Source organism: Cupressus sempervirens, chromosome 11 (genome assembly GCF_028749045.1).
Source record: "Cupressus sempervirens isolate cs-2001-9-10 chromosome 11, ASM2874904v1, whole genome shotgun sequence".
Lineage (NCBI taxonomy): Eukaryota > Viridiplantae > Streptophyta > Pinopsida > Cupressales > Cupressaceae > Cupressus > Cupressus sempervirens.
The window spans coordinates 471,474,336-471,762,693 of record NC_143128.1 but is presented as its reverse complement, the minus strand read 5'-3'; the positions used below and the strand labels follow the sequence as shown (position 1 = coordinate 471,762,693).

The 288,358-nt window shown below is 35.0% G+C and overlaps 1 protein-coding gene and 1 long non-coding RNA gene across 2 annotated transcripts; both read left to right on the top strand.

The window, feature by feature from the left end:
* The first annotated feature begins 123,432 nt into the window (after positions 1-123,432).
* On the top strand, positions 123,433-273,945 carry LOC149530420 (uncharacterized). Its single transcript, XM_089808198.1, has 18 exons — positions 123,433-123,495; positions 151,648-151,659; positions 151,829-152,237; positions 168,799-169,221; positions 169,425-169,573; positions 169,716-169,906; positions 174,874-175,051; positions 175,211-175,477; positions 182,570-182,700; positions 182,868-182,976; positions 183,521-183,554; positions 183,772-183,834; positions 183,914-184,212; positions 184,329-184,667; positions 216,954-217,055; positions 217,298-217,360; positions 244,929-245,019; positions 273,470-273,945. Exons 1-18 carry the CDS (start codon positions 123,433-123,435, stop codon positions 273,739-273,741), a joined length of 3,195 nt encoding a protein of 1,064 aa, XP_089664324.1. The 3' UTR covers positions 273,742-273,945.
* LOC149530421 (uncharacterized) lies at positions 154,415-155,216 on the top strand. The gene is made up of 3 exons (XR_016358868.1): positions 154,415-154,545; positions 154,924-155,034; positions 155,121-155,216. It is a non-coding gene; the product is annotated as an uncharacterized LOC149530421 (long non-coding RNA).
* Positions 273,946-288,358: the final 14,413 nt, after the last annotated feature.

The following is a 288,358-nucleotide window of genomic DNA, read 5'->3' as shown; positions in this document are numbered from 1 at the left end:
AGAATCAAGAGCCATCATATCAGGATAGTTGGGCAGCCAAACACTAGCATACTATTACTACACAGAGTAGATGGAAAAAAATTTCCTACTACTTGAACAAATTGTACAATTGGCAATGTGATTGTATACACATAATGTATTATGTAGTAATAATCTGATTATATATACAATTACAAACTGCAAAAGACTTGATAAAGATGAATCACATCATACTCAACTTGCTAAATGTTGGATTACCAAATCTAGCTAACTCAGGCTGCATATTCATTGGGAAAGAAGATTACATGAAAAAGTTGCAAGGCAACATGAATTTTGATTCAGGCAACTTGGCTGAGGAAACCACTCTAGAAAGAATTGCAAGTTGCATCAAACCACTATCAACAATGAACGAAGTTATAGATAAATTCCTCGATTCATGTAAAACTATCTCTCTGAAGTATTCATTGTTGATGAGGTTACAACTATTTAGCTACAACCTCAAACAAATGGAGCTTCCAAATGATGTAGAATAGAGTGCCTTAAAGAAAATTATTAGAGTTGGGTCATCTTCTCAAACTGTTATTGTTGCTATCAATGGTAGTTATAATTAATAGCACCAAGAAGTAACAACTTAGTAAGTGATATTACTATAATCATTTTGTTACTTGTTGCTCTTTAATTTTAAATTTTAGATTTAATTTCAACTTTGTTTAATGTTAATTGTTACAAAAATCAAGAGCCATCATATCAGTATAGTTGGGCATCCAAGGACTGGCATACTATTACTACACAGAGTAGATGGAAATAATTTCCCTACTACTTGAAAAAATTGTACAATTGTGTTGGTAAACAGATTTGTTCTTCTTCTTTTCCTCTTTTTATGTGCCCAAACTTATAACGAAGAACAACTTTACACAACAGTTGGGAAAGTGTTTCTAAGAATGTCTAGTTTCCCTCTGAATTAAGGTACAGCTCCCTATGTGAATGATGTTCAAGCAATTATGTTTTATTCCTAAGACTAATGTGGGGTATGCTCTCAACTCGAGAGCAGAAGAGGAAAACCAAATTAAGCCTAACTAGAACTTAATTCAGGTGAGAATACTTCACAAAATTGAAATAGATTCACGCATCCACATTTCTTATGAATTCATAAATCCACTCACACAAAACTAAAATAAGCTGAAAATCAAATCTAAACTACAACTGATGAATTGGAAAAAGAGAAACTAACAACATCCTTTCATCAAATGAATTGTAAAAATACTTATTACATTCATTCATGTTCTATAAAATAGGGGAAATGAAACTCTATTTTTCCTTAGTTCTTTGTAACATAGAAAGGAAATACTAACTAATCACAATACCTACTAGAATAGAAAATGATTGAAATGAAGTGTCATTCAATTGTCTCTGCAAAAAATAGTACTTCACACCAAAAATTTTATGACCTTTCATTAATCATTTAACTCCATACATATAGGGTTGAGAGATGACCATTACAATAGGAATTTCAATCAGTTCATCTTCTGAATATGACAAATGGCAAGCTGCCAATTTGTTAAATTACAAAAATTTGAAAAATTTGCAAAATTTATATCAGGAAATGGAAAGGGAGTGTTAAATAAATCACTTAGATTTCTTTCCTTTTTCAATTTTTGCCCTATGTGTTCTGGCAGCCACTATAATTGGGATCATTTCTTCATTACTAGGCACATGTACATTGGTGAATCTTAAGAGCAACTATGAATGCTCTTAAGCCAACTCCTTTACTGCATTCAACTGACTTGTCAACTCTTCAGATGCCACATGTAAGTGTCCACCAAGTGTCTGCAACTCTACCACTCTATTTGGACTACTTGAAGTCATCCTAGATAGATTACTCAGGTATGTGGAGAAGTTATTTTTTATTACTTCCACCCCAATGAGAGCCTTTCCTTGCCCACTATTTTGTGGATCAGTGTGTAATCCTTGCATGAGCTCAAATTCTCTATCTTGGATCTTCTTCACTCTTTCCTTTGTTTCCTTGAGTCCTTCCTCTGCCTCTTGAATCATCTCCTGCTTGAATTGCATGTTTTGAAGCCATTCGAACAAAGGCTCAGTCCCCTTCTTCAAAATATTTTCTTCAACTACCTCTTTCACCTTCATTTGGATGACCATATTTAGGAGAGAAATGCATTCATCACACCTTGACCTTTCTGCAGCCAAAGTGTTGTGATTAGAAGTGATATTATCCTTCTCAACTTCTAACTAAAGGATAACATTTCTAATTTGATCAATCAGAATGGCTCCATTGGTAGTGAGCTTCCCAATCCATTCTTTTTCGATCTAGCCAAAATGTTTATCTTTTTGGAGGTGCGAGATGAAGGCTTGCACTTCTTCTATAGTAGGGTTCTCAGTAGAAGGTACGCCAGTAATGGTTGCCAATGGAACAACTAGTTGCCTGATAAATCTTTTCAACTCTTCAATCTCTACTTTCATTCTGATTTTTGACAATTTGAGGTTCTCTGATTGTTCTTCTATCAACTCATTACTTGACCTCCATAGGCCCACTTTTGTATCATGCCTAGCTTCCCCGAGATCAATTGAATGTACAGTGAAGTCCTCTGGCATCATATCTTCTATTCTCCCTACCTTGTTTGGTTTTGCTACCTCCATAGTTAAGTGCCCTGTTTCTAGATCTTGTCCCAATATTGACAAGGTCTTCTGCTTTTTAGCTTTTACTATGGAAAATCCTAAGTGAACCGCTTGAGATACAACATCCTTTGAAGGAAAACTTTCATCTTTTCTTTTCCTCTTCTTCTCCAAAGTATCTTCAAGCCAAGACTCTGTACTAATCACTTTGGAGGCTGTTCCAAGTGATTCGATGCTGAAAATTTTCTTCTTCACTAGAGTCATTGTCATTGTAGTTGCGGAAAAGGGGGTCTTTGGATCTTGAGAAAGAAGCCTAGATGAACCTGGAGCTTTCTCCTCTTCTTGAGTTTTCTTTGCAACTTCATTAGACTTAGTGGATTCGCTACTACTACTTTTATCATCTCCGATCTCTACTATTTGAATAGGAGAACTAGGGGGCTCAAGAATAGGAGCACTTACAGATGGAGTAGGGCTATGATGAGGGGATAAGACAGGGGCAACATGAGGAGATAGAGTTGGAGTGACATGTGGAGGTGAGACTAGAGTAGGAGATCCATCTTTCTATTCTTCCGTTTCTTTTTTAGCTTCAGCTTGAGCTCCAATGACTGGTAGTGATCCACCTTGACAGGTTGGGGCTATTGGAACATTCTTCTTTGGGGGTTGACCACCTCCGCCTATAGATTGAGCTGGGTCTTGAGTAGGTGTAGTAGTAGCACTAGGTGTGGCACTTTGGGATGAAGCGGGAGTAGCTGCAGCTGGAGAAGCTTGAGTAGTTTTTCTCTTGCTCCAACTTTTCTTAGCTGTCTACTCAACCCACTTCTCATTCCTTTTGATAATTCTTGACATCATGGCATCAAAGTTTTCTTCTATGTCAACATATGGTTCAAAACTAATGGGATTATTCCTCAACTTAGTCAAATATGTATTACTGTACATATTTTGACCATCATCTTCCAATCCCTCCACATCTAAATTTATACCATATGTCTCTACCTAATCAATTGTAAATCTAGCAAAGGCATGATCTCGACTCTCCAGTTCATTTTTACAATCTGCCCAATAATCCTCCATGGTTGTCACATGTTTGATTACGCTTCCAATTTGGAGCACATCTCTAGCATATCCATTAGGATCAAACAGGGGCCTTACTACTTCATACTCTTCCAATTTGTATTTACTCTCAAATGCTTTGAGTATATTCTTTGCATCTGACCTGGTTTCACAACTGTATGCTCCAACTCTTATAGGGAATTCATACCCTTTCTTCCTCAAGCTGGCGCTCAACACATTCACTTGAATTGCTTGTCTCACTATCTCTAGGAGCATGATCATATCATTTGGATACCTGGGCAGCTTCATTGGAAAACCATCAAACACTATAAGACGCAAATAAGAAAATGATGAGAATTGAATGAAATAACTGCCAAATTGACCAATGGTCACATCACTTTCGAACTAAATCTCTGCTCTAGACACCCTTTGAGCTCCCTACAAATCCTCATGGTGAATGCATCATTTACCCGAATGTATTCTGCATAACTATTCTCTAATTGCAAGCATGGATAAAACTCATAACTTTTTACATTATCAGGAAAATTCTCAATTCTAGGGAGTCCCATCCATAATTGAAGAGAAGCCAACATGCATATCAAGAAAGAGGACATATAAAATGAATTATAAAACTTGGTTGCACTGAGAGCCCTAGAAAGATGCTCAGTGACCTCATATGCCTAGTCAATATACTATGTGTTTGAGCAAATAACTTGCACCAAAAAGAAGTACTGCTCTACAAAATTAAAAGCTTCTACCTCACCTTTGAGTCAATTCAATAGATCCAAAATGTCAACAATTTTTGGTTTGAGGTTTGTGCCAAAAATCATTTTAGGGACTTTACTCTTGGCTCCCCTTGGCCTTTGAAACCAAGACTGCATGATCTCCCTCCTCCAAACCATCTTCTTCAGAGAGTACTCAGACATGGCTCCACTCATCGTTAAATCAAATAACTCCTCCTATTCTAGAATTTGCAAGCAATTCACTTCTTCTTGATGATCAATTGAAATCAACACTATTTGGTCAGGCAATAGAATCTGCTTTGTATCTGGGTTATAATGATTGATGCATTCCAAAATCAACTCCAAGGATTATACTGCTACAGGGAACCTAGTTGCTTCCACTAATCCACTTTCTCAAAGTTTCTCCGTTATGGGATGAACTAGCTCTGCTCTTAATCTCCTTTGAAAATCTTGCATATCATAAAAATAGAGTGAAGTATCTATGATAGTCGACCATGCTGACTTAACTCCACCCAATCCATCAAAACCCACGAATCTTGTTGCCATTTTATTTGATGTATGATAGGAATAATTCAAACAATTGCATATGATACAAGAAGCAACTTTGCAACTTTGAAAATTACTTGAAAGCACTATCCAATACAACAGTATAACAGTAAAATAGTAGTTTAAAAAATCTGTTACTTCCCTCTTTATAAAATAACCCTAGATTTGCCTGTTGAATTTCATAAATCATGCCACACGAGCAAAATTAAGGGTAAATCCATTGGATTGGTGGATGTAAAGGTTCTAATAGATTTATCTTTGTCTTTTCACTGTTTATGTTGGCTCAATGGTAACTCTCATTAATTATTGGTTTACTTTCTATTTTCACCTATCTTCCAGAAAACTAAGAACAGAGAACTTCCTAGGGAAAAATCCACTTAACTCAATTCTGCTTGAAAAATCCTTATCAATTCACTGATTTGCTTCTATTTACTTGCCCAAAATAATTTGCAATCAATTCACATACTTACCATGCTTGCAGGAATGATTTTCCTTCAAATGCGAAAAATGACCTTCAAGGGTAGAAAACCCGCAGCGGAGAAGCAGATTTTTTATTTTCCTCTTAAGCTTCCACTTTTACCTTTCTACCTTAAGCACTTTACTAACAACCTTTGGGAAACATAAAAGAGGCTTTGTGAGCAAAAAATGGGGCCTAATAGTAACTTTACCTTTCTATTTAGGCCTTTGCGAAAAATTTACCTGTTGGGTCAAAGTCTGCCAGAGGAGCAGCTACTTCTAAGTTTTCCAACGATGCTTATCATGATCATCTTAATAAGTTCTGAGTAATTTCCACTAAGAAAACATGATAATTTTGAATGATTTGACCATAATATAGCTTACCTTTCCTTGTTTCAACCTACAGATAGCATTTATGGATCACTGTGGGGTTTCATCTTCTGTGTGTGAAAACTCGCTATGGAGAAGAAGAAACTTTGTTTTCCACCCAGGCCCATTGTTTTACTTCTTCTGCCCTATTCACTTTATCTTAAGCCTTCGAAAAACTCAAAATTGACTTTGCAAGTGAGAGGTAGGACCCATGGCTCTCTTAATTCCTTTACATACACCTCTTCAAAAAATTGACTTCTGACTTCAAAGTCTGCCACAGAGAAGCTCTTTCCTGACTTTCTGCCAATCATTATTCTGATCATTTTTCGAACTTCAAAATGATTCTCTTTGTAAAAACAAATCATCATTTTAATGATCTTTTCATAACATGATTCATCTTACTTCAATAAAGCTCGCCAATAGCATTTTCCAGTCTTTGCGAAATTTCACCTTTGAGGTGCGAAAACCCTGCTAAGGAGAAGCTGGAACCTATTTTTTTGCCAATTCAATTACTCTATTTCCAGATCAAACGAGCTGCAAGAAAATCAATTGATGAAGCACAATTTGAGAATCACCATCGGGTATGGTTCTAAACTACTCTTTAAGACTCACGACAATCAAGAAATACCCACTTGGGTTGTATGTGACACGGGAGAAGGGAAAAGATGAAAACTCGATGGAGAAACTTAGCATCTAAAGAGGAAACACCTATTGACCAAACTTTGACAAAACATGACATTAGTGCATTTTCCACCTTGCAAAATTTGTATAATGGTGAAAAGTGGGGCAAACAATTGGCAATGTGGCAAATTGGCAATGTGATTGTACACATAATGTATTATGTAGTAATCATCTGATTATATATACAATTACAAACTGACCTACATCTATTGTTACTCCCTTGTATCTAAAAAAGGGAATTCAAGGTCATTTCAATTTGACATCGAGACATTTGCAAAGGGTTATAATTGTTTGTAATTGTTAAATATATTATGTTATAGGATGATTTATAATTATAAATTATAATACAATTTTTTTTAAATAGAGCTTATTCTGTTAAATGCATTATGTTACAATTTCTTAAAGAAACTAGAATCAATAAGAATCTCAACATGTTAAAAAAATACAATCAATGAAAATCTCAACATGTAAGTTTGTAACATCAACATGTTCAAAAAAAAAATTAAGCATCTATAAAAGGACAGTGAATGAAGGCTATAAATTAACTTCTACAAACATAATTAATTAGTAGATAGAGCCTTAGATCAAAGCTACTACTACTAGCCTACTACTTGACTCACACATTTTTAGAACTTGAGGTTGAGAAGCTACTATAGTTGCCACTGTACCTGGATCAGATTAGCATCACTATCATCAGAATCCTCCTCATTTATTGCATATAACATTTCCTTATTTGTTGTGTTTTCTTTAGATTCACTGTCAGCATCAGTACGCATGCCAAAGTCAACATCATCTTCATTGCTTCCAATTTCAGGACATGAACCTCTGCCACTACCACTGCCACTACCACCACCACTAACACTGCCACTATCACTTGGGTCTGAAATGTTGGCAATCCCTCTTCTTTGACATTGGTTTCTCCAAATGTTGAGAGCCTTTTCATAAGGGAAACTATCTATCTCATACCTAGAATTATAGAGCCTCAAACAATTATCCAATTTTTTGTCTAATTTGTTTCTAGACTTTGACTTTAGGAAGCCCAAAGTACTGAAAACTCTCTCATCCTCCACTGAACCCAATATCATTGTCAAACTTAAATCGATAAGCTTGAAATATTCTAGTATTGACTCTCTCAACTAATTGCTCTCACCAATTTTTTTCCAAAGCTTTTTTATCACTCCCTCTTCATTTGGGTTCTCCATAAGATCATATTGTTCCCTCATTATGTTTGCAAAAGAATATGATTGATCTCTCAATCAAGATTCATCTAAAATTCCATTTATAGTTACTCCACTGATTACTTTGGGTTTGCAAAAATGTTGAATCAAAGTCGTCATCCTTCTTTGAAAATTAGTCGAACAGTTTAGAGACCAATATTGTGGAAAAATAATTGACATTGCTTCGAGCAGTTCCTCTGGGGAGAATCTAAATCTAATTTCTGATGAAATATTGTAGCAAACTTGCTTGACAAAGTCAAGCATAGAGTCCTTGATCTTATTGAAGTCTTCACTTGTAGCATGTGAAAGTACCTTCTCTTATTCTGATTCAACTTCACTTCCTACTTCGTCGGGGTTGGAGTCGAGGTTGATGCAAGCATAGTACTGCATTGGTATGTCAACTCCACATACCTTGGCATAAACCTCATCATTTGCACCAATATGTAAAAAGTTCCCAAGATTGTTCAAATCTATGATTTATATCCACTTTGTAAACTTTGATTCATTTGATGGTAGTAATTGATACAGAGTATCTAGGCTATTACATGTCATTTTATGTACCTTATTATATTTTGCAATGTACATAGACATCTAGCCCATTCTCACCCGTTGTTTACTTACTAGTGACTGTTCGGATAGTTTCAAAGTTTGAAAAAGCACAATAAGGTACTAATTGAAGGGTAGTCCATCATAAAATGTCCTCTACTCAAAATATAAAAGACCACACTTAATTGAACTACTTTTCCCATATTTTGCACTTCCATTGGTTTCCCAATGAAATCTTCGATGGAACCTTTTATTGCAAAATGCTTCTCTCGTATTTGTTGGTGTAACTCATATATTTTGGCATTCCTAATATGCAAAAAGTTATCCTTTGTTTTCCAAGTTAGCATGAATTTTTCAACTCCATCTACAGTTTCCTTTTTGTAAAGTTTACCGACATGCTTTGCTATGGTATCAAGTTTAAGCTACAACCTCTTCTCCTTCCTTGTTATCTCTATGCAAATCTTACATCTATATTCTACAGGAGGCTCACCATCAATTGGATTGGCCATTAGTTCAGTGGACTAGTACTTTTCCACCTATTCTAATTGAAAATTCCTTTTGGATAGATTCTAGTGAGATTGATCTTTCTTTGATTCCAAATTTCTTTTCCCCCTTTGTGTATGAACATGATTTATGGAATCACTTTTGGTTTTCTCACCCGACTAGTTTGAGACCAACTCCAACTCTATAATATTAGTTTCTGACTCCTTACTTAGGGGAAGTGCCTCCAAATCGTGTTCAAGTTCATCCTTGACTAAGATATCAGATTCACCAACTTGAACTTCAATATGGTCTGAGTCTCCAACTTGTGATCAATCTCCTTTTTCAATAAGCAATGGAGATCTAACTTGTGAATCGTATAGGTTGCCAACATTTCCACCACCAAAATATGTTGCTATACTTCTACATTTTGGTAATGGTGGCCTCTCTTAGATATCAAGGATCCTACCGGAACCCCTGTTACCCCTCTTGTTTGGCATTGCAAATCGATAAAGGCTACAAAAAATAAATCAACTTAGTTGTTGAACAAAAGACTGAAATAGTGACAACTCAAAGACTGTGAACGGTGATAGTAAACTACTTAGACTACATATAATAACAATAATATGATTCATTCTCAAAAAATGGTACTACAGTCTATGGTACTACCCAATATAATTTGCAAACCTATAAGTTATTTTAGCATGTGAGATGTCCAGTCACCAGTGGACACTAGACAGTAAAACTAAAAAATAACAAGTAACATTATACCAATATGGTAGTACTACTATCGACATAAAAAAAATTAAAAATCACTTTCCTTTTACAAAAACTAGGGTCCACGAGTCAACAGGAAATGCACTTAGCACTCTAAAACTTCGACGACAATAAGAAATGTTAGTCTCTAGACCAGAAAAGAGCGAATTGTGTAGAATAATAATATCTTATAGTCTAATCTAGGTTGGTGAATTATGTAGGATTAACAAGTGGGAATGTCAAATTTAGGCAAAGCACACCTTCCCATGCAAGCCCATTGTAGGAAACAGTTGGCTAAACGGGGTTGGTGTTCAACACATGTCAGGAAAATGGTAGGCGACACCCAACCTAAGGGAAAATTAGTTGGTTGTAGTAATGGCAGAATAACATGGGCCAATAAGAAAAAAACATACAAAGGTTGGCGAAATGTTTAAAATAAATGTATCCAAAATGTATATTGCATTGGTGATTGGAATGATATTTTTGACCAATCATGTGATAAACAATGGGCAACTACCATGGGCGTTGAACCCAAATCTAATAAATATCTGATGACATGGTTGGCCTACGTTGTAAATGCTTTGTTAAATGATAATTGACCCATGAGACAGGATTGCCAAAAGGTGAATATTCGCCACTAAAGTAATCTTTGAGTTATAATGCGCTAGCTAAAATTCCAAGGACATCTGCTACCATGTTTCTCCTCCTTAGAATGGACTTGATGTTCAAAGCTTCAAAGTCATCTATTAGATCCCATACTCTTTTTTAGTACACAAGCAACCTCCTATCATTGCAAGAGTATATTTATTTCACTTGCCTTATCACCAACTGGGAGTCTCCTTTGATTATGAGATTTGTGATTCCCTTCTCGAGTGCAAAGAGAATTCCTTGAATCAATACTTTGTACTCTACAACATTATTAGTACATCTAAACTATAATCGATATGATGCATAAAAAGACATACCTTTTGGGTTGATTAACTCAATACCTGTGTCCGCTCCTAATTTTCACTTGGAGCCATTGAATCTGAGTGTCCAGATGGGTTCTTCTTTGGGCTTCCTAGACTTATTCTTATTCATCTGTAGTTTTTCTTTTACTTGGACTTTAAAAGATTGTTTCTTTGGAACCCATTATAATCTCTTGTCGGGTGGACTTGATGAATTTCCATTGTTATTTCTTGATATGGGAAGTGTATGTTTCTCTTGTTTATCATAAATTTCCCCAATCAATTCTATAATTTTGTCTATTTTAGGCTTGGGATAAATGACGATTAAATTCCAATTTTGACCTTTTACATAATGTCTCCTTCTTTGGACCTTGATCATTCCTGGTGGAGGAGAAGACAAACCTCCACCATCTGAAGAGGTATCACTATATGATGCTTTTAAATCTTCAATTTCCTCTTCAACTTTTTCCACAGATTCAGATACATTCATAGAACTTTTATTTTCTGTGGGTATTTCTTTTGGGACTTGTTCATTCTTTATTTCCATTACCAGTGTTAATACCTTAACAACTACTTCCTCAAAATGTGAACATTCAAACTCTGAATGACTAACTTATGCAACCTACAAAATCCTAGAAGAAGCAAAATATTTGGATATGCTTCTTCACCTAGGCATTATAAGTTTTCCACCATGTTATCTATGAATTGCATCATGATTTCTTCTTTTGGGACTAGAATCTTGTATCTTCCATTTTGATCAGCCAGTGTTTCAGTTGAAGTTGTATCAAAATCTAGTACTTTATAAGAACTCAAATTTGATTGTATGAATGCCACCTCATTTGGTGCATTATATTCTGTAATCATTGTTTTTAACTTTGGCTCAACATCTATCTTGATATGATTATTCAACCCTTTCCATGGTAACCACAACTGAGTGAAATCAATAGAAATTCATCCTCTTAGGCATTTTGTCCATTCTCTACTTAGCAAAAATTATATGTCTCAAGAATTTCCACTACATGTATGTCAATGATGTCTTGAATTTAGGGATCAATGGTTAATTGTATTTGAATATCTTTGAACACACCAATGACTTTTACTTTTTTTTTGTCCAATTGTATCACTATTTGATTAGAGGGCTAAGGAGTGACTCCCAACCTTTGTACTATCAAAAATGGCATGACATTATAAGAAGCTCTTGAATAAATTAGGAAATTATGAAGATTCTTCTCATAGATCTTGATACTAAGCAAGAAAGGAGACACCTCAACCTTGTCTTTAAACATAGTCAGCATGGCCTCCAAAGCATTAACCTGTTGCAAGATTGTTTCCTAAGAAACAATATTCACATTAGGGTTTTCCTTTGTATGATCCAAGTTTTTCATCAATGCTTCCTGCTAATTAGGACAATTTTGTAGCATGTCAAACATGGACATTTTAGCCTTCATTCATTTCAAATATTCCATGACACTATACTTTTCAGTTGACTATGCAGGGTTCTTCAAGATTATAGGCACATTCTCTTGGTTATGATTTTGTTGTCCCCCATGTGGGGGTCTAATTGGTACTAGATTATTACTTGCTCTCAAATCTAGAGGAGTTGGTTTCAATGCTCGAGGAATCTCATCTATCATAGGTTCTTTCCAACTTCACAGATTATAAGCATTTTGATTGTCATTTTGAAAAGAAAACGTCTCTTCTAGTTGTGTATCTAGTTCTTGATTGAATGGGAAAGAAAATTCTTCATTGACTTGTGGTTCCACTCTCATGTTCTATGCAGAATTGTAGGATTCTAGTAGCATAGAATTGAATTGCACAAGAGGCTTGTTATTATTTCCATGTGAATTTTGATTCACTTCTTGATTTCCATTGTAATATTAGCCATCATTGTTAGGTGCATTCTAATTATTGTCATACTGATTGATGTCCACATACTGAGCATTGTTGTTATTGTTATCTACAGGAATGCTTCCATTATTTGGACAAGTGTTCCATTGTCAATTTTGTCCTTGGGAACTATTGTTGTGATGGGGAGGATTGAAATTGTTTCCTCTATTATTGTGATCTGTATTGTTGTTTCCTGCAATGTTGTTTCTACTAAAATGTCTATTGTGTTCTGAGTGTAATTGTTGTTGTTATGCATTATTTCTCTAAAAGTTGTTATTTTATCCTTGTGAAAACCTTAAGTGGGTCAGTTCATTATTCATTTGAGACATGGTCTTCTTCATTTGACCAAATGCAAAGGCAAAACTATTATCTTCTTTAGTGGAAGTTGTTGTGTTTTTTCTCAAGGAAAGCAACTTTTAGAGGTTATATCTTGGGTATGTTATAGCTGGGGTTTGTGGAGTGGGTTCCTACTGTAATGGGATTGGATTCATTGGTATGAGTTTCCTAGGTATCATGAGTGCTCTAATAGGATATGTTGGCATCGTTGTAATAGCTTAAGCTAGAGGCATCAATCCTCCTCCATTATGATTGGCCTTCTTTGTGAAGGTAATTTCTTCCAAGAATAATTTGTCCAATGTGTTAATATCTATCACAAGAAGTCTTCTTATGAAAATAGTAGTAAGATGGTCCATAGAATTTAGGTGAATCTAAATTGTAGCTTCAATCGGTATTGTGTATGGCATTTCCAACTTGTGGTATGCCATATGAAAGTGATGATTACAATGTGAGACCATCTCAATTGGGTCCCTTTTGGTTGATATCAATTCATGATGTATCACAATTGGGTTGATGAAAGTTTTGAATTGTTCCAAAAATAATTGTTTGAAAGTGTCCTAGTCTCCAATGCATCTAGGCAATAAATTGACATACCAATTAAAGGAAACTTCTCCCAATGAGTATGGGAATTAGAAAAGAACCACATTCTCATTAGAAATTTTCTTTTGGTTGCAAAATTCCTTGAATAGCTTGATGTGATCTTCAGTTGTTTTTGTTTCTCCATAGATGAACCTTGGGCAAAACTTCTCAAGATTCTTAGGAAGTTCGTTGAGTACACATGTTAATTTGAATGGTGAGTCTAAAAAATTTTCAAAAAAGACCATTGGTGGAGGATTTGGTGGAACAATGAGTGGTTGATGTGAAGGTGAAACTGAAGAAGATGATGAAATGTTCAATGCAAGTGGTAGAATTTTGGGTAATCCTTTATCGTTGCAAGGCTTGCAAAAGTGACTAAGTTTGAAAAACTCATGTGTACCAAGTGAAGATCTTAAAGCTCACTAAAATAGAGATGATGGATCAAGATCTTCTAGTTTTGTGTAAAATTCTAAAAAAACACACCTCTATAGAAGTGCACCTCTCCAAAAAGGGCACCTTGTACACCTTCAAATAGTGATAGTTTAGAAAATTTTCTGAACTTTGAAAAAATGCAAAAATTTTGAAATTGCAAAATGTTTATTTTTTTCTTATTCCAAATGGTTAGACGCCCTCCTTATAGTGCCAAATTCTACTGAGTTGTCATTTTGCATGATGGTTAACAACAGGAATCCTTTCGAACTCCTCTCTTGAAAAGCTAATTTAGGATCACCTCCAAGGTTCCGGGTGATCTTGTGACCTATTGGAATCTACTCAATAGAAGATAAATGTGAGTGTTCATTAGGAGGCCTTTTCTAGTTCAAAAAATTTTGGATAAGATGTTGAATCTACTTGCTATCTCAAAAAGTATCCACAATAAAGAAATATATTTTTTGTATTTTTTGATTATAATGAATGCAGTTTTAACTATGCAACTATATGGATTCCTAAATTAACTAAGTGTTTGTAAAAGAAAGTAACAAAGATAAGGTAACAAGAATTTTGAGAAAATGACTTGAAAAGTAAATCCCTAATAGACATAAGCCACAAAAACAACATGTTTACGAGTTAAGCTTTTGAAGAGATTGGTAGGTAACCAATGAAAATAGGAGCAATGCTTCCTTAATTCCACTAATGTAATCATTGATGGGAATTTCGTAACCATAAGATGTTTCACTTCTCATTATATCTCAAGGCCATGGAAACTATGCTCATGCGAGACAAAAAGCTATGTATGTATAGTAGCTGATCTCTTCTCCAACTAAGTCAGCAAAATTTGTAAATAGACGCTAAACTCAAGAATTAAAAGATCACTTAATCAAAATAACACAACAAACCTATTGGCTCCATTATAGTCCATAAACATACATCCACAAAATATAACACGCTCCAGCAAGAATCACTACACTCAGTAAGAGCACCAATTACATATATTATTGCATCAAAATAATAGCCTGGAATACAAATTTAATTCCTTAATTTATAGGCAATCGTCTCCTCAATTTGTGTTGAGAGTGAGAGATTCCTTTATGCCAATATATGCTTAAAACTAATAAAATAAATCTAATTATGTACAAACTGACTCTCTAAATGGTGCTAAGTAGGACTCCACCCTTGTTTTTATCAATTAATGGGTATATGAGTCTTTACATGTCTTAAAATAAAGAAAGAAGGAGTCGATAAGAAGCTACAAGAGGATGTCCTTGGAGATGCCAAACATAGAATCTCAACCTTCTCTAGATGTTTTTAGGCGTTAAACTATCATCAGAATGTGTTTCCGATGCATGGAAAGCTCTAAATTTGGAACTAGCAGTTAATTGTCAATGCACCTCTAACTTCTTCAAAAACTTTCGGCACACCTTTGGAGAAGCGTACCTTTGGAGAGGTGCACCTTTAGAGAAGCCCACCTTAGTTATAGGTTCAAATATTCAAAATTTCCAAGTATCAAAATTGAAATTCTAGCTTCTAGGTTTTCTTCCCCTTTATACCAAAGCTATGTTTGGATGTTTGCTCTTGAATTTCTATATGATATCCATCACTTGGGTTGCATCTAGAAAATCCAAAGCATCATACTTATCCTTTACTATTTTTTGATAGTTGTCCACTTCTATGCGAGTCTCCACAAAATCTTCCAGCTTTACATCTAATTCCAAAAATGCCTCCCCTATCTTAAATGCTTGTCTAATATCTTCATCATATGAAGCTTCTTCAAAGGTCTTCTGAAACTGTTCGACAATCGCTTGTATAGAAATGAGTTTATCCCTTGACTCATCTTCAAAAATGTCAAGGCAAGCATCACTGTAATACTTCCAATATCTACTCTTGGGTTTGATCCTTGAGCTTATGAATAACTGCTTGTAATGTCAACATTACTTTATAACCAACATGTAGAGGAGGGATGGCAATATGAGTAGACAAGTCCTAATTTTGGTTCTTCATAATAAAGGCCAATGTTTTTTCATCACCTATAGGTGGCTCTAGTTTCTTGAGGGCTTCAACTAATTATATTGTTCCCTCATACACACTATAATACAATTTCCTTTTATGCTTAACCATCACCTCTTTCTTCAACTAGCTTGGAGTAGTTCACATCAAAAACATATACTTAGTTGAAGAGGGGGTTTTTACGCTAGACCCTTTCCCTTATCACTCCTCTTCAGAGTCTTCTCTTTCTATAAGAGATCTACATTAGGCATCCCTATGTCTATTGAGTCTGCAATCCTCACCTCTGTACCTTGAGATGTTTGCTAAGGTTCTTCATATATTTGTGCCTCTTCTAATACTTCATTGGTGGGTCTTTGTTGAGACTCTTCTTCCTACATAGCTTGTACTTTCTCTTCATTAACAAGAGGGAGAGAAGTGGCCAAACCTTTATCCAAGAAAGATAAATCTTGACTTGGTAATGGTGGGGCACTTAGAAGTCCTTGTGGAAAAGGTGGAAGTTGACTCCAATCTTCTCCCAAAGGTTGATTTGTTGGTGTATCCCTTACCTTGTTTCCTATGAGTTCAGTACCTATAGGCATGAAAACAAAATCTAACATGCTAAAGACATGAGTCCCTTGACCCTCTTGTTCATCAACCCACTTTTGTTGCTCATCCTCCAAAGTACTAACTTGAATAGTTTGTGTGGGAATAGATGGTAGCATTACCATGGAACTCCTCCATTCTACCTCAGTAGCCCTAGCCAAATGAATCCTCTAACTCAAGGGAAGGTTATCCTCTTCATCTTCTTCATCCTCTTTAGGAATGGTTTATGAGACTAAAGGAATAGGAATAAACTTTCTTTGCACTTTCTATCTCTTAGTCCTTTTGATTGGAGTTTTAACCTTTTTCCTCTTAGGAGCTGATGGAGAGGCTTCTTCCTCTTGAAAATGTTTTTTAGACACCTCTTATGCTTTTTTTTTAGGTCCTTGTCCCTGTTCTGGTCATGTCACTTATGGATTATCCTAAGTTTGAGTCGCTTCTACATTTTTGGGATCTTGGTTCTCAAATGCTTGAGTTGCCTCCTGGGCTTGAGTTCCTTCACCTTCGAGCTCATCTTGCTAAGGAGAAACTCTTTTCCTTTTATTCTTACCCTTTTCTTCTTTAAAGTATCCAAATTCCCTATCATGCTAATACATTATTTCTAGCCCTATTGGAGATTGGGCTATGAATTTTGGTACTATAATTTTTGTCCCTTTTCCCTTTAATGGGCAGGTTGTGTCTTGTAAGACTATTGTTTGAGGAATTGGGTCCAATTTGAATGGCTTCTTAATCCATTCCTTAGTCAACTGGATGATATGCCTTGCCTTGTAATTGATATCTACATTTTCTTCTCTATCGATTTCTCCATTCATAATTGGCTGATCGTATATCTTATCTGGATTGTACAAGGGATCCAAGACATCTAAAGTGTCTTTTTGAACAACCTCTAATGGGACCTTTATTTTCAAGGAACTGCTTGCCAAATAAAGAGTCATCCTAAAATAATCCCTTATCTAGATATTGTAGTCATCTATTGCATTCATCCAATGATCCTCTATGGCATCTTCATGTTTAAATTATTTTCTTGTCAAGTATTGAACTCCGCCAATATTTTCAAAACATGGATGAGGGGAGTTATAGTCCTCCAAGGGATGTTGATCCCATTCTGAATTAAAAGTCATGATATCTTGCTTTTTCTTGACTCCAAATAGACCTATGGTGATGGGCCATACCTAGGTCTTCTTATGTTGTTTCTCACTCTATCATAGGTAGATGAGAGTTGTCTTGCAATCTCCAGTAGAATGAGCCTATGACATGGATACCTAAGGAGATTCTTAGGATTTATAGTTGTACCTGATACCCTTAGGTAGGTGAATGCCTTGAATTGGATGTAGTAGGTGCTTATTTCTACAATTCTTGTTGTTGCCTCTACTAACATCCTTTTTGCATAATCACCTTCAATGAATCAGATGATTGCAAAAATGTAAGCATCATTCACTATCTTATACTCTTTACTCTAACTTGATAGCCTTTCTTAATTAGCTAGGGGTACACCACATATGGCCAAGCATTAGCATCTTGTATGCTTCCCCTCTTGAATAATCCTAGGTAGTTTGTAGTCATTGATGCTAACAGATATACCAAATATGAAGTCATTTAGAATTTTTGGTCAAATTTAACTATCATTAGTTGTTCATCTAGATTCTCACTAAGTATTGTGACCCAATCAATTGGCATCTTCGTCATTCTGATGGTCTCAATGAAATGTAGCATCCATATATTTAAATGACCTACTGCTGGTAGACCCATAACCTACTCAAAAGCATAATGGAGTATGTAACATCATCTTTCATGTATCCTCTTGTCATGTCTACCTTTCGTACTCTTTACCCCGTAGGTGTTCTATCAATCAGATATGATGATTGAATCATCTCTCTCATCTTATGCTCATTGTCCATATACCACCTTTTTGCTTGATGATAAGTCAACCTAATGTACTGATCTACACTTGGAAGATGGAATAATTTCTCAATGTTTTTAGGCCTCGAATCTAGGATGATCTCCATGTTATTGTTTTTACCATTCTTTCTTCTAACACATAATTTTCTGTCAAGGCCATAACAAGTTTTGAAGAATCTACTAAAGTAGGATGTGAGGCCACATTAACTAACCCAAATCTGATAAGTGTGGAAATCATTAGGGATCTCTCATTAAGTTGGTTGTAGATTATTAAGAATGCATGCCATTTAATTTGACCTAACTCAATGTCTTGAATCTCTGAATGCGCATCCTAGAAGCATGATTTCGATTGGACACCTTGAAACTTAAAGACCATAGGTTTTGGATCAATATTTGTTGTGACTAAGGACAAGGAGGAAGCCACTTTATCTACTCAAAATGAAAATACACTAGTCTATAAAGTTGAAAAAAAAACCCTAAACAAACCCTAGTTACTTAAAAAATCAAACCCAGAACATAAAAACATTAGAAAAATACTCAAAAACCTATTTTAGCCTTTGAAATGTAGACTTTTAGTGCACCTTGTGAACCTTGAGGGTGCACTAGGTGCACTCTTTACATTAAAAAAAAAATTCTAACTAAGGGCGTGCACATGTGCACCTTGTGATGTGTGCATGTGCACACCCTTTCTTGCACAAAGTGTGGAATGTTTAGTTTTAATGGTCCATAGTTGTGCACCTTGGAAGGTGTGCACCTATGCACCATTATAGTGTTGCTTTTTTAATTTTTTATAAGGTGCACACCTATGCACCATTATAGTGTTGCTTTTTTGATGTTTTATAAGGTGCACATATGCACACCTTACATTTAAATGTTATTTTGAATTTTTTAGGTTTTTTGGATAAAAAGTGTGCAATTGTGCACCTTGGATAGGTGCACAAGTGTGCACCTCCTAACCTTGGTGTTTAATTTTGTTTGTGTAGGGACATGAAGATGGTGCACCTCTATGGGTGTGGAGGTGTGCTCACCAACACCCATAGGAGATAATGAGTGAGGAAGAGGGAGGGGTATCGAGCTTTTTATAGGCCCAAGATGAAGTGCACCCTTTGGAGGTGTGCACTTCCAAAGGGAAGTACTCTAGCACTAGTGCAATTAGCACACTAGCGCACCTTGAAGGGTGAACTAGGTGCACTAGTACACTCCTTTACCTGACCAAATCACATTTCCTTCAAAAATTCTATTTTTTGGCACATGGATTTTTCAAGAAGAGGGCCAAGTTAGAATTAGACATCATAAAAAACCCTAAAAAGGACTCAGACCCTAGACTAGGGGTCTAGGAAAACAAAAAATTTACTAGAGGGTCCCCATTTCTAGGAGAAATGGAGCATGCATGATGAAACCACAACAAGTTTCATGAGAATTATTTTGGTTTCCTCCAAAAATGATGAAACTGGGTAGAAGGTGTGCACACTTCTTTCACTAAGACGAAAAGGACGTAATAGATCTTAGAGAATCACATCTTCTATAACCCTTTTTAGTAGATGATAGTAGTAATATTTGTGGGAAATAAGATAAATAAACTAGAATTAGAAAGACCCAAATTTATTGATGGAGAAATAAGGAAAAAAGAAACAAGGGTTTATGATATGCAACGTCTTGATAATCCATGTGTTGTAGAAAGAGAGAAAGAATAGCTGGATAGATATCTTTGTGAGGAAAATATATAAATTTTGGAAAGAGGCATGTGTTTTATTGGAGTAGATAAAACAAGAGGTGAGGATGAGAATATTTACTATAGTAGAACAATGTTCTTTAGAGGGCATAGATGCAAAATACAACCCATTGGGTGGATATTCTGCAACTAATAGTTTATGCAAATTAAGTCATAAAATAGGGTTACCAACCACAATGTATGAGATAGAGCCTCTCCTACCTTAAAGGGAAGGTTCCTTATTCTCACCATTCCTTGGAACAACTCATGGTAAGAAAGAAGTTAAGATATATTGTTAAAGGAGTGTTACCGATATTATTTCCTCTTAATTCAAGAAAGAATCACTTACTTGTGGAGCAGGTAATGGGAAAGATTAATATCTATAATTGCACTTCTATCTAACAGTTAGAAATAGTGATATCGATACCAAACACCAATTCATAGGCTGATTTAAAGTGTATTAGCTTGGATCTATGTCTATATTTTCTAATCCATAAGAAATATATATACCATTGGGGCACACAAACTTCTAGAAGTAGATGATTTCTAAGCTATGATTATAATCAATGGCATGAACAAAAGATATTATATAAACCATACTCATAGCTTCCTATCTATATTACCATAGTTTCTTCCAGTCACATCTCCGAATTCAATTATTTCATGTACTCACTATGTTCTAAAACACATACAAGATTAGAGCTATTAAATTTCCACAATCCATCAATATTCTTAGTTTTTTTTTCTGGAATTGAGTGTGTGAGAAATTTTTGCCGTCAATATTTCATATCACAACATGTAATCCATAATTAGGATGTATGAAAAATAAGAGAAGGAGAAATATTGGATCATGTAGTGTGATCCAAAATGTTGATGGAAAAATTGCTAACACAACCAAATCTAAAAAATGAACTAATAATATATACAAGATTACAATGAATAAAATATTATAAACTCAAATTGCAGTCACAGGTGCCAATTTGATTCTATCATGTATGTTTCCAAACACGGCTTTGAAACCAAATGCTCTCTTTTTTTTTCTTTTTTTTTGAATATTACACTAAACAATCACAATTATGCTTGCACAAGTTTGGTAGAGATCTCTTGCATATAATAAAGATGATATTAACAATGAGGAGCACTCCTTTATATAGGCATGGGAGTGAGAGAAAGAAGGATAAAAAGGTGGGAGAAACTCAACCACCTTGACTAAGTCAAACTAAGAAAGAATATTTATTGGATTACATGACTGAAGGTACATGTAATCAAATTACATGCACATGGATTACATAAAATCTATCTTCTAAATCTACAAAGTTGTAAATGCTAAAAAAACTTAAAGAAAAATTTGGAGAACATTGAATCAATCTCAAAGATTGTCAAAAAAAAGCCTTATATTTTGCGATGCAGACATGGAGCATCAAAAGATCCATAATTTTCATCTTCTATGAAATGGTATCAACCTTGACTACATTGGTATGACAAGTTTTGACAATCTGATAGCTCTTTGTAATGGAATCCCACACGTGTTCTGTTGCAAACTTTAATGTTATGATTTTTTTCATTTTAGGTGCTCCAAAATAATCTAATTTGAATTTAGTGTTGACCTTGCTAGTGAATTCTAAATTCATGTCCTCTTCTACTAACAATTTTTTATCCTCAGTGAGCACTTTTCATCCCATCAACTTTAGATCACCCCTGATCTCAATTTTCATAATTTGGTAGTTTTCAAGGGTTTCTTGTACCTCCATCAATAGTCTTTCCATTGCTTGTTCCTTGTCACCCATGAGTCCTTTATATTCATTATACATGTCCATCTATGAAATGATGTTACGTATGATTAAAACATTCAAATCAACTTCTGGCATTTTGTCCTATGTTCTTATATATTTGTTCAGGGTGTTTATTTCTTGATTGAAGGAAGCAAGCATGTCATGAAGTCATTATTTAATACATCTAATATGTTTAAGGAACTTGATCATGTATTTTATTGATCGGACTCCCTTTATGATGATTTCCTTAAATTAGGCCTTATCCACTTTAGCCCTCCGATTCTCCTAAGTTGAATATGATGTGGTGAAAATGAGTTGTGAAGATTTTTAATGAATGACCTCATGAAGGTGAACATTCTCCAAATTTATCTGATTCTTTCTCTCTCAGAGTTTGGAATTCCTCCTAAATAAGGTAGAGACTACATCTCTAGTGTCTTGGTTACACCCCAACCATGATTATTTTCCAAGTTCAATTTTGGTGAATTTATAATAAGAGTGATGAAGCTATTTGGGTGGCTTGTCCACTGGAGGTTCAAAAATCTCAACATATTTAGTTTTCTCATAACCAATAAGGATTATTGAGACAATTTTTTCCTTTCACATTGTAATCTTACACTTTTCTTATTTTGAGGAAGAGCATATGGGGGTAGCTCAATCTTTCTCCTTTTCATTGTAATGCTTCCTAACCATGTGGCTAGGTTGAAACATTCTCCTACTAAAACTGGTATGATGGCTATGGAAGAAATTGATCCTGATTGTATCTATGTCATAATAATGCACACCTTTGTTTTCACATCCAAAACCATATGTATTCTCTTAGATGACTCTATCATGAACATATCAAATCGTGCAGTTGAGGTATTGAGTTGGGAAACTTGTCCCTCTAGTATGGCCAAAATGAAAGAGAAAGATTCAAAGACATTATCCAAGATTTTGCATCTCTTAGGTGAGAACAAAAGGATTTATAGAAGAGATGGAGAAAGTTGACATATTCACCTCAGAAATAGGAATGGTAGGTGTGAATACTATGGAAAAGGAATCCATATTAGTTGTTGGAAACTAAAATTGGAGAGATTGATATGTTGTCATTTATGTCAAACATATTGTTAAGATAGAGTATTAAACCTACTAGAAAGAGATTCAACTAATACTGTAGAGTTTCATATAATCTAACTGATAAAGAGGTTTTGAAAAGAAGAGATCATGATATGGCCTAGTGCAAGGATGAGTTGATATGTGTTAACTAGCATGGAAATACAATGGGCACTTGATACATTAGTCCTTGACAAGATAATGTGTTGTTCATACAAGAAGTGAAGAAGACACTTGGATGAAGCTTAGAGTTGACACAAGTCATAAGGGTAAGCATGACTAAGTATTAGCATTGGTTGGTCAATGAAGGAGCTAAAGCAGAAGATTAAGGAACTTAAGTAGAAGTTTAACAAAATAGTTCAAGCCAAGTGTTAGTTATTTTTGGGAAAATATATGATGAAGTGTTTGTAGATACCAAGCGTAGTAATGGTCGAGTGAGCCTATTGATGTTGAACAAGATAGTTTAGTGTATGTTGAGCTACATAGTGATGACTGAGAAAAAGAATATATTGATTTATGAGTGACAATAAAAGTTAAAGTTTGAGAAAGATTTGATTTTGAATCTGACATAGTTGGAATTTTGAGTTAGTCAAAGCATGTGGAAGATAAGGATTGATGAGTTATCACATTTAATGTATGAGGAGATTTTTTAATTAGATATTTCTAGAAGAAGGAGGGGAACAAAAATATGGAAGGATTTGATGAATCTAACCTAACCTTAAGATCAACAATGATGTTTAAGTAGAAAAAAAAAATACTTATTTAAGAAGGCATAAGTGATGTTTTCTAAGGTTGGATTGTGGTTGATTGGTGATCTTAAGGACAAGTTGTAAAGAGAAGAACAATAGAGGTGAAGTGTGAAGAGAAGGGTGAAGAAGTGATTCTTTGAGGAGATGTCAAGCAAGTCACTAATGGATTTGATAATGGAGGCCAGACAATGACCAACAGATGAGCAAATGGAGATTTAAATTTGCAAAGTGATTTGTACTTTACAGATCAAACCTATTATTACATCCTCCCATTGTATTAGTCAAAATCATTTAATGAAGGTAGACCTAACAGTCATTTCGTAAATCCTTTCATCAAGGTGAAGTTCTAATGGAATGATCCAAAGTCCTCTAAAAAGGACACTCCTAATAGGGTGATTAAATAATTTAATAGGGTCACATTTAATAGTATTTTAATAACCTTTAACAGGGTTGCCTCTTAATTGAGCTCACTTTAGAAGAGTGAAAAATTGGTAGCACGATACTTGGTGGTTTTTTCCCAAATTGGGTTTCCATGTTAAATCCTAGTGTCAAGGTGTTATTTTCATGTGTGGATGTTATTGTTATGTATGCTACATTTTATAATGGTTTGTTTACTTGCATTTGACCCATATAGAGATAGAGAGTTAAGATATTTTATGAAATGTTAAATTGTTGATGATATGAGATATAGACTAAGTTGGTATCTGAGATTGTTTAAGTTGTTTGAAGTAAGTAAAAGTTGAATTGGTACATCTAAGCCTAAGGATAATTTATTCAACCCCCCCCCCCCCCCCTTCCCACCCCTTAGTTATTCTAAATTATTATAACAATTAGTAACAGATTTTGATGTGTGTAAGGAAATTTTGAAGGGACTTGAGCAAAAAAAAACATGTACAAGAGAGAGATACCTAAGAAAAATAAGAGCTTCCCAACGTGGAAAAAATTGATGAGATTGCACTTATTTGGAATTGGAAATTCTGCATCTTACTATCAAGATAATGAATAAATTGAGATTTCAAGACCTATGATAGTTGAACAAATGAAGGAGAAGTAGGACCATAACCAAATGATGATTGAACTTTGAAAACAACCCTCAGTTATGCAGAATTTGATGGTGTCAAGGAATGAACTACTGCTAAGAAAATGTGGGATAAGTTGTAAAAAATCCTTGGAGGAGACAAAAATGTGTTGAGAGCTAAAGAAAAAAGCTTGAGAGGAAAATTTGGTGACCTGAAAATGAAAAAAGGTGAGAATCTTGCATAATATTGTGGTCAAATCAAAGAAGTGGTGAGTGTCATCAGAGGAGTTGGAGGACAACTATCTAATGAGACTATGATGTGTAAGGTATTAAGGACTTTACTTCCTATCTATGCAATCAGAGTATTTGCAATTCAAGAACAGAGATGTATACCTAGTAATGATTTGACCTTGGATAGTCTGATTGGTGTTCTTATTACATTTGAATTATTAAATTTTGATAAGTATTCCCCTGCTAGTGTTGAATATGAATTCAAAGCACAACTAACCCTTGATGGGTCTAAGAAAAAGAAAAAGAGCAAGTATGTAGAAAGTGACAGTGGATATGATGATGACTTTGATGATCTTGAAGCATTGTTGGCTAGAAGACTTCCTAGAGGAAAAGACAAATACAAAGATAAACTTCCTATTATCTATTTTACATGTAAAAAGTTTTGTCATATTACTTCTAGATGTCCTTATAGATATGGAAAAGAGGAAAGGAAATACTTCAAGTACATAAGAAGGAGAGATGATAGAGACAACAGAGGCAACAAAGATAGAACAACCTACAAGGATAAAGGTAAGAAATTTTTCTATATTGATGAAGAAGATGGTTTTGATAGTAATTTCAATGATCATGATGAATAATTTGTTTGTGTTGCAAAGGAATATGATTTTGATGAAGATGATAAAATTGCATTGATCTCATATGTGAGTAAGAATGATAGATGGATAATTAATAGTGGTTTCTCACATCATATGACTAGTGATACAAGTAAGTTTAAGAAGATAGATCATTATAATGGAAGTAGTGTTAATTTTGGTAATGATGCACCATGTTATGTCAAAGGTAAAGGGTCAATTAAAATAAATGATAAGATCAAATGTGACAATGCATATTGGGTTGATGGTTTTAAATATAACTAGTTGAGTGTGGAATATTTCATAAGTTCATGCTACAAAGTTGACTTCCATAACAAGAAGCCAAAGATCTATTATACTAGTGAGCTAATTGGAAGTGGAGAGAAAACAAAAGCTAGCTTGTTCTATCTAGACCTATCTAAAGATACTTGTTTATTGCATAATGTGAAGATGTTTGGATATGGCATAAGAGGATATGTCATGTGAACTTTGATAATTTTGTAAGCATTAGTAAATTGAAAAGAGTTATAGGGCTGGCAAGAATAAGAAAACCTGATAAAGTGATGTGCAAACAATGTAAAATGGGTAAAATGACAAATTCTAGTTTCAAGAGCAAGACTATCAAGCCCAAAAATTAGGACCAAAACACACCAACAATTTTTTTTTAGATGATAATAACTAAGTGATCTATACTAACATTGAATGAGTTGCAGATAAGATAACAACATGACAAGTTGAGTTCAAGTCTCAAGGTTTCACAATTAGTTTACTAGTGTATAGGGTTTCAGTTTTAGAATTACATCATCAATCAAGTGATAGTAATTAGGTTCAATTAAGATCCATATGAATTTTTTTTATCTTGCTTCTAGGTTTAGACATACTAATGAATTTGATTAATGTTTCACTATGATTCAAGATCAATTTCGAAGACATACTTGTTGGAATTACAAGTGGGAAGAGTAAACTTCTAGGGGGGGTAAATTAGGAGTTTAAACTTGGACCCATAAAACTTTCACCATTCATTCATCATATGAATTAGCAAATAAGTTGAAATAACATATAAAGCATATGCATCTACTTCATGTAAACATGTAATCAATCACACACATAACACCATATATGATTACCCAGAAACCCTCCAAGTAAGAAGGTAAAACTGGGGTGGGGATGACACCCACAAATCTTCACTAGTGCAGCAATAAAGTGTATCCAGTGAAGGTTACAATGTTTTGACCATGAATCAAGGTCTACCTTGTGAAAGGTTTGCCTTGTTAAAGGCTTAAAAAGACTGTTAGGTCTCACCTTGTTAGAGGATTTCAACACCCTGTTAAAAGTGTGCCTTGTTAGAGGACTTCAACTTACAATTAAGTAAGCACCCTATTAAAGGATTTCATATAGCCTATTAGGAGTACTCTATTAAGATATTTAACTAAAATCACCTATTAAAATGTCTCAGCATAGATCCTACAATTGGCACTTCCTTGCCTGATGATAGATCACCTCTACACAATGTCTAATTGATCCTTCATGATCTAATGTCTCAATGCTATATCATTTGTTCTTCTCTAACTGATATTGCAATTCACTCTTTCTTCTAAGTCACCTTCAATGCTCTACAAAATATCTTGTTTTCTCCTCCAATTTGATCACTCACCCATCCATCATAAAGAGTTTAGGGCTTCATCCTCCTTAAGAAGACTTAGGTTGCTTAGGGTTAGGTATGAATCTATAGTTGAGATTCATCCATTTTTCCACTTAAACCTTCCCTTTTTCTTATTTTCTACATGTAATTGCATATGGAATCCATAAATAGATTTGTTCTTATCTCCAAAATATCTTAATCTATCCTTAAGTCAGCTTTAAAATGGTTTTCATAGTTGTTTGTGCCATTACAAACAAATATTTCAAAATTGTGTCACTCGGAATGAAGTCACTAATGCTTGGCATGCATTGATCTACATACTGTGAATTAGCTCCTACATTACTTGGCATCCATTGTTTACTTAGATCTTGAATCACTCAGCATGGTCTATCTACTTAGCACTTGAGTGACTCGGCACTCATTACAACTTGGCATGGTCTAGTATTTACATGTTGTGCTTGGCATGTATTACTAGTTTGGCATGAACTAAGTAAATGGCTTAAGTGTGTTGACACTCACTTGTCAAAACCAATCTGAGATCAACGATCTCCCCCTTTGAAATGAGTTTCAAAAACACTTGAATATACATAATCAATCTCAATCCTCTTGAGCATAACATATCCATGACTCGGCTTATGTAAAAAACTTTCAAATTTTCAAAATTTTGCAATAACCTATATACCTCAAAATTGATAACTCCCCCTAAGTTAATGTGTCTATTTTGTATCCAAAATATGTGCTCCCTTCTGACTTCAATGCATTATATCTGATACTCTTTCATTTAATATGTTATGTCTTAGCTGATATTTGTATTTGTTTACTACTTTCTTCAATGATGTATCTCCCCCATTCTTTATTCTTCCTCTATTTCTATCTCCCCCTTTCTGTATTCTCCCCCATATATTGTTATATCTTTGATTTTCCTTTATTCTCCCCATTTTTGACACTTACGTCAAATGGTCTATACACAGATAGTGTGTTTGTTGAAAAAAGATTTATGGACATCCATTATGATTTTGAGGGCTCCATCCCAGTTGTCACATGCAACATCCAATGACTTGACTTAGATTGCAAGCTCGGTAGCAAGGTGCATAAGGCCATCTAAAGTAGAAAGATTGGGATCTTTCTTTAGTAGAGTCTTGGCATAACCTAATTCCTTGTGTAGTATCTCTATGTGTGGGGTAAGGGATACATGTATACATGTCAATTTAGCTCTTATGCTAGCCCCATCTGCTATCAGTATAGCTAATTGACTTTGTGTCTGAAGCAATTTTCTAAAATGCTTCTCACTTTGAGCGTGGTTCTAAGGTAGCTTAGTACCTAATATGTTTAGGTTTCTCTCCAAACTCAAAATATGACTCCTGGTCTCTTGAGTGAAGAGTGTAGGATCACATAGCTTTGTGTACAATGAGAATATATTCTCAAGTACCTTCTTCACATCTTCAACCTTAGTTGCCAATGCAACTTGAGTTAGTGCTATCTCACTAGATATTTTCTCATTTACCTTTCCTTGAAACTTCTTCTCAGAACATTCTAAAAGTTTTGTAGTTGTATCAAGGTCTTCATTACTGACCTTTTCCACATCTCTCAATTGTTCTATTAGTGGCTTGATCTCTTCAGGAGTTGGTAGGCTAAATGCATCTAAAAAGATGTCTTTTATATCTTGGAGTGCTTTCTTCTATCTATGTTCTCTCTTGAGCATTTCTTGATGCTTTTTCTTTTCTAAGGTCTGTTGCAAAATGCCTATTTGCTCCAATGTCATAGTGTCATAGTCAAAATTTGAAATCAAAATTTCTTCATCAAGGCTTATGTCTCCATAGTGAATTACCTTATCAACCTTTGATGAGTTGGGGCTTGGCACTAAGATTTGTAATGGAATGACTTCTATGCTAAGCTTCTAAAGAACTTGTGTAGAAGGAGTGCCAGATGCTAATAGGGCTACCAATGCTTGAATGGCTTCTTATTCATTCACCATAGGTGTTAACTCATGATCTTTAGGCTTGCCCTAATCTATCACTATGACTTGAATAACATCTTATTCTTGTGCTTTAGGTACAGATGAATCTATCTTTATATTTTCTACTATTGACCTATAGTTGTATCTTTTTCTTCTTCTTGCTTCTTTTCAATAGTATCAACTTTAACACTTGTGTCAACCTTAGCAGATGTATCTACTATTGTTTGAACCAAAGGTTGTACACTAGTAACTAAAGGGATGATAGAAGATGGTTCTTGTGTATTCACCTTTTCCCTTGTGACCTCAATTACTACCTTTTTCAATTCTTCTACACTAACCAAAACTGGATTTTCACAAAGTTTTGCTTGGAGTGTAGATTGGTCTAGAATCTTCTTCAGGTCTTCTATAGTAAGTGGATTGATGTTTTGAGTTGATGCATTAGAAATATCCTTTACAGTTGTAGTCTCAGTTGTCACACTTGTGTCATGAGGAGGACTAACATTAGGCATTTGTGTGACATGCACACTCTGTTCATCTTGTTGTTGCTCAATTATTGCCTTGTCATTGTCTTGCTTTTTTGTTTCCTCCCCAACTATATTGTCTTTACCATCATCTTTCTTATCATAATCTTTCTTTTCATCATCCTTATCATCGTGTTTACCCTTTGAAGGGTCAGCTTCTCCTTGTTTCACAGTGGTCAACCCATAGATAAGTTTCCATATTTGGGTTGATTTATTGACCACATCTTCAATGTTATTTTGAAGAATGTTGAAGGCTCTATATTTGGGTGTAAATATAACTGCATATCTCTTGATAGCCTTAGCAATCTATCCCTTTGTCAACTCTGGCATCACTTGAGGTAATGGTGTTTCCCTTATCTATTTTTCCAAATTCAGACAGTAATGCCATTTTTGCTCAACAATATCATATAAACCTTTTGGTATTGAGTTGGATAATTCTAGTGGAGTGTTCTTAAACTTTGACATCATGGCATATAATGCCTCTTCCACTTGATTTTTCTCTTCTTTTCCAAGTTTATCAAAATCAATATGCTTCAAACTAAATAAATCTACATTGCTTTTGATATTTTCACATAAATTTTCAAGATCAGATAGGGGATTGTGACTTAGCACTTTAAATTGGTTATTTTCATCTAATTATGTCCTTTCTTCATCAAAATCTGGTTGTGACAGATATTTTCTTCTTTGTCTTTTATTCTCTTGGCCACCTTGCTCTATTTGCTTGGTCTTTTCCTTGGCCTTTTTAGTTGTAGCATGTGTACTTGCTCTAGTGGTAGGAGTAGTGGGCTAGGTTGGGCTAGGTTTGACAATCTTCTTTGCCCTTGCCACTGGTTGTGCCTTAGCCTTCCTTTTCTTTGGCTTGGCAGGAGTAGGCACTTTCTAGGCTTCTTCTCCCTTGGCACCTTACATTTCCTCCTCTACCTTGTGTTCTCCCATGCCTTGGGTCAATGTAAGAGGTGCTTGAGTTTGTGTTTCTTCTTCCTCTTCATCCTCTTCTTCTTCTTCTTATTCCTCCTCTACTCCTCATAATTTGGCTTTTAGTTTCTTCGCTATCTTATCTTTCTTCTTAATGGCTAATGTTGTTTTCAATTCCATGGTAATATTTGATTTTACCATCTCATAGTTTCCAAATATCTTTGCACTTTTATCTATTTCCTCTACTAGTAGTGTTGTGATGGTTGCCCAGGCTTCATCAATATTAAGTTCATACCCAAGTGGTCTTAACCATCTTACCCTTGGTGTGGCAACTTGCACAAAAGTGTAATCAACATCAATAAGAAATCATTTGTCATTATAGTGTTGTTCAACCAAAGAAAATGGTATCCTCATTCTTTCCTTCATTGATTTCTTAAAATCTTCAAAGCAACTTATTATCAAGGTTTCAAAGTTTTCTCCCGTCTGTTCAACAAACTCATTGATCTACACCATAACTGACCTATTGGTCTTCCACCCTACATTACCAAAAGAGAGGAATTTATTTTGTACATAAAAGAATATAGAAATCAGTATTGAACCAAAATTGCATTGTGTACTCTTGGTTTTCCTAATAGCTCCAAGATTCTCCATAAGTTGTTGTAATTGTAGGTCTACTAGATCATATGTATGATCTTTCTTTACAATCTTGTCACCAACATCTACAGTTATGCAGGGTACACTATTCAATCTACTAGATTGATAGAATTTATGTGAAATTACCCTTATAGAAAAGTTCAACAATGGATCAGCAATAGTATAAATTATCATGCCTCTCTTATTCCATTTTTCTCTAGTGTTCTTCTCAATTACTTCCTTGGAGTCACTTCTGACTATATTTGGCTGATCTAGGGTTGGATAGCTAGTAACCCTATGAATTATTCTCTTGGTGATCTTGATAGGTCCTCCCTCTAGCCACAAGGAACCATCATGAATTTGGCTTAAGAAAATTCTTATCCACTTAGTTTTAAATACATTCAGAAAATCTAGGTCTCGTGTTAAACCCCTTTTCTCAACAATTTTGTATTCCTCTTTCAAAACACCATTCTCACATAAACTGCTATATGCATCTCTTATCTCCATGTCTCTTATACTTCCTATCTTGCAATTATAGCACTTCCTCACATCTTGCACCATAAATATGTTTGGTGAGATTATTGACAATACATCAGAAGGATCTTGTTTATAGGCAATGTCAGGAATAGCTTTAAATATGGGTTGCTTAACTTCATTAATGATTTACTAAACATTCAAAACCTCCTTCCCTTCAACATTTTTTGAACTAGATGCCATTTTGTCAAAGTAGGGTTTATGCAAAAGTAAACTGTGTAGCTTAGCTTATGATAAATACCTTGTGAAATCTGATAAACTGGTGTGAGATCATTGCTATAATATTTGCAAATGCTTTGAATAGGTTTTAGAATTGCCTTCTACTTTACTTGCTCTTTCTTGAATTCAAAATGATGAATAATGAGCAGAAATTAATCATATGCCCTTCAAAAACCTTGCATTTAATGTTGAGTGCTTACATAGTTGTAAGCTCAGTATTAACCAATTTTAGAATCACTTGGCATAGATTAATATTTCCATCAATCAATAGCTACTATGAATTAAACATTTACTAGATAGTCTAGTAGCTTGGCATCAACTAACATTCCACTCAGCATACATAGGAAACATTTCATGCTCGGCAACAACATGGAAAACTTAAAGATTTAACTTGAATTTTCAACAACATCTTGCATCTTTATTCATGCTAATGTAGTCTTTTAAGTATTGTCTCCTTTGAAACTAATGTATGATATAGCATTTGAATATCAGTCCCACAAACTTCTTGATTTCCTAGTTTGATGAGGTGTGATCACCTGACCCATTGGGTGAAGTGATCCCTTCTCCATTTGATGTGTTGTAATCATCCTTCTTTTTCCATGTCTTGTTCATCTCATCTCTGATGTGTTCAACATCTGCCTTGCCTTTTCCTTTATCAAATTCACAACCTGGTGCTTATGACCTAGTTGGATGATGCTTACTAAAGTGACTAGTCTTCAAATAGCTAAAACATGTGGTTCGACTCAACCACCTTTTGTAGTTACCACTGAAGTGTGTCATACAATTTTTAGGAACATGTCCATATTCTTGATAATAATGGCAACTATATCTTGTATTATAAGCCCAATTATAAAATTTCCCATTGTTTCTTACCTTTGTTGGCTTATTTGATGACCACATGGATTTGGATCTACATTCAAAAGCTCTATGTCCATACTTATGACAGTTGTAGCAATAACCTTCAAATCTTTGTTTATGCTTGGTCCTAATTTTGCATTCATGTGCCTAATGGCCTTGCTTGTTGCACTTATGACAATGAGTCATGTTCTTAGGCTTGACATTCTTCTTTGTATTCTTGCTCTTGCACATATTAGCAATATGTCCTTTCTCACCACAATTATGACAAGTAGATTTGGAGTTCTTACCTTTGATGTTCCTTTCTTCAGCAACTTTGGATGATTCTCCTTCTCCAATGCTTGTGTAACCCAGTCCTAATGTATCATTGTTGAATTTAGGGAATCTCAATAATTACTCAAAGTATTTGATGGCTTCATTTCACTTGTTGAAACTTTTATCAAATTCCTTTTCTCTTTTTAGATCACTCTGCAATTTCTCATTCTATTACTTTAATGTGGTTATCTCAATGTCCTTGACATTCAATTCATAATTGGCATTCATCATTTGGCTTAGAATATTGAATTGCATGTTGGAAATCTTGGTTAGTTCTATTAACTTCTCTTCCAATCTATTAGCTAAAACTCTTTTGTCTTCTTCAATCATGACATTGTCTTCCACGGATTTCTTCTTTTATTTAGTCACCTCACGTAGTAGTATAGCTTGTGATTATTGCTCTAGCTTGAGATTTTTTATTTCCTTAGCTTGGATTCTATTATTTTCCATTATATCTACAACTGTTGCATCAAATTCATTGGAGTTGCCATCTACAAATAGCTTGGTAATGTGTATCTCTTTGTATAGTGTGTCATTCTCTACAATAGAAATTTCTTTCCTTCTCTTTAAGGATCTCTTTAGTTCCTCTCTTGCCTCATTCAGTTGATGTAGTATGTGATGTATTTCAATCTCCTAGTTTTTAGTAGTCTTTCCTAGCTTGTAGACTTCCATTTCAAGATCTTTCATCAAAGCTAAAAAGCTTATCTTTCAGAGAACAAGGCTCAGATACCAATTGTTGGAATTACAAGTGGGAAGAGTAAACTTTTGAGAGGGGGTGAATCAAGAGTTTTAAATTGGACCCATAAAAATTTCACCATTCATTCATCATATGCATTAGCAAATAAGTTGAAATAACATATAAATCATATGCATCTAAATCATGTAAACATGTAATCAATCACACACATAACATGAGATATGATCACCTAGAAACCCTCCAAGTGAGAAGGTAAAACTGGGGTAGGGATGACACCCATAAATCTTCACTACTATAGCAATAAAGTGTATCCAATGAAGGTTATAATATTTTGACCATGAATCATGGTCTACTCTATGAAAGGTCTACCATGTTAAAGGCTTACAAAGGCTGTTAGGTCTCACCTTGTTAGAGGATTTCAGCACCCTATTAGAAGTGTGCCTTGTTAGAGGAATTCAACTTACAATTAAGCAAGCACCCTATTAAAGGATATCATACAGCCTACTAGGACTACTCTGTTAAGAGATTTAATTGAAATCACCTATTAGAATGTCTCAGCATAGATCTTGCAATTGGCACATGCATGTCTGATAACAAATCACCTCTACACAATGTCTATTTGATCCTTCACGATCAAATGTCTCAATGTTGTATCCTTTTCTCTATCCTCTGTTCTTCTCTAACTAATTTTTCAATTCACTCTTTCTTCTAAGTCACCTTGAATGCTTGGAAAACTATCTTGTTCGCTCCTCCAATTCGATCACTTACCCATCCATCATAAAGAGTTTAGGGCTTTCTTCTCCTTAAGAAGACGTAGGTGGCTTAGGGTTAGGTATGAATCTACAGTTGAGATTCATCCATTTTGCCACTTAAACCTTCCCTTTTTCTAATTGGCTACATGTAATTGCATAGGGAATCCACATATAGATTCGTCCTTATCTCCAAAAGATCGTAATCTATCCTTAAGTTGGCTTTAAAATGGTTGACATAGTTGTTTGTGCCATTACAAACAAATATGTCAAAATTGTGTCACTCAGCATATAAAGTCACTAATGCTCGGCATGTACTTTTTTGTATATTGTGACTCGACACCTATATTACTCAGCATCCACTGTTACTCAGCTCCTGAATCACTCAGCATGGTCTATCTACTTGACACTTGAGTGACTTGGCACATGGGTGACTTGACACTCATTGCAACTCAGCATGGTCTAATATTTACATGTTGTGCTTGACATGTATTACTAGTTCGGCATGAACTAAATAAATGGGTTAAGTGTGTTGACACTCACTTGTCAAAACCAATATGAGATCAACAATACTTTACTAAGTTCAAAATTTTGTAATATTCTTGCTACAGAAACATTGATGCAAGTTAATAAGGTTTAACTATTAGCTCGTTAATAATAAGTATAATATTAAGACAAGGAGATAATTAGGTTTTCAATTCCATTTATCAATTTTGATGTAACTAGGTTATCACTTACAAGATTAAGTTCATGTGTGAAACAATGTATTATGCTTTCATTAACCTAATGTTTAAAAGAACCTTTCTATATAACAACATGTAACTAATGAAGTCATTTAATGTTAGCATGTTTCTAATTCAAAATGACTCATTAAAAGGTTGCAACAAGGTCTAAACAATAATAAAACACTAAGGTACCTTATAACATTACCATACTATACTAACAAGATTGAATCCAATACTAATTAAATAAATTCTATTTTAAATTAAATAAAACTCCATTTCTTCCAACAAAAACACACTAAAACAATTTGAATAGCTTCTACATTCATATGACTATTCAACATATCTTACTACCACAAAGCTATCTCCTAAACATCTTCTTCAAACAACCCCCTAACACCTACTTTCTAAGATGTTAAAACTAATGCCACTAATACAAAATGGCATAAAAACTAATTATAAACAACTACTAACTACATCAAACAAAAATACATTTTCAAAATAATACACATATATAAACATGCAATACATAAATCCTGTATATCTTATATAGTACCCATTTACTTTATTACTATTTACTTAAAGGCTAATATGCATTACTTATAATATACTAACATGTTATATCCACCACTATAATTTACAAATAACAAAATATCCTAATTAAAATCCAAATTAACTACTAATAACATTCCTAACCCATTTCTAAACTTCTAGGATCAATTAGCTTGTACTAACATAACAATAGCCCTTAATATAACCACTAAATCTGATTCCTTACTCTCACTAACATACATTATCATCCAAATATAAAATTTTAACTAAAAACCTAATTAACACATTATAAATTTTCTAATCTACTAACTAAATATCTAATCAAATACTAACTACATAATTAACAAGTTAAACTACCTCAAAAGCACCTACCCCTACGCTATAACCTAGTCTACCGACTTGTCTACTTCACAAGTGGGTTGTCCCACTTGCCATACATGGGTTGTGTATTTGAAGGGTGGGTTGTGTTTTCCCAAAGAAGATAGACTTGTGTCAGCCCCAAGTAGGCATACTTCATAGTGGTACGCTTTGGGAGAAGGGCATAGATATTCGGTGGGGGTTTGTGGGCCCCACCAACTAAAGCGCATGAAACAAGTTTGCTAAGGTTTTTTATTAAGTTTTCCTTTTTCAAATAAAAACCATGCATGATTTTTCCATGGAAGAGAGGATGTAGGGTGTGGACCCCACGTAGGTCACATCCCACTCCTCTACTTGCTCCATTTTCTTTCCATTCACTTAATTATTTTGGTTATGATTTTGTTTAGAAGGGATATTTTAACCACTTTGCATTTATGTCCCACTTGGTATTTAGAATATAATATATATTTGAAAATTTAAAAGGGAATCTTAAGAGAATATTCTTTGTGTATTTCTCCTTTGAAGAGTATTAATATTTTTTCATAAATTTTCCAGAGAGCAAGTATGCTTTCCCAGAAAATGTATGGGAAATTTACATACTAAGAGTTTTTTCTTCCCTATGCAATCATGTGTATCTTATTAATGGTTTAGGGATTAGATAGGGTATTGAGATATCATAATAGTTATTATGAGTTTTATTTACACATATTTTCCAAAATAATTAAATAATCAAGTTAACAAACCTATATAGTCCATTGGATCAATTTGATTAAGTTTTAATGAATGAAGATTGAAAGTGAGTAATTGTTTCAACTAATATGCAATTGAAAATATGTTCAATAATAGGATTTCTTTGCATGTTATTAAATGGGTCTCCTATATAGTAGAACCAATCTATCATTCTTTTATCACTATTACAAAATTGCAAAAAATTGGATTCACACAATGTTATAACTCAATGATTCAAACAAATGTTTCATTTATTTCAACTTGAGATTAAGGTATACAATGACAATAACTATTGGAATATTACATCAATTCAATCCAAATTTCTCCACATAATGAACTATCATTTCCTCTCAATTGGATATGATAATACATATCTAATCAATCCAACACATTGCAACAAAAATACCATCATTTCCTTCATTACAAGAGTGCAATAATGCAAGAAGAAAGTGAACAACAATGGAGAATTCTCCAAACATAATGTGACATAAAGACACCATCAATAAATCAATTTTCAAGCTTTCTCCAACCTTGAATCCATGAAAAACTACAAATCCAATGAATAATACCCTAAACCCTTTTATACAAGTATTTTATCTATTTTAGGGTTACAACATGTCGACCATATGTTAGCCATAATATGTAGGCTACAACATCGGCCATGGCCCAAAAAAAATTTAGTACTTTCCTAATCAATCACCATAATCTAACAATCTCCCACTTAGGGACTGATCAAGCTCCACACTAAACAACAATCTCCCACTTGGAGACTTATCCTATAGCAATACCACTACCACATGGGGCTCCCACTTGATCAAACTACCCTGGACTCTACTATTCTTTTATTCATGTTCAGTCTAGAAGACCAACCGAAGTTGAAGAGGAGTTTAGCTTCTCCCTTGTTACAACCTTTGTCAACATATCTATTGGATTATCATTTGCAACTATCCATCCTCCAAAACTAACCGAATGAAATGGTATCGCAACTATATGTGTTTGGTCTTAGAATGTAGAGCTAAATTCTTTGCAAGATGAATGGCACTCTGACTATCTGTGAACAAATAATTATCCTTCTGAGGATGTCCCAATTCTTCCAAGAAGAACTGAATTTCCTTAGATAGAAATTTGATGTATTTCAAACTTTTAAGAAATGGAAATGCTTGGTTGAAAATGAGACTAGTAAGAAATTAAAATGTCTCAGATCTGATAATGGTGGTGAGTATTGCAGTCATGAATTTGAAGATTATTGCTCCACTAATGGTATTCATAGACAAAAAATTGTTCCAAGGACTCCACAGGAAAATGGAGTGGTTGAATGCATGAACAGGACTATAATGGAGCACACAAGGAGCATGAGGTTGCATGTTGGGTTGCCCTTACACATGTGGGTGGAGGCTATCAATACTATAGTATATTTGATTAATAGAGGTCCCTCTACTCCTTTGGGTTGTGGTATTCTAGAGGAAGCATGGACTAGTAAGAAGGTGAGTTATTCTTTTCTCAAGACCTTCGGTTGTGAAGATTTTGCTCATATAGATTCTATAAATAGAACCAAGCTAGAAGCTAAATCAAAGAAATGTGTCTTTTTTGGATATGGAATTAATGAATTTGGTTATAGGCTTTGGGATTTTTAAAATCTTAAAATTGTTAGAAGTCGAGATGTCATATTCAATGAGAAAGTGTTGTTTTGTTTTCCATACACACAACTTTCATAGAAATCTATATTAACACATTTCAGGCCTGGTAAAACTTTCTTTGAATGAAGTACTTTCATACCTTTCTCACTCATGTGCCCAGGTCTATTGTGCCACAGTGTTATATCAAAATCTACAGCAACTATTTGTTCTCCCTGCTCAACTACAGCAATTGTTCCTGAACATTCATTTTTCTCTGAAACAATCAAAGTAGAAGGAACAATATGACCTGTACAAAGATATAAGGTGCCTACTTTCACACCTTTTGCTACTACAAGAGAACCTTTTGAAACCTTCCAATTTTTATCATTAAAAATAACTACACAACCCTCATCACCGAGTTGCCCCGCTAAAATTAAATTCCTACTCAACCTTGGAACATGTCTTACCTCATGTAGTAGCCAATGATTCCCATTCTGCAACTTAATCTTAATTTTTCCCTTTCCAAAAATCTGATAGGGTTCATTATCCCCCAAAAAAAAAGCCCAAAATCTCCTTAGACATAATCAATGAAATAACCTCTACGAGGTGTAGCATGAAATGAAGCACCAGAATCTAAAACCCATGAACCATCAACACTTTCTAAAGACAGAAGCAAAGCATCCTCTTTGAATTTTTTACTTACCACATTTGCCTCCTTGTCTCCATCTGATTTATCTCCTTCATTTTTCTTTTGATTCCAGCAATCTTTCATTTTGTGCCCTAGTTTCCCACAGTACCAGCAGTCATTTGGTCCTCTTGATTGAGACCTCTTCCCTTTTGACTTTCCTCTTGATTTCCCACAATTTCCAAAGTTACTTCTTCTCTCAGTCATTATGCCCCTACTTTGTGCATTCAAAGCACTTCCTGATGTAGATCCACCTGAGGATTTCCTACGAGTTTCCTCACTCAAAACAACACCGATCACATCATCATATTTTAGGGTACTAGACTCTACACTTCCATGGCCTTTTTCCCTCAACTCTACACTTCCATGGAATTACAACTAACCCCTTCACCTACACATGGCCACTTCTTCCCTATCCAAGGGTGAGTAATGCCATCACTCCCATTAAAAATCCTTCAAGAAAAATTAAAAAAACATGAACAAGATTGAAAAACCATATTCTCATCCCTCACAAACACAATACAACAATGCATGTAATTCAAGAATGCAAGAACAAGAAAATTCAAACAAAAAATAATGTATTGCAAGAATGAAACAAACATCCATGGCAAGGAAGAACACCAACCTTTCTCAATGTGTTATGGAGTAGAAAGTTGATAAGAGTTGTATCCCTTTTTTGCTCCAATTCCAAAACCTAATGTCTCTAAAAATAGAGAGTTGGTGAACACCCACTAAGTTCTCCAAGGGCCTCTAAAAAGACCTCCAAATCCCACCCACCTACAAGCAATAACTTTTGAGTTGACTTAAGTCCTTTGGTCATCATACATGTCCCCTACCATTAATGCAAGATTGGGAAAAAGAGTAGGTATGGGTAATGTCATAAGACCACTACATTTTTGCAACTATTGGAAAATGGGAAGTTTGGAGGGTCCCTAAAGTTACCTAGGCCTTCTAATGGTGCTAATTAGGTCACTAACTCATACCACCTACCACATGGGCACTTAGATGCCACTAAATTAAGCTCCTAGGACCACTTTTTGGCCTCTAAAATGACTTTTGAATTCAAATTCCTATTTGGTGAGACTTCACATGATACCTCTAAAAAATGGTGATTAACTTAGGCTCCTAATTTGGTTCGATTTTAGGCTAAGGGTCACATTGCCAACCCTAATTGACATGTTATTTTACATATATACATGACAAGTGTCAAGTGACACCATAGAATCACATTACATAACATAATTGGTATGTCACTAATAACAGAATGAATTAACCTAATGCATGCATTCAAATTATGATTACAAATTAAATTACATGACAATGACGTTCAAATATCATCATTAGATTCAACCTTGGTTTTACAGTTTGCACATAAGGTTGGTTATTGGTTCTCTAATTAATTTCATGGTTAAATTTCCTGCACACTCAATTAAAATATCAATAGTTTGAGAAAATCACACACACACACACACACACACACACACACACACACACACACACACACACACACACACACACATATAACTTAACTTGCATAATCAAATTTAACCAAAACATTCTAAATTTTTTTCGAGTAACCTTTTCCTTTTTATCTACATTGATTAAATATAACAAATTTCCATAATTGGATTAACCATTTAACATCTACAATCTCATTTTGATGAACTTATCTTTTCTAAGCAGTATACATATAAAACACTTACGCAGTTCAACACTATGAGGTAATCCATCGATTTAAAGTCTTAAACTTTTAAAATACAGTTCATCAAATCATTCTAAATCTAATTCGGATCAATTTACTATTATCAAAATGGACTATCTGGATGTGTATAAACATAATAATCAAGGTATCATATATAACATCTTAAGGTAAAACACCACATAACACCAATAGTAGACATCATTTTTTAAATAGTCAAATAATGTATCAAATCTTGAATCATAGGGTATCAAAACATGAATGCATCAAATGATATCAATTTCCATTAAAATACCCAAACCATATAACCTTAATTCATTTCCATCATCATAGTCATCTAAGTCCATTAATTTTCTAACACCTAGGTATGCAGATGTATCCTAGAGAACATGTGCATGTTTATGGTTTACACCATAATTTTGAACAACCAAATAACTCATCTCAATACAAAAGTATATCCTCTTGTGCATAATACCCCAATAACCATTACACACTAAAATGTACTTTTAATATTTAATATTAAGTTACCCTAAAAGCACTTCTAGGGGGTGATAATATTTTTCTTCAACATTCTAATGATTCTAAGAGGGTAAGTATTAAATTATTTTATAATAACAATCATCAAATAAATATACATAAGATAGCATGAATTTATCATAATGTCCTCAACATAGTTTCTAGCAAGAAGCATACCAATTTCCCATACCATCACCTTGTCATGATCCTATATCCATTAAATTCTCATATACAGGAATTTAATAGAGAAATTTGTATTTAAATAAGTACTTGCATAGAGGGGTCTTACAAAGAACTTTTTTTTTGATGATATTTTGGATTTGGTTCATACTGACTTATGTGGTCCTATTGGAATACAAAGTTATTATGGTGATAAATATTTCATCTTGTTTGTTGATGACTTTTCTAGAATGATGATTGTGATGTTTCTTAAGGATAAATTTGATGCATTTCAAATGTTTAAGTGTTATATGGATAGAGTTGAGAGGGAAATGGGAAAGAGTCTACAAAGTTTGAGATCAGACATAGGTGGTGAATTCATTTCAAGTTCAACATATTTTGCAATGACAAAGGAAACAAGAGATAAACAAGTGCACCAAGGACTCTACAACATAATGGTATAGCTGAGAGAAGGAATAGATCAATTATGGATTGTGCAAGAACACTAATGATGAAGAAGGATGTTTCACAGATGTATTGGAGAGAGGTTGTAAGTAGTGTAGTCTACAATCTTAATTGAGTTCAATTGAAGAAAGGAACAAACAAAGTACCTTTTGAATTCTGGTATGGATATGCACCAAATTTGAATTATTTTAAAGTTTTTGGAAGAAAGTGTTACATATTAAAAGATGCAAGGAAAGGCAAACTTGATGAAAAAAGTGATGAAGGCATATTTCTAGGTTATTCCACTAAGAGCAAAGATTATAAGTGTTTGAATTCTAACACGAACAAAATTATGGAAAGTGAAATGTTAGAGTTGAGGAATTTGTAGAGAAAAATAAAGTGGAATACAAGAAAGAACCTAAAGATGATAGAAATTTTGTCTATATCTATGAAGGTGAACCTAGAACCTTACCTAAACCAAGAAAGGTGGCTATCAAGCATCAACAACTAAGCACGATGGAGGTTCTCCAAAAGAATTTTATCGAGCATCAAGATACAAGAGTTGAGTCATAGGCATAGACTTTTGACCATCTAATAATAGAAGTTGAGTTATAGCTAGAAACAATTGAAGATGTTGAAGATGTAGAATCTAGCGAACAACAACTAGAAGCAAGAGTACCTGAATCTGTATTGGAAAAGTATGTGAAAAAACATCATGCACCAAATCAAATTATTGGATACAAAGTTGTAGAAGTCATGACAAGAAGAAGACTTAAGAATGATACATGCTTAGTATGTGAGTTTGAGTTTAAATATATCAAATATGCTTGGAAAATGAAGATTGGATCAAGGCAATGAATAAAGAAATTGAAAATTTTGAGAAGAACAAAACATGGACATTGGTACCCAAACCAAAGGATAAGAATGTGAGTGGAACTAAGTGGGTTTTCATAAACAAGTTGAATGAGAAAGGTGAAGTAACAATTAACAAGGCAAGACTAGTATATAAGGGATATGCACAAGAGGAAGGAGTTGACTATGATGAAACTTTTGCCCCAATTGCAAGGTTGGAAGGAGTGATAACTTTTCTTTCATATGTTGCTTACAAAGGATTCAAAGTGTGCCAAGTGGATGTAAAATTTGCATTTTTAATGGAATTTTGGAGGAAGAAGTCTACATTGAACCACTTGAAGGATTTTTTTATCCAAACAAAAGGAACATGGTATGTAAGTTTCACAAAGATTTATATGGTTTAAAGCAAGCCTCTAGAGAATGGTATAAAATGTTACACAATTACTTGGTGAAAATTGGTTTTGTAAGAACTAATGACAATAGAAATTTGTATATGAAAAGTGAAGTTAAAAACAAGATATTGCTAGCTGAAATTTTTGTGGATGAAATCATATTTGGAGGAAAAAATTCATTGAGAAAGCCATTTGCTAATCAAATGAAAAAGGAGTTTGAAATGTCAATGTTTGCAGAGATTAAGTTATTTTTTGGTTTGAAAGTGTATCATGTGAATAATTTTTTTTTCATTACCCAATCTAAGTATATCAAAGAAATTTTGAAGACTTTTGGAATGGAAGACTCAAGAGCAGTTCGAACACCTATGATGAATGGACACGAATTGCCAAAGAATGATGATTCTTCTAAGAATGGTTTACTTTAGTGATGAATATTCACCAAATGGCTATTCTCACTCATTAGGGACCCTAAATTTTGAAAATTCTTGGCACTTTTTGGGTGGCGACCTCGCTCATAATTTACGAAAACTGGGTCGCATGCTCAAACTAATCGCCAATAATGATACATAATAATTTTTATTTTTACAATGACTTTGCCAATGGAATCTAATCTTTCCACATGGTAAGAAAAAAAAATTTCCCACAAATTCCAAGGAATGTCTTAATCAATGGTTACATTTGCCAATATATGGTAAAACTTTAAGTCCGGTTATAGGTGAAGTACATATGTTTGACAAGTGTCTCTATTTCGGAGACTTTCTTAGGAAATTTCTATCCTTCTAATATTTGGCCCAAAATAGATTATACTATGGACAAGTGTCATTATTTTGGAAACTTTCTTTGAAACTCATTGTACTTTAACTTTTTAGCTCGAAATGGGATTTAGACCATTGATTTAGGATCATCTAATGGTCAGTAAATAGAGTTATTATATCTTGGAAGATACAAATTTATGGTTTCTATATATTTTTACTTTTCATCACAATTTTTTGAAATAATTAAAGATTTTTCATGGTTTTACAAAATTATCATACGATAGGGAAAAAATTGCCAATAAAATTTATTTTTTTCCAATTTTGCAAAAAAACTCACCAATTCAAATTAATTTTTTGCCCCTAAAATAATGTTGGATTCACCATGATTTTATACATTTTTCCAAAGGGGTTTTCCTTAAAGTAATACATGCTTCTGATGTGAATCAAACATTATACAAGTTAATGATTGGAAAACTACAATATGTTGTACATAGTAGACCTAACATTACATTAAAGTTGTTGGAATTGTTGCTAGATTCTCTACTAATCCTAGAGAAAATCATATGATGGCAGTAAAGAGGATATTGAGATACTTGAAAGGAACAAAAGACTATGGTTTATGGTACAAGAGAAGTGACAAATTTGAACTATGTAATGTCCCCATCTTTTTAGCAACTCATTGGAGTTCTTAGCTTTTACGTTCTCCAAAGGCTAAGTGGAGAAATAAGGAAAATTAAATTAAATTAATTTCTTATAAAGTCATTAAATAAATTAAAATTAAAAGGTGACTTTATATTTAATTAATTTAATTTTCTACAAGCACAATTAATTATTGTATTGCAAGGAAGAAGCTTCTAGAGAGTGCATTAATTATTGGAAAGGGGGAAGCCTCTAGTAATTTAATTTTCTAGAAGCATAATTAATTATTGTATTGCAAGGGAGAAGCCTCTAGAGAATGCATTAATTATTGGAAGGGGGGAAGCTTCTAGAGAATGCAATTAATTAATATTTTATTTCCTTCTAGAAGGATGAAGGAAAAGAATAAATAGGGGTGAGAACCTCATTGTTTAGCATCAGATTATTGTGAATTGAATTTGATAATAACTTGGATGTGTGAGTTTTAGATATGTTCTTGGCATTAGAGGGTGGTTGTCCTCTCTTGAGACATTCTAGATGTCATTCCCTTGGGTTTAAACCTTTGGAATTCATTATTATCAACTTATTAATAGGAAGCTTGGATGCATTTTCAGCTATAGGTAGATTGGGTGTAATCAATGATTTAAAGAGTTTGTTATGTATTTGATCTTATGATGCTGGACTAATTAGTAAGTTTTCTATTTTATTAGTTTGAGAACTAATATTATTTCAATAGTGGTTCACTCTTCAATTTGTATAAATTCCTTCTTGTTCATGTTATATGGTTTCAACACCTATGCAAAAATATTAGAATCTGTATCAGTAGTTGGTTTCATTCTTGGGCATTTCTAGGGTGCCCATTATAGTTGTATCAAAGCTATAAGTCCTACCATCCTATGGAGGTCTTATAGGGAATTTGAGACAGTTGGATAGAGGGAAAAAGTGTTTGACAAAATGTCAAAACAATAGAAGTAGAAATTAAAAAGGCTAAGCATTTATGTTTGAGATTGCAATAGGGGCTTTATAATTTCCACAATACTAGAGCAAGATAAAGTAGGAGTTCAGACTTGCATAGTGAATTGGCTAGTTCATCCATGTAGAGGAACATATAATCTAGTCATACAAACATAGAGGATATATTATTTGAACAATATAGCAATATGGGTGACCGAGATGAGAGGAATACCAGTCCAAATCAGGTAGATGTAATGTTCAGACAATTACTAGGTACATTAGAGGAGGGGAAAAGTATGCAATAGGAGCATAATAGGTGAATGGATATGATGTTGCAGCTTATGACTAGATAGATGGGTATCAATATTAATCTAGGTGATGTCAAAAATGGAAACAATAACAATAGGGAAATGAAAATAATAGGGGTAATGACAATGGAGGCTGAGGCAACAAAAATGGTCCTGAGAATAACATTAATGGTAATAATGGACATGAAAACAATGGGAATGAGGCCGATAACTTTAATCATGTTGCATGCCTAGCTTGAACAGTGAACTCGAGACCTCTTCTACCCACCTTCCCACCCAAAGATCCAATTCAACCAGTTAATGAACTACAGATTACCGAGTTACAGGATCAGTTCAGGAGGGATTGGGAGGCTAATAGACCAGAGTTTTAGGCATATATTTCTCTCAAAGATTATATGGACTTGAGGATGAGACACATGCCCAGATTAGGAGGGAGAAATCAAAACTTTGAGCCGAGAAAGAAAGTTAGGAAACTTTCTTTACCTTATTATGATGTTTTAGGGAAGATGATGGCACAAGCTTGGGTACAGAAGGTAGACACATACTTGTAGTTGAATCCTATGCTTGAGGACGAGGCTATAATGTATATGACTATTTACTTGGATGGACTAGCACATGAGTGGTGGCACCATGGCATGGTAACCTTGGGGCATAATTAGATCACATCTTATGAGGAGTTCACTGAGAAGCTCATAGAGAGATTTGATACTAGGGATCCTGAGTTATAGTTTAAGGAGTTGGCACAACTCAAGCAATGGGGATTAGTTGAGACATATATCAGTGAAGTTTAGAGGTTAGTTGTGTTGGTCATAGATATTTCAGAGAGGAGGTTAGTAGTGTTGTTTATGGATGGACTCTCAGATCCCTTGCGAGGTTGGGTTAAGGGGCATGACCTAGATACATTATAGGAGGATACTAAGAAGATTCGTGACTTAGCACCTTCTTCTTTTAGGAGAAAATTTTACCATAGGGATTCATATATGAAAAAGGACAAGGAGAAGGACAAAAAATCTTTTCACAAGGATGCTCAGCCAAAAAGGGATAATAAGTTGGATAATGACACCCTAAATGAGTTGAGGAAGAAGAAGCTATGTTTTCATTCTAGAGAGCCTTCGGATTTATCTCATAAGTGTCCTCTCAAGGCTAAGGAAAATCAAATGGAGTATTTCTCAATAGAGGAGTCGTAGTTAGAAAGGGAGGATCAGCACTCCAATTTATACAAGGATAGCACTATAGAGGAGAGTAGCATTCCTGAGGATGAGAAGTCATTGGTATGATTAACGGGGGCTCAAAAGGCAATCATATTTAAGGTCAAGGGTATTGTCCAGGGGTAGAAAGTGATCTCACTCATTGACATTGGGGCTACACATAATCTCATAGATGCACAATTGGTAGCCAAGAGAGGTTTGCAAACTGAGGAGCACACTATATTTAGAGTCATGGTAGCTAATGGCAACAAATTATTACTCGAAAGATATCTAATCTTTAGATCAGGTTTAGAGATGGCTATGAGTTGGAAGATGAGTTCTATGTAGTAGACATGGGAGACTATGATGTCATCCTTGACATGACATGGATGGCTTCATTAGTCAAGTTCACACTCAACCTAGAAAAATTGGAGATGAGGTTTCAGCATGAGGGGAGAACTATTTTACTTAGAAGACTTTCAAATGGGAGTTGCAAAGTAGTTTCCCTAAGGAGAATGTAGAGACTTTTTCATCATAATGACATAGAGTGGGAAGTAGAATGTTTCACTATGCCAACTTCAAGGGAGCCACAGGTGAAGAGTCATCCACCAAATATCCACGAGATATTTGATAGGTACGCTAAGGTATTTGGTAAAATTCCACATGGAATTCCTCCTGACAGGGGGATGGAACATGTTATTGAGCTCAAGGAGGGAACCAAACCAGTTATGATTACTCCTTATCGTCATCCTAAGAAACACAATGATGAGATAGAGAAGGCAATTAAGGAGTTGTTGGAGATGGGGTATATCGGGCCTAGTAAGAGCCCCTTTGCTTCAATAGTAGTGTTGGTAAAGAAGAAGGATGGGACAATGCACATGTGCATTGATTATAGGGCATTAAATAAGAAGACCATTAAGAACAGATATCTCATCTCATGAATAGATCAGTTGATTAATGAGTTGCATGGTGCATGCTTTTTTATGAAGATTGATTTACGATTAAGATATAATTAGATTAGGATGAAGGGGGAGGACATTGAGAAGATAGCTTTTTGGTGTCACTATGGCCACTTCAAGTTTTTGGTTATGCCATTTGGGCTAACCAATGCCCCTACTATGTTCCAGAGTTTCATGAATCAAGTATTCAGGGGGCAGCTTAGGATATTTGTCCTAATTTTCTTTGATGACACTTTAGTCTTCAGTAAGACTTGGGAGGAGCACTTATGACATCTTGAGATGGTGTTGTCCATTTTGGAGAAAGAGTCACTATATGCAAAGGAATCTAAGTGTGGGTTTGGGTTAACTGAGCTACTATACCTTTGGCATATCATTAGCATAGATCAAGTTTAGGTAGATCCCAAAAAGATTAGAGCTATTGTTGATTGGCCTACTCCTACGAACCTTACATAGCTTAAGGGGTTCTTTGGCCTCTATGGGTTTTATAGGAGGTTTGTTAGGGGATTTTTCAAAGCTCATTGCACCCTTGACAGACCTTACTAGGAAAGGGGCATTCGTACGGATAGGAGCAGCTCAGAGACGCTTTGATCATTTCAAGAAGGTGATGTCATCATGTCCAGTACTACCTCTACCAAACTTCATGAAACCATTTGAACTTCATTGTGATGCATTAGGAGATGGGATTAGGGTAGTCTTGATGCAGGAGAAGCATCCCTATTTTTTTTGAGCAGGAAGCTTCGTACAATGGAGAGGAACTATTCCATCTATGATTGGGAGATGTTGGCTATTATGCATCCACTGGCCAAGTTTCGGCCCTACCTAGTTGGGGGAAAGTTTATTATCAAGACTGATCACAACAGTGTCAAATACTTCATGAGCCACCATGATTTGAATGATAGACAAAAGAAGTGGATTACAAAGTTGTAGGCCTATGACTTTGACATTGAGTTCGTCAAAGGTAAGAAGAATGTGGTGGCAGATGCTTTATCCAAGAGACCTTATAGTTGTGCTATAGATGAGACTACAGGATATTGGAGAAATAAGATTACAGTAGAGTATGTAAGGGACACTTGGGCTTCTAGAGTGATTGCAAGCACCATACAAGATGATTGTTACATAGTGATGGATGTATTGATCAAATTCTAAGGTAGGATATATTTGATTCCTTCATCATAGTTTAGGGAGGTAATACTGAAGGCATTTCATGATGCACCTACAACTAGACATCCAGGGGTCTTTAAGACCTATAGGTAGATTTGTGAATGATTCACATGGAAAGGGCTCAAGGATGATGTTTAGAAGCATGTCAGGGAGTGTATAGTTTGTCAACAGAATAAGGGAGAGCACACATATCTTGCAGGGTTGTTACAACCTTTACCCATTCTGGAAAGGAAATAGAAAAGTATTTCTATTGACTTCATCACCAAGCTACCATGAGTATAGGGGAGAGATTGCATCTATGTGATAGTTGACCAGCTAACAAAGTTTTATCACTTCTTTGTTGTTCCATCCACCTACACAGCAACATAGGTGGTCATTCTTTTCTTTAGAGACATATTCAGGTTACATGGGCTACCTAATTTCATTGTCAATGATTAGGATAGTAGTACTCTTTGGTAGGAATTGTTTGGGTTGTGTGATGCAGATCTTACACCTAGCACTAGTTATCATCCATAGATAGATGGGCAGACAAAGATTGTAAATAAATGGGTGGAAGGATATCTGAGGAACTATGTGACTACACAACAGAGGGCTTGGGTCAAATGGCTACATATGGGAGGGTACTATTATATGATTATGAAGCACCTAGTTTCATGGATCTGGTTTTGGGGGATGGTAGAGTGCCCAAAGCAAGAAATTTCTTATAGGATAGTTAGGATATGGTTTACTTGAGGCTACAATCATACAGATAGTCATCACTCAAGAAGACCAGAATAGAGAAGTTGAAGCCTAGGTTTTATGGTCCCTACAGAGTGATTCTCAAGGTAGGTGAGGTTTCCTATGAGATTGAGCTTCCAAAGGGCAGTCAATTGCATAATGTGTTTCATGTGTTGAGGCTTAAGCAAGCCATCAATCAGAGAGTTATGCCTTCTACAAAATTGCCACCATTAGATGAGGAGGCAAAGCTCATATTGATTACTGAGGTTATTCTAGATACCAAGGAAAGGACTCTACGAAATATGTTGATTAAAGAATATTTAGTCAAATGGAGACACCTACTAGAGGAAGATGCTACTTGGGAAAGTGAGTAGGTGCTACAACAAATAGGACTAAGTTTTCTTGAGGATAAGCAATTTCAAGGAGGGTGGATTTTAATGTCCCCATCTTTTTAGCAACTCAGTAGAGTTCTTAGCCTTTATGTTCTCCAAAGGCTAAGTGGAGAAATAAGAAGAAATTGATTAAATTAATTTCTTATAAGTCATTAAATAAATTAAAATTAAAAGGTGACTTTATATTTAATTTATTTATTTTTCTAGAAGCACAATTAATTATTTTATTGCAAGGGAGAAGCTTCTAGAGAGTGCATTAATTATTGGAAAGGGGGAAGCCTCTAGTAATTTAATTTTCTAGAAACACAATTAATTATTGTATTGCAAGGGAGAAGCCTCTAGAGAATGCATTAATTATTAGAAAGGGGGAAGCTTCTAGAGAATGCAATTAATTAATATTTTATTTCCTTCAAGAAGGGTGAAGGAAAAGAATAAATAGGGGTGAGAGCCTCATTGTTTAGCATCAGATTATTGTGAATTGCATTTGATAAGAACTTGGATGTGTGAGTTTTAGATCTGTTCTTGGCATTAGAGGACATCTATCCTTTCTTGTGACATTCCAAACATCATTCCCTTGGGTTTTGGCCTTTGAATTCATTTTTATCAACTCATTAACAAGCAGCTTAGACACATTTCCAGCTACAGGCAAATTGGTTATAATTAGTGAGTTGAAGAGTTTGTTATGTATTTGATCTTATGATGCTAGAGTAATTAGTGAGTTTGTTATTTTATTAGTTTGAGAACTAATATTATTTCAGTAGTGGTTCAATATTTAGTTTGCATAAATTCCTTCTTGTTCATGTTATATGGTTTCAAAATCTATGCAAAAACATTAGAATCTTTATCAGCAGTTGGTTTCATTCTTGGGCATTTCCAAGGTTCCCATTGTAATCACCTAAAAATAGTCATCTAGACTATTAGCCCCCTTCTCAGCATTTTTGCTAAATTAATTTAATCATTTATCTAGACCAAATTGCTAATAATCAATTTATTTTATTATAACCTATAGTTTGACTATGCTATCCTAAGTTCATTATTTGATTAAAAGAACATGTCTCCTTTAATTAAACAAAACACCCCATTCTTCTAACCCACTTAAAGTGCACACATAAAGTCCTTTTTCTATTTTACAATTAAAAGAAAAGGCTTGTGAGACTTATCTTATATGACAAGTCAACTTATATTCTATTGGTTGACTTATGTGTGCACATGGATCACACCTATTTTCGAATTCCACTGTTGATCATCCACCATCTTCATCTTAATCTCTACCGTCCGTAGGACTTTAAAAGGGAGAGAGCTTTCCCCCTGAAAGGATCCATCCATCTTTTGAATATTGCTATGTTGTAGGTTTTCTAACAGGTTTCTTTGGAGCTTTGTGGAGAACTTCTCATTTCTTGTCTCATTCTCTCATTACCATTGCACACTAGTTTAGATTCATACTTACATGCTAGTTTAGTTATTTTCTTGTAATGATCTATCTCACATAGTTTAAATAATGATATTGTAACACTCTCATTCATATTCTAGCATAGTTGCATCTTGCATTTCCATTCTATTTTAGTCTTCCATCTTGCATTGCATACTTGAGGGATTCCTTGAAGATATTTGCACTCTTGCTCTTATCTCAAAGAACTTCCCGTTGCATGGTTTACTAGAAAGAAGCACATTTCTAAGGCTTGGCTGAGATCCTTCATTCTTGAATACTAGCTTCTTGCACTCCGTGGATAGGGAGCTCTAAGCCGGCATCCACGCATTCCAACTCATGGAATCATTTGGATAGAATGGTTTAGAGTGTGACAAATTTCTAGTGTACACCGATTACAAACTGAAGTTTTATAAATATGTTGATTGGGCAAGAAATGTTGATGAAAAAAGGAGTACAAGTGGAGGAACTTTCTATTTAGGAAGGAGATTTATTTCTTGGACAAGCAAGAAGAAGAATTGTATTTCACAATCTACAGTAAAGGATGAGTATGGTATTATAGCAGTGAATTGTTCAAACATTGTACAGATCAAGCAATTGTTGAAATGAATGTAAGAAGAAATAATTGAACCTACTATGATATATTGTGATAATACAAGTGCTATAAACATATCAAAGAATCATGTCATGTATATAAAGACTAAGTATATTGGGATCAATTATCATTACTTGAGAGAGCTAGTACAAGAAAAAGAAGTGAGATTGGAATATGTGAATACACAAAAGAAGTTAGATAACATGTTCACCAAGGCACCACCGAAGGATGCTTATGAGTATCTAAGAGGTAAATTAGGGGTCATTCCCCTACCTAAAGTAAATTGAGTAGATATGTTACATTACATCAATTGTTATGAACATAATATCTTACATAATGATGTAGGAGGTCACACTTTAGGAGTTGCCTAAAGGTTTGAGAAGCAAGATATTGAACTATGAGTAGATGAAGCTACAAGGAGTTGATGTTGAGATGGAATTGCTATACTAGTTAGAGAAGTGACATGATGATTTATGAGTATGGTTGACATATTTGGAATTATTTTCAAAGGAGAGTTTAGCACGATTGAGTTACCATACAACATTGATCAAATAAAGAGGGTGAGAATGCATGAGTTACCATATAAGTATACATAAAGTGGGAAATATTAGCATGATAGAGAGAGAGAGAGAGAGAGAGAGAGAGAGAGAGAGAAGTTATGCAAAGAGAATGATTTTTGTCAAGAGGGAGACATATGTTAGCATATGTTGAGGTGTTTCTATAAAGAAAGAGTATGTACTTAATAGATAGAAGGAGCATCTTGAGACTGCATGGATGAGAATCAAAATGAAACTAATGAAGAGAGAACACAAACATAAACTAATTTGATAGTATAGTATTGAATATTTTTGGATTGCATGGTAACTAGTGAAGTATGAGTGGTGTTGCCATTAACGCCAAAGAGGGAGATTATTGGAAACTATAATTGGAGAAATTGTTATGTTGTCATTGATGTCAAACCAATTGGTAAGCCAAAGTGTCAAACCTACTGGAGAGACATTTTACTAATGGTGTGAACTTTCATATCATTTTATTGATGAAGAGGATTTGAAAAGAAGAGATCATGTGATGACCTAGTGAAAGGATAAGTTGAGATGTGTCAAATATCATGGAAATATAATGGGCACTTGATAAGTTAGTCCTTGACAAGATAATGTATTATTCATACATGAAGTGAAGAAGACAATTAGATGAAGCTTAGAGTTTAAACAAGTCATAAGGATAAGCTTGACCAAGTATTAGCATTGGTTAGTCAATGAAGGAGTTAAAGTAGAAGATTAAGGAACTTAAGTAGAAGCTGAATAAAATAGTTCAAGTTGAGTGTTAGTTATTGTCAAGCAAATATATGAAGAAGTTTTAGTAGAGACTAAGCATAGTAATAGTTGAGTGAGATTATTGATGCCAAGAAAGATAGTATAGTGTGTGTCGAGCTACACAATGATGACCGAGCAGAAGAACACAGTGATTATCAAGTGACAACAAAAGTTAAAGTTCAAGAAATATTTGATTTTGAAGCTGACACGGTTAGAATTTTGAGTTAGTCAAAGTGCATGGAAGATAAGGATTGATGAGGTGGAATATTTAATGTATGAGGATAATTTGTTAAGTGATCAAAGGTAAGGATTTGATCAAAAGTTTCTAGAAGAAGAAGGAGAACAAAAAGATGGAAGGATTCGATGAATCTGACCTAACCCTAAGATCAATGATGATGTTTAAGCAACAAAAGATTAAGATTACCTATTTAAGGAGGAATAAGAGATGTTTTCTAAGGTTGGTTCATGGTTGATTGGAAATATTAAGGAGAAGTTGTGAAGAGTAGAATAGAAAAGGTGAAGTGTGAAGAGATGGGTAAAGAAGTGATTTTTTAATGAGATGCCAAGCAGATCAATGATGGAGATGATAATGGAGGCTAGTCAATAAACCAATAGATGAGCTAGTCAATAAATCAAGGTGACATTATAATGGACACTAGTCCATTATCATCACCATCATTGATCAATGATTGAGATGATAATGGAGGCTAGTCAATAAACCATTAGAATGTCATCTTGATTAAATCATTTAACAGGGTCACATTTGATAGCATGTTTTATAACCTTTGATAGGGTTGGCTCTTAACTAATCTTACTTTAGAAGAGTGAAAAATTGGTAGCATGTTACTTGGTGGTTTTTTTATGAAATGGGTTTCCATATTAAATCTTGATGTCAAAGTGTTAATTTTATGTGTGGGTGTTATTATAATGCATGCTATATTTTATAGTAGTTTTTTTGCTAGTAATCAACACATATAGAGATAGAGAGTTAAGATGTTGTATGAAACATTAAATTTTTGATGATATGCTCTATACACCAAGTGGGTATCTAAGATTCTTTAAGTTGTTTGAAGTATGTAAAAGTTGAGTTGGTACATCTGGACTTGAGGATAACTGATTCACACACACCACACCCACCCCCCCGCCATCTCACCCTCAATTATTCTAAATCATTATAACTGTTAGTGTCTATGGAAACCAAGAATGGTTCATCTTAGATATATAACTCTTGGTTGCTTGGCTCTTGTGAAGGAGATAGGATCATTACTTCTTCTTCTTCATCCAATATTGCACTTGGAGAGATGTTTGAGAAGAATGTGAGGGTAGACTGAAAAAATTTCCTCCTAGGTGGATGAACCATCTTTCTTCTTTATCTCTGCTTGAGATTTCCTTCCAATTGGTTTGTATTGGTTGCAATCTATCCTGACCCTCAGCTTGATTCTCTTTAGACTTCTACTTTTCAGCCATGTATTGGTATTCATCAATATGGACTGGAATCTATCAAAAATAGAAATCACTTCTTTTTATTTCCATTAGATGTGAATAGGAAGAAGCTTCTCTAGTTAACTATTGTGAGATTCCTTGTCTATAATCATGTTGCCATCCTCAACCCCTTTCAAATAGGGACTAAGTCTAGATCAATAAATTTCTACAGAGTGAACCTGCAATACTCCATCCTGTTGATGTCTACCTTACTATGTAGATCTATCCATACATCATCCATGTGATGAAAATGGGTAAATTCCCTCTTGATTTTGGAATACATACATATGAAAACAAGTTTTTCCCTAGATTTTATATCCCGACTCTCTGCTTGATTCTCTTTAGACTTCTAATTTTTAGCCATGTATTGGTATTCATCAAGATAGATTGAAATCTATCAAAAATATAAATTGTTTCTTTCTATTGCCATTGCATGGGAATAGGAAGAAGCTTCTCTAGTTGGCTATGTAAAATTCCTTGTCTAGAATTATGTCACCATCCTCAAACCCTTTTCAAATAGGGACTAAGTGTAGATCAATGATTTTTCATAGAGTGAACCTGCGATACTCCATCCTAATGATGTCTGCCTCACTGTACATATCTATCCATACATCATCTATGCAATAAACATGGGTGAATGTTGTCTTCATTTTGGAATATATATGTATGAAATCAAATATTTCCCTAGATTTGAACTTCTTTAATGTTATTAGTTGGATCTCATATGCCATATCTTTTTCCTTATACACCGAGGTAAGTTAATACTTGTTGATATAGAGAAAATTATTGGAAGAAATCTTGAATCCTAGCCTATGTTAGTTGGTTTTCTATGATTGCACTACCATAAGCTATCTTTCTAGTTCCATGAGGATTATCCTATTAGTAGGATACCTCGATAATGTATACAATTATCCTTCAAAGTAACCCACTCTCATGTAAGTGAAGTTGGAAATTATACAAATATGCATCCATACTAATTCACCTTTTTCCATGCCTCATCAAACACTCTCCTTGTTGCCAACTATTTTTTGAAAAGGCATTTGAAATGCCCATAGAATGTGTTTGCACCCTTATGTAGTTATGTTTACTCTATGTGAGAGTCATCTACTCATAATAACTCCATATGGGAACTAGGGCTTAGTCTCCCTTGATAGAGTCTTGAAAATGTTCCCATGGTTGCAATAATGTTAAAAATATATTAATTCATGTGACATGAGAGGGAGATCTTCACATGAACCAATTCTTCACATAATTTTGTACTAATTATTTCACTCCAGTAGATGGATTCTCTTATTCCAAGAATATGGTAAATGAATTTGTATATCTAGGCCTCAAATTGATTGGATTATTTGACACCATTGACTTTACTTAAAAGGGTGATTAGATTAATGACCTCTTGGGAGAAATCAGATCTATGTATTGTCTTAGGCCTTATGGAGAAGTTTGACCTCCTATTGATCAACCACTTGGCATTAGCATTCCTGAGGTAATCAATTTTATTCTCACTCCACCACTTCAAGGAGTTTTCTTTTATTTGATCCACGTACTCTGGGGTTTTAGGAACCTTGAATACCTTCTTAGTTACATATAAATGCAAGCATAAAATGACCTTCCCATCTATATTTTTTACCGTAATGGATTTGATATCAAAATCATTGGCACATTTCAACATCACTCAAGTTTGAGGACTTCAATAGGAAAGGTGGAGACCAAGTTGATGTTATCCCTTTTGATCCACAACATGTCTTAGTTGGAAGAAATCTTGATCCTCTAAAAAAAAAAATCTATGTCCATGTGACCAATCTCGATATCTGTGATCTCATCAAAATAGGACAAAATATGGGATAAATTTGTGTGTGCTAGATCCTTGATCTACTAGTATTTCAAATTTCCTTTTCTTTTGGGAGGTGTGGATTTATCAAAAATATCTTGAGTTGTAACATGAAAGTCCCATAGAGTGAGTACATCATAGAGCAGGATTGGATACATGAAATCTTTGGAGTTTTGGGTCTCAACAATGGATCTATAAAGGATAGGTGTTCAAAGTATGATTTAGATACTTCTTGAAAACTGTTGAAAGTTGGAAATGAATGAAACTACTTATATTTTGGGCAAAATAGCCAAAATAAGGGTTTAGACGGTGGATTACATGTAGGAAAAAATGGGGTTCTCTTTTTGGATGGACAAACATGCAAGTTGCAATCATATGGATCTGTGTAAAATGAGAGTTTTGGTTTTTTTAAATGTGAGTTTTTTTTATAAAATCGGTTTACAAGATATAATTACAAGCAGTAATAACTAATCATTTTTAGTTGTTGTAAATATCTAATTGGGATTTAGGAATTTGATTACACATGTAGGAGTATGGAGTTTGGATGAATTTGGATAATGGATTGAACATGGAAAATGAAAGCATGAAAAGGTACTTGCATTCTTGAAGGAAGATCTCCAACTTTTCTCCATAAACAAACCAAAATAAAGCACTAAATTATATACATAGGGATAACTTTAAGAAACCCCCTCCGCAAACAACTATATAACTTCGTGGTGAATCCAACATTAGTTTTGGAGGAAAAAAATAAATTTCTATTAGTGAATTTAATTTTCAACATCAAAAAAAGTTTAATTTTAGATGCATTTTTTTGCCAACCATAGTAAAATTTCATAAAATCGAGGTGATTTATTTCCTTGTCATAGAAAAAAAAAAAGCAATTTTGTCTCTTGTGATAGAAAATATTATATTGTATAAGGCAATTTTTTCTATTTATTGCAAAAAAAAATTGTATTACGTGATTTTTCCCATTTATTGGAATATATATATATATATATATATATATATATATATATATATATATATATATATATATATATATATATATATATATATATATATATATATTGGATTAGGCAATTTTTCCCATCTAGTGAAAAATATATATAATGTATTGGCAAATGTGCTAGAAAATGATGTGATTACTCAATGAGTCAATGACTATAAATTAATTGTATGTTTTTCAAATCATTTGTCAGATCATTAAAAGATTATGATTAGTATTAAACCAAAGAGTAATAAGAAAGTGAGGTATCTATAGGATAAAACGTATGTGGAATGTCCTATTGGATTTATGGTAGAATGGATACTGGTTGAAAAAAATTCTTTAAATGCCAAGCATCCTGGTCAGTGGCTACCATCATCAAAATGTAGTCGATTGCCAAAAATGGGACTGCCTTATTAGAAATAGAAAATACTGAGAGGGGGGGTGAATCAATATTCTGCAAACTTTTGCCCACAACTAAATATTGTTAATTACTTTATAACATGCATATGAAAGTAAACCAACAATGCTAAAATGTAAATATAACCATACACATAGAGAACTCGTAACACCATTATTTGTTAACTAAGGAAACCCTGGCTAAGGGAAAACCCCAGTGGGGATGATACCCACTAGATGATTCACTAAACAATAGGATTTAGTTCAAGATATCGACCCTGTTAGGAGTCTATGAAGTACATATAGTGGCTTGAGTCCTTGTTACAGGACTAGGCCTTGTTAGAGGCCTCAAACCTGTTAGGAGTTAGTAGATCAAATGCAATGTATGTAAGAAGAGCCCACTGCCCTAACATGCAATTATACAATTCAGTTCCTTCATAGAATAAATATACATACAATACTTTCTTGTTGTAGTAACTCACACTTGCTCTAATCTTTACATTAGATTTCGCATCACATAAGACTTGCAAATGGTTTTCACAATATTTTGTATGTCACATCTAATCATGCAACTTGCATAGTATCTGTGCATCACATTTATTCATTGTGTAACACACTTACACACTATTTGTGCAACATAATATCTTTTCTTATACGTTGCGCATTCACAAATTTTTGCTCAGTCGACTTCCATGTCTTCACATGCTTGACATAATATAAAATTATATCCACATAGTCAGCTTAACATGAATTAGTAATTATTTTGTAATCAAAATAATTCCTAAAGTCATACAATATTGTTTTTTGCTATGCTCTGTTTTGCACTGTTAACTACCAACACAATTAAACTTACTATAACTTGCATTGTACTAACCATACACACATGTGCATTGGTACATATCATAATGACAATGTTACAAAATTTCCTCAGTTGTGCATAAGCTTAACTCTCTAAGCATCATCTGTATTGTTAAGATATGTACATTGTACTCTTGCAAATTGTCTAATACTTAGAAATTTTTCTATCTCTAAACGCATAAATAAAAATTTGAGTATATGTTTCCATAAATGACAACCATCAATTCATCTAACTGACTATATTACTAAAAATCTCCTCCTTTGGCATTGATGGCAACATTTGGGAAAATTGGCTAAGTCCCAAAATGATGTCATACAAAACAAAAGCAAATAAAATAACTACACACAAATTTCCTTCAAAACATAAGAATTTTATTCATGTTTTGATGGATCATTGCATTAATTTTCACTCCTTTACATTGATACATACATAATCTCCCCCTTACATATATATTTATATTTATACAATTTTCTTTGCATAATACTCCCCCTTTGACATCAATGGCAAAGGTGTCAAAAAAAAATTATCACAAAAACTTGTTGTCTATTGTTGATCAATTCATCATTTTGGATATACAATCTGCAAAATCAATCTTTAGCCTATCAAAGTCCTTCTTCTAGTTGCCTTTGACTATATTTGATATATTTATGAGTGCACAAAGTGCATAGGATGCCCACTTCAACTGCGCTCAAGTCAGTATAGTCAAATGTTTCATAGGAATTCTTTGTTCAAAGACATTCCTCCAATTGCCTCTGCAAAATTACAATTTTGGGTGCCAGATATTCTCTAAGAATATAGAATCTTCTTATTACTTGCTCCTTGTAAAATTCAATGCTTTTGACAGCATTGTGGATCTTCTCAATTTCATTCTCAAAATCGTCAATTCTGATCTCAATTTGTTGTAATCTTGTAGTGAGTGGCTGAAGCTCACTCATATGGCCTTTGATCATTGCATCAAAATTAGATAAGTAAGTACAAGACATTGCATAATGTCCATATAACTTCTTTCCTTTAGCAATACACTATCTCAATTCCTTGATGTTTCCATCAAGAGCCTTCAAATCATTGCACACATTGGTGCACGTTGTGTTGAATAGTGTTGCATTATGATCATTATGTGCTTGTGTTGTTACTACTTTAGCTAAGGTCATGAATTTCCCATCAAAGGTCTTCACCAACTCTTTTGCCTTAGCTTGCAATTTTGGATTAGCTACAATTGTAGAAACTTTCTTCTACATGCGCTCCAAGACTTTACCAAGAGTCTTCTCCAAAGACTTTACAGATTTGTTTTTCTCAAACAATTTTATCAAAGTACCTAATAGCTCTTTCTATTCTTCATCATCAGATGGAATAGGTATTGTTGTTGATGTTCCAACTACTAATACTACTAAAGATATAGTAGTATTTCTCATCTATTCCTTTGCACTCTTCTTTTCCTCAACCTCTTTCTTCTTCTTCTCTTCTTCCTCTAACTATTTCTTTTACTCTTCTTCTTTCTGAATCTCTTGTTCTTCTTTCCTCTTCTTTTCTTCATCTTCCTTCCTTTTCCTTTCCACTTCCTCTTCATCATCAGAATTGGTATAGGCAATGATATTGCCAACAATATTTTCCCCATACACTACAAATGGATTCTCCTTTATGTCCACTATTATGTGCATACTATCCACTTGCATGGATTTAGTACTTATAACAATGTGAGGTGGAGATATTGCTTGGTGTGTCCCTTTTGCCTCTTCCTCTTCACTAGAAGGTGTGTCTGCCTGTACATACATTGGATTGTCAAACTTCCCTTGCACACTCTCCTTAGGTATTGAGGACATATATTTCATTATAGCCTCCTTTGTTTCATGCCTAACCTCCTCATAATTGCCTCCCATTAGAAGAATTTCTCTTCTTTTGTTCCTCGGCAAGGGTTCAATGCCCTTCAAAATTGTCTCAGATTCCTCTTTTGTTTTTAACATCACATAACTTGTTTGTGGATGAGATCCTCATATTCAGATCTTCTTCTACTATCCTTCTCTTCCTGTTGATCAACCTATTGTATAGGTCTTCTAGAATCTTATTCTAAATTCTATCAAATCTTTTATTCCTTAAAATCATATTTCTAATTAAAGCATTCTCTAATTACCTCCTATCCATACTATTGTACATACTATAAAATTTATTCAACTGAACAAAATTGTCATCATTTATAACCTGTATGTTTAGATTCTCTACCTTAGGTTTCCATACTTTATTGCTTGTGGCTATCTTGGCTTCCTATGCATCTTGCTCAATGGGTTTGTCTTCATCATCATCCTCAGAGCTTTTAGAACTGCTCACTTGCATGATTTTCCTCCTTTTGCTAGGCCCACTAATGATTTGCTTCACTCTTTTCTTTGCTTGAGGTGCATGTTCTTGCTTTACCTTCACCAGTCTCCCTGATTTCATCTATGCAGTAGGTGCTTCCACCTCTGACTGCCTCCTAGGTTGCTCATAGCTTACTCTTACATGTTGCACTTGCACAATTGCTTCATATGGTGTAATGGGAGCTTGTGTACATGGTTGTGCTACTGTTACACCTTATGAAGGTTCTGCCATAGCAATAGGTATTGTTGGCAACACTTATGTTTGCCTACTAGATTTCATCTCTAGTGCAATTTCCTTTATCTCATTGAATTCTTGTCTGGTTATGCCAAATTCCTTGAGTATGGAATCTATCTCCTTCTCTACTTTCTTTTTACTCTCCTTGCCATAGAGCTCCGAATCTACAATTCTTGACGTTTCATCATATGTCCCCCATCTAGGACATTATGTATCCTACTTAGACTTGAGTATGATCTATGCATACCATTCAATAATTTATGCACTCATCTCATAGCCCATAGGCTCAATGAACTTTACTCTAGGTATCACTACTTCCATGCATGTGTTATAAGTTTCTACATTAAGCAAAAATCATCCTTATACTTCTCTATTGTAGAGGGAGGTATCCTATACCTAAATTTCATCTCAAACTAAAAATGCTTAATCACTCTATCAATATCAATGTCTCTGACATTATTAGGTTTAGATATGTAGCTTTGAGATACAATCTTCATTGTGCACTCACTGTTATCCCAGCTGGTTACTCTAGGAAACTTCTTAGTAACATAAAAGAATAAATGAGTCAATAGAGACTCGAATCTAAATATTGCACTCTTAGTTTTCTTTATCTTTGCAATATTGTCCAAAAGTTGTACTCTGACAATGTCACATAAATTAACTTTTCTCCTTTCAATGGCCATCACATATGTTGTATTAATGAATTCATCTGGTACAGAGTTTACCCTTGATCCATGGTTCAACTTGTACCCTAATATTTTAGTCAACAACTTGACTACTTTATCTTTGATAGGATCGACCCTCCTATTTCTTTTATCAAACTTGGTTTTTAGGTTTGTCTCCACTAATTTCCTAGTGCTTTTCTCATTAATAGGATTACAACAATCATTTTCTAAATCCTATGACCTTATGGATTAGGAGATTATCAAAGACAATCTTCTCATCACCTAACCAAAACATATCATCATGAACTCTACTCAGTTTAATTTGGGTCCATTCGTGATTGTCGAATTTTGTGTAGAACATATACTTCACCAAATTCAAATCTTCAAGGTATGCATACTCAAACTTTAGGGATAAATCATTATTATACATGACTCCTAAGTCCTTGTGAATCTCCTCATCACCTATACTCTTGATTTTGTAATGTATATAATTCCTTATATCCTATACATGTAACACATTTTCTAGAACTTGTGAAAATACACCTATAGGATCATCTTGTAAAGAAACAAATGGGTGTTTCTTGAACTCATACCTTGGTCTATCACTAACATCATGCACTCTTTGACTAGCCATTCTTTAATAACTTAAATACTTCAAGAAATCAAATTCAATATTCTATAAAATACCTCAAATTCATGATTTTAGGGTTTCTACAACTTTCAACTTCACAAAATTGCTTCGCACTTCAATTGTTGTCAAATCACTCTTCAATTAACTCAAGATACTTTGCATGAACAAATGGTACATCAAATCTTATTTTTTATCCTTAAATCATTTCAAGTCACACTGTGCAATAAATGTGTATCTACCACAAACTCATAATATTGTCTCTATTTACCAGTTACCTTGATCTTACAATTCCCACTTACTGAGATCACATCAAGACTTGCACACTAGAACATAGCTTTCTCTCTATGTCTTCTACCTTTCATTAATTGTGCAATCTCTAACCCACTTTCTAACATCAGTTCTAACCACTGATGCTCTATTGCTTATTGTAATAGCTTAATTCAAGTAGGTTGAGTCACAAACAATCTATGACTTCAGCTTTCCATTAGGTACATCAAAGAATTGCTCTTCCAATACTGTATGTGAACTCTCTAGATTACAATATTTCACAAATGCTTCTTTGAATTCCTCAACATGCATGTTCCTTGACTACTTCTTTCTAACTATTGTTCCCTCCATTTTTATTCCTTCTATCATTCCTATTATTCCTTATGTGATTAGGGTTCCTATTAAAGTTTCCTCAGTCCATTCTACAAAATCTTGCTATGTGTCTAGAGTTATTGCATAACTGACATACAGGTGCATTTCTCCTTTGATTGTTTCCATTCTGACTCGCAGGTGCTCTGCAATTCCTTGCAATATTTTCAAGATTGTTACATTTGTAACAAAAAAACTACTTCCTTTCACCATTAGGCTTCTCTCCATTATTAGATCGACTCTGTGATCTAGTTCTTTTATTACATGTAGGGTTAATATTCCTAAACATTCTACTATTCTTATTATCATCAACAAACTTAGGTTTCTTACATTCTACTGCCTTATGTCTATAACCATGACAATTATAACAATAGAAATTAGTAATGGGTTTAAAAAGACATACTTGCACAATCACTCTTTATATGGCCAACTTCATTGCATGTGAAACATCTACCTTTGAATTCATGTTTTACTTACTTGGATGAATCATCTTTCTTAGGTTCTTCAAATTTCTTTTTTGTTCTAAGTTCATCAAATTTCTTTGTCAATTCAGTTTTCTCAACTTCATCAAACCACTTGAATTTTTCTTTAGTGATTTCTGCTATAGAATCTAGTTCTATCCTAATCTCATCTTTCTTTTCCTTCTCTCCAAGAAGATATCCAAGCCCTATCTTGTCATAAGAAGGTATTTGATGAAAATTTGTTCATCAATTTTCTCAAAACTTGGTCATCAATTTTCTCAAAAGTTGTGTAAATTTTCTGTAACTATTGTTTTACTTGTGTTAATTCACCTTTCATGATGATGTTGTATTTTTCCAACTCTACATGCTCTATCTTGATAGAATCTAATTTAGATGTCACTTGACTTAACTGGGATCTAAGGTCTACATTCTCATATATTAGATTAGATTCACTCTTATTGCCACTTGTCTTAAGACTTGACTTAAGTTCAACAATTTTCAACTCATGTTTCAAGATCTCATTCTCTTTATTGAGATTTTCTATATCATCATTAACACTAGTCTACACAAATGATTCCTTGCCATATTTTAGATCATCAATATCATCTTTTAGTTTTCCAATGTAAATTTTTGCATCTATGTATCTATCTTTCAAGTTGTATTTCTCTTCAGTAAGAAGGACAATTTATTCAAGAGCTTCTTCAAGATTCTTCTTTAACTATTCCATATTTATTGGGATCTTATTTAAGTTTTTAAGCCTCTTCAAATTAACTATTCTCTTACCAATTGTTAGAAATAGATAATACTGAGAGGGGGGTGAATCAGTATTCTACAAACTTTTGCCCACAAATGAATATTGTTAATTACTTTATAACTTGTATATGAAAGTAAACCAACAATGTTAAATAGTAAATATAAGCATACACATAGAGAACTCATAACAACATTATTTGTTAACTAGGAAAACCCTGGCCAAGGGAAAACCCCAGTGGGGATGATACCTACTAGATGATTCACTAAACAATAGGATCTAGTTAAGGATATTGACCCTATTAGGAGTCTATGAAGTACATATAGTGTCTCAAGTCCTTGTTAGAGGAATAGGCCTTGTTAGAAGCCTCAACCTTGTTAGGAGTTGGTAGATCAAATATAATGTATGAAAGAAGAGCTCACTACCCTAACATGCAATTATACAATTTAGTTCCTTCACAGGATATATATACATACAATACTTCCTTGTTGCAATAACTCGCACTTGATCTAATATTTACATCAGTTTGTTGCATCATATAAGCCTTGAAAATGGTTCTCACAATAGTTCTCCTATCACATCTAATCATGCAACTTCCACAGTATCTGCACATCACATCTGTTCATTGCGCAACACACTTACACTATTTGCACAACATAAGATCTTTGCTTATACCTTGCACATTCAAAAATTGTTGCTTAGTCGACTTCCATGTCTTCACATGCTTGACATAATATAAAATAATATCCACATAGTCATCTTAACATGACTTAGTAATTATTTTGTAATCAAAATAATTCCTAAAGTCATACAACATTGTTTTCTGTTATGCTCTGTTTTGCATTGTTAACTGCCAACATAGTTAAACTTACTGTAACTTGTGCCATACTGATTATACACACATGCGTACTAGTACACGTCATCATGAAAATGTTACAAACCTTCCTCAGTTGCACATAATCTTAACATTTTGTGTGTCATTCGTATTGTTAAGATCTATACATTGTACTCCTACAAATTCTCTAATACTTAGACAATTTTCTCTCTTTGAAAGCATAAATGAAATGTTGAGTATATGTTGCCATAAATGACAACCATCAATACATCTAACTGATTATATTGCCTATGCAAGAGGGATCATTGAATGGAAATCCAAGCCCTATTCTCAACCCATTTTTTATTCTAGAGGAAGATGAGGAGCAAAGTTATCTTACTATTGGGCTCATTATAGTTGCACAGGTTCTCTCCACTAATCCTAAGGATGCCATCAAAGAGTTGGAAAAGGAGCAGGAAAAGGAAAACCTCCAAGCAATGTTTTTTGAAATGGGTCTCGACCCTACTAATTTTGAAGAACAAATTACAAATGTAGCAGAACAACAAAAATGGAACTTCCATGCTTTCAGGATGTTTTGAATGATAAAAGAAGCATCACATAAAGAATCACTAGTTTAGTTAGGGTTGATTTTGTAAAACATATCATTGAAAAGTGTATGAAAAGTAATGATTGGAAGCTTGTCAATTCCCCTTGTAGGGAAACTACAACCATTTTTAGTATTGTGTGTGTGTGTGTAGATGAAATGTAAAGCAAATATAGATAATAAATTATGAAGTAAACCCCTTTTTTTAATTTTTGATATTTCAATGGCATGGTGTTTTCTTCTCAGCTGTAGTTATTTTATAGTAATCAAATGATGTATTTAATTATTACTTTCTAGACTTGTGTGAATCATAATTTAATTTTCTAGGAAGTATTTACTGGTTAGTGCATAATACACATTTGAAAATGAAATGATGTTTGAAGTGATGGATTTTTGGGAATGTTTCAAATAAAATGTTATATCTTCAACATCTGTGCATAACATCCATCTACAAACTACCATGCAATGATTATATATCAATGGTTGAAGGTTGATGTTGGGCCAAATATCTTGAGCAAACCCTCAACCTTGTTCAATTCTTTAGAATGGTGACACGTCTCCTTCTACCCTATACCATTTGTATTGGACATTAAATAGATGGCTACATTCCCTCTTACATTGGCTTCACACACATTACAACTATTTCAGCACAAACTTGCATTTATGAGGAAGATTTGCAAAGATTTAATCATTTGAAATAATTGAACTAGAAGCCTGAAGAAAAAAAATTTAGGGACCGGGATTAAGATTAAAGAAATTTCTAGGAACTCAACTTATTTATAGGAAATCAAGCTTCTTCCTTCATCATTTCTTATCTCATTTTTTGTAGTCACTAGTCTAGTAGTTGTAGTGCTCAACAAATTCTGGTTTGATTTACTTCATGTGGTAGACTAGCAGTCATTTCTTTGTAGCCTTTAGTCATTGTTGTCTAGTTAATTATTTGATAAATTACCAATCAAGATGGACACTCCAATTTTCCTAACATGTAAATTGGAAGAGGACCAGAAGGCCTTTTTAGATGACATCCCTAATGAAAACCTCCTATCAATTTTCAATGAGGTTGTGCCCAATGTGCATTTCATCATTCATTCTTTGAAAATGATTTTGGGGCTCAAGTTTATGGAGAATGAGAATAGGTATTATGGCAATGCAAACATTACTTATCATTTTCTAGTCTCTACACTCGGCCTCAGAGAAGAAAGGTCGACATTTTGATGCTCTTGAGGAATAATTTTAAAGCAAAATACATGGGCAATGACTGTGACATTGTTTCTCATGTAGTATTAGGGGTGGGAATCCCTTGGGCAAGTGAAATTCACAAGCTTTTGGAACCTGGCTAGAATGTGGCCCTGTAACCATTTCCATTGGGCTTGACTGCTAGGCAATTGAAGCGCCATAAGAAATGGGCACAAATTGGCACAAATTTTCTCTAAAAATGGTATAATCTAGATGAAGTGGTGTAGGACAACCGATGGCTTCAAGAATTCATAGACTTAGTCGGGTCTCGTGCTTTCTACACAGATTAGTACAATAGTACTAGGGTTTTCCAATGTTGATGTTTATGTTTAGTTTCTATTGTGTTTTATCCAATTACAATCATTGTACATGCATCCTCCTATAGATTGTAATTTATAAGGAATATCAATGAAAATTTTGGAGTTCCATATAATATTTTATTTTATTTTTATGCTTACTTCTATAATATTTTGGCATTTTAAGAATTTTTCCCATTATATTGCTAAGAAATGGAATATAACATTTAATATTGAATTAAAATTAGTGTATTGAGGTTTACCATTTAATATTTAATTAATATTTAAATTAAGTAATAAATCAAGTGTCTAAATATGAATAGCATTGGACAATCAAATTTATTTCTCCATTAGATTGGTTTAAATTGAATCATTGAAATGCTTGTTAAAGTACTATACATTCATTTTATGTGTTGAAATTATCATTGAAAAAATATTTTATTTTTTTTAAATTAGAAATATTCTAATGCATTTATGAACTATAATGTTAATATTATAAAGGGGATGCCCCAAGTACCATTGGATGATCAATGATCAATGGCCCCAAGTGTATTTTTGGTCAATTTTGGCAACAGTCGACTTGTTTTCCCAAATTCTCCCAGAAAGAAGACACATAGAAAACATGTATTAAGTGTGAAATCACTAAGCTAAAGTAGCACCATTTGATCAACTTAGATCAATGACACACAATTATTTTTGAGCAATTTTGGGGAACGCTCGACCATTTTTATAAATGTCACGTGGAAAGAAGATGCATGTCAACTTGAACCCTAATGACTAATAATGATCAAAGATGTTTCATTATTAAATTATTCATATTGTAATAATCTAAAGGAGAGGATATATGTATCAGATGATATTGACTTTTAAAATCTATGAACATATTAAATTTTTAATTAATTTAAGTTTCATATGTATTTTTTGGAAACTATCAAGTATAAGATTATTGAATGAAAATATATAACTACTACCATACAAGTGTCAAGTATGAATTCATGATTTTCATATTTGCAATTTCAACAAATGAATCATTGAAATGCTTATTAAAGTTCTATAAATTATTAAATTCAATTTTTTTGTTGAAAATATCATTCCAAAATTCCAAAACTTTTTTATTTTAAAAATTAGAAATAATATATTTAAGAACTATTCTATTATTTTATTATATATATTATAAATATAATAATATTATTTTATTTTTATAAAAAGTAATATAGAACTAAAAATATGTAAAATGTTATTATCATTTAATTTAAAAAAATTAAAATAGTTACATTTATAAGGGTTATTTTTTGTTTTAATTAATTTGATTTAAAATATGATGATTAAATATCTTAAATTTACCAAAAAAATATATCTATAGACTATAATATTATTTATCTTATGAATAATACCAATTATGCTTTTACTTGTAACTTCCTAACTACAACAATCGATGTTTATTTATATATCTAATTATTACTAACAATATCTTAGTATCTATAATCCAACTCATAATAATTGAAATAGATTAATTAAATTTCACTTATTTTATAGATTTTTGAAATACAATTTTATTTTAAAATAATATAATAATAATTAATATCATAATTATTATAATGTCATAAGTGTTAATATAATAAAAGGGATGCTCCAACTAATGTTGGATGAACAAAGATCAAGGGCCCCAAATGTGTTTCAGGGTGATTTTGGCACCAATCGACTTGTTTTCCTAGATGACCCCAAAGGAAAAACACCTGGCATACTATTGATTTAGGCGCGGTAAATAACATGGTGACACATGATGACACAATGTCAACATAATTTATATTGTACTAGAAAGGTTACTTGCCAACCACCATTTGATCAACATTTATCAACAACTCCAAATGTATTTTGGTCCTATTTCGACAACAATCAACTTGTTTTTTTTCAAATGCCCATGCAAATAAGACATGTGGCATATACATATCAAGTGATAAATTAGGTTGTTGGATGTGAATATTATTATATTTATTAGGGGTATGCTGACATGACATCTAAAGAGGCAACAATCAATGTGTTAACCACCATTGGATCATCAATGATCAATGACTCCAAATGTATTTCGGGCCAATTTCAGCAATAATCAACTTATTTTCTCAAATGCCCATGGAAATAAGACATGTTGCATGTACTTGTCAAGTGAGAAATTAGATTGTTTGGTGTGAATATTATTATATTTATTAGGGGTGCACTGAAACAACATCTAAAGAGGTGACAGTTTGATGCGTCGACCACCATTGGATCATCAAGGATCAACTGCTCAAGATGTATTTTGGGCCAATTTTTGCTACGGTCATCTTTTTTTCAAAATTTCCCCATGAAAGAAGTCTCTAACTCTTTAGAAATTAGCAAATAATCACTACTATTAAAGTCAATCCTAAATTATATTATAATGTCACACATTCCACAATTAATTATAATATCATTTGTACACTATACAATATATGTAACAATTAATATCGAACATAGTCTCGACTCTTTCAATTCTATAATTTGTAAAATTTTCTTTAGTTTACACCATAAGGTTTTATTTTCATTGCTCAATCTTGGATCTCTTCATTAACTAGCAAGATCTTTGCTAAAGCATTGGACCATCACTGATCAAGAAGGGGTTACAACTTATGATTTACAACTTGCAACACACTTTCAGTCTTCTAAGAGTCAATACAGCTCATAGACTACAATAATCAATTTGAGTTTCAACTTTCTGGGTAAGATCCTGAACAAATGTTTCTTACCAATTTTTTTACTGTAAGTATAGTATCATCTATAGAACTTAAGGTTTAATTTTAAATTTATCATGAACCGTAAGACTAAATTGTTTACATTCTAGCATCTAGGTGACTTGCAAAATTAAATAATAGAATTACAATTTAGGGTTTAAATGTTAATCGTGCCTATAAATTATAATTTGTGACTGTATAGTTCTGTAAATTTTTCAATGATAATGAAAACATACAAGAAGAATAGCATTGGCACTAGCAGTGGAAGTGCAACCCAAAAAAAATAGAGGACCGAGAAACCATATTTTGACTTGCACAAACTAGTTAAAATGACAAGTTTTAGTGATGGATTCCACAATATTTGTGATATTGTTTTCTGTGGAAGGAGAATGAAGGAAATCATATATGTAATTGAAGGTAAGTGGAATGATAAAAAAAGGAGTCAAAATATATTAAAAAGAACCAAATGATATGGTCCTTGGTAAATAATTTGCAACATGGATTGCAGGAACAACTCACTTGGGGTTACCTCTAGTATTCCCTTGTCTAGAATTTGTAATGGTTTGTGCTAAAAACTAGGATGAAAAAAGAAAGGAAATTGTCAATCATAATATATAGAAGGTAATTATGTCAATAACATAGAGTGAAATTTTAGTCTATTGGACCTAGGGTATGAAGTACAAAACCCAACCCACATAGACCAAGAAAAATTGGTAGAAACATATGAGTACTTAGGACCAGATAGAAAACATTTGTATATCACAGGATTAGTAGATGGATTCAATCTACCACATGATCATAAACAATCTTATGAATTGGATATGTTTTCGCAAGGGGTTTAGGATACTATTGTTGATAATAATTATTTAATTGTATATTGTCATTGATGTTACACAAATGTTATACTCTAACCAAGCACTACCAGTTAGAACCGAGTTTAGAAGACTCCACTATGAAAACCAAGTCAAGTCGATCACTAAAGGAGTTCAGTGTAAATCGAGTCAAGTCGATTACTAAGGAACTCAGTGGTAACCGAGTGACCTAGTTTTCAATTTTAGCGGACCTACAACATATTAGTTTTATCTATCGGTTGGTTTATGCAATTTGACTCAGTGGATGTTATTTGTTTATTTGAAAGGGTATTCAATCCAATTTCACGTTAGATTTCATATATATGAAAGGTCAAGTTGTGGATTAAAGTAGAGAAGAAGATAAGATGTGAATAAAGAAGGATATCTAATTTACAACAAAGTATCCAAGGAGCTACAAAGAATATTATGATCAAGGAAGATCTAGAGGATAAGTCAAAATAGTGATCTAAATCTACAATTTAGTTGCTTTATCAATCAGGTCAATCATTTTTAATCTCTAACAATTGTAACAGTGAAGAAATCTCTTAATAGAGTTGACGTAATAGTCATTTTGTAAATCCTCTAACCAAGTGGCATTTCTAGATTGAAGTATCGTAGGACCTCTAACAACCACTCCTAATAGGTTGAACCAAATCCTTTAATAGGGTCACACCTAAAAGTGTATTTTGTAACTTTTAATAGGGTTGGCTCATAATAGGGCTCACTTTAGAAGAGTGAAAAGTTGTAACTATTTGCATTGGTGGTTTTCCCAAATTGTGTTCCCATATTATATCTTGGTGTCTCATGTGTTCATGTTATTTTCTTATTTCTTTATCTTTTTTCAACTAAGTTACTAAAGGTTATTACACATCATTATCTTAAGATTGCTTTATTAACTGAGTTATAGTGAATATCTAGTTCTAACCAAGCTATGAGTTAAAAGGAAGTTTGTATTAACATCTGATGGATTTGGAATTGTTCTAGTGGTAAGTGATTCATCCCTCCCCTCTAAGTTACTCCTCTTATATTTACAACAATTGGTATCAAAGCTATTGGTGCTTATAGGAAAGGTTTCAAGGACCTATGCTAAAAATCAAGATGTTTTACAAAAGAGAGATTCCTAAGTTGAACACAAATAACTTCAAAGCATGGCAGAATCTCATGAAGCTGCATTTGGGAGCCATTGGAGATACAGGCCTAAAATTCCTAGAGATCTAGTATGTGTCACCTCCTGACCCTTTGATTTTGGATCAAACAATAGATAAAAATAAGCACAACATAATGATAATTGATATTTCTTCTACCCTCAATTATGTTGAATTTGATGAAGTCAAAGATTTTTCTATTACTCATGAAATGTGGAACAAGCTATAAAATATCTATGGAGGAGATGACAATGTGAGGAGAGTTGAAGTATAAATTCTAAGAGGGAAATTTGATCAAATGAAGATGAGAGAAGATAAAGACATTGCAAAATACAGTAAGAGACTCAAAGCAAGTGTGAGTGCAATCAGAGCTTCAAGAGGAACAGTAGAAGATGAAATAATGGTCAGAAAGGTATTAAGAACTCTTCTTCCTATTTATGCAATTAGAGTTTCATCTATTCAGGAGATGAGATGTGATCCCAAAATTAATATAACTTTGGATGCACTAGTGGGAAGGTTTACATCTTTTGAGTTGGATAACTTTGATAACTATCTTCCTGGATCTCAAAACATAGAATCAGCATGCAAAGCTAAACTAACCCTTGGTAGAAAGGGAAGAAACTCAAAAGACAAATAGTCTAACAATGAAGAATAAGAAGAATCTGATGATGACCTTGAAGCCATTGAAGCCCTACTTGCAAGAAGGTTACCAAAAGGCAAACATAAATATAAAATCAAAATTCCATTGTTTTGTTTTTCTTGTGAAGAAGTTGGTCAAATTGCTATAAGGTGTCCAAACAAGGAAAGTAAAGATGATAAAAAATCCAGCAAGCTCAACAGCTACAAAGACTACAAAAACAAAGGTAAGAAATCTTGTTATATTGCTAAAGATTCTGACAGTGATGATAAAGATGAAATGGTATAAATTGCTATTAAACATGAATTAGATGATGAGGATAATGAAAAGATGGCACTTATTTCTCAGGTTAGCAATAATGACACATGGAAAATAGATAGTGTCTGTTCTCATCACATGATTAGTGATAAAACTAAGTTTGAACTTTTGGAGCACTATGATGATGGAAGTGTTAAATTTGGAAACAATGAACCATGTTATGTGAAGGGAAAAGGTTGCATTGCATTTACTGATGGAATAAAATATGATAATGCATACTAGGTTAAAGGAGTACAACATAATCTTCCAAGTGTGGTACAACTAAACAACATTGGATTCAAGGTAGAACTCATGAATGGGAAGACTAGGCTTATGGATGGTAAAGGAAACCTAGTTGGAGCTAGCAATAAAACAAAAGGTAATTTTTTTTATCTAGACTTTATTGAAACTACATCTTTTCTAGCTCAGACAGAGGAACCCGAGTCAGAGACTGTGCAAAACGATTCTTAGATAGAGGAGGTCGAGTTGTAGCTAGTGCAACTTGAGTTAGAAATAGTTCTAACTAAGTCTCAGTCAAAAGAATTTGAGTTGAAAACTGAGGAGATATTGAAGACCTTTGGAATGGAAAATTCCAAACCAGTTGGAACACCTATGTCTACTAGACATAAGCTATCCAAGAATGATGATTCAAAAGAGGTAAATTAGGCTACATATAGATCTATGATTGGGAAACTTTAGTATGTTGTTCATACAAGACCTGATATTGCATTAACAGTTGGTATAGTTGCAAGACTCTCTACAAATCCCAGAGAAAATTATACAATGGCAATTAAAAGAATTATGAGATATCTAGAAGGCACTCAAGAATATGGTCTATGGTACAATAAAGGAGGAAACTTTGAGTTGAAATCCTTTACTAATGTTGATTGGGTTGAAAGCATTGATGACAAGAAGAGCACCAATGGAGGAGCATTTTTTCTTGGAAAGAGGTTAGTATCTTGGACAAGCAAACAACATAATTTCATCCCTTAGTCTACAATAGAAGTAGAATATGTTGATGTAGTAGTTAATTGCTCCAACATAATGTGGATCAAATAATTTTTATCATGAATGAAGGACAAAATCAAGGATCCAATGGTTATCTATTGTGATAAAATAAGTGCAATCAATGTATCTAAAAATCCAGTGATGAGCACCAAGACAAAACACATTGCAATCAAGTACCATTTTCTAAGAGAATTAGTTCAAGATAAAGAGGTCAAATTAGAATATGTTAACACAAATAATTAGGTTGCTAACATATTTACCAAACAATTATCTAAGGATGCATTTGTATCTAAGAGGAAAGATAGGGTTCATTCCCCCATATGATGCTCACTACAGTACAGATTACCAATGCATTAACCAAACTACTTTGAAGATCTATCAAGTTGGTGCAAAGAAGTCAGAGCTTATTACATATAAATCAACACATTAGGTGCATTATAAAATCATTGTGTCGAGTCTTTGGCATTTGATGTCAAAGAGGGAGAGAATCATGTCATACATTCATTAAGGGAGAGATTGATGTAATCAAAGAAGAATCAAGGGTTGTAATTTGCAAGAGGGGGAACTTGATTAGATGGAGTCTGAAGATAAGATGGCAGAGGGAGAATCTTAGAGGGAGTTCTAATGGATGGATGGAGAATCAAGATGAAACTAAGGATATTATAAAACCTTATAAATCATTTTGAGTGCTCTAAGTTTTCTTTTCTTAATGACGTGTTGTGTTGCCATCAATGCCAAAGAAGGAGATTATTGATAATAATTATTCAATTGTATATTGTCATTGATGTTTCACAAATGTTATACTCTAACTGAGTACTATTAGTTGGAACTGAGTTCAAAAGTCTCCAATATTAGTTTAGCATAAGTTCAAAAGAAGAAAGTTTAGGGATTCCTATATAAATTGAGTCAAGTCAATTACCAAAAGAGTTCAATGTAGACCAAGTCAAATCGGTTACCAAGGAACTTAGTGGTAACTGAGTGACCTATTTTTTAGTTTTAGCTGACCTACAACAAATTAGTTTTATCTATTAGTTGGTTTATGCAAGTTGACTTAGTGGATGTTATTTGTTTATTTGAAATGGTATTCAAGCTGACTTGACATTGGATTTCATATATATGAAAGGTCAAGTTGTGGATTGAAATATGAGAAAGTAGAGAACAAGATAAGATACGAATAAAGAAGGATATCTGATTTAGAGCAAAGTATCCAAGGAGATACAAAGAATATTTTGATCAGGGAGGATCTAGAGGATAAGTTAGAACAGTGATTTGAATCTGAAATTTAGTTGCTTCATCAATCATGTCAATAATTGTTACTCTCTAACAATTGTAGCAGTGAAGAAATCTCTTAACAAAGTTGACTTAACAGTCATTTTGTAAATCCTCTAACTAGGGGGAAATTCTACGTTGAAGTGTCTTAAGACCTCTAACAAGGCCACTCCTAATAGGATGAATCAAATCATTTAATAGGGTCACAACTAATAATGTGTTTTTTAACCTTTAATAGGATTGGCTTCTAATAGAGCTCACTTCATAAGAGTGAAAACTTGTAACTAGTTGCATTGGTGGTTTTTCCAAATTGGGTTTTCGTGTTAAATCTTAGTGTCTCATGTGTTCATGTTATTTTCTTATTGATTTATCTTTCATAAACTAAGTTACTAAAGGTTATGACACATCATTATCTTAAGATTTCTTTCTTAAATGAGTTATAATGAATATCTAGTTCTAACCAAGTTGTAAGTCAAAAGGAAGCTTGTATTGGCATCTGAGGGATTTGTTATTATTTTAGTGGTAACTAATTCACCCCTCCCCTCAAAGTTACTCCTCTTATATTTCGAAACCCTATATCCCTATTATCAATGTGTTTGGGTTTGGAAAGTAACAAGAAAGTGGGTGCCAACATTCTAGAAATGATTTTCAATATTCATTGTCTACAAGTTCCAGTAAGCCATAATTATATTGAGAACATTGTTCATCACATGCAAGATAATTTTTTAATGATTAAAATAAGTTCAACTTAAGACTCACACTCATAGAAGACATTTAGATACATGACCTATGTTAGAAATGCTTTAGAATAACTGAGAGGGTGGTGAATCAGTTATCCAAGGTCCAAATGTCCTATTCAACTTTTTTCTAAGTGTTGTAAGCCCATTCAATCATTCATTCATCCAAGCTTTAACTTTTCTAACCAACAAGTTACTGTAAATCAACATGCAAGCATGACACACAAGAAATCAACACATAACACAGTGATTTACGTGGAAACCCAATTTGAGAAAAACCACTAGTAACATGCTACTCAATTATCACTCTTCTGAAGTGATGCCCAATGAAAGGCATGCCCTATTAAAGGCTTACAACATACTACTAAATGTGACCTTGTTAGAGGATTTAACCACTCTATTAGAAGTGGGCCTGGTTAGAGCACTTTAGAATGTTCGCTTGGAATGCCACCGTGTTAAAGGATTTACAAATGGTTATTAAACCAACCTAAGTCCATAGAATTTTCATATCTAATACAATTTCTAGAGAGTATTAGAAAATCTTTGACCTGACTACTACATACAACTTAACTTTTAGATCTCAGATCACTTCTCAACTTATACCATTGCCTGGCCTTCAATCTCTACAACTCTTTGACATCTTACCCTCCTTTCAAGCTTAGTCTTCTTGAGTCTCCATGCTCAATGTACCAGTTCAATCATCTCTTCTTTGACCACTTGTAGAAGTAGAGCCTCTATGCTCTTCCGTCTTTGAGATGTCTTCTCCTTGACACCCTTCTAACTACTTCACAATTTGGCTCTTTGGCAGTAGTAGCATTAGCAGCATTTGCTTCTTGGTCTATGACTCCTTAAATAGAAGTTTTGGAGTTCTTTTCCTGCTTGATTCTTCCATTCTTTAATTTTAATTCGTATGGATTAGGTAGGATTCATTGCATCTAACCCATATGTTATTTCCTCTAGAAACTTCTTAAATAATCCTCTTAAATTTTTTCAAAAATAGTTTACATAGAATTATGTGCCACTAGCTCATCATCTATCATGTCCCCTTTTCAAATAATTAAAAAATAATAATCTTTGCTAAGGCAGGCAGGCCCAAGAAAGTGAAGTTTCGGAAAAAGGGGGTTAATCTTTGGAAACCGTTGGACTTATAAATGAAAATTATTATTAAAATATGTTTCATTAACCTCTCTTGGACGTGAGTTACAGTTATGCCCTCTTTTAAGGGGTTTGGAGGCATTTTGGCCAGATTCCATAACTTGATTTTGCTCATTTCTTTGTTATTCTTCAAAGGCTGCCAAACCTGTGGAGAAGGAGACCCAAGAACGGGAGTTTGCAGGTTTCCAGGGAGACCCAAGAACGAGAGTTTGTAGGTTTCTAGGAAGGCTAAGGATAGGAGTTTGAAGCCATTCCATGTGCATGCTCATACAGAGTTTGCCTTTGTGCTGAATAGTGCAGATTTGTGAGTTTTCGGGGTTGTTTTTTTTTGTATGAGTTTGGTGTTTTCAGTAGAGTATTTCATATCAGTTTGGGTTGCTATTTTATTTCAGACTTTAAGATGTTAAAATAGAGCTGAATATATGTATTGGGATGTGATTAAACTTTTGAGATAGTTTATTAGTGTTTTGTGGTGTTTTCGGGCATTTTTGTGTTAATTTCGGGAGCCCGAAGAGCATAGTTTTTGTCCTACATTTGTGAGCTGTTGTGTAAAGGCTATAAAAATCTGGAAATTTCATTTTGTAGGCCGTTATGCTGCTGAAATTTCTATAAAAATTTCTATTTTCAGATTTATTAATAATAGGTGAAGCTGTGAAGCTTTTGGCACCATTTTTGGCATACCCGATTTGGGGTTTCTTGAGAAATTTGGAGGATCTTTGTGATATTAGTTGTTTGATCTTAAAGATCTGATTAAAGGTTGGAAATATCATACAAAATCAGTAAAGGGACATTTCAGTGGTATCAGAGCCATGATCTTGCCAGCCTGAGGGTTTGTAGAAGTTGCATGTCAGTTTTGACAACTACCCAGATCTTGCATGTCATAATTGATGATTGCATGTTGCTTCTAATCAGCTGCATGAAAAAATTTATGATTGCATGCTATTTCTAATAATTTTCATGTTAGTTCTTGGTGAATTTAGTGGTTGCATGTTGCTTCTAATCAGTTGCATGTCAAAATCTATGGTTGCATGCTACTTCTAATCATTTGCATGTTAGTTCTTGGTGTTTGAAGAAGTTATATCCTATTGGGGTTACTCTACTTTATGCAGAATGGACAAGTATAGTACAGAGTCTCAGAGGACACGATCTTGGACAATTGATATCCAGAGTCAAAATAGTAAAATTGATAGTTATTTAGACATTCGAGATAAACTTATGAAAATAAGCCATGACATGTCTGAACAGTTGGTTGAGCACCACTGTATAATGAATGACATGTTGTCCGACCCAGCTAAGGTGGATAAGTTGACAGGATTTCTATTTGGCAAATTTTCTCACAAGACAGATGACACAATTCCCAAGAACTTGCATGAGGAGTTTGAGAAACTAGCTGATAGCCAGGTAGAGGTCTCAGATTCTACTCTACCACAGGAGGTGGTGGGAAAGGATATTACACAGATTGATAGTAATAGTCAACTTGATACTCAAATTGAGACAATTGTTTACAGGTCATCAAAGGGTGATGCCACAAGTATTCGGGATTGTATAGTTACAACAGGCAGTGACTACAGTGTAGTGGGTTCAGATGATGATTATGAGGATGTTGTTGTGCAGGATGGTGAGATACCTGGTAGAGATGAGTAGACATTGAGCATTCATGACTTTGCTGGGAAAGAGTACCAGGCATAGTTAGATGGTTCATCACATGAGGTTGAGGCTGGTAGTACTTCACGTGATTTTTCCAGCCAGTTGAAGGTGAACAAAGATAGTATTGTGACTTCATTATCTCATCATGACAGGTATGTGGAGTTAGTTGGTATTGGTCATATTACTCAGGTGAGGAGTTTGCTTAAGTTACCAGTTGATTCTAGTTTATGAATATCCACTCGAGATTGTTATATTGGCGTTTGGGATTCAGTTGACTGGAGATCTTTAACACTTTTTGGTAGCAGTGATTGTTTGGGTGCTATCATGGATTTGATTAGCAGATTGCACGGTGTTGTCTTTTCTTGTGCCAGGAGCTTATCCGATGTTGGTATTAGTTTTTATACACCGGTGTTGGGCTTTTTTCATATATCCAGTCGACCATACTTGCTGGAATGTGTTGATGATATTTCATATTTGGTAGTGTGTACATATGAGTCCCAGGATCATATTGGCATTGATGACATCCAGGAGGATGCAGTGGGCGGTTTTGAAGACTTAGTTTCCTTGGGTACAGAGGAGTTGGACAGCAGTGCTAATGTTTTTGATACTCCGTATGTTGATATGAGCTTTAGATTTGATTCACAAGATATGGATGGTAATACTCTAGAGACTAGTAACTTTGAGGATACTCCTTTCGATAGTGCATCAGAGGAGGTTTGTAGGAGACAGTCAAGCCAGTGCCATCATGTGTCTAATCAGTTAAGAGTTAGTGATCGAGACATTGTTGTCACTTGCCAGCATTTCGATGCTGCTCGTCAGTTGTTAACAGTTTATGGATGGGGTTCTACTAGTGATGAGCATGAAGGCAGATATCTTTCCTTGATAGAGATCCACTCTTTATGGGAGGCTATTCGGATTTTGAGACAGAATTATATGCAGTTGGTAGCCGATAGAGATTATCTTATGGAGTGGGGTAGTACAGCATATGATGCATTGTTGGCCAAGGAAGATGAGGTGAGTGAGCTTACTAAGCAGCTTGAGGTGACTTCTGAGATTCTTGAGAGTACACAATTGGCTTTCAAGGAGTCACAGTTTCATTTGGCTAAGGTGACCATGGAGTTAGAGCAGCTACAGTCTTTACCTAATTCTATACAGTCACAAGCTGTGGTGTTTGGTGATCTGAGGATGTCCATGGCCGAGATTGTCAGAGACAGTGGAGATGGGGATGCATCCATCCTTGATACTAACATTGGCATATCAGGTTCATTCCCACTAGAGTTAGGTTCAGTTGAGTTGGGTGTTGTAGCAGATTGTTGTATGCTTGACATGGTGGTGGCCTCTAGTACTGATGGCACAGAGACTAGAGATGTATCAAAGATCGTGTGTGATGTTGGTGAGTCGACAGTTGGCATGGTTATTGCTAGTAATACTACTCCCTTGGTGATATCTTTGGAGGTAGTAGTCAGTTCCAACATGGTTAATGATCAATTGCAGTTAGTTTCATCTGGATTACAGTCTGAGCCACTAACTGAGATTGGCGCATTCTATCGGCATTACACTGTGAGGTACGCTCATCAATTTACCTTTGATGACCATGTTGATGAGATTATGATACAGAGATGTACTTTGGTTCCTAGTGCTTATCATCAGTTGTGGAATAGTTTGATGCCTCAGGATGAGAGTTGTGATGGGCATGACATGGCGATAGGTCCTAAAGTTGATAGCTTGATAATACATGACTTAGAGCAGGAGTTTTGGAGTGATGCTTCAGCAGGTGTTGTTATTGATTCTACTCCTTTGGCTATGACATCTCCTGACTTAGCTAGTGATCAGTCACAGTGGGTTATATCACTTGTTCATGGTGAGTTGTTGACTGAGGTTGGTTTCTTTAATCAACATTATATTGCAAGGTATGTACATCGGTTAGCAATTGATCCTTGTGTTGACGAGTTGATGGCAAGAAAATTTGGTTTGGGTTCCATTTCTTGTTGTTTATCTTGTGATGGCTTTTCACCATCAGGGGTGCATGGGAGTTATGGTTATGAGACAGTGGTCGATGATCTACAGAGTTGTGTTGACTGTAGGAGTTGAACAATGTGTGGATTCTCCATACTTGGTATAGTTTCATTTGAGAGAATTCACCATTGTTGCAGAGTTGGATTGTACATTCCGTATAGGCCAATGGAATGCATTGATCGTATTTACTGTGTTGGTAGTCCACTTTACTTGGGTTTTGATGTTCTAAGAGTTTGTGTCTCATGGGTTTTTGACTATGGAAGTTGTGATTTTGGAGTTTGGTTGAGCTATAATTGTCAGTTTGATTATGGATTCCTCTTGGTCATATTGCAGAGGATATTGCAGGAGCCTGTGTTAATTGGTAGTAGTATAGTTCATGACTACATTTGGGATCTAGGTGGATTAATTGATTTATTCTTCAGCCATTGCTTGAGGATAAGAAATGTTTGGGAGGGGAGGACTTTTCATGTCCCCTTTTCAAATAATTAAAAAATAATAATCTTTGCTAAGGCAGGCAGGCCCAAGAAAGTGAAGTTTCGAAAAAAGGGGGTTAATCTTTGGAAACCGTTGGACTAATAAATGAAAATTATTATTAAAATATGTTTCATTAACCTCTCTTTGACGTGAGTTACAGTTATGCCCTCTTTTAAGGGGTTTGGAGGCATTTTGGCCAAATTCCATAACTTGATTTTGCTCATTTCTTTGTTATTCTTCAGAGGTTGCCAAACCTGTGGAGAAGGAGACCCAAGAACGGGAGTTTGCAGGTTTCTAGGGAGACCCAAGAACAGGATTTTTCAAGTTTCTAGGAAGGCTAAGGACAGGATTTTGAAGCCATTCCATGTGCATGCTCATATAGAGTTTTCCTTTGTGCTGAATAGTGCAGATTTGTGAGTTTTCGGGGTTGTTTTTTTTTGTATGAGTTTGGTGTTTTCAGTAGAGTATTTCATATCAGTTTAGGTTGCTGCTGTATTTCAGACTTTAAGATTTTAAAATAGAGCTGAATATATTATTGGAACGTGATTAAACTTTTGAGATAGTTTATTAGTGTTTTGTGGTGTTTCCGAGCATTTTTGTGTTAATTTCGGGAGCCCGAAGAGCATAGTTTTTGTCCTACATTTGTGAGCTGTTGTGTAAAGGCTATACAAATCTGGAAATGTCATTTTTTAGGCTGTTATGCTGCTGAAATTTCTGTAAAAATGTCCATTTTCAGATTTATTAATAATAGGTGAATCTGTGAAGCTTTTGGCACCATTTTTGGCATACCCGATTTGGGGTTTCTTGAGAAATTTGGAGGATCTTTGTGATATTAGTTGTTTGATCTTAAAGATCTGATTAAAGGTTGGAAATATCATACAAAATCAGTAAAGGGACATTTCATCATCCTTATCTTCCAACTAGTTCACAAAATTCAAGGTAACCACTTTGTCAGCTCAGATTTGGAAAATCTTCATCATTTGAAATAATGCAGCAGCTCGGCACTATTGAAATACTGGTGCTTGGCACATACTGAGTTACTCGGCATCAATTGTGTTTTCCTGATGCTCAGCAACTAAAGATCACTCGACACCAATTAAGATTTTCTGATGCTCGACACCTGAACTTCACTCATCAGCACCTGAAGATCACTTGGCACACACTAGAATTTCTTGTTACTTGGCTCCAACTGAGAATTTTCTCAACTTCAACTAACTTGCTCAGCACCCACTAATGATCTTAGTTTAAGCTTTGTAGTCAACCTTGTTACAACTTATTTCTCCAATGTTTCTAAGTGTGATCAACCTCTATATCCTTGAGTAGGTTATCAATACATCATTTAGCCATTGTCTTAACTAATCCTTACACTTCATTACAACATCATAACTCAACCTTTACCTTAGGTACTCTTGTTACATCTTGTTGATCAAATCCTCTTCATCAATCAGCTAAGTGATAGTACTTGGATCTTATAAGCAAATGTCATTCCTACAAATAGCACATTTGACATCAATGAAAAAACAATGATTGAAAACAACAATCTTCCTTCTTTGCAACAATCTCCCTCTTTGATCTTCATCAATGAGCTTTTCAATCAAATTTCCAAAAACCTACTTGTGCTATCTTCTGTTATCAAAACATCATCAAATGTTTGAAACAAACAAACTTCTGCTAGATTTTGGTAAACCAATATTTGAATGGACACTTTGTGATTAGGATGAGTGATCCCAAAGAGAAATACAAAAAATTTGTTAACTTCTTTTTGGTGCCCCTTTATCATAAAATTATAGGCATTTCAATGCCTAGATTGCATGTGTCTTGTAAATAATTCATTCAACTGGGAAGTCAAATTCAATTGGTCAACTGGTACTTTATTGAAGTGTACACTATATTAAGGTTTTACGATTCAATGGTAGAACCCTAAAAACTTCCAATACATGTGACCAAGCAGGTATTTGCATTGGAATATGTACACCAAATGAAAATCACAAATGTACTCTTTCATGGTCAACAAAAGAAAACCATATTTCTTTCCTTGTCTGTCACATGTAGAGGGTTGACATTTGAGAGAAAGGCATTCAATGTGGCACAAGAATGTTTTACTATTTTTAAATTTGATGTTGTCAAGGATTGGAAATATGATCCACTAAACATTATTGTTACAAAGCTTGTACATAATAGGAATTCCATAAGAAAATTTTAATATGAGAGTATGCCATTGATTGAAAATTTTAAAAACATGGACTCCTGGGAAGTGTTCAAAATAGAGATGGAGAAATGCACCAGTGAAAAAATTATTTCAATAGAGGGATTGTCAGCACAAATTAAAGAATTGCATAGACAGAAAGAAAAGTGTAACCTGTGACATCCTACAATTTCTACTAGAAAGTGGATCATCCAAGTAAAAAATCTATTCCAAATGCCATAAATAAAGTCTGTATAGCTACATATTGATTTCAATAAAAATTAATGTTTTTTGGGGAAATGAGGAGGAATCTAAGTGACCCTAACACCTCTATATTTTTGAAGAAATTCCTAAGGATAAAACAATTAGAAAATTGTGGGATCGTGAGCATCCAAATGCAATAGCTGCACAACACGATGTTGTAGATGAAGATAATGAGTATGAGGTTTCTAAGGATCCTACATCCACTGTCGTAGGCATTACCACTGGTTCTACTAGATCCACTCCCAAAACTACTACTAGTGTTACATTGATTCAATTGACAATATATTATACTCAATCAGTAGAGAAGGAAAAATTATGGCATAGGGGAAAAGATGATAGAAAAAATAAGTTATCCTAGTGATGGTGGGTTGGGCCCAATAGGTCAAGGACTTTGGTATCCACTCCCTGTAGCAGAGTCACTAAAACCTGTTCATAAACTAGTCATTGAAGATGAGTCGCATGACATAGTAGGTTCATCAAAAAAAGGTGAGCCCTTGAAAGTGTTCATGTTGATCTTAGATTGGTTTTGACAAGTGAGTGTCAACACACTTAATCCATTCACTCAATTCATGTCGAACTAGTAATACATGCCAAGCACAACATGTAAATATTAGACCATGTTGAGTTGCAATGAGTGTTGAGTCACTCACGTGCTGAGTCACTCAAGTGCCAACTAGATAGACCATGTCAAGTGATTCAAATGCTAAGCATCAATAACTTCATATGTTGAGTGACACAGTTTTGAAATATTTGTTTCTAATAGCACAAAAAACTATGTAAACCATTTTTGAGCTGGCTTAAGGATAGATTAGGATCTTTTGGAGATAACGACGAATCTATATTTGGATTCCCTATGTAATTACATGTAGCCAATTAGAAAATGGAAAGGTTTAAGCGGTAAAATGGATGAATCTTAGCTATAGATTCATACCTAACCCTAAGCCACTAGACTCTTCTAAAGGATGATGAAGCTCTAAACTCTATATAGTGTATGATGGGTGAATTATCAAATTGAAAGAGCAAACAAGATAGTTTACAGAGCATTCAAGGTGACTTAGAAGTAATCTGTGAATTGCAGAATCAATTAGAGAAGAACAGAGGATAGAGAAGGATACAACATTGTTACATCAGATCGTGAAGGATCAAAAAGAAAATTGTGTAGAGGTGATCTATTATCAGGCAAGCAAGTGCCAATTGTAAGATCTATGTTGAGACATTTTAACAGGTGATTTCAGTTAAATCGTTTAACAGAGTAGTCCTAACAGGTCGTATGAAATCCTTTAACATGGTGCTTACTTAGTAGTAAGTTGAAATCCTCTAACTAGACACACTTCTAACAAGGTATTAAAATCCTCTAACAAGGTGGGACTTAATAGTCTTTGTAAGCCTTTGACAAGGCAAGCCTTTCACAAGGCAGACCATAATTCATGGTCAAAACATTGTAACCTTTATTAGATACACTTTATTGCTATAGTAGTGAAGATTTGTGGGTGTTATTCCCACCCCAATTTTACCTCCTCACTTGGAGGGTTTCTGGGTGATCATATCTGGTGTTATATGTGTGATTAATTACATGTTTACATGATTTAGATGCATATGCTTTACATGTTATTTCAGTATATTAATGCATGTGATGAAAACATGGTGAAAGTTTTATGGGTCCAAGTCTAAACTCTTGATTCACCCCCCCTCCCCCCTCAAAAGTTTACCTTTCTCACTTGTAATTCCAACAACTGGTATCAGATCCAAGTTCTCTAAAAAAGAAGATTTGCAACTTAGAGGAAAGATCTTGAAATGGAAGTCTACAAATTGAGAAAGACTATTGAGAACCAAGAGATTGAAATACATCTCATACTACATCAACTGAATAAGGCAAGAGAGGAACTAAAGAAATCCTTGAAGAGAAGGAAAGAGATTGCTATTGTAGAGAATGACACACTATACAAAGAGATAGAAACTACCAAGCTATTTGCAGATGGTAACTCCAATGAATTTGATACAACAGTTGCAAATCTAATGGAAAAAAATAGAATCCAAGTTGAGGAAATCAGAAATCTCAAGCTAGAGCAAGAATCACAAGCTATACTACTATGTAAGGTGACTAAATAGAAGAAGAAATCCATGGAAGACAAAGCCATGATTGAAGAAGACAAAATAATTTTAGCAAACAGATTGGAGGAGAAGTCAACAAAGTTGACAAAGATCTCCAACATGCAATAGGATACTCTGAGTCAAATGATGAATTCCAACTATGAACTAAATGTCAAGGACATTGAGATAACTACATTGAAGTTGTAGAATGAACAATTGTAGAGTGACCTAAAAAGAGAAAAGGAATTTTCTGAAAGCCTCAACAAGCCAAATGAAGCCATCAAAAAGTTTGAGCAATTATTGAGATCCCCTAGATCCAACAATGATACATTAGGATTGGGCTACACAAGCATTGAAGAAGGAGAATAATCCAAAGTTGCTAAAGAAAGGAACATCAAAGGTAAGAACTCCAAACCCACTTGTCATAATTGTGGAAAGCAAGGACTTACCGCTAATGTGTGTAGGAGCTAGAATACAAATTAGAATGCCAAGCCTAAGAACATGACTCATTGTCATAGGTGCAACAAAAAAGGTCATTAGTCACATTAATGAAGAACAAAGACCATGAAAAAACAAAGATTTGAAGGATATTGCTACAACTGCCAAAAGTGTGCACATAGAGCCTTTGAATGTAGATCCAAATCCATGTGGTCATCAAACAAGCTAGCAAAGGTAAGAAGTTATGGAAACTTTTATAATTGTAATTATAATACAAGATATAGTTGTCACTATTATCAAGAATACGGACATATTCCTGAGAATTGTATTAGGACACACTTCAGTGGTAACTACAAAAGGTGGTTGAGTCAAACTACATGTTTTAGCTATTTGAAGACTGGTCACATTAGTAAGCATTGTCCAACTAGGTAAAAAGCACCAAGTTGTGAATTTGATAAAGACGAAGTCAAGCCAAATGTTGAACACATTAGAGATAAAATGAACAAGACATGGAATAAGAAGAATGCTTGCAGCACATCAAATGGAGAAGGGATCATTTCACCCAATTGGTCAAGTGATCACACCTCATCAAGCTAGACAATCAAGAGGTGTGTGGGACTAAAATTCAAATGCTATATCATACATCAATTCCAAAGGAGAAAGTACTGAAAGGACTACATTAGCATGAATAAAGATGCAAGATGTTGTTAAAAATTTAGGTTGAAACTTTAAGTTTTGTCATGTTGTTATCAAGCATGAAGTGTTTCATATGTGTGCCGAATGGAATGCTAGTTGATGTCAAGCTACCAAACTATCTAGTTGATGCCAAGTTTGTAGTAGTTGTTGAGTGATGGAAATATCAATAGATGCCGAGTGATTCTAAAATTGAGTTGATGCCAAGCTTACAATTGTATAAGCACCAAGCATTAAATGTGAGGTTTTTTAAGGGTACATGACTTATTTCTACTCATTATTCATCATTTTGAATTCAAGAAAGAGCAAACAGAGTAGAAGGTGATTTAGAAACCTGTCCAAAGCATTTGCAAAAAATCCAGCAACAATCTTACACTAGCATACAGATTTCACAAGGTATTTATCACAAGCTGAGCTACACAGTTTTATTTTGCATAAACCCTAGATTGATAGAATGGCATCTAGTTCTAAAAATGTAGAAGGGAAAGAGGTTTTGAATGTCTAGCTTGTTAGTAACAAAGTGAATTAACCTGCATTTAAGGTCATTCCTGACATAGCTTACAAAAAAGATCATTTTGGAGCTTTATCCATGATCCTGCCAAATTTAATAATGGTGCAAGATGTAAGGAGATGTTATAATTCTAAAATTGGTGGTATTGGGGACTTAGATATTAGAGAAGCATATGATAGTTTATGTGAAAATGGTGTTCCAAAGGAAGAGTATAAAATTGTTGAGAAAAAGGGTTTAATGCGTGCCCTAAATTTTCCTAGTGTATTTAAAACTGAATGGATTAGAAATGTGTTGAGTCAAATACATGATGGATTTTTATGTCTAGAGGATGGACCAATCAAGATTACCAAAAGAATAATTCATAGGGTTACTGGCTACCCAACCCTAGATGGGCCAAAGACACTCAGAAGTGACTCCGAGGAAGTATTTGAGAAAAACACTAGAGCAAAATGGAATAAGAGAGGCATGAAAATACATACTATTGTTGATCCATTGTTGAACTTTGTTGTAAGGGTAATTTGTCATAAGTTCTATCAATCTAGTAGATTGAATAGTGTGCCCTACATTGCTATGGATGTTGGCTACAAGATTGTAAAGAAAGATCATACTTATGATCTGGCTAAGCTACAACTACAACAACTAATGAAAATATTGGAGCTGTCAGAAAAACCAAGAGTGCACAATGAAAATTTGGTTCAATTCTAGTTTGCATATTGTTTTATGTATAGATTACATTTCCCTCTTTTGGTACTATAGGTTGGAAGACAAACAAGTTAGTTGCAGTACAAATCAATGGGTTTATTGAACGGATGGGATAAAACTTTGAGACATTGATGATAAGTTATTTTGAAGAGTTTAAGAAATCAATGAAGGAAAGAATGAGGATACCTATTTCATTGGTTGAGCAACATTATAATGATATATGCTTTTTAGTTGATGCTGATTACACCTTTGTACAAGCTGCCACACCAAGGCTTAGATGGTTAAGGCCACTTGGGTATGAAATTAATGTTGATGAAACATCAGCAGCCATAACTGCACTCCTAGTAGAGGAAGTAGATAAAAGTGCAAAGACATTTGGCAACTATGAAATGGTAAAATCAAAGATTAACATGGAGTTAAATATTTCCTCCACACTCAAGAAGAAAGATAAGTTGGTCAAGAAGCTAAAGACCAAATTTGGAGAAGGTGTAGAGGAGGAAGATGAAGAAGAAGAAGAGGATGAAGAGGAAGAACAAGCACAAGCACAAGAACCTCTTGCATTGACTCAAGGCATGGGAGAGGATAAGGAAGAGGAGGAAATAGAAGGTCTTGAGGGAGAAGAAGTTAAGCAAGCACCTACTCATGCTAAGCCAAAGAAGAGAAAAGCTAAAGCACAGCCAATGGAAAAGGCAAAGAAAATTTTCAAAACAAGCCTAGCCAAGCCCACAACACCTACCACTAGAGCTAGCACACAAGCAAAAAATTAGAAGGCCAAGGAGAAGTCCAAGAAAATAGAGCAAGGTGGCCAAGTGCAAAAGAAACAAAGAAGAAAATGTGTTGCACAACCTGATGCAGATGAAGAAAGGACTGAATCAGATGATATAAGCCAATTCAAAGTAGTAAGTCACAAACCACTCTCTGATCTTGAAAATTTGTGTGAAAATGTCAAGAACAATGCAAAATTGATCACATTTAAAGCATATGATTTTGATAAACTTGGGAAAGAATAAAAGAATCAAGTGGAAGAGGCATTATATGCTATGATGTCTAAGTTTAAGAACACTCCACTAGAGTTTTCCAACACAATACCAAAATTTTTATATGATATTGTTGAGTGAAAGTGGCATTATTGTTTAAATTTAGAAAAGTAGATTAGAGAAACAAAATTAGCTCAAGTGATGCTAGAGCTAAAAAATGGATAGATTGCTAAGTTTTTCAAACGATATGATGTTAGGTTTACACCTAAATATAGAGTCTTTAGCATTCTTCAAAACAATATTCAAGATGTGGTCAAGAAATCAACCCAAATATGGAAACTTATCTATGGGTTGACCACTGTGAAACAAGGAGAAGCTGACCCTTTAGAGGGAAAATAAGATGATAAGGATGAGGACAATGATGATGACAAAGAAAAATATGATAAGAAAGATGATACAGTTGGGGAGGAAACTGAAAAGCAAACTTATGACAAGGCAACAGTTGAGTAGCAACAAGATGAACAGAGTGTGCAAGACACACAAGTGTTGAGTGTCAGTCCCTCCCATCACACAGTCAAGTCTATTGAAACTATAATAGTTAAGGATGTCTCTAATCTTTTAGCTCAGAACATCAATCCCTTGATTGCAAAAGACTTGAAGAAGATATTGGACCAATCTACACTTCAAGCAAAACTCTGTCAAAATCCAGTTTTGGTCAGTATAGATGAGCTCCAAAAGGTAGTAACTAATGTCATAAGGGACAAGGTGAATCCACAAGAACCACCTTCTATCATCCCTTCAATTACTAGAAGGGATTTTTTTAGTGGCGATTAGTCACCAATTGGTGAATATGTCCTGATCAGGCTATAGAAATTGACAAAAAAAAACATCGTATACTAGTTGACCGGTTCGACCAAATTTTATAAAATACTCATATAGTGGTCAAAACATTCACCACAATTATTACATAATTTTAGTTTGGTAGTCAGGTTCTTCACCCATATTTCTCTTTAATGTTTACTCTTATTCACCACGGAATTAATTGAGTGTCTCTTTCGATGATCATCATTCGCCAAATTCTCATTTTCCTATGTGAAATTTTATTTTTCCTAGGACCCAATTTTCCATGCATCACACACAATGGGGTCCCAAATTCTCACCCTATTTTCCCACTCGATTACTTGAAATTACGCGGGGTTCACCAAATATTAGTTCTTATCATATGTAACAGTCGGCCCATTCGCCAAAATGAAAATGGTTTATTTTTAGTTGTCTATTTAAGATATATGAGTTTCATTATTGAAACATGCCGAAAGAAAGAGCCTTCTTCATAGTATTGCGATCAGTAGAGAACCAGAATGGCTACGACTATGAGTCCATAGTATTTCATTGCAGCCTTAATTTGATGGAGATGTCATAGTCAAATTCAAATAGGAAGAGGAGTAGGACTAATGAAGGTGGAGATGTCCAAGAGAGGCCAACGAAATGCAAAAATATATCTTCATACTTTGGCGGGGGTAGACGCAATAGTGTTGGTCAATGTAAGGAAGGTACATCATCAGAGGAGCCTATACAATCTCAACCTACACAATAGTCCATTCAACAAATTGGGGAGCCTAATAAATCTAGTGACGGAGTTATAGAACCTAATATCTATAATGAAGATGACCTTGAAGAAGAATATCCAGTAAATAACCAGTACCAGGACAAATTAATCAAATTCGTTGATGATGATGGTGCAATTAACATTAACACTAAAGGGAGAGGAAAATTGAAAGAAAAAATTGATTGTCACTGGGAGATGGCTAGGAGATTTAAATTTGATCGGGCAGCAAAGTATCCATTCATTGAGCCCATGGACAATCCAATTGTAGGTGAGCCACCAGTAGAATGCAGATGTGCAATTTGTAGTTGGAAGTATAAAAAGGAAAAGTAGTTGCAGTTTAAACTAGACACCATAGAGAAACATGTTGGTAAGATTTACGAAACCTCAACTATAGATGGTAAGGAAATAAAAGTGGTAAGATATAAAAAAAGGAGCAATGTCAACATAAAAGGAATGCTAAAGAATATTATATGTTTCAGAAGTTTTAGACGAAGCCTGGTGAAGTTCAAGGTTCTATTAATGCTATTTTTGCAAAAGCAAGTGAAGTAGAAGTGTACACTCGATTTGTGTCACACTCTAAACCCTTCTATCCAAACGATTCCATGAGTTGGAATGCTTGGATGCCGACTTAGAGCTCCCTATCCACGGAGTGCAAGGAGTTAGTATTTCAGCATGAAGGCTCTCAGCCAAGCCTTAGAAATGTACTTCTTGCTAGTAAACCATGCAACGGGAGGTTCTTTGAGACAAGAGCAAGAGTGCAAATATCTTCAAGGAATCCCTCAAGAATGCAATGCAAGTATGAAAACTAAGCTAAGATGATAATGCAAAATGCAGCTATACTAAGCATGTATGAGATTGTTACAAAACCAAATATTTAAACTATGTGATATTATTGCAAGAAATCAAAGTTAAACTAAAATGCAACTATGCTAAGAATGCCATATGATCTTATGCTAATGTGATGGAATGAGAGAATGAGACAAGAAATGAGAAGTTCTCCACAAAGCTCCAAAGAAACCTGTTAGAAAACCTGCAGCATAACAATGTTCAAAAGATGGATGGATTGAGGGGGAAAGCTCTCTCCCTTTTAAAGATGTATGGACGGTAGAGATCAAGATGAAGATGGTGGATGATCAACGGTGGAATTCAAAAATAGGAGTGATCCATGTGCACACACAAATCAACCAATAGAATATAAGTTGACTTGTCATATAAGACAAAAGTCACAAAGCCTTTTCTTTTAATTGCAAAATAGAAAAAGGACTTTATGTGTGCACTTTAAGTGGGTTATAAGAATGGGGTCTTTTATTTAATTAAAAGGGGACATGTTCTTTTAATCAAATAATGAACTTAGGATAGCATTGTCAAACTATAGGTTATAATCAAATAAATTGATTATTAGCAATTTGGTCTAGGTAAATGATTAAATTAATTTAGCCAAAATGCTGAGAAGGGGGCTAATAGTCTAGATGACCATTTTTAGATGATTACATTTGCCCCTCTTTGACTAATGTGTGATCGATCTGGGAACACATTATGTCAAAGAAAATAGAAAGCCAAGTAGGTAGTGGTAGATATAGATGTCTGATTTCGAAGAGTGAAATGCAGAAATAGATAGCAAGTCCTAAATGCACAGCCTGATAGCAGTAGTACTGAACACTAGGAAGATGATGTTAGGATCTTAAAAGAATTCTAACATCTAGCAAAGCGAATAGATCGAGAGCAAGTGATAAGGTCAAACAAATGCTCCTAAGAAATAGATAGTTGTAACAATCAGCAATAGAGTATTTCTGCCCCCTCGGGATCGAAATTGAAATGAGGTAAGGGGATGCAAAAACTGGCTAGACATGAGAAAATTAGAATATAGCAATGTCCAAGATATGACAGATAAATGATTAGAGCCCAAGAATGACTATAAGAAAATGATGAAATGCCCCAGTTTGACTAGAGTTGACTTTGAAGGATATAGCATAAAAATTAGATCAAATCTAGTAGAGAGATGATTTAGATGTGAAAAGGTGAATAGAAAGAGATACAAAGCATAGAAATGAAGATGCCCCAGCGATGATTCAAAGATTAGACCTCAAACAGTCAGCTAACTGCTCAGAAGAAGGTAGAATTTTAAAAGACAATTTTGACCATCAAGATGAACTCGAATTTGGATTTCGATCCCGAAAATGAATCTAGGACATCAAAATTATTTAAGAGGTCAAAAATTTATATAATGTGATGACAAGATAGAAAAGAGATGAAGCGAAAGATTAAGAAGGTGAAAAGACATGAACAAGAAGAAAGTAAAGAAATATATGAAAGGAGTTAGCTGATATGTCCACAAAAAGATGAAGAGAGAGCTCTCCCCATATGCAAGAATGCAAGACTAAGCTAGAAAATGAACCTAAAATGCAAGCTAATATGCAAAGTGGTTTACCAGCAAGAAGCACATAACATTTAGACTCTTAATTTCATCATTGAGCATTTATTAGGGACATCATGAGATCATACAACCATCACTAGTATAACTATGAGGATATGAATATGATCGATATTAGATAGGTATGTGGAAATCCAATCTAAGCATCAGAGACATGTAAGTCAAGATAACTACACGACTAGATTCCCTAAGTTTAATTTAGCAAGATTACACCTGTATCAAGGCATAAGCGCCAGGATAAACCCTGAGTGCAGTCTTGCAAAACAATCAAGGATGATACATTTATAAGTCAAAGTGTTGAATAGGACAAGCATGAATGCTTACAACACTATAGACAAAAAAAAGTATACCCATAAGCAGAAATCAAGAAAATATGTCCCATGCCCCCAGTCTTCTAGTCAATGACATCCTTGAAAGACTATTAGGGAGGGAATACATGGCAAAGAAATCATCATAGACAGCACACAAAGTAGATAAATGTCAGCATAGCTCAGTCATTTAAGTGTTAAAGTGCGTGTGTGTAAGTCACTTGGCCATTTCTTCCAGACTTGATTCTGATAGTGAGATATCGCGACATCGGAGACCGTAGGTAAACTATCTGTAAAGTGTTAAAAAACACTTGATGTCAAAGTGGGGGAAGTGTTGAGAAACACTATTTTGTGAGTTGTCAAAGAAACCCTAATCCACAAGAATACCTCAATAGGCTAAGTAGCTATGCCCCCAAGATGAGGACAAGAAACAATTCCAAGCTAGGAAATGTGTAGCAAAGTGGATGATTGAGATTGATAGACATAGGTGCAAGGGTTTCAAGTAGCGCCTGTTTCCAGGTTTTCACCACTTTGACAGATTTTTTTTTTTTTTTTTTTTTTTTTTTTTTTTTTTTGGTGATACATCAAAGTGAGGTTTTCACTAAGATGATCATTTTTTCAGGACATTTTTTGATTTTTAAGATTTTTTCAGACTCATAGATGTATACAAGATAGCTGAGCAGCAAGCCTCTAAGTATAGAACTTCTTCAAGTGTAGGATGTTGATAGGTTCTGCAAGTTCTTCACCCTCTGAAGTAGACAACTGGTAAGCACCAGACCCAAATGATGTTGTGATAATGTAAGGACCTAACCAGTTAGGTTCAAATTTCCCTTTTTGTTCTCGATTTTGCTGATTTTTGGGATTCTCTCTAAGCACGAGTTCACCAACTTGGAACTCACGGGGGTGAACCTTTTTGTTATATTGTGCAGACATGCGCTTCTGATAAGCTCTCATGTGATCAAAAGCAGCCTTGCGCCGTTCATCCAGAGTCTCTAATTCCTGTACTCTCATAGCTCTATGGTCTTCATCGGTTATTAACCCATGTAAGGAGATGCGCAAAGAAGGTATTTCGACTTCTAATGGGAGAACAGCCTCAGAGCCATAGACTAGAGAAAAGGGTGTAGCCCCTGTAGGAGTACGAATAGAGGTTCTATAGGCCCAAAGTGCCGGATTTATTTGCAAGTGCCAATCTTTCCCAGACTTGTGAACTGTGCGGTGTAGGATTTTCAGCAGCGTTTTATTAGAGGCCTCAGCTTGGCCATTCCCTTGGGGATAGTAAATGGAAGACCAGTGTTGCTTAATTCCAAACTTTTTGCACAGCTGTTTTAAGTCTTTATTTTTGAATTGTCCTCCATTATCTGTAACAATAGAGGATGGGATACCATATCGACAAATGATGTGATTTAGTATAAACAGGGCAACATGTTTGCCTGTAGCAGCAGATAATGGTACAGCTTCAACCCATTTAGTGAAATACTCCGTTGCTGTGATGATAAATTTATGACCGCTGGATGAGCTTGGATGGATCTTTCCTACCAAGTCAAAGGCCCATTGTTGAAATGGCCAATATGTCACAGAAGGGATTAACTCTCGCCCAGGAGCATGTATCAAGTTACCATGGAGCTGACATTTCTGACAGGTCTTTGCATAGCGCACAGCATCAGCTTGCATGGTGGGCCAGTAATAACCCGTCCTAAGCAGTTTTCGGGCAAGTGCAAGGCCATTAGAATGCGCCCCACAAATGCCATCGTGGACTTCAGCAAGTGCCTTCTCGGACTCTTCTAGTTCTAAACACCTAAGCAACGTTCCGTCTAGACCCCTCCTATACAAGTCACCAGAGACCAAAGTGTAGTGTGAGGCATTACGAAGGAGTTGGCATTTTTGGTTGCGTGTGAGGGTTTCGGGAATAACCTGATCACGTAGGTAGGAGAAAATAGCCGCATAGCGGGAGGAATCATGACCTACAACAGTGTAGATCACCTGGTTATCTGAAGAATCATAGGCTGGATGACACAATTCTTCCACCAGGAACTCAAATCGCGATTCATGTTCTTGTAATTGGAGGATAGATGCTAAAGTGGCCATAGCATCAGCAGCCTTGTTTTCTGCTCTAGGAATTTGTTGGAATGTTACAAAGGTAAAATAGTTCCTTAGAGCATCTATCAACTTTTTATAAGGGATCAATTTATCATCCTTGGTTTGATATTCATTATTCACTTGGTTCACAACCAGTTGAGAATCCCCATAGATGTGTAGCTCAGTTATTCGCCATTCAAGGGCCATTTTGATCCCATTTGTTAATGCTTCATACTCTGCAATATTGTTTGTACATGGGAACAATAATTTGTAGGATTTTGGGATCGTATAACCATGAGGGGAAACAAACAACACCCCTGCTCCTGCTCCATTCTGTGTATGGGATCCATCAAAAAACATTTTCCATGTTCTGTCAGTAATGTTCATGATTGAGGCATCTGGAAACTCAATTTGTAGAGGTGCTACATCTTCAAGTGGGAAGTCAGCCAACTGGTCAGCTATGGCCTGTCCTTTGATTGCCTTACGTTCAACATACTGAATGTCAAATTCGGAAAGAATCATCATCCATTTAGCAAGGCGACCAGTAAGTGCAGCTTTACTTAATAAATATTTCAAAGGGTCTATCTTGGCAATCAAGTGAACTGTGTGGGCCAACATATAATGTCGAAGTTTTTGGGAGGAAAAAACTACAGCAAGGCATGCCTTCTCTATACTTGTATAATTTAGTTCATAAGCCACCAAAGTTCGACTAATATAGTATATGGCTCTTTCTTTACCCGTCTCATCACTTTGGGCTAAGAGTGCTCCTAGAGAAGAATTCGTAGCTGAAATGTACAGAATCAAAGGTTTTCCCAGAATGGGTGGCATCAAAACTGGCGGTTTTGCCAAGTAGCCTTTGATTTGGTCTAAGCTTTGTTGACAGTCACTGTTCCAAATATGGGTAGATCCTTTATGCAGATTTTTATTGAAAGGTTGAGCCTTATCAGCTAATTGAGAGATAAATCTTCTTATGGATTGTAGCCGTCCTTGCAGACCTCTAAGTTGACTGATAGTCTTTGGTGGAGGCATATCCATGATAGCTTGGACCTTTTCAGGGTCAACCTCAATGCCTTTTGCTGAGATGATATAACCTAGCAATTTTCCAGAAGTGACACCAAAGGCACATTTTTTTGGATTCAACCTAAGTTGGAATTGTTCCATACGGTCCAATATCAAACTAAGGTCTTTGAGATGTGTGTCTCGTTTCTTTGATTTCACCAGTGTGTCATCAACATAGTCTTCCATGTTTTTATGCATCATATCATGAAAGATGGTTGTCATTGCTCTTTGATATGTAGCGCCAGCATTTTTGAGCCCAAAAGGCATGACATTCCAACAAAAGGTACCCCATGCACATGTAAAGGCTGTCTTTTCTTGGTCTGCTGGAGCTATCTTTATTTGGTTGTACCCAGAAAATCCATCCATGAGCGAGTACATCTCATAACCTGCAGTCATGTCCACTATCATATCGATGTTTGGTAGTGGAAAGTCATCCTTGGGGCATGCTTTATTGAGGTCTCTAAAATCAGTACAGACTCGTATGGATTTGTCATGCTTGGAGACAGGTACAATGTTGGAAATCCACTCAGCATAATCAATGGCCCTAATGAAGTTTGCATTCAATAGTTTTTCTAACTCTGTCTTGACCAGTAGAGCCACATGTGGATGCATTTTTCTTAACTTCTGTTTGACAGGCTTGACATCTGGTGAGATTGATAAGTGATGCATGATGAGATCTGTATCAAGCCCTGGCATGTCAGAGTATGTCCATGCGAAGTTGACCTTCTTGTCTTGAAAGAACTGAGCAAACTGTGTCTTTTCTTTGTTTGACAAAGATTGAGCTACATGGATAATCTGAGGACATTCTTCTGTTCCCAAGTTGATAGGCTGTGTAGGTTCGACTAGAACCGAAGATCTATCCTGGAAATAGCTTGGCAGACTACCAAGTACCTCATCCGCAGGTGCCTCAGAGAGGTTTTCACCATTAGATACGTCTTTATTTTTACTTTTTTGAGGGTCAGACACCGCCACAATGTGGTTTTCGCCATCTGATCGCTTATTTTTTCTTTTAATTTTTTGACTGAGGTACTTGATATCTGATTCTGTCATGTTAACCGCGGGTTCGCTGGTGGAAGAAATGACAGGTTCAATTGCGTTGAGATAACAAGTGATCTCATAGTCATTTTGGAAAGACCGTATTTCAGGTTTTTGATTTTGGATAGACCAATCTATGAGTTCTGGGTAAATTAGTGAGAGTGAGGGAGAAGTTTTAATGTGATTGATATGGAAGGAGTCATCTCTGGTGACCTGTGAAGTTGAGCCTATAGAAAATGTCGCAAAAGAGTTCAGCTCAGGAATAGTCCTAGAGGAACTAGCGTGATCCATTAAGACATGTTGTGAGTCAAACTCATCTGACCTCATACTAGACCATTCGACTACATTGGGTTGGGTTGCATAGGCATGAATGACATCCACCCCCAGCTCACAAGATGCATCAGAGAGGCTTTCCCATTCATACTCATGAGAATCTGTACTTTGACCCCTATTTATGAGATGAGCAATATTCTGCCTAATTCGTCCTCTATTTATGTCCTCAGAAGTAGACCCTTCTTGTTCCTGTTGTTGGGAGGTAGAAGCTTCTTCATTATTAGCAATAACTATGTCTTCTCCCCAAAGGAGGGAAGTGAGAGGAACAAAGTCTTCGTCTTGTGTAGTAGTAGCAATTATGGGAGAGTCATCATCCTCCGATTCACTAGACATGAGTAATATTTGACTACAGTTTGGTGTATTATTGTCTAGCCCAAAGCCTAGACCAGCGGTGTCTTGAGCATCATGACCTTGAGTGTGACTTAAAGGTTCAACTAGAGCATTCTTACAACCAGTTAAGGACCCGTGGCCCTGGTAGCCCATTTTTGTCAAAAATTTATAGCCTTTTCCATATTTTTTGGGAGAAATAGGGGTAGTCATTGTAACCTCCTCGTCTTCCTCTTCTCTGTAGATCCAGTCCCTAATGGCTTGTTCTTCCTTCTCTGCTTCCAGTGGTATGGAAGATTGCACAAAAGTGCCAAAAAGTGTCATAGCAGAAGCAGAAGACTTCTTTGCAATAGTTGGTTTCCCATAAGACCGAGGGGAAATTGGTAAGGCAGCAATAGAGTCCAAAGTGTACTCGCCCATACCAAGGCTCATCATTTTCAGTTTTTGTTCACATTCTGTGAAAGATGGTGCTAGCTCATGAGAAGAGCGATTGTGCGGGACTAGCGTTTCAGCAGTAGATAATGTGTTGATAGACATGGAGTTGTCGCCGGGGACAACCACTTCAGTACCATTAAAAGGGAACTTAATGCACTGATGGTATGTAGAGGGTACTGCTTGCATATCATGAATCCATGGTCGTCCCAACAACAAGTTGTATGCAAGTGGTATGTCTAAGACTTGGAAAATGACATTCTTCTCAACTGGACCAACTCTGATTGGAAGTACAATTAGACCTTTAGAAGGCCTTTCAACCTCATCATAGGCCTTTATAGTGATCTTGCGCTTAGGATCGATGGCAAATTCAGACATGCCCAATTGTTGGATTACATTGAACGAAATGATATTTAACCCTGCACCATTGTCTATCAAGACTCGACGAACACGGGTACGAAAGATTTGAACTTCGACATGAAGAGCAAGGTTATGGGGATGACTAAGAGCTCGGTCATCTTCTTCAGAAAAGGTGAGATAGTGGGGCGAGGAGATGTGGTTCACCATAGCTTGGAATTGTTCCGCATCAATATCTGTGGGAACATTGGCAGAACGTAAAGCTTTCTCAAGGATATCCCTGTGCAAAGGAGATAACTCTAGTAACTCAAAAATGGAGATTTGTGCTTGTGTGCATTGCAGTTGGCTAACAAGATCATAGTTGGAGATCTTGGAAGTAATTGGTTTCTTAGATGATGAAGCATTTTTAGGATCATTAGCAACTTTTAGGACAACCTTAGATTGCCCCCTAGTGACAACGTTAAGTGGTTCACCCTGAGAAGATGAAGACTTAGCCACTTGGAGTACCACCTTGGGTCTAGTATCAGTATGATCTTGAGGAGTGGATCGTGTCCTTAAGACCACTCTTGGTCGTTCATCTTTAGCGTCATAATTTGGCCAGTTGTCATTGTTGGAGCTTGCCATACATATGTATTCAACAGGCTCAAGCATGCTTATAACATTATCAGTGTTAGTGTAAGCATAACTAATTTTGGCGTCATGATTCTTTTTGGCAGCTACCCTTGAGGTCTCACCCTTTTCGTATTCAGGTAATGGTTTTTGGAAAGCCTTATGATCAGTATTCTTAACAAGGCCATCTGTAACAACTTTTCCAGCTTCGATGAGGTCTTGAATTACATCTTTGAGTTTGAAGCAATTCTCTGTGTTATGTCCTTTACTTTGGTGATAGCTACAAGTATGATCTTCTCTCCACCATGGGGGTCTAATAGGTGGATCGTAAGGACGTGAGTTGTCTGGTAAGGTAACCAATTTGTTTGCAATTAAGGTTTTTAAAACCACTTCATAAGGTTCGACCATAGGTGTGTAAACACGTCGCTTCTTCACAAATTTAGAGCCTTTGTCAAAGGGTTGTGGTTTTGAACCTTCTTGTTGCTTTGCTGCATAGATGGCATTGGAAAGGTTAAACGCAGGCTCCTTAGTCTTAGGAGTGTCCACTACTCCATCATTGACAACATACTTGTTTTTGTTCCAAGGTTTGCCTTTGTCTTTATTGTTCCCATTGTTAATTCTATCCTTGTTTATGGTAATATCACCTTTTTTGATAGCAACATCCTCAATGCGATATGCACTTTCTACCATGGCGTTGAAGGATGTGAATAACTGTTTTCTTAGATCAAAGTATAATTCGGGTACAAGCGTGTTGACAAAGATGTCAATTTTTTCAGCCTCGGGCACTTGCCGAGGATACCGAGAGTATAAAGATCTCCATCGTTGAAGGTATATTGCAAAAGACTCTCCTGGTCTTTGTTTGATGTTGCATAAGTCTAGCACTGTCACAGGATGTTGAATGTTGTACGAATATTGCTGGATGAAACGTTGTGCAAGTTCGTCAAATGTTTTAAGAGGAGGACTCAATTTTGTGAACCACTCCATAGCTTGTCCTCTTAGACTTCTAGGGAACAAACGCATAAGAAAGGTGTCTTCATGCATAAAGTCCATGCTAATAGCATAGAAATGTCTCACATGGTCGTGAGGGTCACCATTTCCATCGTATTTGTCATACTTAGGAACCTCTATATCCTTAGGAAATGGTAGCATGTATAGACCCCTATCAAATGGAAGAGCGCAAATTGATTCAACAAATGATGTCTTAGGTGGCTCTTTTGAAGTTTGCAGTTGTGTAAATTGTTTTCTTAGTTCTTTTATTTCTTCCCTTAAGATTTCAGCCTCAGTGGGCTCTCGTTTTGGGATAATATGTTCAACATTAAAACCTTTAGGGAGTTTCCATCCCCTAGCTGCCATGTATCGGAAGTATTGGTCTCCATTTTCCTCTAAAGCTCTGAGCATTAGTTTTTGGGCGAAGCCATCTTGTTGAAATTTGATCACATCTTCGCTAGTTACTTCTTCATCACTATCATGATGAGATGGTTTAGGTGAAGGACATGCACTAGTGGCAACTGTAGGAGTCCTTGGAGGTGTGTGATTACCATCATTATTTTCAAAGGGATTTCGAGGACAAGTTCCTTTATATCCTTCGTAGCGTGCTTGATTGTCAGTTTCAGCTTGTTGATTTTCTCTCTCTGTAGCGTATATAGCCTCCAAAGTCTTTTGGGTTTCACGTGCTTGTTCTTCTAAGCGACGTTTAATTTCATCAGGATGCACCATTGTGACTATACCACTCGTACCCTCGGGTGTCTCAAAGGGTGTGCCAAAGGGATTTTCAAAACTATAAAGTGGGTTGTGTCGAACGTTAGCTGTTTGTGTTTGATCAAATTTGAGGTTCTTATCACAAGGTTGTTTGCGAGGACGTTTGGGTGGTGTTTCCAATTGTTTGAAAATGAAAGGCGTGTGGCTACCGTTACCACTTTGATATCTAGTTGTGACCGGCATGTAAAGAGTTGTCTTTGTTTAGTAGGACAAGAAGAGCGAGCCAAATTTGAAGCTTTTATGATCAGGACTAGTCACTTGTCAAAATGTGATTAGATGGCTTGTCAAACAGTGCTCAAGATCTTACAGCACGGGTGACTCGAGCCGAGCGGACGAGCGAGAAGCTCAATAGTGGATAGCTAGAAAAATAATAGCTGAATTTTGACAAGTGATTTATCAAGACGTTTCAAGACTTACATTCGACGGACTAAACCCATCTTTTCAACTTAGGATGAATTCTTCACACACTGATACGTGGCCAGGATCAATTTTTTGGCTTGGAGTTCGTTTCAATTTTGTCAATCAGATAGTTGTTTTAATCAGACAGCATTTCGTCTCAACTTGTATCAGTAAACAGCAAGGTTTGCAAACAGTAAGTGTTGTAACATGTCTTCAAAACAATTGATCAAGGGTAAAAACAACCTTGTCAATACGCACTTGGGATATCAGAACAGCCTTCCTAACAAATCTTTATCGGAATGTTTATGTTGCAAGAACGTTAACACTGGTCAAAACATCGAAAACAATAGCCAAGCAATCTACCTTAGAGTCATGGTTCATTACTCAACAACTTAGCCCACGCTTGATGCTCCTTCGCCTCACACCAAGTGGTTGCCCACAAGAGATATTGGCTTTGTCATGGAAATGCCATAAGCATAACCAAGGGAACACATATGGTGAGTGTAAACCTTGGGGTGATCCGGGTAGTCCACTAGGATCGATCCTTGCACCAAGAAGTTGAGCGGCTAAAAAAGGGTAGTTACTAACTTAGAGTGTTTAGATAGGGCTTCCGTTCATAGTGTTCCTCTTGCTCCCAATTACGGGACACCTCACCTTGCGATGAGTAACCGATCTCGCGATCACAAGAGTACCTTAAGCATTCTTGCCTAGTGATCTCCCTATGGTCGAAATCCCATAAGCGATCACACTAGACGAAGATAAACACTACGTCTACCAAGGTTTTGTGTCCTTGATAGCCTTGAGTTTATAGTGGGTTGGAAGAGCCAGGTAATCGGCTTGTTCCCACTTGGGTCGTTCCTCTCAGGTTGTCCGAGAGCAGGCCCTCTAAAGGATTCTAACTACACAAAGTGGATCAAATTTTGGAAGTCAAGATTTCTGGTTCACCACAAGGGTGAAGAGCATACTCTCCTATTCCAATCATTTTCTCCCAAACACGCCAAGAAGATTCATTTACCCCTTGCTTTTGAAACCAAATGGCAAGTCAAGATTTCTGATTCACCACAAGGGTGAAGAGCATACTCTCCTATTACCAAAAGACTCCAATCACAAGTTTTATGTGCCTATGAAAAATGAACAATTATTCAATGCCACACATGAAAACAAAAAAGCAAGAAATTTGGGTTTTTATGCTTTGGGCAGCCCTGCAAACAATCGTTAGTAGCCCTTGTGCATTTGAAGCTTTGACATGCGTTCTTTTTATGCAATGTTTCAATTTTTTTTCACAAGGATGGCAACCTGAAATCACAACTTGTTAGCAACAAAAGTTAGTGTGAAATAACATAAAAATATGCAATAAAAAGTGGTGAGTTGCTTCAAAAATCTAATTTATCCTTCAACCAAGTACATGCAAAGAAAGTGCAAGTTAATCACAAATGCTTTCATTTTTACTCTTTGGTTTTGACCTAGTCAACAAGATTGAACTTTTTTGCTATGATTTCGTATCCAAAAATGAAAATGAAAAAAAGAGACCCCTGTTAAAAATCAGAGAGCTTTCCAAAAATGCAAGAAATTTTAAAAAATCTCTTCATTTGCTCCCTAGAGATTGATTTTGTCAAAACAGGCCAAATTTATCAAATCGAGTTTTTGATCCTTAATACGATCTCAAAATTCAAAACACAAAGAAAGAACCCCCATTAGAATTGAAAAAAATTTCTGAAAATGTAAGTTTTTTTTAAAAAATCGCTGATTTGCGATCAAAAATGGCTTTTTATGAAAAATAAAGAAAATATCATAACTTCCGAAAATCACGTCAAAATGCTCTAAAAATTGGACTGACACATTTTGAGCATATACCCAACCAGCAAAAAAAATTTCAGAACCAAATTATAAGCGGTTTAAAAGATATGATCAAATCTTTAAACCAACTAAGTTTTTGGCCTTCAAACCAATTTACTTATGGCTTGGCCTTAAAACCAAAGTGAAAATTCTACAAAAGCATTTGATTAGACCCAATATGCTGCTGTAAAAAAACCAGAGATAAGAAATGAAAGCAAATGGAGCTGAAAATTTGATTCAAGCCCCACGGTGGGCGCCAAAATGTACACTCGATTTGTGTCACACTCTAAACCCTTCTATCCAAACGATTCCATGAGTTGGAATGCTTGGATGCCGACTTAGAGCTCCCTATCCACGGAGTGCAAGGAGTTAGTATTTCAGCATGAAGGCTCTCAGCCAAGCCTTAGAAATGTACTTCTTGCTAGTAAACCATGCAACGGGAGGTTCTTTGAGACAAGAGCAAGAGTGCAAATATCTTCAAGGAATCCCTCAAGAATGCAATGCAAGTATGAAAACTAAGCTAAGATGATAATGCAAAATGCAGCTATACTAAGCATGTATGAGATTGTTACAAAACCAAATATTTAAACTATGTGATATTATTGCAAGAAATCAAAGTTAAACTAAAATGCAACTATGCTAAGAATGCCATATGATCTTATGCTAATGTGATGGAATGAGAGAATGAGACAAGAAATGAGAAGTTCTCCACAAAGCTCCAAAGAAACCTGTTAGAAAACCTGCAGCATAACAATGTTCAAAAGATGGATGGATTGAGGGGGAAAGCTCTCTCCCTTTTAAAGATGTATGGACGGTAGAGATCAAGATGAAGATGGTGGATGATCAACGGTGGAATTCAAAAATAGGAGTGATCCATGTGCACACACAAATCAACCAATAGAATATAAGTTGACTTGTCATATAAGACAAAAGTCACAAAGCCTTTTCTTTTAATTGCAAAATAGAAAAAGGACTTTATGTGTGCACTTTAAGTGGGTTATAAGAATGGGGTCTTTTATTTAATTAAAAGGGGACATGTTCTTTTAATCAAATAATGAACTTAGGATAGCATTGTCAAACTATAGGTTATAATCAAATAAATTGATTATTAGCAATTTGGTCTAGGTAAATGATTAAATTAATTTAGCCAAAATGCTGAGAAGGGGGCTAATAGTCTAGATGACCATTTTTAGATGATTACAAGAAGAACGTGGAAAAGTTGTTCAATTAAGTGATGTTTTCTATATTTTGAGCAAAGGGCGTCTAATGATAGACTATCCAGAAATGAGTGTTTTTTTACACTTTCTAAAATTTCCTAACTATCCTGTCAGTCATTGGTCGATAAACAGTGGATGGGAATGGGTAAGTTGTATTGCACAGGTTGAAATAGAGGATGTACAAAGAAAAATAAAAGAGTCAACCTTTATTGCATTTTCCTTAGACAAAGTTACGGCAATAGATAATACGTCGTGGGTATGCATGCATGTTTATACTGTACAGAATAATGTCTGCCAACCACATCTACTATCTGTTGCTAAATTGAGAGACAATGCGACAACAAAATTTTTATTTCAATTAGTAAAGAGCAATTTAATTGAATATGGAGCTATGGATGAATTGAAAATAGCGAAGAAGTTGGTCTATGTTGGAGCGAATGGAGCTTCAGTAATGCAAGGTCAAAGGAATGGTTTTTGCACAAAGATGCAGGCTTCTTGTTCACCCTATGTTGTTGGCATTCATTGTATGGCCCATAGGATGAATCTTGCTTTTAGAGTTGTGAAGAAGTTTCCTTCAGTAAACAAGGTTGAAGATTTAGTAAGAGAGTTGTATGCATATTTTTGTCGAAGTCCCAAGCATTTTAGGGAATTTTAGCACTTTGCCGATGGAATTACCAATGGAAACAAGCTTCTAAAAGATGTTGATACTAGATGGATCTCTTTGGATGGACCGGCACATCGAGTATTTTTCGAATATCAATCTTTGATTGGACTGATGTATGAAAATCGGGACAATGCAGAAAATCAGAGATGTGGTGACCTGCTTCGAAGGTTAAGCAATATAGAGACACTTTTGACTTTGGCATCTCTTCTTCCCATGCTAGAAGAAATGAGGTTAATTATGAAAAAAGCCCAGCAAAGAGCAATGTATATTGCAGAATATGCTCAGTTGCATAAAATGTCATGCTGAGCCCTCGATAGTCTCTATCGTACTGACCTAAATTTATCTGATGATAGATTTAATCACTGGTGGAAACTAATATATTTGGACAATCCTGATAATTATTTAAAGATCATTGAAAATGGAGATTTATGTGTTTGTGTAAGAGGATTTCAGATACCAATGTACTACAGTGCCCCAAAGAAGCGAGCTACAAGAGTTACAAGGGAAGAGTTTACCAAGATCTTTGAGTCTATAGCATCTACTGAAAGGGACATAGCCTATAGAGTTTCCTCTAAAATAATATCATGATTCCCATATGATCAACTACTTGAGGCCATGGCAATTGTGTTTCCTCAATATTGGTCCTTCAACAATAAGGAAGACTATCGTAGAAGGCTATTGATTTTGATAAAGGAATTTTGCAAATCTATAGAATTCAATGGCATGACTATCAACGGAATATTAGATGAGGGTCTTCTTAGACAGCAATCAGGCACCTGTACAAGGACCATGAAGCATCAATATCAATTAATGTGTAACCCACATGAAGAGGGCTCGACAACAAAGCTTTGGATAGAACTAAAACAGAGCACATTGTTGCGTGAAGAAATTTTAGAGTACTTCAATTTTGTTGATCTATATCAAACCATGATATTGGGTTCAGTGGAGGATGAAAGAGTTTTCAGTGCTTTGGGCTTCCTAAAATCAAAGCTAAGAAACAAACTAGACAAGAATTTGGAATCATGCTTGAGGGTATACACATCTAGGTATGATGTCAATACTTTTCCTTATCAAAAAGCAATGGAAATCTGGAAGAAAAGATGCAAAAGAAGAGGGGTGGGCAACACCATTAACCAATCTCCTATAGCGACTCCAAGTGGGACAAGCACAGTTGGCAGTGGCACTGGCCATGGGATTGGAAGTCATAGAAGCAGAGGTCAGAGTGAACTTGAAGTTGAAGAAGACACAAACGAAAATGAAGAGAACAATGAAGCAACTAGACTACCAAAATTGGATGATGATGATGACATAGAGATGAATTGGAAAATTTAGAAAATTTTTGCAAAATTAGCAGTGGCAACCAATAGGTATTTTTTGAACTTATTAACTACTATATGATATCCTATCAATCAATGTTCATTTTAGAAAAGTAAGAAATTAGAATGTATTATGTTTCATCATTAAAATTTGAGAACAAAGAGTATTATTACAGTAGAGTGTAGTTTATTTCATGTCATCAATGATCATTCATATTTGAATTTGAAATTCCTGAATGAAATTGTGTTTTCTATTTTATTCATTTATTCAACATACATTGAATTGGAAAACATGAAATTAGATATAATCATAGATTTAATTCCACAATTAATAATTATTAATGGTTTTCATTTGCAATATTCAGCTAATATGGTACAATTCTTGTAAGCCAATGACCTTAAATTCCCTTTTATAGAAATAAGGGAGCAACAACAGCTTCAGGTTGATTTGCCTAATGTGAAGTCTCAAAATCTAAATCAGTAAGACATCTACAAGTCTACAACATCTCTACAACTTTAGTTGTACATTTTTGCATTTGACAGGCCAGTTTAGTAAATTAGCAATTTAGCATAGGCAATAGCATCTGCAAGACTACAACATTGATCCTATTCAAAAAACAAAGTTCAAACTTGTTACTTTAAACTCAATTCTAGAGTCTAGATTGTAGTATGTAGGATAATATGAAAGATATTTATATATAGTAAAGATATAGTGATGATTGAAACTGGAAGTGCTTTCACATACAGACTATAAGTTTTTGTAGTATGCTCCATTCTTCTTCAGTTGGAAGGGCAAAATTTTTGATGTTATGGTAAATGACCTACATTCTCGTTAGCGTTCCATACTTGGAAGAGCGAGTTTCAAGCAATGTTCCTTCCACTAGTGCATGCAAATTTGTGAATGTTTTGATGCACTTTGCAATGCCTTCATGAGTTCTGTCCTGAGGAAGATTGCCTAAATCAGAGGTTATTTGGTCCTCCAACTTTTGTTTGTAAACTTCTCTTCCAACGAAACCCGTTGTTGAGAAATCAAGTCCAGGACTCGATAAACCAAGAGATATCAATTTTGCTATTTTATTGTTCATCTTGGCGAGCTTTGGCCCAAATAAAGCAAGAACTTCTTCTGCTTCTGTTAGTTTTTGACATTTATGAAATATAGAGGTCGCCTTTATTAAATTGAACCAATGCGGTCCTGAATTCCCTTGCTTGCCAAATGCTTGTCAGTAGTGTTGTTGATTTCTTCCGTAATTTGCTTTGCAGTTTTCTATCTCTGACCAAAACTTTTGTTCTCCTCAAGTTGCTCTTTCAACTTCCCAAAAACATCTGTAAGAGCTTCATAGAGTTCGAACCAATAACACAACCTATCAGTAGAAGTCTTTATTTGCCCCCAGAAGTAATTTTTTATTTGCTTTACTGTATTATTTACATGGTCATTCAAGCCGTTTTCATATTTTTTAATAGTATCATTTGCCTTCTTTAGGTCTTCTTTCATTTCTGAGTACTAGTGTTCACTATGTTTTCTTATTTGCTCTGCTTTATTTTCCCACCCTTTTGCTTTCTCTTCCCACTCTTTTGTTTTTACCCTCTCATTTTCCAATTCTTTATTTAACTTATTGTTTACATTTGCAACATTCTCCAAGTTTATGTATCACTTTGTTGAAGAGTCTTTTTCATCCTGAAGTTTTTTTTCCATTTTTTCCAAATTTTCCCTCAAAGTTTTCAGTTCTACATCCATTTATTCTTGTTGTTCAATTGCTTCTTTAGAGCCAGAGGATGAATTTTTTATCCTTTTCTCTAATTCTTTGCACCTGTTTACTACTGCTTTCTCAGTTGCCTTTACATTTGCCAGGTCTGCCTTTAACTTATCTATTGTACCCTGAAGCTTTCCTTTCTCTCTCTCCAACTTCATCACTGAACTTTAGACCACTTGGTTAGTCATTTTGGACACATTTATCTTGTCCACATTTTTAATTTTGGATAAACCCATTTGGAGGGTGCTAACTTGAAATTCAGATGGATCTAACTAGCTCTCTGGTGGATTGTTATCTCTAGCTGGGGGCATAACAACCATGAATTCTATCATATCTTTATCTGGGTTATATGTGGGAAATAACCTATTGGTTGCAGGTTCTGCATCACGAGCTGTAGCAATTGCTTCCATCTTCATTGTCTTACTATTTTGTCTATTCTTGTTTTTTTATTTTTCATAGTTAGTTACAAATTCATTGTAATGAAAATCAGGATTTTGTGAGACAATTGAATGTTTGAATGGTGAAATAGCAGTAGCACTTGCACTAATGTACAAGCTTCCACCAATACCATGAGGATAACTAACACCTAGACCCATTAGTGGGATTTGTGGACTGTTCTGAGGGTTTTGTCCTGAAGGATGAGCAATTGTTGGACTCACAGTCACCATTGGCATTGTTGTACTAGTAGTGCTACTAATACTTGTCATAACCTTCTGCTTCTTTACACTTTCTTGATCTCTGGGACCAATTTTTTTTGCATCTATATACAATGTCCTTTTTGGACCACTAGTTGTAGTTGTACCCATGATATCTACAGCTGTGGGAGTGACAATTGATTCAGATTGAATCTGAGTGCTTGGAAGTGGAACTGTAAATGAAGCAGGAACAAATTTAATTAACTAAGATGAATCCAATGTGGATGGAATTGACTAAATTGATGATTGATCTCCATGCCCAAGGCCTGGTTTTTTACCATGTTTTGGTGCTACAGCTAGTGGTTGAGGTGGTAACCAAACCCCTTCTCCATTGGGACCCAGACCACCAAAACCTTGGTAGCCAATTTTTTCTACAATTTCTGCCCCTTTGCTATATAGAAGTTTGGTGGATGCATCAACTCCTTTCTAAATTTGTGTACTAGATGAGGGACTCAAAGAATCTTGGTCATCGTAATCATCATCAATACCACTGTGATGTGCTTCAGGTGGATGCTCCTTATTCCACAATTCGTCAAACATTGTATCCTCTTTAACCTCATCACGATCTGCAGAGGTCTTTGGCTCACCGAGATTCTTCCTCATTTCCCAAAATTGAGAAATTTTGCTTCGACTCCATCCAGTATCTATACATTCATTCATTAGCTCTTTTGGAATAGGTTTTGTAGATGGTTTATCAGCTTTCTTGTAGAAATTGGATGATGTCATGCCCTACACTTTTCCTTTCTGTTTGTGCAATGCCATTATTTGTGATGACAATTCATGTATTCACATATTATTTTCAACAGCATATTTCTCCATCTATTTTTTGACCTCCTCCCAGGAGTCCATGTTTTTAAATTTTTCAATCAAAGGCATACTTTCATGTTGATATTTTCTTGCAGAAGTCCCAATGCCCTTAAGCCTTGCTCCAATTATGTTCAGTGGATCATACTGCCAATGACTGTCAACATCAAATTGAAAAATTGAAAAAAAGTCTTCTGCCACTTTGAATCCTCTTCTCTCAAATGTGAACCCTCCAAAGGAGAATGGCAAGGAGGGAAATATCATTTTCTTTTGCTGACCATGAAAGAGTACATCTGTGCTCTCCATTTGTCATACATATTCCAATGCAAATACCCTCTCTGTTACATGTATTGGAAGTTTGCAGGGTTCTACCCATGAACCATAAAACCTTAACATAGTGTACTCTTCCATTAAGTACCAGTCAGCCAATTGTAGTTCACTTTCGAGTTGAATGCAATTTCTACAAGTAACAGGCAATCTAGGCATTGGACTGCCTGTAATTTTATGGTACATTGGTGCCAAAAAGAAGTCTACAACATTGTTGTAGTTCCTTCTGTTATCAATCACCCTTATCTGAGGTGTCCACTCATATATTGGATTTTGGCCTTGAGTTTGACTACAAAGCTTGTTTGCCTCAAATAATGCATGATGCTTTGCTAGGAGAAGATAGCACAAGTAGGTTGTGCATCTAAATGTCTTCTCTGAACCTCTTTGAATCATTAGTAATTGATTTGGCATGCAATGAACAGTGTGCTCAATAAAATAATATCTTACTGGTTCTTTTTTAAAATGAATATGATAAAGCATTTCAAGAATGTTGGCATCCACTTGTTTGTTACTATCCAATCCCAAACAAAATGCTAGCAAGGAAATATTGTCCTATGCTCATGGCACAAAAAATTCAAAATCATAAGGAGGCATGTGATTTGGACTCAACCTACAACCGCTTGTTATTCCTCTGATATAAGAATCTCTCTGTTTTGCATCTAATTTTTCATAATCATATGCTAGCTTTCCCAGGTCAATATGTATGTTTGACTGTTGTTGTTGAAACCCTAGGTTCAATAGACTAGAAAATTCACTCTCAGTTATGGACAAAAATTTCTCCTGAGTAATTTTATTCGCAATTGCTTTTCTATTTTCATCATAATTTTTGGCGCAGAGCATAATAATTTCTGAGCAAGGGAATACTTGAGGTAACGCCATGTGTGCCGACCCAGCTACCCATGGTACAATTTTATTTGTACTTGCATTTACACTAGGGTTAAATGAACAAAATTTTGAAGCCTTATTTGGATCGTTCCACTTGTTTTCAAGTGCAAATTTTATATCCATTATACCCTTATTTCCATGAATAACAGGATCATGTATATCATGGAATAAATCACTGAAACCTGGTGCTTTAAGCATATTGTGGAATTATGTTATTTGTCCCATCTTGTCATTCTTGGTATTTGTTTTGCCCATCATGGTAGATATTTAAACACAGCTACAAGCCTACAGGGGTGATTCAAAATTAAAACCTTACAGACTAAATTTTTTTATATAATATAAACAGTAAAGTTGTAAATCAAGAGGCTTGAAAAATTTAAAATGCGAGACATAAATTTTTAGGATTTTAGTAGTTACACTTACCCGTTCACGTTCACGTTGCCCTTAGTTTTGATTTTTGTAGAGAGCTGAGAGACTTTAGTTTGTTGCTTTCCTCGAACCACAATCCTCAACCTAGAAATTAAGAATCTATAACTTTGTTGCGTTGTAACTTTTTAAATTGTAACCCCTTTCTAATTTCTAAATCTACAAACAACGTATAACTGCAAAATTAAAGAAACTTAACGTGCCAAAGTTGTATAATCTGTACTCTATAGTCTATAGTCATCACACTTGCCACATAATACACTTTCAGTTTAAATGTGATTGGAATCATGGACCACTAGTTACTAGACACGTGTTAAGTGTTAACTAACCCATCATAATATATTAATGTCATTCATAATGTCACTATTAACTACAAGTGGAATGTGATTATGTCAATGTGTTAACTGAGCAGTGACATGTGTCATGATTTCGGGACGCATTTGAAATGGCAGGGTTTCTTTTTCCTTTCAGCCTGAAACTCAACTTCATTCGTTGATCTATAAACATCCAACGACACCAGTGAATGGTGTGGTGGCCCCGTGGGTCATGGGTCCCACTCCCATTGACTAAGCTAGTCAAGTATCAGGATGACTCACATCACGAGTCAAATGTGTCAGTGTCACGTCATCACCAAATTGAAACGACATTATTATTTGTTGGTCGATTGAGGAGTTTAGTGACACGTGTCATGATTCTAGGATGTGTTTGAAATGACAGGGTTTCTTTTTCCTTTCAGCCTGAAACTCAACTTCGGTCATTGATCTATAAACATCCAATGGCAATGGTGATTCGTGAATGGTGTGGTGGCCCCGTGAGACTACCAAGTTGCATAATTGCATGTACAGAGTAATTTAAGATAATATTACTATTTAATTTTAACTAAATATTTGGGAAAACAACTAGCTTGTACAATCAAAACTAATATTAATAGATTTTTAAGACATTATCTATACATTAATATTTTGAATTAATATTAATATTATTAATCATCTCAAGATTTAATATATAAGTGCTAATCATATAATTAACATGGGTCAATGAGTCTACCTCAAATCCTCAAATCAAAATTACAATTTAATATATTTGTTAATTTATAAAAAGTAAATTAAATTTGCTAAAATTAAATATATTTCATAAGACACATATATATCTAAAATTTGTATTAAAATATTTATATTATATATTCACAAATTATATCTCTAACTAATATTATTTATCTTTAGCTATAATATTTCTACTTTCTTTTCACAATAGGCAGGGACTTGTGCTCCAACAGAGCTCTTGTAGTTGTTATTATCATTTTTTTTGGGAAAAACTTTATTTAAAATCAAAAGAAGTGGAAAATGGATCTTCTATGCAAGCAAAAAAATACATAAAATAATAAAATTTTACCTAACAATTGTAATGAAAGCAGAAATGCAATTATTTACATAATTAATCTTGGTAGTTTAACTTTACTATTTGGACATTAGTTATTAGTGCCTGTCGTAGGAACTATAGGCAACGAACTTTTTTAACCAGTGTTTGAAATAAACAACTTTAACAAATCAAGTTTCACATAATTTTTTAATAATAAGTAATAACATATTTTGCTATTAGGTAAAGTTTGAGGTAGGTACTACGTTGCTTTGCAACCTTGTTTCTAGGGGAAATGTATTAGTGATTATCATTATAAATAATATTTTATATTCACATAGGCTTTTATAAACAATTCAATAGAAAATTCAAAAATGCAAAATATTGCAATGTTGCATAAGTAAGCATAAGAAGTTAAAACAATGAAATAGAATTTTATATGGAACTGAAACTCCAAAAATTTCATTTATATTTCTTGAAATTTACAAATTTACAAAATTAGGGGAAAACCCTAGACTCTAGTACTACTGTACTATTCATCGTAGAAACCACCAAAATTGACCATGGTTGTGAATTCTTGTAGCCAGTGGTTGCCATCTTTCACTTCATCCAGGAAAAACCATTTTCAAAGAAAATTCAACCCAATTCTTGCCCATTTCCTATGGTGTTTCAACTACCCAACAGTCAAGCCCAATAAAAATGGTTGCAGGACCACATTCTAGCTAGGTTCTAGAAGCTTGTGGACTTCACCCGCCCAAGGGATCCCCACTCCTAAAACTGCATGAGCGACAATTTCAATGTCATTACCTGTTAGGATAAACCATGGACAGAAATAAAAACTACATGCAAATATAACCAATAACAGAAAAATAATAGATCACATACAAATGAACAAAAGGCACCAACATTTAACATGGTTCACCCAATCCCTGGGCTAGGTCCACCAAACAGCAAGTCCAATCTTATTACAATCCAGTGATTACAACCTGATTACAGCTTGTATCCCTTACAACTCAATACTGCCACAAGAAGCAATTTCGCATCACAACATAATGAAAATACCTAACCCTAAACCCTTTTATACAAGTATTTTATCTATTTTAGGGTTACAACATGTCGACTATATGTTAGCCATAATATGTCGGCTACAACATCGGCCATGGCCCAAAAAACTTTCAATACTTTCCTGATCAGTCACCATAATCTAAAAATCTCCCACTTGGGGACTGATCAGGCTCCACACTAAACAACAATCTCCCACTTGGAGACTGATCCTATAGCAATACCACTACCACATGGGGCTCCCACTAGATCAAACCACCCTGGACTCTACTATTCTTTTATTCATGTTCAGTCTAGAAGACCAACCGAAGCTGAAGAGGAGTTTAGCTTCTCCCTTGTTACAACCTTTGTCAATATATCTGTTGGATTGTCATTTGTATGGATCTTCTCCAACTTTAACTGTCCATCCTCCAAAACTAACCGAATGAAATGGTACCACAACTATATGTGTTTGGTCTTAGAATGCAGAGCTAAATTCTTTGCAAGATGAATGGCACTCTTACTATCTGTGAACAAATAATTATCCTTCTGAGGATGTCCCAATTCTTCCAAGAAGAACTGAATTTCCTTAGACAGAAATTTGATGTATTTCAAACTTTTAAGAAATGGAAATGCTTGGTTGAAAATGAGACCGGTAAGAAATTAAAATTTCTCAGATCTGATAATGGTGGTAAGTATTGCAGTCATGAATTTGAAGATTATTGCTCCACTAATGGTATTCGTAGACAAAAAATTGTTCCAAGGACTCCACAGGAAAATGGAGTGGTTGAACGCATGAATAGGACTATAATGGAGCGCACAAGGAGCATGAGGTTGCATGTTGGGTTGCCCTTACACATGTGGGTGGAGGCTGTCAATACTATAGTATATTTGATTAATAGAGGTCCATATACTCCTTTGGGTTGTGGTATTCTAGAGGAAGCATGGACTAGTAAGAAGGTGAGTTATTCTTTTCTCAAGACCTTCGGTTGTGAAGCTTTTGCTCATATAGATTCTATAAATAGAACCAAGCTAGAAGCTAAATCAAAGAAATGTGTCTTTGTTGGATATGGAATTAATGAATTTGGTTATAGGCTTTGGGATTTTTAAAATCTTAAAATTGTTAGAAGTCGGGATGTCATATTCAATGAGAAAGTGTTGTTTTGTTTTCCATACACACAACTTTCATAGAAATCTATATTAACACATTTCAGACCTGGTAAAACTTTCTTTGAATGAAGTACTTTCATACCTTTCTCACTCATGTGCCCAGGTCTATTGTGCCACAGCGTTATATCAGAATCTATAGTAGCTATTTGTTCTCCTTGCTTAACTGCAGCAATTGTTCCTGAACATTCATTTTTCTCTTAAACAATCAAAGTAGAAGGAACAATATGACCTGTACAAAGATATAAGGTGCCTACTTTCACACCTTTTGCTACTACAAGGGAACCTTTTGAAACCTTCCAATTTTTATCATTAAAAGTAACTACACAACCCTCATCACCAAGTTGCCCCGCTAAAATTAAATTCCTACTCAACCTTGGAACATGTCCTACCTCATGTAGTAGCCAATGATTCCCATTCTGCAACTTAATCTTAATTTTTCTCTTTCCAACAATCTGACAAGGTTCATTATCCTCCAAAAAAACAAGCCCAAAATCTCCTTAGACATAATCAATGAAATAACCTCTATGAGGTGTAGCATGAAATGAAGCACCAAAATCTAAAACCCATGAACCATCAACACTTTCTAAAGATAGAAGTAAAGCATCCTCTTTGAATTTGTTACTTACCACATTTGCCTCCTTGTCTCCATCTGATTTATCTCTTTCATTTTTCTTTCGATTCTAGCAATCTTTCTTTTTGTGCCCTAGTTTCCCACAGTACTAGCAGTCATTTGGTCCTCTTGATTGAGACCTCTTCCCTTTTGACTTTCCTCTTGATTTCCCACAATTTCCAGAGTTACTTCTTCTCTCAGTTGTTATGCCCCTACTTTGTGCATTCAAAGCACTTCCTGATGTAGATCCACCTGAGGATTTCCTACGAGTTTCCTCACTCAAAACAACACCGATCACATCATCATATTTTAGGGTACTAGATCCAAGAATAGAATTACTCACAGCCATTACCAAGCCATTCTAGCTTTCAGGCAAAGAGCACAAAATCAAGAGAGCCCTAATTTCTTCATCAAAATTGATATCCGCAGAAGATAACTGACTAGTAATTGTATTAAACTCATTTAAATGATCTGCAAAAAATCCACCTTCTGTCATTTTCATATTAAATAAATGCTTCATGAGAAATACCTTAATTGAAGTGGAGGGCTTTTCATACAGTGTCGCTAGAGTTTTCATCAACTCTTCTATCGTCTTTGCTTTTGTAATATTAAATGCCACTGATGGTGCCAACCATAACTGAATGCTTCTGAGTGCCTTTCTATCCAAAAGATCCCATTCAGCATCTGACATAGTTCCCTGATTCTTGACTTTGTCTTCCAATGGCTTCCATAAATCCTTCTGATACATATAGTCTTCCATTTGCATCTTCCATAACTAAAAGTTCTGCCCATTAAACCTATCAACCCTCAGCTTAACCTCATCTGCCATTGCTCTCACTCAGCCATGAGACTCCCACTCAACTGTGAAACTTTCCTACAAAGGATAACTATAAAAAAAAAAAAACAACTAGGCTCTAATACCACTTGTTAGGATAAACCATGGACAGAAATAAAAACTACATGCAAATATAACCAATAACAGAAAAATAATAGATCACATAGAAATTAACACAAGGCACCAAGATTTAACGTGGTTCACCCAATCCCTGGGCTACATCCACCAAATAGCAAGTCTGATCTTATTACAAGCCAGTGATTACAACCTAATTACAGTCCATAATCCCTTACAGCTCAATACCGCCATAAGAAGCAATTTTGCATCACAACATAATGAAAATACCTAACCCTAAACCCTTTTATACAAGTATTTTATCTATTTTAGGGTTACAACATGTCGGCCATATGTCATCCATAATATGTCAGCTACAACGTCAGCCACGGCCCCGAACCCCACTAATTATGAAGTATCTACAATACTTTCTTGATTAGTCACCATAATCTAACATCGCCCAAATATACTACTTTAAAAATCTTCCTCAGGAGCAGCACAATTTTGGCCCTTGCTTCTCCGAGGTCAAGCAAGGAGGCTACAAATTGTGACGTAATGTCACTGTTGACACGATACCAATTCTCATTCTCCAAAAACTCACACCCCAGAACTGTTTTGACAGCAGCAATAACAAACTTCACACACGAGCATGGAACAACCTCATTGCAAATTGACAAGAGGTTTTCCTCAGGAACGTGACCTAGAAAGGCCTTCTGCTCCTCTTCCAAAGTGCATCTCAGGCAAATAGGGTTGTCCATCTTTACTGCAAAGTTCAAACTCTAAGTTCTGATAGACTAACACCAAACAAACCAGACCTATTGACTACCAAAAATGAGATGAGCAATGATGAAAGAAGTAGCTCAATCACCTATAAATAAGCTTGGTGATCAAGGTACCAGGGATTATTTATTTTTTTCCTAAATAAGCTTAGCTATTGAGAAATATTTCTTAAATATTTGTCTATCCGACTGCCAATTCAATTACATTAAATTAGCAAATATTCTCAAATCTTGAACATAATTGCAAGTACGTGCCGAAAAGGCCAATTGTAATTAAACACTAACACCGTCCATTGTCCTGTAATGTGTGTGAAGCCACTTAACCAATGGAAAAGGTCAATTGTAATTAAGACTAATAGTACTACTGCTAGTGGACTGTGGCATGTCCTGTAATGCATACGAAGCCACTTAGCCGATGGAAAAGGCCAATTGTAAATTATAATTAATAGTGACAAGACATCAATATACTATCTCCTGCAACTTAAGTGATACATGCTGGAGAAAAATGTGTCACCATTCTAGACACTTGAACAAGGTCGAGGCTTCATTACAGACATTTAGTCCTAAAATAAACCTTCAACTGTTGATATATTATCATCAGACGGTAGTCTGAATCATGTAATTAATAATCTATATGTAATTAATGTTTATCATTTAAAGAACTCGAGCTTTGTTCATTTTAAATTTTAAATTTTTGTCTATAATCTACATGTACTTAATGTTTATCATTTCAATCATCCAAGCTTTGTTCATTTTGTATTGGTAATAATAATAAGATATCTTTTGGCTTATTATATATAGTTATAGATAAACTAAACTGCAATCGTATTGCTAACTGTCGATAAAAAATTGTCAAAAATCAGCTGTACAATTTGGGAAGTGGTGTGTGCTTAGTGGTAGTGTACTAGCGAGAGAATGTTGCTATCACTAACATGGCATTTAATTCTTTTTGGGTACACTGTACTCCGCAGACAACTTACCTTGATACGTGTCAACATTCCGGTGACTACCTCGACAATTCTTCTTCCTTCAAGAAATGTTGGTTGAAATTAAACCTCAGCCATTGATCTTGGATCATCAGATGGTCTGACTTCTCAAATAATACATTTAACATAATTACAGTGGTAGTGGCAAAGATTATGCTTCCATAATGTACGGTTAAACAACCACATCTTTAAACCATCACTTACCACTTGCCACTTACCACTTGCCAATAATTTATGTAAGTTGGTATGTTAGGTTAGGCTACTTATTTCCCATCTTTTGAAAATAGCCATACCAACTATAACTTTTTGAAAACCATTCGCCATAACAAATAAATTAATTCAATTATTTGGAAAATAATTTTGCCATTTTTTCATAAAAAAGGTATCGGTTATTAAAATATTTGCCAACCAATATCCATATTTCAAAACATAATTCGCCATCAATATTAATAATTTTATTAAAAACAAAAATTATAATTGCCATTATTTTATAAAAATTGTCTAAACTATTAAAAAATTTGCCACCAAATTTCCATCGATTGACGCATAATTCGCCAACACTATTAAAAAAAAATTCACCCAAATGACATGTGATTCGCCACAATTTTATAAATTTTGGGAGGGGGGGTTCCTTAAAGTTATCCCTGGTTACTAGTATACAACCTTCAATTCAAACAATAGTAGACACATCTACTAAGGTTGACACAAGTGATAAATATGATACTGTTGAGAAGAAGCAAGTAGAAGAAAAAGATATTGCATGTCAACAGTAGCAAACAGGACAGATAGACTCATCTGTACCTACAACACAAGAACAAGGTGCTATTCAAGTCATAGTGTTAGATCAGGGCAAGCCTAAAGAACATGAGCAAACACCTAAAGTGAAGGAACAAGAAGCCATTCAAGCATTAGTAACTCTACCAACATCTGGCACTCTTTCTACACAAACTATTCAGAAGCCAAGCATGGAAGCCATACCATTGCAAATCTCAGTGCCAAGCCCTAGTTTATCAAAGGCTGATAAGATAATTCACTATGGAGACACAAGCCTTGATGAAGAAATTATTATTCCAAATTTTGACTATGATACCATGACACTAGAGCAAATAGGCATTTTGTAGCAAGCCTTAGAGAAGAAGCATCAAGAAATGCTCAGGAGAGAACATAGGCAGAAACAAGCTCTTGAAGATATTAAAGACATCTTTTTATATGCATTTAGCCTACCAACTCTTGAAGAGACCAAGCCACTGATAGAGCAACTCACAAATATAGTGGAAAAGGTCAATCATAAAGACCTTGATACTACTGCAAAACTTTTAGAATGGTCTGAGAAGAAGTTCTAAGGAAAAGTGAATGAAAAGATATTTGGTGAGATAGCACTCACTCAAGTTGCATTGGCAACCAAGGTTGAAGAGGTAAAGAGGGTACTTGAGAATATATTCTCACTATACACAAAGTTATGTGATCCTACACTCTTTACTCAAGAAAACAGGACTCATATTTTGAGTCTGGAGAGAAATCTAAACATATCAGGTACTAAGCTACCTTAGAACCCAGCTCAAAGTGAGAAGTACTTTAGAACATTGCTTCAAACACAAAGTCAATTAGCTGTACTAATAGTAGATGAGGCTAGCATAAGAGCCAAATTGACATGTATACAAGCATCCCTTACCCCAAAAATATTGTGTGCAAGGAACTAGGTTATGCAGAGACTCTACTAAAGAAAGACCCCAATCTTTCTATCTTAGATGGCCTAGTGCACCTTGTTGCTGAGCTTGCAATCCAAATCAAGTCATTGGATGTTGCATGTGATAACTGGTATGCAACTCTCAAAATCATAATGGAACTCCATAAATCCTTTTTGGATAAACATACTATACGTGTATAGCCCATTTGATATAAGTATCAAAAAGGGGGAGAAATATAAAATTGGGGGAGATAAAGCAAGGGAGAAATATACCATGGGGGAGTAGAGAATAAAAGAAAGGAAGAAATAATAGAAGGGGAGCCTAGTAGTAAAGTTATATCATTGAGGTGATATACATTTTTGAAGACACATTTTTGAGGAAAGAAGTAAAACAGATACAGATATTAGCCAAGACAAAGCATATTAGATGTCAGAATATCAAATATAATGTATTGAAGTTAGAGAGGAGTACAAATTTTGGACACAAAATAGACACATTAACTCAGGGAGAGTTATCAATTTTAAGGTACATAAGTTATTGCAGAATTTTGAAATTTTGAAGTTTTGTATATAAGCTGAGTCATGGATATGTTATGCTTGAGAAGACTAAGATTGATTGTGTATATTTAAGTGTTTTTGACACTCGTGTCAAAGGGGGAGATTGTTGATCTCAGATTGGTTTTGACAAGTGAGTGTCAACACAATTAAGTCATTCACTTAGTTCATGCCGAGCACAATATGTAAATATTAGACCATGCCAAGTTGCAATGAGTGTTGAGTCACTCAAGTGCCAATCAGATAGACCGTGCTAAGTGATTCAAATGATGAGTATTAGTAACTTCATATGTTGAGTTACATAGTTTTAACATATTTGTTTGTAATGGCACAAACAACTATGTAAAGCATTCTTAAGCCAACTTAAGGATAGATTATGATCTTTTGGAGATAAGGACAAATCTATATTTGGATTCCCTATGTAATTACATGAAAGCAATCATAAAATGGGAAGGTTTAAGTGAAAAAATGGATGAATCTTAGTCGTAGATTCATACCTAACCCTAAGCCACCAAAGTCTTCTTAAGGAGGATGAAGCTCTAAACTCTATATAGTGTATAATGGGTGAACAATCGAATTGAAAGAGAAAACAAGATAGTTTGCAGAGGACATTCAAGGTGACTTAGAAGTAATATGTGAATTACAAAATTAGTTAGATAAGAATAGAGGATAGAGAAGGATACAACATTGTTACATCAAATCATGAAGGATCAAAAAGAATATTGTGTAGAGGTGATCTGTTATCAAGCAAGCAAGTGCCAATCACAAGATCTATGCTGAGACATTTTAACAGGTGATTTCAGTTAAATCTCTTAACAGAGTAGTCCTAACATGTTGTATGAAAACCTTTAACAGGGTGCTTACTTAATTGTAAGTTGCAGTACTCTAACTAGGCACACTTCTAACAGGGTGTTCTAACAACGTGGGACTTAACAGTCTTTGTAAGCCTTTAATAGGGCAAGTTTTTCATAGGGAAGACCATGATTCATGGTCAAACCATTGTAACCTTCATTGGATACACTTTATTAGTACAGTAGTAAAGATTTTTGGGTGTCATTCCCACCCCAGTTATACCTTCTCACTTGGAGGGTTTCTGGGTGATCATATCTGGTGTTACATGTGTGATTGATTACATGTTTCCATGATTTAGATGTATATGCTTTACATGTTATTTTAATATATTAATGCATGTGATGAATGAATGGTGAAATTTTTATGGGTCCAAGTTTAAACTCCTAATTCAAACCCCACCCTCCCCCCCCCTAAGAAGTTTACCTTTCCCACTTGTAATTCCAACAATTCATCCCATCTAAAATTCCAACTCCTACTATTAGTACATCTTCAAAAACAATATTATGATTGCACTTTGACCAAAATATTGTCACTGAATATGCTAAGAAGAAAAAGTTATGCATACTCATTATGATACAATTCCAAACATAATTCCCTTAAGAAAAAACCCTCAGAATAATTCAAACACTCCAATTATTAGTGGTAGTGGGGCAGGATTAGGAAGGGGTGATATAATTGGTAATCCTCAAAATACAATTATTACAACCTCGAGCATTGGTGGAGTTGAGTATAATATTGCAAGTGTTCTTTGTTCTTTCAAACATCGTACTATGTCAGCAAACCCATATTTTGAATTCAATTATTTTGTAACAAATTTTGAAGAAACCAAAAAAATGAAAAGAAAAAATAATAAGGAATTCAAGGAGGATGTACTTGATGTGGCTCATTCTAAAGAACCTACATTGAATAGGATATTTTCAACATATAACCCAAATTAAGAAATGATAGAGTTTTTGATTGTTTTTCCCCCATAGCTAGATAATAATCCACCAAAGAGTGAGATAAATCCACCAAATTTTCATGTTGGCACCCTATCAATGGATTTCCCCAAAGTTAAAAGTGTGGACAAAATCAGCATGGCAAAAAGGACCAACTTTGTGGTCTATAATTCATTGTTCAAGATGGAGAGAGAGAGAGGGGGGGGGGGAGGTTGTAGAAGGCAATCAAAAAGTTAAAAGTAGACCTAGAAAATCTAAAGACAATGGAGAAAGCAATAGATAACATGTGCAAAGAAATAGAGAAAATAATAACAAGTGCTTCCTCTCAAGAAGCAATTGTATAGACAGAAAACATGGAGGCAGGAACGAAAATTCTAAGGGAACAATTGGAAGAAAGCAACAAAAAGCTAAGCAATGTAACTGTGGAGAGAGAAGTAGAAATCAAGAAGTTGAAGGGACAATTGGAAGAAAGTAATAAAAAAACTTACTAATACTCTGAATCATGTTAATATGGATGCAAATGTAAAATATAAAGAACTCAGGGACAAATTGCAAGAAACCAATAAACTTTTTGAGGATGAAAGAGTATCTATAATAGATCTTTTCAAAAAGTTGGAGTCTAGTGGACATAAAATCAATAACTTAAATAAGGATTTGGACAATGAGAAGGAAAAAGAAAAACTATGGGAAGAGAAAGCAGAGGAAATAAAGAAACAAAGTGAAAATTAGTTGTCACAAATGGTGCAAGAGATACATTAGGCAAACAAAACAATCACAACCAATGAAAATAGCTTGATTGAGTCTAATGACATAATTAAAAATTCGATCAACTAAATTAAAGAAAAATGTGGGGGGAAATTATGGAAAATGAGGATAGATTGTGTGATTGGTTTGAATTGCATCACACTATTTAAGATATTTGTGGGAATATCAAAGAGAAGATTGAGAAGAATAAAGTCCTTTTTAAACTTGAGAAAATTGTAAGACAAATTTTACGCATAACCAACACAAATAATGACAAGTATTTGGCCAGCAACGGAATTCATGACTGCTTTCATGCATTAATAAAGTCATCATATATCATTAAAAAATGTCATATGTATGAGGAAATGAGAAGAATATTTGAACTCATTTGGGAGAAAGCTCACCAAGATGGATGACAAAGAAAAAATAATGATAAGTCTTGGTTTGCATAATCCTTTCCCTAGTAACTCATCAACAAAATTCATTGGAAGGAAAGCTTACTAAAAAGAGTTGACTGCCAAAATGATGTCTGAAGTAATCAAATTTCCTTAGGATACAACTCCTAAAGATATTTTGAATTGCATGAAACCATTGGAAAATATCAATGCACTATTGGATGTAGTATTTTTTTCAAGTAAATCTTCCAAATATGGATGTCTGATGAAGTTGTAGGTCATCTACTATAACATAACAAATGTTCAAACTCCAAATGAAGTAGAATCCAACTTCCTTAAAAAGATGACCAAAGCTTCAATCATCTCATAAGACTTCAATCAGAGTATGTGAAACTTGAAAAGTGCTTTTAATCATCTTTTTAGTGTTTACTTTATTTCTATTTGTAATGAGTTGATATGAGTTTAAAGTTTGAACTTTGTTTCTTGAACAAAATAAGCATAGCAAAATCCAGATGATATTTTGTTGAATAGGCCTATCAAATGCAAAGGAAAAAAAAAATGATGTTGAATTTGATGCTACTCTAAGACTATTCCCATGAGGCAAAATGACTTAAAGTTTTGTTGTTCACTTATTTTTATATTTCTACAGAAGGGAATTCAGGGTCATTTTCTAAATGTAGTGGTTGTAAATTTAATACTTATAACTCATGATTATGAAATTGGGTATTCAAATCTAACTTTTGCAACATGAATGCATTGAATTATATCAATTATCATGTAAATAAAGTAACAAGAATGAATATGAATTTTATCATTAGAATTTCTAAATTTTCATAAAAATTATCAAGGATTGTACTATAACAATGTAGCATATAATGCAAATAAATAATAGTAGTAATGATAAAATTTGAATGAATTGTGATTGATGGCATCATCTAAAGTATAATGTGCATGATTTTTTGCAATTATACATTTAGAAAATGATATAACCTATTATACATGATAGATGATGAGATATAGAGAATAGTATCTAGAATCCATAAAGTAGTTTGTTTGACATTAGACATTTAAAAGATTATATAACTTATTTTGCATGATAAATAAATCATGATGAGATTTAGAGAATAGTCTCCAGAATCCAGAATATAGAGTAATTACTAATAAGTAATAAATTCAAAGTTGGCACATCATACCATAACTAATAGAGTTGTCCTTATATCTCATCATCATAGTCTTTGAATTCCTTTCCATCAAGTTCAAACAGTCCTTCATTATGGTCCATATGTTTCTCTAGTCTACATACCTCTACTTGCCTGATCCTCAGCTTCAACATCAATGCTACCAATACCACTAGTTAAGTTAGTGATCTCCTTATTTTGAAATTTTTCCCAAACTTATTCTTTGATATTTTTTCCTCCACAATTTCAGTGCCCTTTCATGGGGAAAATTATTGACTTTATATCTAGATGTATACAACCTCAAAAAAATTTCCAAATTATTGTCTATTTTATTTCTTACCTTTGACTATAGGAACCCTAAAGCACTGAGAACTCTCTCATCTTCCATAGACCCCAATATCATGGTCAAACAGAATTCAACAAGCTAGAAATATTTTGATATTGAATCCCTCCACAATTCACTCTAATCCATATTTCTCCAAAGTTTGGTTATTGATCCTTCTTTTATGGGGTTCCACATAAGATCATATTGTCCCTTCATTATCTCTTCAAAATGATGTATTTTCTCTCTCAAATGTGATTCATCTAAAATTCCATTTCTAGTTACCCCTTTTATTTCTTTGGTTGCAAAATTGATCTATCAAAACCAATAACTTATATCTAAAATCTTTCACCAGACTTCTTAAACTCCAATAATTGGGAAACACAATACACATTGATTCTAATAATTTGTGTCAAGGAAACCTTTCTCTAATTTATAATGAAATCTTATAAGAAATTTCCTTCATAGAATCAATTATAGACTCAACAATCTATTCAAACACTTCCTTTATAAAAGTTAATTTTGGTTGTGTGGGTTTCTTTCCTTTGCTCGTGGACACCGACCTTCCATAGTAGTGCATTAGTATCTCAACACCTTGTATATTGGCACATAACTCCCCCTTTGCATCAATTTTTTAAATGTTATAAGGATTATCCAAATCTATGATTCTCATCCACCCTAAACATTTTTCATCCACATAAAATGAATCTAGATTTCTATGGAGATTATCCAGGGTCGTGCATGTCATTTAACGTAGCATATTATATTCTATAATATACAGATATCTTTGTTGGACCTTCTTCATTATATTTCTCATTTCGTCTAGCATGGGGAGAATGGTTGCTAATGTTAAGAGTCAGTCCATCCAAAGAGATCCATCTAGTATCATTATCCTTAAGAAGCTTTCTCCTATTTTTTAGTCCCTTAGAAAATTGTTAAAAATCTCTAAATTGTTTAGGACTTCGATAAAAGTGTCTATAGATCTCTTTAATTAAAACTTCAACTTTGTACATTTGTGAAGAGTGTTTGACAATTCTACAAGCTAGATTCATTATGTGGCCCATGCAGTGAATGCCAACAACATAAGGTGCAAGAAAACCTTTTAACTTTGTGACGAGAACATTCGTGTGGCCTTGTATTACTAAAGCTCCATCTGCTCCAACACACCAACTTTTGGGAAATCATCATTAAATATATACCTCCATATTCGATTAGAGAACTCTTTACTAGTTCAAATATGTTTTCCATTGTTGAATTATCCTTCATTTTAATAATAGTTAGTATATTGGATTGGAGGACAAAATTGTGTATAGTATAGACATGCATGCATACCTAGGAAGTATTGTCTATTATTGTCACCTAAAGCTAATGAAATAAAATTTGACTCTTTAATTTTTGCTTTGATATTTTCCTTTTCATTCTTAGTATGACAACTTTCTTGTTGTCATTATTATAATGATTTACAATAACTGAGGGGTGAATCAGTTATCCTCGGGTCTAGATGTACCAACTCAACTTTTATTAACTTCAAATAGATTAATTAATCTCAAATACTCACTCAATCTATATAGAAGATCCTTAGCAATAATGCAATATTTTAACTCTTTGTCTATATGTGCTAACTACCAGTAAATAAACTACAGTAAAATATCACATACATAACAATAACATCCACACATGAAAATAACACTTTGACTCCAAGATTTAACATGGAAACCCAATTTGGGAAAACCACCAAGTAACATGCTACCAATTTTCACTCTTCTGAAGTGAGATCGATTAAGAACCAACCTTGTTAAAGGTTATACAACACACTATTAAATGTGATCCTATTAAATGATTTAATCACTCTGTTAGGAGTAGCCTTGTTAGAGGACTTTGGATCATTCCATTAGAATGTCACCTTGATCAAAGGATTTACAAAATGACTGTTAGGTCAACCTTGATTAAAGGATTTTGACTGATACAATGGTTAGAATGTAATAGTAGGCTTGATCTATAAAGTAAAACCCACTTTACAAATTTATATCTCCATTCACCCATCTTGTTGGTTCATTGACTAGCCTCCATTTATATCTCCATTGCTGATCTACTTGGCACCTCCTCAAGCTATCACTCTTTACACTTCACCTTTGTTGTTCTGATCTTCACAAATTCTCCTTAAGATCACCAATCAATAATGAACCAACCTTAGAAAACATCTTGTATGCCTCTTTAAATAGGTAATTTTGATCTTTACCCACTTAAACATCACTGTTGATCTTAGGATTAAGTCAGATTCATTGAATCCTTCTAGCTTTTTGTTATCCTTCTTCTTCTAGAAACTCCTGATAGAATCCTTGTCTTTTATCACTTACCAAACTCTCCTAAAGCATTAAATATGCCAACTCAACAATCCTTATCTTCCACTCACTTTGAATAACTCAAAATTCCAACTGTATTGGCCTAAAAATCAATTCTTTTGCAAACTGTAACTTTTGTTATCACTTGGAAATCATTGTATTCTTATACTCAGTTTTTAGTATGTAGCTTGACACATGCTATACTTTTTCACTCAACATCAATAGGATCACTCAACCATTTACTATGCTTAGTCCCTACTATCACTTCTTCGTACATTTTCTCGACAATAACTAACACTCAGCTTGAACTATTTTGTTTGGCTTCTACTTAAGTTCCTTAATCTTTTGCTTCATCTCCTTCATTGATCAACCAACATTGATGCTCATTTAAGCTTATCCGTTTGACTTATTTTAACTCTAAGCTTCATCCAACTATCTTCTTCACTTCATGTATTCATTGAACAACATATTATCTTGTCAAGGACTAACTTATCAAGTGCCCATTTTATTTCCATGATATTCATCACATCACATCTCAATTCAACCTTTCACAAAGTCATCCCATGATCTCTTCTTTTCAAATCATCTTCATCAATCAAATGATATGGCACTCTACATGACTAGTAAATGTCTCTCCAATAGGCTTGACACTCTATCTTACCAATAGGTTTGACATCAATGACAACATAACAATTGCTCTAATTGTAGTTTCCAACAATCTCCCTCTTTGACATTGATGAAAACACCTCACATTCATCACTAGTTACCATGTAATCCAAAATCTTCAATACTATATTGTTAGCTCCCTATGTGTTTTTGTTCTCTCTTTGTTAGATTCATTTCTATTCTCATTCAAGCAGTCTTAGGATACTCCCTCTATTAGTTCAATACATACTCATCCTCTATAGAAACACCTCACAAGTTCAACAAAACATGTCTCTACATAACTTCTCACCCTCTATACATGAATGGTATTTGCCATACATCTCCCTCTTTAACTGACCAATGTATGCTAACTTAATCATGCTAATATTTCCCTCTAATTATATACTTGTATGATAACTTATGCATTCTCTCCCTCTTTGATAATTGAAGGATTTGATGAGAACAAATCCACAGACCTAGTAGAACACCTGCATGCAAGAACCTATCATAGAGAAGAAAAAGACAAGAGAAGGCAAGGGGTTGGTGTAGACACTCAAAAATGGTTTGCATGTATGGTTTAATCATATTTTCATACTAACTTGTCCCATTTTCTCATTTCACTAATTATGATCTTTTGGCCAAACTTGAATATCACTTGAGTAGGTTTTGATAATGTCCTCTATCATTTGTATCCTCTTTCGCATCATTTGTAGAACATTTTAGAATCTCATCCACTCAACCCAAAACCAATTCAACATCATTGAAGTCATATCAAACCAACCCAGAATCATATCAAATCTACTCAGAATAACCCCAAATTAGTCCTAATCAACCTGGAACATGCCAAACATCCAAAATCTATCATCATATATCCAATCCTAGGCATTGTCACGTCTCTTAGTGCCTTGGAAACCTATCAAAACCTATCAAACTTATCAAATTAGACCTTAGCACTATCATGTCTCTCAGTGCTAGGTCAAACTGTCATTTACATCATTCAATCTTTGACATTGTCAAGTCTCTCATTATCAAATTGTGGCATTATCAAATCAATTTAATAACATTGATAGTGTTTGTCAATGTTATTATGATCAACCCTATCAATCAATCTCCATCCTATAGCATTTACAATGTTAGTTAAATGTTACATGCCCTTAATCCATGTCATGCGTCCTTGGAATGTCATCAATTTTAATCAACCAATCAATTTGATCATGGCTTTGGTGTATCCACTGTCATCATAGTCGATCTACATAATTTTCCCATTTCATCCTGCACTTATCTAATCAAATTGGCCAATCATTTACTAATTTTTCCTATAGGACTATATAACCCATAACCTAACCCTATGTTGGTTCAATCATTTTCATCTCGTATTACTAATCATTCTTCCTAACTAACATTCTCAATTAATTAATATTAATTAATTGATTGATTCATCTTTCTTCACAAACTATGGAAATTCTCGATTTCCTAAGTCAAATTTCCAAATTACTAATTTCCATTTGTGTAGAATAATGAATTTTTTAATTCAAATATTTCACATAATCTTGACATAACCTTGACATCATCATGACACGTGGGTATGACACATCATAGATTCTTTATTTACACTTAGCTAAATATGTCATATTTGATTCCTTACATGTGGCTATAATAAGCTTCCATTGTCATAGATTCTTGGCTACAAGTGGCATTGGGGTATCATATGCACGTCATAGATTCCCATCTATTATTAGTCATGTTGACTTTCACATCATAGAATCTTACATTTGGCATCTTGTGTCATATGTGTCATAGATATCCTAAGGAATCTCATGCCAAGTTGCACATTCAAGGTGACAAGTGTCCACCCTCTCATCCATTCCTCTCCTCTTGCATTTTGAATATAAATTGAGCCTTCTTACTCCCATTTCTGATCCTTAAGAGTCCTTAATCTTTTAGAGTCTTCAAAATCTATCATCGTCTTTAGCATCCATTTGGCTTGAAATCACTCTTCTAATATTCTCAATAGCATCATCTCATCAATAGGATTTTTCTTTCAATTGTGTACAATATAGGCAATTGGAGCTACATCAAATGGAGAAGAAAGAAGGACATGGGAGCCACAACTAAAAGAGGGAGTTATAGTTTGTGTTTCTTTCTTTGTTTTATTTGGTTTTCATGGTAGAATATAGGGTATTAGCATATGTTTATTGATTTTTGTAATTTTCTCATAGTATGTTAGATATTATCCCATTTTCTGGTTCTACAATTGGTGAACCCGACGTGAAGATCATGCTTAACTAACTTGGGTTTCTTGTTTTCATGCTTGTAGGTGCAAGGAAGGAGCTCACTTGGAAGGGTATAATGGTTGTCTACTCTTTCTTATCACACCTATTTTAATTAGGGGGTCCAGTAACATGTTTTAGGCTTTCATTCATGCATGCATGTTGGTAGCTTGTTGTCTTAGGGGCACTCTGCTCTGTCATGGCACACTTGGGATCTCTAGGAAGTTATTTTAAGGGCCTATGAGTCACCATAACCCCCATCTATTGTTCAAATCAAACCAACTATTCCCAAAAACTTCCAACTATGCCCTTCTAGGACCTAAGTGCACCATGGGCACACTCTACACTGTCTGAGCGCACTTGGTTGAGTAGCTTTCAAAATTTCAAATTTTGGGTATTGTTTTAACTCTGTTTCCCCATAATATGCATTCACTCTCCCAAATGCACTTACAAACTACAAACTATGCTCAAATCAGCACCAACTACACCAAGGCATAGTTAGCACTGTTTGAGTGTACTTGGGGACCTCTTAAGGGTTTCTAGCCTTCTGGGGCATAGTATGCTCTGTCAGAGCGTAGTTAGTTTATAGAAAGCACCTATTTTGATCAAAATCTACATCTAGGGTTTCAATTTCATTCTAGGACCTAGATTAGATGTTTTTGTGTTACTGATGATATGTTTGCAGCATTTGGCAATTTTTAGGAGAAGACATCAATTATAAACTACTAATGCTTGTTTGCAGGATGTTATTAAAGACCTGTCTTCTTGTCTAAACATTGTGTGTGGATTTATTAGATTAGATAACACTTCATTTGATTCACTAAAAAAAAAAACTCTTTTTTCTGGTGTCCATGCATTGTTTAGAACCCTAGGAGTTACATGGAGGTATCCTCTCCCCTCATCATTCATGGATCTTAGGTGCAAGAGAAATTCATGTAACTTCTTTGGAGAGGCCTGCTTTAGACACAAGACTCACCACTTTGTGAGCCCCAGGGGATAACCTCGAAGCTGTAATAGGCCAAAGCCAAATCAACATTCTAGCCACTATAACAAACTTGATATGGTTAATATTGTGTCAATGGTATTGCTGTGTGATAGCTCTCCTCCAATACCCTCATGGTGCCTCAAACCTCGGTTCTCGAGGCTGGGAGACCTTCTAAGGAAGTTTATCATTCACTTGCCAAACAAATTGCCCACACTAAACACCTTGTCTTAGAAGCCAAAATCCCTTCTATCCACTGGCTCAAGGGGTCACCCATGCCCATAAAGACACCCCACATTCTTGTGGTCCTTAGTAGAGACAAAAATCCCTTGGGAAGTGGATCTTGGTAGCCTCGAGAAGTGAGTGCACTATAAGGGGGAGCATGTGGTGCCAATATTTTAAGTTGTCTACTCTAGATAAGCATGGTTGAACTTTGGTTCAAGCAAGAATTTAGTGGATACAGTCTTAAAGTCTAGTTTGTGATGTGTCTTTTCACTTTAACAACTATTCTTGTTTTATTGTGTCTTGTGTGTGTAACATAAATCAAGATAAAAGCCAAATTTGAAAATTTACACCTTGGGTACTATTCAAACATTATCAAAATATTTCAACATTGTCAAAACATTATAAACTTTGGTCCAAAACACTTGAAACCTTGAAAACATGGAGACTTGTAAGCTTAGGAGTGCTTGGCATGACTTAGATTACACTATTACATAACATACACTTGAATTCACCATGTTTTGAGCCTCGTATTTGTATCCTCTAGGCCTCATATCACATCTTATTGGTCCCCATTTGGCATCCCTTATCATTCATAGTGCATTCCTTAGGCTTCCTCTTGCATCACCTAGTTTTCACTTTCTAGCCCTTAAGCTTCATATTTCATCTTCCATCTCACATCCTTGCATACTCTAGACATCATACAACACATCTTAGCCCTCATGTACAATTTCCTAGAACCATCATTTTGAACCTTCTTTTTTATTGTAACATTGTCCCCTATCAACTATGTCATTGGAACAACAATTTGGAACCCACAGAACCTAAGATCGCCCTAGTTTTAGCCCAGCTTACCAATTGCACTCTAAAACTACCAACTACACTCAAACTATCCCCAAGTGCATCAAGATCATATTTTGATTTTTATAAGCACACTTGGTCACCTGAAAACCTAGTTTAGACTTCCAGATATCATTTTGGGACTTAGGAGTGTCACTAGGTGCTTAGATAGGTCCCCCTTTCTCAACATGTCTTGAATTGCATTTTGCATATCCTAACCTTCACTTTGGAAATCCTAGTATTCATTCCTAATGTCCTAACCCTCATTCTACATCTCTAAACTAATCCTAACATCATCCCTAACCATCTATCTCTCCTGCAGATCAATTTGACAATCACCTAGTTCTAGTTCAGCAAACCTTCAACCTAGTCTCCCAACTATACCATGAAACTACCAACTACACTCAAACTGGCCCCAAGTGCACCATAGGCATATTTGGTCCTATCAGAGTGAACTTGGTGCTATCATAGTGCACTTGGTGACCTGCATGACCATTTTGGGCCTCCAGACTGCATTTTGGGACCCTAAAACTACCTCTAGAAGCTTGCATAGATCCTCAATTTGAACATAACCCAGAACATCATTTTTCACCCCAAACATCATTTTTTATCCTAAAACCTTTGAATATTACATATCCAATCAGAATATTCCTCATTTTGATCCCCTTAAATAGCATTTTGAACCCCAAACCCTTTGAACCTAGACAAAAATCTGAACAAAGTATGAACCCTAGAGTATTTCATTATGTCAATGGTTAATAGATCTTGACCATGGCCTTTTTGTCTTCTTTTTTTTCATTTTCTTGGGTCAAACTTTGTCTATGTCTTAATGGAGTTTACCTTGTCATTTTTATCAATTTGATCTTTTCATTTTTATCTCTTTTTGGTCAAGATCCAAAATCAATTGTCATAAGGTTAAACTCTTAGGTTAATACCTTTCAAAGATTTGTCCTAAGTTCAAAACCTTGCATACACCTTTGTCATAATGTTATCATATCTTTAGTCTCCCTAAACATCATTATAATTAACCCTAGTTGCATGATCACTCCACTTTTTATGGTCTACAACCCTAACATTCCCTCCAAATATCAAAATCCAATCCATTTATCCAACTATCAATGTGTCCAAATCTTGGTCAAACCTATCAATTTTCTAATCCCAAACATCATTATCAACCTTGATAAACTTTCATTTTCATAATCCACATTTCATACATCAACCTTTGACATCATTCCCAAGTCCAAAGTCCAACCCTAATCTCTACTTTGCATACCGTAGAGTCATTTTTACACCTTAGTGAAAAAATCAAAACATCATTCACATTTGCATTTTTACATCATTCCCCTAGGAAATTTTCATCATGCATATCAAAACCCTAGATCATTTTTCACTTCCTTATGTTGCATAACATTTCAAAACCCTTAAAAATCCAAAAAACACTCATATATTGCATACCCACATCTTCATTATCAAATTTTGGCCTATTTTACCAACTGCATACCTTATGCTTACCAATTGCATACCTTCAAGGCCCCAAGTGCACCAAGGGAACACTTGGTAATATTGGATCATAGTTGGTAATTTAGGTGTGCACTTGGGAGGCAAAGAGTCCATTTAGGTTTTCCTCCATTGCATCTGCATCCCTAGGTATCATGCCATCACTTATAAGGACACAATCAACTAAGAGACCTGAAGAACTATATCAACCCTTGTTTTCTAAGGTACAAACACAACCAAAACCTCATCCAAGAACAAAGAAGAGAAATAAACTTCAACAAAAATTTGACAAGGACCAAATCAAAGCATCACAACCTTTACTTGTGGACCCATTAAGCATGTACCCACAAAACCTTAACAATCAAGAAATGGAGCAAACAACCCTAAGAAAAACACCTACTATGAGGTTTCCTTCAAACACTTCTCATAAACTCAAAATGGTTCAATGGAGCCCTAACTTTGAACCTATATTTGTACCGCTAACACTTGGAGGTGGAAATGTACCAACCAAAATTGAGGATGAACAAACACACTCCGTCAAATTCAGTAAACCCAACACAAGTACCTTCAACCCCAACATATCGAACATACAAAAAGGTATTATACACCTAAGTGATGACCTTTACAAATATTATGGCATCATTGATGAAGAAATGGCTAAGGCTTGCCAAGAAAAGACTTTCTGCAAAAACTTTAAAGTTTTGGCAACCCAAGAAATTGTCAAATCTAATCCAAATTTGGAGGGACCTAAGTCCAAACATCAAAACAACCCAACATTCAAAAGCATACAACCCATGATTAATTTGGACTTGGAAAAGAGAAAACAACCTTTGGAATTTTCAAACACGCATATAACACCTATAAGATTTCATCAAGAATCAACCTTTGAAAACCTCCAAAGTACTTTTGAACACATTAACATCAATCCCTTGTTTGATAAATCTCCATCAATAAATGGTAACAAGAATCTTCCAAAATATTCAAAAAGGATGTTAAGAATTGATCTCAACCAAAAAATGCAACAACAAGACATGCCTAAGGGGGGCTTACACTCTAGGGATGCAAAACATACCTCCTTTGGAGGAAAATCAACAAAGTGCACCCTTGCTCCTGACTTTACCAATTGTTATGACATCAAATGTTATGGAGCCCCCTATGAGTATACCATGTGCAACATCAACACCTATTGGGAAAAAACCCTTATTGATGCACAAAGGAAGAGTCTTATAGACACTTCCCCAATTATCCAATGGAATATGTCTCATTTCCAAATCAATATGATGTCCCAAGGAGAAACATCTAACACACAAAAGTATCAATACCCAAATATGATGTTCAACTCTAAAGGACATAACCAAATTCCTAGACAACAACAACCTCAAGTGGCACAAGGACTTAATATCTCTCACGCACAACCAAGTCAAAATCCACTCAACATGCATACAACATATCAACATCAACAACAACAACAAGCTCAAGTGGTACAAGGACTAAACATCCCTAACACACAACACTACGTAAATCCACTTGATCTACACACAATGTACCAACAACAATTCCAACAAAAACAAGATATGTTTGCCAAAAAATAAGAGCAACTAAAACAACAGTTGGAATATCAAAAGTGTCTAGAGCAACAAATTTCCTATCAACAACAACATGTTCCACAACGATCTCAACAGATACCTCAACAACAACAATCCCATACATGGCCTTATAATCAACCAATTGAGGTATCTCAACAACAACCCCAACAAATGGCACAACAAGTGATGTAACAACAACCTATGGTACAACAATCACAATCAATACCACAACAAGTACAACAAAAAGTGCCTCAACAAAGACCATTCTTCCTCGGAGGTGCCAACATACCTCCACCTCCTAGTGACACATCACCCTAATCTTCAGATACTGAAATGTCATAACCAAGTAGACATAGTTCTCGCCATAGAAAAAGGTCTACTCAGAGACATAAAAGAATCGAAGAAAAGGCTACCACTCAACAACCTCATGAATATTTACTACAACAATTCAAACAACTATCCAAACAAGTTGAGGCATTGGGAGTCTAGAAAAAAGATGCCCTATACACAGAAAGGGATTTACATCCTAATCCCTTTGATAAAAGTTTGTATATGCCTCCATTCCTAAAACACTTTGAGGTGCCAAGATTTGAAAAATATTGAGGAAAAGGCAACCAAGTTGATCACATCAGAGAATTATATGGCTCTTGTACTAAACTTAGTGATGAGCCCACCTACCTCATGAGACTATTCCCTCATTCTCTAGGTGGGTCCACATTCGAATGGTACTCCAAACTTCTTGGTAACATAAAATCTTGGTCAAAATTAGTAGACAAATTCATCTACCACTTTGCATTCAACATTACAAACAAGGTGACACTTTTTGATTTGTGCTCAACTAAATAGAAGACAAGAGAACCATTTATCACATCCTTATTACACTGGAGAAACTTAGTCAATCAATGCCCACTAAACATTCCTGAAGAACAATAAGTTAATCTATGCATTGAAAACCTGGTCCCCAACCTAATGTACGAACTCAAGATCAAAAGTCCAAGCACCATTTCCAAGTTGATGAAAAAGAGGGCTAGTATTGAAGACGCCTTCATCTGTAAGGGTGAATAGTATTGTAGATGCATGAACAATCAGTGCAACACAACCTCAACTAAGTCTAAAAGGTGCAAACCCTACAAATTCACAAACTCACCATCAAACACCACCTCAACAACAAAAAATTGAGACTTCCATGTAGGAAAGACCTCAAAAGCATCCTACAAACAAAGACAAGAAATTTACACCCTTGGGGATACCTCTTGACACTTCACTTCAACAATTACTGAGTAATAACTTCTTGCAGTTACCCCTGATCAAGGATAAGCCCTCAAGAAAAGCATAATGGTGAGATGACAACAAATTATGTGATTACCATCGCAACAAAGGACATAAGACCTCATCACATTTTTAGCTAAAACATGAAATAAAAGCCCTTATTGATGATGGTATTATCATAGTCAATCCATCACTACTAACATCCAAATTTGATCATACTATATTTAAATATCCTTTGGGTAATCATGACAAAGGGAAAGCCTCTAGTTTAAACTAAATTTCCCAGGCTAATGTGAACTACACACGCACAAGATATGACTACACCATCAACCGTTTCAATGAGTCTAACTCTTGCATATCAACATTCACCTTAATAGCTGAAGACCCTCACTATGTTGTTGCCACCTTCCACACTTAGATTACCTTACCCAAAGCCCCAATTAGACCTACTACCTTTACTAGACCTATGACCCCTGGTAAACCTATTGATCCTACTTCTTCATACTATAGTGTTGTCGACCAGCTTGGAAAAACCCCTACACAAATATGCATCCTAGATTTGTTACGTGCATCCCCCCAACATCAAAAGATCCTTGACCAAGCTTTAAAAGACTCCATAGTACCTAATAACATTGATGTTTCCTAGTTCTAGGCCATGGTTAGGAACCTATTTGCATCTCAGTATATCACCTTCTCACCCCAAGATATTCTTAAAGACAGACCCAACCATAATGACCCCCTTCATCTCGAAGTATTTATCCATAATGCCAAGGTCATATGTGTCTTGATAGATGGTGAAGCAAGACCGAACATTTATACCTTAAAAGTTGTCGAGAGCCTTGGTTACTTTGAAGAAGATGTGGATCCCTCTTGTAGAATTAAAATAAAGGCCTATGATGATGGGGAACACTTCTCCAAGGGTGTTATCATCTTACCTATAAGAGTTGGTCTATCTACTGAGAATACATTATTCTAGTTCCTAGACATCAAAATAAATTGTAACACGATACTAGGATGCTCTTGGATCCATGCGATGAAAGCAGTGCCTTCTACATACCACCAGTGCTTAGAATTTGCCTATAACAATGTAGAGGTTACTATCCCTAGTGATCCTAAACCTTTCCAGTTTTGTGCTACTATGAGAGATGCTACTGCATACCAAGCCCCAACAAGCAAGAATATAAGTTGACTTGTCATATAAGACAAAAGTCACAAAGCCTTTTCTTTTAATTGCAAAATAGAAAAATGACTTTATGTGTGCACTTTAAGTGGCTTAGAAGAATGGGGTCTTTTATTTAATTAAAAGGGGACATGTTCTTTTAATCAAATAATGAACTTAGGATAGCATAGTCAAACTATAGGTTATAATCAAATAAATTTATTATTAGCAATTTGGTCTAGGTAAATGATTAAATTAATTTAGCCAAAATGTTGAAAAGGGGGCTAATAGTCTAGATGACCATTTTTAGGTGATTACACACATTTCCTGGCTTGGAATTGTTTCTTGTCCTTGTCTCGGGGGCATAGTTGCTTAGCCTATTGAGGTATTCTTGTGCATTAGGGTTTCTTGGACAACTCACAAAATAGTGTTTCTCAACACTTCCCCCACCTTGACATCAAGTGTTTTTCAACACTTTTCAGATAGTTTACCTATGGTCTCCGACGTCGCGATATTTCTCACTATCAAAATCAAGTCTTGAAGAAATGGCCAAGTGACTTACACACACACACTTTAACACTTAAACGACTGAGTTGTGCTAACCTTTATCTACTTTGTGTGTTGTCTATGATGATTTCTTTGCCATATGTTCCCTCCCTAATAGTCTTTCGAGGATGTCATTGACTAGAAGATTGGGGGCATGGGACATATTTTCTTGATTTCTGCTTGTGGGTATACTTTGTTTGTCTATAGTGTTGTAAGCATTTATGCTTGTCGTATTCAACATTTTGACTTACAAATGTATCATCCTTGACTGTTTTGCAAGATCGCACTCAAGGTTTATCCTGGCACTTATGCCTTGATACAGGTGTAATCTTGCTAAATTAAACTTAGGGAATCTAATCGCGTAGTTATCTTGACTTACATGTCTATGATGCTTAGATTGGATTTCCACATACTTATCTAATATCGATCATTCATATCCTCATAGTTATACTAGTGATGGTTGTATGATCTCATGATGTCCCTAATCAACGCTCAATGATGAAATTAAGAGTCTAAATGTTATGAGTTTCTTGCTGGTAAACCACTTTGCATAGTAGCTTGCATTTTAGGTTCATGTTTTCTTTTTCTAGTTGCACATTCCTACACGTGGGAAGAGCTCTCTCTCTTCATCTTTTTTGTGGACATATCAGCTAGCTACTTTTATCTTTCGCTTCTGCATGTCTTTTCACCTTCTTAATCTTTCGCTACATTTTTTTGCTATCCGGTCATCACAAGGGGTTAATCCAAAATCATCACATACGATCTATCCAAGTGTCACATATTTTCACAAAAAAACATTTAAGTCTTTACCATCCATTCGAGAGATCAAAATCAATACACATGAGCATATACACATACATAGTTTAAATATTTGGATTGTAACACTCTCATTCATATTCTAGCATAGCTGCATCTCGCATTTCCATTCTAGTTTAGTCTTCCATCTTGCATTGCATCTTTGAGGAACTCATTGTAGACACTTGCATTCTTGCTCTTGTCTCAAAGAACCTCTCGTTGCATGGTTTACTAGCAAGAAGCACATTTCTAAGGCTTGGATGAGAGCCTTCATGTTTGAATACTAGCTTCTTGCACTCCGTGGATAGGGAGCTCTAAGTTGGCATCCACGCATTCCAACTCATGGAATCGTTTGGATAGAATGGTTTAGAGTGTGACACAATTCAAGTGTGCAGTCTCTACTTCCAACTAGTTCACCAATATCATCATAGATCTTTGCCTTCTTGTTTTGGAAATCAACTCTGTAGCCTGAAATTATCAACTATACCACACACAACAAATTATATTTCAAATCATCAACCCAATATGTAATTTCACATTTGATCTTATCATCTAGTTTAATTAATCCTTTACCTTTCACATAGCATGGTGCATAATTACCATACTTAACACTACTTCCATTATAATGATCTAGCTTCTCAAACTTACTTGTATCACCAATCATATGATATGAGCAACCACTATCAATTATCCATCTATCATTCATACTCACATGTGAAATCAGTGTAATTTTCTCATCTTTCATTGTAACATACACAACTTATTTGTCATGATCATCGGATTTATTGCTAGAACCATCTTCTTTAGTAATATAGCAAGATTTCTTACATTTATCCTTGTAGTCTATTTTATCTATGTTGCTTTTGTTGTCTCTATCATATCTTCTTCCTTTGTACTTGAAGTCTTTCCCTTCCTCTTTCTCATCTCTTTTAGGACATCTAGCATCAATATGACCAACTTTGTTACATGTAAAATAAATAATAGAAAGTTTACCTTTGTATTGATTTTTCCTCTAGGAAGTCTTCTGGCCAACAATGCTTCAAATTCATCAAGGTCATCATTAGATCCACTATAACTTTCTACATACTTTCTCCTTCTATTTTTCTTATATCCATCAAGGGTTAATTGTGCTTTGAATGTAGAATCAACACTAGCAAGGGAATAATTATCAAAATTTGATAGTTCAAATGCAGTAAGTCTATCAATTAGACTACCCAAGGTTAGATCATTACCAAGCGTACAACTCTATTCTTGAATTGAAGATACTCTAATTACATATATAGGAAGTGAAGTCCTTAATACCTTACTTATCATAGTCTCATTAGATATGTATCTTCTAGCTCCTCTGATAGCATTCACAACTTCTTTGATTTGGCCACAATATTATGCAATATTTTCACCTTCTTTCATTCTCATGTCATCAAATTTTCCTCTCAAGCTTTCTGCTTTAGCTCTCAACACTTTTTTATCTCCTCCATGGATTTTTTCCAACTTGTCCCACATTTTCTTAGTAGTAGTGCATTCCTTCATATCATCAAATTCTGCATAACTCAAGGCTATTACAAGTTCAATCATCATTTGGTTATGCTCCTACTTCTATTTCATTTGCTCAACTATCATAGTTCTAGGCACCTCAATGTATTCATTGTCAAAATAGTATGATGTAGAGTCTCCAATGCAAGATAAATGCAATCTCATCAATCTTCTCCATGCTGGCAAGTTCTCCGTAGTCAACTTAGGTACCTCTCTCTTGTACATCTTGATCTTTGCCTTGCATCCCTTCAAACTTTCCTTACACACACCAAAGCTCTGATACTAATAATAATTTAGAATAACTTGGGGGGGGGGGGGGGGGGTTGAATCAGTTATCCTCGGTCTAGATGTACCAATTCAACTTTACTAACTTCAAACGAATTAATCAATCCCAAATACCCACTCAATCCATATAGCATATCATCAACAATCTATAATATCTTAACTCCCTGTCTCTATATGTGTTGACTGCCAGTAAATAAAACTACTATAAAATATAGAATGCATAACAATAACACCCACACATGAAAAAAACACTTTGAATTCAGGATTAAACGTGGAAACCCAATTTGGGAAAAACCACCAAGTAACATGCTACCAATTTTCACTCTTTTGAAGTGAGTTCATTTAAGAGCCAACTCTATTAAAATTTATACAACACATTATTAAATGTGACCATATCAAAATGATTTAATCACCCTATTAGGAGTGGCCTTCTTAGAGGACTTTGGATCATTTCATTAGAATGTCACCTTGAGTAAAGGATTTATAAAATAACTATTAGGTCAACCTTGACTAAAAGATTTTCACTGATATAATGGTTAGAATGTAATAGTAGGTTTGATATGTAAAGTACAACTCACTTTACAAATTCAAATCTCCATTCACCCATCTTACTGGTTCATTGAATGGTCTCCATTTACATCTGCATCACTGATCTGCTTGGCACCTCCTCAAGCAATCACTCTTCACACTTCTCTACACTTCACCTCTATTGTTCTACTCTTCACAAATTCTCCTTGAGATTTCCAGTCAACAACAAACCAACCTTAGAAAACATCTCTTATGCCTCCTTAAATAGGTACTTTCGATCTTTTATCACTTAAACATCATTGTTGATCTTGGGGTTAGGTCAAATTCATCAAATCCTTTCACCTTTTTGTTCTCCTTCTTCTTCTAGAAAATTTTGATTGAATCCTTACCTTTGATTACTTAACAAACTCTCCTCACATATTAATTATGCTAGCTCATCAATCCTTATCTTCCACATGCTTTGACTAACTCAAAATTCTAACTATGTTGACCTCAAAATCAAATCTTTCTCAAATTGTAACTTTTGTTGTCACTCAGTAATCAATGTGTTCTTTTGCTTTTTTGTTACTGTGTACCTCGGTACACACTATACTTTCTAAGTCGACATTAATAGGCTCACTCAACCATTACTATGCTCGATTACTACTAACACTTCATGCATTTACTCGACAATAACTAACACTTAGCTTGAACTATTTTAATTGGCTTCCACTTAAGTTCCTTAATCTTCCACTTTAGCTCCTTCATTGACTGACCAACACTGATACTCAGTCAAACTTATCCTTTTGACTTAATTTAAATTTAAGCTTCATCCAACTATCTTCTTCACTTCATGTATTGATTGAACAACACATTATCTTGTCAAGGACTAACTAATCAAGTGCTTATTGTATTTCCACGATACTCATCACATCTCAACTCAACCTTTCACTAGGTCATCTCATGATCTCTTCTTTTCGAATGCTCTTCATCAATTAAATGACATGGCACTCTAAACGGTTAGTAAATATCTCTTAAGTAGGTCTAACACTTTGTCTTACCAATAGGTTTGACATCAATGACAACATAAAAATTTCTCTAATTGTAGTTTCCAATACACATCCACTATTTATAGACTAGTGACTCTTTGGATAATAACAACTTTCAAAAAGTGTAAAAAAAATGGGTATATTTTCATGGCATGCCCTTTGCTCAAAATATAGAATACATCACTTAACTAAAGAGCTTTACCTATTTCTTCAACTTTCATTGCTTTTCCAAGAAGAGATTCAATTGAACCTTTTACTTCAATGGGATTTGTCTATATTTTCTCTTGAAATTCTAAGATTTCTACATTCTTAACATGTTGACATTCCTCCTTGGTTTCCCATTTTGTCACTAATTTTTTCACTCCATCTATAATTTTCTTCTCATAAACTTCACCCATATGCTTTTCTATAGTGTCAATTTTTAGCTGCAACCTCTTTTCCTTTTTATTTATAATTGTGTATATCATACATTTTCATTCTATTAGAATCTCATCTTCTATTGAATTGCACACAAGTTCAATAAATGGATACTTTAAGACCAATTCTATTTGAAATTTCCTAATTGATACATCCCAATTCTAATCTTTTTTGGATTTCACATTGTATTTCCTTTTTCCCTTTCTTGGACATCATCCAAGTTGATTATATTATCTTTTCCACTCTGGGTATTGACCTGAAGATCTTGGCTACTCTGGGCATTTTTTACCTTAAGATCTTCTTCAAGTTCATCATGATTAGAGATATCAGGTTTGCCAACTTATTCAATATGTGTGAGTGGCACTAGTAGTGGTTCAACATCTTCCAAATGTATTTGTGATGTTGTAGCTTCTTGATTTTGGCCAGTAAAATATGATGACAAGGTTCTATGAGTGCGTTTGGTTGGCCTTTCTTGGCTTCCACGACATGTAGGACTCTTACCCTTGTTCATGTTGGACATCTCTGATTCTCCGAAGAAATATAGACTGCCAAAAAAATCAACTTGTTGAAAAATATGATAGTTGACTATTGCATATATTTATCTAAATATGATTCATTGGTTGTACGACCTACACTATAAAATGTAGATGTCTTAGGTCTCCTTGGTTACTAGATGACTCAGTAGTCACTAGTGTCAGGTGATAATTAATTACTTAGAGTCTAACTTGTACCTATTAAATTATAAATAAGAAAGGAACTAAAATTGTAGAGTCTAGATAGATAGGGTTCTAAGTTACTCACCTTTGCATAAGATATCATTGTCACTCACCAATGCTTTCGGTACTTTGAGAAATTGAGACTCCACTATCAATTGGAATGGAGATAACCCACTGATCTGTGAATGTATTTATGCCAATACCTTTTGGTGAATTTTATAGGAATATTATAGGGTATACAAAATATTTTGCGAAGCCCATGTAATAAAAACATGTCTTATGTAATTTCCAAGGCGATTATGGTCCCTCTAATATATGCCCTTGAATAATACCGCTAGTAAAATTGAATTAGTGTGGGACACACGTCCACATATTTCTAGGGCAAGTGTCATCCCTCTCTTAATTTTTTTTTTTATAAAACCATGGGCGAGTTGAGGCCATCCAAAAAGTTTCCTTCAAAAATCATAGGTGAATGTGTTTAATTGGCCATGTGTAAATTTTTTTTTTGATTGGCTATATTGTGTGAAAAGGAGAGCCAATAACATAAATAATTTAGTAATGGGCTTGGGGGTGTGACCCATTTTTGGTAAATTTGGGGTGACACGTTGTACCACATATGTGGAAAGAAATTGCCAAACCAACGTTGGTCGATGGGAAAAATTCTCCAATAGGCAAATATTTGCCACTAAAGTAAACGTTGTATATACAAAAATTAAAAACTAAAAGAAAAACATACCTCTTGCTTTGAATCAAACTTGAAAAATTCCAAAGCTTGACTTTGCATACAATTCCATTTTGAAATGGGAGATCTTTTGTGTTTGTAAAAATGCAAGTTTCAAACTTATTTAATAACTTGAAGCAAAAAAATAGGGTTGCATATGAACAAATGGATCATAAAGAGCCAAATAATACAACAAATTAGCAAATGATCAAGAAATGCAAGTGAAATCAGATTCTTACACTTACTTCAAGAGTAAAGAGAAAAATTTGGAAGAATAAGAAGTTGGAATGAGCTTGTCCTCTCCAAAAATGGGTTTCTCAAGTGTGTTTGCATGTAATGGCCAAATGCATTTGAAAGATTCAAACCTTAGCTTCAAATAATGGTTTATAGACTCAAATGCATGTGCAAAATGATGCAAATGATGTTGTAAATACATTCCAAAGCGCAGATCGCACTTCTTGGAGAGATTTATACATTTTAAATATTCTATCTCAATGCAAATTGTGGTTCACAAGTTGCATTACACATGTAGGTCTTGATGTAAATAATTTGAAAGACCTTTTTCTTTCAATTTTTATAGAGAATTTGGGTTTGAAAGTCCAAATTCCTATTTTAAATATGTAATGAAAATGTGTTGAAAGACCTTTTCCTTCCAACATTTTTGGCAAATTAGGGTTTGGATGCCTCATTACATGTAACACCTTTGTATAAAAAGGTGAAAATGTGGTTTGAAACTATATGGCCCCTACCCCTACCCCCTATATTGAAAGGGAAAAAGGTTAGGGCAGTTCAATGCAAGGTGTGTATATTGTCAAAGTAGATGCAGGGATGCCCTACCCCTACCCCCTACTCCCCTCCTAGGGCTCCCAAATAGATTATTGCCTAGAATGCAAACTATGTCATGCTAAGGTAGGTGATTGGTTGAAGTTGGGAATAATATTGTCTTTGTCTCCTTGCATCTTTACATGTAAAATTTTGCCCAAAAAATGCCCAGATTAGGGTTTGAACGTTGGATTGCATATTTAAAATATGTATTGTTAATGCATAAGTCCCACTATTTTAGAAAAAATGGGCTTTATAAGGGTATTACATGTCACATTTTTCTCTTAGAATACCAAAAATGGGGTTTGTGAGCCCTTTTGCATGTAAAGTTTTTACTGCAAGACCAAAATTGGGCTTCACAAAGTCAAACACACATTTTAAAATATACAATGTAAATGCATGAAACTTATTTAGAGATCAAAATTGGGGTTCTTAGAGGACACTAAATGTGTTATTTTTTTCTTGAAGACCAACATTGTGGTTTAGAAGAGCTTTTACATGCAATACATGTGCATGCATTATGACACCTAGGCCAAAATCGAGGTTTGAGAGAGTCAATGCATGTTTTAAATGACTTGCTTTTACATGTAAATGCAATCCTTTGGTGAATCGTGGTTTGGAGAAGGCATTACATGTTTGCATTTATATATAAAAAGATAATCGGGGTTTGGAGGAGCAAATGCATGTTTTAAAATGCAAGTGAAACCATCCAAGCAGTTGATTTGATGAGAAAATAGTGCTTTACAAGCCAAAAAACACAATTTGGAGGAGCAATTTCTTTCAAAAAAAATGTAATAGACTTGCATCACTTAAAATTTTCTATTTAGCACATGTCTATTTGATTACTTAAGTAAATCTCACTTTAAAGGGGTCAAATACATATTTACACTATTATATTTTACATATTATGTGCAAATATGCTAAAAAGGTGATTTTCACTTAAACGTTTTAAATTAAACATTAAAGTAAATCTAACATCAAATTAGACTATAAAGTGACAAAATCACTTGAGTGATAAATTTAAAAAGAATCTCAACATCAAAATATAACATAAAATGCACTATAATGACTTAAATAGCTTAAGTGAAAAATTAAAAGTCAAAAAGTAACTTAAAAGGACAAATAAAGTGATTTTAAGTTATATTTATTAACAAGTGCAACTCAACATTATTTTAAATTTGCAATTGAAGTTGCAAACTCTACTTTTTAGACACTTAATCCTTAATATCTTTTGACTAACAACTATGATTATGCCCCAAGATATCTCGAATCAAAGGTATAACTAAAATCAAGAGATTGAAGGAAAAAGAAGATAAAAAAATCAAAACAAACACTTAAAAATACAAAAGGAACTTTAAAGGTCTCAAAAATCAAGTATAGGCTAAGAAACTGAAAAAGGAAAAAAGACTTTATGAGAACATTCAATAAAACATTTCATTATATGGATTAGTGACAATCGTATGATCAATTTTTCCAATCAAATAATGCGGTATCTAAAGAAAAGTGAAACTCAATTGGAAAATTTTCATACAATTATCTTCATTTTGTGATGACAAAATGTAGGACAATATGACCATCATTTTGAGTAAGAGTGTAAGATGATACATAATGGACTAGTGATGGATGAGGAACCAATTGAAAAGAAGAAGTTGCTTGAGAAAAATATTAAGATGATTGAGCACTTGTACATTGCTACAATGAAGGAATTTATAGTAGTGTTAGCTTAAGAATTAAACGAGAAAGGATAAGGAGTAGTAGAAAATAAAGAGGTAGATGCTAGAGCATCAAATAGAACCAGGGATGAATATTTGTAGCATGATTTTCTATGATAGAACATGAGTACATAGAAAATATTGAAGGCATGAAGGCGGACGAGAATTCAAAAAAAGAAAAGATAAAAGGTGCATATGATAAAGAAAAGAATGAAGAGGATGTTGTGGAAGGATAACGCAATGTGAGACATTTTGATGGGTTTTAGAAGATTTAGTTTAGTTTAGCTTTGTTAAAGGTAGGATAAGATATAGTTGAATATTTTCATATGGGAGCTAGTTAGTTACATATTGAGTGTGTAAGGGATGTTGTAGAGCATTGTTGGAAATGTTCAATTTGTAGTGGACAAGATCCTATGAAAAAGGTGCAAAGAAATTAGAGAGCATGCATAGGAGAAGAAGATAAAGTTCTAGGAAAATAAAGTTTTGCACTGTAGTAGGAATGAGTCCAAAACATGGAAGATGAAAGGGGATAAAAACTTGGTGAAGGAGGAGGATAAGAATCCTATAGAAGTGCTACATGAGGTAGGGAAATAAGTATCCCTGTCTAGGTCAGAGATGAACTTCATTGTACATCATTGCAACTTGAAAGGGTAGTCCTACTTTCTAACTCCATTTGTGGTCTATGCTCATGAATATTTCCTATTGGGAGAGTTTGATGTTCGAGCATCCTACGTGAATTGACAATCGACAATCAACATAAAGAAAAAAATTATACATTCTGTTTATTTTAATTTTGACATCTTATTTATGACTTTCTTGCATGACATGTTTGTGAAATGTGGAAATACAAATAATGAACCTTGATAATTTTAAAGAGACACAATTCCATAAAATGTGATGTTTGCATGATCTGCACAAAATGAATATCAAAAGGTTTTAAACACTAACTAGAAATTAAAATTGGTGATGGTAAAGAAAAATCCCACAACCTTTTCAACATCCATGTGGCACAAATGATTTAAACATGGTTCATCTGGAAATGGTTCTTCTTGTAATTGTTGGATTAAAAAGGGATTATCAAAGAGAACAATAGAGGGGTGTGTGAAAGGAGAACGGTGAAAGGGGGATGAAGATGAATGTCCCTCAATTTTCTTGAAGTCATTTCAACATTGACTCAACAAGAATGTGTATGCACAAAGGAAGAGGAAGACAACCACCATGTGAAGCAAGGATAAACTATTAACAAATAGAGAACCACCAAGTAATAGGGATTTACCATGTTGTTGTTGTAGTAGAAAAAGATAACTATAAAATAGCCTTAAATCTAAGGGAACGATCAATTTAAAGAGTAGATTTGATAAATGCACCGAGAGGGGAAAATGAGTATTTGTGCATCATAGTTGTAGGGCCAAGGTGAAATACATAGAGAGGGAGAGGCCATTGTCTGGCCAATAACTATTAAATTTGCAGGGTTATTAAGAATGTGATTTTGATTTCTTAGTAGCCATTCAACTTCAATTTGTAAGAAGAGAGTCTCTACATATTCATGTTGGGTTTTTAAGGTTGAATTGTAAATTGAAGTAATTTGAATTGTCAATGAGATTATCATTGGATGTTATGTTATATAATATAGTTATTAAAGCTTCTATTTTTGTGAATGTATTTTCTATTTATGTTGATTGAGTTCATATTGCCTTAGATACAATTTTTTTGGCATGTGTATATGATAATGGATTTTGTCCCCATAAAAATTCCACTACTCTAATATAATCTAGAAGGTTTTAGAATTTCCTATAAAGAATTGTGAAAATATCACATTTTAAAGTAAATATCACATCTTATCTTTAAGTGAATATCATATCATACCTTTGAGCTTGGTGATATTAATTTGCTATCCTCATTCAATAATCAATCACAAAGTGATCCAAAACACTAATGCAAAACATTTCACACATAATTTTAATCTAAATTTTTTCAAATTCAGTATAGAGGATTGCGAGAATATCGTCTTCAATTTAGAATGTTTAAATGTTCTGATTTAGAAGGAAAACTCATTAATAATGATCATTATTTAAAAATCCATTAACCTTTTTGGACTAAGTAACCACACAATTTTTTGAGAAACCATTGATTATTCATTGCGATTTAGCATTGATTATAGTCAATATACCAAACTATTATGTGAATATACATATTTGAACTTTCAATAATAAACATGATGAAATATCAAATTTGTATTTTTCAACAAATTATTTATTATAATTAATGTATCTAAAGAGACAACTTTATTATTTGGTGACAATAAATAGAATTGATTGAAGTTCCTCAAAGTCCTTGTAAGACTTTCTATGATGTGATGTACATTCACCACTCTTTTTGGAACACACTCTAAGACATACATATTTGAACTTTCAATAAACATGATGAAATATTAAATTTTTAATTTTTTAACAAATTGTTTATTATAAATCATGTATCTAAACAAACAACTTTATTATTTGGTGAGAATAAATAGAATTGATTGAAGTTCCTCAAAGTCCTTACCAGACTTTTTCTATGATGTGATGTACATTCACTACTCTTTTTTGAACACACTCTATCAATTGCAAATTACACTTATATTTTAATCTAATATATTTAAAAAAAACGTTTCTTCAATTATGCATGAAACAAGGAGTAAGAATCACGATCAATAGTTTATTTATAACTAGAAGTGAAAAATAGATACATATTTTTATAATTATGGTCAACCTATTTTTTTTTCTTAAGAGTTTAAATCAAATTATAAATCCTTTCTTACAACTCATTAGCAACATGAATATGAGTCCATGTTGATATATTTTTGACTAAAATTGTGGAGGACACAATTCCAATCTCAATGATGTAGAACTTTTCATTCACTAAGATCTAATTCTCCTAAGTCAATCTCACACCATTGAACCTTATTTCTAAAGTCAAAAACCAATGATTAATTTCAAATTTTAGTCCATCAAAGTATAAAATATCATATTCAAACATGTCCATATTTTTCAATTAATTGAAAATGTAGGTTAGTGAAGTAAATGGTTTTGAACGAGCCTACTATGATTTGAGTTTTGTTGAGTACAAGGTTCTAGTATCGTAAGGGAAAAAGTTAAGATTACACCTTCAGTGAGTTTGATGGAATGGTCACCTAAAATTAATCCTTTACTCTTAATCAACGAGGTTCAACCTATGACTCATACTCGTATATTGGATAACTACAGTAAGAGATGACAACTATAGTAAGAGATCAATGAGATTGTGCTATGAGTAAATTTGACAAAATAAATGCCCCTCAATCCTTGACTCGTAAGTGAAGATGTTCAACCTATGACTCATATATTTGATAACTATACTAAGAGATAATAGGTACAATAAGTGATGAAGTTAGATTGTGCTTTAACCAACATTGATAGAATGGATACAACTAAATCCTCATCTCTTAGTCAAAGAGATTTCATTCTATGATCTATGCTCATACATTAGATAACCAAAGAACTAATATAAAACCACCCCCATTAGAAAGTTGAATTTAAGACTCGATAGACAATAAGTCACTAGAGGGAACTTAGTCGCCCTTAAACCACTCATATTAAACTTGGGAACTACGAATCAATCATGAGTGTTTTTATTTAGTATTTTTAGTTTAAGAGTAAAATTTGTGTGTGAGATTTAATCTAATCGTAGATAATTGAAGAATTTTTCATGATAGATATTCTAGTTGAATTTAAGACTCGATAGACAATAAGTCACTAGAGGGAACTTAGTTGCCCTTAAACCACTCATATTAAACTTGGGAACTATGAATCAATCATGAGTGTTTTTATATAGTATTTTTAGTTTAAGAGTAAAATTTGTGTGTGAGATTTAATCTAATCGTAGATAATTGAAGAATTTTTCATGATAGATATATGGATGAGATTTTGAAAACATAGCCTATAGAACACCTTTTCCAGGACACCAACATTGTTAATTTGGTTGCGTGTTTTTTAGGTTTATAGAGAGGTAAGGTCACATAGAATTATTAGTATCTCTTAAAGAGGTAAGCTCAATCCTTTCTCTTGGTCAAAGGAAGTGGATATTTGGAAGAAAAACGACACCTCGGAATGAGGATTGATAAATTTGCCCAGATTTATCCCCAGAGGACCAAAAAGTTAAATGGTATTGTCGGTAGAGGTATTCAGTGCTGGCAAAGACACGTAAGGCGTCGAGCGAGGAGATCGCTTGTAAGAGGAGGAGCCGAGTCATCCGCCACGTTGCATTTTTCGATTCTTCCCTCGCCTGTGGAAAGCCAAGCGAAGGAATTCAAGCAGGCCAGGCTGCAGGACAGGGCATTTACGGGGCGATCACTCGGAAACCCCCATTTGCCAACCAGCCGTACACATCTGCAACTTGTGCATGTGACGGCTCACTCTACTTTCTTCGTCTTTTCTTCGCAGGATCTGGGAAAATACAAGGGTTTAGAGGCGGGATCGGATTCCTTTCCATCATTTTCGTCATTCCGATCGGGCCAGCACCCCCCCTCCAGTGGTTTGTGGTCCCTCTGTGGCAATTTGATCCGCTTTTCCGCCTCTGCCGCCCAGGTACTCTTCGTAGTTCGTGAACTTGTATTTTTAAGCTCAAGCGGCAATCTTTTGATAGGATGAATCCGTTTTAAATACATTTTGCTCTAAAGATTGATACAAATTGTACGAGAGCTTGCTGCTGTTGCCTTAACTTTGATGATTGGCACACGTTGTATTTTAGTCCGTTCTTTAGTTCTTAATACGCTTAAAATTGATCAGTAACGCATTATTAACGTTGGAGTGGTCACGAATATGAAATGTTAGAATTCATATCATTGAAGATTCGCACACGTTGTATTTTAGTTCGTCCTTTAGTTCTTTATACGCTTAAAATTGATCAGTGTTGCATTATTAACGTTGGAGTGGTCACGAAAATGAAATGGTAGAATTCATATCATCACTTGGTTTAGTATTAATCTTGGAATTTACAACTTAGGATTCATGCTAATCTTAATTGCAGTTATATTACCCATGCTTCAATTGAAGTGTGGTCTCCTTTTGAACTTAGTGACAGTCATATTACTCGAAAGTCAAAACTGTACTATATTTAGCAGTAGCATTCATATCAGCCCGGGATTATTACTTATGTTGAAATATTTGGTAAACTCTAAATACTAGGATAAATAACGATCTTTGTTGCAGTATGATCCCCGGATGTTTGCCAAAATGCAACTGTTAGTTTCTGCCAGCGGCATTAATAATCCTCTAATGTTTGCCAAAATGCAACTGCAGGTTTCTTTTTAACTGTGGTTGCAGTCGTAATACTGAAATTCACACTGCATTTACAGTGGGATCAAGATTAACCTAATATTTATGTTGAAATGTTTGCTAGGATTGAACTATTGGATTTCTGTTCATTTAGTTGCAGTAATAGTTCTGCATTGTCTGAACAGTGAGAGTGCTGGAATGCGTGCAAAAATTCGTTAGTAAATCCATATTAACATAACTGGCAGTCTTAATGGTGGAATATTCAATGAAACCCAACAATATGTTTTTTGATCTTAGGTGCCTTAGTAATTTTGAAAATAGCTAGGTTGCATTAGTTAACCTAATTTCCTCTTTAAGTGGTTAGAAACTTAGATTACATTTCATCTTTTGAATGGTTGAACTTGAAATTACCCTACTATTAGTGTAATATACACGAATACTGAAAATTGATAAAATTCATCCCTGTAGCAAAAGTCATTTTCTATATGGTGCCCTTATCCTTGGAAACAGCAGGAAATAAGAATGTTGGGAGAAAAGCAGGAAAGTTTCTATCAATTTCTAATAACTTTCTTAGTAAATCTTAAGTGCAACTACGACTCTTTTTTTTATGAATATTTCCACTTGACTCTATTGAAAAGGATAGTACAATATTCGCAAAAAATGGTGAGGGGTGGTTCAACAGTGGAATTGAGACTAACCTGAGTTATGATACTTACATTGGAATGTTTGCTCAAATTCAACCATAGGATTCGTATTAGCTTTAATTGCAGTAATAATGCTAGATTGTTTGCCATAACTCATCAGTAAATTCGTATCACATCATGGTTATAATGTTGGAGTGTTTGAAGAAATCAACAGTTATAGTTTTGGTTTTAATTATAAGAATAACGTTGAAAGTTAGTTAGGTTACAGCAATTGACCTTAATTTCACCCATGTGGTTAAAATTAACTCCAAATTTTGTGGTGATTTAAAAAAAAAAAAAAACCACTATAAATGTATTATTAATGCACACTGAAAACTGATGACATTCATTTGAGTAACAAAAATAATTTCCTATATGATGTACTCCTCCTTCGAAGTAGCAAGAAAGAATATTATCGAGAGAAAAGCAAGCAAGTTTCTATCCATGTTTGATTTTCATTTTTTTAATATCTTAGCTTTTGAAATCTGTTAAATGAAATAATATGATCTTTATAAAGATCAGAGCAGTGATAGTATAGGGGCTTTCTAAAATATTCAACATTGGGATTTATTTTTTAGCTGCAACACTGATACATACATAATTGCTATGGTATGTTGACTTATTTTCACTTTTTTGTGATTGATCTTACCCTACTTTTAATATGTACTTATGGAGATGCATTTTAAAAGCTGCAATTATGCATCTTTACAATTAAATGTTTTTTGTCTGGAGGGTGTAGTTATGGTTAGAATGGAAGAAGGAAGAAGAATGTTGATGGTGTATCTTTTTTGTTTTTAGGCATTTGGGTTGTGAGGAAGTGACAGGAGTCAGGACTTGAAGTAAAAAGCTGGATTGTGCAAGTTAATGCTTTTTTAAGATGCTGGACTTTTAGCAAAAAATTATTACTAGGCCTCATGCTAGTGTTAGCTGCAGTAGTAATCCTGGAATGTTCACTGAAATTAAACTTCAGATTTTCCATTAACCTAAGTTATGCTAAAAAGTACATTAGAATCTTTATTATACATAGTTTCCTGGAGAATTGTACCCTAACCCCTGGTAATTTCTCCTATCATGAACTTGGTCCTTGAAATGCACCGACTTCTCCTAGAAACATTTGAGGACAATTAGAGAGAATAGGAAATTTCAAATATCAGCTGATCTCTCTAAACATATCTTAAAAATTAGGAAAGATATGATAGTTTATTCCTTAATGCCGTCTAACATTTTGTTTCCTTTGAGTTAATATTTGTTTGAAGGGAGATAAAGAAAAAAAGAATGCATTTTTCTTGAAAATGAATGGATATACTTTGCAGCACAAAAATTTATCAACCGAGTCCAAATTGATACTACCAAGAAGTGAAACACACGTGGGGTTAAGATGTTCTTGGATATAATGATTGAAGTATGGAATATAATTACTCCATGTAAGTAGCCTGTATCATCAAACTGTGGCATTGCCTGATTTGCATTTGCAATTTTTTCTGTATTAACAAAATGCAGTGGAATGCAGTTCTCTATGCTTTTCATTTCATGCAAAAAGATTCAAGATTATCCATCCATTATTGAGGTGTTCAGGATTTTCAAACATTGTTGGCAATACAATATAAAGTTAAGTAAGACTTTTCCACACAATAAAATTTGGGAACAAATATAAATTATAGAATAATTAGTAATTACTTTAAAGTTATGTCTTCAGGGACCTAATGGTGTCCAAGGGTATTTTATTTGATTTTGTTAGAGTGTTTGTTGAAGAAACTAGTGTTTTGATGTCGCTTGACCATTCATATGTTCGATTTTGATAAATAATTTTAAATTCACAATTCTTGTAAGGTTCTATTTCTGAGGTTTATCCACATTTAGAAGGTTTTTATTGTTCTGTTTCACCTGTACACGGGTATATTTATAAAAAAAACAATCTCTCTTCATATCCATCTCATGTTAAGGAGTTGTCTTCTGTTTCCTGTCTCTAGTGGACTATGATCCTGTTAACATTGCTTACTTTTAATGTGTGATAACTACGCTATGATCAAAATGTCTTTGCCTTTTCCTTCCTCTCATGGTGTGATCTGCCAGTTCAGGGGCTTTTGGGCCATTCTCCTGAAGCTGCACGTTTGGATATCTCAACATTGGGAGCCCATTCTCATTGTTACTGTTCATATTTACCCTATGGCAAATGGATTATTTATTTCTAAGTTCAAAAATTTTGTGGATAAATATACGATTTTGGTCTGATCTTTTTTTTAGTTGGGAAGATAGATTTATGCCAATGGTTACACCTTGGCATCTTGATTTCAACCCTTCTTCTGAAATGTTGAACAAGATTCCTATTTGGGTTAGATTTCCTGACCTTCCTCTCCATCTATGAGTTGGTTCTCTTTTAGAGGAAGTGGGTGAGTGTAACATCCCTCTATTTAGAATGATAATATATAGATAAATAATAGTTAAACTAATAAAATTAATATAATAATATATTATTAACATAGCACTAATTAAATAATATGTTATTAATATCATAATATATAACCAATATGTTATTATTAAATGAATTAATGATTTAATACAAAATATTTAAAATACAATATTGTGAAATTAATAATAAAATTATAAATAAGATATAATATTGTTACATTATTAATATTAATTAATTCAATTTAATAAAATCAATATGTCAATATATGATTAGATGTTGAATATCGGTCCAATCAAGGTTAAAGACTATGATTTAAAAGGGCATTAGACCCAATGAACATCTATCATTAATCTCTCGAGAACCTACCTTTGCATCAACATCCTTAGATAATATATCTGACATTATTCTGCAGATTATCATCAACAGAAGATTTTTTTGACTGAGGACAAAGAATCAATCCCCATTCATGGTTAATGATTGTGATATATTAATGAAAGCACAGTATCATATCAATGGTCAAGAGTTAATCATGTGAAGGGGCAGTTAAGAAGAATTAAGAAGTCACGTCCTTTACAAGGGACTAATTATTAGATATTAAAGGTTATTCAAATTTCATATCACTCACGTCAAGTGATCAAATATGAGAAGCAGAGATAGGAATAGGTAGTAATAGCAGATATAAGCAGGACGGAAGATACAGGAAGAATAGACAGCGAATACTTAAAGAGTAGAATGAGCATCAACAAAGCATATTGAATATAGTGTCTCAAATCATCAACTCATATGATATTGTAAGGGAAACAGCAGAAGACACGACAAAAGAAATAGTGATAGGTGGAACCATAGAACCATAAGCATCAGCATATAAGTTTGGCAAACTTCATAGAGACGGCTATAATTAAAAGAAACAAGGACGCAGAACTTGGCATATATTTACTTTATATGGATCTCCTCCTTGGAAGAAATTAACCCCCCTGAGATAAATTGGTTGCAGAAGATTAAAGACATAACAGGAACATCATCGTTGCTGCAGGCTTGTATTTTCTATAGCAATTACATCAGTATTTTTATTGTTTGTAATTTCAAACTTGAGATAAAGGCTATACTTCCAGCCAATAACCACAAGAGTTGTAATATCATACAGGAAGTAGCAATTTGATTGTTATAATCTTCATTACCAGATTCTCTCCAGCAACCGTCAAAGTCTGGTCCTTGTCAAATTCTCTCCAAATTTCATCAGAGGAACCCGGGCAGAAGAATTTGCTATCTAGAACTGGGCTGAATTTGGTCTCGGAACATTGTTTTGACTTTTTTAAAGTGTTTTTTTGTCCTGCCAACCCTATTTTGACCACTAAAAAGACCAAACAAGCTGTTTATACGTCATTTATGCATTTGTGTATGAAAATGAAAATTTGCTTATATATGAAGTCAAAATTGACAATAGGTGACATCTAAATTGATGATCATAGAGGAATGTCTTTAAAAAAAGATACGATATCTTTGAATCCGGGACTTCAAATTTGTATCTCAACTTTTGATATAGTCTGGTTAGGAATGCTCTAACCAATACAAAAAAAAATTCAGATAACTGCACTTATTTTTTGACAATTCCTTTCATACTCAAACTGTCCGTTGATATGAAATATTTTCCATGCATGTGACCAAGCAAGTGTATCTAGTAGTATGTATGGCTAAATGATGCAATTAATGTCCTATTGAACTGAAACATAGATTTGGTGGTGTATTTTGCTATGTTTCTTTACTATTAGCAGATTCAAGTATGGATTTATTTTTTGTTGCATATATATACACACACATACATATTTAAAAAAAAAAACATATGTTGTTGTACGGATGAACCCAAAACGAATCCGAAGACAAGCTCAAAAAAATTTAGACAAATTTCAAACCTGAATCTTGAACCCGCATCTTTACCAGAATCCGAACTGGCAACCTAGGTACTTATAATCAATCTTTCCAGCCAATAATTGCATGCATTCAAAGATCAAGTCATGAACAACAATAATAGCTATAAGTAATCAAAATAATAACTCATAACACATGCCCATTATTGAGTAAGAGAGGACTAATATCTTTGAAGATACAAACCAACTTTCAGAAATATTATAATTCATAGAATTCCCACATATTGTCCATTAGAGGATATTATTTTGTCAGATTACATCATTTTCACATTGAAATTAAGGACTTAGAAGAAAGAAGCCTTGTAATATTAAGTTTACATAGTAACTACCCTTGTTCCCAAAACTATCCAACGAGGGGACATTAAAATGAGGCTCTTTCTGACTTTTTGACGGTGTATGAGGAATCTTCTGATATTTTTGTTCCACCTTTGCCTGAATTATGATTGATTTGGATGTTTCTAAGGGGCTTCCTTTGGAGATTAAACTTGAATCTCATAGTGGCTGCTAAATCCAATCTTTGGACTATGAAGGGATTCCCTTCAGTTGTAGAAGATGCTTTAAAACAACTGGTCATGTGGATTAGAGGAAATGAAAAGTCTGCTTCATGATGGAAAGGTGCTTCAACCCAGCATTATACAGTTGAGAAGAAGTCTTTCCAAAGGAGTTCCTCTGAGGTGGTTGCACAAGATCCTCCTTGCCTTGCATCTTCTTCTCAAGTTGCTCCGACGACAAATGGTGGTTGTGATGAGTTCAATGTGCCTCAGGTTGCTTGCAAGGTTCTTCCTTATCATAGTGCCTATGGGATGGCTGGTTTTGTTGGCTCTCTACCTGTTGTGTCTCAGAATGTAGTTGCCGGTGGTAGGGCTTTTACTGGAGGTTGTGCTTTAATTGTTGAGAGCAATGTTGGTGCTGTCTCTCTGGCTTTTGCTGGTCCTGTCTCTCAGGTTGCTGCTGGCCTTATTTCTGGTTCTTCTATGTGTGGTGCTGGTCTTCCCTCCCAGGGTGTTGGGACTCCAGTGTTGGATTTGTTGGATTGATTGGATGAGGCTGCTAAGGTGGAAGAGGGTTGGATTACAGTGAAAGGAAAAACATTCAAGTGGTCTTTGCCCTGTTTTGACACCACTCTTCGTTTTCATGAAAGCAGGGCTAAACGAAAATCTTAATGGTTTCTGCATGTGGATGTTTGGGCTGGAGTTTTATCTGGTCCTTTCTTTAGATTTTGGTTGCATGATGGTTTTTGTGTAGCATTTGTTTCAGGTTGTGGGAGCATGTTGGCAAAACCCTTGTATTGGTCTTGTTCCAATCCTTCTTGTGGGCTTTCTTGGAATATCTTTTGTGACCATGTTGTAAAGGGTTTTTGGTCCTTGAAAACCTGTTTTATCTTTAATCAAAACCTATGTTACAAAAACTGAGTATATTCAATTTTGCAATAAAAGGTCATTCTCTATATGATGTATCTTACTTGTGGGGAAGTGGAAAGAAGAATATTGGAGGTTTATATTTGGTTTTTCTTTGTTTTGTTTGCACAAGAGAATTATCAAATGGAATTGTCAGAAGCAATGATTATACTGGTCCTGATTATTGTTGTAGTGTTAAAATTTGGCTTTTTTTGGCTTCACAGTATTTGCATTGTAATTAGTGTGGTATTTGATATAATAATAACTGATAAATTTAAACTAGCTAGACTAGTTACAATGGATTAGTGGGCAGATGAAGCACTTTCTGCACTGATAACCCAAGTTCAAATTGGGTGGGCCTGTTTCCCTTGATAAAAGAGATTAAAGTTACTTTGACAATGTATAAAATGGCATTAATTAAGTTTTCTTCAATCAAAGGTAGAACAAAATTTGGGATTTCATAAAATTTGGCAGGTTTTTTTAAGAAAAAATTGAGCCTCTTTTGATTTGGAATTTTTTCTAGAAATTTGCTTTTCATTTTTTTAAAGTAAAAATTGGATATTTTATGAAACTTTTGTGTTTTGTCTTCGAGGATTTTTGCTGGAAATTGCAAGCCCGGTTAAGGGTTTTGATCTCAAGATTTCTTAGTAGCAGCAAAAGTCTCTAATTTTTTAGGGTTGCATGTACTTGCATATTTGTTGCATGTACTTGTGTACCATTCGAAGTCTCGTGTTTTGCTGCCCTTAAAAATTTCTGATGGGTTTTCATATATTTTTCCTGTAAATTTTTTTTGATGGGTTTTTAGAATTTTTTTCCCTTAAAAGCTTTTTGATTCCGTTATTCACAAAGTTGTGTTGGATTCCTTTGTGGGTTTATAATTTTTTCCTCTAAAATTAGCTGGTGGGTTTTACCATTTTCACTAAAAAAGCAAAGCTTTGTATTGTTTGGTTTTGATTGATTTTTCACCTCAAAAACATGTTGGGTTTTGATTGAGTTTTCACCTCAAAAAGCATGTTGGGTTTTGATTGAGTTTTCACCTCAAAAATTATGTTAGGTTTTTCCGTTTTTTCTTCTAAAAAAGTCACACCTTGTAGTTTATTTTGGGGCATCATGCTCATCTGCAAAGTTTGGAGGCTTTGTCAAATTTTTTTCAAAATCGTGCTAACTGTTCCCAATGTTTGTCTCCGTCTTCATGGAAGAGCAGCTCTATTATCCAAACTCAAGTTGGATATTTTATGATGATTTATGGTAAGATGTTTTGTTGATTTTGGGAGGATTAGTGGCAGGATCTTGTCTCTTGTTGCAAAGCATTTTGAAGAAGGGGGCACCTTTCTTTGTTCTTTTATGAGCGAATTTTGGCTTCTTGGTCATTAATATTTTGCAGATACAGGGAGGGTCTCAGGAGCAACAAAATGTTTTGTAGAATTTGTGACCAAATGACAATAGTTAGACAATGGCCATTAAGGGAGGGTATTAGAATTTTATAATGTTTCTTTAATGGCCATCTTAGATAGTCTTTAGTTTATTAGGTAGTTTACGTTTTCGTCTTTAGTTTACGATTGTTTTTTTTAGAAACATTGTTTTTGTAAATCTATTTAAGGAGCTTTCATCTCCTTTGTTTAATATAGCTAAAACAACATCAATTTACCATAACATCTCTCTCATACGGGGCATAAATAATAAATGTATTTGTAAGATTTTCTCCTAATGTCAAATGAAAATCAGATTGCAAAGTAAAGTGGTAGTTAAGAGTGTTGTAACTTACCCTTTAACTAGCTATGTTTATTGAATATTATACATGTTTTTGGTAAATGGGCATAGTTGTTATGAAAAAGAAAAGCTGCCAAATGCAACAAGAATAATAGATGCCCACATTAAATATGGAGGAGGTAACATGGAATGTATGAAGAACTAGAATAACATGGTATGGAACTATTTTTTCGTGTGGGTTGAGGTTACAATCTTTCAACATATGCTCAGTTTGAATGATAGTGCGAGAGTCGTCAAACTTGACACTCTTAAAGCAAATCTAGAATAACTAGTGACTGGAAGGATTGGGAATTTGTTGTGACATGTGTTTAACATTTGAAGAGTAGCACAACCCTTAGTTTTGAGCTCATCTTTGAAGCTGAAAACATGTTGAATGAGGATCCAATGAAGAGAGCTGTAGAGTGGGTATAAGACTTTAAGAGCTTCAAAGTAAGCCTAAGAGGTCATTTTTTGAGAATGCTTCCTTTGTTGATGTGATTAACTGACTTAGCTTCTTGATATGTTAAAAATAAGTGTTTAGTTTCACTGAGTTTGATTTTGAATCTGTTAATATCCAATAAATGTGCTTAGAACATCAAGTTCTTGTCAGACCCATGCAACTACTAGTGACACTAAAATGATGTCATGTACAAAAAATATAATTAGCCAAAATAACATTAAATGAATGCAATCATCATTGACCTTGCGAGGCTTATATTTGCCAACAATGTAAAATAAAAACAATTGGGCGAGCCATCCTATTATCATTTGTGCGACCTTCTAATGTTTGCTTTCCAACAACTCTCCTCATTGCAATAAAGACAATGCTAATGCCTTTTTTAGAAATCCTTAAGTTTTCACAACAATAAATGCCTTGTCATAGACTCTAAAAGTTTTGTGAAATAAAGCAACAAGCACTTGCTTTTGCCACCTTATTGAAATGAAGGTTATTGGTGTCAAGATATGGTGATTATTGTGAAAGTTGCTTTTTTTTTAATATACTTTTATGAATTTAACTAATCCTGATTTCCATATATTATGGTAAAATAATGAATGTGTTATTAAACAAAAATCATAAACGATCTATATATACAAGTATATACAAGAATGTTTCTATAACGAACAAAGAGAGAGGAATAGAAACATTTTGAAGAGAGAAATATAAAGTTTCGACATTGAACAAAGAGAGAATATGGAAATAGAAGAAGAGTGACCATTAGAAATAGAAGTAAATCTACAGACGAGAGACAAAATTAGAGAGATTTTACTCTAATACCCTCCCTTAATGGTCAATCTAACTTCAAAACAAAATATTTGCAGGAGAATCTTCAAAAGGCATAAAAGGTAGACCCGGGCTGATCAGTGAGCTTTGCATGTTTTGCAATATTGGCTTGTGGTAGGACGAGTCTCGGTACCCAGAACAAGCGCCTCAAGGCGATCGTACTCGAAGATCTTCATCATTCTTTACTTTTAGGTGTTGTAGTTCTTTCCATTGAATTGTTGACTACCTGCCAATAGAAGATTGGTGAGAGATGCCATGACTACCTTCCAATAGAAGATTGGTGAGAGATGCCATGACATGTTTTTGATGCAAAAAATGAATATTTGAAAATGCATGAACTTTGAGGCAAATAGACCGAAGACCCAAAAAAATAAATGGATATCTAGAAGAGAGCATGAAAAACTTAAAAAGAATCTGAAATTAGATTTTGAATTTGCTAGTTCAAAAATTGAGGCATGTAATATTAAAATAACCTTCATGTTTCTTTTTAATGCTCACTATTGTATCTTATTATATCTCTGTAAATATTAGAATGTCTCTAATATTTAGGTGTAGTCTAGAATAGAATGTTTCTATTCTATTCGACTCTCCTCTTTGTATATATAGATCAGATTGATCTCTGATTAATTTATTCAAGTATTCCACCATTTACATTTGTAACATGGTATCAGAGCTAGGGTTTAAACCCTCTGCAAATCGACTGAAAAATTGTGTCTTCAGCTACTGGCGTTCTTGGAAAATCGTGGATTTGTTTTCTGCCAATTTTTTTTCTTGGAAACTCGTGGCGTAGTCTGCAAATCACAAATTTGAAGGTTGTTTTTTTCAAATCCGGAGGTCGTTTTTTCAAATTTGTTCACACCCAAATCTCAAAAAGTGGGATTTTTAGGTTGCTTTTTTTCAAAAAACGGGTCTATCTATCCTTGTTGGATATTCTGCTTGTGTTTCTGCTGCTGGGTTTTGTTGTTTTTTTACTTGCAAACATCATTTTTCTGCCTTTTTGACCTCTTTGGCCGCCGATTGTTATTCTGCTCGAAACTCTAGTTTTTTGACTTCGGAAAAATTTTCTGATCACATATTCTTGTTGGGTTTTTTGAAATCTCAAGTGGGTCTTCATCAGATTTTTGCGGGTGCCTCATTTTTTGTGCCTCGATTTTCGAGCCAGCGGATCTGGATTCCGACAACATTTTATTTTTGGGTTTTTTGTGCTCTTTTCGGGGTACTCCAATTTTTCTAGGTCTTTCATTTTCTCACCTCGAAGTTTGTGCCATTTGAAATATTCACATATTATAAGCATCTGTATTAATAGCATCAGAAGTCAGACTCAATTAAATAGCAAGCCAATGCTGCCCAACACTCAGAGCAGAAAGAATCTATCTACCATGCTTTTATGGCCAGCATACCTGCAAATCATGTGAAATCTTCTGCCTGGTACATCGATTCTAGTGCCTCTCGACATTTCACTCATAGGCGTGATTGGTTTGTTGAATTCACTCCCTATTCTGACTCAATAATCTTTGGAGGTGGCGAAGAATACAATATTGTCGGCAAGGGCAATGTTTAGATTCAGTCTAGAGGAAGAAAGCTCATGTTTCTCAATGTATGTTATTGTCCTGGCATGAAACATAATCTTTTGTCTGTTAGTCAGATTATGAAACACTCTCCTCTGTTGGATGTTGTTTTCAGTGGAAATAAGTGTTCGATTATTAAGCGTGCTTCTCGCACTACCCTTGCTTTCGGTCTTGAGGATCATGGTATTTATAGGCTTGTAGATTCAGACGATTCCCTTGAGCATGCCTTCATCGCCGAATCATCCGCTCTCAGCAGTCTCTGGCATCAACGATACGGTCATCTGAACATTCAGTAACTAGCACAACTTGCTCGGGATAATTTAGTCCATGGCCTACCTAATATTCAGACCCAGAACCATCGCATTTGCGGAGCTTGCCAAGTAGGGAAGCAACATAGGACACCATTTAAGAATGGTGAATCATGGCGGGCATCCAAAGTACTCTAGCTGATCCATGCTGATGTATGTGGTCCTATGAATACTCCTATTACTGGGAATAGGTATTTTTTACTCTTTGTGGATGATTTCAATTGCAAAATGTGGGTATATTTTCTTAAGCAAAAATAAGATGCCTTTCTTGTATTTCAGCAGTTTAAAGCTCTAGTAGAAAAAGAGTCTAGTGCCTTTATTTGTACTCTTAGGATCGATAATGGGGGGGAATTCTATTCTTCTACTTTCTTTGCCTTCTGTACTACTCATGGCATTAGACATCAGTTCACCACACCTCACACCCCTCAACAAAATGGTGTTGTAGAGCGTCGAAACCGTACCATCACAGAAATGGCTGGGGCTATGCTAGAACATAGAAATGTTCCTAGAAAATATTGGGCAGAAGCAGTATCCACAGCTGTCTACCTTCTTAACCGGTCACCCACACTTGCAGTTAATCATAAGACTTCTGAGGAAGCTTGCTTTGGTCGCAAACCTAGGATCAACCATTTGAAAGTTTTTGGCTCTCTGGCATATGTATGGATTCCTGATGCCAAACGCACTAAGTTGGATTCCAAAAGCCAGAAACTTATGTTTAGAGGATACAATCACACACATAAGGCCTACAAACTGATTGATGTAAATACCGATTGTTTAATCTTTAGTTGTGATGTTGTGTTTGATGAGGAACTCAGACCATTTCTGCTCTCTGACTCCCCACCACATTCCGAGATTTAGTCTTCAGAAATCTCTGACTTGGGTTCTTCTATTTTATATGAGTCATCTGATGCTACTGATACACCACCTCAGTCACTTCTAGATAATACAACTCCTGCTCTTGCTTCTCATCCAACTATTCCGACAGCATCTGATATTGGCTCCTCGACTCTTCGGTCAAAATGGTGGGCTCAAACGATTAGTGATCTTCGTCCTGATGAACTCATTGAGGGTAGAACCTCCAGAAATAAGAGTCTTTAGCACAACACAGTTAATATAGCTCTTATGGCCAACATCCACAGTATCCTTGAGCCCCAGATATATGTAGAGGCCAAAGGAATTCCAGAATGGGAACAAGCAATGGATGCTGAGCTTCAGAGTCTTCAAAAGAACCACACCTGGGTTCTTTCAGATCTCCCTCCTAGGAAGAAACCCATTAGCTGTAATACAAAGCCAGACTTCTTGCTCGAGGATTCACCCAGCGCGAAGGCATTGATTATGAGGAGACATTTGCTCCGACAGCCAAGATGAGCACCATTCGCATTCTTCTTGCAATTGCAGCTCAGTATGGTTGGAAAGTTCATCAGATGGATGTGAAGAGTGCCTTCCTCAATTGTGAATTACAGGAAGAAGTCTACATGACGCAGCCCCCAAGTTTTAAGGTTGCCGGTTCAGAACACAAAGTATGTAGACTCCAGAAGGCCCTCTATGGTCTTAAACAGGCACCTAGGGCTTGGTACATAAAGATTGATCGCTACTTGGTTGCTCAAGGATTTCAGCGTAGTCCATCGGACAGTAATCTGTATATTAAACACTTTGGTAATGATATTCTTTTTCTTGTTCTCTATGTGGATGATTTGATCATTACTGGAAATTCAGAACATTTGATTTCAGAAATCAAATAGGATCTATGCAGAACTTTTGATATGACAGATCTCAGATTGCTTCATTATTGTTTAGGTATTGAGGTTTGGCAGACTGACAATAGTATTTTTTTGTCTCAGTCCAAGTATGCCAGAAGTTTGCTTGATAGGTTTCGAATGCAAGATTGCAAATCTGCCTTCACTCCTATGGAGACTGGTTTGAAATTGTCCGCACAATCTGTTTCTCCTATAGATGAAACACTCTTCAGGCAGCTAGTAGGTAGTCTCATCTACCTCACTACTACTAGACCTGATCTCAGTTTTGCAGTCAGCTACATCTCACGGTTCATGACAAACCCCAAGACTGATCATTGGATTGCAGCGAAACGTGTGTTATGCTATGTACATGGTACTTCAGATTATGGTCTTCTTTACACAAGGAGTACTACTCCTTAGCTCAGTGGATTCACTGATTTCGATTGGGCCGACTCAGTTGATGACAAGAAATCTACTTCAGGCTATGTGTTTAGTATTGGATCTGCAGCAGTTACTTGGACCAGTAAGAAGCAACAGGCACATGCACTCTCCTCTACAAAAGCAGAATATAGAGGAACTGTTAAGGCAACTTGTGAAGCAGTTTGGCTCCGGCAGATGCTTGCAGATATGCATACTCCTCAAGCAGGTCCGACTTCTTTGTTTTTAGACAATCAGGGCGTACTCAAACTTGCCAAGAACCCAGTGTTTCATGAACGAACCAAGCACATAGAGCTTCATTGCCATTACATCCGACAATTAGTAGAAGATGGATCTATTCAGTTACGCTATGTCCCTACCTCAGAGCAATCAGCAGATATTTTCACAAAACCCCTTGGTCCTGACAAATTTGTTAAATTCAGGGGATCTATTGGTGTAGTAAATAGATTGAGCATTAAGGGGGGTATTAAAATAACCTTCATGTTTCTTTTTAATGCTCACTATTGTATCTTATTATATCTCTGTAAATATTAGAATGTTTCTAATATTTAGGTGTAGTCTAGAATAGAATGTTTCTATTCTATTCGACTCTCCTCTTTGTATATATAGATTAGTTTGATCTCTGATTAATTTATTCAAGTATTCCACCATTTACATTTGTAACATGTAAAACAATGCACCTAGAAAAAACGAAGACCAACCCAGTTGAGATTTGGAAAAACCTAGTTCAAATTGGCAATTAAAATAAAATTTCAGCTTGATTTGAAAGGTAGAAACCCAAGCTGAAAGTGCAGGAACTAGAGGTGGTCATGAAAGCTTAGATATTTGCAGAAAATATAGGCTCACAAAGAAAACATCAAATGTAGGCCCAAAAATGCCAAAAAGCCAGTCGTTTTCCAGAGGAAGCCGGTCATGCGGGTAAGGGAGAGGCATATGATGCACGAGTTGTAGGAGAAAAGCATCCCAAAGAAAAAAGTATACAGAAACCCTAGATGGATTTAGAAAATATCCCCGCATTCAAATTTTCAAATGCACATTATTCCTAGCACGTCTCGTTGCGTTACCAGCTCCAAGCGAGCGTCGTACCTATCCTTGCTTCCACCGATCGCTAGGGTAAAGACGTGGGTTAGAGATAAGAGACATATAAAGGCCATATAATTTATAGGGCCTGGGCACTTCATTAAAGTATCGATTCTATTTTTCGAAAAAAATAGCTCCGATACCATATTATGGTAAAATAATGAATGTGTTTTTAAACAAAGATCATAAATGATCTATATATACAAGTATACACAAGAATGTTTCTGTAGCGAACAAAGAGAGAGACAGAGAAACATTCTGAAGAGAGAAATATAAAGTTTGCATATTGATCAGAGAGACTATATGGAAACATAGAAGAAGAGTGATCGTTAGAAATAGAAGTAAATCTACGGAAGAGAGACAAAATTAGAGAGATTTTACTCTAATACCATATTGGCAACTGTAATAGATAAGAAACTTGGGCATATTCAATAATTACAAAGTAGTATGGGCTCAATTTATCTAGACATTGTATAAGCATAATATTCTTTTGTTTTCAAAACACAAGGATAGGATGGATTTTATGATATTTTTGAGCATTGATTGCATGCATGGCTACTTGATGGGATTTCTAGGTCAGATGTTCAACTATAGTGCAACTGTTCGTGTGCCTATTTTGTGCACAAGTCCACCTACAGCCATTACGGAAATTTTCTCTCTTTTGCACACTTGATGCTGGAATTCAATTTAGGATCTGGATTCTAATTAGTTGGATGACTGCAAAAAACAGATGCTGTATGTATGCTAACAAAAATAAAATCTAACAACCAATAGCCATTGCTTTTGAAATTTGTTCCAGGAAAATTGCACGTTGCTCAATTATTTATTTGCTTGTTGAATTTGCACGTTAGATCCTTTCTGATGCTGTGAATCTGTTTGCAGGTAATTTGTTACAACAAGACATGAGTTTTGTTCGATGTGTTTGAACTTTGAAAATATTCATGGAATGTATAAATTATATTATTTTCTGTGTATGAGTGAAGTTCGAGTCCTGCATTAAATAATAAGTGTATAATCTGCTTGTTATAGATGAATGAGACAATCATTTAAGTTGCACGATGAGATGTTATTAGAACAATAGGTTCAATTGGTAAGCAAGCTTGCTGGGATATTTTTATAAATGAGAATTAATTTTTCAATATTGCCGTATGCTTTTTTTTCTGAACCCATGCTTTCTGTTTGCCTTTCATGACATATTTGTTCAATAAAGCATTACCTTTATTCTGAATTATTACCATGTCAAGATTTTAAGCAAATTGGAGCTAAAATTATATTTTTTTCATCTTTTTTTGAAGAAACAGCTATTGATTGTATTGGACCTCAGACCATAAGTATGAGTCAAAAACAGGCAATGCACTATAGGCCTCCCTCTGCTAATGGATCTGGTCGTCGTCGACCAGACAAAGATATTGGCGGTCGTTCAGATAAGATAGTGTATCCTGCAAGGTCAGGATCCAACATTTCTGGCGCCACGGTTGGAGGCCGTAGCATTTTCAACAATTTGAACAGTGACAATGCTAGCCTTGGTGAGAACACTAGGCTTCAATGGGAAGGATTAGTAAGTGGAAGTAAGGCTGGAGAATCTGAAAGGATCTGTCATGAGCGCTTTATGTTTTGTACAATGCTTCTTATTGGTCAGCCCGTTGAAGTCCAGGTGAAAGACGGGTCCATTTACTCTGGCATATTTTACACAGCAAATACTGCAAAGGACTATGGTTTGTCTTCTATGCCTACTTTGATTGTGGCTTCTTTTGAAATCAAGTAATCTGAATATGTTTTGCATGGTAGAAATGCATTTGAACTGAAATCTAATCTTTTGTTTTTGTTAGCTTGCCTTTATATGTTTGTTGATTTTGGTCTATCTGTTTTCTTACCCTATTTCTTTGTTATGTCCGTCTTTTTTTTTTGGTCTATACTGGTTGGACAGGAATAATATTGAAGATGGCCCGGCGCACTAAGGACGGAAATGTTAAGGGAGCAACAAAGGACGCATTCAACGATTCTTTGAAAAGAGCTCCTGCAAAGGAATTGGTGATCCTTGCAAATGATCTTGTTCAAGTCATTGCCAAGGTTCGTAGAGTGCTTCTCATATTCTGACCGTAAGAATCCAGGACAGTTTTTGCGGGGCACATAATTAGGCATCATTTATTTTATTATGTAATTCTTGTTGAACATACAAGAAAATAAGCTAAAATTTATTCTTCTGAGGCAGGATATTCCACTTAATGGAGATGGGGCAGGAATTGGTCGTGCACGTGATAATAGGCGTGAAATTGTTACAGATTCCTTTATATCGCATGTTCATCAGATTGAGGGGGAGAGAGAGTTGAAACCATGGACTCCAGACAAAGATGGTCCTGAAGATGTTGACTTGGAAAACACATTTCATAATACACGGAATAGGTTGTTTTACACTCTTTCTTATAGGTCCTTTTTGTAGCAAGTATGTATTGATGCATCATGATTTTGTATTGTGGGGAATTAAATGCCTTAGCAATAAGCTTTTGACCTTGACTATAAGAATTGCAGTTCTGTTATTGAGAATTGAATTAATGAGGACAATGCTTTTTCATTCAATCAAAGCCTTTCTTACACTAATTTATTCATTTCGATTTCGTAACTCCAATATTATGGTTGCTTCTGGAATTGTTGGTGTGAATCAAACTCAGAGGAAGCAACGTATGTGAATCCAGGTAATTCAGGGCCAAGAGAAATTATCTGAGACCAATGTGGTAGATTCCTTTGGATACAATCTAAGAACGAGCTAAATATAGAAAGAACCTAGGATACTAAAAATATTTTGATACCCTCCCTAAGTGGTCATTCTATCATCTGCCCTCCAAAAGACTATACCTGTCTTGTGGTCATGAACTCTTCGGAACATTCTACTTCTACTGAGATCCTCCTTGGATCTGCAGAATGTCAATGGCCAAAAGTAGGCCAAAGATAGAGAAGGTTGTCCCCTTCTTTGGAATGGTCTACAACAAGAGGCAAGAGCCTGCCACTGACCCTGCCACTGTGATCAGTCTGCCACTAAATCTCCTAGAATTTGCAAAACCTTTGACTAGCAATCATCACAAAACATCCAACGTGATGTTAGATAGCAAATCTGTCCTTCCTTGTAGACAGAGACACACATTAACAACGTTTGCCATGATTTTGAGGAAAAATCAGCAAACCTTCAAACTATTGCAGATGAGTAGGATGCCCCAAGACAGACTGCAAGATACCATGATTGAAGATAGCAAAGCATTTTTTTCCCCTCTAAAATAGGAACACGTTAGAAAATCCCATGCGAATTTTGCAAATTAGAAAAACCAAAAGTTATTTTTGAAGGGAAAAATTGAGCAAAATCAAACACAAATTTTGAGGTGAAAAATCAATCAAAACCGAACACAAATAGCTGGCACAAAATCCGAGACACCGATTAACATACAAAACATGGTTTTTGAAGAAAAATAAAACCCAACATTAACCACAGAGCCCTCTTGAACTGTAGAAATCTTATCCAGGGTATACATGAGCAAACCATTAATTTTTTAGGAAAAAACTGTAAACCCTCCACATAATTTTTCTAAGCAGATTCTTTTATAAAAAGACCAAATTTTTTTTTTTTAATTTGGGAAAAAATTGTTAACCCCAAAAACCCACGATTTGAAATCATATTTTAGATTTAGGGTTTTATGCCATAAATAATTTTTATGGAAAAAAATATTAAAACCCATAGAATAGTTTTTGTAAAAAATATTAAAACCCATAGAAAATTATTTTTTTGGGGAAAAAAAAAACCTACAAAATTTTTTTCTGGAAAAAATATTAAAGCCCTACAAATTTCTTTTGAAGAAGAAAAATTATTAAAACCCAACAGATAATTTTTGAGGAAAAATTATTAAAATTCAACAGATATTTTTTGAGAAAAAGTTACTAAAATCCAACAGATAATTTTTGAGGGAAGAATTGTTAAAACCCTCCTGTAAGGTAGTCATGCCTAGTCTGGCTCCCTCTTTGATATCTTGAAACTTCAAAAAAAACAGAACTAGTTGTATTGACAATGCACTCTTAATTAGGATTTACAGATGCTAATAATAGCGTAGTCCCAAAAAAGACTAAACTAAGAAAAAATAAAAAGAAAGTGTAAATGACCATTAACTAAGGTTCTAGAAGAACGAGCTATAAATAGAGAAAGAACCTAGGATACTGAAATATTCTAATAAAAGCAAATAAGAAAGCCCTCCAACCATTAACTTTTTGTGGAAAAAAATCAGAAAACCTTCCTCCATGATATTTTGTGGTTAAAAGTCAGCAAACCCTCCATCCATGAACTTTTGTGGATGAAAAAAATAGAAAGACTTCTAGAAGAGAACCCTTCGTTTCTGCAACAACAAAAAAACACCATGTTATTTAATTCAAAGGTTAAAACCAACTAAAAAAATTATTCAAAAAATTTCCAGGTAGATGCTCAATTTTTTTAACGAAAAACTTTGTTAAAAAGCTTAACTCACTTTGATATTAGGAAATGATAATACATTGATATTTCAATATTAAACAAAGGAGAAGAATACTCTTTAAATAAAGATTACATGCAGAGTTTCTAAAACAGACAGAAGATTGACAGTAACATTCTAAATAAGAACTAACTACGAAAAGGAATGACCCTAATTGAATGACCATTATAGAAACAGTACATAATTATTTTAACAATATGTAGATTGAAATATATCTCAAGCTGACCCAGATACATGTCAAGCTTCTCAAAATTCTCATCATCTTCACATGGCTGAATTGTCTTTGCTTTTGCTTTGAATGGAGGAATAGTTGAAAGTGATAGGTTGGTATCAGGTCGCTCTTTCTCACGGGCCTGGGATTTCTCATTTTTCAGCCACTGATTTGTTTTACGACGCTCTATGGGCACTACTAGCTTCCCCATGTGATCATGTTGAATCTTCTTTAAGACTTTTAACCAAAGAAGGTTCTGAAAGCTTTGAGAATTATTTGCTGAATCGTTTGCCAACTTGAGATGCTTTGTTCTTTATCTTGAGGCATCAACTCTTTTTCGTTGATCTTTTTTTTTCATTTTTCTCTTCCACTTTCTAGTGGATATCTATATTTGCCAAGGAACCATATCATCTTTTTCCGCTTTCACTAGTTTTTTAGTAACATGCATTATTCTGTAAAATTAGCCATATTACAAGAAAAACTAGAGAACCTAGAAACAGTACTACTTTAATACTAAGTTACCAGATTCGCTCCTGGAAGGTGGAATTTGAACGTCAGTTTGCTGCAAAGGCTGATTTGCTTTGAATTCGTTCAAAATTCTCTGCAAGAGTCAGGTAAATTCTCTTAGAAGAACCCTGTAAGAATTTTGGATGAATTTGGAAGACTTTTGATTTGAACAGAGGAATCCAAAACGAATTTGGGGTGAATTTGATTGGAAACATCACTTTTATTGACTTTTTCATAAGTATTTTTGCCAACTTTGGTCTATTTGACCCTCCAACCCTAAAAGTAACCACTAAAAAGACCAAAAGGGTAAATTGCATTTGTGCATTTGTGAATAAAAAGAAAAAACTTCTTGCCTTCATTTGTGTATGAACTTATTTGCTGCTGCATATATATATTAGAAAAAATCTGGTACAGACAAACCCAAAAAGAATCCAAACCCAACCCAGTAACAAAATGGATGAATTTCAAACCCGTATCTTGAACCCACATCTGTACCAGAATCCGAACCAGCAACTTAGCTTTAATACCAACCTGATTTGTGAATTAGCACAGATTTGTTGTAACTAACTCATCAACATGAGTACTAAATATTTTTCATGAATTTATACCACAAGAATTTAAACATGTAACAAAACAGAGTAATAACACAATAGATATGTTGGAAAAAGCGCATTGTGTGAAAATGTTAAAGAGTATGGACTTGCCTTCTCCTGCCCATCTCAGACATTTAAAGACACTAATCAGCAACACAGTATTGCAATTGTTGTAAACAACTCCACAACCCAGTGAACTTAAAGCTCCTTTTCTTGTCAACTGCACAGAATTCATTAAGAGATCTTAGAAAAATAAACATGGTGCTTATATACACAGAACTCAGTAGATGAATTAAACGGATAATTCAACTGATTTAAGACTTTTGAAGGATGGAATTCCAAATGCTTCAATGCCTTTGAATCTCATCGAGTCTGCCAGTTTCTTCTATAGTGGATATTTTTGATCTTATTTGAATCCGTTCAAGTGAGAAATTGTATGCGGGATTGTTTTGACCTTGGTTTAACAGGATTTACTGATTCAACTGCAACTTAAATCGTTATGTTTTCCTGTACCAGCAGATGCCTCTGATCTCTGGGTGTCTAGATCATTCTGTTCATGTTTTATAGCTAACTTCAAACTTATCAATCTCTGATTTGTGAGAAATGCTTAGTGTTTTCAAACTGTGTACCTAGGCAATAGAACAAGTGATTGAGATTGGTGATTTTCAATTGGCTGAATAAACACTCCAATTTGGATCAGATGGGTGGGTATTATGTAGTAATTACAGTTATGAATTCATCTCCTTAATTTTCTTTGAGGTTTTTAATTTTGGCAAAAAATCTAAATGGTGTTGATTGAGGATTACCATGATAAGCCTTGGCAATGGCCATACTTTAGTCCTTCTCCATTCTTTCCCTGCTACGTGATTTGAGCTTTTTTGTCCTTTTAACTATGTATCCCATACTCTACTAAATAGTTTATCTTTGTGCAAAAGAACATGAATCTTCTATAAGATATCAGAACTTCTGATTCTTAGAAAGAAGAAATAAAAAAGACAAGCCTCTTCTCCCTGATTTCTTGAATGGTCCATAGCTTTAGGGACATTTAGAATGTTGCTAAAGGAAAAATAAGGTAAAGACCTTTTTTGAGCTATGCAACACATGGATTCTTCCACTCTGCTAGATTTTCTATTCTAATGAAAAACAAATCAAAATTTCATTGGATTAGTGTTCAGAACATTTTGAATTCTCTGTGATAGAAAGTGAGGTTTAAATCTTTTTTTAACTACCAATAAAATTGCTCACTTCAGTTAATTGGGTTCATTTAGATTTGTTTTAGCTTTTTTCTGTATGAGCATCTCATATGACTGTATGGAGCAATTTTGTGCATCCCTTGGGGCCAGTATTGTGGGTTCGTTACAAAATCATTCCACATGCAAGAGGCAGAAGATTTAAAATGGAAAAAATATTCTAAATAGACTCAATTGTGTAGTAGTGTATGTTTTGAAGAAAGTGGTTCTTATGCATAATTTCAAGTGGAGGGAGAATGTAGGAAATAAAATTTGTCTTGAAGATTTTATTTTGCTGTTTATCTGATGATTTATTTGAATGCAGAAATTGGGATCAATTTGAGACAAACAAGAATCTGTTTGGTGTGGAAAGCACATTTGATGAGGAGCTGTACACTACAAAACTTGAAAGGGGACCACAGACGCGAGATTTGGAAAGGAGAGCTTCATTAATTGCAAGAGAAATTGAGGAGCAGGCTACTGGGAATTTTCATGTAGCAGAAGTAAGATTCTATTGCATGTTCTTGGATTGTCTTTCCATTTTCACCTTTTTCCCATCTTGTAATATATATGTTGATATTCTTTATTGCAGTATTGACAGAATTCCTTGCATCTGTAATTGGGTTCATGCTTTAATTACTGATTTTTTCTCTGTGTAAAAGGAAAGAGGTCTTCACTTTGCAAATGAGTCCGAGAAATTCGACGAGGAAAGCAAGTATTCGTCTGTGCTGCGGTCAGAGGATATTGGGGAAGATAATGAAGATAGTCATGCTGACATTCATAATGAAGAAACATTTGGGAGTACTACTCCTGGCCATGAGGATTTGCCATCTCTTAAAAGTGACAGAAATAGAAGCCCTCCCAAAGTAGGTGAACCTGATAAGAAATCTGGCACTACTTTTCAACCTTCCTCAGCTGATTCTTCAGGGGTATTTTCATGCCCTGATCTCTTGGTGTTCCTTTTTGAATGTTTGCCAATTAAAATGAACTTCCATTCAGCTGTATGAGCTTTACATATTTGTTAATAAATTATATATCTTAAATTGTTATCTTTACTGATGCTAGAATACATTAGTGTGTGTTGTATCTCAATAATGTATTGTTAATTTACCTCATTCTTGCACTATGGACATATTTTTATTGTAAACCTTAGAAGCAAAATCTTGTTTGCCTCTAAGAACATTATGACTGTTCATCTGAAGATTAATGTGGAATTGTGTTTATTTTATAAAATAAGGACAGAAAAGCTATACAAAATGATGGGGGTTTTAGATTACTATAAAGTATAACTATGAACTAATTAAGTGTATGAAAAAGCAATCTAAGGCCTCTTTTTAGTTAAGTCTGATAGGAGGGGGAGGAGAGAAAATACATTGGAATTAGGTTTGAAGATTGCTCTTCCTTTCTGACTTGAGTATGTGGTTTTGAGAATGAATGAGGCACAGTGTGCATTTGTTTTTCGCAAGTTGGCTAAAGAAAAATATTGTATCAACTTTTAAGCACACAAGGAAAATATCTGAAAGTACTGAAAAGAAAACACATTGCTGGTCAGGTTTGATGGAAATTCCAGTCTTGCAAAGGAGGGTGATGTCCTTACATTATTCACCATGAAACATGTATCTTAAGACAAATAGAAAGGACGAAAACAAACACATAACGGAAAACAAAAGGGAGAGGCCATTGCTCATGAGCATGCTCCTCATTTCCTTCGTTTGTCTTATCCTCGCACTCTTTATGTTCTTCCTTAGGCTCCTTTAGTATCATCAACTGCTTTTTCCAGCAAATGAACTTTGTCACTTGTGACAGGCCATAAAGCAAGTATAGCCTCTCATTTTATTTATTACGCTGTAAACTTTTTTGAGATTGTCCATGATAGCCTCAACACATTCCTTGACTTTGTGCATTGTCTGTCTATTTGATGTGAATCAAGCTGGTAATTCAAAGATGTTATCTCAGCAATTTGTTATGGTAAATTGGTTATTGTTAATATGCAGCGCCTATGTCTTTTCTCATTTTGCAATGGACACACCATCTACCAACTTGTGAGAAAAGTAACTTGGTGACATGCAGATTTTATAAATGTTAGACAGGAAAGATCTGGACATTTTACTCAGCCACAAACCAAAATGAATGCAAAAGGACATTCATCTCTTTCAAAGGAATAATGAATTATTTTTAGGTTGTTGAGTTTGCATACAATGCCAATTCCCCACAGTATGGTAGATAATCATGGATGAATATGATCTCCAAACCAGCCAACAAATGCTAACCAGTCTCGAAAGAAATAATTTAGAAAATTTGCAGGAGCAAGGAGAAAGAAACAAATCCTTCAAGTCCAAATAATCTTCAAGCTGTCATTTATTTTTAATATACTTAATTTTTTACAAAATATAAGCGTAATAGACAACCTTGCATATTGGCGATTCAAAGATCATTACAAATGAGTAGTCATTTAGTTTTTAAATTTAAGAAGCATTGATTTGGGATAACCAACTCCTAACCGCCTCTACAACCAGTTCTATTATTTATATTATATCTAAGAAAGTAACTCAAAGCTTTAAGTGACTTACATGGGATAGCTAACTCATAACTGCCTGTACAAGCACTTCTATAATTCGTATTATATCTAAGAAAGCAACCCTAAACTTTAAGTGACTTATATTATCTCTCTTTTGAAACATCAAGAGTCGAGGTGGGGTTTATACACTAAATGCTAATACGTAACAAAACTAATATCTCACCCCTTATCATGCTTTATTGTAGCTTCATTTTTTCCTTATGGCATCAATTGGATGAAAAATCCCCACTTGTCAATGAGCTTTCCCATGGTGGCCAAGTTGAGCAGTTTGAATTCCTTGTAGTAAATTTTTTAATTGAAGGCTGAGTTTATCAAGACGAACTAATATCTCATCCCTTATCATGCTTTGTTGTAGCTTCATTTTATCCTTATGGCATCAATTGGATGAAAAACCCCCACTTGTCAATGAGCTTTCCCATGGTGGCCAAGTTGAGCTGTTTGAAATTTGAATTCCTTGGAGTAAAGATTTATGGTGAAGGATGAGTCTATCAACATGTATCTTCTAGATTTTCACGTCTTTGATTTGTGCTTATAAAGTGACCATGTTATATGTGATATTATTTTTGTCCTCTACAAAAATGTCTAGAATAAAATTAGGAGCAAGAGATGTAAACTTAATATGACTACCATCTGCAGCTAAAAAGATTATCCACATGAGTCGAGTAAAAACATAATCTGAGCTATACTAAAGAATGGTAGCACTTCAAAATTGAAAGGGTGAAAAAACATCTAGAATAATGCAGAGGTTGACTCCTCTTAGGGATTCATCAAAGGCATGATTAGGAGAATCCATTATTCTTGTCAATGCATCTTGCATATGGCAATGTCTTTCTTGTATCTTGTTGCTGCAATTGTGTTGTAAACCTTAAGCATGAGAGTGTTTTTTTTGAGTGTGCATGGAACTATCAGAAAGTTATCTCTTGATGGCTGCCCCATATGTTTCCCGTTCAATTACTTAATGGTGATGGCTATTTAGATGCTTACTCAAGGTCCATATTCAAAATTAGAATGTCAGATGGCATTTTAGAGTGTTTTAGAAGTGATATAGGGGTCAAACAGGGCTGTCCATTATCTCCTACTTTGTTTGGCCTATATATTGACAAACTTGACGAATGGTTAGACATGCAAAATGGCGAGGGTGTCCAGTTAGGTAGATTTTTAATAAGGCTGCTTCTTTATGTAGACGATCTCATTTTGGTTGCGAAATCTGCTCGTGGTTTGCAAGAACATCTACTTTCTCTTGAGCACTTTTGCAAAATGGTTGGGATGCAGGTCAATATCAGCAAGACTAAAATCATGATCTTTGCGAAAAACAAAAAACAACATTAACATAAGTTCTATTTTGAAGGCAGCGTACTTGAGGAGGTTGCAGAGTATAAATACCTTGGGATAGACTTCAACAAAATCTAAGTTTGGAAGGTTGTAGAAAGAAAAGATTATTGGGTGGGTGGAAGGCATTTTATGCACTTCAAAATAGGTGTCGGGAGGCAGAGGTTTGGGATTGGAAAACTATTCAAACTTTGTTTGGTCTTCTTGTGCTACTAGTTGTTCTTTATGGATGTGAAATATGGGCCAGCAGCACTTCAGCCTTATGGTAAACAAATTGAGAGGATTCAGAAGCGTTGGATCATAGGCAAGTTTAAAATCAAGAACACTGTCTCATATGATATTATGTTAAGTGAAGTGGGGGCTGCACCTAATGAGGCAATTGCTATGGTTTGCCTCATTAGCTACCTAAAAGGAACTGAAAAAATGTGTGAAGATAGATGACCTAAAATGGTCTTTAATGATACATTGTGCAAACGTAAAAAGACATGGATGCAACAAAACATCAATTGGATGTGCAAATGGAATATCCATTTTAATACGTGTCTTGCTACTAATAAAGAAATAAAGCTCTTTGTTATAGTGAAATTTTATAAGAAGATTGGGGTAATGGACTTGGAAGGAAAAAAGCTTATTATATCAACGAGTTCAACCCCACATGTGATCAACTCCAAAGGCATACATAGGGGCCAACATTCCTTGGAGAGCTAAAAGTCTCATTGCATAGCTCGTAAACCAACTCTCATCAACTCTGATGGGAGATGAGTTGATGGAAGAGGCCAAAAGAGTCTTGGGAAGAGAGAATTTGCACGTTTTGCAATGCTGGGAAGGTGGAAACAGAACAACACTTTATGTTAGAATGTGATGCGTACAAGGACATCAGGTTCAAATTTGCGGATATTAAATATGGAAGCTCTTGTTCAACGAGGAGTACAATGAGAAGTTAGGGGCCCTCATTATTAGCTTGCGCAAAAAAAGCTCTGAATTACTAAAGCTGGTTTAGTCAGAAGGCTGTCCCATAGGCTATTCTTAGCCTTGTGGACATTAAAAATCTATCTTATCTTATCGTATCTTTCAACTAGAGCACACTTTCATCTTTGAGGTGAGAAATTTCTTCCAATAATCTTTCATAATGTGTATTGCCAAATTCAACATGTTCTGAATATCATGTTGTTCAATTTAAGGGCAAGTTTGATGGCAGAATGTGAAATGTTCTACATTTGCTTCCTTGAGATTCTAGAAATTTTGATCACCATTTGACCCATGGGACATCAAATTCGCTTCAAGTTATCAGCTTCGCCTTTGGGTGTTCCCAAATATATGGATTGCGTCAGTCTGGTCTGGAGTGTATTTAGGGAACTTGTTTTTGCCTTGTCAAAGCTGCTTACAAGAAGACGTAATCCATGGATGTTATGGTTCACCCTTATGATGAGGTTGATCTTCCATGCTAATAATGTCCATCTTTCTTTTCTCTTCTAACATTTTTGTACTCACTTGGAGAGTTAGGAGGCTAAAGCCTTTGATTATTCTTTCTTCTATTTGGATCCTCATCATTGTTGTCATCACTTCCTCTCGTGCTGCTGTTAGCTAGCAACCTCTTTAGAAATGCAACTAGATTGTGAAGGACCTCCTTGACTGCCTTCTTGTTTAACTATTTTAGTACGATAGCCTCCTTCATTTCCAATGGTGACTGCAGCAATTGGAATCTTTCCTAATCTTTCCTAATCCATAATGGTACGAGGTATCTGCTGATTTAGGGAAAAGCGAGCGTGGTTCTCTTTCAGTTAGCTCTATGTTCACAAGATCTGTTTTTTGGATAACCAGAATAAGGTATTCTCATGTTGTCTGTAGAGACGTTCTCTCCTTTCCTAGCAGGGTAGTTGTACTACTTAGTGACTGCACAAGCATTGAGATGGGGTAATTTAATTTTATCCATTCATGACATCAATTTCAGATGTTCTTCATCTCATAATTTTTGCATAAACCTTAATTGTCATGTTCATGTTTGAATTTTCTTTCATCTTTCCTCTAGTACTGAAGTGATCTCTTTTTCATCATAGGAAAATAGAAATGGAGGAGATACATGCTTAAATCAGCTGCCAGTAGTCTTCTCTCCACAAGTTAGGTATCCGACCGTGATGGAATATTTGATGGGTGAGGGCCTCTTGCTTTGTTTATTGGAAATCTGCACATCCAAAGTTTGCATAAATTACATCATAAAAGGAAAAATCTGTGATGTTTTTCCCTAAAACCAAAGGCCCAAATGATGTACCAGTAAGTATAGCATCTTTTTGAGAGATGGGAAATCTAGCTTTGAAATGATTTAAAGATGAATGTCATCGCATCATTCCAAAAATTTATCCAATTTTTCATGATAGAACCTTTGTTAACATCGGTACATTGTAACATTTTGCTTTATCAACTTTTTAATCAACGAAATAGTCACTTTATGTATAGAGTGCAAGAGTGCATACACAACAGAACATGACTTCTTCTAAGTGACTTGTACCAATTCTTGATGATTTTTTCTGCTGATTATTTGAGCCCTTTTGAGACACCCATGTCTTGTTAATACTTGCTTCGTGAGGAACAACTGGGGATGGGAAAAAAATCTGCATTAGGCTTACAAACGTCTTTGCTTAATAGTTAGTAGCAATATTTCATGCAGGCATTTCTTCTTGAACTAAGTGCAGTTGGAAAGCTGGGTTCTTAAAAACAATTCTTCAGTGAGGAGACTTGTCTTGTTTGTATACCATCACTTATTTGGAATCATAGTTTTGAATGTGCTTGTGGATTCATTACAGTTTCTGGAATGGAAAAAGATCACCTGGAATTTTTCAGGACCGAGATTTGTAATTTCTTGGCCATAGATGGTTGTTATTATGGGTATATTTGTGTCGTAGTGCATGTCTATCTCAATTGCACATTCTGCAACAAAGGATGTAAATGTTTAATCTTTCACATGAGCTGTTACCTCTACAAATATCTTTCGCACTGCTTCTTCAAGTCCTACAATATGTAATACAATTACATTCTACATAAAAGATAGATGCTAACGAGAAACAATTAGAAATCATGTCAATTAATGGGCATTATTTGTTGAGGGAGTGGAACACAAATATGTAAGTAGAATCAATACCATCCGGAAATGCTGCATATTTTCCAGTGTTTTTATTTCTGAATTAGTTTCTTTTATCCACGAACTCTGAAAATTATTATATAGTATGGGCGATGTCAGTTGCAAGTTGCAAATGGATGTATGAAGAGCAGATTCTGTGAAGATGAGCATTATGACAAATGACATCATATAGGGGTTTTGAGAAAAATTCTGGGGTTCAGAGTGAGTCTATGTGACATATGGCACTTAATATTTATGGTAGTATCTGGTTCTATTATGGGATCCGAAGTATTGGCACTACCTTCTAAGCTTATATAGGCGTTGCAGACACAACTGACATTTATGCACTAATAAATGGCCTTCTGGTCTGATAGTACCTTGAGGTTGATCTGTTAATTTATAATTTTGATCAAAATCGGACTAAATACATAGGATAATTTAAAATGTCATCAAAGCTCTCAAGTGAGCTGTACTTTTGCAAAGTAAATGACATTTTGTCTGAGAAAAAACACGAACCCAATATGATCTAGTTCTTCCTTATCACGATTTAGGCAAATGGAAGGTTGTGCTCTAGTTGAAGTTTTGAACACAGTTTTTTGATGCTGCTCAAGGACCAAGCATAATAGAAGTATATGGCATTATTATAATTTTATTTAATATTTGGCTTAACCACGGGGCTTGAATGATTATGCCAAATTGTTGTAATGGACACCCTTCTAAAATTTCATTACAAGAGCCTTTCTTCCTAAATTCCAGTTTTTGCAACATGCCAAAATAGGTTGTAACACTGTCATTGTTCAAGTATCAAAGCTCACTATGCAAATACATCAGCATCGTACTTCTGACTCTTTGAGAATATTTTTCTACATTATTTTCTAATGATTTTCTTCTTATTCAACCAACCACTTAACGGCTTAGCTCAGTGTGTTTCCGATTTGTAATATTTGTTTCTTATTATACTTGGAGTACCTATGACATTTGCCTTTTATGGTCTTGTAGGTGAGAGCATCTCTTCATTATAATCATTTTGCAAGAGATACATCCTTGAGCACATCAAATTTTAGTGACCAACCAACAGGTGAAATACACAGTTCAGATCTAACTGCTTCGCTGGGTAAAGGTGCTAGCAGGTATGTGTCTCAATCCTTATTCTAAGTTCTATAATCATATTGACATCTTGTGAACTATGGAACTCAAGACTTAGGTCGTATTCTTTATTGTGTGGACTTTTAACACACTTATTGAGTATGGTCTTGTAATGCCATGATTGATTGAACATCTAGACTTACTCTTGCAGGGAGCTAAATGAGTCAAACTTACGTGAAAATGTTAAGAATAACAAGCAACACATGGAAAACAATGCCAATCGGCAGACATCATTTACAGAGAGTACAAAAGTCATTTCTGTAAGTAGAAGCATAATTATCTGCAGTGGTTCTTTATGTTTCCCTAGCTGATTTGGTGCCTCTACATGGATGTTGCTGATTTTCTGTGGATTAATTATATAGTCTGTGTTCTATTTATGGCTACAAAGAAGTTCAAATGGATTCAAGAGACCAATCTAATTCCATAGGAAGTGCGATGGTTAATTTGTTGGAAACTCTTTGTCATTATCAAATGCTGAATCATTTTGGTGCTATCGATAATGCTTAACTGACTTGCCATCTGCTCCTACTACATCTTGATATGAAAGTAGTGTTTTAATGTTTTGATAGACATCATCTAACCGTGCAATCTTCTAAACTATAGTAATTATTTACGTATGTATGTGAAATACGTAACTTGCATAGACAATTAATTAGTGAGAGCTTTTTAAGTTCTCATCATAAAGGCAATTAGTTGCTTGTGCGATTGCTCAATCTGTGGGAAACTTATGTGGGTCAAGATACACTAATATATAGCTTATCTGATAAGATCTCTTCATTTGCATTTTAAATTTTTTGTCTGCAGAAGGAACTGGAAGTTTTCCCATCAGATGTATCAAGTGCGTATGAGAGTTCTGCTTCTTTTAAATTTATTGTTTCTTTACTGCTACAATTTTTGTCTGTTATTTTGAAAAGGAATAAAGTTTGATCTTTGTGTTTGGCCCTTACATGAATATTTTTTCAAAGAAATCTTTTCAATGAATTTTATATTTTGCTTTCAAATGCAGTTAGTTCCTAATTTAGTTTGACTTGAATATTTCTTTCATGTAAATGCAGCTGATGGAGAAAAATCACCTCCAGTAGAGAGATCAGAAATATTGCCAAAGGTGGAGTGTTCAGGTTTGCTCAGTGCTGAGAAAATGTGATGATTTTAAAACAGTTCGTTCTTCTCCCTCATTTGCTATATGACTCTCTGCAGGCTTTAGTGCTTCATCAACTTTATCGGCTGTTGTTGCAAGCACTTTGAGCACAGGATCATCTGAGCTTGTTGATGTTACAAAATCGCCAAAACCTGCCTCTTCCAGTAAAGGCCTATCAGCCATTCAACCTATTTCCTCACAGGAACAATTTCTGTTGACATCTAGGACAGGAGTCTCAGGCTCCTCAATTTCAGAATCTCCAGCATCCACCTCTGCATCAGCTGTGTTGACATCTTCATTTGATTCAGCTACAGGAAAAGCTTCTTTAAGGAAGTCAGCACTTAATCCTAATGCAAAGGTATTGTAACAATTTGCTAAAAAAAGAGTAGTTATCCTTCTACAAGTTTCTTCAAGGGAAATACTGACTTGAGGGTCTACCATGTTCGTTGCAATTTTGTTTTCCTTGTCATGCAGGAATTCAAGCTGAATCCAAATGCCAAGAGCTATACCCCCTGTTTCACTACACCTAGACAAACATCTTCAGTTGTTCCAGCTCCAGTGTTTGTGCAAGGGAGTATCCCACCTCTAACACCCATGCAAACTGTGCCAGTGGGGCTTGGAGTGAATTCTTTAATGCAGCAAGCTTCTCAACCTGCAAAGTTTGCACAATACAACAATGCATTGGCAGCAACGGGACCAAATGGACCATATCTCCAACCTGGAGCTACTTTTGTGCCACGCATATCAGGAACTACTGTACCAGCAACTTTGCCTGCACCACAACCAATCAAAATTTCACCTCCTGGACAGCAGGCAAGTGTGATGAGATTGCTGGTTATTTATCTTGGTATATATTATTCTACTATTAAATCAATGTTCTACTACGAGAGATGGCTTTACGTATGTTATCTGTCTAGTTTAAAGTTTGTGAGAGTGGTAACTTGGAATGCACATTCTATTGTTGTGCACCATGAAAACAATAGAAGATATTTTTTCATGATTTTACTTGGTATTGGACAGCCTGCATGTATCATTTTTTCTGGTCATACAACAGTGCTTCCAGTTATAATGATATGAACACGCTGAAGTAATTAACTATAGCAATAACTAACATGTTATCCTGTCCCAAAGAAAGTGGAAATGCTAGGGTTCGAGATAACAGAAGAAGATAGATAATATATCATTGCAAGTCTCCAGGTAGTGAGGAGTCTTTAAACAACAATGTCTCTCTAAGAAGGCCCTTCTTTTTAGAATTATCACCATTATCAGTACCCCGTTAAATTTCAAGCTCACTCAAATCTGTACTGCAGCTTGAATTTCCCAAGGGCCAAACATACTACTGTTTTGTATAAGACAATATGCCCAAATGATTCTTCTATACTCATCAACAAGAGCAGGACAGTGGTATAGATTCTAAAGCACTACTTATTGGTTCAAGAACATTTTAATTCTAGATGTTTTTTCTACTTTAGGCTGCAAACATCAGTATGAACTGTTTTGAAACAAAAAAAGTGCCAATTTATGCCATTTACATCCACAATACCTTTTTTTTCCCCTCATCCTATACGCTGAACATGTTGATTCTTCAGTTTGAAATGCAAACCAACAAAGATGTTATTATTGAAATGTTCTGTTTGAAACAAGTGGCCTTTAATCCATTTCCTTCAAGGAAGTTTCCGTGTTCTGCTTGCCTTTCATATAGGGTGAACATGTTTGTTTCCTATCTTGATTACAAATCACTCTACGAGATTCTCATTTCCTAAACTAAATTGCCGGTTCCAACCGTCTTCTTGCAATAATATCCTACATAACATCAACTTTTATTAAATGGAGTTAAACTATAAAGAACAATTGTTACAAACTCTGTCATCTACTTATTTGTTGGTTGCTGTTTGTTAATCCTTCATGTCTAACAAATGTTGTTGAAGGAATCTTCTTCCTTTATCTTGAGTGGAAACATTAAATGTGCCCTTCAACATCTGAAATATGATATTTTTGAAATTTTTCCATGTGCACTGTAGGTGAAACCCGCGGCTTTATCCAATATTTCATTAGTAGTATACAAAATAAATAATTAACATTATCAGATTTCCACAATCCATTTCAATGCACAATTGGTTTCTGGATTCGATTGTGTATATTTTTTTATTGTCAATGTTTTGGATCACACTCTGTGATCCATTATCAGGATGAGAGAAAAGGATACGGAAGAAAGAAAAACATGTAGACTAGCCTCCCAAAAGAGAGATAAAAAGGCCAGGGGGAAAAAGAAACACACAACGTGGAGAGGAATAGAAACAAAAGAAATAAAAGAGAATGGATAAAAACCAATTAAGTAAATATGCAAACAATAACCTACAACAAAATGAATATAAATTGAAACAATACAACCCCATATACATGTACTAATTGAACTAAAAGCTACAAGAATAGATAAAAAAATATAATAGCAACAAAGACTTAAAAATATATATAAATTAATTATATATTAATGTATTGTATGTACTACATACATATATATAGATGCATTATATATATTATATTAATATATAATTAACAAATACTTCAAAAATATAATAATAACAAATAACCGAGACTTATTATTTATTAACAAAATATGTATATATGCATTATATATAATATATTAATATATAATTAAGAAATGCTTGAAAAATATAATAATAAATAATAACCAAGACTTATTATTTATTAACAATATATATATATATATATATATATATATATATATATATATATATATATATATATATATATATATATATATATATATATATTTTAAAATATTTTATATATATTTTATTATTTATTATTAAATTTTAAAATCATTTCTTAATTATATATTAATATTATATATATATTTTATTTAAGTCTTTGTTATTTTATTATTTTACTTTTATATCTATTCTTGTAGCTTTTAGTTCAATTAGAACATATATACGGGGTTGTATTGTTTCTATTTAAATTCATTTAGCTGTAGGTTATTGTTTGCATATTTATTTAATTGGTTTTTATTCATTCTCTTTTATTTCTTCTTTTTCTATTACTCTTTGTGATGCGTGTTTCTTTTTTTCCCCTGATCTTTTTATCTCTCTTTTGGGAGGCTATTCTACATATTTTTCTTTGTTTCATATCCTTTTCTCTTTCATCCTGATGATGGATCACAAAGTATGGTCCCAAAATGTTGACGATAAAAAAAATACACAATTGAATCCAGAAACCAATTGTGCAGCAAAATAAATAATAACACAGCTGTCTTTTTTCTTTGAAAAATGTCCTATCTTGATTTAATTCAGTCTCTTTGGCTTTATCTTAGGAAATTCTTTAAAGATAAATGCATCTGATTTCTTACATTTAAATATGCTTATCATTCTACTTTTCCAAATGGGAAATTATAAGCATTAAATGTTTGGGACTGACTTCTTAAGGCTATTCAAATTTGCCATGACCTAACCTAACAATATAAAAAGAAGATTGACAGAGATTTGTAGGATATACAATTTCTGATCCAATTCTTTACGTTTCAGAAATTTACCAATATTTGTTTTTTGAATCTTTTGTGGAATAGAACTCACCAATTAATGCAGAGGTTTGATGCTATTTTCAATCTTGTTTTCTTTCAAAATATGAGATCTTTATTGCAGGTTTACTCTTTGAGCCTTCTGACTCAACAATTCCACTCTGCGTCTCTCCATGTGTGGATCTTTGCACACCTTCATCTCTGATAGTTTGAGAGAAAATAAGGCTAGGGAAAACTTAAATATTGAGAAAGAAAGGTCTGATGTTATATTATTCTATTAGCTTTGAAAATGAAATGGATATATTGTCAACCATTCTTTAGTTACAACGTTAATTAATGCACCCTCCCTTATTATTAGCTTCTGTAAGCAATATTGTTATGTTTTAATATTGTTTATTTATTTACAAATATAATTACAAATGACTTCCATTTATGGACATCATCTGAAGATTTCACGCATTTTTTTCTTTGCTTCATCTCTTAGTGAATGTTAATTAATGCACCCTCCCTTATTATTAGCTTCTGTAAGCAATATTATTATGTAATTAATGCACCCTCCCTTAATATTGTGCATTTATTTACTGTCATAATGATTTTCAAATACAATTTCAAATGACTTCCATTTTTGGACATCATCTGAACATTTCAGGCATTTGTTTCTTTGCTTCATCTCTTAGCGTTTAGTTTCTTTGACATAAAAGGGGGATTTTGTGGCTTGTCACAATTCTTTTTTGTTGTAATTCAATATGATTTTTTGCTAACCTGGCTTACTTGGTTCACTTATGGACATTGATATTATTTTGTTTTCTCTCTATCTTTCCATTTTGTTCTATACTTTTTTGTTGTTGTTTTATAATGATATGTTTATTGTCTTTTGGAAATTTCATATTATAATAATTTTTTAGATTTTTAGTATTATAAATTCAACATTGTGAAGCTATCATCACATTTATTCATTTGACAGTATGATAGTATGGTAATTATTGTTCATCTTCTAACTATTTTGCTAGGTATGTTTTAAATCTATATAATTTAGTGTCGATGTTGTATCTTTAGTCTGATTGAATTGATCTAGAGACAATCCCTCTATGGTTATTGGTTAAACATTATTGCATTTGATTAATCGTGAATTAGACACACACACACACACACACACACACACATATATATGTTTATATTGTTGTTGATATTGTCTAATGGCAATTAATTAACAATAACCAATATTGATTAACATAGAGACATGTCTCTTCTACTCTTATATATACACATTCGGATCTGCACTTGGAAAATACATATTGTATAGACAGTGCTATTACATGTGCAACGATCCTAAAACTTAACAGGGTATCAAAGCACATGCACATGCATAGTCATGAATGAGTTGTAAAGCATTTTCAACCATCAATTACCCATATCGACTCATCTTTATGAGAAAATAAATTCGATGTAAAAATCACATGGTGTATGCCCTACTGTTCTGTTAAAAGCACAAGCACAGGCACAGGCATAAACACAGTCATGAATGAGTTGTAAAGCATTTTCAACCATCAATTACCCATATTGACTTGTCTTTATGAGATAATGAATTCTGCGTAAAAATTACATGGTATACACCCTATTATTTTGTCAAAATAAAGATTTTGGGATGGAATTCAAAGGCATTCAATAAAAGAGCTCAAATAATGGACGAGTATGAAATGGATGAGTATGAAGCCTATATTCATCATCATGATCAAGCATTTCTGAGTTGGAAACTCAATAGATTGTAGAAAGCACACACTGATTTGACTCTCTCAGTTGGTGTTTGACGAAATACCTGCGATAAATCTTTGTTTCTGATTGCAAAGATAAGTTGCTTAACAAGTTATGTTTGGCGTGTGATAGAGTTTCTTGTTGGCATGGAAAATCTTTGGTGTAGAATGGCTGGTTGCTCTGCTTTAATTGAGCTAAATTACTGAAGCGTTGGTTTCTACATTCTCTAATCAGGCGAAGGAACCAAAGGTGGCAATAGAGTCAATCTAGATATTATGGTCGACTCGACCAAATTCATGTGAGTGCAGATTATGTGAGAAACTTCAAAGACATTAGATTCAACCCATGAATGCATAGAAGGAGAAATTATTAAAAGGAACGGATATTAAAAGACAAAAGAGTGACACCTTGACCACTATGGTATGGAGTATGAATGGTTTGGATGCATAGGTGAGATGCTTGTAGATTGCCATCGTGGGTGGAAAATAATTAATAAACATCTCTAGATAACTACGTGGATTCCATCACAATGGAAAGTAGGGACCACTTCATATGTTTGTATGGTGATGTCAGCCGCACGACATATAAGGAATCATAGTTGGCATAATCGCTGAAAAATCAGCAAGTTTCTACTAATCGCCGAGTTTTTGGGACTAGCAAGTTTTTCCCAGATTTAATCGCGACTTGGCTAGAAAAAAATTTTAAATTGTTTTTTTTAAAGTTTTTTTTTTTTAAAAACAAAAGGCAAAAAACTTATATATTATGTAAAATAGAAAATTACAGTATGCTAGTAGAGCTAGGAAGAGGAAGATGTGATTGTAATGATGTTTATATGTCTAGTTTGACACAAACTATTTATTATTATGCTTCCTGCCATCAACATTCTGCATGAGAATGCAATTTTGTACCTACTATGCATTTATATATATCTAAACTCCTGCTTGTTTCTTTTGTGTTCTCATTAATTAATTCATTAAATGCATCTTCTCATTAAATTTTACAAAAAGCAAAAAAGTAATTTTAATTAAATTTCAGCAATTTTTTAAGGTTCCTGAGTTTTTTTTTTTTGATCGCGGAGTTTTTCCCGATTAAACTTTTTGGGGGCTTGGCGAGTTTTTGGCTTTGGCGAGTTTTCCAACTATGTAAGGAATTATTAGAATATTACTACAAATTGAGATCCAAATATTATGTCTTGTAGTGACCACAAACGCAGGCTACCATTAATTCTGGCCACAAATAAAATATTTCATGTTGTGGAGATGAGGGTTTAGACATGGACCAATTAGCCAACAAATCGAAGAAACGACATCCAATCAGCAGACATAGCAGTTATACTGTTCTTAATACCTTTAGCAATTATCATAATGGGATTAAAGCTACACGATTATGAAGCATATGCAACACCATGAGAAATTGCGAAAGGAAATATTAACGCAACATTGCAAGATATCGTACATGGATGTGTATAATATACGGAGCAATATTTGCTATCATCAAATGGACCGAAAGGGACAATAGATTACGAATATTTCTCTACCTTAAAGAGATTTGAGAATTCGGATTTAGAGGGAGATTGAGATTGTGAGGGAGATTGGAGTAAAGTTTCTGCAAAATTCTATTATGAATAAGACTTAGATTGTAACTTCTTTCTGCTTGCTGTAGATAATCTTCAATATACAGGCTTGAAAGAATGGAGAGATATAATTCTGGAAATGTTTTTCACTTTTGCAAGTTGTCTTAGGACAGTATTGATTAAGGAGCAGATCTGTTGTTTCTTGTGTGTCCTTAAACTTCAACCACACCCTTATTAAATATAGAGATCAAGGGGCATGTCCTTACAAAGGACATGTCCCTTCCAAAGTCTGCTTTGACTCATCCCTTAAAGTCGGCGACTTTCCATGCAATTATTAGTTGTCCTAAACTAACCAAGGTGATGAGTTAGACCTTAAACTTGTATTTCAAGATAGGGGCCGATATCCATAAGAGAATAAGACAATGACTTTAGATCAATATAAAGCAAGATTAGATCAGAAAGCTCTGTCATTAGATCAGCATGATTTGAAAGTTATGGAACTAACACTCCCTCTTAACTCGTTAATCATACTGAGAGATATCATATCAAACAACATCAATTAAGATGGACAAGCGAGGATACTCTATATCTATCTGAATCTTCTTAGCATGTGGTATCATTGAACACATGATACAATGTCATATTACGAAACTTGTGATATGACATATCACTGATACTAGTGATAACAATATTGCAAAAAATACAATATAAATCTAGAGAATAATTAACTTTTTCATTATCCAAGTTGTGATTCATACGTACTGATATTCCTATATCACAGCATGATCCTGAGTTAAGATCTACCAGAACACAGGATAATCTCTGGAGAATAATAAAATTCTTTTCTTATCCAAATTGTGACTTATAGACATAGCAATGTCTACATCACAATGTGATCTTGAAATCATCTAGATCTTACAGTAGAACTCTACTGTTTAGCACATTATCTAAGAGATTGTCATCTCTCATAATGTTGTTCATACAAGTGTTCATTATCTTAGAGATCGTCACCTCTAAAATAATGAATACAAATGGTGGGGTCCATAACAGTCAATAGCCTATCAATAAACTTATTGTATTAATAATTTAAGGAATACAAATGAATTACAATTCAACCATACCAAGTCTTTTCTTGAAGTGATGTATCTTCACTTGAGAGAGAGGTTTGGTGAGAATATCTGTTGTCTGATTTGCAGTGCAAATGTATTCTAATTTTACAGTATTCCTGTCTACCATATCTCTTACATAATGGTAAGGAATTTCGATATGCTTGGACCTGTCATGGAAAACTGAATTCACAGAAAGCTTGATGGAACTCTGATTATCACAATGAATAATCGTAGGATTCATGGCTTTACCAGATAATCCCACAAGTAATTTTCTAAGCCAAACTGCTTCCCGAGAGGCCATCACTGCATATCCATGATATGATAGCTGATCCTAAATTGGAACAACCTGAAGTACGTTTTCTATCCTTAACACTTCCACCTCAATCTGAGTCTGTGAATCCATGTAAATCCAAGTCAGCTTTCTCATATTTGAGCCCAAGGTTAAGAGTGCCTTGTAAGTATCTCATAATTTGTTTGACTGCAACTAGGTGAATCTCCTTTGGCTTACACATAAACTAACTTAAGGCGTTAACATCATAGCAAATATCAAGTCTTGTATTTACCAAGTACATAAGGGACCCAATCATTTGTCTATAGAGAGTAGAATCTATGGAAGGTGATTTTGGTGGTGCTTCTTTAAGTTTACGTAGATTAGTCTTCGTTGGAGTAGACATAGACTTGTAGTTCCACATTCCAAATCTCTTCAAGATATCTAATGTATACTTCCCTTGATAAAGTATAATGTTGTTAGAATTCTGCCGTACTTATAATCCTAGGAAGTAATGAAAGAGTCCCAAATCTTTCATCTCAAATTCTTTGATTAGATCTTTCTTGCATTGATCTATGAGATGATCATCACCTATTATTAGTAAATCATCAACATACAGCATCAAAATTACCATATCATCTTTATCTCTTTTATAATATAGATTTGGATCGGCTTCATTTTTCGAGAATCCTAAGCTGGTGAGATACTTATCAATTCTTTCATGCCAATCCTTTGGAGCTTGTTTAAGCCCATAGAGAGCTTTCTTGAGCCTGCAAACAAAAATTTTAGGATCATGAGTTTCAAACCCTTTAGGTTGCTCCAAATATACCTCTTCTACAATCTTTCCATTCAAGAATGCCGTTTTTACATCCATTTGATGTACTTTCCATCCCTTCGATGTTGCAATAGCTTGGACTGCTCTTCCAAAGGTGTACCTGGCAATAGGAGCAAAGGTTTCTTCATAATCAATCCCTTCTTTCTAAGAGAATTCCCTGGCTACAAATCTGGCTTTATATTTTTCAATGCTACCGTCAGTAACATGCTTTATTTTAAATATCCACTTGGAAGAGACAACAGATTTTCCTTCAGGTCTAGGAACAATTTCCCAAACATCATTCTTCATAATAGATTGGTATTCTTCTGTCATGGCACCCTTCCAAGTTGTATGTTTAATAGCATCTGAAACATTGGTTGGTTCTGATTTAGACAAATCATTCATGTTTGCTGTATAACTAGAAAATCTTTTGGGTCTTTTGCTTTCTCTGATTGTTTCGAATGGTGCAACAAAGTCTTGTGCTTCCTCTACTATTTTAATGGCCCAAAGTGGTCTTTTCTTAGAATTTTGAGTTTCTTCAAGATTAAGATTTTTAATTTCATCTTCAATTTCTTCAATGTTCTCCCTCTGAGACTTAGATTCAATATTTCTTTCAGAACCAGGTAAGGGAGAGGGATCTTCAAAACTTAGAGCTCTTTTGAATGCTAAATCTTTTTCAAAAATTACATCCCTACTAAGTTCAATATTTTTTTGACTAGGTATGAAGATCCTATATGCTTTGGATGTTTCACTATACCCTACAAAAATACCTTTCCTCTCGGAGGGTTCTAACCTAGTTCTCTTTTCTTTTGGAACATGTATATATTCGGGGCACCCAAAAATCCTAAGATGACTTATATTGAGTTTAACCTTAGTAAAACCTTATTCAGGAGTTTTATCTCTAAGGTGGAAGTGAGGACTTCTGTTTTGAATATACAACAATACAAGGAAGGTATTTTTTAGTGGCTAATATTCGTAAATTGGCCAATTTTAGAATTTTTTTGCTAGTAATTTGGCTAATAATTTCAGATTTAATGCAACCTAAATTGTCACATTTTTATTAAATTTAGTTCTAAAATCAATAAAATCGCTTAATAATTTATTTTATTAAAAATTTAAACTCAAAAATTATTACAATAATAGATAAGACATCTATTATTAGTTAATGGTTATCTTGTAAATATCTTTAGCTTTAGTTTGCTTTCGTTTTTTGCTTTCTTTGGAATAGAATGTTTCTATTCTTTACGATCGTTTCCTAAGGAAACATCGTCTCATTCTTTTGTATAAATTGACCTTTCGGTCTCTGTTATTGATAAGCAAGTATTTACCAATTACCTCGTAATATGGTATCAGAGCTAAATACTTCAATTTTTTTGGAAAAATTTATAATTTCTTCTTGAAATTATTTGTTTAAATTTTTCCAAAATTATTTCAGCTAATTTCTCCAAAACCCACCTAGGGTTTTTCTGCTTGGAGAAATTCCCGAATTACGGGTCTGCAAATCGCGTGGAAATCGTGGCCATTTTTTGGAGACTCGTGTTTTTGGGGTGAAAATCTGCATGTTTCTGTATCAAATCTTCATGCTCTTAGCCGTCTCAGTCTGTCATCGTGCTATGGGAAGCAGATTCGACCATTTTTCATCAAGAATTTTGAAGTTTTTTCAAGCTTTTTTCAGCTAAGGCCGTTTTTTTCGAAACCCTAATTGTTGGGGTCCAAAATTTTTTTTGTTTGTAGATTCTTGGTGGGTTTTTCTAGAGCTCAACTGGGTTGTCGTCCGTTTTTTCTGGGTGCCTCGATTTTCGAGTCAGCGGATTCAGAAAATGACAGCAGATTCCTTCTGGGTTTTTCGAGCTCTCTTTTGGGTCATTATCTGATTCTTCTGGGTCTTTCGTATTTTTTCCTCAAAAAACGTGCCTTCACAGATTTTCACAATTTTCATTGAAAAACGTGCCATGGCATCTCTGAAAAATATTCTGCTCGAGCATAATTCCAAACTCAATGGTCGCAATTATGGAACCTGGAAGCAGCGCATCATCGCAATCTTCGAATATCGAAACACCGATCAACTTGTCCTGGGTGTTAAGCAGCGTCCGACTTCTCCGGGTCCTGATCAAGATACATGGGATCTGAACAATCGAGAGGCAGTAATGCTTCTCAAACTATCCGTAGCTGATGACCAGCTTTCTCAGATTCCATCCGGCAAGACAGCGGCCGAAATCTGGACACATCTAAAAGGTCTTCATGAGACTTCCGACAAGAGCAGAGCCTTCTTTCTGAAAAACACTATGTTTTCTATTGTCATGGATGAGCGCACCTCGCTCCAGGCACACCTGAATCAGATTCAGGAAATCCGTGATCAGTTACTTGCCATCGGTCGCAAGATGGAGGAAGAGGATATTGTGGTAATCACTCTTCGGAGTTTACCAAATTCCTATGAGCATTTTATCGAAACTCTCAACATCACATCTACTGGTGTTGATCTAAAGTTCACTGATCTCTGCACCCTGCTACTTCAGCAAGATTGGTGGAAACAACAGTTCGGTAGCAGCTCCAGTTCCACCTCCACTGAGCAAGCCTTTGCTGCGAAATCCTTTCAGAAGGATAAGGGCAAGTTTCAGCAACCATCTCAGCAGAAGTCTTCTGCTCCAGCATCCGATGGTACCAAAAAGAAGAACATTCAATGCAACTATTGCCACAAGTATGGTCACATGAAGGTTGCATGTCGGAAATGCTTAGCTGCCCAGTCTAAGCAATCAGGTTCGCAACTCAAAGCGAACAGTGCAGAGCACACTGAGCAGGCGGAATCTGCCTTTTACACCTTCATGGCTAAAAGACCCGCAGATCATGTACAGTCATCTGCCTGGTACATTGATTCAGGTGCCTCTCGACATTTCACTCACCACAGAGATTGGTTTATTGACTACCAGCCTTATTTAGATTCTGTTATCTTTGGTGGTGGAGAAGAGTACACGGTTGTTGGTAAAGGCAACATTCAAATTCAGTTTGTTGGGAGGAAGCTCATATTCCTTGATGTGTACTACATTCCAGGGATGGAACTAAATCTACTCTCGGTCAGTCAGTTGCTGCGACATTCTCCACACTTGGCAGTCACCTTCAGTTCACATCAGTGCACCATCACTGATCGGGCGACTAAGTCTACTATTGCAGTTGGTCTTGAGGATCATGGTCTTTTTAGACTTACTGATTCTGGTGATTCTCAGGACTTAGCTATGGCTGCTCGGCGATCTTCCATCAGCACACTTTGGCATCAGCGATATGGGCACTTAAATGTGCATTATCTCTCACAACTTGCTCAGGATGAGCTTGTTCTTGGTTTGCCAGAGATTCAAACCCAACACCTTGGAGTTTGTGACGCATGTCAGGCTGGGAAGCAACATCGCACACCTTTCCCCAGTGGCGATTCTTGGCGAGCTTCTCAAGTACTTCAGCTTGTTCATGCTGATATCTGCGGCCCTATGGCCACTCCTTCTGTTCTTGGGTACAGGTATATTTTGTTGTTTGTAGATGATTTCAGTAGAAAAATGTGGGTGTATTTCCTTAAAAAGAAATCCGATGCATTTATTGTATTTCAGAAGTTTAAACCCTTAGTTGAAAAAGAGTCTGGGAAATCTATTATTACTCTTAGATTAGACAATGGGGGGGAATTTTGTTCTAATGTTTTCTCCAGCTTCTTGGATACACATGGCATCCAACGACAGTTCACCACACCCCACACGCCACAACAGAACAGTGTAGTTGAACGTCGAAACAGGACAATCACCGAGATGGCTCGTTCCATGCTCGAACACAGACATGTTCTGAAGCGTTTTTGGGCAGAAGCAGTTAACACTGCAGTTTATCTGTTGAACCGGTCACCCACAGTGGTGGTCAAAGGTAAAACTCCGGAAGAGGCCTGGTCAGGTCGCAAGCCCAGAATCAGTCACCTGAAGGTTTTTGGCTCTCTTGCTTTTATTTGGATCCCTGATGCTTCACGCACCAAGTTGGATGCCAAGAGTCAGAAACTGATGCTTGCTGGATATAGCAGTCTTCACAAAGCCTACTGCCTTATTGATGTTGAGACATCTCGTCTCATATACAGCCGCGATGTAGTCTTTGATGAGCAGCGAGGACCATTCATGCCTGTTTCTCCTGTTCCTGATCCAGCAGACCAGCCTATGCAGGGTCATGATTTGGGAGTTCGGCTTCCATTAGGTCCACCTGATGGGAGGGCTCTAGTAGCTCCTACAGCTCCAGTCCTGCCAGTGATACCTGTACAGCCACCTCCGGCTTCTCCTGCGGATCACCTCGTTTTGAAGATGCTTCACCTGAGTTTGATCCAGATTCTTCTGATCAGGATCCTGCTGATCAAGCATCTCCTAGTACTACTGTTGGTCATTCTCCTCTCCGGCCTAAGTGGTGGGCTAAGACACTTGCTGATCTTCATGATGATGAGCTCATTGATGGGAGAACTACTCGGAAAAAGAGCAAAACTATAGATTCTGTTAACTTTGCTCTTATGGCCAACATTCACAGTGTGTTTGAACCTCAAACATATTCCGAGGCTAAAGGAATTCCAGAGTGGGAACAGGCCATGCAATCTGAACACCAGAGCTTGCTGAAGAACAACACTTGGGTCCTTTCTGATCTTCCCCCAGGGAAGAAACCCATTAGCTGCAAATGGGTCTACAAAATCAAATACAAATCAGATTGTACTTTGGATAAGTACAAAGCTCGTTTAGTGGCAAAGGGCTTTTCTCAACGTCAGGGCATTGATTATGAGGAGACCTTTGCTCCTACTGCAAAGATGAGCACCATCAGATTAGTCCTAGCCATGGCAACACAGTTTGGCTGGAAGGTCCATCAGATGGACGTAAAGAGTGCTTTCCTGAATGGTGATCTCCATGAAGAGGTCTACATGACGCAGCCTCCTGGTTTCAAGGTTGCTGGTAAAGACCATCAGGTTCTCAGATTGGTAAAAGCTCTCTATGGTTTGAAGTAGGCCCCTCGGGCATGGTACATCAAGATTGATACGTACCTCAGTGATCAAGGCTTCAAGAGGAGTTCTTCAGACTCAAATCTGTACATCAACACTACTGACAGTGACATCATCCTTCTGGTTATCTATGTGGATGATCTGATCATCACTGGCAGTTCGGCATCTTTGATTCAGGGAATCAAACAACAATAATGCCAGTCTTTTGATATGACTGACCTTGGGCTCATGCATTATTGCTTAGGTGTTGAAGTTTGGCAACAGTCTTCTGGTATATTCATCTCTCAGTCCAAATATGCTAGGGCCTTGTTAGACAAATTCCGAATGCAGGATTGCAAACCTGCATCTACACCTATGGAGAAAGGTCTCAAGTTATCAGCCAAGTCTGATTCTCCTTCCGTTGATGATACTACGTATAGGCAACTAGTAGGCAGCCTCATCTACCTATCTGCTACTAGGCCTGATATCAGCTTCGCAGTCAGCTATATTTCATGCTTTATGACAGCTCCTAAGGCTGATCATTGGATGGCAGCAAAGCGTGTGCTTCGTTATGTGAAGGGAACTTCTGATTATGGACTTCTGTATTCTCGGAGTTCTAATCCTAAACTCAGTGGGTTCACAGATTCAGATTGGGCAGGCTCTGTTGATGATAAAAAGTCAACATCTGGATATGTGTTTAGTTTGGGATCCGGTGCAGTCACATGGACCAGCAAGAAGCAGCAGGCAGTTTCTCTCTCTTCTACAGAGGCTGAATACAGAGGGACTGTTAAGGCAAGATGTGAAGCTGTCTGGCTTCGTTGGATGCTTGGGGATATGCAGATGTCACCAGCAAGACCGACTACTCTGTTTGTTGATAACGAAGGCGTTATCAAGTTAGCACGGAATCCAGTCTTCAGCTTGGTGTGTTAGATAGATTAACCATTAAGGGAGGGTATTACAATAATAGATAAGACGTCTATTATTAGTTAATGGTTATCTTGTAAATATCTTTAGCTTTAGTTTGCTTTCTTTTTTGCTTTCTTTGGAATAGAATGTTTCTATTCTTTACGATCGTTTCCTAAGGAAACATCGTCTCATTCTTTTGTATAAATTGACCTTTCGGTCTCTGTTATTGATAAGCAAGTATTTACCAATTACCTCGTAATAAAAATTTGCCACGATATTCGATACATGATTATATTTGATTCACCTAAATATTATATAATATTGAAGAAACTAAAATTAATTCACCAATAATTATCATAATTATTAGTTACTTTATGGATATATTACCAATATTTAGTTTTCACTATTGATTTAAAATATAATGTAATTGTTCTCATAATTTGCATGAGATAAAATTTGTTCAATTTTGATTTGTAATATTCCATGAGGATTAACGAACTTCCTATTATTATTGAGATCCGCTAATATTTTCTACTCAAAATTTATGATTCCAAAATAATCGCCAATGTAAATAATAATTAAAATAAAAAAATTGAGAGATTCACCAATAAAAATAATTTGGTTTTTCAAAATAATGAAAGATTCACCAATATTTTATATCTTTTTTTAGAGGGGAGTTTCTTAAAGTTTACCCTAAATACAAGAGGCTTCTGCCCAAGGATAATATTCTAGATTTTGATCAAATATCATAGCTCTTGTAGCTTCTATAATTGTTCTATTCTTCCTTTCTGCTACCTTGTTTTGTTGCGGGTTATAAGTAACAGTATACTCCCTCTTAATTCCTATTTCTTTACAAAATTTGTTAAACAAATTTGAGGTATACTTGTCTCCATTATCAGTCCTAAGAGTTTTAATTTTATGTCCTGATAAGTTTTCAGTTGGTTTTAAATTTTTAAAATCTCTTCAGGATTTATTCTGATTCTTTGCATTTTAAGAAGTAGACCAAGTTTTCCTAGAGAATTCATCTATAATAAGCATATAGTACTAGAATCCTCCAAGAGAAGGAACAAACATAGGTCCACATAAATCTGAGTGTATTAATTCCAAAACATTGTTAGTTTTTCTAGTGCTATCATGAAATGGACTTTTAGTGTTCTTACCTAGAGCACATCCTTTGCATATGCTTGAGTGATCTTTATTTAGTTTAGGTAAACCGGTAAGCATCTTCTTCATAGTTGATAAGGTTTTGAAATTTGGATGTCCTAACTTTCTGTGCCATATTTCATTTATATCAGCAACTTCATGAATTAAGGCTTGAATAGGTCGACTAGGTTCCAAATTTAATTCATACAAATACCCTTTTCTTTGACCAATCAATTTTGCTTTCTTAAATGAGGTGTTCTTAGCCTAGGTTATGACTTATTGTCCATGAATGCAACATTATGTCCATCATCTTCAAGTGTTGTAACCAAGATTAGATTCTTTTTTATTCCTGGTACATAGAGTACTCCTTTGAGAAGAAGAGAACTGCTTGACTTTAGTTTCAAGGTGCAATTTCCAATTCCTTTGACGAAATGTGCTGAATTATCACCGATAGTGGCTTTTCCATTAACCTTTTTTGATATAGAGTTTAGTGCTTCTTTGTATCCTGTAATATGTCGAGATGATCCATTGTCAATTGCCCATGCCTTACTTGAGACTTCATTTGATAGTGCCGAATACAATACACGATTCTCAGGATCATAGATATCTTCTTCTCTAGTAATGTTTGTACAATTCATTTGCTGTTTAGAATTCTTAGGGCAATTAGATCTGTAGTGTCCAAATTTTTCGCATTTGAAGCATTTTATTTTGGATAGATCTATCTTAGGTTTGTCATTCTTTTGATTACCCTTTTTCTTCTTGAAGTACTTCTTCTTGCTTTTATAGGAATTTGTATTAAGAACATGAAGTTCTTCATCTTCAGTTTTCAATTTTTCCCCCTTAAGTTTTCTAGATTCTTCCTAAAGACAATCTCCCTTAAGTCTATTGAAGTCAGGATGATTATCTCTGGCACTTACTCCTTGTGCGGATGTTTCCCATGAATCTAGTAATCCATCTATAGCCATTAGTGTTAGTTCCGTGTCATTAATGATAGTTCATATACTTGCAAGTTCATTTCTTAGACTAGCAACCCTTAGGAAGTAAGAGTTCATCGATTCTCCCTTGTTTATTTGTATATGATTTAGTTGCCTTTTTAGTGTGAGAACTCTAGTTGCATTGTTAACCTCATATGCATTTAGTAATGCATTCTTCATATCAAATGTTGTTTGATGTTTCGTTAGCATGGGTACTATATCTTTTTTCACTCCATCTAATATGATTTGAATGACTCTCCTATTTCCTTTATTCCAGATAGTTTTATGAGGTTCCACAATAGGTTGTTTGGATGCTGAATCAACAAATTGTTTTACATCATTTTTTTTCAAGAATCATCATGATTCTGAATTTCCAAGCATCAAAGTGTTCTTTCCCATCAAACCTGCCCTCGGGTCTGATTGTGTATGCCATTGAAGATAGGAGAATGATGCTAGATATATGCCAAGTCTGATTATTTAATTTGCAGAGCCTAGGTTCGACTACCAAAGTTCTAATACCAAGTAAAGTTTCTGCAAAATTCTGTTATGAATAAGACTTAGATTGTACCTTCTTTCTACTTGCTGTAGATAATTGTCAATATGCAGTCTTGAAAGAATGGAGAGATATAATTCTGGAAATGTTTTTCACTTCTGCAAGTTGTCTTAGGATAGTATTGATTAAGGAGCAGATTTGTTGTTTCTTGTGTATCCTTAAACTTCAACCACACCCTTATTAAATATAGAGATCAAGGGGCATTTCCTTACGAAGGACATGTCCCTTCCAAAGTCTGCTTTGACTAATCCTTTAAGTCTACGACTTTCCATGCAATTATTAGTGTAGTCCTAAACTAACCAAAGTGATTAGTTAGACCTTAAAATTTGTATTTCAAGATAGGCGCTGATATCCATAAGAGAATAAGACAGTGACTTCAGATCAATATAAAGAAAGATCAGATCAGCATGATTTGAAAGTTACAGAATTAACAATTGGTACATCCATTAGAGGCATCTTGGATTGAGAGGGAGTTCACAGTTCCTTACCAAGCCTCTCGCTAAATGAAGGTAGAACACTTCCGAGGTAAACTTGGTATGATTATAATTATTGAGAATGAAAAACAACATATTTGCTTATTATACTAATGAAACAAATTATTAATCATAAATGTTATTTGGGCCTTGTGTACATGATGAGGAAGTGACAACTTCCAAATGATTATCACTTGTATTTGCAAAAGTAATTGGAAGGTCACGATCTTTCAATAACTTAATCTTCTATTATGGACATCTTATGATGTCTAAGCAGATCATGATAGATTATAACTTGCACGGTGGATTAAGTTCCTTAATCAGACTAGGACCTTCTATTGTGATGGACATTTTATGATGTCTAATTAGATCATGATAGATGATAACTTGCATGGTGGATTAAGTTCCTTAAACAAACCATGGCCTTCTATTGTGATGGACATTTTATGTATGTCTAAGCATATCATAATAGATGATAACTTGTATGGTGGATTAAGTTCCTTAAACAGATCATGGCCTTCTATTATGATGGACGTCTTATGATGTCTAAGTAGATCATGATAGATGATAACTTGCATGGTGGATTAAGATCCTTAAATAGACCATGAATGTTTCTATGGTGAGTATTATTGAGGATACATTATCTATGGACTTTTTTTTGATTTCTTGGTGAATATCACGCGACTTGATATTCTGAGGCCATTACTCCTAGTGTCATGAGATGATATCTAAATTTTGAGTAGCTTTTGATCAAAGATATTACTTTGAGGTAATATCTAACCATGTGTTTATCCTCCCTAGCTAAGAGGGAGAGTTGATGTTGTAGCTTCAGTTGATTGAATTGATCTAGAAACAATTCCTCTGTGGTTATTGGTTAAACATTATTACATTTAATTAATCGTCAATTAGACATATCAACCTATATATATATGTTTGTATTGTTGTTGATATTGTCTATTGACAATTAATTTACAATAACCAATATTTATTAACATAGAGACATGTCTCTTCATGAGACATTTCTCTTCTACTCCTATATATGCATATTCAAATTTGCACTTGGAAACACATACCCTACAGGCAATGCTAATGCATGTGCAGCGATCATAAAACCTAACATTTAGGATGATTATTTTGCTTAACATCATTCCTCCATGTTCTTAATTTCATGTTTAATATTCATATCCATTTTCGGTTATGTTGATTTGGCTCTGGGGAATTGTCCGCTTATATATTACAGTTTGAAAGTAATCCGTGTTTGTGACTATGCCAGCTTTAACTGTTCATGTTACTCCTATATTACAGTTTGAAACTTCTCTGTCTTTGTGACTAGGCCAGCTGTAACTGTTCATGTTGCAATGTATAAAATCCTTAAAAAATGGTAAATAGTTTGGCAATATTAAGTTTTGCTACTCGTTCTATAAATTGAAACTATAAACAATTAGCCGATCTCCTATCATTGAAGTCACAAAAGTTTGTAGCAATAATTTTTTACGACCATTGATATATAGTTGGCTGGATATTCCAATACATGATTCATCACTGGGGATATTTCCTCAGTGTCTATGCTGACCTCAAGTTCTTTGCTATAGGAACAATAACCTTACACTGCAAAGTGATGCTTTTTGCAACTCTATGTGCTGTCTATATCATATTTTCATAATATAATCCTTAACATGCTCACTTTCGTGCACAGCAGTTTTCATACTCTTCAATATTATGACAAAATGGCTACCAATAGGCTTGGAAATCAATGATGTTGCAGAGTCCTTAGAAAGTATCGTTTTAAGATTATTGATACTTTTCTTAACACCCAGTTGAAGCCTCCTCTTCCAAATAGCCAAGCAGCTTAACCAAGGCAAGAAAATTCTAAGAAGATGCTTCTCATGATGTGTGAAACTGGACTAGATGTAGTTGTGAAGTTACACTGCCAAGAAGGTGGTGTACCTAGTTTTATTAGAATTGCCAACTGGATTGGTTGCCCCTTCTTGACAAGCAATGGGCCCAATGACTTCTAATTTTGATTCCAGTGAACATTAGAAAATTCTTAGTGCAAAAGTAACACTCTTCCACATGCACCAATTAAAACGTCTTACATTCATTTTTCACTGATTTCAAAGATTTAGAGTGTCGATGCCATCAAACCATAGTAAATGTATCGGGATGAGAGATCTGATATGAATACCCTGTTTATAGAAGGTGGGAGACAGATATTTAAAGACAGTAAAGTTAAAGAATTATTTATAATTTTTAGCTTTAAAAATACTCAGTGGCTGTAGAAATTTGAAAATTTAAAATGCTTAAAATTGTAAACTCATTTTTCAAAGTTCTGACCCAATGTGAACAAAAGAAAACATTAATTATATTGAAATTTGAAATCATCATCATTACATAAATAACATTTTTTTAAATTAAAATCACCCTGAAGTAGCAAATTGGGAACTAATACTGGAATTGCATTATATAAAAGTATGGTATGGGGGTACTCGGGGAACTATTCTTTCAATTAATTGATTAAACTTTAATGCATGTAGAAAACTTTATCTCTTTTATTGTTTGTTACCTTACTAGTAATGTTGGGCTTTGACAAGCAAATTTTCTGCTGGAAAAAAACTTTTGTACTTTCTTGCAAAAAGACAGAAACTACAAGATCTAGGGTACATGAGATGCATCCCTCACTCCTCAAAACATTTCTCCTGTCCTTGACATGGATTAAGTGATGTCTCCTATGACAGGAGATGCCCCTCCCATGTGTTGGCACTATCCTCCAAAAAAAGAGCATAAAGATAAAAAATGAAGAAACTCAAAAATAAGGGAGTGGGCAGTGGTGAAGTTTGGAAGGACCAATGAAGGTGCTTGCACACCAATGTTTGCAGAAGCAAAGTCTACAGAATTATTAGACAATTCTTAAATTGTATAGGGAATGCGAGATTATTATATTGATCAATAAGAGCTTCAGTCTGTGAACAATTTTCTGTTCCACATAAGTCTCTGATATTTTTTTCCTTTGGCTTATGTTTAAATGATTTCCTTTGCCCTCTGTTGAAACAATATTACTCTGTATTGAACTGTGAACTAATAATATGGATGGATAGATTATAGTGTTAGTATTTTGTTTTGGTCAATGAAGTTGGCCTGGGGGACTACATCTATTATAGTGAACAGAAAAGAAATACACGAGTTGCTTCTCTAGCAAGGACAGCCATGAACCACCACGTTTATGGAGCTGGGAGTCACACTACTTAATAACTTATCATAGGCATCCTTAAATGAACATTTCTGTCTCTCAAATTTAATGTTCAGGGAGTGTTATCTATACAAATTCTCCATGCAAGTATTCTACCAATCAAGTCTATACATTTCGGCAAGTTTGGTTATACTTTCATCATGGTCTACTAGGATATATCATCCTTATTGTACATAGTCTTATCCCTGCTAAGCATTACAAGAGTCTAGTCAATTCCTATAGATGGAGCTACTTCGGTTGTCAACTTTAGAAATTCAATGCCCCAATTTTCTTGGTTCTTGTGTCATTCCTTGTTTTGACCACTATTCAAGATGATAAATGATGTCCAAGGGCCTAAGGTGCCCAATTGTTTAGGGTCTAATACTACCTTTTATGGCAATCCAATGGTTGCTAAATTGTTCAAGGTCCAAGCCTCTAACCTTTGTGGAAATCCCATTCTCGTGACAACCTTATTCGACACTATCCTCAATGCTCTACACCATTGGGGTTTGATTATTGTCTCCACCCAACTCTAATGAACTCCATTTCTTCGCTTGCTTCTAGGAGAATTGCTTGAAGTGTGGAAGAGATATCAAGATTCACTATACACCTATCCTCCATCCGTACAAAAGATTATCCGAATATTGTTTGAATAGGATGGATGATGATAATTGTGTTGGTTTTAAACAATTTTCAATCTCGAGTTGGTTGTGGCTATGAGAAATACAATTTGGCATTTCTTTGCCACTAGCTTAACCATAACATCCATGTTATGAAGCTCCAAATGCTTGTGAAAATGTGGTGCATAAGTAAAGCTCCTTGAAGCTACTAGATACATCTGAAGTCATGATGTTCTAGCGGCTTCTAAGTACTAGTGTGAAAGCATTCATGTGCTAGAATGTTGGTTTGTCATCAATTTTATGCACAGCCTAGGGGAGATACAAATCATTCACCACCTCCAAAATGTAAATGCTAATGAGGAGGCCAAGGGGAGCTCAAGGCACTTTTGAATTGCTAATAATACAATCTATGTTACCATTTTTGTTGCAAATTTTGCGAAGTAGTTTGTTTGATTATCTCTTATAAATATGTTAAATAGTGAAGGCCATTAATGAGTCCAAGAGAGGCCATATTTTCCTTAGAATATTTTTGTTCTTCTAGTGGGGAGTTTCTCTATTTTTAATGGCATTCAAAATTACCATAGAATCCCTTGCAATGTATATCTATTTGACTCCAAATCGTTTGCACACTTGTAATCAATGAGTAATGCCTATGCCTTGGCTTCATGTTATCCTTGATTATGCAATTGGATGCATTGCTAATCAATTTCCATTTGTGATCCTTGATTATGCAATTGATGCTCAAGGTTTTCTGGTTACTCCTAGAGGCACTGTCAAACTTTAATTTGAGCCATTCCTCCAATGAAACTATCTATTTGATGCCTTCTCTTGGGCTAACAAGTGAAGAGCACCACCAACCTTAATAATGGGGTGAGCTCACGACCTTTTTCATTTTTTCATCTATTCATTGTCTCATGATTGGAAAATTTTGTTTCTTGTGTGTTGTCTTCATTGTACTATTAATAGCCTCTTGTTTTGCATTTTATAACATGGATATGGACAGCTCCGCCCACATCTCTTTCCTTGGGGAAATTGGTTTATTTTTTTTTCTTTTTAGGTCTTCAAGGATCATTGGTGGGTGGAGGTTTGAGATGTTGAAAAGGTGGCAAACAACTTAAAATGGAGAACTAGAACAGAGAGAGAAAACATCAACAAAGTGAACACCAACTTTCACATGGAAAACCATTTTGGGTAAAAACCGCAACACATCAATTGCTTCAATTCATGAAATGGGCACCGACCCTGATTACATAAGTGAGCATCAGCTCATGAGAGCACTAACTCCCCTCGAAGCAGCAACACTAATCAGCTGAAACACCAACTTCAGTATGAGACAATCTCAATTACAAAACTCAATAATTTTTTTATATGCTCCCTTCAAACACCTTGCAAGATTTACAAAACACTCCCTCAATTACTCCTTGTGTACAGCAATGATAAACAATGATTGTGAACCGATGATTGATACCGAATGGGGCTGTTATCTCAAAAGCTAAGATATCAATTCTCTCCTCTTTGTGTTGGTGTGAATTAGATGTGTTTGGGTGTGTGGATGCATTTGGGTTCTGCCCAGATGCTCACAGGAAGGGCATCCACCAAGAATCCACAAGCTCGAGATGCACTTCTTGGGAGCATCCGACGGCAGCTTGGATCATATTGGTGAGTGTAGAGAAAGATTGTTTGATTAGCTTTTGTTCTTTGTGGATACAAGTGTTTGAAGTGTTCTGAACTTCATTATGTTGCTTGCAGGCATTTATAGTATAATAACCTGAGTGGCATTGTCAATACATTTGTTTAACTCCTAAGGTGTCAGTTCGGATTCTAGTTCGGATGCAGGTTCAACATTCAGGTTCAAAACTTTATCAATTTTTATTTTGGGCGGTGTTCGAGTTCTTTTTGGGTTCGGTCGTACACAATTTTTTTAAATATATATGTAAAAATATGCTACAGCAAATAAGTTCATACACCACTTTGCTAATATTAAAACACTCATGCAAAATACACCACCACATATATTAACAATTTTGTTCGAATGGCATGACATGTCAAAATACACCACCAGATTAGTGTTTTAGTTCAAAACTTTAAAACAATAATGTCAACATTACTAATTAGTAATAAGTTATAAACTCATATGTGATCAAATATCAATGCATCATCAAAAATCATCAAAGAATTCATCATTAGTAGGCAGTTGTTGATTAGCAACACAATTAGTGCCACTAGCATCAACAGTCTCAGTCGTAGCTCTAGGATCAGCGCCATCATCACTATGTATCTTAGTGTAATGTCCCCATTGGTTGCCAACATTAGAATTTCAGAGATTAGCATAATATTGGATCCTCGTAGGCTAATGAGGATGCTTAGAGGGTCTTTTGAGGATTGATTCATCTCCAACATTCAACGATTTATGGATTTGGCCTTCATTTTATGTCATTTGGACTCCATTTGCCATACTTACTATGTATAGTAAGTCAGGGGTAATAGAGATGGACCCTTTCTATTTTTAGAAAGTGTATTTTGTCACATGGGGAATTATGAGGAGAGATTCCTATTTTAGACGGCATGGTAATCGGACAAGTATTTCAGAAGATATTGAAGTTCAAGTGACTTAAGTGATTTATTTATATATTATAATGTTATAAAGTTATAAAATCACTTAACTGACTAAAAGACGAAATAGTCTTTTATCCCACATTTCTAAGTTGTTCGTATCTCTCCTCATTTCGAGGTTATAAAGAAAGCATTTGCATTGGGATTGGGACCATGAAAAGATAGTAACATATTGTTATGAGAATTGGTTGCTTTAATGTGACTGATTGCCTTGAGGACGAAACCCTTTAACTAGTGGAGGAGCTGGACGTAGCCCCAACAACTCGTCAAAGACTCATTCATTTCCAAACGCAACACATTGAAGATGAGATTTCGTACAGTGGATAGTATTCAAGTAAGTATTGGCATGAGGCTGTGAATTTGTGATCTCTTACGTATCGAACTAGGTTCAGCTAGCAGCCAGTTTATTCATCAGTTGAGCAGTGGCCAACTTGGGATTACAGATGGTAGCAGGTCTGCCAACGTGGTGTAGGAGGAACAACATAAAAACATTTTTATCACAGGCAAACCGTGTGAAAGTCAGACAGGCCGTAGAAGGGACCACGGTGTCTGCTGGAGTAACAAGGAGTTGACAGGCCTGAGTGCATTGTGGGTGGCAGAAGTGTTGATACTGGATATTGGGAGTCTGGGACAGGAGACCTGTCCATTGACCCAGTTGCCACGTGAGCCAGCTCCAAAGCAATCGGACCAGCTATCCTTTTCATCATCGAAGGAAAGGTGGTAGCAACAATCTAGTATAAGTGCAGGCTTAAGCACGATGAAGATTGAAGTCATTAACAACATTACCAGGTGCACCATTATTTGTGTTGTTACTGTTGTATGAATTATGAATCTTAATATCAGAACTGCCTTGGTTAATACTGTTCGATTTACTTGATAGTTCTTTGTGTCATTCCACACGGAGATGGATTATTGTGGTTGGGATGTTAATTAATAAAACAAATTCATTAAATCTCCTTGCATATTTGTCTTATACATTATTATAGCTGTGGTATTGTGGGAAGTCCAAGATAGTGGTAAAATCTGCAGGTCACCATTTCCATCAGAGATTTGTCAGAACAGTCCTTTTACTGCTGAACGAGTACAGTGCCCAACATTGATACACCGCAGCCTTCATACCAGACTGCATGCAAACTGTTTGTTGAAATTCCACCTGATCAATTCTAACTTTTTGACAGATTTAGAGGGGAATCTTATAGCAGATCTAGAGGGGGATCTAACACTTAGGATCACCATCTTCAATTGCAAGTGCATCGAAGTGGACTTCCAACTCCGCAGCCTCTGGTTTGACATCCCATTGTTTTGCCTCCCCCTTTTTGAAGGTATTCTCTTTATCAGTTGTGAACCTCAAGTTTGAATGCACAAACACCAAGTTATCTGCCTTCTTGGAGTTTAGTTGGTTGTGTTTTATTGAATGGATGGAGTATGAGCTCCAATTCCTCTTAGATGATTATTAACTAGCAACCTATCAAAATTTGCAAATTTGAAATTATACAGTGAAGAGTTATTTAACAACAATAAATTAGAAATTATAATCATAAGATTAAAGGACTTGTGATAAAATTTTGATGGCAATGGGCTGCAAGTGTTGGTATCTTTGCCCATGGAAGTACCACCATTTATGAGTATCAACATTGTTCTCGTCTTCAAGAGTGTCAAGATCACAATCATTGGTGCTCGTGAAACTCATAAATTCAGACCTCACTGCAAGTCGTAGGTGCTCAGGAAAGAGTCTTCGAAGGGCCGCCTTGTACCCTTAAGCAACTTTAGGATTTCTGTATGGGGCAACTCTATTGATACTCCCCTTGAGGACTGATTGGCTATAGAACCTAGGGCTCAATGCAAAGGCAAGTAGATGCAAAGGGGTAGTCATTTTGTTTCATCTCTCTACCAGGTTTACCTGCAACTCCTTCAAGAACATTTCATTAGGATCTTGCTCTTTCTTATTTATGATATTTCTAATGTCCTCGATCACGGAGTCAATGCCATCATATACCTCACCTAAGCAAGGCCTATCCATGTCAGTGTATTGGATCAATGTCAATATAGGCCTCGGTGATCTTCAAAAGGTACTCAACACGATCCCACCAAGAGTCATCTAGTACCAACCTTCTTATGGCAGCTTCCTTGGTACTATTAGATTGCCTCCATACGCACCAATTAGCACTGGTTACCATTCTAGACAATGCCTCTTTAACATTGACAAGGTGTCTCAAAACAATGGTGTTGGAGGAAAAGCGGGTCTCAACAACCTATTTTAAAATCAAAACAATAATAGATTATTTTTTTGAAAACATAGAAAGTTTACTAAAGTGACTAGATTTCTAAAACATGTTTAGATTTGATAAGTAGGAGATGATTTCCACAGCTAGTCAAATTGTGATGTGAATATCAGGATTTAACTGTGCGATTTTGGAGTCAAACTCGATGACCCATGTTTCATGAGTAGTGATTCAACATGAATCCATCTCTCATGAGAATAAATGGAACACTTAGCACTCATTGGATCTAGGTGATGCTCACAGGGGTGAAGCACCGGGACTTCCCGGGAGGTCACCCATCCCAGTACTACTCCAGCCTGAGCGCGCTTAACTACGGAGTTTCCTCCACAGTTAAACCCAAAGCTTGCAACCCCATTTGCAAAACCTTCACCAAGTGTTGTGCCTTATGAACCATTCATTAGGAAGCCCCTTAAGCTCATCAATTGATAAGTAGGAGATGATTTCCACAGCTAGTCAAATTGTGATGTGAATATCAGGATTTAACTGTGCGATTTTGGAGTCAAACTCGATGACCCATGTTTCATGAGTAGTGATTCAACATGAATCCATCTCTCATGAGAATAAATGGAACACTTAGCACTCATTGGATCTAGGTGATGCTCACAGGGGTGAAGCACCGGGACTTCCCGGGAGGTCACCCATCCCAGTACTACTCCAGCCTGAGCGCGCTTAACTACGGAGTTTCCTCCACAGTTAAACCCAAAGCTTGCAACCCCATTTGCAAAACCTTCACCAAGTGTTGTGCCTTATGAACCATTCATTAGGAAGCCCCTTAAGCTCATCAATTGATAAGTAGGAGATGATTTCCACAGCTAGTCAAATTGTGATGTGAATATCAGGATTTAACTGTGCGATTTTGGAGTCAAACTCGATGACCCATGTTTCATGAGTAGTGATTCAACATGAATCCATCTCTCATGAGAATAAATGGAACACTTAGCACTCATTGGATCTAGGTGATGCTCACAGGGGTGAAGCACCGGGACTTCCCGGGAGGTCACCCATCCCAGTACTACTCCAGCCTGAGCGCGCTTAACTACGGAGTTTCCTCCACAGTTAAACCCAAAGCTTGCAACCCCATTTGCAAAACCTTCACCAAGTGTTGTGCCTTATGAACCATTCATTAGGTTTTGCAAATGGGGTTGCAAGCTTTGGGTTTAACTGTGGAGGAAACTCCGTAGTTAAGCGCGCTCAGGCTGGAGTAGTACTGGGATGGGTGACCTCCCGGGAAGTCTCGGTGCTTCACCCCTGTGAGCATCACCTAGATCCAATGAGTGCTAAGTGTTCCATTTATTCTCATGAGAGATGGATTCATGTTGAATCACTACTCATGAAACATGGGTCATCGAGTTTGACTCCAAAATCGCACAGTTAAATCCTGATATTCACATCACAATTTGACTAGCTGTGGAAATCATCTCCTACTTATCAATTGATGAGCTTAAGGGGCTTCCTAATGAATGGTTCATAAGGCACAACACTTGGTGAAGGTTTTGCAAATGGGGTTGCAAGCTTTGGGTTTAACTGTGGAGGAAACTCCGTAGTTAAGCGCGCTCAGGCTGGAGTAGTACTGGGATGGGTGACCTCCCGGGAAGTCCCGGTGCTTCACCCCTGTGAGCATCACCTAGATCCAATGAGTGCTAAGTGTTCCATTTATTCTCATGAGAGATGGATTCATGTTGAATCACTACTCATGAAACATGGGTCATCGAGTTTGACTCCAAAATCGCACAGTTAAATCCTGATATTCACATCACAATTTGACTAGCTGTGGAAATCATCTCCTACTTATCAATTGATGAGCTTAAGGGGCTTCCTAATGAATGGTTCATAAGGCACAACACTTGGTGAAGGTTTTGCAAATGGGGTTGCAAGCTTTGGGTTTAACTGTGGAGGAAACTCCGTAGTTAAGCGCGCTCAGGCTGGAGTAGTACTGGGATGGGTGACCTCCCGGGAAGTCCCGGTGCTTCACCCCTGTGAGCATCACCTAGATCCAATGAGTGCTAAGTGTTCCATTTATTCTCATGAGAGATGGATTCATGTTGAATCACTACTCATGAAACATGGGTCATCGAGTTTGACTCCAAAATCGCACAGTTAAATCCTGATATTCACATCACAATGTTTAGATTTTTTAAGCAATCAACTTACCTTCAATAGCTCCAATTTCAAGAATTGTCTAAATATGACTTGCGTTATATGGTGGGTCGTGACAAACATTTGGATATCTTGTGCCTCTTTATACATTTTTTTTATCCACTCAACCATAGTGCCAATTTTTTGCAGCATTAGGTTGAGTGAGTGCGCAACACAAGGTGTCCAAAAAATTTGTTCATACTGCTCCTCAACCAGTAAGCCGACAACTCTACAATTCTTTGCATTGTCGATAATTACTTGAACAACATTTTGAGGGCCAACTTGCTTGATAGTTTGGATGTGAATGTTTGCAATGAAAGGGCCATCCTTTACTTCTCCCTCACAATCCACAACTTTAAAAAATATTGCACCTCTTATAGACATTGCAATAACATACACTAAATGATGGTTCCTTGCATCTTTCCATCCATTCAATACTATTGTCACACCTAGTTTGATCCATGAATCTTTAATGGGCAGCATGACATTTTATCCTCTCATAACCAGGGCCCTTGAACCCCTTTGGAGCCTCATTAACTGCCCTCACCATGTATTACCAATACGGTGAGCAAACAGCATTAAATGACAATCCATTTACATAGATGCATTTGGCTATGGCTTGATCAGCATTGTTTCTAGCTTCATTTTGGAATAATGATTCCAAGGGTCGCATTGCTCTCTTACTAACAATCTGTTGTTGAGGAGGACACAAGAATGGATGACCCCCTGCAGGTGGTTCACTGGGAGTGGTAGTTGAAGACATAGATGATGTTTTTCCTTTATTTAAAGGCCTACCACTTTCCAACGGATGAGGTGAATTTGCCCTCCCAACAACTTCCTTTGCTTGCTTTTGTTCTTGAATGTATTTATTTACAATGTGATTTGGAAGGAAGGTTTTAGGTAGCACTCCGTTTACTCTTGGCTTCCCGGTACAAAATTTAATGTCTTTTGAGGAATAAAGCACAAATTTGCTTTCACTCTACTATAAGAGCTACTAAATTCCTCTTTGCAGTGGCTACAAATCCACACATAACCTCCTCCACTTGGCATTGGTCGAATCATTTGCACATATTTCTAAAGTGAGGAACATTTGTCGATTTTGAAGTGGTTATTGGCAATAGAAGCACTTGCAGCCATGATAGAATCTACAAACAAACAAAACAAGTTACTACAGTGAGAAAAGGCAATGACAAGCACTTCAAATTGATAATCGTGAACACTAATTAGCAGAGAATTGAATAAGCATAATTATAATATTATTATTACTCAATTCTCTACTAATTAGTGTTTACCGTTATCATGGATTTACAAGGCAAATTGCTATATTGATAGTTCTTTGAGGTTTTAGCAATGAAATTTACATCTTGCCGATTGTTTGTGGAGTGATTGTTTTCTGATTCTATATGTATCAAAAGCATGATTATAATAAAATTAAAAAAATTAAAAACAATTAAAAAACTAACAAAACATTAAAATACCTGGCCAAGTGGAAGGCTGGCTCACTGCTTGACTGCTGGCTTAGTGCAAAGTGGAATGCTGGTTCAGTGCAAAATGGAAGTCAAACACTGTGGAAGTTGAATGCACAAAATGAAGACTTCCGCTGAGAAAAATCCCAAATGCAGGTGGTAATATGCACTAAATATTTGTGACGGCATTGTTTTAGGTATTTTGCTGTATAAGAGGCCAAAACAGGGTCATTTTAGGTTTGTTGCTGCTCAAAAAGCACTTTATTCCAAAATTGAAAAGTCAACAAAATAATGTGTTTGCCAAACTTGCTATAAATTCTGCCCGGGCTTCGCTGAGGTTTAACACATTCACTACAAATTTCCCCAAAATTGACCAGGGTTCGAAATACCGAATCCGCAGGGAATTTCGCAGGAAATAGATGAATTTGATAAGACTTCGAATCAACTACGAATTTCAGGGAATTGAATGTTGAATTTGAGGATGTTGGAGCGGATACGACAACTTAGTTTAAAACTAACAGATTTGTAATTTTGTTTCCCATTGTAATTTTGTTTACCATTGCAATTAGATTTAACAAGTTGCTTCACTAAGGGTGCCAATCAGTGAGTTTGAATAGAAGTGTAGATAACAGGGGTTTAGGGGACAACACTCACTCATATCACCACTCCATATTCAACACTGCCAACACCTCACAGCTCTACTAACCTGAGTTGGGATGGCCAGGATCAAACATATCTATCCGAGTGGTTGCAGCATACAAGTCAGAATTTTTTTCAGATCCGTGAAGCATAGACAGTTAATTGTTTCCCAATCAGTTGAGTTTGTTAGTTGCTGCGTAACGTACCAATTGCAGATTCTATTGATAGCAAATTGCTTTTATCTCAATATATTTGGGGCTGTACAATTTTCATGGAACAGTAGCAAATTACTTATACTTTTAAGTTGTTAAACTTCTCACAGAATCAATAGATTATGCATTATGGTTTGCTTTGAATATTGGTGATTGATGGAAGTGTAGTGCAGCTGTTCACATTTCTTATTTTCAGATTTGGAATCTTGAAGTTGAGAAATGTACTAATTAGTTATTTCAATTTGTATATGTCACTTTGTGTTTGTGAAGTTTGAAGTTGAACTATCAATGGTGAAGTATCATGCTATGGAATGGTTTATTTTTGAATATGTCTTGCATTTCTTTGCATATATAAATTATAGTATTATATATATATATACATACATAATACATATACATACATACATACATACATATATACATACATACATATATACATACATATACATATATGTACATACATATCTATATATATATATATCTAATTGTGTATATATATGTGTGTATATATTTATATATATGTACATATATATAAATGTGTATACATGTGTGTGTGTGTATAGACACACACACAGAGTCCAGACGCAAAAAAAAAAAAAAAAATTCGTGCATCTGCACATCTGATTCTTGCATCCACATCACCATGAGCAAAAGTATATGCTTTGAAGACATGGGTCATGAAGTGAGTATCGAACTCCCAATATATTCTCCAAATTGCATGCAGATATGAGCAGTATTCAGTCGAGAACAAGAAACCGTAGCTTTATACCCAGGATACCCCTAATTTCTTTGACTACTTTATGCACCTCTTATAAAGCCAACAAGAATGACCCAAAGTGTCACAAAAAGGACCAAATGATGGAAAAGATCACACACTAATTTCAAAAAACAATGCTAGCAATGTCATCACAGGAAGACTCAGCTTCAGGCTATTAGACTACCATTATTAGGAAGAATATCTCAGACTAAGCAGACAGATCAAGTATCTATTGCTGGTTCTCCCCACTTGCATTCACAGCAGACAGAAATGTTTCAACTCTTCGAATCATCTTCCACACTGTCACATAAACCATATCAAAAACCAAATATTCATATCGGCTCACAAAAATATCATGAAGTCACCTTCTCTAAGTATGATACTAGAAATATTTTTCCGGCAAGATCAGAATAAGCTAATACTTCATGCATACAATAAATAGCCTGTAAATATTTATAGTGATCAAGTTTGGAATACCTGCCCCCCATAAATTTTACTAATAGCCAGCTAAAGAAATCTTATTTTTTAAAATTTGAAACAAGGTATCATCTTCACCATTAACCACAATTTCCTCCAATGAATGTTTCTCACAACCCAGATATTTAGAGAATAATCATCACACGGCTCAATATAGCATCCATTGACTTTATCCTGGAAAAACAACTCCATATGCAATGGCTTGGCTGAGTATAACCTTTTGTGCCATGGTTCCATCTTGTCCTCCAAAGTTTGTACAACCTTGATCATCAACCTCTGGCATCAATGACAAAATATTCAACAATATTGATTGAAATTGCTACTTAATTTTTTAGTTTTATGATTAAAAAATTTCACTATATTTTGATATTATTAAAATATTTAAATATAATTGATTTTTTTATTGTCACATTTTCCTGTTTCCATACAATGTTGACATTCCTGATCCCCATTAGTGTTTCGCTATCATAGACGAATCAGGATTTCTTAAATTTAATTCATCTTGAGTTATGCCATTCAGAGTAAGTAAAAATCTCTGTTTTCAAGGTTTCAATTCTTAATATCTTGACAGATTTGTTTTATGTGGGATACCGCAGTTGATTGCACATTCGTTCAATGGTCAACAGCCCATCAGATACGCTTCCCAGGCTGCTCCACTACACCAAGCACCGGCTTATGTCCATCCTGGGAACCAAATGGTAAACACAATTCAAGATTAGAACTTGAACTTCTATTATTAATATTAGTTTTACAAAGGGATACATTATTCAGAAAAAATATTTTTGGCTTGTCACATCAGTGTGGCTAATCTACAGTAAGTTTTTGGAAACAACTAATAACTTGTTCAAGGATTATAAGGTTTAATCTTCAGCAATTTAAAAAGTGCATCAAATGTAGTGTGGTCCTAACTCCCTAATGTTTTCTTTGGTTTATATGGCAGTATTCACAACCAATGGTTTATGGGCAACCGGGACAAGTTGTGTATATCCAACCTTATCCCAATGTAAGGAAAGTTTTTTGTAGCCTTGATAGAAACATTTCCTTATACTATAGCATCACAGGACTCTTGTATACCTCTTTTCTTAAAATTTAGTTGGCTTTGATCTTGTTTAATTTTTGAATGCTCAACTCTTGTTAAAATTTTAAATTTGTCATTTCAAATTAGCCTCCTGTTGGGTAGAATCCTATTGATCATTTGATTCATTTTTTATTTGAGTTTTAACATTTTATTCTAGTTGAATTGTTTATGAATTCATTTGCAGTTTGAACTTCATGCTTTGATGGGAAACATGTTACTTCCATATACATCTTGACTGATACTAGATAGTAATTAGATAGGAACAGATATTCATGCTATAGAAAATGAAAAACAAGCTTCATCTGTTCATCTCTCCGAGTCTCAGTGAGATTCTCTTGGTCACGTTTCCTCAATTTTCGCCATCCTCCTAACTGAAATGTGGCATTGTCAGCATAAGAGAACTTTACACTGAATTCACTATAGCTGATGAAATAATATTTCAGGGATATGTCCTGCTGCTGCATTTTTTCTATTGACACTGCTAGAATTCAGCATGAATAAAAAGAACACATCCCTATTTGAGTGCTGAACAAGAAATGATCCCTTGCATACATAAAAGCAACCTTCAAACTCATCAGTTGAGCTGTGTTGACTTTCAAAAGTTGGGAAATGTAATATACTAACATGGGCTTGGCTACTGGATTTCTCCTTGGCTATCAGCTTATATCTTGCTAATGTTTATAGTCTTGGCTTGTTTGCCAGTTAACGCTACATTCTCCTCTGATTCCTCAAAACTACGTAAGCTGGCAAAGAAATCAACTGCCATTTTTAAATATTTATTGCAATGGACAACGAATTGAGGTTATCATCAATTTGCTAGCCTCCACAATAAGGCTATTGAAATCTTCATTTTCTTTCATCATCATCCCAACTGTAATTTTTTAATATCCCTATACGTCCAGTGAAATTGCTCTAAGAAGCTCATTCTTCAACAAGGGCCCTTTGCTTCACCATAATAGAAATGACACAAAGCAAGTTTAGAACATGAAAAAAGCTTATTTTTCATCTCTCTGAACTCAGATACCTTTCCTCGTAGACTGGGATTCAATTTCAAGGCTTGTGAAATATATCTGCATCCCAATTGTAAACCTCTTGAATAGGGGCTTTAAACTGCTATCAGCATTTCTGACAAATTCCAGGAGTATCCAGTTATTTCCAATGACTTTTGGGAATTTTTCATGTGAAACTCAATTTTCCAGATTATTTATTAAGTTTCCACTGTCAATCTCAGGAGTTTCCAAAATTTATTGATATAGTGCTGGAGTGTTTTTAGAATGCAATACCTCTATCTGGAATTTCAGGAAATATATGAGTTTTTCGTTTTTTTCTGATATTTAGAAACAAAGTAAAAGAACAGTAACTTGAAACTGAGAATCAAGTACTGCAATGTTGAAACCCTTAATTTTTTTTTAAAAACAACCACCTTGAATAGACCTGAATTGCATGACATCAAAATGAGGGTAATATAGAATCTCTAGATTTTGCAACATATATCAATTCAAGGAACAACCTGCATGCTGCAATGGCAACCTTTGTAATTTGATGTCCATGAATTTCAGAATGTGCTATTAAAATAATATTATATTTACTATAATGAACATCTCAAGTTCTATATTTAGATTCAGATATTTTTAGTGCTTTAGTCCACCTTTAATTCTTTAATTTCGCTATTATTAGCAATTTCTGTTGCTATTTTAAGTGACTTTTGTCTCATAATTTGTTATCTAAGGAGACTCCATCTCCTCAGTATAATGTAATCATGAATTTCACTTTCTCTGTTCATTCAATTTTTAACAATTTCATGGCATTAGAGCTGGTCCGGAGCTTTTAATTTTTGAATTTTTTTATAATTCTAAGAATTTTTTCAGGAGTTTCAGAGTTTTTATAAAGATTCTGCTTTGATTAGAGGTATTCAATATTTTTCTAGCTTGTGTTTTTGTTTTGTTTGGTTGCCGCAGCCTATCAAGAAGTCACATGACACATATTGTTTAGGCGGCAACTATGGAATTGCTGTTGTTTTTCATTTCCGAGGCTTTCAGTGGTAACAAACAAATAACAAACCATCAACAGTTTTTTACGGTCTCCCTGCGCTATTCCTTCCAGCTCAGTGATTTTTATCAGTCAGTTGTGTGTTCTGTGCCACATATTTTTTGAAACCCTAAATCTGCAATTATTTCTTGGATTTCCACATAAGGGTTTCTGATTTATGAAAACAAATCTAATGGGTTTATTAGTTTTTTTACCTTAAAAATTCTGGGAGGGTTTTTTCCTCAAAAGTTATCTGGTGGGTTTTTCGTAGTTTTTTCCCTTAAAAAAATTCGTTCGGTTTTACCATTTTCCCTAAAAAGCGGTGTTCCACATCTCTTGTTTTGTTGAATTTTCTCCTAAAAAATCGTTTTGTTTCTGTGATAGGCAAAGTTCGCATGGGATGTTATTTCGAGGTTTTTACTTTTTTTTCTATGAAAAACGATGCTTTGTAATCGTCAAACCACAATATCTTGCAGTCTGTTTTGGGGCATCCTGCTCATCTACAATGTTTGGGGGGTTTGTTGATTTTTTCTCAAAATTGCACCAACGGTTCTTAGTATATCTATGTATCCAGGGAAGGACAGTTCCATTATCTAACATTAGGTCGAGTGATTTTGTGATCATTTCTGGTCACCAGTTTTGCAGATTCAGGGAGTGCAAGTGGAAGAGTTTGTGGTATTAAATATTTTTTAATATTCTTAGTATGTCTCTATATTTAGCTAACGGTATAAATATTTTTCAATATTCTTAGTATCTACTTATGGTCTTTAAGACTTTTTTTTAGTATGCTCTTTTAGTTCTATTTATAGATATTACCTTTATTAAGACAACCTTTCTCATTTGTTCATGCTATAATTAGTGTCTGCAAACTTTATAGCGTTCATTTGTAATGCAATATGCAATCGGTTTTTTCTATTTTTTTCCGTTCATTCAATTTTTAACAATTTCATGGTATCAAAGCTGGTGTTAGTGTGGGTATGATGGTTTGGGTACGACTCCCTTATGGGACGGCCTGGGATCATGAAAAGAAAACCATTAAAATCTTTTTGTTCAAAATAGTTGGGAGAGGAATTGAAGGGATTGTTAGTAGCTATTTTGTTTTAGGGGGCACTATTTTTGTAGAGCAGTTAAAATTCATTATGAGCATAATTTCTAACGCTGAAATTCAAAATTATTATTTTCTCTGCAGTTTGGTTAAAAACTTGGCTTTTTGCCGGTAAAAATCTTCCCCAACAATCTTTTCCTGCTCAATCAGTGTTTTTTCTCTGTCTTCAACATCAACGTAGATTTTGTTTGGCCTGTGGCCACGTCAACATGCCCAACATTTTTTTCTGGATTTATCAGTGACATTGTCTGGGACCTTTTTCTGAATTTTTTGGCCATTTTACTTTCTGGACAGCCTCCGTTTTTTTTTTTGGTTCAGCTCTAGATTTGCAATTTGTTTGTCTTCCTTTTTGATTTACCAAGAAAATAAAAAATCTTATGGTTTCAATAATTGTTTCCCTTAATTTTTTTTGAGGGTTTCAATAAAATTTTCCTCAAAAATTATCTAGTGGGTTTTCATAAATTAATTCCTTAAAAAAATTCAGGGCCTCGTCAGCATGCACAACAGTTTTTTTTCGGATTTATCAATGGCATTTTCTGGGACCTTTTATTGAATTTTTTGGCCATTTACTTTCCGAACAGCCTCGGGTTGTTTGGGTTCAACCCTAGATTTGCAATTCTTTTTTGTCTTCCTGACATTAGGGTTTTTGATTTACCAAGAAAATAAAAAATCTTATGGGTTTAATAATTGTTTCCTTCAGATTTTTTTGTGAGGGCTTTAATAAATTTTCCCTCAAAATTTGTCTAGTGGGCTTTGATAATTTTTTTCCATGAAAAAAATTCTGTCAGGTTTTACTGTTTCCTTAAAAATGTAGTTTCATGTTCTCTGATTCATATCCTTTGACTCTCATCTTCTGTCTGGTTTTGGTTGATTTTACGCCTCAAAATTCATTTATGGTTTCTATAATAGGCCAAGTTTGTGTGGGTTGTTCATTCAAGGTTTTTAGCACTTTCTTATGAAGAAAAGTTGCCTTGTAATCTTCAATTCATAGTATCTTGCAGTCAGTTTTAGGGCGTTCTTATCTGCAATAGTTTGGAGGGTTCTGTATCTGTTTTCAATGTATCTTTTTTTTTCGAGGAAGGACAATTCAATTATCCAACATCAGGTTGGATGTTTTTGTGATCATTTCTGGTCACTGGTTTTGCAGATTTTAGGATTGGTGGAAGAGTCTTTGATTGACTCTACACTCTTGTTGCATATCCACCTTCTCTGTTTTTTTTCTGGCTACACTTGGTCATTAATATTTTGCAGATCCAGGGAGGGTCTCAGCAACAACAAAATGTTTTGAAATATTTGTGACAACAAGACATGTTTTGTCTTTTGCAGGGTAGTTTATTGAATGAGCATTAAGAAAGGGTATTAGAATATTTTTAATATTTTTATTATCTCGCTATATTTAGCTAGTTCTAGTTAACGGTCATTTAGGCTTTCTTTTTAGTTTGGTGTTTCAGTTCTATTTATAGATGTTGTCTTCTTAATAGAACATTGTCTTTTTGTTCAGGCTATAACTAGTATCTGTAAACTCTAATAGAGTTCATTGTTAATGCAATATTCAATCTGTTTATTCCGTTTTTTTCCGTATATTCGGTTTTTAACAATTTCATGTGAGAGGCTCTACTCTCGCTCTTGAAAGTCATTCTGATGATCGGGATCACCTTCTCTATTTTTTCTAGGCTACTCATGGTCATTAATATTTTGCAAATCCAGGGAGGGTCTCAGCAGTAGCAGAATGTTCTGAAGAATTTGTGACCACAAGACATGTATAGTCTTGTGTAGGGTAGTACGATGACCACTAAGGGAGAGTTTTAAAATAATATTATATTTACTATAATGGTCTCCTAGGCTCTATATTTTGATTCAGATATTTTTAGTGCTTTAGTCTGTTATTTTTAGTGTTGCTATTTTTGGTGAAGGCCTTGTAATTTGTTATCAAGGGAGACTGTCTCCTCAGTTTAATGCAATCATGAATTCCGTTTTCTCATTTCATTCAGTTTTTAACAATTTCATATGCATGATCTGAAATAAAATATACGCAGTGCAGTGACTGCCCCAATGCAGTTGTCTACTGTAATCATCTTATAAAGTCACCAAATTCTGCAGATGCATAAATTTTTTGAGCAGAGCTGCAACTGTAACTCAATCCAAACTGTAAGGCAGTGGCCTGTGGTGATGATAAGTAGTTGGTGACTGCAGAAACAGAAAATCTGCAGCTGGGAAACAACTTCAAACAACAGTCTATAATGATTGGACTTTCCTTTAAAAATTAACAGCTGCAATCGTTAATCCTTACTCCCTAATGGTGCGTGGCTGATAAAAAGACTGTGATTGGGCAGTTTGCAGTGAATATTAACCTAGGAATAAAAGCAGCAGCATACAAATAATTTCCGACAATAATGATGAATATGGCAATCAACATCCAACTAGAAATGATGATGTAACAGAAGCAAGGACTAAAGCTGGTGCATTCTAAGGTGACAAGAAATTGCAGGTTCACCACAAATAATCAATATATGATCACCTCTAAAAATTGGTAGGAGCTACTTCAATGTGGCACTTAGAAATGCACTGGGCAATGGCGATTAGAAATCCACTGGGCAATGGTGATGACCAGCACCCATCAACTTTGGAAATCAGAGGGGAAACCCTTCGAAATGATCAACGATACATTTGTTTGCAAATCAAATTGCCCGAAATGGAAGCTTGACATCAACTTTAAAATAAGCTCATTGCGAGGATGCCCTAGACAGATTAGGGTTTTCATCCCCAATTCGAAAAATGAAGTCCAAGAGGGTTTTCATTCTCCAAAAGCCCCAAACAACCAAGGTTTCTGTCCATGTGAATATGCCAATTGAAATCAAGATGATCAAATGAAGCCAAGCATTAGCTTTTATTCCTTTCCCTCAAAATTATTAAAAAATACTACTTATAATGAATTATTTATTACAAATTTAGTTTTTATATTATAACATAAATATTATTAAGGTGTCCCAAAAATATAAAAATTACTTGGCCCAACTTAAACTATTGTTATTAATTTTTTCTTGACAGGCTATATGACAATAAAATTTCTTATCATTTTTTAATTCCATTTCATCTTGAGTCCTTTTCATTTCCTTAAATGTCTACCCCAAAATTTCTCCATTACCATGTGCAATGCTAACACTTACAAAGATTCCAAGGATCCATTTCTGTTTCTTTGTTCAATAGCTTCATGTTATTTGTTTCTGTCCCCCTGCATTAAGCCTTTATCTAAGTTTGTCATTCCATCAAAATTTAGTTTCAAACATATCTCACCAAAAGGATTCTATTATATATTCTTACAATTTTACCCTTGATCGATGATTTTTTCCCCACCTTTATTTGAAGCTGCATTTTCTTCTCTAGTATTTTGCTAAGAACAGCCAAACAAACAAATTATTTAGTTTTTATAATGAACTTTCATGACAGAAGAAGAAATACCCAGAAGAGGTGATTTATTTCCTAACCATAGTTTTTAAATAATTGGCTATCTAATTTTGCAGTGAATCATGCATCACAATGATGTAACAGCTGTAGGGAGAGATATATGAGCTCCCTATGAGTTTTTTGTGGTTTCATATTTTTGTTTTTATACTTCATTTTGATTTTTGTCCTAGCTTTCTGTCAATGCTTTCAGTCTGCCAGTGCAGCATGCTAAGTTGACCTATTTTAGGGAACCTTGCAACTAATTCACCAGGTTCCAGATTGTAGCTGTTATCAGGAATTGGTTGATATGACAATCTGGAAAGAGATCTCACCAAATACCAAGGGCTTTAGCTTCTCTATGGTTACTTTAAAAACAGCCAAACAAACAAATTATTTAGTTTTTATAATGAACTTTCATGACAGAAAAAGAAATACCCAGAAGAGGTGATTTATTTCCTAACCATAGTTTTTAAATAATTGGCTATCTAATTTTGCAGTGAATCATGCATCACAATGATGTAACAGCTGTAGGGAGAGATATATGAGCTCCCTATGAGTTTTTTGTGGTTTCATATTTTTGTTTTTATACTTCATTTTGATTTTTGTCCTAGCTTTCTGTCAATGCTTTCAGTCTGCCACTGCAGCATGCTAAGTTGACCTATTTTAGGGAACCTCACAACTAATTTACCAGGTTCCAGATTGTAGCTGTTATCAGGAATTGGTTGATATGACAATCTTGAAAGAGATCTCACCAAATACCAAGGGCTTTAGCTTCTCTATGGTTACTTTAAATTTTGCAGCTAGCTGTTTTGTTTTTCATCAATGTATTAATAATAAGCATCAATTTGCCCATGACAATAATCCTTTTTGTTCTATTTTTGACCTCCATTTTCAATCCTTTGCAAGATTATAGTCCCTGCTTCGTTATTTGTTGCTGCAGAGGTAAATAATGGACATCTAAGTGGGAAAATGCCTTTTTGATCTCTTAAGAAGCAACAGCTGCCAAACTCTTTGAGTTTGCTACAAAATCATCATTGAAGTGTATTTTCACAATTCTGTGTGGAGGAGAAACCCACATGTTATTCTTCTCATTTCCTTTTTGTTGCTTACAACATTTTTGCAGGGAAGGCAATCTATTGCCGTTTTACATAAATACAAGTTTCAAAACTAGTTAGAGATTGAGGATGGATCTTTGGTTTGGACGAGTGATTTATTGAACTTGCAAGTTCAGTTATTTCCCAACATTTTTCCAATCACGAGTTATCCTTGAAGATCTTGTTTCTTTTCATCCAAATGGTCTAGATAGTGCATTTAAAAGCAGTTTTCCATAAAGAACCTACAGTCTCTGTTTCCAATGGCCAAGATTTTAAGCTTTGTGTGAATGTTCTTGAAAACGCACATTACATGTCCAATACCTCTTGCACATTTTGGTTGCTGTTAAAGATCTCAGTGTATTTATCTGCTGTAACTTGTAATAGCACTTATTGTTTTTCTGTGGGTTTCAATTTACTCTTACAATGAATATGTATATGATATGAAGAGGTATGTCTCCAGTAGAGACATGTCTCTTCTTGATTCATATTAGTCATTATTAATAATACTTACTCAATATATTATCATGATGATTATATATATGTATGTATATGTATATGTATGTATATATATGTATGTATATATATACATGTAGATATATCTATATATATATATATCTACTTAATAACTTATTATCAAAAATAATAGTGCTCCATGATAATGATAGAGAAAGGTAGATATCAAATTTTTAAGGCCAATAGGCCATTCAAACATTTGATTTCATTGATCAGAATCATCTGATTGAAGCTACAATCATTAACACTCCCTCTTAGCTAGGGAGGATGATCTCTATCGAAATAAACAACATAGTGTACTACTGTTACCTCACCGTAACATTAGGAGTATGGTGTGCCCAAGAATATCTTTGATGAGGAGATATCCATCATAATGATATAATCTCATGATATAACGAGTAATGGCCTCTGAATGTCAAGTCACATGATATTCACCAAATACTCAAAATGTTCATAAGGAATGTGTGCACGTATCACTCTATGATACTTATCATAGGAATGTTATAATCATGGTTTGTTTATAGATGTTAATCCACCATGATATATATCTATACAATACAACACATAGATATCTATATCTCGGTTGATATTGATTTACAATATATAATCTATCATGATTTGCTTTGCTTAGACATCAACCATATGATATACATCATGTTAGACTATTTTAAGATTGTCACCTTACTATAGTAACCATAAACAAACATCAATGAAAGATCGTCATCACATTTCCACAAAGTCATGTAGTAACTCACATGACATCCACCATGAACATTTCGAGGGAGTGGAACAAAGGCTTTCACCTCAAACTTCTCTCTCATAGAGAAGGATGCATTAAAGTACATCTTAGGTAATCATTGATGTTGAGGTTCCTTCTCACTAAAGACTCTGATCCATAATTCCAAGTGTCTTCAATAATGTACAAACTTCACTTTGGTAGAAGGCGTGGAGAAACTATTGGTTGTCAGATCTTTAGTGATTATGTACTCTGAATGAATGGTCTTCCAAATATCCATATGTGGTTTAGATATTCACATTAAGACTTTTTATTCTCATGAATCATGGTCCTCAGACTGCTACCGTTTCTTGGGAACAGGCTACCGTTCAGTTTATATGCACCTCGACTAGTGGTAACAGTCTTAAGTCCTTTTTATACAAGTGAAATACACTCAAAAGAGGTGAATATAAGTTGCACTATAGACCATGCCCCATTTCTTGATCACTGGAGAATCCGTCTCGACATGGTCTCCCTCTGAACAAATATGATCAAGATCCTCAAATGTTAACTAAAACATATCCTGTATACTTAATGTATTATCATGATGATAATAATCTATATATAGAATATTGTAAATTTTACTTACAGATTTCCTTTTCACTGCTGAATTATGTCTATTTCCTGTAGGTACAGTCAATGCCAATGAAGTATACAAGTGCTGTACAATATATATAAAAATTCAATGCAAAATGATGATAAATATTATTCAAGAATGATGTCTGAGATGGCTTCGATCTGCACACATTAATCAATTACTATGTTGCAATATTGGGGGGCATATACATTATATATGATGTGGATGGGTACATGGGTGAATGGGCATGTCTCCATTTGGAGACATGTCCATTCACCGATGTGCCTGATCGGTGGAATGGTCACACCCGATGATTAGTCATAACAAGAACTAATTCCATTTAAGACTTTAACTAAGTATATTTGCAATTGATAACACTTAGTATAAATATGATTGTTTCCAGAATTCAAATCTGAGATATTACTTCAATAATAACATGCATTGGCAATGCTGTGATCTTCATTAAAATATTTAGACGATATTCATGTACATATACGTATTGATATTCTGCATATCAACATGTATATATACATGAGTATGGTCTAATGAGATTAGTGCAATTTTTTGAACCAAAGCTATTTGCCTCAACACTCCCTCTTAGCTAGGGAAGACAAAGTGCATATGAATATTCTCATTATAAGAAGTAATATCCTCAAGAAATATATAAGAAAATCAAGTCTCATGATATTCTTATCAGTTATGATGAGCATAAATATATCAAGTCACATGATATACACCATGCCAGTTCATGGTATTACCATAGATATTAAGTCACATAATACCCACCATGAACTTGAACATATTGATCTTCAATAGATATCAAGTCACATGATATCCATCAACATGCTCTTTTAACTAATATGATCTTTCCTTGAATATAAAGTCGCATGATATTCATCATGATAGTAATCTAATAATAATAAAGTCGTCACCGTATATTATCAAAATCAATATTCCATTATGAAAGATTATCTCCTTAAATAATGAACATAGGGTAGGCCCATGAGTCATAGAGTCACACATATGATGAAAGAGTTTACACTTTAAACATCTTTAATTAATTAAATAAATTTTACAAGGTTTAGTCAATCTCATAAACTTACATTTCAATCAAGACAAGTTTCTTTCTGAAATCATCAACTTTCACTTTAGGGAGAGCCTCGATGAGAATGTTAGCAGTTTGATCACCTGCATCAATATATTCTAATTGAATAGCTCTTCTTTCCACCATGTCTCTTACGTCTTCTTTCCACCATGTCTCTTACGTAGTGGTAAGGAATCTCTATATGCTTGGATCTATCATGAGATACTGGATTCATAGATAACTTAATACAACTTTGATTATCACAATGAATTATAGTAGGTTTCAAAGGTTCACCAAACAAGTTTGAAAGCAACTTTCGAAGCCACATTGCTTCTCAAGCTCCCATCGCTGCTGCAATATACTCTACCTTAGTAGAACTTTGAGCAACAAGAGCTTGCTTTTTGCATATCCAGGAGATCATGTCTGATCCTAAACTTAAGCAACATCTTGATTTTCTTTTTTGGTCTTCTACACTTCCGACCCAATCAGAATTAGTATATCCATGTAATTCCAAGCTGGTATTCTCATATTTAAGTTCATATCTAGTAGTACCTTGAAGATACCTCAATATGTGCTTCAAAGCTACAAGATGAATCTCATGAGGTTGCATTCACTGCATAGCAGATATCAGGTCGAGTATTTACAAGATACATCAAGGACCCAATTATTTGTCTGTATAAGGTGGGATCAACTAGTCTGGATTCAACACTTGGTTTCTTTAGCTCGTGAAGATTGGTTTCCATAGGTATAGACATGGGTCGACAGTCCCACATTCCAAATCTTTTCAAAATGTCAATAGTGTACTTCTTTTGATGTAGAAAAATATTACCAGACTTTTGACGTACTTCCAAACCAAGAAAGTAATGGAGAATTCCTAAATCCTTCATTTTGAATTCAGGAGCCAAATCTTTTTTACATTGATCAATAAGGTGTTCTTCCTCTGTAATCAGAAGATCATTAACATAAAGAATTAGAATTAACATATAACTTTTAGTTACTTTGAAGTAGAGATTTGGATTAGCCACGTTCTTGGTGAATCCAAGACTTAAGAGGTATTTGTCAATCTTTTCATACCAAGCTCAGGGAGCCTGTTTAAGTCCATATAGAGCCTTCTTCAATTTACACACATAAGAAGTAGCATCATGAGTTACAAATCCTTCTGTCTGTTCCAGGTATACTTCTTCCTCTATCTTTCCATTAAGAAAAGTAGTTTTTACATCATTTTGGTGGATTTTCCAACCTTTGGCTACTGCAATGGCTATTATAGCTCTAACAAAAGTGTACCCGGCAATTGGTGCAAAAGTCTCTTCAAAATCAATTCCTTCCTTTTGAGATAAACCTCTAGGCACAAAACGATCTTTATGTTTTTCAATGCTGCCATCTGCAACATATTTGACTTTGAAGAGCCATTTTGAAGACGCAACAGATTTTTCCTTAGGTCTCGAAACTATGCCCCAAACATCATTTTTTCAGTATAGATGGGCATTCTTCCACCATGGCGTCTTTCCAAGCTTGATGTTTAAGTGCTTTAGAAGTGCTAGAAGGTTTAGGATTCAAGCTCTCACATACGAAAGCATTATATGTTAATTTTCTAGGTCTCTTGCTTTCTTGTAAGGTTCTTGAAGGGGCTGCAAATCCATCTCCTTCCTGTATTATTTTCCTTGCCCAAAGTGGCCTTTTAGAGTGATCATGACTCTCTTCTTGAGTCTCTAGAAGGATTTCAGTTTCAGTTGTAGTCTCTTCAAGAAACTCCCTCTAAATCTCAGGAGTAGGAGTCTCTTCTGGAGATACATTAAATGTATCTAGTTCATCAGTGGTTTTGGCTCTTCTGAAAGCAATGTCTTCCTCAAAGATGACATCTCTGCTTAGTTCGATTTGTTCTCGTCCATGAATGTAGACTCTGTATCCTTTTATTGTTTCACTAAAACCAATGAGAATACCCTTTCTTCCAGAAGGTTCTAACTTAGTCATTTTCTCCTTAGTTACATGCTCATATATAGGACATCCAAATATCCTTAGGTGACTGATGTCAGGTTTCTTTCTAGAAAATGCTTCTTCAGGAGTCTTATTGTCCAAATGTGAGTGAGGACATCTATTTTGAATATAGACTGCTGTGTTGGATGCTTCAGCCCAGAAAGACATACTCAAGTTTTGATAAAAAATATGGCTTGAGCAGCTTCTACAATAGTTCTATTCTTTCAAGAACCCCATTTTATTGAGGATTGTAAGGGACTGCGAACTCCCTCTTAATCCTAGTTAGTTTGCAAAACTCTTTAAATATTTCAGAAGTATACTCCTTCCCATTATCTGTTCTTAGAATTTTAATGTTCTTACTGGAGTTCTTAGTGATAGTTATGAATTCTTTAAATTTAGAGAGAATTTCTTCAGATTCTTTGCATTTAAGGAAGTATATCTATGTCTTCCTTGAGAAATCATCAACAAATATGAAATAGTACAAGTATCCTCCTATGTATTGTATAGGCATGGGACCATATAGATCATAAAGTACTAGTTCCAATACCTTAGTTTTGCTCAAACTATGGGGAAATGGCTTTTTAGTGTTTTTCCCTAAGGCACAACCTTTACATGATTAATTGTGAGTATGTTTTAAATTGGGCATTCCAGCTACTATCTTGTCCATTGATGTTAGGGCATGAAAATTAATATGACCTAGTCTTCGGTGCCACATTTCATTTGAATCAAAGGTCTCATGCACAAGTGCAAGGTTTGTCTCAGCACATAGCTCATATAGGAGCCCTTGTAGTACTGCTATTGTTAGAGCCCTTTAAATGGTTAAATTTTTAGGCCATGCTAGTACTTTCCCTTCCATGAAAGCAATTTTATAACCATCATCTTCAAGAGCAGATATAGATATTAAATTCCTCTTAATACCTGGCACATAGAGAACACCAAAAAGTTGAATAGAATTTCCAGATTTCAATTTTATGGTGCAGGTCCCAATTCCTTTTACCAAGTGTGCAGAGTCGTCACTAATTGTAACTTCTTCATCTGTTTCTATTTCCATGCTTTCTAGGTTATCCTGATATCCAGTGATGTGTCTGGAAGACCCGTTGTCAACTATCTATGTATTCCTTTTAGTTGATATTTGGCTGGATAATGCAGAATATAAAGCATATTTCTCATGTTCATTTCCTTCATTTGACTTTTCAGATTTTGCAAAAGATGCTTGAGGTTTAGATCTATTAGGACAATTTATTGCATAATGTCCGTATAGATCACATCTGAAGCATTGGATTTTGGACAAATCTTTCTTTTGTTTGGATTGTCCTTTTCCATGAAAATTTCTTTTCCTTTTGTTGTTTTTCTTCTTTCCTTTCTTATGAGCATTTGTATTAAGAACTTAAACATCTTCATCTAGGGTTTTGTGTTTTCCCTTAATCATTAATCTCGATTCTTCTTGAAGACAATCTGATCTTAAACGATCCATTTTAGGGATTTTAGACCTAGCACTTATGCCTTGTACAAAGGATTCCCATGAGTTTGGAAGTCCTCCTAATGCTATTAAGGATAACTCTTTATTTTCAATCTCATAACCAAGTGCATGTAATTGATCTCTCAAGTCCATGATTTTCATAAAGAAAGCATTTATAGTTTCTCCTTTATTCATGCTTATACTATTCATCTGCCTTTTAAGAGCAAGTTTTCTGCCAGTATTATTTATTATAAATGTAATTTCAAGAGCTTGAAACACATGATAAGTTGTGGTATGTTTTGCCACAATAGGTACTATGTGGTCTCGAACAGTATCAACAATTATCTTCATTGCCTTTTCACTTTTCTCAATGCATTCTGATTTTTCAGGATCATTTTTTGGTTCCTTGTTGTCCTCCTTTATAAATGATTCCAGTTTGTCTTCTTTTAACATCATTACTCGAAGTTTCCAGGATTCAAAGTTATCAGCCCTTCCAAGGTGATGTTAAAATCTCATTGTGTTTGTCATTTTGGAGGGAGAGAGAATTGTTTGTCTGAAAGTAAAAATCTGATTCAATACACTTAGTGTGATCTTTCCTTAACTAGGCTCTGATACCATATAAAGTTTACTTACAAATTTCCTTTTCACTGCTGAATTATGTCTATTTCCTGCAGGTACAGTCAATGCCAATGAAGTATACAAGTGTTGTACAGTATATATAAAAATAAAAAAATTCAATGCAAAATGATGATAAATATTATTCAAGAATGACATCTGAGATGCCTTTGATCTGCACACATTAATCAATTACTATGTTACAATATCAAGCGGCATATACATTATATATGACATGGACAGGTACATGGGTGAATGGGCATGTCTCCATTTGGAGACATGTCCATTCACCGATGTGCCTGATCGGTGGAATGGTCACACCCGATGATTAGTCATAACAAGAACTAATTCCATTTAAGACTTTAACTAAGTCTATTTGCAATTGATAACACTCAGTATAAATACGATTGTTTGCATAATTCAAATCTGAGATATTACTTCAATAATAACATGCATTGGTAGTTCTGAATGCTGCGATCTTCATTAAAATATTCAGACAATATTCATGTACATATACATATCAATATTTTGCATATCGACATGTATATATACATGAGTATGGTCTCATGAGATCAATGCAATTTTCTAAACCAAAGCTATTTGCCTCAACAAATATGTACACGTATAATAATATATCTAATATATATAATACACACACACACACAATAACTTATTATCAAAAACATTAATGCTTCATGATGATGATAGAGAAAGATAGATATCAAATGTTTAAGGCCAATAGGCCATTCAAACATTTCATTTCATCAATTGGAATCATCTGATCGAAGCTACAATCAGTAACAGTTGCAAATTGACACTATACGAGTATGTTATGAGTTCTCTATTCATCCTTATTGTAAATGACACATATTCACAGGGCCTTGCTGAGCCAACCCTCACATTCTATCTTATGCAAGAATTCTGTGTTGTTATTACAGCAAGAGATAGGAGTTGGCTTTTGGGGGAACTATTCGAATATTCATCTTGCGGGCTGTTTCTGAAATCGTTTGTGTTTACTCGCAATCCATAGCCAACTTCTACATTGTATTTCAGTCTTCCACCTCAGGGCTTCCTCTGAGACAATAGTTTGAATTTTTTCTTGATTGAGGACTCAGCTTAGTAGCTTCTTTTTTGATAATATGAAATTGGTTTTTAAAGTGACAATTGTGGAATGATGTATGCATCCATATATTAATCCAGTTTTCTTATTTGTAACCACATATTCTTAAACTGCAAATTTGTGCAATTAAAGATCGACCCATAGACATTTCAGACTCGTCTTTGATGGCATGGTGTCTAAATCATAGTTGCAAATATTGCCAGAAAAATGATAATTCATGGGAAATTGGTCCAGAGAACAGTTTTTTCACTGAACACACATACAAAAAAAATATTTTTGAAAAAAAATTAATGAGTTGCATTTTTCTGGCAATTAAATTGTGAAAAGTCAAGATAATTGTAATAGCACTTATGAAAATCAGGTGATATAGTAATTTTCCACTATTTTTTGGTTTAAAAAACTAGGTTTTTAGGTTTTTCAAGTAGTCATACATAATAGTTTCTGCTTTTTGCTATACTTGACCCGAATTTTTTTAAATAAACTTGACACTAATCCAATTTTTCGCCCATTTTTTGAAGAAAAAAGAGAACACTGTCTTTTGGTTTGTTGATTTATTGTGGATAAATTATATTTGGTACTATGGTCCAAGACCACTATGTTTAAATAGGGAAAACAATGGGACTTGAAAGGTAACTCATGGACCTACTTGGTTTTTCATTCTCTTTAAAGAGTTTATTGGATAGTTTTGCCTCCCTCCCCATCACCCCCACCCCCCAAGGTCTTCTTTAATGCTATACGTCCAACCTGCTTGGATCTGCTTACCTTTTCCTATGCCAACAGTTGGGCTTTTTCTCATGAGCTTGCATTTGGCATCAAGAGTTCTCTGCGATTTTGTGCAACTCATCTATGGTAGTTTGTTGAATTAAGAAAATTTAAAATGGAATGGATTGGTGTTCCACCTTAGTAAGAATGATCCCGTCCACCATTCTTAACCATTTGTTTATCCAGGTTGCCAAATTATCGTATGCTTTATCAATAACCCCTTTACAGGTTTTGGTTCCTTGACCTCTATGAATATTTAATAAAGGAATTATGAGAACTTCTAGGTAGGGATCCAATTTGACAGTCCAAAACTCCAACGACTTTGCTACTGATTTTTGGATAAGGTGTTGACAATATATATATATATATATATCTCGTGAGATCGGGGTGGGAGGCTAACTAACCTGCTATAATATGGGAGCTAGCTATTGTTCCAATGAATCTAGAAGGTTGATAGAAATATATGTATATTTGTGTGTGTAGATGTGTATATTATGATATTAGATAGTTTCTATTTTCTCCCACTTCTGTCTTTTTCTAATAGTCACTATTTTTTTAATGTCTTCATAAACTCCTATTCGTTATGCAAACTTTCTTTTTCACTCTACAAGAATGTTTCTATTTCCTCTCTTTTGTTTGTTATAGAAACATTCTCTTGTATATTGTATATATAGATCATTCATGATCTTTGCTTGATAACACATTCATTATTTTACCATAATATGGTATCAGAGCAAATTCCTGGCCTCTTCAATTTTTTTTAACTTCTTTTTTGAAATTATTAGTTCAAAAATTTCAAAATATTTGTCCAAGTTTGTTTAAAAGTTGAATTTTTTTTCCTCCAAACCTGACTAGGGATTCGGTGTCCAATTTTTTTTTTTGCAATTTTCTTTGTGCTGCATGGTTTAAAATCTGCCTTTTTCTCTAATTTGCCCTTTGTTCAAGAACTCTACAATTTTTTTCAAGCTTTTAAATTCGGCTACAGATTTTTTGAAAACCCTCGATTCTTGAGTCGGATTAACAATTTTTTTGCATATTCCTAGTGGGTTCTTGTAGATCTCAATTGGGTTAGTCTCACTTTTTTCTGGGTGCATTGTCTCGATTTTTGAGCCAGTGGATTCAAAATCTAATCAGATTCTTTTTGGGTTTTTCAAGCTCTTATTTAAATGTCTTCAAATTTTTTGGGTCTTTCCTTAATCTGTCTTGAAGTTTGTGCCATCTTAGTTCTTTTATTGAAAAATGTGCAATGGCATCTCTCACCAGTCTCATGCTGGAAGGCAGTTAGCATTTCAATGGAAAGAACTACAACACCTAGAAGTAGAGAATGATGACGATCTTCGAGTACTGTCGCCTTGAGGCGCTGGTTTAGGATACTGAGACTCATTGATGCTACTTAAGAAAAATTTGATGAGTGTAATCATGAAGCGGTTATGCTCATTAAGCTTTTAGTTACTGATGATCAGCTTCCTCAAGTGTTGTTTGGCAAGACAGCTGCAGGGATCTGGACGACACTGAAGGATCTCCATGAGACATAAGATAAAAGAAGAGCCTTCTTTCTGAAGAATCAACTATTCTCTATTATTATGGATGAGCACGTGTCCTTACAGGAACATCTTCTAAAGATTAAGGACATCAAAGATCAACTTGAGGCCATTGGTTGTACTATAGAGGAAGAGGATATGGTGATCATTGCTCTGAAAAGTCTACCATCGTCCTATGAACACTTTATTGAGATGCTTAACACTACTGCAACTAATGTTGACCTGAAGTTCTCAGATTATGCACCAAACTTCTGTAGCGGGATCGTTGGAAACAACAATTTGGTAGTAGTGCTCCTTTGTCCTCGTTTGAACAAACTCAACCCAATCCTTTAACAAGGATAAAGGCCCATCTCAGTCATTTGCTCAGTCTCAGAATAGCTCCAAGAAGAAGCAAATCTGGTGCAACTATTGCCACAAATTTGGTCATGTAAATCAAGATTGTAGGACTTGCATTGCTTTTGACCAGTGGAAGCAGGGAGGGTCTCAGCCATAGGCCAACATTGTAGAATATGCAGACCTCTATGATCAACCCAAGGCTGCCTTTTATCCTTTTTGTGGACATGCAAATTTTTGTTTTTTGAAGATAGATTAGCCATTAAGGGAGGGTATTCTATTTTCTCTCTCTTTCGTCTTTTTCTAATGGTCATTCTTTTTGTAATGTTTCCATAAACTCTTGTTTGTTATGGAAACTTACTTTTTCACTCTCTTTGTTGTTCGTTATAGAAACATTCTCTTGTATATTGTATATATAGATCATTCATGATCTTTTTTTAATTACACATTATTTTACCATAGTAGTGTATACATACATACATACATACATACATACATACATACATACATACATACATACATATATATATATATATATATATATATATATATATATATATATATATATATATATATATATATATATATATAATTTTAATGCTTATTGAAACTACATTATATGACTCCCACATTCTTTTAAATTCCTTGCCCTCCCTTGATGTGCCTTTGTTACAAATAATTGCCATCCATGAACAAGTTTCTGAAGATGGGTTTGAGGTGGGAATAACTCTTAGACCAAAGATCATAGTATGAGATTACTTTTAGCTAAGCAACCCGCAAAAATTTATTTGGGAACATGAATAAGTATGGGCTTAATGGGTCACGACTGACCTTGCCTTGGGCATTGAGAACTCTTGAAAAATCCACTAGGCTTCCATTGATCAACTATGTCAATTATGCACAAGTGTGTAATGACCCCAAATAGAACCTTAATTTTCTCTGAAAATTCCCAATTATGGTTTGGTTTATGTTTGTTTCATACAAAGAGAATTCCAACTCCTAATTATCATCAAATCTAGAAACAATCATTGACTTGTACTACACACCTAAGCTCCAATTCCTTAATCCTCTCCTAATTGCTAACCCTAAGGGGGAAGGTACAATTACTGCTTCTTGAGTACAAAAACAATCAACTTGAGGCTCCCTTATCGTTCTCAACCGTATTAGGACTCTTTTTCCCCAAAGTGATTGAATTACTCCTTCCCCTATGTGCAAACTTGCTATCTACATGGTTGTGTTAATGGGTGATTAAACTTTAAAGAATTAGCTTTGTATATATTATTATCATTATAACATGAATACATTTTAGATGTAATGGCTTCTAAATAAGCATCTAGGTTCACAATATATTTATCACTTAATGTTTAATTCTCGATTCATTACTTCTCTCCTAAAACCCTAGGGAGAGCATGGATTTAGTTGTCATAGGGCGCTTGACACCACTACATTCTTTGGAATTACTTTACCTTTCCCTATACAACACCAACTATCAACTCCTGAGACCATGGCAAGGAATTAAGGAATCAGTTACAAATATATTAATATCTCTATATTACAGAATATCTTATAACATATAGTTGCACGTAGATATGTGTGTGTGTATAAATAAATTGGCTTCATAATTGTAGACGATTGTTTTATATTTATAAATGTAATAAATTCATTTAATTATAATAATATGTATGTTCCTATCAAATACTTATTTACCACAATATTGAGATTATTTGTTACTTCATTCGTTGATAATAATATTAAACTATTTTGTTATATCTTTAGACCAATTCATTTCCATATAGCTCATGAACATGTTTATACCCTTGAATAGCTATTTTGTCTTATATTACTATGCTGTGATTCCTTAATCTTTTATCTCCCACACAATGATAGAAATGGAATTAAAGCTTTTCTTAAACTTGGCTTTACCATATCAAAGTCCAAACTCCCTTCTCAATGATCAAAATGGTTTTCTAAACTTCCCTTATTTAACTTTGGTTGAACCCTATCAATGGTCAATTCGCATGTCATTAAGTTTGCTTTCTTCATTTTATTACGATAATAGACAGTTTCTATTATCTCTGTTTAGTATCTAATTGTTATCAATTGTAATCTTATGTAAATATTAGATTGTTTCTAATATTTAGTTTTCTGTTTCTAGAATAGAATGTTTCTATTCTTTACGATTGTTTCTTAAGGAAACATCTTTCAGTCTCTTGTATAAATTGATCTCTTGATCACTATTAATAATAAGTAAATATTTTCCAGTTACTTCATAATATGGTATCAGAGCCAATACTCTAATTTAAAAAAATAAAAAATTATAATGTCTTGGTTGAAATTTTCTTTCTTTTATTTTCGAAATTATTTACATGCATATTTGCTTCCAACTCTCTCTATAATCCTACTAGGGTCTATGTTCTGAGAGATCTGAAATCCGTTGACTTTTGATTCTTGGTGAGTTTTTTGAGAGCTCAACTAGGTCGTCGTCATATTTTCTAGGTGCCTTGATTTCTGAGTCAGTCAATCTGGAAACTGACAGCATTATTTTTGGGTTTTTGGAGCTCTCTTCTAGGTCACCCTTCAAATTTTTTGGGTCTCTAGTTTTTGAGGGTTGTATGTACTTACATGTTTGCATGTGCTGCTTTACCATGCAAAGTCTCGTGTTTTCCCTTAAAAATTCTAGTGGGTTTTTATAAATGTTTCCCTAAAATTTTTTTTGATGGGTTTTCATATTTTTTTCCTAAATGTTTTTAATGGGTTTCTATAAACTTTCTCTTAAAAATTTCCGATTTTGTAATTCACAAAGTTGTGTGGGATTCCTTTGTGGGTTTCTAATTTTTTTCTCAAAAATTATCTGTTGGATTTTATTGTTTTTCCTAAAAAACGAAGCTTTGTATTGTTAAGTTTTTGATTGATTTTTCACCTCAATAATCATGTTAGGTTTTGATTGATTTTTCACCTCAAAATTCATGTTGGGTCTTGATTGATTTTTCATCTCAAATCATGTTGGGTTTTGATTAAATTTTCACCTCAAAAATCATGTTGGGCTTTGATTGATTTTTTACCTCAAAAAGCATGTTGGGTTTTGATTAATTTTTCACCTCAAAAAACATGTTGGGTTTTGCATGATTTTTCACCTAAAAAATTATGGCTTTTTGAGGTTTGTTTTGCAGCATTATGCTCATCTGCAAAGTTTTGGACCATTATCCAAAGTACCATCAGCAATCTTCTCAGTAGACATCCTTTGCTCCAGATTCATAAGGCTTCAGGAAAAAAACATTCAATGCAACTATTGCCACAAGTTTGGGCACATGAAGGTTGAATATCAGAAGCGCTTAGCTACCCTATCTAAGTAATCTGGTTTGCAGCCTACAACGAATAGTGCAGAGCACCTTGAGCAGATAGAATCTGTCTTTTATGCTTTTTGACAGCTTCGTGCTCTGGATAGATTAACCATTGAGGGTATTACGATAATAGACAATTTCTATTATCTCTATTTAGTATCTAATGGTTATCAATTGTAATCTTCTATAAATATTAGAATGTTTCTAGTATTTAGGTTTTTGTTTCTAGAATAGAATGTTTTTATTCTTTATGATTGTTTCTTAAGGAAACATCGTTCAGTCTCTTGTATAAATTGGTCTCTCGATCACTGTTAATAAAAAGCAAATATTTTTCAATTACTTCGTAATACTTTTTTGTTTCTTGTTTTCAATTTTCTTAGCCATCTAATGTGAGAAAGTAAACATTGTAAACAATGCACAAATAAAGGTGCAATAAGGATGGAATCTCCCAACCAGTCCCACTTCTTTATGATCTTTTCCTTTCAGTGTTCCTCACTCAGTGCTGATGATCCTTGCTTCCCTTTTAATAGTTTTTCTTCTGCGGTTCCCCCCTTCTCATGTTGAATTCCAATACATTATTAAAATGTTGTTGAACCGATGCAACCTCCCATCCATGTCACTTGGAACTGACATACATTAGTTTCCATTTATTAGTTATGCTGACTATAACTTGTTGTCAGTAATGATAGACTCTTTGTTTTAATTTGTATTTAACATATATTTGATTATTGACATAGTTTCATATATATTTATTTTCTATTAATATTTTTAAAAATATTGATTATTAATAATCAATAACAATTAATATGTATCATATATATTATCTATCAATTCGACCAAACAAGTGTATGTATTATTAAAATTTATAAATATTAAATAACCATATAGATTAACTAGCAATTAATCACAGGTACATGTATTATTAAAATTAATTACATCAATCTGGATCCTTGACAGAGTGATTGTATTCACAATCCATTTTATCCAGTCACCAAAACCCAGTGAAGTTTGTGTATATTATAGAGATGACCATTCGATGTGATTGTTTGAGTTGGCTATTTCTAATTTAAATTGGTTTGTCGCTTTCCTTGTTGTTTAGAGTAAATGCAAAATATCATCTGTGATGATGATACTGTCCGACATTTGTTTAACCATGACAAAGTCTCTCTATTTTGAGAATGGTTTCTCAAGGTATGCTTCTTAGTCTCTTACAGTTGTCTCTAATATCCCCATCTATTATTGCGCCACAGAGTGATAGGCTTGAAATCTGGAGAGTGGCTATTATATTCTTTCAGGACCACACTGAATGTCTTGGATTCATTCCCTATGGAAGTGATTTTCAAGCTCACCAAATTTAATAAAATTTGTAAAACTCCAGATGTGAATCCATTCTGTCTAAAGGGCGCTGGCTTTTTGCATCAAGTTGAAATCATTTTGACTTGTAGTAATCAGCTGGGGGATTGTACTCTATCAGATTTCTTTCGGCTACCTTGTATCTTGGGTCCTTACAAAGTAGTACCACAAAGAAGTGTACAACAGATGGGATCACAGCTGTGGCTCTCTCAATAGCATTCCATTCTTGTGCAAACCCCTATTGAACCTGCTGATCTGTCTTCTTGCAAAAGTTGTTTGATGAAGAGTTGTGTATTCCTATCTCCCTCATCTAACCACATGTATATTGATTTTTGCCCTGACACGTTCTCTTCCTTCAGGTATACTTGTTCCAACTCTACCAATTTTCCAATTGTATTTGAAACATTCCTTTGCCACAGGTTATAAATGGTTTTTATTACTGATTTCCTCGATTTTCTTTTATAACAATTTGTTCAGCAGATATGGTATTCAGGACTTGTTACATCCAATCCTTATGACATCTTTTGATGCATCTCTAGTTTTTTGGAAAGCTGATCATCTTAGTTCCCTGGGTGGGTAGGCAATCATGCCACTATTTTTTTCACTAATTCATGAAAGCTTGGGGGTTTTAAATACAGAACTTCAAATCTGATGGGACATTGAAGAGTGGGGATTGAGATCAGTTCGAACATTCATCCAAAGTAGGATCATAGGTAGACCCTAAGAAGTTGATGATAGGAGAATCTAATGTACAATTTACGTAAGCTAACTTGGAGATACCACAAACCAACCTAGTCTTTCTACACTACATTATTGGAAAAAATCTTACTCTGGTTAGTCCAAGAGTAAATATCTCTTGGCTTGATGCCCATTTATAAGTTTTGAGTAGTGAACCTCTGGAAGTCTTTTTCTGAATGAGTTTCCATTGGTCGACCTTTTTTTTCCCTGTTGGGTACAACTACACAATATCGCATCAAAATCTCTGTTAATTAATGTCCGCAAGTCATGCCATTTCTCCACCTCCAATAGTCTAGATACATCTCACCATGTTTTACTTTTCCTCAATGGTTTCTTTGGGCCATGTGTACAATATTATTTATCAATTTACGGATAGTACTCTTAAAGGTTTTATCTTGATGGTATCCTATCATCTCCCTTGCTGAGTACAATATTTTTCACTGAATGGGGTTTCCGAAGCATTCATAATATCAGGGAGACTTACTTGGTTATTTGCCATTGTGGACTATTCTTTTCAATACATAATAGAAGGGAGGCACTAACTGTGTTATTTGCCTTTTTGGACTGATTTTCAATGCAAGGGTCATTGATGTATATGTTTTTTAAGGTTCCATTTGGCATAAACAAGTCATTGTTGATAGGGGCATTTAAGCTCATATCATTCATAAGAAGCCTTTATTGAGATGGTGGTGGGACCTCCTGAGGTACACGTCTGCCGCCATTTTTCGCATTCCTGTTGTGATTTCCTCATTACCATTAGCTTATAGTCTTTCTAGTATTATTCTATTCTCCCTTCATTTTGCTTTGCAAACATAGGTATAGATTGTAAGAACTTGATTGGGAGATTTGGCATGACTTTATCTACCTGTTTCAGATTCTGGTTCTCCCCAAGATTATTTTTTTGGTCAGTCTCTTATCCAATTCACCTTTGCCATATTTGGCCGTCTTTTCCTTTATTTCTTTCTGAATTTAGCTATGAAACTGGATCCATCTTTGTGCTCATTTCTGAGTGGATGTGGCATCTCGCCTTAGGTCTAAAATCACTTGTTATTTAAAGATACATAATGATCTTCACTCTCCACTTTATATGCTGGCTGATGATGTGGCATCATATGTTTTCTACACTTTTCGTTAGGGGAAAACTTCTATTCTTAAAAGAATCATCGCGATTCCCAGTATACAGATGTCATTTCCTGGCTTTAGACCCTCTTTTTGTCCTTCACACCCGTTTGTCTGACCGTTTTTCTGAGTTTTAAGAAGGGTATCTGATATGAGTTGTGTTTGGTAATATGTCCTACATTATGCATGCATGTTATCATCATGGGACATCTCCCAACTGTGTACTCTCAAAATTTATGCTGAAGGATGACAAAATATCTAATGTCTTTGGTGGAGGCTTGGGTAGCTCTATGATACTTTGATCTGAAAATATGAATTTGAGGTTCTTCGCAAGGATGGTGGTTCAATCTCCCAAATTTCTCCAATGTAAAATCCAATGCCGAACTTTCCATTTTTTTTTTCTCTTTTTTACATCCACATTTTGGCAAACTGTTTGCATATTACTGAGAGATAGAACGTTTATTTGGGAGTTGGTATGGTCAGGTTTACATTGATTTTATATCAAAATTATTGATATTTCACAGTTCACAGAGGTCTTTTCAACATAATGTTGCTAGAGAAAACACACAGATATTAGACAATTTTCTGACCTTTATTTGGGAGATTACAGAATGTATGTTGTTACAAGATATTACTTTCAGCAAGCAGTAACAAAGGAGGTCTCCAATCACCTCAAGGAGGGCCTGAGTTGTTGAGATCTTGTTTCTTTTCATACGAACTTCTGAAATTAATCAACAAAAATAGATATAGACTGAAAGTGATTGCCCAGCACACAGCAGGAACTCCCAACTCTCATGTGAAGCATAGCATGCTTGACCTGTCTTTAGCATTCATGGCACTCTACCTAGCAAGTATTTTCTTAACAAAATGTTCTCCAGGTCTAAGTATGCAGCCCACGATTTCCATTAGTTTTTCTCAGCATTGGCATCCAACGTATCTGCATAGAATTGATTCCCAAGCTGACCAATCCTCAATGCCCGTGCTTTGAATGCTTGGAGATTAGGAATAAAGACAAAATTGGCCAGGAGGTTGCAAATGCCACATGAGTGAAAATATATTGACTCAGATTTCAAGATATCATGCCCAGCCCATAAGAAAAATCATATCAGGTAATATTAGTTTCAAATCAGCCGATTTTGGTATCCAAAATTAAATAATAATCGTTAAGATTCCAATACAAGTGCCAACCCCAAGAATAAAGCCACCAATAATATATTATTCATTCATCAGAGCATCAATATATTTCCCTTCTCAAATCTTTATTCCAATTTTTTAAAGAAATAAGACTTCAATTTTTGAAATCAATGAAACACAATGTGAGTTCTGAAATGAACCCACCTAATGGATGGAATTAGGTTTTTGTCCAGTCCACTTAAAATTCCAAGGGTTTAGCCAAAGAATTGCTGAACATGTTACTTGAACCTCAGAAAGAGAAACTCTCAATAAAACATAAATAACAAATCAATGATGAGAAAATTACTTGCTTTCACCTCTTTTTAAGGCCTAGAAGAACTCTCTACAAGAATATGATTTAACCTCTTCTGAAAATTCTAGAAAGAACAGTTAAGTTAATAAAGCGATTTAATCTCCATATTACTTTTTCACTTAATTAAATTAATCAAAATAAAGTTATCCTTAAGATTTACTTATCAGAACAACTTCAATAATTAATTTAATTTATTGCTTTGTAATTTCCAACTTTAGCCCATGAGAATAAATATAGGCTGGAGGATTCCGCTAGATGGTCATTCAAGAAAAGGGAACATTACATCTAATTTTGTCTCTAGTAGATGTAAATATTTCCAGGTTCCAGTATTTGGTTGGGAGCACCTAGGGTTTGATACTGACCCAAAGTTCCAAATATCTCTTGGCCTGGGTGTTGCTTGATCACCCTTGGAATGATGACGCAAAGGTTGGAGAAAATGTTGAAATTCTGCATTTCCCATAAGATTTATTTCATATTCTAATTGAAATTAATCAAGTAACCCTTTTGAAGATAGCGGATTTGAATGGGATCCTGTCTTTGCTACTCTTTCCTTATCTGTGCTTCTAGGGCATCCTCTTCTGACCATTGTTCCTGGTGTCTATTATTTCAGCTTATATTTACCTTCTTCAATTATTGCTTTACAAATATCATCTGCATAGTGTTATGAAGTGATGTGAGGAAAGTGAAGTGTTGGCATCTCTTCTTTATTGTCATCTTCCACTATGTTTTGTGACAGCATTACTTCCCTCTCCTATTGCCTTGTAAATTGTTGTCTGCTCCTGTAGCACCTTTGTGTGAAGTCTTTGCCACATCATTGTTTTTATCTTAAATTCTCCTCTATTCTTGTACTCCTGATATAAAGGGTTACTTCTCCCTTCACCTTTGTTGCCTATTTTCGCTTTTGAATGAGTTGTTTATAATGATTTTGAAATTCTTGTTGAGACATCATTTTAGATGATCAATAATGATATTAGGTGCAATTTACTGTTTGTTATTCTCCACTAACCTTCTTGGCCTCTTTTCTTATTGAAGGATATGATGCAAGGTCCACAGGTCAGTCTTCCGCAGGGATCTGTTCCGCCTCAGGCAGCATCCCATCATGCTCAACAGTCAAAGCATCGTGGTATGTTTGAGCAATAAGTTTAGATTACTTTGTGTTAATGAACAGATTTTATGTATGAAAATTCAAACAACTGCACAAATCAGAAATCATATCTGCAAGACAATATTGTCACTATAATTTTTTCTTTATTCTATCTGCAAGACAATATTATTATGTCACTATTATTCTTTCTTTGATAAATGTAATATGATTGGCAGACAGGACTCTCACAGCTGTGAAAGCTATGTTTTGAGATACTTTCACGAGTGTAAAGAGTCACAAGTCCTGGATGTATGCTAATATGAAATTGCTGTTCCTAATTATGCATCCACAGTCACTATCAATTTATCATTAATATTTTGCTTGTTTCCAAGATTAATTATCTGTTGACAGATTACCATAGTAAATAGTAGCACTGATGGTGGTTACTGTTGAGGGTGGTTTTAGCACAACCAGCTCTGAATAGAACAATAGGGCTCTCTACTTCTCTTGAAAAGCTAGAGATCCAGCTTCCAAGTTCCTTTCCAGTCATGATTTGTTAACAAGGAGGCATTTACAGGTAAAATGAAGTTTGGACAATGATTAACAATTAGAAAGGATTTCAGGTTCTGTGTTCCTGAATCATCTGATTGCTAATCATTATTCAAACTTGATTTCTTACCCGTAAATGCCCCCTTGTCAACAAATCATACAGGCCTTCTAGCTACCTAACAGAGCCATGTACAAGATCTGGCTCTAAAGGAACCTTCGAGTTGGATCTCTAACTTTGTAAGAGTAGACAGATTGCAGTAATAAATAGTAACCCTATAAATAATGAAATTAACGTTCCCTACCAATACGTTTAGCATTCTGTATATGCTGATAATATTTTCAATAAGTATGCCATGGCCCTTGTATGTAAAGTGGACAATGAAACAACAGTTAATGCAGTGGGATAAATGCAGTGAGTGACAAAACTATTACTGCTAGTTTTTACTGGACATTGAGTGTATAGGGGTTTATATAGTACTGAAGCAGGGATTGCGGCAAAAGGAATGTGACGTGTTTCTGACATTTTTTATATTAAGTATAATTCAACAAGTTTGATACATCAAAATGTAATTAAACTGTGGCTGTCTGCAAAAAGAAAAGAAATCACCTGGAAAGAAACCTTCGAGCTGGATCTCTAGCTTTGTAAGAGGAGTAGACAGATTATAGTCATAAATAGTAGCTCTATAAATTCTGAAATTAATGTTTCCTGCCTATATGGTGAGTAACATTCTGTATATGCTGATACAATTTTCAATAAGTATCCCATAGCCCTTGTATGTGAAGTGGACAATGAAACAGGAGTTCATACAGTGGGAGAAATGCAGTGAGTAACAAAACTATTACTGCAAGTTTTTACTGCACATCGTGTGTATAGGGGTTTATAACTTTATAGAGTACTGAAGCAGGGATGTGGCAAAAGGAAAGTGATGTGTTTCTGACATTTTTGTATTAACTTCAATTTAAAAAGCTTGATACATCAACATGTAACTAAAACCGTAGCTGTCTTCAAAAAAAGAGTTATCACCAAACTTTATCTGCTCTATGACTTGTATCTGAAACTATGACCATATCATGTGATTGTCTTAGTACAATGCTTCACATAAAAAAATTTGATTTTTTTAGAAAAGCTGAATAAAGATAAGAGGAACAGGCTCTGAAAAAGATATCAAGGGTCCCATGACCCAATGATGGTATTGCTGCAGTCTCCATGGTCTATGTCAAAAGCTCCAAGAGGGTGGTCAACAGCTTGAGGAATCTCTGTCTCTGCTTTCCAATTAGGTGCATCAGGTCCATGAGTCTTCATGATCTTTTCATTTTCTTTATTAATGCTAATTCCTTTGTCTTTGACCAGCTGTTTAAGGATCTCCAGTTCTATTTGATCAAGCATGCCACTATATGTGTTGAATTAGTGAGCTGATTGGATGTCAGCTGTGTATATGATAAGGGCACCTTCTTGGATGAGAATCATAAATCTGCTCTTAGGAGGATCTCAAGTACAACAGATGCCTGTCATATGATAGAATAGCAGATGAGTTTTTTATTGAACTCAGTAAGTACCCTCTTCTTACCTTGGAAACGTCATCATTTCTCTGTTTCCATACGAACTATAGGACCTCAGCTGTAAAAACAGATCAAAACTTATTAAGTTTAGCATCAAACTCATCAGCAAAGCCAGCAAGAATTTCAATCCATGTAAGACCAGGGCAAGAGTTTCAAGTAATAGGAGATCCAAAGAACAATGACCAAACAAGACATGCAAACTTGCAATTAAAGAAGAGATGCTCAAAGGTTTCAGGCATGAGACACAATGGACAGCAAAGAGGTGCAATACCCACAGTGGATAAAACTGGAACTACAACAATGTTTTTGAGCAACAAAAGCCACCTAAAACAGGTTTTTTTGGGTTCAGTCGGTGCCTGAGTAAGTCTAGAAGGAAGTGCCATTTGGAGTCCAGCCATCCAAGGCCCCATAACTGATTTAAACATTTAAGAATTAAGGAATCATCTTTAAGCATATTGTAAATCTGTCTAGTAGATGCATCCATTAGAGAAACGCCATGTTGCCATCTGAACTGCTTTAGAAAAAAATCATCGGTGTGAATCTTTCTTGAGAAGTACATGGTAACAGCCTTGATAATCAAGATACATGTTTTTCTCTAAGAGATGGGAATGCCATATTTATTTTTAATTTCTTCGTAAGTCCCTATCCTAATGTCAATCAGAATGCCCTTGACTTGGGAGATACCTTGTTCATTCCACTATTTCGCAGAGCAACTTTGAATGTACCACCATAAAGATCTATCTATAACAGAAAAACGAGGTGGGCCTCCAACAACGCCTTTGGAACATAATAAGCCCCTAACCTCTGAGTCCATGCTCTCCATAGAGAGAGAAATATACTGGAGCCAAAAACTTCAAATCAACATCACCCATAATAATATCACAATGAGAGATTTTTCCAACTTTTAACCTTTTTAACAGAAGATCTCAGAATGTTATTCTTGATGAGCACCTTCCAAGGCTCATTACCCTGCAAAGATTTGAAGATCCATTTAGAAGCCAAAGCTATACCATGAGTTTTCAGGTCTCTCAAACCCAGTCCACCCAACTTTCTGGGCATATAACACTACTCCCATATGATAGAGTGTATTTTTTTGAACCTCTTCCATCAGACCAGAGAAAGTCTCGTATAATTATGTCCAGTTTATCAATTTGATAATTTGAAACTAACCAGGATGAAGAACAATAAATAGTGTGAGAGGCCAGAACTTTTTGTACAACCTGAACTGTGTCAGCTAGGGAAAGCATATGTGTCGGCCACTTATGATGTTTCTTTTCCACCTTGGAATATACCCAAGTCCACATGCCTATAGGAGATGGAGAAACTGCAAAAGGAATACCAAGATATCTGACAATACAGGAGGGACCAGCCCACATCCATCCTTTGTTATCTATCCAATGGGGAGCATCATCATGCCATCCAAGCATAATAGACTTATAGGGAGAAACCTTGGCTCCAGAAGCAAGGCAAAAGAACTTCAATCTTTCAAAGCTATCTTCTGCAGCTTCCACAAAGAGAGCAGTATCATCAGAAAATTGGGTGTTTCTTAGTTTTCTTGGCTTGGAAGAGTGGTACATTTAACACGTAGACCCAATGTAGGTGTAAAATGCATCTGCCACAATCACAAAGAGGGCAGGGGCAAATAGGGCAACCTTGCCTAATAGACCGCTGAAGGGGGATGGGTTCAGAGAGTTACTTATAAATATCAATAACAGCTGATTAGTCTTTATTAAGGATTTCAATCCAGTCGCAGGAGGGTGGAAAACCAAATGCATTATGCATACCTATTACTAAGGGCCATTCAGTCCTATCATAAGCTTTTTGAAAGTACAATAACACCACAGAGGCATTCTTTCCATCTTCCTTAGCCCAGTGAAGAGCTTCCTGGCTTGTTATTAGATTTCCAAGAATATATCTGCCTTTGATAAAACTAGTTTGAGTAATAGAGATGATATGATTAAGTAGTCCTCGAGGAGAGCAATAGGTCTCCAATTCTTAACTTGTGTTTTATCCCCACATTTTTGAATTAGTTTATCACACCTCTACTAATGCATTCTCCTAGAGAGCCTTTCTCATAAGCCTCATTGTACAGTTCAAGGAATTCCAAGCTGATCCACTCAATATTGTGTTTGTAAAATTCAGCCGACAATCCATCTAGGCCAGGTGATTTACTATTACTCAGGACTCTAATAGAGTCCTCAGTTGCTTCCACAGTGATGTTCTACTCAAGAGTCTTAGCATCAGATCTAGAAACCTTCCTTGGAATCAGCTTTAAGCATTTATTTAAGGTTTCCTGATTATTATTACTATGTTCAGAGGAGAATAGATTCTTATAAAACTTGAAGAATGCTAGTTTTATATAATCTACCTCTCCACTAAGAATCAGTTTAATCACACCTCTACAAATGCATTCTCTTAGAGAGCCTTTCTCATGAGTCTCATTGTATAGTTCAAACTGATCCACTCAATATTGTGTTTGTAAAATTCAGCAGGCAATCCATCTAGGCCAAGTGATTTACCATTAGTCAGGGCTCTAATAGAGTCCTCAGTTGCTTCCACAGTGATGTTCTGCTCGGGAGTCTTAGCATCAGATCTAGAAACCTTTCTTGGAATCAGCTTTAAGCATTTATATGAGGCTTCCTGATTAATATTATTATGTTCAGAGGAGTATATACTATAGATGTCAGTAAATACTGTGTAGCTGACGGCCCCTTCGGGAAGGTTCTTGTTATGTAGCCGACGGCCCTTCGGGAAGGTTCTTCGGAAAGTATATATACACCCTCTGAGATCATTGTAATCATCATCATAAGCATAATGTAATGTCTTTGGCATATGCGAATAATCAAAGGAGTACTACTGTTACATGTTTTTGTTTTCATTGTCTGTATGCATTAATTCATTTACCCCATACGGTAAACATTAGATTCTTATAAAACTTGAAGAATGCTGCTTTTAAATCATCTACCTCTCTACTAAGACCCTCATCACTTCGAATTTCTTCAATCAACTCTCTTTTCTGTTTGGCTCTAATAAAGCTAAAAAAGTACCTTGTATCATTATCTCCTTCTCTAAGCCAATTCATTTTGGCTCTGATCTTTTTCCCTTATTATCTATAGTTCTTCACTTTCCTAAGTTACATTTTTGTAATATTTAGTTCTTCAAGAGTCTTATCATTGCCCTTATCCTTTAAAATCTTTTCAACTAAGTTCAACATATTTTGAAGGGCAGTCTCAGTTTTATTTTTGTCTTTATCTCTTTTTTCTCCAATAAGTTGACACATCCTCCTCCAAACAGAATTAAGGGATTCCCATTGGCTCCTTTGTAATGTCCCCGTCATAAAATAAATATATTTAATTAAACCTTGTTAATGGGCCGATTGATTTAATATATCTCGGAGTAGGTAGTTTGGCCATCGATTATCTTTGTACACCGTTGGAAGGTTTTTCCTGACGGGTATTTAAGAACGGCTTGTAGGTAGTAGTTAGGTATGCAATTTTGGATTATTTTCTCCGTACTGTGAATTCCTATTGGAGTTTTCTATTGTTCACCATTTCGGAAGTGAAAGACCTTCCCTAATTCGCTTTCCAGTTTTGGTGGGCTTCAACCCTCACCCTATTCCGTTCTACATTACTTGCTCGGATCTGGCAAATCCGTGCATCATCTTTGTTATAGATTCATTTATATATATATAGTTATATATCTTTGGGTTCCATTGCTTTGGCATTAATTGTTTGGCAAATACATGTTCTGGCATCTTGTCGTAACTCATTCTGCATTCATTGTGTGGCTCTTGCATACCTCATGGCATAACAAAACATATCATATGGCCTCCAAGAAGCAACTGTATGGCCTCGAAGAAGCAAACATACGGCCTCCAGAAGCAAATGTATGGCCTCTAAGCAGAAATCGTACGACCTCCAAGTAGAAACTATACGACCTCCAGAAGCAACTGTACAGCCTCCAAGAAGCAACCATATGACCTCCAAAAGCAACTGTATGACTTCTAGAAGCAACAGTACGACCTCCAAGTAGAAACTGTACGGCCTCCAGAAGCAATCATACGACCTCTAGAAACAATCGTATGGCTACTAGCAGCCACCGTTATTTTGGCATACACCCAGAATGGGACGTTACAGTGTTATTAGAGCTTTTGATTTTGCCAGCCTATGGAAGTGAATGCAAGTTTATACTCGAAGGAGAAGGCAAAATAACCTCATTGCTAGAATGGCAGATCATCAGGATCCTATGGTAGAATTCATGAATCTTTTAAGAGAGCTCAGCAGAAACCAACTACAAATCAATGAAACCCAAAGGTTGATGTAGGAAAAACTACAAAAATTATTCGAGGGAAAGATGACAAGAGAACAAAATGGGCATAGCGATGACTTGGTTGCAGGAAGGGCAAACTTTCAACTCTCTCCCTCTCGACCCTCGATACCATCTTCCTTCCAAGGACAAAAGTACTACACAAAGAAAGAGAACCCACTTTTCAAGAAATGCAAGAAAAACTTCATGAAGATTGGCAGAACGCGAATATGGAAGGTGATATATCTTATAGAGACTATGTTCATCTAAGAATGAGATATTCTAGCTGGGGAAATTGCAGTTATTTTAATGATGATCTTAGGAGAAAGATCAAAAAGATAAACTTATCACCATTTGATGGATTTGGAGCCATTACCGCATAGTCATGGGTTCTGAAGGCAGATACCTATTTCCAACTCAATCCGATGCCTGAAGAGGAAGCAATCAAGTTCGCAACACTTCATCTTGAAGGAGTGGCGCATGAGTGGTGGCATCATGGATTGGTCACTCTCGGTCATGACCAAGTAACCTTTTATGTTGAGTTCACCGAGAGACTCATTGACCATTTCGATGGGAAGGATCTTGAGCTAAACTTCAAAGATCTAGCTCAGCTAAAGAAAATGGGCACGATAGACAACTATATCACTGAATTCCAAAGGTTGTTAGTATTAGTCACAGCCATCTCTGAAAGACATTGAATTGTGTTATTCATGGATGGGTTGAGAGAACCTTTGAGAGGCTGGATCAAAGGGTTCAACCTGTGTGCACTCAACGAAGCTATTAAGGTGGTGTGTGACATGGCCACATCTTCCTCCAAAACTCATGTAGCTACACCAACACCAACTCCACAAGAAGACGAAGACAAGGAGCTAATTCAGAAAAAACCTCAGTTTGATGAAGATTCTCAGCAAGAGCTCTGAAGGAAAAAGCTTTGCTTCACGTGCAAAGAACCATGGGGACTTGGTCATCACTGCCTTGGGAAGGGAAAGATTCATTACAGAGCTGATGCCTGATGATGACGAAGGACAAATACCTGCAATGATTGATGAAGAAATTACCCAGCAGGAGATAATAAATGCCCTGATACAAAAAGAGGGTTCCATTGCTACCCTCGCTACAGGGACTGGAAGTGGTATCTTCAGAGTTCATGGCACACTTCACGGAAAACGAGTCCCAATCATGATTGATAGTGGCGCCACACTCAATTTCATCAATTCAACTATGGTCACTATTAAAGGCCTACGTGCAGTTGAGCATGGAGGATTTGAGGTTAAGGTTGCAGGAGGAACCTTGTTACCTTGCACTCATGTGATCCCATGGCTACAAATTTCCATGGGAAAGTATACCGTGATAGATGATTTCTTTGTCATAGATTTGGTTGATACTGATATCATCTTGGGCATCCAGTGGTTGGAAACTTTTGACCATATACCCAAAGTTTCAAAAGGATGGACTTTTCATTCAAGGCAGATGGCAAGAAGGTGTTGCTAAGAGGAGTGTCAAATAAAAGATTGAGGAAAGTCACAATCAAAAAGATGGAGGCTGTTTTTAAACATGATTTGATCCCAGACGGTGCAAGTAAAAACATGACAGTCAACACCTTACCCCATTCCTTGGATAATTGGCGGGCCCATCTATTGGTCGAGTACTCCAAGAATATTGTTGCATGTCAGTTGATGGATGGCTATGTATGCAATGAAAGATACAAAATTATTGATGACATCATTTACTTCAGCGGGAAGATCTACTTAGTGCCTAACTCGGGATTGAAGAAGCTGATTACGGAAGGTTTCCTACAGCCCGATTTTGTAAGATTTTCAGCTGTCTGAAAATAAAAAGAAGAATCTTGATAGAAGAAAGAAAACAAATTGCACAGATAAAAAGAGAAAACAGAGCTATTGAAAACAAAAAATCTCTATTCATTTACAGCAGTTGTCATAATTATATAAACTGAATAACAAACCTTCCCCTACATATGCTGCAGTCAAAGATGCATGACAATCTAAACTCAGAGTTAAAACTGGTGCTGTCAGTTGAAAACAGTGAATCAGCGTTTTGGTTTGACCACATGAGTGCAAGATTTTCAGCTAAATCTGAAAATAAAAAGGAGAATCTTGATAGAAGAAAGAAGACCAATTACACAGATAAAAAAGAAAACAGAGCTATTGAAACAAAAATCTATATTCATTTACAGCAGTTATCATAATTATATAAATTGAATAACAAACCTTCCCCTACATATGTTGCAGTCAAAGATGCATGACAATTTAAACTCAGAGTTAAAACTGGTGCTGGCAGTTGAAAACAGTGAATCAGTGTTTTGGTTTGACCACGTCTATTCTACCACTGGAGTTGGAATTAATAACGCTAACACCCCCCCTTTATTCTAACTAAAGATTAGTTAATGAGGAAAGAGGAAAAACCCAGTGGGAATAAAACCCCCCCTCAAAATAGTTGCTAATAAAGCAATAAAACTACCATACTACAATTTCTTTGACCCCAAGAAGATCTCCAAGAAAGTGAAATGGAAGCGAAGATAGATGCCTCCATGGTGTGTAGTGAATGGTAGATGCTCGACACTGTGTGCAAAAGGTGTTCCATGATCTTCGAACAACATTATTCCCTTTAGGAAGAAACATAACTGAAGATGTATGGATGAAGTCTCCCCAATCTTGAAAGGAATATGTAGGAAGAAATCTCAAGATGTATGATGCCTCTAACAACTGCTCCATGGTCTTTGTATAGATCTTGAAATGGCTATAATCTTTTAGAAACTGTTGTAGAACATAATCAAAAGACACATTTTTCACCTCAAAAGGCAAATAGATCTCTTGAAAATGTTGTGCAAATGTATCCAAACTCGTATCAATCTGTGAAGAATGACTATGTAGAGAAGGAAGAAGAGGGCCAGGAGGCTCCTTCACAACAACTAAAGAAGAGTCACCTTCGTCAAAGAGAAGATGAATAAAATCAGTGCTATCATCTAGATCCAAAATGATGGATTCTACAAACAAAAATGATATGTCTGGTAGAAATCTATCCCAATGAATTGGATTCGGAAGACACAAATGATCTTGTTGCAAAGAAACATTGGAAGCTTTCGATGAAGCAACTCTAATCTCTGAAGAAACAACAAAAGCACCAAGGTCATCAATAAACTGATCATCCACAAAGGATGTGTTCACACAAGATGAGGCAACTGAAATCTTAGTATCACCCATAGAAGTCTGGTTATCCAAGGAATCATCACTTTTAGATGAAGAATCAATGTCCCCATACAACTGCTGGATGATGGTCCAAGCAATGAAAGGGCACTTTGTGTGCTCTATATGATATAAAATATCCTCAGAAATAGTAAGACATATTAGTCCATAGACAATATCATTACTATTAAACCATGCAATTTTTCATTCATACTCGCTAGGCTCAAAAATGTGTCCAAGGAGATAGGGCATTAGATCTTGCTCAATGCAATGATCCTTTATCCCTTTTTTCCAAGACAAATAATTTTTTGAGGTCAGCTTGACAACAGATGGATGAAAATACATACTAGACATGATTGATCTCCCCCAAAATGGAACTTTTTCTCAAATCGTGATTACAAATAGAAACACATTAACAACCCCCAATGTAATGAAAATTTTTCATTTTAAACAAGCTCTTATCTGCAATACCTGCAACAAAAATAATACTTCTTCTTCTAGCCAACTAGGCTTTGATACCATGTAAGATTTTCAACTAAGTTTGAAAATAAAAAGAAGAATCTTGATAGAAGAAAGAAGACAAATCGCACAGATAAAAAGAGAAAACAGAGCTATTGAAAACAAAAAATCTCTATTCATCTACAGCAGTCATCATAATTATATGAACTGAATAACAAACCTTCCCCTACACACACTGCAGTCAACTATGCATGACAATCTAAACTCAGAGTTAAAACTAGTGCTGGCAGTTGAAAACAGTGAATCAGTGTTTTGGTTTGACCACGTCTATTCTACCGCTGGAGTTGGAATTAACTACCGCTAGAGTTGGAATTAATAAGATGGAGTTGGAATTAATAATGCTAACAGATTTGCATTTGCTTGAGGACAAACAAATTTTGGGATGGGAGGATTGTAATGTCCCCGTCATAAAATAAATGTATTTAATTAAACCTTGTTAATGGGTCGATTGATTTAATATATCTCAGAGCCATTTTTAATTTAATTGTTTTCGTAGGTAGTTTGGTTGTTGGCTATTTTTGTACACCCTCAAAAGGTTTTTCCTGACGGGTATTTAAGTATGGCTGTAGGTAGTAGTTATGTATGCAGTTTTGGATTATTTTCTCTATACTGTGAATTCTTCTTGGAGTTCTCTATTTTTTTCCATTTCGGAAGTGAACGACCTTCCCTATCTGGCTTTCCAGTTTCGGTGGGCTTCAACCCTCACCCTATTCCGTTCTACATTACTTGCTCGGATCTGGCAAATCCGTGCACCATATTTATATAGTTATATATCTTTGGGTTCCATTGCTCTGGCATTAATTGTTTGGCAAATACATGTTCTGGCATCTTGTCATAACTCATTCTGCATCCACTGTGTGGCTCCTGCATACCCTGCGGTGTAATAGAACATATCGTACGACCTCCAGGAAGCAACCATACTACCTCCAAGAAGCAAACGTACAGCCTCCAGAAGCAACAATACGACCTCCAAGTAGAAACTGTACGGCCTCCATAAGCAACCGTACGACCTCCAAAAGCAACCATACGGCCTCCAAGTAGAAACCGTACGGCCTCCAGAAGCAACTGTACTGCCTCCAAGAAGCAACTATACGACCTCCAGAAACAACCGTACGACTACTAGCAACTACCGTTATTCTGGCGTACACCCGGAATGGAACATTATATCCTTGGGTCATGACCTTTATTACAGAATTTTGAGTGACAAGTAGCCATCTTGATGGCATTAGGGAGTCTTGGTCATGTGGAAGGGAGACATGGAGCTTATAAGGGTTCTTGGATTTAGATCTGCCTATCTGTAAATGGAATGCACCAATCTGGACAGCAGTGAAGTTTGGGGAATGATCTCAAATGGAGGCAAGAGTGACTTTCACAGGAGATAAGCTATCAATAGAAGACAATGAGAAAAGAGCAGAGTCTGCATATATTCTGTCAGTCTACAATAGACTTTATGTTTTCTAGACTGGTTATTACACCATGTGAACCAAATATCAGAATAGAGGTCTTTCTTGCTTTCAATAGGATCCATTAAATCGAGCTTTCTTTTGAGCTTGGCCCAGAAGAAATGTTCATTACCAAAACAAACATTTATAATACCTCCACATATATCTTCTCCATACTCAACCATATTAAAATCTCCTGGAAAGATCCAATGTGTATTACAAAGAGATGAGGCCAGCCAGTCCCAGAGGGCAGCTCTGTCCTCATAATAATTTGGGACATATATATTGCAAATTCCTATGATTATAGCTCTCCATTTAAATGTGACCCAAATAGCTCTATTGCAGGGAGAGATCCCATTATCCCCAATCATATCTGCCCATTTGGGACCAATACGAATGGCAACTCCCCTTTTGTATCTATCATGTTTAGAAACAAAATGAGTGGTTTGGTCCCATGTAAATTTCATAACAGTGAAGGCATGGTATCCAGTCACCTTGACCTCTTGCAGAAGCAAGATATCTTTATTTTGAATCTTGTTATCACCAATCCCTAACATCATATTTTCTGTCAGGCATTTCTAAGCCTCTGACTGTCTAACTTGCAATATATAACATCATTATTGTTTTGGAGTGGGCTTTTGATTCTTATGAAGCCTGTTAAAACAATTAGGCAGTTCTTTGGCTTATTACCATTGTTATTAGAGTTGGGTAAATAATTCTTATCTGTGGTCTTTCTCTTTTTTTTTTTGTAGCTTTTACTGATCACTTAAGTAAACTTAGAGGAAATTCTCATTGCTCATAACAGAATCTTTATTGAAAGGCACAATCTATTTATTAACTACTTCCTCATCCATGGAATCCATGAACTTATTGTGGCAAAAGGAAAGTTATGTGTTTCTGACATTATTGAGAAATTAATGCAGAATTATATCAAATTGTGTGGTAAAGTTTTGGAGGACTTCCGTTCTTTTATTGCAGCTCAAAGGTGTGTCAGCTCATAACTGGTAATGGACCCTTGTGAAACAGTTGGCATTTATATACTCATAACAGTGACCCCTTCAACCTTCAGTCTTTGAAACTCTGTTCCAGTACAAGAATAACCTTACATGTTTGTCTAATCTGACAGTTCAGGTTATTACATGTTTTTCTGACTAGTAATTCTAGTATTTACCCCTGGATTGTATACTAAGCGTTTTCTTGTAGGAAACTAGATAGTTGATGATGTCCTGAAAGAGAATTCAAGCAACAGAAATGAATTTGAAAGACATAAGTGAAAAGTATAGTTACTTTTGCTGCTTATTATGACTCATTTAACATCGCAAGAACAATGTTACAAACCTTGGGTCTAGAAGCTGATTAATTTGCTGGATACTCCAGAATATTCCTGTTCTACCTGCATCTAAATGTCTAACGTACAGATATATGTCACATGCTTCATGAAGACACGTCAAGCACCAGAATTTTCATGTTCCATCCGAATATGACAGTGTCAAATCCAGGTCACATTTGGTTGTGAATGATTGTTAAAGGATCTTATCTTATTCAATCACTAATCTGGTAGATTAAGAAAAATGATTACCATGCACTGAAAATTTTATTTAGTGGCAATGACATTGGTATTTTTTGATGAATTTCTCATTGTCAGCACAAGTAAAGCTTGTTCCCTCTAGAGACCTACAAAATGGATGAGATTTTCAAAACATCAATTCATAATAAAGCCGTAAGAACAGGAATACTAAATGAATTTGAAGCAGCGATCTCTTTGAATATTTTGGATGCTGGTATTTCTCATGTTCAACGAGAGGTCAATGAAGTTCATGAATATAGTATTATAGTAGCTTTGAAGGATGAATCCTCAGAGATAGTTACTGTCCACCTCTCTCAGAGATATAGGGATGCAAAGTGTTTCTACTTGGCTATAGACTTCTTCAAAATTCTCGCTTTTAAAACATGTGTCTGATGCACACCAATGACCCAAGTGGTATTATTCCACTCTAGATGATGTACATGAGGAGAAACTTCATCAATCAGATTGACGACTGCAGTTAAAAGCAAACCCAAGTGTTGGTTCAGTTGTAGAACATGTTCATTTTGCTTTGTTTTTTGATCTTCTTTAGGGCTTGGAAGCATATAAGGTTTCTGATCTAAGGCAGAAGGGAAATTGAGGATGATGCATCGATGAAGAATTATATCTGAGATTTGGTTGATTTTCATCTAGGTAGAAGCTAATGGTCCACTAGTTGGTTGATTTTGATCCAGTTGGTTGATTTTCATGAGGGGGTAGACTTTGAAGAAACCTTTGGTCCTACTTTTATGTTGATCACATTTCAGTTGCTTCTCTCTAACACTGGAAGGTGTATTAGATGGATGTTCAAAGTGCTTTCTTGAATGAAGACTTGCATGAAGAGATTTATATGGTGCAATTTGACGGTTTTTGCAATCCTGGTCATGAACATATTGCTTGCCAATTGTTTAAGTTTGCAGTATTTAGATGATTGATCGTGGATGTTTTGTTACCTTAATTTCAAATGTGCACTTGACTCCAGGAACCCAAAAGAGATGCAACAAAAAGATCCACAAAGACAGATGGGGTAGAGTACATTGACCCATCTCTGAATTTTAGAGCTACATCTCCCTCATGTAAGAGATACAAGGATTGAAAAGACCACATGCTTCTAATTAGAAGTGAAGGTATATGATTATGCACGTAAAATGTACAAATTAACTACCAGCAAAGTGGAAAGTTCACTTATAGAAAACACAACTACAGTATGAGAAGGGGAGAGTAAACTTGCAGCATATAAAATTGTTATTCCAGATAACGCATTGCACAAAATTGAACGATATTTGAAAGTAATCCATAGAGCACATAGAAATAGGGGCCTAGAGAGTGGCAACACAAAATTTCTATTATATTCATATGTAAAATGAAAATATCAGTCTTTTTCATTACAGATATTAAATCCAAATAGCTGCCTTTCTTTACAAAATTGTCTTCTTTCTTCTTCCCCTGTTTTTAATATTTGCAACACTTCCTTATATAGCACTATGTGATGGGTACTAAAAAAGAAACTATAGGCACTCCGTTATCAAGAAAAGTAACGGCTGCATTCAATTTCGAGCGGTCTCCATGTTTTCTTCATTTCTTGCTTCCTCGCCTCTTTTGGATTTACGTGGAGCAACTTGAGGAGGTCCATCATGAAGTCCAGGGCTTTGTCATCCTCTACATCTTCCATGATGGTACTTAGGTTCCAAGCAACAATGTACAAGCTGGAAAGGATGTTGTATTGCTCCTTTATCTCAATTTCCCAGTGATTTGGTTGAAGTGCAGGTTTAGGGTCATCATGGTCGTATTCTTCTGGTAATGGAATTCCCGTTGTCACAATAGAAACTCTAAATTGATGAAGCTGGCAAGATGATTGTTGAAGATTAAGGTGGCCAAAGATTACATTTATAACAGACCCAATTAAGTCACTAATACAGTTAGCGCATGGGAAATTAAGCTTTCGTGTGATGCCACCTCGTGAAAAGACTTAATATCACTACTTTTGAAAAACATGATTCTTTTGAAAGATTGCCTCATTTAATGCAAAGTAATCCCATGATGTCCTTTCCTTGAAGAGCTCGTTTGTGGTAGGTGCTTGCTTGTCAAAGTTTCAAAGCATGGACCAGAAGTTGCCAACAAAGGATAGTGGGCGACTGGGCAACATTTTCGTCGGGTCGCGGGGACACAAAAGGTTCTAAGCAAGGTCATGACTTGTAACGTTATCACAGGTGCCGACTAGGTTGTGAAGAGGAGCGATCGAGCGACTATGAAGGATGAGACGGAAAGTTTTAAAACTAAGGGGTGTAAAAAATGCGGCTAACAATGATTAATATTAGTTTTATTGCAATTTGAAAGTGAGTTCTTGATAGTTGGGAGTTCCCAACTCTCGGCTATTCTATATATTTTTATTGTGATACCTCATTTGTGAATTCTTGTATCTATTGCAAACTATCACAAATTATTGGAAAAACAAGTCTTCATGAAATCATCCTGTGAATTATTATTAGCATGTGTCTATATTCAATTTACTTTTGTCATGCTCATTCTAGTTGAGTTCGTGAAAAACATTTGGGATAATTGCCTCATCAAATTTTAGTAGAATAGAATCAAGATTTATGGTTGAGAAATGGGACAGCCTGACAAACCTTTGCAAGCCAATGAAGACAGGTAAAACCAGCTTATACTAGATTTGGTGAGATAGCGGGACGTTTTTACTAAAAGAACATGTTTAGAGGGATGCGTTCGATAGAAAGGTTCCTAAAGCTTCCATCTTGGACAACCTAACCGTTAGCAAGGAAGTTGATCACTTTTTTCATAGATTACCAATGCTCATTGCTTGTTATTTCATTATCCAAGAAGGCCTTTGAGTTGAAAGGGACAAAGAACAATGTAGACAACAAATGCAATGGTACAAAGAGAACCAAAGGAAGGAAGTGGGATGTGATACTGGCATGTCATACTCCAAGGAATTGATGCACGTACAACCTAATGAAGACAAGAAATGATTTCCAAGTGGCCACAAATTAACAATAGAAAGGGTGAGAAAATGCCTAGAGATGAGAGAGGAAAGAGAATGGAAATGGAGATTGGTGAGAATTCTCGAAGAAATTGAAGGATTTTTGACAAGAAGTTTGAGTCCACCAAGAAGCGAAAGTTGAAATTTTTGTTGAAGTAGTATTTGGAAGGGGAGGAAAATCTTTATGACCAAAGAATATACAAAGAGATAGTGGGAGGAAATAGCAAGGCATCTATCACTCCCAAGTGGGGAATTTGTATATATCATCAATGTTGAGTAAAGAGGAGGAAGGAGAGCTTAAAGATGAACTAATTGAAGCAATTGAGAATAACATATGTTGTGTTAAAGAACTAGTGATTTCAAATGAGCTAAGAGTTGATTAAATTGAGGTGAAGACCTTGGGACAAAGGCATTGTAGAGACAATCTTGAGTGCAAGGAACATTAAAGGAGGATAGAGGTCAGAATAGCCTAATCTAGTTTAGATCACAATGGACACATTAGGAAAGGAGGATGTCGACTCCCCTAGTGAGTCCAAAGTAAGGATCCTATTTAACATTGTAAAACATGCAAAACCTTATGGATATCAAGTGGTCAAGACGATAAGGATATTGGTTGTGAGTGTTCCCAACAAAGTTACGAGGTATAGGCCATAAATTGGTTTATATATAACTTGAGGCATAGTCAACAACCTCATGGGATGTATTGAAGAAAGTATTCAAGGAAAAACTTGAATTGCTTTTGGATGACAAGGAGATCATAGTAAAACATTATAGTGGTAAGCAAGGAAAACATGAAAATGTAAGAGCCTATTATTGTAGGGTCAAGGAATTTTTGGTGAAATTGGAAAATCAACTAATGGATGGACAAAAAAGATGGTTCATTGAAGGACTAGTTCATTCATTGCAAAATAAAATTGAATTTGTGCCTTTATGCTCTTATGTCGATGCATGTAATCAAGGTATGGATATAGAGTGAAGAAAAGACACCCTCTTGAGGGAAGTGGGAGCCAAAAGAAGATGATAGCACAAGAGACAACATTTGCCAAGTAATGGGACATTCTATCAAGGAATGCCGACTGAACCTCAAGACATGCACACAAGTGCTTTTTATAGAAGGGAAACATTGAGCCCACTGATCCACTACCAAAACCACAAAAAAATTTACTAATACACCAATAAGTACCGGACAAGAAAATAATAATTAGTTTAACAATAGTGGATCGAGAAGCATAATCCAATATAATGCCAAGGTAAGACTGATGATCCAATTCTATAAATGCAATGAATGGGGACATCTTGCTAGAGAATGCCAAAGCAACCAATATAAAGTTGCAATGTCATGCAAGTGGTGTGGATTAGGTGACCATGAAGACATCGATTGCCCAAAATAGATAAGGTATTGATATGCTGGACATAAAAGATCAAGATGAGGTGATTCTAATGATCACTCATGCACAAACAAAAAATGCCATATACATAGACCACCATATGGGGAAAGAATGACTCTGCGAACCAAAAGCAATATTGGAGAAATCCACGGTGATGGAATGAAGGACCTCTAATGAAATTGCAAGCAATCCTTGTAATGTGCCCTTTTTAGGTTAACCTAATTCTTTCCCTAGAATTAAAAATTCTATTCAAATGAAGAATGTAAGACACATAATTTTACCAATTAAAAATGCCTTTTAACAAGATAAATTCTGATTTAAGTCTTGCAACCATTTTAAAAACCAATGTGTGTGTGTGTATATATATATATATATATATATATATATGTATGTGTGTGTGTGTGTGTGTGTGTGTGTGCGTGTAAAAGCCTCAATTATTTCCATTAGGATTAGTAGTCACACATAAGTACAAAACATAAAATTATCATATTTCATTAGATAGCCCATGTCACATATACATTCATTTTTAGTATCTTGTCATAATAGAGTTTGAATGAGGGAGCATGATAGGCTAGCCCAAAGCAATCTCCACATTGAGCCCAAGAGCGAACATTCATCTTCTTGGCCTTAAGTGGTAAGCACATTGGACATCCAATATTTTGTGGTCTGCCTTGTGGGATGCTTGTATTTGCACTTTCTGTCCATGTTTCCATTTCCTTATCCATCCCCATATGACAGACTATGATAGCTTGGCCTGAAGCAATCTTTATACTGAGACCAAGAGCAAACACTCACCCTCTAGGCTTAAAGTGACAGACACATTGGACATCCAACATGGGGTGGTCTACTTATTGGGTTGCTTGTATTTGCATTCCTTATTCATTTCTCGTTCTTCATCATCCAAAAATTAACCATTGTATTTGTTGGAAAGGAAATGTAGCTGGTGTCTAGAAATCCTCCTATCTAAGCCCAAAAGCAGACACTCAACCTCTTGGCCCCAAGTCCGGATCTAGGCTTAGATAGGACGATTTTTGGACACCTGATACATTTTCTTTCCAACTAGTACAATGGTTATTGTTGGATGATGAAGAGCAAGACATGAATAAGGAATGCAAATACAAGCAACCCAACAAGTAGACCACCGCATCTTGGATGTCCAATGTGTCTTCCATTTGGGGCTGAGAGGGTGAGTGTTTTCTTTTGGGCTTAGATAGGAGGATTTTTAGACGCTTGCTACATTTCCTTTCCAACTAGTACAATGGTTAATTGTTGGATGATGAAGAACGAAACATGAATAAGGAATGCAAATACAAGCAACCCAATAAGTAGACTACCCCATTTCGGATGTCCAATGTGTCTACCACTTGGGGCTGAGAGGGTGAGTGTTTTCTCTTGGTCTTAGTATAAGGATTGCTTTAGGCCGATCTATCATACTATGTCATAAGGGGATGAATAAGGAAACATGGACAAAAGGTGAATGTTCTCTCTTGGGCTTAGTGTGTTGCTTTGAGCTAGCCTATCATGCTCCCTCATTCAAACTCTATTATGACAAGATACTAAAAATAAATATAGATGTGACATGGCCTATCTAATAAAATATGATAATGATATGTTTTGTACTAATGTGTGACTATTAATCCCTAATGGAAATCTTTGAGGTTTTTATACACACCCACACACACACACACACACACACACACACGCATAGAGATCTATACATAATACATATATGATGTACGTGTGTGTGTGTGTATAACATGGTTGTCCATGTGGTTGTCCTTTGTATTGGTCATGGTAGTCTGCCCTTCCCAAAATTTGCTTGTCCTCTAGCAGTAGTTGAATGATCATGGAGTCCAATTTGTAATCCACCTTTGCTGCGTTACTCTAATATTATCATAAGTTGTAGATTAAAATTAGGATATGTGTTTTCTCCTTTAATTTGAGTGTAAGTTATAACCAATTGTTGGTAATGGCAAGGCTTAATTTAAGACCAATTTTCTCTTATTTTTCAAAGAAAAGGATCAAGGCCATCTTGAAATAGTGCTAATTGTACATCTGCATAGACCGATTAGGTTGGCCATATGTTTGCACATAAGATATCTTTGCGAGGGCGAGTCTTCCCATATATAAAGATGAGGATTAGAAGTATGACAGACATCTATGTAATGTTATACGAAGTGTTTTTTTCCTTTTTCTTGACAAGGAAACTTTGGGGGTCATATGAAGAGATTTTAAGTTGGCTTATTACAACTTTTACTATGAAGATTGGTTGAGTAATCCATTTCTAGATATTGAGGATGTAAGGGCGTTGTAACTAACAAATTTGTTCCTCCAAAAGATGCATTTGTTTAGTGTCCCTTGTTTTGATTGGATGCGTAAAGATCTTTTTCCTTGTGCCTTTGTTTTCTTGCTTGCATTTCCTTTTACTTCTTTTTTGAACATTGCCTCTATATTACATGTTTAGCTTCTCTTTCCACATAATAAGGCCATGGTGCCACCAATCATCGGTTGTTGAGTATGGAAAATTTCATGGTGTGTTCTTCAGTCATGGGACTAAGTGAAAATAGGTGTACATCTTTTGGACCCATGAACACATCATGATAATTTTGGATCCATTAAAGTTGGGAAGGATCATTTTACTTGCCCGCCCTTGTGTTTTAGCATCATAATAATCCCTATAGGAGACATTTCTCCTAATTTTAGGATCTAGTCTTGAGTACGCTTTAGCAATTTTATCAACATCATTAATGGGTGGATTATTTTCTTCTTCTACTGTGTGTTCTCCCCAAGGTATTGTTGGTCTAGGGGTAGATGTCCTTGGTGGGAAGTTAATTTTCAAATAGTTAGAGTTGGTGTCCTTCCTGTTGGCTTTGTTGGACCAAAGATTATTGATCATATTTTTAATGGCTTGGAGAAGATGAGTCATTCTCTTATTTTGCTCCGTGAGAGCTTGAGTTGTTTTCTCCATGAAGGTCCTCGATTTGTTACCTATTTCTTTGCTCATTGTTTTGTTTGGTGTAGGGTTATTAGTGGATGCAAATTTCTTCTTCTCTCTTTGCAAGGTCCTTTGAGCTCTTTGGCTAAGTTGCATCAACTATCTATTGTCCTTCAAGTTGGCAGGATTGGTGCTCTGATACTAATTGTAATGCACCCTTTTGGGATTTACCCTAACTGTGGCCATTAAATCTCTCACAAACATACATATGTACACATATATTTCCATTAGGGTTAGTAAATTCACATATAAGTACAAATACATAAATAATTGTAATTCACTAGATAAGCCATGTCACATCTATATTGATTTTTTGGTATCCAATCATAAGAGTTTGAATGAGGGAGCATGATGGGTTGACCTAAAGGAAATCTCCACACTAAGTCCAAGAGCGGACACTCACTAGCTTGGAGCCAAGTGGCAGGAAAATTGGCCATTCAATATTGGGTGGTCTACTTAGTGGGGTGCTTGTATTTGCACTCCTTAGTCATGTCTCCTTTATCATCTTCCAATAGTCAACCATCGTTCGAAGGGAAATTGCTATAGGGTGCCTGAAAATCATCTTATTTAACCCCAAGGTTAGACACTCTCTCTCTTGGCCTCAAGTGGCAAGCACATTGGACATCCATCATGTGGTGGTCTACTTAGATGTCATATCTGCTTCCCTTCTTGTGTTTCCTTCGCCTCTATACAATTTTTCCTGATTAATATTCTAGAATATGCAGTTTACATTATAATTATCTATGTCGAATACAAAAAAGGAATTATATGTTAGCTAATATCTCTGCAATGCATACACTAAGCATTCATCTTATGCAACCGTGATGGATAAGATTGCTAATGTCTGCAATATATAGAGAGTCCTGATGTGATCTATATGCTTGATTGCTTGGGTCTGTTATTCTGTTACGCTGGGATGTGTTGTCTCTGGAAGTCCGATCTCTTTATTGGATCACTGGATGATGTTTTCTCATGTTCCTTGAGTTGATTGTTTGATGGTTCGATGATCCTTTTCAAACCAAAATCTTCTACTCGTATATCTTTCCTTATCACTAATGGTGGTGTGTGATTAGGTGGCTATCTTTTGGGGTGTGGCGTCTATTCACAAACAAGTTAATCTCTATCCTAACTATTTACTACTCATTGCTTTAGGAGTTAAATCTCTCTTTATCTTTTGTTCTTTTTTATCAAATTTGAATGTTCTTTCAAGCATTGCCTTTCCTAATAAATTCACAGTTTATAATATTACGGATATGTTTTAATTTCTGTTTATCATGATCTAATTGCTGTTGCTTTATCATTGCTCCTTCAATTAGAATCACTGTCCCTTAGTAATTATTTAGTTACCATTGCTGCCTGGTCTTATAATCTTTGACTTGTTACTCAATTTTCTATTGCATTAATTTCTCCATTTGTATTTCTTTATGGTGGGGTGATGACACTCCTTGCAATCGGAGTTGGAAAATAATATTGTTAATAGCTGCTCCAAACAATTTTGTTGATAAAGATGGCAGACCTTCTTAAATGTTTACCACAACTGAGAGTGGCAATGACTAACACATTGGGTGATGATCAAAATCAGAGGCAAGAGATACAAGTTTGGACATCGTAATGGGATCTCCATTGCAGGGAATCATTGATCTGATGCTCCTGATAGTGAACATATAAAAGGAGCCGAGTATTTTGCAAATGAAGATAATGGGGAACAATTTTACATCCTTTTTGTTTCCTACAAGTTAGTGGCATGGGTTCATTGATTTTTGAGGGGACTTGATCATAGTATAACTAAAGAATAATATTATATTGTTGTATTGGATGTATCAAATCTTGAATTGCTATGAACCCCAGTTGAGCTTAAACTGGTCAAGCTTAAACTGGTCAAACAAACATTCATTTTTTGTTGGTTGAGTGGATTAGTCATCAAAAGCAGGTATTTAGAGTTAAGAGTCGCAATCAAAACTGGGGAAGAATGATGCATTAGGCATGTGATCCGTTTTGAGTTTATAGAGCATGACATGATTGGTTGGGATGAAATAGTGTTACTATTTCAATAGCTGGTGAGAACGTCACGCATGGAAGGAACACAACCTACAATTTTGGCTAGTATTGAAATTGCCCCATGCATTAGAGTTGGTATCGATTACTCTATACCATGTAAAGTTTGGCTTTCAAGATACCCATCCATGATCTAGAAGCTTCAATGAAAGCATAAGAGATTGAAGATGAGGGAATAGATATTCTTCAAAGTATGCAAATAGGCAATATGATTACATTATGATATTACAATGAGAAACCTTTCTGTATACAGGCAAGGGTGAAACAAAGGACAACAGAAGATTATGATGCTTCCATCTGATGACATGAGACACAAAGTGAAAATGGCTTAAGTAAATTTAATAAGCGTGAAAGGCCTCAAGAAACCTGCTAGGCAAGATACCTTTTCACACTATTACCCATCTTAAAGTGCAATTAGGGAGAAAATGAAAACATGTACAATACTGTAGAGATGGGTTCAAATGACAAAGGTTAATGAGGTAGTGATGTACACAATAATCTGGAAAAACATATTTTACAAGAAAGAACATAAGCTGCTCTTTATGGCATGAGAATGAAAAAATTAATGTGAGAAATAGTGCTCACTAAAGAGAAAATAAGAGAGAGGAAGCAACCCTCCTTCAAGGTATTGTCTTTTGCATTGACAGTGTTTTCTTGACAATGAATGTTAAAGATGATCAAGATTGTTAAACAACATTTCTCTCCCTCAGAAGAAACAAAGCTGAGGATGTATATAGGATGGCTTCCCATTCTTGAATGAAATATGAGGGAAGTAAGATCAATATGTATGATGTCTTTAGACACGACTTAGTTGTCACAATGTTGGTGTGGAATAATGTTACAATTAAATTAGGAGTCCCAGTCTAATTGATGAAGGTGACAATCTAGAACCTTGTGTAAATGGATATAGAACATGATCCAAAAACAAATATGTCAATTCTGAACGCTGCTCAAGAATCCCTAAGCCATTGGCAAACTATGACAGGAGAACTGGTTGGGAAAGGACAAGAGGGTCTATATATGCTTTCACAACACTCCAAAAAGATGATGCCAGTCTAAAATATCTAACAGGAAAGAGGATATTAATATATCCTTAATAGTGCCTTCCAAATCTGCACGATAGAACTCACAAAAAAAGCTTGCAATATTTATCAAGTACGCATCTCAGGTAGTTGTATCCGAAAGATGATGATCGTCTTACATGAAATCATTGGAAGCCTCCTTTGAAGCAACATTTAACTTTGATTTAATAGATGGAGATGAGATCTGTGCATGTCTTTTGACCAGGCTACTCATCCTTTGATGATGTGTGCACCAAGATGCCTGAGTGTGAGCATTAAATGCATCTAGCAATGTTGGAATTATATAACCCTAAACTTGAAGATGCCCACTCATATTTAAAGAAGATAAACCCTCTAAAGTTGTGATAGGATTTAGAAACCAGAGAATCAATTAGAAACTTCAAAGGAGCAGTATCAGGATAAGTCACTTTGCAATCACAATATTTACGACTTTCCCAATGGTCAAACACCATAGTTGAGTTGTGATCATATAGTGCATTCTCAGAATCATCTAGAGTTAAAAGATAGTTCAAGGTACGATCTACTAGGAATAGAGGATGAACTAGACCTCCATGCATCTACCATGTTTTGTTTTGAAAGACCACGAGGGAACTCAGTGTCGATTGTGAGGCTGATTTTGTAGTTATCAACATTACAATCAATAATTTAAGGACATAACCAATCTTTTCTTTCCATACAAACTGTCAATGTAGACCCTAGAACACTTGGTTTGGGGACAAGTCCTGAGAGATATGGCAAGAGATTAAGCCATTTGTAATGCTTTAAATTTCAATGTCAGCAGGACTTTATAGTTTCCTCTTTCCAAGTTAACATAGAAGGATGAATTGAAGCTTCTGCTAGTAGTTCCTCAAACTTAGTCACAAGAGACTCAGTCGAACAAAAGCACATGATTACACCCTTCCCCCCTTCCCCCAAGAAAAAAAATACAGTTATGAGTCCCCCTACCCTCTATATAATCTTGACCCTTTATATAATTAGTGGAATTGCTGTTACCACCTTCCAAATCAATGAAGTAGTTTTGATCTTAGTACATTACACATGCCAAATTAGGCCATAAAACTAAACATACAATTTTATGCCAGAATGAGATGAACTAGAATACTCAAATGAGATGTATTTAAAAAATTATTTTGCTAAACTATAAACAAAAATGTTATTGCACAAACTTGAATGAAGCCCGAGATTGTCCCAAAACAAGTACTGCATAGCAATACCTATGAGAGTTGACAATTTTCAAAAAACAGCATGCCCCCCAAAAAAGAAAAAGAACATTTGCAATACTGCAAAGCTCTCAAAATTCCACCCTAGATAAAATATTGCTCAAGAAAAGGAGCTAGTATGACCTAAAGTGGAGACTTTGAATATCAAATGCAAAATCAAATTGCCAGTGGTGAAGGGTGCAAGTTTGGGGGTGAAAAATGATATGCTGCTGTCAGCATAGAATATTTTAAGGTTCCTTGGACTATTCTTTGATGCTAGAATATTCCAATTCTAATCATTGCTGTTTGAATATAACATTATAAAGTCCATACCTATTGTACACAAAACACTAAACCTCTGTCATATTGCTTGAAAGTACTTATTGGCAATTGGATGGTGGTTTCACAGAAAAATGGCTGCTTTGTAGCCAGAAAGGTTTCTACAGGCAGTTTTGAACATTAAGGAGATGTTTGGTTTACTATCAATGGTGCTGTGGGGGAACATACCATGTGTTGCCCCTGTAATTAGTTGTGGGTACCTGCAAGCTATGACAATATTTCTAAATATATCACTAGTGCATAAATAATGGTTTTGAGATTTTGTTGATGCCTACATCATCATTGGGTGAAATATGTTTTGATTGTAGGGTAGTACAAAGAAAATTGCATGAGAAAGGGGTATAAAAACTCTAGAAGGTCTTTAGGCAAAGTACTCCAAATTTGATCAAATGATAGTTGATACTTAACTTATTAGGCCTCTTGGATGCGATGACTATATCAAATTTGATCCAAAATGCTCCTACCAATTGGATTTGATTTGACTTTTTAAACACCTTAAGCTCAATGATGAGCTTATATTTAGTTCAAGAATCTTCCGAAACAAGTTGCAATACAAAGCTACAAAGAGAAAACCCACTAAATCTGGTTTTGTTTTCAATTAATTTGTTCTCCAAGTCATCATTTGATGTAAAAGAACAGCATACTCAACTTTTCAAGAGCAACCACATTTTTAAATCTCTCTTTCTCTCTCATTAACCAGAAGTAATCCCACAAGCTCTGATGTCATTAAGAGTTCGTATATAATGCTCTATACCATGTAAGATCTGGCTATGGATATAGCCACCCAAGATCTAGGAGCTTCAATGAACTCACGAGGAAGAGAGCCAAAATATTATCTTCTAAAGGATGCAAATATACTAGATGATTACATTATGAGAATGCAATTAATATTGTTAAACATAGGACAATGTACGATAATGACATAAGTTTCACTCTTATGACTCGAGACATGATGTGAGAAGGACCTAAGAGGGAAACTGGATAGTTATTATATCATATACCCTATTCACACAAAACCATGTTTGACACAATAAGATCCAAACCTTGTCTAGATTGTTAAATCAGTTTTCCTTTTGTCTTTTTGTTTATGAGACATTCCATTTGATGTAGTCGATTTTTCTACTAATCCTTGGACGTAAGTACATCCATTGGGGCATGTGCCAAAAGTTGAGAAACTTATTGAAAGGATGAAATATAATTTAACTCTTTATTTGAGATGGTTTGGCAATTAGAGGTTATGTCCCATTACCATATTAACATGGTTTTTGTTGTCATTGAGTTACCATGTTGCAAGTGAGAGGACTAACTGTGAAATTTAAGATGTTTTCAATGGTCCTCCTGGAGGGAACAAGTTTGTTCAATTGATTGATAATATAATTTTGTTGGAGATTTTTTTGCTGATTGGGTTTCTCCAGGTTAATTGACCTTGATGTTGCTTTCATTCACATGCTTATGTTATTTTTATTGCAAGTATTTAAACACCTTGTAGCAATATGAATCAACTGTGCACAAGGGTTAGCAATTCAGAAGTACAGTTCTTGTTCTTCCCAGCATATAATTGCTGGAGTTAATCTCAAATAAGCATTCTTGTGATTGCACTGTAGTTTCGATTGTTTTATTATTGACATGTATGTAGTAGCAGGGTTTGAGTGTGAAGGAAAGAATGCAATTGACGTAGGCACTAAAGTGGCTGGTTTAATGTTGTACATTGAATTTATGGTATTACTAACCGCCCAAAGCACTGTAAGAACATGTTTACAGCCTTCAATGTTGCAGTCATAGTTCAAAATCTCAAACTTAGCAATTAGATCCATGAAATGTTAGTGATATGCTTCTGGGTAAGATTGTGTGTGAATTCTAGCATCTTAATCCTGATGAAGAATCATGGAGTTTGATCCGAAACGTCGATGCTAAAAATTCACACACTATCTTATTCAGAAGTATAACACTCAAGGTACTTGGCTGATCCAAATTTTTTAGAACTCGGGACATGGAAAAAGCTTTAAGGAAAACTCAGCAAACTTATTGAACATAAAAAAACTGTATTTCTCTAAAATATGCTTTAAAAGCATGCACATAACAGAATTTAAGGACCATATTATTGATTCTTTAGTATATAGATAAAAATTAGAGTTCAATACACTTCACAGACCAAAAAATGAGTTCAGAGTTTCAATACAAGTTTATATGTATGAGATCCAGTTTAATGCTAATCAGTAGGTTTTACACTAGTTTCAAACTTTCATAAATCAATGAGCATTATCTGCAATCATCAGAATTTACTTTGAAGTTAAATGTTTTTTTGTTTCTAATTAAAATAGGTATGACATGTTGTACATCTGTATGGATTGCATTATAGGAGCCAGTTACATCTCCTAGCAAATGCAAGTCTGCAGTGGATTTAATTCTGTCACATATGGATAAGAAAGCCTTACATATCATATTCAGAAAGCTTAACATTTGGAAGTGACATCTTGTATAAACCTATATGTTAGTATTGAAGCTTTTTTCTTCATTAAATTTTGACAACACGTGGAGCACTAGAATCAACCCAAGCACAATTATGAAGATTTGACGACAACCTAAAATTAGAATTGTGCAGTGTTTGTCACATAGAAATGACTGACGAACAATAAAAATTAAATCAACACTTTTTAGTCTCTAAATCTCCCAAGTTTTTTCCCATCATGATTTTCTGTGAGTTGCAGATATTTGTGTGATTTTTCCCAAAAACACATTGTGTTAACAATAAATTTACCGCGAGTCTTTCAGGTGATTACTCGCCAGCCAATTTCCCACACAAGTACTCGCAGAATTTTTAACTATGGGTCTGCTGACCATAGAACGTGTGAGGCACAAGGTGTTGGAGATAGATTCATGTTGGTGAATGCACATTGAATATCCATGCAATTACAGATAATTGGTAATTAGAATATCACTTCAATATCATATTCTGTATATCATTTGTGACTGCATAATTTGTATGTTGCATGGATTTCACCTTTTCTTTGTGTAAGACAATTTCAGATTTTGGAGAACCACATCATAATATACAGAACTTTTGAAGCCACATGATTTTGGTTTATGGTACTGATTTGCAATTGAGATAACCAATTTTGAGTGCTCGACAAATGCCGTATTGGAAGCTGGATTAATTGTAAAAATGAAGTTTCTTCTTGAAACACATTAGTTCTCTGAGGCTACAATACATCTATTTTTCATTAGGTTATTTTCTTCACGTGTATTTTTGGTCTAAATTTTTTAATCCTATGCCATGTTTCTGTATCACAGGAGCTGCTATCCCTGGGATGCAATTTTGTGTAGCTGCTCCCTTTGTTTCTGGACAGCAGCCTTATGTACAACCTGCTCCCGTTTCACATCTTCCGAATTCGTTGCAGCCATCACCAACTGTTCTTACTTCAACATCATTGCCTGGAATTCAAATTCCCCAGGGGATTGTTACAGGTCTAGGACCAAATGTTCAGAATGGTAATAATAGCTTAACTGGTAGTAATGGTATTTGGGTGAGTGGGAAAGGTACAACTGGAAACTTCCAACAGTAAGGGTGTGTTTGTTTGCTAAGCAATTCTACTGCTAATTCTTAAATTATTTGTTTCATTGATAACTAATCTAATTTGTAAATTTTTGTACAAAGAGAACTGGTGGCATGGTGGTGTTTTGTTTGGGCTGTTTTCAAACCGTATTTATTGTATCATTTTCTATTCTTTTTCTAATTGGATGCAATGTGAAGACATCATTAAGTAGCATATATATATTATACATAAATGTTGATGAGATCAGAGGAGTGTCTATGGCTAGGTTAGAAGTATTCATTTTAAATGTATATCATAGATACACATTGCTGGGGATGATCTGATTCAATTTGTTTGACCCTTGTAGACTTTGTGTAATCCTGCAGTTTTGGTGATTACACACATATGGAAGAAACAAAGTTACACACTTTCTCAGTGGAAGGGCATTCAAAGAATACATGACTCCATGTTTCACTCACTTAACATATACTAGAGGCGACATGAGCAAAACCATTAGGACTCACAAATGAACCCACTAGCAGTTTTTGTAGTAGCATTGAATCTAATTTTTTTTTCTATCTAGGGAGACCAAACATTTTAAACTCCATTCACTTTATCTAAATCAAAACCCCGTCTATTGTTCCTATATGTAATTATCTTCCAAGTACATATCGTATAATCATAAATCATTTTGCTTGAGGCTCTGGTTAGGGTAATATCATTGACACGTGTGGTGCCTGCTATTTAATTGTTAATTTTTATTTAATGGAGAAGTTTTTGTTTTGGTCTCTCAAATAACTTATATCATTTTCTCAATTTCATATCAGACACCCTCTAATTATTTTCGAAGATGTTCCCAAAGTTTTGAATATCTCTAAAGAAACCGTTACCTAGAAGAACTTACCTGGTCAATGTCAATAGTTTATTAGACAAGATAGGTTGATAAATTTAGATATTGCTGTTCTTGTTTGCATACAGTGTTCATGAATTGCTCAAGAGATGCCTGACCATGCAGCATCCCTTCAATACTATGTATAACATATGCGACTTACCCAATATTTGGATGGAGGCTTTTCCAATTAAAATGAATTCCCCTCATCAATGTCAATAGTTTATTAGACCAGACAGGTTGTTAAATTTAGATATTGCTATTCTTGTTTAAATACGGTGTTCATGAATTCCTCAAACGATCCCTGACTATGCAGCATCCCTTCAATACTATGTATAACATATGTGACTTACCCAACATTTGGATGGAGGATTTTCCAATTAAAATAAGTGCTGATGGGTAAACCTATATTTAGTTAAAATAAGGAGCTTCGGTCGGATAAACCTATATTTAGTTATATATGTGATATAATTTATATATATGTGTTCATTATATTTGAGATATAAGTTTATATATATATATATATATACATACAGACAGACAGACAGATAGAATCTAATTAACGAATAGATTCAATAGATTGTGTCAACAACGTACCGAGTGTTTCAGTCATCATAAGAGATCAAGTGAGTGTTATTGTTAATCATCAAAGAATTTGCAGCTTGATCTCAATCATGCTGCCATGTGAAGGTGTTGACATCCTTCCTGCTGATTGCTGGACCATGGAGGTTCAAAAATCCTTGTCGGGCTCATTGTCTGATTCTAAACTTCTTTTCTCACCTGATAATTCTTAAGTAAATTTTACACTTCCATAAGATGATTGGTGAGTTAGACACTGTTCTCAAAATGATAATATTTTGTTCCCCACCCAAAAGTTCTCTTGGAGATGATAAAATTTTATATGGGCGTTGAATTCTTGGGCCTTTATGAAAATATGTATTGAAGCTACTGAACAATACAAAATCTCCATTTACAAGACCACACTTTATTTCTAGAGTCATATATCATTCACATAATTAAAAGCCCTACAAATATATGCAATTGTGATCACGAAACTTAACTCAAGCTTCCACTTGTACAAGCCTACTTTGGAAAATCTTCACACTTGCTAAGATCACATAGGAAGTAATATTTTTTTAGAATCTTGAAGAGGTAATTTTTATGAATAGGTCTAACGTGGACATCCCTGCCAGATAACCACCCACAAACAAGCAAAAAGAGGAATAACCACAAAAAAAACAAACAAACATATAAAATCGTTTTGACACCCTTCGACATATAGGAATGATTAACATTTGGTTCAATCTAAAAACACTATTGTGTAACAAGGGCAGTTAGGGATAGTGAATTAGAAGTGGGCCCACGAAAGTATCTACAAAGCATGGGCAAATAGTAAAGTAAGGAAGTGTGTGGTCAGTAAAGGCATTGGAGTCCCATTCGAACATAGCAATCATACAAATAGAAGTGTGAGCCATCGAGTTTACAAATACAAAGACATTGATTAATATAACATAAAGATCAATGACTAGGTGCTATTGCCCCCATGCACCCACTAGGGTAAATCAAGGTAATATCTATTCATGGGTCCTTTACATCATTAAGGTACCAATAAAAATATAAGTGAACCAAGGCGACCATGTGGATGGTGGACCGATCAAGTAGCTTGGAAAAGAGATAATAATCATTAGTGTTGTCCACATAAAATGGACCTGCCACCAAGGTATGTTAATAGGTATTTAATAATTTGAATTATTAGTAATATTTTGACTTTTCTAATATTGTCATTAAGAATATAAAATAGAATGCAATTCAAGTATAATTATAAATAAGAATGTAACTTGAACATTAAAATAATTATATTGTTTTGAGCGAAAAGACTATTCACTTATGATTTTTTTTTTTAACGGATAATTGGTTATTCCTAATATTATTATTATCCTCGAGTATTATAGTACTCTCTCTTTCTTTCTACTCACTATAAGAGCTATTTGCTTTGATGTTTTTTGAGAATGTTCTTGCAAGAAAATGAGGATTAATATTAGATTCATAGGGAGTATGACACTTCATCAAAAAGAACTTTGGTTTAGGAGCTCAGATTTGATTTTTAGAGGGAGTTCCAAAGTCCTTATGTGACTATATGACCTTAATGAGCCTACCCCTTGTGTACATCATGAGGAAGTGGTGACTTTCAAATGATTATCACTTGTATTTGCATAAGTTATTGAAAGGAGACAATGTTACAAAACTTAGTTTTCTATTATGATGAATATCTTATGATGTCTATGCAGATCATGATATATTACACTTGCATGGTGGATGTTTATATGGTACACATTATGAGAATGCATGTGCACATACCTTATAAACATTTTTGAGTACATAGTGAATGTTATGCAAATTGATGTTTTGGGAGGCCATTGCACAGAGTACTTGGCGAATAACATGCAACTTGATGTTTTGAAGGCCATTACTCACAATACTTGGTGAATGTCTTGCATATCGACATTTTGGAAGGCCATTACTCATAGTATTTTGTGAATATCATGCATTAATATTATGTGAGACCAATACTTGTGATATCAAATGTAATATCAAACCTTAATTGAGTACTTAGTGAATATCATGTGTTGATATTTTGGAAGACCAATACACATGATATATGATGTGATATTAAACCTTGAGTACTTGGTGAATATCATTTGTTGATATTCAGGAAGACCAATACTCATGATATCAAAATGTTACTTGAGTATTTGGTGAGTATCATGTGTTGATGTTCTAGAAGACTAATACATGTGATATCAAAATAGTAGATATCTTGTAATCAAAGATATCCTTGAAATTTGTCACTCCTAATATTACCAATGGTGTAATATTTGTCTTGTGTTTATCTCCTTAGCTAAAAGGGAGTGTTGATGTTTGATAACTTCTGTCATATATATATATATATATATATATATATATATATATATATATATCACCAAAAACATGGTAGTGCTATTACATTTGCAATGATCCCGGAAATACAACAATAAGACAAGGAAGTTTATCCCTTAAGATTTTCCAATCTTCACCCCCCTCAAGGGACCCAATTAATAGGGCATGTACAATGAAGTTTTAGATTTTGCTGCCCTAAACTCCCTTGTTGTTTAGAAGATCATCACAATTTTTAGTTTTTTGCATGCCTCTTTTGAACTACCTTTACTATGACTTTACAAAGTCTTATCATTTGATCATTTCCTTTGGACCATATTAAGTCTCTTTCATCTTTCAATGAATCTTTTCTTCTTGATAACTTTCAAAGAGACAATTGCATGCATAATACTAGTTGAATGAGGCAAACACCTCATAATGCAAGTTGAATGAAGCAAGCACTTTTTTGAGAAATGTGAAATCTTCCACTTATAACAAATTATAATTCGTTTTAGCAAACTTCTCATTAAATCTTTTTAATAATTGAATCTCCCACATCCTTCAAAGATGAAGTAATGTAATGCCCCGCTCGAGAACCCAAAAGAAATAAATCTAATATGTTACAAAGTTTACAAAACTATTTTTTTAAAAGTTAAAACATCAAAGTAACAATGTGGAAGCTTCGGCCCCTGGCTTCGATCTGGCCTCTACGCCTGGACGACTTTTATTGTGCTCGAGGTTTGGATTAGGTAGACGTTGGGAGGAATATTAGGGTTTTTGCTGTTGCTAGTTTTCGGGTCTGCTCTTTTGCTTGGGCGCTTCATGCCTCTCTTTGCTGGTTGTAGGTAGTTGCTCTTTGGTTGTAGGTTCAGGGTGTGGGAGTGTTTTGCCTCCTACTGTTGTTGTTGGTTTTGAGTCGGCTTCTACTATGCCTTCTGGGGGTAGATCTGCCTCTTATGCCAATGTGGCTGCATTTGAGGTGGGTCTTCATGGTGCTCGAGCTGTTCAATCTGGGCCTTCCCGTCCCTGTGAAGTTTCCCCTATTTGTGTTTCAAACCCTATACGGGTACTCTTGGACTCTAAAACAGTCGATAATATTTTTGGTACGACAGATGAGCTCTCTTCTTTTGTTGCTATCTTTAGATTTCGAGGTTTTTGGCCCTCTCTTTCTAATCTTCATGTTTGGATATCTAAGCATTGGAAGCCTATTTTAGATAGTAAGGTCCACATCTTTTCGGTGGCTAAAAGTTTGTTCATAGTAAAATTTAGTTTTGTTAAAGACAGGAAGACTATTTTGTGCAATAACAATTTTTCATGGGAGAACAGATTTCCTCTTATGGCCAAACCGTGGCATATGGACTTTGATCTGCTAATTGAATCTTTTAACAAGGTCCCTATCTGGGTCTGGATACCGAATCTCCTGATGCATCTCTGGCATGATTCAATTTATGAAGCTATTGGGGTTCGCATTGGTGATTTTTTATATGTGGACTCAGATACTTTGGATATCCTTCATTCGACATATGCAAGATTTCTTGTAGAGATGGATATTTCTAAGGGCCTTCCCGAGAAAGTTTGTTTGGATTCTTCGAGGGGCTTTTGGTCCCTTATTTTGGATTATGAAGGTATTCCTTTTCACTGTAGGAAGTGTCATAAGACTAGTCACATTGCTGCTCGCTGTGCTGTTGTGATGACTAAATCTAGGCATCCTCCTTCTTGGTGGTCAAGGGCCTCTACTGAACACTATACGGTGGTAAAGTCCAGTGATGTGCCTCTGGATTTAGCGGTTGTGTCCGAGGATGTTTCCTCTATAGTTATTCTTTTGGTGCCAGTGTTTGAGGAGGTTCCTGCTCCTTCTCTTGCCCCAGTATTGGATGTTCCTCCTGGTCCTGTTGGGGGCCAGGACCCTTTTCTTGGCCCTGCTCTTGTCCTTCCTCTTGTTTCTATGAGGGGCCAGTTGGCTACGGGCTCTTCTAGGATGAATGATGGTGTTTCGGATCCCCTTGGGCTTCATTGTTCGGTTTCATCTAGGGATTGGATTGCTGAGGCAACTAAGGTGGAGGATGGTTGGACTGCAGTTAAAAGAAAGAACACTAGACCATCTGCTCCTCCTTTAGAAATTAACCTCAGATTGTGCAAGGGTGGCTTGAAATCAAAGGGAAAATCGTGATATATCTGGCTTTGCCCCCCTTGCTGGATCGTTTCTTTTGGTTGGTGATAGGCTTTTTGTCACTTTGGTTACCCTATGTTTCGGGGGGTGACCAGTTCTGCTTTTGTTTGTTGTATCTTTGTTTTCGAGTTTATTGAATATCTTTAGTCTTGTACAGGGTTTCAGACACCCTTCAAAATCTGTTTATCTAACCAAAAACAATGTGGAAGCAATATACACATACACAACATTTAGTTAGATGCAATTACAATACAAATTTCATTCTTGAAGGGTTCTTGCAGGTTGAGTCATATTTAAAAAAGTTTTATTATTAAGTCTCAATTACAATATTCATAATCATAAAATGAATAAACACACACATAATCTCATAAACACATACATAAAACAATTGATATGATAGAGTACATTTAGATAACATCAACCACTGCTCATGTCAGAGGGTGTGAAATAATAAATAAAAGTACATCAATTTACAATACAATATCTCATAGGATCTCAAAACACATGATAGATGAATACATCAAATAATTAGAAGTCTCTAAGGTAAGAATAAGAATGATAATGGTACAATTGTATCAGTGAGCATCCAATATTTGGCAATTTGAGGGGGACTCAAATGGTAAGGACACTACCTCTCGATCGTGTGGTCACCTAATCAAGCCCCCACTCCCATTGTGCATGATAGATAATGTACAATCCACACACAAATAATCAATTAATAAAACAATCCTAGGTAAGGAATCCTGATAGCCAAATCTACATCAAGGGTAACACAAACTACTAATAAAGAAAAGATCAAAGTCGAAAAGACATTCATCCAAACCAACATTATATACCAAAATCAACAACATATACCAAGTACAAATCAAATATCAAAACCAAAAAGATACAACCACCTCCAAATCAATGTTGAGTGTCACAAGTACAATAACCAACAGATAACAACTGTCATAAATTATAAGTAAACCACCAATCACTAACTCCAACAATAAAAAAAACCACCAATGAATAATTGATATTCATTAATAAAAGTTAACAGACATCTAATCAAGAAATAACAACTCACAATAAATACACCATCAAAAGTAATATCCAACAAGTACACCACCAATAAATACACCACCAAAAGTAATATCTAACAAGTACACTAATAAATACATCAACAGAGGCAAATATAAAGAAACTATGAAGGAGACTCAGGTTACATACTATGGAGTGTCATCACATGAGCCAACTCTAAGGTTACCCTAGTAGTCTCCCAGGGCCTTGACCCCCCTAGTGACTCTATGCAAAACAATAATACCCTCTTGTGAAGATGACGAAACTAGTCATACCTCTCAAGGTATCATCTTATTCTCATCCTTAGCCTATACAAACACTCAAAACATGGATGAGGAAAAACCTCTAACTTATCTTTTCAATTAATTTCAAGGCACGAGGGAGGAAAATATTTTAATTAGTATGTTATCTCTTGTTACACAACTTATAATGAGCTACTCTGGCAGCCACTTTGGGCTCTGACCCCCATTGTTAGCCACTCCCATAGACATGCACCTAGACTACTTTCCCAAAACTCGCAAACCACAATTGTGTCCCATACCACAAAAGTAATATTGATCAAATTCGGTTCCTTTATAAGAAATCTAAAAATAATATTGGTTCTCAAAACCCAAGCTCTCATAAATGCTCATCAAAAGAAATATCAATTTAAATCATAAAGTAGATCATGACATCCAGTCAAACAATCATAAAAGAAATATAAAAAATGCTTCTAGTGCACATCCTAACTTGGCCAACTAACTAACCCACAAATAAAAACCATCACGAAAATAAATATCACAAGTCTATAAATAGAATATTTAAGAAAATATATTGTTTTCATCCATATGATTTAATTCCATCATTTTCTCTTGTTTAATTCTAGTCATAAAGATGTGTTTAAAAAATAAAGTAAGAATATACATGTTAATATAAATTATTATGTCAATATACTTATTCAAATCAATAAGTATTTGAATGTCAAATCTCTTTGTGCATATAAAATATTATTCAATATTATCATATTATTATTTTAAATAATCTTAAATCATGAATAATTTAATTAATAACATAAATATATATTATATAGTAGAACGGCTCCTGCGATGAAGAAAACTCCCACTCCCGCTCCTGCGATTTCTCCCACTTGCCCAGTGACTTCTCCCACATTGGTTACTGGGGCTTCTGTGCTAGCTTTTGCGTTGGCTTTGCCTACCCAAGGAGCTACTAAGACCCCTGTTTCTGCGATAGCTCCGCCTGCTGCTGTGGCTAGGGTTCCTCCTTCGACTCCTATTTCTACATCGGCTCTGCCTGCTACTACCGCTAGGGTTCCTCCTATGGTGACTGTTGTGGCTAGGGGTGGTCTTGGTCTCGGTGTTCATGTTACTCCTGTTGCGAAGGGTTCTCCTGTTCGATTTTCCCTTTCTTATGTGGATGTGGCCGCATATGAGTTAGCTATTTCTGATCTTGTGAGGATGGGGCTCTATTCGTTTGCTCCTTCAGTTAGTCGTTCGACTGTACCTGTCCCGATTAGTAATCCCCTTGTGCTTCATTTTGAACAAGATGTTGTTGAGGAGATCAACTCATATGTGGAGGATTACTCCAATACGAATGCTATTTTTCGTTTTAGGGGTTTTTGGCCTTCTCTTTTAGATTTGCATGCTTGGATTTTTCAAATTTTGGGAATCAATCATTTCAGATGAAATGTAGATTTACCAAGTGGCAAGGGGTTTTTTTATTGTGAAAAATGCTAATGCCGATGATAGAAATGTCATCTTGGGTTGTGGTTTCTCTTGGGAGGAAAGGTTCCCCCTGATGGCCAAACCTTGGTTTCCAACATTTAATTCGACTACTGAAACTTTTAATAAGATTCCTCTTTGGGTGAGGTTACCGAATCTTCCCCTTCATTTCTGGTAGGATTCAGTCTTGGAGGCTATAGGGGATGCTGTTAGGGATTTCATATTGGTTGATTCGATTTCTTCCAATGTCTATAGGACAACATATGCTCGCATCTTGGTGGAGATGGATACCTCCAAGGGGCTTTCAGAAATGTTGAACTTGGCTTCTCCAACTAGTTCTTGGATTCAACTACTTAATTATGAGGATATTCCTTCCAGATGCAGGAAATGCCATAAGACCGGCCATCTTGCTGTGAGTTGCTCCTCTGACAAGGCTAGATCGAAGAAATCACCTTCTCGATGGTCGAGGGTTTAGGATGATCACTATATGGTTCATAAGGTTTCTACAGAGGTGGATGGTTTGAATAGCTCTTTGCATATTGATCTCTCTTTGGCCGAGGATTTTGTTGCTATTTATGGTGATTTGAAGGTTGTCTCTACAACGGTTTTGAATCAGAATGTTGTTGCTGACTCGTTGCTTGTTGTTGTCTCTAAGATGGTTTTGAATCAGAATGTTGTTTCTCACTTGTCGCCTGTTGTTGTCTTTGTTGATTCGACTGCTATCCCTTTGACAACTTTGGATCATAATGTTGTTGCTGTCCCTTTTTCTGTTGCTGACTCTGTCGATGAGGGGTTGTTGGAAGTCAGTTGGGATTGGTAGAAGGCTGTTGGGAAGGTAGAGGATGGTTGGACATCAGTCAAAGGAAAAAAAGGCAAATCCTCCATTCCTTCTTTTGATATGTCTTTACGTTCTCAAAAGACTGGACCAAAATGTAAATTTTGATGGTCTGAAACTTCTTAGGCTGTTTGCCCTCTTGTTGAAAACTTTGGCGTGTCCTTTTGTTTTGCCGAGTGGTTTCCCATAGTTGTATTTTGATCCTCATTGTTATATCTTTCTTGCCTTTTGTTAAAAGGTTTCGGGTCCTTTCAAAACCTATTTTTACTTAATCAAAACATAAATATATATTATTAGATTAAAACTTAATATCATTATCATTTCTAAAATATTAGTTTGTCTTCTATTTAAGGCCAATATTAATATTTACTTTTTCTTTAATTCATAATGGAATTATAAATAACTCAATCTTGAAATTATAATATTAATTAAGTTATCTTCACTTTCTCTTATCATATTAAATATTCATAACTAGATGAATATATAATGGACTCTACTGTAGCATCTCTTAAAATATAACTAGATCACAAATACATATTTATTAATTTGTAATTCCACTTGCATTAATAAATATATAATAAGTTATATTCCACAAAGAGCTTTAAAAGTCACTGATATTAAAAACCTACTTATAAAAAAATAAATTACATATTTTTATTTAATTTTGAATTTTTTTTTTGAAAAGTTTCTGAAATTAATAATTACTCATAGAATTTTTTTTTTAATAAAATAAAAATAAATAAATAAATTCAAAAATTAAATTAAATTTTTATAAAATAAAAATAAACATACAATTAGTATTTTCGCATGCTTTTGATTTCTCAAATAATGCAACCATACTATGCTTAGTTTTTTTTATGTTTAGTATATTTGTTTTTACATGCATGCACAAGTTTAGTTATAACATACTTTCCTCTCAATCAATCTTTTGCTTTTCCAATAAATTTTACAACCAAATTATTTTAGATATAAGAAAAATATTTATCTTTATTCATAAAATTCATTATAATTACACGGTTCTAATGTCAAATTTAAAGTTGAAACCTTAACTGTTCAATTTGTTGTTTTCTTCCAAATTTCTACAATCAATTTTTTCTTATATTATAAACAATTTTAAAATAATACAATCATAATAATTTTCTTGATTATGCAAGCACAATAATAATAATAATTTTCATAATAATTATAATTTTTTTTTTGAATTTTCTTTATATTAGAAATGATTTTAAAATAACACAATCATAATTATTCGCAATATGCAAGCACCTAGGAAGTCATTAAGTAAATAGATCTTTCAATAAAATTCTATAATGAGTTTTCAAACCCTACCGCAAAACTACAACTAAAATTTCAAACAATCTGTGAACACATGCAAATCCAAACCATCCAAAACTTTCAACAATTCTTTTGATCCAATTTCGAATTTTGCTCCCCAAACCTTATGTGTGTAGAAATGAGCTCAAATATCTTAACAAAGAGTTTAACTCTACCTAGGGTTTCAGGTTTTTGACATGCAAATACCCCTACTTAAAATAAATTTTTATTAGTTAATCTTTTCATGCATACTTAAAATATTCTTTTATTTATTTTCCCTCCAATTTATTAGTCAATGCAAGCACTATATAAAATGTAGTTTATTATTTAAATTAATAATGATAATTAGAGCTCATTAATTATTCTTTATTAAATATTATAATAAAACAATATTAAATTTTTAATCTTTTAATATTTTAATTCTCTTTGTTAATGTTTAGTATCTTCAATCGGCTAAACCTATGAGACTAGTATATATAAAATGGAGTTGAAGCAGACTTTTGTGATTATTGTTGAGCTCTTGCAGGCCGTACAATTTTATTGGCAATAACATGTAATTGGATGTAGATATCGTTATTTGATGCAATAACATGTAATTTGATGTAATTTCATGCAAGAATTAGGGCACAAATTTGTATTTAAGAATCAACTTTCACATGCATGGTTCCTTGATCATTGTCGTTATTTGATTCTTTCATGTGAGTTATGTGTTGTTCGTATGGGATGTAAATTAAAGCTAACAAGTAAAGAAAGATTTAATACACTAGCAAAGATGTATGTAGTGGAAGCTATACTAGGATCGACATATATATGCTTTCCACCTATATGAATCCGCTATTCTCTATAGCCCATGGTTTTCGCTGATTGAAGAATGCAAATAATTCCAACAATGGGCTCTAAGCGGTATTCTTAGAAATGAAAGGACTCGATGACAACTAGGCTATGGTTAAATAAGGATCAATTAAAGGAAGGTGAATGACGTGGCACTTGTAAGTACATGTAGTGTATTAAATTATATTGTAAGTTACTTCTATCATTAACATGTTATTAGATATATGAGTATTATTTATAATTGTTAGTAATTATTAAAAGTATGAATTAATAATTAAAAAGGGGATACACTATAAATGTAATATGCTATTTATTTTTAAGAAATATTTGATTGAAGAGTGAGATTAATAGAAGAAATCACCACTTGAGATAAGTATTTTCTCTTGAGCATAATTTTCAAGTATTACTAATATAGAAAATCTAACATGATGTCTTATTTGTAATTCGATATATCAAATATTATAAAAGTTTCTAATATGAATTGATAGTTTGTGAAATCAATCAAGTTTCTAGTTTTATTATAGTTAACGTATAATATTATTATTGTGAATAATTACTAAAGGTGATTTATTTATTTTACTACAAGAGTTATATGTCTTGATCTTTTCCTCTCAGAATGTTATTGCAAGAAAATGAAGATTGAGATTTGGAGGGAAATTGACATGTTATTAGAGACAACCTTGAAAGAGAGGAAGAAGATTGAGGATGTTATATATTTTTTATTTTATAATTATAATGAATAGACATGTCTCTCCATGTGTTATTTGCAATACATATAAGAGGAGATTGATGCATTTGAAAAGCATATACCAATATAGATAATGCAATTACATCTGCAAGCGATCCTTAAAACTTAACACTCTTTTTATCCAACTTTTTAAATTAGACTTTTAGATTAAATCTTTTAAACTGAAGTACATACTTAATGAATTTCCAATTAATTAAATATCATCATATTCTAATTTCTTTCAAACCATTTTTTTAAAATTAGACTTATAAATTAAGTCTTTTAAATTAAAACAAATGTAATTAGTTTTTAATTAATTGAATATTATCATATTTTAATATTTTATTTTAAATTAAATGATATTTAATAATTCTTAATATTATATGATTAACACAAATATTATAATAAATCATTTACCAAATAAATCACATAGTCAAATCCACATAAAAGCAACATTACAAAAATTGACCAAAACTCAAAAGTAAACATGGACAAAGATAGACTCATGGATTTAAAAAGGGAGAAATTTAGATACATGTCCTCCTTAGGACAAGTAATTAGGCTATGGTTGAGATTGCACCTTAACATTATCTCTCCATTCTTAGTTTTGAGTTATTGTGATATGACACACTCATCTTGACCATCAGGCAAGTCAATGTCCAGTACCTACAAATTTGTATAAAAGATGAGCATGTATATATATATAAAAGCTAAACAAACAATGGCGAGGAGTGATACATTGTGTAGATCTCGACTAACATGTGACTATGACTCCCTCCCTCAACCACATCAGGCTCGTCAAACATAAATGTAAAATGGACACATACCATACACATGCAAGTATGGGGTAACTATAATAGTAAGTCTTAAATATAAATAACATCATATTCTAACATGAATATCTCATCATCGTGAGGACATACTAAACATCTTTCTAAGACACCACATGGAATCATCATAAAAGTAATTTCATTAATTAACTAAGAGAAATTGAAGCATCATCACTATCAGTAGGAAATTTTTACAACCTAACGTAATCAATTACTCAACATATCCAAGTATTGTATTTCAAATATCAAATAAGGTCTAACACATCTAGCAAAGAAGGGGTATTATAGTAACAACATAAGCTTTTGACAGGTATACTTCGAATTGAAACAAGTCTAACAAACCTAGTAAGATAATTTCATTCCAACTCAATACAATGAATTTTTTATTAAACAATAAAGAAACAATATAAGAAAGATACTGAATTATTTTTCATATATCTAATATAGTTGAAGTAATAACAAGAAAATTATAGAGGATGAAGTGATCTTGCGAGAAGCTTTGGCATGAAAGGAGGATGTTGTAGGTGTGGGGTTTTGGGGGATACAAAAGGGCCCTCTTATGTCCAAACAATGTGCAAAGGTGGGGGTTTGGGGGCTATTACTAAGATGACATTCTTTAAACTCTTTCCTACCTATAGCCCTATCTCAGTCAATTTGGAAAAAAGATACAGTTTGAGAGATTGAGAAATAGACTATGACCCTTAAAGTGGATATGATTATTTGTCGATTTAGAGGCTTTTGATCCTTTCTCTAGGAGCTCCACACTTGGATCTCTAAGCATTGGGATCCATATCTTACTAACTTTGTCCAGATATTTCCTTTGGATTTTTTAATTTATTACCGGATTCGATAATGTAGATAATAGTTAAACTATTCTATGTGATTATTTCCTCACATGGGAAAATCTGTTCCTTTTGATGGTTAAACCTTGGTATAAGGACTTTAACCCGATCACTGAATATTTTTACAAATTGCCTATCTGAGTATGACATCCTAACCTCCATCTTCATCACTGGAATAATTATGTTATTGAGGAAGTAGGTGAAGCTTTAGGTGATTTCTTAATGGTGGATTTGGATTCCTTTGATAAACTGTATTCCACCTATGCACATATACTTGTTGATATAGATGCTTCTAAAGGCCTTCTAACTGGGATTAAGATTTGTAGTCTTGCTCTTTTGTTGGTAACTAATTCTGGTTAGTTGGATGTTGCTATTGTGATCCCTCTTGTGGCTGGCTATGTTAATGGAGCCTCTAGTGTTACTTATTTTGTTGATGTTGATAAGAAAAGGATTGATGCTCCTAGCTTTGTCTAGTATGGTGTTGTTGAGTGTGTTGTAGCTGGAAGTGACTAGTGTAAT

Coding starts and splice junctions, on each gene's coding strand:
- LOC149530420 (XM_089808198.1), top strand. CDS start 123,433: ATGGAGGCAGGAACGAAAATTCTAAGGGAACAATTGGAAGAAAGCAAC. Junction 182,701..182,867: donor CTGGGTAAAGGTGCTAGCAG/GTATGTGTCTCA, acceptor TTACTCTTGCAG/GGAGCTAAATGAGTCAAACT. Junction 184,668..216,953: donor TTTCACCTCCTGGACAGCAG/GCAAGTGTGATG, acceptor GGGATACCGCAG/TTGATTGCACATTCGTTCAA.